Consider the following 261,389-nt stretch of genomic DNA (forward strand, 5'->3'; position numbering starts at 1 on the left):
CGCTCGGCGTGGGGATTGGTCTCTCCCTTTGCGTTTGAAGCCGCCCCTCTCTGGGAAGGGCTGTCCCCAGGAGATGCCCGGCTGGACAGCTCCCATTGACACTGGTGTGCTCCTGTGAAGCGTCGCTGCTGCTCTGCTCGCCTTTAATTGTGGTTATTTTAGGACACGAGTGCGGCTGGGGGAGGTGTCATTCCCTGCTCTGCTGGCTCCAAATGCAGCCCTTCAGCGAGGAGATGGAACACAGAGCTCACACACTCCCAAAACCAAACTGCTCCCAGCCCTTGCCCCAAACCAGCCCCTCTCTCTCTCTGCTGTGCCAGGGATGGCTGAGGAGCGTCCCTCACCCTGGGCAGTGACGCTCCTGCATCACTGGGATGGAGAGGGCCGGGATTTCTCCTCTCTCCCCTCTCCTCTCCTCCTGGCAGCGTTTTGCTCGCTCACAATGGAGAGGAGCATCATCTCCATGGCTCTGCCAATGCCCTCCAGCAGCCAGGAAGGCCCCACAGCTGCCACAGCTTCTGGGAAACCTCTGGGAGGCCAAGGCTCCTGCTCTCCTGCCCTCCTGCATCCCTGCTCTCCTGCATCCCTGCATCCCTGCTGCTCTCCTGCATCCCTGCATCCCTGCATCCCTGCTCCTGCCCTCCTGCATCCCTGCATCCCTGCATCCCTGCATCCCTGCATTCCTGCATCCCTGCTCCTGCCCTCCTGCATCCCTGCATCCCTGCATCCCTGCATCCCTGCATTCCTGCATCCCTGCTCCTGCCCTCCTGCATCCCTGCTCTCCTGCATCCCTGCATCCCTGCTGCTCTCCTGCATCCCTGCATCCCTGCTGCCCTCCTGCATCCCTGCTCCTGCCCTCCTGCATCCCTGCATCCCTGCATCCCTGCATCCCTGCATCCCTGCTCCTGCCCTCCTGCATCCCTGCATCCCTGCTGCTCTCCTGCATCCCTGCATCCCTGCTCCTGCTCTCCTGCTCCTGCTCCTGCTCTCCTGCATCCCCGCTCCTTCCCAGGGCACGGAGTTTCCAACACCTCTGAGGGCAGAGGGACAACTCCAGGTGGGAATGTCCTGCTCCACTGACTGGCTGGAGAGAACCAGGACTCTTAGTGCTAAGCTGCAGCCCGTGTAACACAGAAAATGGTATTAAAGGATTTGCTTTTCATGACCATAATTCAGAGTTAGCACACATTTGATGTTTAATGTATGAACCACAGGTGATTTCAGACTGGCATGGCCTTTTCTAAATAGTGTTTTAATCTTAGGGGGTTTTTCAGTTTTTTAAGGTTTGGCTACTCAGCCTGTCAGACAAGAGGAGAACAAAACCACAGCAAAGCTGGGTATGAGAATCCAATGTGGGCAGAGGCTTTTGTTCCGTCTTTTATTGAGGTTTTACCTCTAATCTCTGCCTTTTGATGCAATTTAAGATTAAGGAAATGAAAGGCAAGGCTGCCTGCGAACAGTTATCCAAACAGGACAGCCAAGGGGCGCTTCCAGGCACTGCTGTAAGAGGCTTTGGGCAGCTTTCCCCAAAGGGAGCAGCCAGAGACTCTGCAGCAGCTCCTGGGGCAGTGGGAACGGGGCCCCCCTGCTCTGCACAGACCTCCTGGCACCCCCATCCAGCCCAATCCAGCCCCTGGCAGGGGATTCCTGGCAGCGCAGGTGCTGGGATGCTCTGAGGGCTCCAGGGAGGCACCAGCTCAGACTGATGTGTGTGGGGATAAATCCTGTGCTGGATCCCTTCCAGGGAGGCCCCAACCCCAGGCAAACCCCATCACGCCGTGGGCAGGAGCTGTGTTTGTATTCCCAGCCGGTGCACACCTTGAACGGCTCAGACAATGGGGGAAAACCGAATTCCTGCCAGGAAAAACAACTCAAATAATCAAGGCCCTCCATGTGGCACCGGTGATAAATTCGTGCTACTTACCCTGACGAGCTGAAAGGTCACGAGCAGACCTTCCAAAATAATTATTAAATAACTTTGCCATTTGTTCAGGATCAGTTGTGACCTTATTACTGGGAGCAGGAGATGATATCTCCACATCCTGGGCACAGATCCAAGGAGGTCATTAGCAACAATGCTCCATCCCAAATTTTGCAAGGGGAGGGAGGATTTCTCTTCAACCAACACAGGGAGATTTCCAGGCTTTTGTCTCGCTGGCAAACGACCTGTGAGGACTGGGAAGATCCATCTTCCCTCCTCAGATCATATAAATGTTTCAGCAGCCTTGAAGGGGGCGAAGGGCACAGTCAGGAAGAAATGTTCTGTCACTGCAAATGTTTTAGCTCAGCCCAGAATCAAGAACCATAAATAAAATCCTCTTTAGTGCTGGGACATTTGCCTCGCTGTGTGCCCGTGCTGGCACCAGTCACACACGGGACGTGTCTTTAAACCCAAAACGATCTCAGGATCAGAGACGGGAGCCAGTGCAGCAAGGGTTGTTCCTTTCAAGTTAAACAAAGACTCCCAAGGCCCTGTGCAAGCTCATTTCCAGTCAAATGAAACACTATTTGGGCAAAAAAAGAAAAAGCAGCCATTCTGTGCAGGCCTGGCCCCGCAGCTCCTCCCTGACGGTGAGGACACAAAGGGGGGCTCAGGTCCAGGAGGTGTCAGCTCTGCAGGGATGGGCATCAGGAGCCGGGGCTGTGCCCTCTGCCCGGCTCCCAGCCCTTCCCTGCAGCTCCTCGGCCTCCTGGCTGTCCCCGTGTCCCCCTCGGGCCCTGCCAGCCCTGCCGGGTAATGGGATCAGCCGCGAGAGCCATTAGTGGAGCCGTTTGCCCTCCGCTTTTACTGCGCTGAAAATTTAATTGGCTGATGATTCAGAGGAGAAATCCTTTCTCTTTACTTTCATCTGGCAGCCGCCTTTGTCCTCCCGGCATTCCAGCCTCCGCCACCGATTCCTCGAGGACAATCAAAACGGTCGTAGAAGAATTTCCGATACTTTCCACTGGCTCACTTTCTAATAAAGTGTAATAAAGTGCGTGTCACAGCGCGGACAGCAGCACTCCCAGCCCGGGACGCAGCTCCTGGCGGGGCAGAGTGCAGCCCCATGGCTCACCCTTATCATTATGGGGGGATTGGAGCTGGCAGTGTCCCTGCGGCAGCTCCAGCCCCGGGGCAGTGCAGCTCCATCGCTCCAGCCCCGGGGCAGTGCAGCCCCATGGCTCACCCTTATCATTATCGGGGGGATTGGAGCGGGCAGTGACCCTGCGGCAGCTCCAGCCCCGGGGCAGTGCAGCTCCATCGCTCACCCTTATCATTATGGGGGGATGGATTGGAGCTGGCAGTGTCCCTGTGGCAGCTCCAGCCCCGGGGCAGAGTGCAGCCCCATGGCTCACCCTTATCATTATGGGGGGATTGGAGCTGGCAGTGTCCCTGCGGCAGCTCCAGCCCCGGGGCAGTGCGGGAGGAGCGGCCATCGGGCCCTGCTCTGGGGTCCAGGGGTCGCAGGTTGTTCAAAGCCCGGGTGATGCCCTGCGCTGGACACAGGGATGGCCCGGGTCAGCTGCTGAGCTGGAACTGTTGGCAGTTCTTGGCCATCACAGGAAAGGCAAGGCGGGCTCAGCCGTAATCCCCAACAGCCGTGGTCATCCTGGTCTTCATCATCTGAGAAGCCTTGGCATCAAAACGCGCAGTCTTACAGGCAGAACTAGCAAGCACCAACGTCGAACGAATCCACGGCTGCCCATCCCCGTTCCACACCTCCAAGAACCTGCCCTCGTTCCAGTCCAAGAAAGGAAGGGGTCAGCAGCGAGGTTTAACCCATTCCCAGCTGGTTCCTGGCTCTCCCAGCCCTGCCTGCTGCACTCGGGTGGGACCAGCCCGGGGGTCACAGAGCCCGTCCCTGGCTCCAGGGCTCCATCAGGCCAGGAGCTGCTTCTGCCAGCCCAGCCTGGCCCTGCTGGTCTCAGGTTTTGCCCCAGGACAGACAGACAGCCCAGCCTGGCCCTGCTGGTCTCAGGTTTTGCCCCAGGACAGACAGACAGACAGACAGCCCGGCTGGCAGCAGCGCTCACAGCCCCACCTCGGCATCACAGGCGCCTTTCTGATGTCGAACACGAATGCTCCTTGCTGCAGTTTATGTTTATCTTGTCATCCTCATAGCAAACATGAAAACCTGTTTATTCTCTCCCTTTTCAGAGCTTTCCTTTAAATGTTTGAAGGCTGTTTGCATGTCTCGCCTCATCTTTCTCTTCCAGGATAAGTAAGCCAAAATTCCCTCTGCTTCCATCCTGTGTCAGTGTTTTATCTCCCTGCCTGTCCTGGTTGCTCTCCCCCAAGCCCTCCCCAATAAATTCCTGTCCTCAGGAGTGGTGTTCTCCCTGTAAAGCAGAAAAGGCAGGGGCCTGGGTGGCTCTGGGGAGCTTTGGCATATTCCCCAGTGAAAAACACACATTATTCCTGCTGATTCTGCCTTTTTTTTTGCCTAATTGACAAATTGGGAGTGTCCCCTCCCTCCCGGTTGTGTCACCAGCAGATGGAAATGGTTGTTGGTGTTTCCCGTGGTGTTTCAGGGGAGCAGAGCAAAGCAGAGCTCTCAGCTTGTTGCCTGTACAGGGAGAGCTGGAGCTGGGGTTTCTGGAGCTTTTCCCCCAATATGTGGGGAAGATGCAGTGGGGAGCATGGAGGAAGAGAGGGAAGCTTGGAGAACACACTGCTGGAGCTTGCATTTAACTAAAGAGCAAAGTAACATTGTGCTCCATTGATTACACATTTTTTCTGCCTGTTGTGACATTTGCAGGAAGGCTAATTTATTCAAGCATGGAAATCTTTAAAAACTTAATTAAGTTATTTCTGCTATTTCCATGCCTTATTGTTTCGACTTCACATTTAACTTTTTATATCTGGTTAATGTCTTTGAAAAAAAAAAAAAAACCCCAACAAAAAAACACGACCAGAAGGAGAAAGGAAATGGAAAGGAGAGGGAAGATGTGGCAGGAATCCTGGCTGGTGCCTCTGTGGGAGCTGCTGTGGGGTCTGTCCTGCGGGATGTGGTCTCTGGGTGTGCCTGGCACACGGGCAGGGGCTGGGGGTGGGCACAGCACAGAGCTGGGCCCCGGGCTCTGGTTTGCTGCCAGGGGGGATGGAGAGGGTGCCAGGGTGTGTCAGGCTCCTCTTTGCTGCTCCCAGCCTGGGTGCATTCCCTGGAGAGCCCCGTGTCCCAAACAGGCTGGGGCTCCTGCGCCCCAGAAAGGGAAATAAGGGCAGGAAACCCCCCAGGCCCTGGGAGCTGGTGCTGCTCTGCACAGGAGGCTCTGAAGGGTGCAAGACGCTGCCAGCAGAGCTAAATGCTGCATTAATAAAGTTTCTGTCAGTAAATTCACTAATTAAGGCTCACAGATGGAGCTGGGAGGAATGCTTGTGGTGAAACCCAAGGAGTGTGAACGTTGCCTGCTTTGGAGGCAGGCTGCATGCCCGGGAAGAAATGGGGAAAACAGGAAAGCTGCCAGGAGCTCCAAAAAGCTTTACCTGCATCTCCAGAACGAGGTGAGCCCCAGGGCTGGGCCTGGGGGCTGTGAGCAGGTGCACGGCCCAGGTTTCACTGCGGGCTCATGGCAGAGCTGCCCAGGAGCTGGGTTTGGAGCCAGTCCAGGGTCGTCAGGCCCCGGGTCGGTGCCCTAAGCACCAATCTCGTGTCCGTGGCAGCCGAGATGGATGCAGGGAGGAACCACTCTGGCTATGAAAAGCCCCAGAGCCATCAGGAGCTCCAGCCATAAATGACAAAGTGCTGCAAACTCTCTCGGCGGCAGCACAGGGCCCGGGGGAAGAGTAATCCCCTCGCTCTCCAACATTTGCCGAGCATTAGGCTAATTTCCCTTGGGCTTCCAGCAGGCATTCCGAGTTCTTGCTGGGTTTCTGTGTATTATTCTTAAGTCGTTACCCTGCACCTCGTGTTCCTGCTGGAGCTCTTACTCCAGGATGGATTTATGGCACTCATTCCCGTGCCCGTGCTGATGGATGGGGCTCCCGATGGCTTTTCCCCCTGGTCTGAGGGTAAGGCTCGTCCTTTCTGAGAGGGCTGAGGGCCAGGGCTCCTGCCCGGGTTCCAGCCTCTTCCCAAGCACTGGGAGTGCAGGTGAGGATGGGAAGGGGAGCTCTGGGAGCTGCTCCTGGCTGGGCAGGGAGCTCAGCCCTTCCTCCTCTCTCCTCTGCTCCCCCCGTGGCCACGGCAGCATTTGTATTTGTCAGCCTATGGCAATGCTCTGCATATGGAACACATTTGCTCTGGGTGTTTGCCATTAACATTTTCATTTCTGTTTAGCGTCAGGAGTTTTCAATTACCGGCCTCGCTCGAGCTGTTGTGTTCATGCTCTCTTTGTTTTCATTTCCACATCCCAGTCAGTGAATTACAGGACGGGAGCCCTGCCCCGGGGCTGGTGGGGAGAAATCCAGTCCCTGCTCTGGCTTTGGTGCTGGCTGCTCTCTCCCAGCCTGTGGGGCTGGCAGGGCTGGCTTCACCTGGGAGCGCTGAGGTGCTGAGGTGAGCAGGGGGCTGGCACAGCCCCGTCCCCTCTGTCACCCCTCCGGGTGTGCCCTGCTCCTCTGCGGCACCTGCAGGAAGGGGCTGAGAGCTCAGAGCAGCTCGGAGCCCTTGAGAGCACAGCCTGGCAGGGCCCAAAATCTGCCTCCTCTCCCTTATCCCAGTTTTACTCTTCCTCTGCTGTGACTTTACACCTCCACTTTATAACGTAACTCCACGGGGAGGATAAAAGCGCTTTAGCCAGTAAAGAAATGAGGGACAGGTAATGCACATCCTGGCTGAAACAGCAAACGCCGCATTTCCGAAGTGCCGCCTTCCTAAACTCTAAGTGAGCCATAACGTTTAGAAGGGGCCGTTGAAAGAGCAATAAAAGGCTGGGGTCGGGCAAACAGCAGCGTTAGCAGAGCTGGACAGCCTGGGCCGCCGAGCTCCCGGTGACTGCAGCACTCCCGTGACGTCCCTGGGGACCGGGGGCGGTGGTGGCGCTCCCCAGCCAGCCCCGGGCACATGGGCGGGATCGCGAGCTGCAGACCCGCTCTGGACAGACAGACAGCGAGGTTCTCCTGGTCATCCTGCAAGCAATCAATCCCGCCGTCATCCAGGATAACTCTGTTCTCCTGGGGTCTTCGAGCAGGCAACAAAAACTGCGGCGCATTTGGCACCAGCCGGGAGCCCCCGCGATCACCTGCAGCATCCCCAGGGCCCCAAAGTGCTGCCTGTCCCTGCAGCTGCGCTCCGAGGGGGCTGACACATTCCAGGGGTGCTGACAGCATTCCAAGGGGGCTGACAGCATTCCAGGGGTGCTGCTGACAGCATTCCAGGGGTGCTGCTGACACATTCCAAGGGTGCTGACAGCATTCCAAGGGTGCTGCTGACACATTCCAAGGGGATGCTGCGAGCTGCTGAGCCTGAGGAGTTTTGCAAGTGTCCCAAGTGCTGTTAACCTCAGATTTAAAATCCGGGTTTCCTTTGATTTGAAGTGATTTTAAAGATTCCAGCACTCCCGCAGTGTAATCATCCCAAAGATTTCTGGGAGCCTTCTTTTCTGCCCCTTTGTTCCTGAGGCGGCTCCAGGAGAATGCCACGAGGTTACAGCCATTATGGAGTGTAATGCAAACAGGGCCATTTATTGCCTTTTTATGAGGGTAATGCTGCACCACCCAATAAATTCTGCAAGAAGGATTTGATGGAGAAAAGGCTGAGATTCAGCCACAGCAGGGTCAGCCAACGGGAGTTCTAATTTCACAGGGAAGCAGTTAAGGGGGCAAAAGGCGAATTTTTCATTCTCTTTGGAAGGAGTGGGGAAGGATGGGAGCTGAGGGAAAGCAGAGGAGAGAGCAGGTACAAAGGCACTAACAAAGAGGAGGAGAAGGTCCCAAGCTTAAGAGATGCTGAAAAGATTGGCTTTTCTCCATGTGTGCCTCCTCCTGAGGCAGAGAGGGCTGGCTCCTGCTCGGAATGTGCTGCCAGAGGAATGTGCTCCCACCAGTTTGGTGGGACTGGGGGCAGAAGGCCCCTGGTACTCGTGTAGGCTGTACCTGAACCTGAGGCTGTACCTGAACCTGAGACTGCACCTGAACCTGAGGCTGCACCTGAACCTGAGGCTGTACCTGAACCTGAGGCTGTACCCAAACCTGAGGCTGCACCCAAATCTGAGGCTGTAACCAAATCTGAGGCTGTACCTGAACCTGAGGCTGTACCTGAACCTGAGGTTGTACCTGAACCTGAGGCTGCACATGAACCTGAGGCTGCACCCAAATCTGAGGCTGTACCCAAATCTGAGGCTGTACCTGAACCTGAAGCTGCACCCAAACCTGAGGTTGTACCTGAACCTGAGGCTGAACCCAAATCTGAGGTTGTACCTGAACCTGAAGCTGCACCCAAACCTGAGGCTGCACCCAAACCTGAGGCTGTACCCAAACCTGAGGCTGCACCCACGCGTGGCCAGGGAGCCCCACAGTGACTCGTGCCCACCTGGGGACCCTGGCAGTGCCTGGCCAGAGGCACGGGCCGAGAGAGGCATCAGCTGTGCTTGCCTTAATCAGCTCATTCCAGCGAGCAGGGAATCAATGGCAACAGGGGATCGATCACAAATTCATAACTGAGAACTGCGCTGCTGCTCCTGGCTCATTTCTCCCGTGGCAGAGATGAATCTGTCCCTCCTCCCGCTGGAATCCCCAGCCCCAGCGCTGTGTGACCGCTCCCGGAGCTGGGATGCAGCCGTGCCTGGCCCAGGGCTGGTTCCAGCTCGGTGCCTTGGCCAGCGGCCATTGGAGCCCGTTCATCCCGCCCGGTCCGTCCCAGCTGTGCAGAGCCGTGTCCGCCCAGATGTGCGCAGCCTCTGGAAGCGCTCCCGGGTGCTGCTGCCCCTGCCGCAGCCCAGCCAGGCTGCAGCTGCCGGCTGACAGCCGAGCTGCTCTTTCATGCTTCTCTTGTTCTCCTCGCTCGCAATTGATAGATCAAAATTCCCCGCAAACGAGCGGTTTCACGGGCCGTTTCCTCTGCTGTCAATACAGGAGCTGAGAACTGTCAGTGCCGTCCCTCCCCGTCAAAGAAAAAATTCAATTATTTATCGCTGCCTCTTAGAAAACTAATTGTATTGCTAATTGTTCTTTTCCTGTGAGGAATGTTACATTTTTTTCAGGTGAATGGCTTTAGGCAGTTTAAGGGTTTGTGAAGAGTCTTTCATCAAACATGTGATTCAGAATGAACTCACTGAGATGACATTTCCCTTCCAATTTTCTGTTTATGTTTTTGAAGCGGGAGGAGTGCTGGGAGCCCAGGGCTGTAGCTGCTAACCTGATTCATTCCCTGCACGGGCACGGGACTCGGCGCAGATGAATTTTACGAAATTGGCCGTGTTTATGTGTAATGGTGACAATAATGCACTTTATCTATCTCGTGTTGAAGCACAGCAGAGTTTTCCCAGGAAGTTTGACAGAAAGAGGATCAAGTTGCTGCTTAAATTTCTCCTTGGAGGACCTCAGGGTAATTTTCTTCCAGCACTTCAGATACTGAGAAGGGTTGGGAGCAGCCACAGGATCCTCGTGCATCCCTCACCCAAAGGGAGATGCCGTGGGGAAAGGGAAGGGATGAGGGGGGCACTATTCTGATAGTCCAAGGCACAGCAGTATCAAATCCATCTTGCAGGAGCACTTCAGGTTTAAATGTCTCCTTTTTCCAGCAGGCAGGAGCTCTCCTGTCACATCTTTTGCCTTTTCAGGACCGTGATAAATCTTCTCTCTAACACACCCTGGAGAATAACAGCATCAATCATTTGTTACTGGCACAAGTTCTCAGGATTCCTGACCCCTTCCGTGCTCGGAGATGAGACAGGGAGCCTTGGCACTGCCTGTGCACGGGCTCCATCTCCAGCGCATCCATCTCCAGCACTGCCTGTGCACGGGCTCCATCTCCAGCGCATCCTGGTGCTCCCGTGGGGAGCTGGAGCTGCATGGCAGCTCTGGGAAGGGCTGAGCTCCCGGGGCCAAAGGAGCCCTTTTCCAGCCTGGAAGGAGCAGGAGGGACGTGGTTCCATTCTCGCTTTTCCAGCCTGGAAGGAGCAGGAGGGACGTGGTTCCATTCTCGCTTTCCACCGCGCCAGGACAAATCCCTTCCCTGATTGTGCAGGATGAAATGCAGCAGCGAGGGACACATAAGCCTTCAGTGCAGCAGCGATTTACAGGCTGCTCCTCCTTTAATGGGGCCCGCGCACCTGAACACGGCAGCGGGCTGTAAAAACAAACAAACACAGCTTATCCCCCAGTCCCTGCGCTCCAGGGCATCCCAGAGCCTGAGGGCAATGCCACAGGACAAGGACGAGGCCCCGTTCCCCTCCGAGGGTCAGCTCTGCCGATTCGGATGAGGCACAATCGCAGCCCCTCCATCTCGAGTCCCTTACCCCTCTCCCCCTTCAGTGCACCGGGTGCCTGCCTGGGCTCTGCCAGCCCAAGAGGAGCTTCTGTGAGTGGGAGCACAGCCAGCGATTCACTGCAGCAGCCTGATCCCACATCTTACAGTAAATCAATGAAACTTCCGTGCCTTGACAAGCCCTTGCCACTTAAATAGACAAGAAACGGGTAGGAATGGATGCTGCAGGTTCCTCCAGATCATGAGGCATAAATCTCAAGAGAACAGCAGCGGAAAGATAAAACACTGCTGGAAGCACAGAACAGGATTTAGGATTTGTTTAGAGGTTGTCATTTTGACAGTAAGGAAAATACATTTTTCCTGCCCAGGGTTAGCAATTAGTGTGGCTGCAGGGAAAGGTAACGCGGTGATGAGCACGGCAAAGCCCTCGCTACAGGTGCCTTGATGGCAGGCTGCTCTGCTAAAGATGATAATTTCTAAAATCTTTGAATCGTTTAGGTCTGAAAAGACCTTTAAGACCATTGAATCCAACCATTAGCCTAATGCTGTGGAAAAGCTGATAAGGATCTGGTGATGGTACAGCAGTGGTTAGAGGGCATCGGCTGCTGAGGTGGTGAGCTTGGTGTAATCAGCCTTGATGGACAGGGAGGGAGATAGAGAAGTGTAAATGGGAATTAATAAATTCAACAGGCAGATTAGCTCCCATTATTTCGCAGCTCCCGCTGACCCGGCTCTCCAGCTGGGAGCGATCTGTCCCGGCGAGCTCCCCACAAAGCCGCAGGGCAGAGGCAGCCGGCAGAAGAACAAACCCTGCTTGTTTGGAAGAACAAATGCTGGAGCCATCGCGTCCCTCTGCTCGCCCTTACGAGGGGAGCCGGGCTGCTGTGCTGCTGGGAGTGGAAATGCCATCTCTGAAATGTAATTTGGCTGGAGCACGCGGCAGGACAGCAGCAGCTGCGGAGGCAAATCCAAATAACGCTCGGCACTGTAATTGCATATGTAAAAATGGGGAAGAGGAGAGCGAGAGAAGCGGCTCCTCTGCTCTGCTGGGTATTACAGATGTAGCTGTCAGCCTCCCTCCCTGCCGCAGTGGTTGTAGGTGTTCAGCCCTGGTACTCCGCTGGGTGTTGTACAGAGATTGGAATATCATTTCCAAGGTACAGAGGTCAAGCCATGAGGCTGTGCAGGTGCCTCGTGCTCTGACACGAGGAGTTACCCAGCTCACAGCTTGATCCAGTCCCTCTGGGGCAGGGAGTGGGAGTGGAGCTGCTGATGGCTGGGGTGGGGTGGCCACGGGGAGCTCAGCACCCCTGGCAGAGCTCAGCAACCCCAGCTGCCCAGCAGCTGCTGCCCCAGCTCGCCCCAGTGGTGGGATCACGATCACCGTGCTCGTGGTGCTGCACTGCCTGCCCTGAGCTGCTGGGGTCAGAGCCCTGGGGACGCTGCAGCTCCTCTGTGGGATGGATGGATGGATGGATGGATGGATGGATGGATGGATGGATGGGGGATGGATGGATGGATGGATGGATGGATGGATGGATGGATGATGGATGGATGGATGGATGGATGGATGATGGATGGATGGATGATGGATGGATGGATGGATGGATGATGGATGGATGGATGGATGGATGGATGGATGGATGATGGATGATGGATGGATGGACGGATGGACGGATGGATGGATGGATGATGGATGGATGGATGGATGGATGGATGATGGATGGATGGATGGATGGATGGATGGATGATGGATGGATGGATGATGGATGGATGGATGGATGGATGATGGATGGATGGATGGATGGATGGATGATGGATGATGGATGGATGGACGGATGGACGGATGGATGGATGGATGATGGATGGATGGATGGATGGATGGATGATGGATGGATGATGGATGGATGGATGATGGATGGATGGATGGATGGATGATGGATGATGGATGGATGGACGGATGGACGGATGGATGGATGGATGATGGATGGATGGATGGATGGATGATGGATGGATGGATGGATGGATGGATGGATGATGGATGGATGGATGGATGGATGGATGATGGATGGATGGATGGACGGACGGATGGATGGATGGATGGGGGATGGACGGATGGATGATGGATGGATGGATGGATGGATGATGGATGGATGGATGGATGGGGGATGGATGGATGATGGATCCATGGATCCATGGATGGGTGCATGGATGGTGGATCAATGCATGGATGGATGCATGGATCAATGCATGGATGCATGGATTGATGGATGGATGGATGGATGGATGGATGGATGGATGGATGGATGGTGGATGGATGGTGGATAGATGGATGGGTGTGCAGATCCATCCTCATACCCACTGGCCTTCCAAAATAACCCATGTCCTCTCCCTGGTGTGCTGTCCTGACTGTGTCACCTCTGAGTCACTGGCACTTGCTCTATGCCAAAGTTCTCTGTGAAATCCCTCAAGGTGCAGAAGAAATACAATATTGTTTGTGTCCTGAATGAGATGCTCGCTTCATACACACATTGATCAGTACGTGAAGGAGACACCAGTAGGGAGGACAGAATTCTTTGCTTTCAGGTGAACTATTTGCCCTCTTACACCCCAGACTGTGAAAACTGAAATCAGTTTATCAATCTAATTTTCTGTTCACAATGTTTTTATTTTTGTTTGCTCTAATCAGGAAGAAGAGCTGAACAGAGCAGTTGCCTCTGTGAACTATCCATGTCCTCTTCCCAGTGTGCCTGGTTCCATGCCCTGCTGTTCAGGTGGGGATGAGCTCTGCCAGGTGGGACACAGAACTGCTGCTCCCTCAGGCTATGGCATTGTTAGAGATTGTGTGTTGTCCTCCTTGTGAGGCTGAGTTATCCTGCTCCCTAATTTCATCCAGCTTCCCTAAATTATTCATCTTTTCCAATAGGCCACAGGAGCCTTCTGCTCCCTCTCCTAAATTGTTTTGCAGCAAACAGAGCCGCTGCAGAGGCGGCAGTGGCTCTGCAGCGAGGGAAGATCTCCACAGATCTCCTTCACCACGGGGAGTGCTGTGGGCTCAGATAAGTCCCACATGCACCCAGAGCCTCCCAAGGACCAGGCTGTGTGGGGAAGGGTGAAGTTTTCCTCTGAGGGACCGAACGTTTCCTTCCCAAGGCGTTCGCCAGAGAATCCCCGACGGCTCCACGCGGCTCCAGGGCTGGCTTGCTTCAGGTTGTAAATGTTTTCTATTTCTTCCAAGCTGTGAGTCTGATGAAACCGTGGCAAAGGCAGGACCCAGCAGCAGAGGAGGCACACTGTGCAGCACGGCATTGTGCTCCTATAGGGCGTCTTCAAGTGTGGCGGGTAATGATGCGGCAGCTGTGAATCCATACACGGCAGCGCTGCTCCGAAGGGCTGTAATTATTAATCTGCTAACGCAGACACAATGCACTCAGCCTGCTCTCAGCCTCTCCCAGGAATGGCAAATAATGCTGCAGTGGCAATTACCTTAATGCAATTATCTCAAATGTGAGATTCCACAACCGCGCTTCGCGTCCTGGCTTGTGGAGGACAGAGGGGAAGGGAGGCCCCACTCCTGGTGCCAGCAGCCCCTTGTGCCCCTGGTCACCTGTGCTGCTTGGACCCCTGGCAGACACAGGGCCTGGGCCCTGGCACATCCTGCAGCTCGGGTCCTGAAGGGATGGGCAATGCCAGGGCCAGGGCAGAGCTCGGGTCCTGAAGGGATGGGAAATGCCAGGGATAGGAGCAGAGGAGCAGAGCGTGTCCTAGCTCAGGAACCCTGAACCAGATGGCATCACCTGGGCAGCTGAGGCAGCCCTGGCCCCAAAACCTGAGTGGAAGGAGCTTGGATCAATCTGTTGTGTTTAGACCCAGCTCTCTGGAGCCTTTCCCAAGGGCAAAGGAAATGCAGGAAGCCATGCTGATGGTGACCCCACCAGGATTAATGCAAACACTCTCCCACTCGCAGGGTCCGTGGTAACCCTGCACTCAGGACAGGCAGCAGCAAGGCCTGAGCTGCTCAGAGCTCCCTGGAACCCTCGTGCACACCCACAAACCAGGACAGAAAATGTTCCACAGTTGGTTCAGGAAGGACCTGGAGACTGTTCCAGTGTTCTCGTCTCTCAGGGAGGAATGAACTAATTGCAAAGGATTTTTAAAAGGAAGATTGTAACTGGCCCAAAGCAGTAAATGGATTTTACTTCCTCTGCTCTGATAAATATTTAATTACTGAGTGTAATGCAGGGATTGGGTCTGGTTCTTGCTTGTTTTGATGGGCTTTTGTTTGTTTTTACACATATATTTATTTATATTCTGTACTTCCATTGCAACTGCCATCCTCATGTGCCTTCTCCACAGTGGTATCTCTTAAAATTAAATTAAATTGTCTTTCCACTCCTCTAATCCACACTGCCTTTGTGTCTAGAGCCTGTCTCTGGGAGCAGCAGTCCAAAAATGAGCCAGCACTGCAGAGCCTGGTGTGTCCCTCACCTGCTGCCCTGACAGCCACTGGTTGGGGTTGGGTTTGCTTTTCCCTCTTGCTTTCTAGTGTCATCCTGCACAATCCTTGTCATTTTATCTTTTAAAAAATCTCATCCCAATAATGTAATCGCTTGAAAATGTTTATTTACTTAAGGGACTCTTTAGTGAAAACTCCAGGCTCTTGACTACTAATATCATGCATTTACGTAATTGTGTAATTACAGCTCAAATGACAAATGTTTCTTTAGGCTCCATTTCTCTCCAGGGCCCACTCCAAGGGCAGGACGAGGCTGTCCAGCCGCTCCCAGTGCCACGGCCCTGCTCCCAGCACGGCCTGGCAAGTGCCCACACTTCAGCTCTCCCTGGCCTCTACTCCAGGCTGATGAGTTATTGCTCATGCAAAAACCTCATTAGAACCATGGAGAGCGTGCCCAGATGCAGCACCCCAGGGCCTGGCAGGACAGGGCAGCTCTGCGGGGCTGGAGCTGTGTCCCCAGCCCTGTGCTGGTCCCGCTGCCCTGGCTGGCCCTGCTCTGTCCCACAGAATGCTCCTCCCTGCAGCAGGGCTGGCAGGGCCACAGCTCATAAATAATGTTCCCAATGGGATGCTGTGCTGCTGTCAGGCTATTAACGCTTGTGTATTTCTCTTCAGAACATTCAAGTGCCTTATTTATGCCAAGAGGGCCGGGCTGTCTTTGTGAGGAGCGGTCAGACGGCAGCTGCTGCTGGGTTTGCTGGGGTTTGGTAGCTCTGGGCCAGGTTTGCTGCGGTTTGGTAGCTCTGGGCCAGGTTTGGTAGCTCTGGGCCAGGTTTGGTAGCTCTGGGCCAGGTTTGCTGGGGTTTGGTAGCTCTGGGCCAGGTTTGGAGGGGTTTGGTAGCTCTGGGCCAGGTTTGGAGGGGTTTGGTATCTCTGGGCCAGGTTTGCTGGGGTTTGGTAGCTTTGGGCCAGGTTTGGTAGCTCTGGGCCAGGTTTGCTGGGGTTTGGTAGCTCTGGGCCAGGTTTGCTGGGGTTTGGTAGCTCTGGGCCAGGTTTGCTGGGGTTTCCATTGCTCTGGGTTTCCATTGCAGGGGTTGTTACCGCCAAGGGTCCCTTTGTGTTCCCAGCTGGGGACTTTTCTGCTTCGCTCTCAGCCACGTGTGAAGGTTGCTCCTGCAGAGGTGACTCTGTCCCCACGTGTCCACAGCACCCACAGCTTTCCCCCCTTGGCACTCAGAGTATTCCCAAAGCCCGGCTGCAATAAACCTCCAGCCTCAGCTCCAGCTTCTCCAGCCATAAAGGTCTCTGTATGTGGCATTTGATGGCCTTGGCTGTAAAAGGAGCCATAAAAAGGTAAGGGCAGCTCCACCTGGAGGGGATGTGCCCCCAGCCTGTCCCTGGCATGGGGGGAGCATTGCTGGGTGCCACCAGCCACCCCTGGCTGGGCAGGAACCAGGGCCAGTTGTACAGGAGGGGATTTAAAGGGCTTCTCCTCTGTGCTCTTCACTGGAAGCCTCTGTGCTGAAAAGCAGCATCCCCTGCAGCACTCGGGTGGCTGAGCTGGGGTTTCCACAGGGGAAAGGCTTTGGAGACACTGCCCAGCACTGCCCGAGCCCCATCCCACACCCAGAGCAGGAGGAGAGGCAGGTCCTGGGTTCCAAACATGCTGGGTCCCCAGGGAGCCATAGGGAGAGCCCTAAATTTGGAGGGTAGGTTTGATGTCAGCTTTCATTGCTTCACAGATCCCACTGAACCCACATCCATCAGTGAGAGACTTCAAAGTGCAGGGGAATAAAACTCCTCATGGATAACGGCCCCAAAAATGCCTTTTGGCAGCTTTATTGCCTGGCACACAGGGAAAAGAACAGATGCACTTTCAGAAGCAGAAAGAACTCGGATAATTCCCTTAATGGCCACCCCAAGGCCAGGTGGGGGGAGCTTTGCTTTCCCCATGGAAGGGAGAGCAGCCCGGGCTGCTGGGCCTCTCCAGAAGAGAGCAGGCCTGGCTCTCAGCCTGGCTGGGGCTGGTGGGAGCCCTCAGAGCTCTGCACCAGCTGGGGAATCTGTCCCCACACGTTCCACACCACAAATCTCCAGAGTGGGTGCGCAGGCTGCTGGGGGCAGACCCCACTGACCCTGGGGGCTGCCCAGGTGCCCCTGTCCAGCACTGAGGCCATCCCAGCAGATGGGCTCCAGTACCCAGATGCTGTCACTGGGAAGTCCTGTCAGGGGTTACTGGCCGGGGTCTCGTTCTCGCCTGTCAGACTTGACATCTTCAGCGTATAATTAAATGCCAGGACGCGAGCAGCAGAGCAGGTGCATGCTAATGAGGAGATCAATTTTAATTATGATTTTAATTAAACACCCAATCCGGTAGGAAATATGACAAGCAGGCTAGAAATGCAAAATTTGTACTGGGGGAAAACAACAGCAAGAGACAGAGAAGATGGAACTGAGGTGTGCGTGTGCCTTGCAGCCCAGGCTGGGTGGGAGGGAGGATGGAGGGGTGGCCGTGAGCCAGGGTGGGCATGGAGGGCATCCTCTGATTCCTCTTGAAGCCGTAATTTGATGAGGAAAGTTCAGAAAACCACATTCACCGTTCTAGTCATTTTTCCAAACTCTCATTTTTTGCTCTCTGCCAGTGCTCCAGAGCTCTTGTAGACCACGGGGTGTGCAGCCACATGGTAGAAATCAGCTCTAATAGGAATTACCACTGAACAGAGATATTTGGCAAGAGGCTTTACAGCAGCCCATGTCACAGGGGGCTCGTGGTTTTGGATCATGGATCAGAGGGAACCTTTGAGATCCCTCTGTGCACAGCCTGGTACATTTGGCTGCTCCAGATTAACTCCTGCATGAACTCCAGCAGGCTTCAAAAGAACAAATCCCTCCCCGAATTTCCAGAACAGGAAAACCTCCATCACTCCTGCCACGGATCACTCGCACCCCCTGACTCATCCAAACCTGCCTGGCTCAGCTCTGGAGCCTTGCCACAGCTGCAGGATGTCTATGACAGGGACACTGCCAAGTCACTGCCATCAGGTTCCTCTCTTCCCAGCACGGGCAGACCCAGGAGGCTCTGCCACATCTGCCCTGTCCCTGTGTGAGCCCTGGCCCCAGGGATGTGCCTGGGACAGCCTGGGCACCGCGTTCCCTGCCTGGAGGAGCTGCCTGCGGCACAGCCCCGCGGGGGAAGAGCAGCCTGGGATGCAGAGGCTGCCTCACCCGAATGGAATGCTGCCGAGCAGGGATGGGCAGGAATGGAGCGGGGATGGAGCGGGGATGGAGCGGGGATGGAGCAGGGATGGAGCAGGGATGGAGCAGGGATGGAGCAGGGATGGAGCAGGGATGGAGCAGGGATGGAGCTGGGATGGAGCAGGGATGGAGCAGGGATGGAGCAGGGATGGAGCTGGGATGGAACAGGAATGGGCAGGGATGGAGCGGGGATGGAGCAGGAATGGGCAGGGATGGAGCAGGGATGGGGCAGGGATGGAGCAGGAATGGGCAGGGATGGAGCAGGGATGGAGCAGGGATGGAGCTGGGATGGAGCAGGGATGGAGAATGTGACCCATGCTGGGAAAGGGGGTTTTAAACTCTTTGGTTACCTGAACTCACCCCTGGGTCCCCGCCAGCCTCCCCTGACCCTGCAGAATTATTGATTTTGCTGGTTTTTCACTTTTCCATATCATAAATTGACTTTGGCCACCCTTTCCCCTACCTAACGAGGCCATTAGCAGTGGGGGCGGGCGGACAGCTCACAGATCAATGGGCACGGGGATGTGTCTGTGCCCACCCCACAGACATGGGGTGCACCCCTCCATCCCCCGGGCTGGGGTCACAGAGCCCAGAGCCAAGAGGGGCAGGACCCAGGAGAGCCAAGAGAGGCAGAACCCAGCAGAGCTGAGAGGGGCTGAACCCAGCAGAACCAAGAGGAGCAGAACCCAACACAGCCAAGGGGAGCAGAACCCAGCAGAACCAAGGGAGGCAGAACCCAGCAGAACCAAGGGAGGAAGAGCCCAGCAGAGCTGTGCTGGACTGTGGGAATGCTCCGCTTGCCCTGCAGCTCTGCCACCACCAGCAGCGCTTTTTTTTCCTGTGGTTTGGCTCCCGGCCTCGGCGCTGTGAGTTTGGGGATAATTCAGGGGCTGTGGAGGAGCCGCTGGGTGACGCCAAGCCCCGCTCCCGCGTTTCCCCCAAAAAGGAGGTTCAAAGGAGAAAAGGGGTGTCCTTCCCGCAGCCCCGCTCCCTGCCAGCCTGCGCTTTGATTTTCTGGCTGGAGTTTCTCTGCGGCTTTGCCCCTCCCGTTTAATTAGCTGCTCCGAGAGCTCCGGCAGCAGCCGCAAACCCCGGGCTGGGTTTTATAGAGCGCGTTTTTACCTTTCACCCTCGGAAATGTCAGAGCAGCGGGGAAGCCGCGCCGCTTTGTTGCCTCCGCTGTTTTAATAACTCGATGGCTTGCAGCGCCCGCCTGCCTTCGGGAGGAGAGCCTGGGGGATGAGAGCCCACGGGAGCAGCGCCCAGGGCCGCGTCCTTAACCCGGGCACCGGGGTCACTGCACCCCAGCAGCGCCGCTCCCGCGCCCGAGCTGCGCCCACTAAATCATCCTGGCCAGATAAAAGTGAAGGCAGCCTTGGTTACTTATCCGGGGCTCGGTTTCAAAGCCGGGAGCTGGGGAGAGGGGAGAGGCTGGGGCAGCTCGGCTCACCTCCGGCTGTTACAGCGGAGGCACCTCGGGCTGCAGGAAGCAATTTGTCTCCCGGAGGCTGACAGGAGCTCCTTTCTTCTCCACTTACTCCTTGCTCAGAAATAAAAGGGGCATCCGCTCACATGAAAAGCGGGGAAGGCTCCAGGTTTCCCTTGTGAGGTCTCTCCCAAGCTGGCACGGACGGGCAATTTGTACAAATGACACTTCCCTGGGAGGGAAGAAAGAAGAAGAAGAAAGAGCCACCCCAGCTTCCAATTTGTGCCGCAGCAGTCTGCTCCAGCTCCTCCTCTCCCCGGCTTTCAACCTCCCGTTCACTGCTCTGGCTCTGCTCCCCAGCCCTGAGAGCGGCCATGCCCAGGTCCAGTGGCCATCCCCAATTCCAGTGGCCATCCCCAATTCCAGTGGCCATTCCGAGGCCCAGTGGTCATCCCCAATTCCTGTGGCCATCCCCAATTCCAGTGGCCATCCCCAGTTTCAGAGGCCATCCCCAGGTCCAGTGGCCATCCCCAATTCCTGTGGCCATCCCCAATTCCTGTGGCCATCCCCAGGTCCAGTGGCCATTCCAAGGTCCAGTGGCTGCAGGGCCAGACCGAGGGAGCAGCCAGGGGTCAGTGGCCATCCTGAGGTCCACAGAGCCAGGCCCAGAGGGCAGCCAGGGGTCAGTGGCCATCCTGAGGTCCAGTGGCCGCAGAGCCAGGCCCAGGGGTCAGCCAGGGGTCAGTGGCCATCCTGAGGTCCACAGAGCCAGGCCCAGAGGGCAGCCAGGGGTCAGTGGCCACTCTCCCGTGCTCTCCCTGCCCACAGCAGCCCCTTGGAGCCAGCTCCTCGCAGCCCAGCCTCGCTGAGTGCCTGCCCAATGTGTCCCAAGTCACCTCTCGAAGGGGAGCAGTTAAACTTCCACAGACTCCTCAGTGGGCGTTTTTGTTCAGTATTAGAGTGGTTCTAATTCGATTTATCTTAATTCACTTGCAATTTGCTTATAATTAAACTACAGTGAACCAAGGGAGCTGATTTACCCAGCGCACTGAAATCTGATGAGGATTGTGAATCAGCCACCTCAGTTCACTGCACAGTGTATTAATATAAATTGAAGTCAATGGTGGTTTATATTAATGCTTTCTTGAATGTCCCTATATGTGCAGGTCTGGGGGAGAGCACAGAAAACGTTTGGTTTTGGGAGAAAACACAATCTCTGTACTTTGTGTTTGTGCTGGGCACTGAGGGCCAGGACAAGAGCCAGGACTGTCCCCCTGCCCTGTCCAATAACAGCTGAACAGAATCATTTCCAATGTACTGGACAGAAGAGGTGAGGGAGAATTGATTCCCCCAAAGCCCCCCTAAGGGCCTGGCACCTGGCAAAAGGGGGTCGTTATCCCCAGATAATGGACCTTGCCAGCATTAAGCTCTCTAAGCCATCGCACAGTCAATTATCTCCTAATCAGGGCCGTTTTGTCCGAGGTTATTGCCCTAAGGACTCAATTAGGTTATATCCACGTCATTAATATTTTATGGAAAAATCATTCACATGAAGTGTTAAACACCTTCGCAAAGTTCCTTCCCCCCACCCCCGGGGAAAGAGGGATTTGAGGCTGCCCGGGCCAGGCTGGCAGTGCTGAGGGATGCAGGGGAAGCTCTGAGCTGCCTCCACACCCAGAAAGGACCTGTTGGAGCTGTTCTCCAAAGCACCCCCCTGTCAGCTCCCTCTGTGTGTGCTCTGCAGTTATTTCCAAGCTCTCAGTTATATTTAACTCGAGGTATAATAGTTGCCACTCTGAAACCTCTGTTTTATTAAGCCAGGCGTTTGGGTACTCACAAGTAGAGCTGCTTGGAAAATGGAGAAAATTGCAGAGAAAGCCATTTCTTCTGATTACCATTTATTTCCAGGAAAAAAAAGAAATGTTCCTTGTCCTTCATCCAGGACATCAGGAGTGGTGGGGCAGAGGCTGCAGCTCATGGGCATCACCTGGGGAATGGGGCTGTGGAGTGGCAAAGGCTTCAATGTGGCCCTTGGGGAGCTGATAAAATAACTGTAATGATGGTCCAGGGTGCCAAATGTCCTCGGCATCCCAGAGTCCAGCCCTCGAGAAACAGGCATTGAAGTTAATGAATGAAAGCCTTTGGAAGGCTTTTTCCAAAGGTTTCTTTGGTGGGCTCACACTGTTGCTGTTCTCTCGGGTGGATTTTCATGCTGGCAAAAACACAATGAAAAGAATAAACTCAGCAGAGCAAAAACATGTACCAGAAGCCAGTAATGGTACAAAATGTGATATTGCTGCACCTCTGAGATTTCCCAGCTAAGTACAGAATCTGGCCTGCCTCCCTCCCTCCAGCAGATTTGTTGGAAGCACTCCTGGATGAAATGGAGCCCTCCCAGAGCAGGGCTGGGGTCTGGGGGTGTCAGAGGGCCCGGGATGGCAGCAGGCAGAGCCTCTCCCGGGCTGGGAGGAGCAGAGATTCCCTGCAGTATCCGTGTCTCCGTGTCTCCGGCATGCCAGGCAAGTGTTTCCCATTAATGGGGATTGACACGGAGTAGGGCTGGTGTTTAAAAAAAAAAAAAAAGTTCTCCTCCTTCCCTAGGCAGTTTTGATGTGAATATTAATATTAACATAATTTCATGATGATTAGAGAACACAATTAGGGGCTATTAATAATGACACAAATAATGACATTTAAGGCCTCGTTTTCCTGTGAGTAACACTCTGTCTGGTGGTATTTAAACAGCTCTGTCTGGCACAATCACTGCCGTGCCAAGGTGAAGCCACGTCATTGTCACAGCGGTGTCAATCACTGAATCACTGCCCTGCCTGGCAGAGCCCGCCCCGCAGTGGGGAGAGGGAGAGGGAGGGAGAGGGAAAGGGAAAGGGAGAGGGAAAGGGAAAGGGAGAGGGAAAGGGAAAGGGAAAGGGAAAGGGAGAGGGAAAGGGAGAGGGAAAGGGAGAGGGAAAGGGAGAGGGAGACGGAAAGGGAAAGGGAGAGGGAGACGGAAAGGGAAAGGGAGAGGGAGAGGGAAAGGGAAAGGAAGAGGGAGAGGGAGAGGGAGAGGGAGAGGGAGAGGGAAAGGGAAAGGGAAAGGGAAAGGGAGAGGGAGAGGGAGAGGGAGAGGGAAAGGGAAAGGGAGAGGGAGAGGGAAAGGGAAAGGAAGAGGGAGAGGGAGAGGGAGAGGGAGAGGGAGAGGGAAAGGGAAAGGGAAAGGGAAAGGGAGAGGGAGAGGGAGAGGGAGAGGGAGAGGGAAAGGGAAAGGGAAAGGGAAAGGAAGAGGGAAAGGGAAAGGGAGAGGGAAAGGGAGAGGGAAAGGGAAAGGGAGAGGGCTGCCATGAGCAGGGATGCTGCTGAAGATGCCATGAGCACACCTGGCAAGAGGCTGAGCTCCTGTTCTCCGGGAGCTGACCCCAGTGCAGGGCACACTCCAGCCAAGACCTCTCTCCTCAGGCCTGGGCTTCCCCAGACAGGGGGACAAAGCCGTGCAGTGCCAGCAGAGCCCATCCCAGTGCCAGGCCTGCCCTCCCCAGAGGCCAGCTCAGGTGCCCCTCTGTAAAAGCAGCTTTATGGGGCTGTTGCAGCCCAGTCCCACCAAAGTCAGGCCGTGCAAAGACCCCATTTCTTTTCCAACACATTCACTGCCAAGCTCAGCCCTTGGAAGAGGCCGTGCTGTGCTAATGTCACTTAATGGAAACCTCGGAATCAATTTTTTGCTCCCTGAAGAAAATCCCCCTGGTTTATGCAGCAAAAGCTGTAATACTGGAAATGGCTTCAGATTTTTTTGTGAAAAAATAAAAGGGAGGGGAAGAGAAGAAAGGTTCACTGAAGCTGCACAGAAAGGAGGTCAAGGCTGCCAGTTTGGTGCCTGGTCCTGGGGCAGCTGTGGGGCTGTGCCAGGCTGTCCCCAGGGCTCTGGGGGCTCTGTGGTAGCACCCACGCTCCCAATTCCCAATTCCCATTTCTCTGGAACACCCCAAAACGTGATTCCCTCATGCCATGGAGAGTGGGGGGCAAGCTTGGAGGGTGGTGTTATCCCAAGCTGGGACAGGGACAGGGACAGGGACAGCCTGCAAAGGGCATCCGAGGGGTCTCGGGGTGCCCAGAGCACCCTCCCACCGCCGGGATCCAGGCACTCAGGGCAGGAGGGTGACAGCAGAGCCTGAGCCCAGCGCCACAAGAGGGACGCTCGTGGTCCCCAGGAGCAGCTCTGGCGGCCCCGAAGGAGCTCAGGCTGAGCCTCAGGAGCCCCGGGTGAGGATGCCCGAGGGAGCAGCGTTTGTTCGGCATCACCCGCACCTGCAGCTCCCAGAGCTCACGCTGCGATAAACAAAGCCTTTCATTACATTCCGGAGACAAACAGCTCCGGGCATTCCTCATTTCAATGCACACACACCTCGGCAGAGCCCCGCTCGCTCAGCTGCAGCTTCCCGGAGAGCGTTTCCATGCCCTGGAGCTGGGGCTGCGCTCCCAGCCCGGCTCCCGAGAGGCTCCGGCTCAGCACGGGCAGGGACAGGGCTTGGCTGCCGGGCTTCCAGCTCACAGAAACCGGGAATTGTCCGTGCTGGAACCGGGAATGTCCCGTGCTGGAACCGGGAATGTCCCGTGCTGGAAACCGGGAATGTCCCGTGCTGGAACCGGGAATTGTCCGTGCTGCAAACCGGGAATGTCCCGTGCTGGAACCGGGAATTGTCCGTGCTGGAAACCGGGAATTGTCCCTGCTGGAAACTGGGAATTGTCCGTGCTGGAAACCGGGAATTGTCCCTGCTGGAAACTGGGAATGTCCCGTGCTGCAAACCGGGAATTGTCCGTGCTGGAAACCGGGAATGTCCCGTGCTGGAAGGGACCCACCAGGATCATCCAGTGCATCTCCTATCCCTGCACAGACACCCCAACAATCCCACGCTGTCCATCCCTGGCAGCGCTGTCCAAGCTCTCCTGGAGCTCTGGCATCCTCAGGGCTGTGCCCATTCCCTGGGGAGCCTGGGCAGTGCCAGCACCCTCTGGGGGAAGAACTTCCCTGATTTCCACTCTGCAAACCAACCCTGCCACCTCCTACCCCACAGCCCCCCAGAGCCACCAGAGCTGCCGGTGGGATGGACAAGACTCCAGGAAAAGCCACCCAATCAGTTATTAAATTTTAATCAAACAATGCAGAGGGCTGCAAAGATCACAGTAAAATTTAATGAGCCAGCCTTGCTGCTTCCCCGAAGAAGCCCATTACAGTAAAAGTGTGGCTCCTGACTTCCAGGTATTATCCACAAACCCTCCCCACTCCCTGCTCACCAGGAGAAACCAGGCGTGAAGTGGTTCCTTATGGCGGCTTAAATGAGGGTTTGTTTTCCCCCTTCCTCCAGACACCAATTTCTTTTCTTTCACCATCTCATCTTGCCACAATTTATTTATTCTGGAATTTTGACTCCTCAGAGCACACAGGCAGAAAGGCCTCCCAGGAAAGCCGCTCTTCTTCAAATAGCAGGGATGCTGTTGGATTGAGCACCCGTCCTCAGCCTGCAGTGATCTGTGCTCTGGGGTCACTCTGCTTCCTCCTTCGGGAGCAGCAGAAAGGAAACCCCAGCCCCAGACTGGTTTTTATCTCAGAGGCTCCAGTTCCCAGCTTAGGATGCAGGCAGCATCTCATCTAGAACTGCACAGCTGCATGCAGCAATTCAAAAATTGTCTTGTTGGACTACAATGTGCCAATTTTTCACATTTACAGCCATTTTCAGTATTACAGCCTGTGGCACTGAAGCCAGGAGGCTTTTCTTCAGGGAGCAGCAGCTGCTGCAGAGGTGACCATTAGCACACGCTGCCTCTCCCCCGGCCAGGGAGGGTGGGGAAGGCTCGGGGAGGCGGCGGGGCCGGGATTCAGCAGCGCTGGCAGCCCCTGCGGGCTCCGGGAGCGCCACAGACGCGCCGGGTCCGAGCCCCGTCTAGACCAGGGGCTGGCAGCGGCTGCCGCTCGCTTTAATGTGAGCCTGGGTGAGCTCCAGCTCGGGAGAGTAAATGAGGGCTTGGGCTGGGGCCAGGGCTGCGCTGTGCCCGTGCTCCTGAAACCAGGGCTGCACTGTGCCCGTGCTTTGGGAACCCATGGTGACAGTGGGGTGGATCCCATGGTGACAGTGGGGTCAGTCCCATGGTGACAGTCGGGTGGATCCCATGGTGACAGTGGGGTCAGTCCCATGGTGACAGTCGGGTGGGTCCCATGGTGACAGTGGGGTCAGTCCCATGGTGACAGTGGGGTCAGTCCCATGGTGACAGTCGGGTGGGTCCCATGGTGACAGTGGGGTGGGTCCCATGGTGACAGTGGGGTCAGTCCCATGGTGACAGTCGGGTGGGTCCCATGGTGACAGTGGGGTGGATCCCATGGTGACAGTGGGGTGGGTCCCATGGTGACAGTGGGGTGGGTCCTGGGGTGACAGTGGGGTCAGTCCCATGGTGGCAGTGGGGTGGGTCCCATGGTGACAGTGGGGTGGGTCCCATGGTGACAGTGGGGTCAGTCCCATGGTGACAGTGGGGTGGATCCCATGGTGACAGTGGGGTGGGTCCCATGGTGACAGTGGGGTGGGTCCCATGGTGACAGTGGGGTCAGTCCCATGGTGACAGTGGGGTGGATCCCATGGTGACAGTGGGGTGGGTCCCATGGTGACAGTGGGGTGGGTCCCATGGTGACAGTGGGGTCAGTCCCATGGTGACAGTGGGGTGGATCCCAGGGCACCCAGGGGGTTTGGGAGCACCCACGCGTGCACAGCTCCCTCCCAGCCTGCTGTGGGTTTGTTTAACAGGAGGAAAATGCCATTCATTGCCAGGGCAGGCTTTCCCAACACTCCCCCGGGAGAGCCTTGCCAGGCTGTAGCCAGGCCTGCTCCAAGCTGTGCCATTCCCAGCAAAGCCCACCACAGCTCTGGGCTGTGTCTGGCAGGGAGCAGCACCGTGGCAGCTGTCACTGCTGGGCTGCAGGACCTGCAGCTCCAGTGGGGGCTCCTCCTGCTTCTCCAATCCCTTTGTCATTAATTAATTAATTACTATTTATTTTTATTTGCAAAGTTTATCGATATCCCTGAAAAAAACCCAGGTTTTACTCTCCTTTGACAGCACTTTTGGGGGATGCTGGGCCAGGTGGGGCAGACTGGACAGTTCTTTCCCTGGAGCTGAGGTCATGGATCGATGCTGAAGCCACCCTGAGTCTGGGGTGTCTGGGCTTGGAGGGGGCTTGTACTGCTAAGTGCTGACAGGACGTCGCTGTCAACACAATGTTCCGCCTTGGAGAACCTTCATCTAGGAAGATACTTAATGAATTAGTTAATTAATGAGTGGAGTTTGATTGATGGATCATAGGGAGCTCTCAGCAGGGTGAGCCTGACCCTGGGATATTGCTGCTGTTGCTTAAATGCATCCCCTCGCTGGTCCGAGGCACTCGGTGTTCTGGCAATTTGCATGCATTAAATGTAGCTCCTTAATAGGATGTAATGTTAGTGAAAAGCCAAAAGCATAGCAGCTGTAACTTAAAAGACAGCCCCATTACTGCAAGCCTTATAATTAGGGTAAGAGGGAGACTCGCGCTGCCATATGTTAAACTCTTTTGAGGTTAATAGCTCTGTAAGATTTTGCAATTTAAAAAAATTAGTCTTGAGGAACGATGACAAGGCTCGTCAATGAGGCTGCTCCAGGGGGGCCGGGATGCTGTGCCCTGAACAGCCAGGCGTGGGGACAGGGCCATCCCCTGCCCGGGTCAGCCCTGCCCTGCCTGCTCTGGGCCAGCCCTTGGTGGGACCTCCCCTTCTGCCCCTGCACCCAGGGCCGCCGGGGCTGGCAGGACACGCAGCGGGCGCTGGGCAGGAGCTGCTCCTCCTCTGCCCTGCTCTTTGGGGGCCTCTGCAAATTACACACAACAGCAGCTGCTGCCTCCAGGTCCCCAGCCCGGTGTTTGGCTGATGCAGGAACAAATAACCCTTGTGCAGCGGTTGTTTGTTAAAGCCCTTTTCCCGTGTAATCGCTGCACAGAGGCCTCTGCTCGAGTCTCAGGCTCTCAGCACGGGGGCTCCGTGAGCATCCCTGAGTGTTTGGAGTGCTCAGGAGCGCTCCGAGCTCCCGGGGCTGCACCCAAGAGGGGCTGGGTGGTCTGAGCTCAGCCCTGGCAGGGAGGCAGCTCCCGGGGCTCCTCTCGGCGGGGGTTGACAGACAGCTCCTGTGTTTTTCCTTCCAGCCTTTCTTCCTTTCCTCTGTTGTGCGGGCAAATCATTCCACTTCCCAGCCTCAATTTCCTCATCCATAAAACTGAGACTAAAAATGTACTTGTTAAGGGTGTCACAGGGCCTTCTGAGTCTGCCAGGGCTTTGATGTCCTCTTGTTAAAGTGCCGTGGCAGTGCGGGCGTTTATTGTCATCCCTACGTGAGGTGGGTGGCTATGGGCAGCAGCGCGGGCTGGCACCCTCTGCAACACCTGAGGCCTGGGCACTTGGCTTTGCTGCCCAGGCAGGGCATCCTTTGGGCACTGCTCTGCCTTTTCTCCCTGCCAAACAGTGGGCAAACAGTGCCTGGGAGCAGCCGGTGGGGAACAGCAGGGTTGGTTGGCCCGGGGAAGGCTCTGTGCTGCCCCTGAGCTCTGTGAGGGGATGGGTGATGGTGCTGGTCATCACCCAGACTCAGTAAATAGGAACTTTCTCAGCCACAATAGTGGAAGACTTTAAGATCATTCTGAGCTAGCTTTAATTGTTTCCTTCCTGCACCCCCCTCACCTTATTAAAGTGTTTAATTGCTTTCTCATTTAAGTGCAATAAGATTTCCTGATAGGCTGGTCCATTTGGCTCGCTTGTTCTCTTTAGGGAAGCTGGGGGAATGGAAAAGAGAAAATTATTTTGAATTTCCAGGTTACTGGGGAGAGATATGAGATTGTTAAACCCTCTCCATTGGTGTTTGGGTATCATGAAGCTCAGGGGCTGTTTTGATATTGAGCCAGGGTTCAGCTTTGTAAATTCAGGATTTGTCCTTCTGCTGCTTGGAGAACGAGGCCTCAGTTCCACTGCCCAGTCACTGTGGCTGCTGGGGTGGTTGTCAGGTGCCTTCCAGGAAGCCTGAGGCTGTGGCTGAGGATCAGGAGATGCCATTTCAGGGCTGCAGACCCTCAAGGGGCTCTCACATTCCAGAGCCCGGCTGTGCTGTGGGTACCCGTGAGCAGCAGCTCAGGGTGCTCAGGAGCCTCCCCCTCGGACACAAGCTGCCTTTTTCCTTTTCCCGTTGGTGCTCCAATGTCAAAGGCAAACCCCCATCTTCAGCTCGATATCAAAGCCATTAAAGCCCATCTTGAATTTCTGCGGGCGCCGCTGCCGCTCAGCGCTGCGCTGGCTTCAGAGCGAGTTCCCATCTTGGAGCAGGGGGAAATGCTCCAGCGTCCTGGCCTCTCCTGCAGGCTGGCCAGCAGTGAGGTGCTTGATCCTCTGGCAGGGAAAAGAAGATTCCAGGGCTTTGGAGCAGATTTCCCAGGTGCAGGGGCAGCTGCCAGCCCCCAGCTCGCTCGGATGCTCGGGGCAGGAGCAGTGCAGAACAGGCAGAGCTGGCTTAGGCTCCTGCAGCTCCAGGGCAGCTCAGGCATTCACAAGCACATTCTGAAGCGTGACCCTCCTGCAGGGGAGCCTGAGAATCCCTCGGGAGCCCTTCATCCCTCCCCGAGCCCCTCATGCTTACAGGGAGGGAGCTGGCGGGGCAGAGCCCCGGGCTGGGCAGCCTCTGATCCCTTTAGCTCCGCTCTGCCCCCGCTCCCCGCTCGGGGTTTGTCACTTGGTGATGCACAGCGTCTGTCAGAGGTGCTTGGGGCATTCCTGGCTTTAGTGCCGTGGTGCTGGGCAGATTTTCAGCACAGGATTGAGAGCTTGTGAGTAGCTGTAAACCCTCTCCATCTTTCTCCTCTGTGTGGAGGGGGCAGGTGAGGATTCTCTGATGCAGCACTCCCCCTTGTCTCCTCTGGCTGGGAACAAAGCTGACCCAGCAGCTCATTTGAGTTTCCATCTGCTGCTTCCACGCTGGAGGAGAATGGTGTCTTAGTTGTCTGAGGAGAGACTGCTTTTTAATCATGTCTGCACTGCCTGGGGTTTGGGCCTCGGTGCCAGCCAGTAGGAAAAATCAATGTTTAAACTGTTCGATGAAGAGCACTGGCTGCCAGCTCCTCCTGCTCTGACGGCTCCTGGGGGAGACCTGTCTGTGCCACGTGTGCCTGGGGGGCTCTGGGCAGCTCTGCCCCTTCCTGGGGCAGTTCATGGCCCAGCTTCCTTTGATAAGGAGGTTTTGAGGGGCTGGGTGTGAGCTGAGCTTCCCTTTGGACTGGTGAAAGTCACTGGAGCTGAGGTGCAGGGTACCCACGCTCTGCTGGCTCTGCCACGTGTCAGTTGTGTCCCCCTGGTGCCCTTTGGGGTCTGGGGAAATGGATCTTCCCTGACCCTGCTGTGACAGATGGGACAGCTCGCTCGGGCAGGCTGGGCTTGCTGTGATGAGTGAGGATGGGGAGCAGAACGGGAGGAAACAAAACGGAAATCCATCTTGTGGCACCGTTAAATAATGGTGCTGCTGCTCGGACAGCAGAGAAATATCCTTTGGACAGCATGACAGAAAACCTTATGGGTGCTGTCAGACACGGCCTCAGCTCCTCTGAGCACATCGTTCTGTGTGAGGGGAGACAAATCACCCCTGGTGCAGACAAATCACCCCTGGTGCAGACAAATCACCCCCGGTGCAGACAAACCACCCCTGGTGCAGACAAACCACCCCTGGTGCAGACAAATCACCCCCGGTGCAGGTGCAGGTGCAGCAGCCCCTCCCTGGCCAGGTGGGAGTTGCAGAATTCCCGCTGGGAAGGGATTGCCCCAGGCCAGGAGGGCCCTGAGCAGCTGCTGGGGGTCGTGTTCAGGGATGGGGGTGGCCGCCCCAGCTGTCCCCGTGCCCCCAGACCCAGCACAGGCTCCTCACGCCCTCCCTGCTCCCCTCTGGGGGATTTGGCCGAGCCACCCCGAGAGGCAGACAGATGTGAGAGGGATGCTGGCCCTTCCTGCCCTGGGCATGGGGGTTGTCAGGCTGTCAGGAGGGTGACAGGTGGCACGGGGCCTTCCCAGCTCCTAAGAGCCCTCACTTGCTGGTTTGCCTTCATTGCTGAATGCTGATGAGGTGCAAATCCTGGGCTGACCTCAAATTCCATCTGCATTTCCTCAGATTTGCCATTTCAAGCAGTGCTTTAGCTCTCAATCCCCGGGCAGGCTGCGAGGGGGGGCTGGATAAGGCTTTGCACTGTCTTACACCTCTGCACCTGGAGGTTTTGGAGCCCTTTGCAGAGGCTCAGGAAGGTGGCTGGTGGGATCAGGGAGCGTTTAAAGGTGGACACAAACCCACACCTATGCTGAAGTGAATCCAGGGCTGGAAGTCAGGGTGAGGGCTCTGCAGCCTGCACCTTTGCCCAGTTCCAAGCCCCTGCTCCACTGGCTCTGGGTTTTTGGGAAGCACGTTGCCCACTGGCTCCCCTGTAAGTTGTTCTCAGGAGCTGCTGCTCGAGGTCTCGGAGTCCTCCTGCCTCCAGGAGCAAAGCACCAGGACAGAGACTCCTCAACACAGAACAACCTGTCATGTTGTGTTTCCCGAGGCTTCATTTCACTTTTTAAATGATTTAATTGATGAGCCCTTTCTTTTTATACATCACATTCAGCTGGTTTCCACAGTAACAACCAAACCTGGAACCCGGAGCTTGGAGTCCTTTCTGAGTAAATAATGCCAAACCAAATCCTCGAATATTTAATTAAATTCGCTGTCATGCCCCTTTTATCTTTGTTCTGTGGATCTTCCCTAACAGATTTCATGGGAGCACGGAGCCCAGAGGAGACAGCAGAGGACAGCCTTGAGGGGAGCTGCCCTGGGCCAGGCACGGGGCCTCGGTGGCCTCGGTGCTGTCACACAGCGTGGGGACAGCTCGGCTCCTCCTGCCCTGTGCAGCGTGGCAGTGGCTGCTCCCTGCTGGGCTGCTCTTCACTCCTCGTCAGTCTGTGACCATCAGGAGCCCCAGGTTCCTCTGGGTTTTTCTGGCAGCTCCCTAAAGGTTCCTGGGCTCTCCCGGGTCACATTTCCAGTGTCGGGGTCATTGTCCATCCTGCCCTTCCCTGATGTGCTGCCACATCTGCAAATCTCGTCCTTCTGTTCCCTCCTTCTGGTCCTGAGTGCAAAGCCTGAGGAACATGGAGGTGTTGTGGGGCACAGCCACAGTCACCAAGTGGATTATTTATTATTTGTTCAGATGAATGTGGGGTGGATTCAGCTCAGGGGTGGCACTGACCAGGGGCAGGGGCTCAGGCTGTTTTGGTTTCCCCCCAAACACTGCTGCAAGAGCCCGAGCTCTGCTGGCCCTGCCACTGTCACATCAATTATCCCTGGGCCAGGGAGTGAGACACAGACACCCAGTGGTGTTGGTTTGCTTACAATGGCTCTTTGGTGCTTTTCATGGTATCACAACACATCTTCATCAGATGGTGAGTGGGCTTAATTAGCCCAAGTATAGGTTTTATTTTTGATTTCTATGACTACTTAATCTAATGGCAACACATTATCTGCTCTGAGGTCTGCAGTTTTCCATTGGTAATTATTGCTGCTCTTAATTGATGGTGCATCAGGGGTTGTGGCTGCAATATGGGAGTTGGAACGAGTCGATTTTCTTAAGCACAGATCCCAAAATGTTCCTGTGAAGGTCCCTGAGCCTTGGTGTGCTGCAGCTACCTGGCTCTAGTCAGAGAAAGGAGGAAATTCCTTGGAATGATGAAATCTTTGGTGTCTGTCACACCAGAGCTGTGTATTGTGAAGTTTGTGCCATTTCATGGTGGAGTTGAGGGAATTGAAATGCCTGGATACCGTAGCTGGAAGCTGTTCAGGTAATGGAAGCAAAACAGCTTATAAATTTCCAAAAGGAGGCCTGGCATTTATGACTAAAACCTCGCATTTCAGGACATGCAGATGGTGAGGCAGGAACAGCTTGGAGGGATGGGCTAATACAGAATTATTAATTGCAGTGGCTCTGGCATCCTTTCCCCAAGAAGGTGCCTGCCTGGTAGGTGCTGCTTTGGTGTGGGCAGTGGGAAGGGCTGGGTGGCCCAGGGAGCCCCACTCCGTGCTGGGGGCCACACTGGCTGCTCCATGGGATTGCAGGGATGGAACCTGCTGGGTTCTGTGCCTGGAGGGAGGGACCAGCCCCTGCTGTCCTGTGGGCAGCTCCCAGTGAGCTCCCAGTGTGCCACGGACAGGGATGCAAGACAGATATTTGTGTGTTTTGCAAGTCCCAACATCTTCCTGAGGCTTTGGGGTGTTGCCTTTTCCAGCTTCTGCCAGCAGAGGGAATGCACAGAGTTGTGCCAGTTTAATTTTCTCCTGCTCAGAGGTCCCTGCTGAGCTGGGAGCAGCAGACACAGGGCCCTGGTGGTGTCCCTTGTCCTGGGCCGTGCCATCCTGTGCCTGAGACCCTGGCAAGGGCCTCCCTGTGTGCATGGGGAGGCTGCTTAACACAAGATTTTCAGAGATTGCCTTGTTCCCAAGCTGCTTTGGTGACAGGGAGAAGCCCCAGCCTCTTCCCCAGCCTCTCTCTCGCAGGGTGACCGATCAGATAATGTTCTCTAAGCAAATGCACAAATAACACGAATTGGGGTTGGCACCGAGCAGTGAGGTGTAAAAAAAGCAATTTGAGGTGTTCTAAGCAAATGCCAGAGCCTCTGTGCTGTGATTGCCTGTGGGAAAGCCGTGCCCAGGGTGCAGAGCTGCAGGGACACCGGGGACAGCAGGAGGGTGGGTGAGCTGCTGGGGCAGCAGCTTGGGGACAGCATTCAGATTCCCTCTGTGATCCCCAGCCCATCCTTTAATCGGCCTTGGCTCTGGCAGATTGCTGCACGCTGGGGAATGCTGAGGGCAGGGAGAGCCCTTGGTGCAGCCCCAGTGTGATGGGAAAGCTGCCCCAGCAGGGTCCAGGCTGTGCCAGTGGCTGGGCAGGTGAGAGCTGGACTCTGCCTCAGCACAGGGTGAACACAAAGCTCAGAATCATTCTGGGTTTCAGTCCCAGGTGTGACTGGAAATGGATTTCTCTGTGCATGGCAGTGGATGTGGGCACAGCTTTGAGGCTGGCACATGTCCCTCAGCTGTGCCCACTCTGGCCAGGTCCCCCTTTGGCCTCTGCTCCCGTGGGTGCTGTGCTGTGGCTCTGTGGGAGCCTGTCGGAGGGAGGCAGACGATATCTGACATGGCAGCCTTGCATTTCTGCTCCATTTCCCTCCAGCCTCTCCTGCTGTAACATTCATTAGCTGCAGAGAGGCCAGGCTGAAGCACTGAACAGAGGCTGTGTGCAACCTCTGAGTAACCCCTGTGCTGCAGCCCCTGCTCTGCACCCGCTGGATCCCGGGGAGGAACCAGCCCTCAGCTCCCAGCCCAGAACACCAGTGAGCCCCCTTAGTGTGGCACAGCCAGCACCTGTCCCCTTCACTGTGTCTGATTACAGTGGGGAAACTTCTGAGGGGAGCTCCTTGCTGCTGGAAACGAAAGCGGGGATATGAGAGACCTGTGAATTCTGTCTCATTTGGAAACCACACATATTGCCAGTGTGATAGATCAGCTGCTCACAGCTTTTGAGGTGCCAGGGCCTCTGGGATAGCCATGGGTGGAGGTGGATGTGCTGTGTGGGAAGCACTGGGTGTTCTGGGACAGCCTGCCTCTCCTCAGCCCCCTCACAGACCCAGGAGCAGGCAGGCTGTCCCAGAACACCCAGCTCTGTGGCACAGCTCTGGGGGGGACAAGGTGGGAACCCTGCTCTTGCTGACTGGTTTGATTGGCTGGTACAGCTGCTGCCTAACCCTAACCCTATAACCCTATAACCCTATCCCTAACCCTAACCCTATCCCTAACCCTAATCCTATCCCTGACCCTAACCCTAGCCCTACCCGTAACCCCATCCCTCCTCTGCTGGGAGGCTTTGGTGTTTGGACACTGTAGGTTGTCCTGAGGGTGAAACCAGAGGCGCTGGTGGGGGTTCAGGTGAGCGGCTGCAACGCTGCTGCTCCTCCATCCCTTTCTGGACCCTCCTGGTGCTCGCCTCGCGTGTCCCCTCTGCTGTGTGAGCACCGTGCCAGGGCAGCACTGAACTACTCCTGCAGATAAGGATGCGAGGGAGTTATCTGGAAGCATGCAGACACTGTTGTGAGGAGGAAGGTCACTGGAGAGAGGGGGGTGGAGGAGATGGAGATGAGGTGATTTGGAGATGGCTTGAGGGATTTAGTGGAGAGGCAGAGCTCCCGCGGAGCATGAATGGGCAGCAGCACCTCTGATGGATTACAGGGAGCCTTGTTCAGCGGCGCTCCGTGCTGCTGCACAGACCAGCAGGGAAGAGACAGGGAAATGCTGCACGGAGAGGAGGCTGCAGAGCTCCAGAGCTCCAGCCTTGCTCTGTCCTGCCCCTCCTGCGAGCGCACTGCAGGCAGCAGCCCCAGAGCAGGCTGCCAGGGGGCGGCTCAGTGGATCCCCGGGGCACAGAAGTGGCCAGGGCAGGGAATAAAAGGCCTTTTCTGAGGCTAAGCCCTCGTGGTGGGGCTGTTCCCGTGGCAAGGTCCGAGCAGGGGAATCCCTGCCTGTCCTGCAGGGCTCCCTGCCCTGCGTCCATCTCCGGGCACCTCGTGGGAGCTCATCCCCGCTCCGTGGAGAGCAGGCGGCTCCTGACCTCCTCCTGCTTGTCTGCATTTGGGATTTGCCCCTCTCTATCCTATTTCAAACCCGGTTCTCCGAGCAAGAGCAGCGTTTACAGCCTTGTCCCTTCGGGTAATGCCTGTCTTACATCGTAGCAGGGCTTTTCCCTCGGCTGTCACAGAAAATCCGCGGCCGCTGATCCCGCAGCCGCTGTCAGGGATGTGAACCCCGGCCCGGCAGCCAGATCCTATCTCTGCAGCTGGCCCTGATCCCTCCACCGCAGCCGGGGAACTACACCAGCCTTTATCCCCTATTGTCACGGACAAAGCACTGGGATTTGTGTCCCAGGCTTAAGCTTTCGCAAATCTCCGAGTATATTCCCCAGACGATTTCCTGGCTGTTTCCTGAGAGCCTTTTTCTCCCTGTCGCCTTTGTTTCCGAAGGCTGCCGCAATTTGCAATAGGTGTTTGGTAAATATCGCCGTTATTTACTGGAAATTGGCAGCTCTGTTTCTCTGAGCGCTTCCCGGGGATGCTGAGCCTGTCCGGGCTGGCCGGGGAGCCTCGGGCTCGGCCGCTGCCGCCGTCATCCCCGAGCCCTGATGGGCAGGAGGTGCCTGCATCCTGGAGAGCGTGTTAACATTTAAATCAGCGCCATGGCCTGGGAATAGCAGCGGCTTAAAAGGACCTCTCCTGAAAAGAGCACAGCGGGGACTTGGCTGAAGAGTTCTCTCAGCCCTTCAAGCACGCACGGCTGCTCGGATTCATCAGCGCCAGCGTCACGCTGGTCCATTAGGGCTTGATTGAGCGGCTCGGGGCTGGGCAGGGAGGGAGGGAAGGGCAGGAGCTGCCCCTTCCCCGGCCTGGCGGCTGAGACCTGCTGGTCCCTTCCCCTTCCACCATCGGGGCGCATCCCGAGCGGTTCCAGCAGGGTTTGTGCTGCTCTCACGGTCGCTTCTGTCACCGAACTTGAGATCGAGTTAATAAATGTGTAATTGTCTGTCCCGTGCATGAGGCTTCATCCCGGCCTCTCTATAGTCCAAGGTGCTCTTCAGCATTAGAGTTGAGGTTTAAAATGCTCCTCAGAACCATTTCACTGTGTTTCAAGGAGCCTGGGTGCTTTGGTAGCTGTGTGATCGTGGAGCCCCTCCGGAGTCCTGCTCAGCTCCTGTCCTTATTTTCTCCAGCAATAACTTCAGCAACTTCATTACTGTGCTAGAGAAGTTTTTCCTTTTATCTGCTTGGACGTTCTTCCTGTCTGATTTTATTGAAAGGCCCAGTTCTTGTGTGTTATGAGACAGCACAGAAGTCCCACTCTACCCCTTACGGACCATCCATTGCCTTTTTATTGCCTCCTCTTAGCAGCTGCCATTCCAAAGCCAGAGTCTCATTTTTTAGGATCTGTCAGGCTCCCGGACACGTCTGAGATAAGGGCACTTCCCTCGGATCACCGTGCCTGTCTGGGCAGTGCAGAGCCCGGGGGTGATGGTGAGGCTCTGCGGGCTGTGGGGTGCAGGATCCATCCCAGCAGCAGCGCCAGCAGCTGCAGGAGCCTCCCTGCCCTTCACGGCGGAGCAGGAGCTTTCAGCGAGCTGTCTGTAATGTTGGCAGCCCCGTTAGCTGAGCTGACAGGATTAATTTAAAATCCCATATGGTGCAAGGCTTGGCTTTTCCCTCCCAGACTGCTCCCTGGGAGGATTGGGAGCTGCCTTTGGTGTCCTGCTGCCACCTCACCCCCATCCTGCTGACCCCGGGGCAGCCCTGGGCAGCTGCTGTCCTGCCCAGGTGCTGGTGCCACTCTCGCCTCTCTCAGGGCAATAAAGCTCATCAAAGCCTGTAACTGGATGCTCGGAGCCATATGGACTTTCAAGGTCCTCTCTGGAGCACTGGGAGTGATTTAGGGGGTTTGGGGGAAGGGGGAAGTGCCCACCTTTGACCCTGGATCTGACACAGCAGCTGAAAAAATAAATACTCCAGTTGCTGGGTAAAACATGCAGGGGAATGGTCCCTCCTGAGCGGGGCAGGGGTCCTGGCCGTGCCCTGTGCTCCCAGCAGGGCACTGGGAGCTGGAGGGTCTGGGGTAGGAAAACCAGAGTGCCAGCACAGGAACAGCTTTGGCAGCCACAGGGCAGCCAGAACAGAGGTTCTGCTCATGAGTTCGGTTTGGTTTAATGTAACTTCAGGCAGGTGAATTATTCTTTCTGCACTTGTTACTTCTGCAGCTCCCAGCACTGAGGTTTTGTTGGTTAATGTTTATAAAGCCTTTTGAAATGTGGCTGCTGGCATGTCGGTCCAACAAAGGGAAGCAATTGTGAACAATGAAAGAATATTTTCCAAAATACGGTGTAGTAAAAGCAGCTGAGATAAGGTCTGCTCTCATTAATTTAAAAAATGATATTTTTCCTTCTTCTTTCAATAAAAACTGTCTGCATGATAAACTGACATCTTTAACAATTGTTTAAGCTGCACAGGTTTAAATATATACTTCCTGCATAGGCTGCTGATGAGTCACTAGTCAAAATTATTTATCAGCAGCGATGGCTCTGTGCTAGACAGCGTTAGACAGAGCTCTTTGTTCTCTGGCCAGAGCTACGTGGTTACCGAGAGCTGTTACCGGGGCCCTACAGCTCTGCCCGTGATTAAATGGTTCTGAGTCAACTTTAACATCTTTGGGAAGCTGCAGCAGTTTTGGGAAGGGGCAGGTAGGGTGCTGAGGATGCAGTATTGTCCGCAGTGTGAGGACAGAGGCGGGGCTGGAGCCAGGGAATGCTGTTAGAAATGCATTTGGGCATCTCAGTGCTCTGAGCTCCACTGTCAATTTTTGAACACTTACGCTCCCATTTCTTTTGATTGCAAACACACAAACGCTCTCCAGCCAGAGTGAGAGAAAACTCACCATGCAGAGAAAAGAGCAGACAGGCTACACCGAGGGCTGAGGGTGAGAAAAGGGATTTAATGAATGTGTATGGACACACACAACAAGCTTTTAGTAGTGTGTCATGGGATGGCATGTAGCAAGTACAAGCATTTTAAGGAAGGTTTGCCAGGTACCCCCCAAAGCCAGCTCTGAGGCATTGCTGTGTTGATTTAGAGGCTGTTGGATTTGTGATTTGGCTTCCCCAGGGCTGATATTTGTAATTCCTGTGAGTCTGGAGGGTGTTGGCCTCACAGGCTCTGCACAGGGAAGGGCACCGGGGCACCAGGGCTGCCCTGGAAATGGGATGGGGACACGAAGAGGATGGAAATCACTGCTGACAGTGTTGGGCTGAGCCCAGAGAGGAGCCCTGGAGCCCTGGGGATGCCGAGGCCAGCACAGCAGGTCTGGGGGACTGGGCCTGCCCTGCTGGCCCCCGGCCAGGGCCATCCCTCTGATGCTCTGCTGCCTCTTGGCTCCGGGACCTGGTGCCACTGAGCTCCGTAACAGCCCCGTGCCCTTGGCTGCTGGAGGACGGGGGCTCTTTCTCCTGGTGTTGGCAGGGCTGGTCTCCCACACAAAACACCTTTATTTCCTTTTAATCAAATTGTCACCAGGAGACACGTCTGTTCCCGCTCGCCTTGCTGCTTTCATCAGGGTGAGGACGGGGCCGTCCTTTGGAGCGGTGGATGCGGATGCAAAACACCTCAGCCAGGCAGGGCAGGGGGTATCAAAGCACTGCCTGAAGAGGTGGGATGCTGGGATTTGCATACGCGATTGCCAGCTGAAATGCAAACAGCAGAGATGTGAAAATCAGTGGGAAGGGTGAGCATGAAAAGCAGGGGCAGGCTGGGGAGGGGGGAGCAGGGCAGGTGGGGAGAGAAGCAGCGAGATATGAAAGAGGAGGAAAACGAACACACAGAATATTTTAACTTACAGAAAAGTTTCTTGTACGGCAGACAGATGATGAAAGGGAGACAGTGAGGAATTATTAGGACAGAAGATAAGGAAACAGCAGAGATAGGAAATAATTATTTTGTATCTGTCTTTATAAATGAAAATGAAGGGCATTAACTTAAATAGGATTTAGATTTTCAGGGACAGAAGGGGATGAATTAGGAAGTGCTCAGATAGCAGCAGAAACCATTATTAAAGGTTGGGGGCTCTTGAAACAGGCGCTGTGGCTGTGCAGAGGCAGCCGGGGTGTCCCAGGCAGGGAGGGACACCCGGGGTGCCCAAATCCCATGTGTGACTGAGGGATGCCCAGTCCTGCTGGGGCCGGCCCGCCCCACACTCACCCCAGGCTGAATCGCCCCAAAAACCTGCATGGGGCTGTTTTCTCTCTCAAAACCCTCCTGGCTTGTGGCACACGGTTCTCCATTAAAGACGCTTCTGTTTAGGATAATGATAATTAGGAACACTTTCTAATATTGCTGTGGGGGGTAAAAATAGAAATCCACCCCCAGTAAGAACTTCCTTAAGGCATGTTTTTATCCCCCTTACATACAAGTAGAATGAATTCAGCAAGTCAAGCATTTTCATTACATTCTAAAGCCAAACAGCCCTCGGCCCTGTTACATTTTCATGCACTTAAAGAGCACTTGCAAAATTCTTTTCATTTGCACTTAGTTTAATTTCAGATGATGTTTTCATCACTGTGCCCCCACTTTGCACACACAGCCTCCTACCTGTGGTTATCCAGGAGAATAGAACCTCATCTACATAACCAGAAATGTTTATTTCCCTGGTTTGATGTACAAATGGGCAGGTTGGAGTGAGCTGCTGATGGCAGATGTGGAGGTTTGGAGGAGCAATTAATTTGAAATTATATGTCAAGATTTCCAAACAGACCAGTGACATCGAGTTTAATGTCAGAAATTGAGCTATTTGAGCACAGCCTGACCTTGGGGGCTGCATGTTAATGACATTCCAGAAATACTCTTGGAAGTGCTGCGGTTTGGGCTCTGAACCTCATGAGCCACTTGGGAAAATCCCTTCTTCACCTCTGGCAACCTGATAACGAACTTTGAACTTTTGCCCTGATAAACAACATCAAACAGGCTTTAAATAAACCAAATAACAGTAATTTCTCTTAACCTCAGACTCTTAATAACACTTCTCTGTTGTGTTGCTCTGATACACTGAACTTTGCTGGTAATGGGTTTGGCTTTGGTGCTGATGAGCTGACTCCTCTCAGCTCATCCCTGTGGTTTCCATAGGGTCTTGCTGGTGGATCTGCCCACCTTGTCCCCCCTAGAGGAGCTGGAGGATGGATTTGGGGGTGGCACTGGGCTGGCAGCATCACATAACCCAGTGGCACCTCACTCTGCTCCAGCTGGAGAACTGAGGGCGTGGGGATACCCCAGTGGAGCCCCCAAGCCCATTGCACCCAGCTGGGAGCAAGGGGAGATCTCCAGGTCCCCCTCCTGCTGAATCCTCATGGAGGAGCTGGAGGAGTTGTGTGTCTGCTGCCTGGGAGAGGAGCAGGATCAGCCTCGTGAGTGGGCGAGTCACTTATTTATAACTCTCCCACTGAGAGTGAGTTTGTTTAATTTCTGGAGCAGCACAGCGCCGGCGAGTGCGGCTGTATAAATTTGCTAACAATAGTGTCTGAGCCTATATATAAACCTGGAGACACTGCAGTCCGCCGTGCATTCCAATTAACAGGAAGATGCATGATCTATGGCACGCCAGAGGTGAGCTGGGGCTTTACCTTGATGCTGCTCTTATCAGTCCCAACCTCCCTGGGAGCAGCGCCTGCCTGCCTGCTTTCTAGAGCTGTGCAGAGCGTTTGGTAGTGCCTGCTCTGTCCTCTGCTCTTGGGATTTGGGGCTCCTGATGTGCTCAGACCCACACGCGTGGGCCCCTGGGGCTTTGGCCACTGGCCTTGTGCCCCATTTTCTCATCCATCTCGTGGCTGATTGCAATAACTGTGGGATGGCAGTGGCTTGGCAGACCCTGGGTGGGGCTGGTGGCTCGTGGTCCCCAGAGGAGGTGGAAGGGAGAGGAGGGACGCAGGGAGCAGCAGATGACATTGCAGTGGGAAGGGCAGCACATCAGCCAGGAAACAGCTCCGGGCTCTGGAACAGACGTCACTGGAAAGAGGGGCTCTACGAGATGTCCATGACACTGTTAATTGTTAATTGATAAAATCTGACACAGACTAAAGGCCAGAATCTGCATGAGTGAAGCTGAGCTTGTCCTGTAAATTACCCATGCACAGCTCGAGTTTCTGCCTTGGCTATTCTGTCAGCAAGAATAGGGCTATTCACCTGGCAAAGTGGAAAACCATGATTGAAATGAGATTTACAGCACAGTTGTGGGAAATAATCAAAATGAGAGGCTGCCTTTTCAAGCCACCCACTGCCAGCAGGGAGGCAGCCAAGGGGCTGCCATGGCTGGGGCGGTGGCTGCTGTGTGGGGCACCTGGGGACACCGGTGCTGCTGCCCTGGGGCTGGGAGCTCAGGGGAAGGCAGGAATTGGGGGCTGGGGGCTCCCTGGGGCAGTTCAGGGTGGATTGACATCCACCAAGCTGCATCTGTAACGTACCTGCAATTGCAACATTGCTCATTATGGCCTTATAGAAATGAACTCATCATAAGCACTTGAGCAAAGGGAGGTTCCCTCTGGGCAGGGCCATGTGTCTGCTCGCTCTTGGTGGGGAGCTGGCTCAAAAGCCAGTCTGAGCTCTGGTGAGGGTGTGTGAAGGTTCAGAGGAGCAGAGTGGCCTGCTGGGCGGTGCAAGGACGATTTATGCCCTGAGTGAGCTCAGCGGGCACAGGCTCAGCCCCTGCTCAGAGCAGCTGTTTGACATGCAGCAGCCAGAGCACATTCTGCACCGTCTTAATGGAGCCAAGTAAATCCCATCAGCTCCAGAGGCTGCAGACTGGACCTGGGGAGGGGCTGCTCCAGCCTCCTGAGAAACCCAGTTACAATATCACCACTTTATGTCATGCAAGAGAAAAGGTGCAATTTAAAATCCCATCCTTCAGGTGCAGCGAGCAGCCTTTGGTTGTCAAAACTGCATTTCTTTAAGGCAGTGGCCCAGAATAAACTGGTAATGAAGAGTCATTTGACAGCAGGCAAGCTGGAAACATGTCTATGAAAATAATACAAGAGTTTCTAGTTTATCGTGCGTTTAGGTGACTTATTTTTTCCCTGTGCAGCTCCTCACCACCACAGGCAGTTCAGCAGAGCTGTGCCCTGGGGAAGGAGGTGCCTGAGCAGCTGCAGGTGTGTGTGGAAGGAATGTGCCTCACAGACTGAGCACTGCCAGGCTCCTTCAGCTCCTCCTGGGCACAAGCAACCCCTCAGTCAGTTCTGCTTCAGGGCCAGAGCTTGGGAGGGAGGTTCTGGGTACCCAGCTGTGCTGCATTCCAGCTGCTGCTCCCTTGGCCATGGCATCTCCCGTGCCAGCCAGTGCCACAGTCAGAAATCACATCTCCTACACAGGGCAGAGGATAGGTGCCCATTCCTCGACGTTCACATCATCCCCTCGCAGTCTGGAAGCTGTGGCTGACAAGACCTATTATTTTTCCAGTTATCCAAACTGTCTGCATCGTAACAGCTTCCTACTTCAGTCGAGGCAGTCTGAAAAGTTTAATATCATTTCAAATCAGAGTGCCAATAAAACTTGACATTATTAATATGATGTCAAGGGGTTTTCCAACTGCTTAGGGAAAAACAACGTGTCCCATTAAACAAAGCTCCCTGCATTGTGAAATATTAAGTGACTTTTCAACGAGTGCCAGCTGGAGCTATTAGTTTTCCTTTGGTGCTGCTGATGTGGAGAGGAGGTCTGGCTGAGAACCTTTTATGAAGACATTAGCAGGATCCATGCAGTCGGAAAGGCTTTTGCTTTCCAAGGGGCCGCGCTCGATCTGGGCTGCGTCTGCCAGGATGAATTATTAAAGGCACTAAATTCGTTCGGGGGGATGTGCCTCCCCCCGTTGATGCACTGGTTACACTGGGGAGTCTGCAGCCTCTACTGGGACTTGGAGCCAAGATTTCCATAAATGAGCCCAGCCCTGATCTTCTCCCAGCTCTCCCCACGGGAGCTGGGGAGCGGGGAGTGCAGCTGCTGCTGTCATAGAAGGCCTTGGCTTCTATGGGCACTTTGGAGATCATTTGGTTCCACCCCCTGATATGGACAGGGACAGCTTCCCCTGTCTCAGGCTGCTCCAGGCCCTGTCCAGCCTGGCTTTGAGCATTTCCAGAGATGGGGCAGCTTCTCTGGGCACCTGTGCCAGGGCCTCAGCCCCTCAGCACAGAACATCCCTTGCTCTGCCCTGGGCTGGATGGGGTTGGTTGTGCTGGGGTCACTGCCCAGCACAGCCCTGCCTTGGCTCGGTGCTGGTTTGCAGGCAGGGTTTCCCAGGGTCTCCTGCTGCTGCTTTCCAGCCTGGCTGCTTTTCCTGGAGGGTGCTCAGGCAGCTCACAGCCGGTGGGAGGCCTGATGTTCCTGCAATCCTTCCTCTGCCTCCCAGTCCTTGTGAAAGAAAATCGCTTCATCTCTTTGTCCAGACTAAACATGTTCTGCACAAAAAAAGTTGAAACAGATTTTTTTTAGCAAGCCTTTGGTACCACGCCCGGGACTGAGCGGGGATTTGTGTGCTCCAGGCTTTGTGCAGCACATGAAAGCCTCAGCTACACACGATGTTTATACTGGGCACGTGTTGGTGCATGTTCTCAAACACACCCCTGAATGCTGGGCTTGGCTCTGCCTCCACCTCTGGTGTCCCCACTGGTACAATAAGGAGGGCTTTGATGCCTCACAGGGGAAGTGAAAGTGTTTAATTTAACTTTTATGAACTTCTTTGACAATGTAAGAGCAGTGCATATAAAGCTGGGTTTCAGGGAAGTCGAGGCAGTGATGTCCCACTTTTATCTCTGAGAGAGATCCCACATCTGAGCTCAAACCCTCCAGCCCCCAGGGCTCCCAGCCAGCCGTGCTTGTGCCTTCAGGCCATAACTATTTTTGACACTTTAAGCCAATAAAATCACAACCCCCTGTTCCCATTCTAATGCAGCAGGACCAACAGCTTTGCTGCCTGAGCCATCAATGCTGCCAGGAGCCAGGCCAGGGCTGGACAGGAGCCTGCAGCCAGCTCCCTTCCCACAGGAGCCACCATCCCAAGGGTCCCACCTGCCTGGAGCTGGAACCTGCCCCAGCAGCCCAGGCACTGCCCGGGGCTGTCCCCCTGGAGTGCCTCTGCTGCTCTGGGGCTCTGTGCCCCAGCCAGGGCAGGAGCTCTGGCTCCAGGGGTGGATGCTGCTTCAGCTCCCCAGCAAGCCCAGCTCCTGGAAGGACAGCAGGCAGTTTTTATGCAGCCTTCAAGGGGGAGGAAGATTCTTGCTGCCTTTTTCCTGCTGCACAACCTTCCTTCACCTTCCTTCTTTTAATGTCTTAATCAAGAGGCTGATAAAAGAAGTGATCCATGAAAAGGACGGGTATCTTGACAAGGCACAGAGGCTTGTGGCAGCACTTTCCCCACAGATCAGCATCCTCCACGCGACGGAGAGACAAAAAAGGCAGATTTTTGTACCCTTAAGCTTCCACCACTGCAGTTCAAAAGACCAATCTTTACAGAAAATAAATTTAAAGGAGAATTTTTGATGTATATGATGGTCTCTTGTGGTCGACAGGAGTGCTGCTGGCAGTATATGGAGTTATGCAAAGCCAGAGTTGGGATTACTTAAAAGTGTCTGTAGTTCTTTGATTAACCAGTGTGTATTTTATTTTTTATATGGCACAATCACAGCTCTACATTGATAATATCTTGCTATTATTGTTCGATACGCCAAACTCCCCCTTTTCCTTCAGCATGAGGCTGCTTTTTAGGGCTCTATTTAAAGAATTCACTCTCTGCATATTAAATGTGTGGGTTTACAGGAGGGTTTGTGCTCTCGGGTGTGTTTTGGTGGGATGCTGAGGGCTCTGGAGGCAGGGGAAGGGCCGGGCTGTGCTGTGGGAGCCTCTCTGGGGAAACGCTGCCAGGGAGGCCCTCAGCATCCTCCTCCCCCAGCTCAGGGTGGTTTTGGAGCTGCCACAGCAGGAATGGAGCTGATCTTTGGTGCTGTGCCAGCTTTGCAAGGAGGATTGGGGATGCCCTGAGGGGCTGCAGCAGCTGAGGGGCCAAGGCAGGAGGGGCCGAGCTGGCCTAATCGAAGCCTACTTAGGATCATTCACCTTATCCATCTTCATCATCCTCATACCCACATACAGAAACAACCAATAGCCCTCAATCTTTGTAAAACGCACCAAATCCTGAAAATCATCAATGATGCCCAACTGACCTCCCAGCACCATCAAATATCTCAACATGATGAAACTTCGGGTCTCTATTAGGTGTTTGCTGAATCACTCAAATCGTCACAGGTCTCCTGCTAGCCACACACTAAACAGCAGACACCAGCCTAGCCTTTTCCTCCATTGCCCACATCCAGACCGAGATGTGCAATTCAGCTGCCTCATCCGAGGGGTGAGGGCTCTGCTCTCCCGCAGGCCCCGCTCCCTTCACACCCTCTCAGATCTTTGGTGCTGTGCCAGCTTTGCAAACAGGACTGGGGATGCTCTGAGGGGCTGCAGCAGCCGAGGGGCCAAGGCAGGAGGGGCTGAGGGCTCTGCTCTCCCGCAGGCCCCGCTCCCTTCACACCCTCTCAGATCTTTGGTGCTGTGCCAGCTTTGCAAGCAGGACTGGGGACGCTCTGAGGGGCTGCAGCAGCTGAGGGGCCAAGGCAGGAGATGTGAGGGCTCTGCTCTCCCGCAGGCCCCGCTCCCTTCACACCCTCACAGCCGCTCCCAGGCCCGGCTGAGGCCATGGTGACAGCAGGGACAAGAACAGCTCCCTCGGGCAAGGCAGAAGTGAGCAGAGCCAGCCCGGGGGTGCACTCTGAGCCTGCTGCAAGGGGAAGTTCAGCAGCTGGAGCCAAACCAGAGGAAACTGAGCCTGGGGGTCCCTGCCGGGGCCTGCTGGGCAGCACAGGTGTGCACCTAAGGCTGCTCCCAGCAAAGGCTCCTAAACCCTCTACAGCTGGGAGCAAGGCTGTAAACACAGGCTGAGATGTGGGGCAGGCTGGTCTCTCCGGCTTCCATCCAGGGATTTATTTCTATATTTAATTTGGATTTTCCTGCTGGCCTCTGGGCTGCCCACAACAGCAGTTCCTGAGCTTTGCTTAGCCCTGGCCTGTTGCCATTCCTGTGTGATCCCTGTGTGATGTGGAATGGGGAGGAGCAAGCTGTGTGTGAGGTTTCTCAGTCTGTTCTAAGGGGAGAAGGGAGCACTCTGCACCACCAGAGGAAAGGGCATCCTCTGTGTCCTTGCCCTGACTTTACACAGGGACAGTGATGGTGTTAATGAAGGGTGTGACAGCCTTGGCTCTGCGCCCTTGGAGCCGTCCTGGGAAAGGTGAGAACCTGCCCATTGGTGCTCCAGGAAGGACAAGGAGGATGTGGGATAGGGGACCTGGTTGTGTGAAATTTGTTCGGTGCTGTTGGATCAGAAACGAGGGGAAAAGGGATGCTCAGCTCTTTCATTATTTGCCTCCTTTTATAATGCTTCCACTTTAAATAAAAATGAAGGTAGAGAGTAAATTTCACATCCAAAGATGGGTGTCTGCTCCTGAATAGGATCGATTTAGGGTCAGCGCTTCAGCAGCGCAGGATTTGGGTTTCAAAGGTTCCCAGCCACTCCTGCAGTCAGGTTTTTCTAAAGGGCCCAGCGTGATGACATTTACAGCCAGGATTTTCAAAAACAGCGTAGTACTTCAGATGCTGAACTCATGAAAAATCCAGTCATTTAATTTGTTAAATGAGAGCGAAGGTCTCTTCAGATAATCTCGCAGTCATTGTGAGAGTGAGGCAGTTCTGTGGGAAATGCAGCCCGTTCCCAACTGCAGCTCCTTTCGGGAGCAGGACGCGCTGGCCCGGAGTCACTTTGAAGTGTGCTGGAAAGGCAGGGAGTGACCCGAGGAGTGCCAAAGGCCACCCGATGGCAGTTAGCTGGGATTTGCACGGCTCCTCCTGGGAATTCTGAGGTGTTTGCTCTTTGAGGAGCACAGCTGCCTGGTGAAGGAGCCTTGCTGGAGCCCAGGATGGCATTTCCCAGCGCCTGGCACGGGGACGGGCACTGCAGAGGCTGCTGGAGTGAGCGATGGCTCTCCCAGGGCAGATAAAACTCTGCTGTGACAACTTGCTCCTAAGATTTCAGGCGCATCTTTTCCTGAAGAGACTCCAGCGGGCTGAGCACTGTCTGGGGATGCACAGCTTGGAATTCATGGCTCCCTGCAGCCACAAACTGCCTGCGATGAGGACAGGGCACTTCATCTGCCTGTCCTGCTCTGCGCCCTGGGGTTGGTGATGCCTGGAGCCATTTGCAGTCCTCAGGGCGCAGGAATTCCTGTCCTGACTCCTTGTTTTGGATCTGATCCCAGCTGGGGAGCAGAGTTTCATTGCTTCAGTCCGTGGGCATTGCTCCCTCTGTAGCTGTAATGACCCTGGAAAGGGGAAATAACAGCTCCCTGTTATTTGTTCCCTGGCCCCTTTGCCCACGATTGGCCCTGAAAGCCAGAGCAGCACATGCAGACACGGGCCTGGCCACAGAGAGGGGCTGTCACCTCCGTGTGTGCACGGGGGTTTGGGATGGGGCTTCCCTGGACAGCCACTGCAGGTGTGGAGTGTGTGCCAATCCAGCCGAGGAGCTGAACCTGTCACTGGCCTTTAACTGCCTGGGAGCTGATTCTCCTCTGTAATAAATGCCTCCTACAATTAACAGTCAGTTGGTGGTTAATTAATGAGGCGATAGCAGCAGAACAGAGCCCTGGCACAGGGCAGTGGGCTCCCACAGTCCTCATGCTGAGCTGTCCCCCTAAACCAGAACCAAGTGTGGTGTGAGGAGGGCAGAGCAGAGCCCTGTCCTGCTCGGGCTGAGCCAAGTTTTACAGCACAGATGGGATGGATCCTGTCTCCTCCCTTCTCTCCTTCTTCATCCAACCTTCTGCTCTGGCTGGAGAGGGCAGTGGAGTTTGGAGTGATGCCAGAGCTTTCTCAGGGTTTCCTGGGAAGGAGCATGTCAGCTGTGCTGGTGATGGAGAACGTCCCTTCCCTCGCTGCTCTTCCCTGTCTGCTCCGGGGGCTGCTGTGCTAGAGGTGACTCCAAGCATGTGAACACCAGCTTCCTTCCCTTTTTTACTTTTTTTTTTTTTAAGTCCCATTTTTCTGTCTTGTCAGGTCTATTTAAGCATTTAATGAGGTGAGATAGTACCAATAAATTTAACACAGCACAATAACTCTGATGTGGGCCGCAGCCTAATAAACTCCCATCCTTGGGCCGGGAGGGCCATCCAGATTGCATCTGGAGTGATTGCTTTGCTCAGGTGTTCCCGAGGTTGAGCAAGGACTTTGGAGGCACTGCCACAAAACTGAGGCTGTTCACTGAGAGGTTAGAGCAGGTTTGCTGAGGGGGAAGCTGGTGGTGGTTAATTGGCAGCAGGGGCATAGAGGAGAGGGGTCTTTCTCACATTTCCAGCCCCACTTTGTCCTGTACCCCTTGCACCATCCTGGGCAGAGAGCTCAGGCTCTGCCCTGCTGATGGCTCTGACGCATTGCCTCTGATGAAATACTCAGGGATTTTTGCACCATGTTGCACAGTGTAGAGAGATTTGTCCTTTGGCTGCTTTGAATGTCTCCTGAATGAGTAACTTGGCAGATTTTTATTTTTTTTATCCCCTTCACTACTTGCAAATCTGTTTGCAAGCAGCTTGCTTTCTCGGGGGAGGACTTGGAACGATCTGCTGGCTCCTGCATCTCGTTTACTGAAGCATCCCTGGCTTTGGCAGTGCCTTCTCTCGTGCTCAGAGCGGGCTTTTCTGGGTGGAGAGAACAGGGAAAGCCGGGCTTAAATTTCATGCAGGGGCATCTGCAAGTTCAAGACTTATTCTGGCACTTTGGCATGTTCATTTGTGGCTGAGGCAAAGTTATTTTGGAGTACGAACTAATTGTCTCTGGCTTTGCACATGTTTGAGGATTTTAATTGTGTCTGCAGCCTGATATTGCCCACTCATCGGGGCCAAGTGAAGCGATAGCTGAATTATCCTCCTTCATGCAGTCCTACAGCTCGCAGCAGTAGAGAGCAGGAAATTGTAGGGAGTCTGGGGGAAGTGTGTGTGATCTGGAGCCCAGGGCCCTGGCTTGGCAGAGCTGGCTCGCCTTCTGGAGCGTGGCTTCCCTAAGCTCCCTTGTGCTGAGCTGCCTTCCCCCAGCCCTGTGCTGAGGGACGCTCTCAGAGAGGTTTATTACAGTTTTCAGTTCAGCTCTGCTGCAGTACAGTGGAAATAACACAATCCTGCCTTGGATCCACCTGCTCTCAGGGGCTGAGGTGCAGAACAACCTTTAGCTCTGCTGGTGCTCTCACTGCCAGCACTGGGGGATGGATGGATGGAGGGATGGATGGATGGATGGATGGATGGATGGATGGATGGATGGATGATGGATGGAGGATGGATGGATGGATGGATGGATGGATGGATGATGGATGGATGGATGGATGGATGGACGGATGATGGATGGATGGATGGATGGATGGATGGATGATGGATGGAGGATGGATGGATGGATGGATGGATGATGGATGGATGATGGATGGATGGATGGATGGATGGATGGATGGATGGATGGATGATGGACGGACGGATGGATGGATGGATGGACGGACGGACGGAAGGATGGATGGATGGATGGATGGAGGATGGATGGATGGATGGATGGATGGAGGATGGATGGATGGATGGATGGATGATGGATGATGGATGGATGGATGGATGGATGGATGGATGGATGGACGGATGGATCCTCCCTCCCCACTCCCCTGAGGCACTGGTGGGGCTGGAGAGGAAATGCTGTGTTTGGAGACCACCCTGCTCAGCTCAGTGCTGGTGTGGGGCTGCAGGCTCTGTGCTGCAGAGAGCATCCTGCCAGAACTGGAACGTGCTCCTGCTGCACAAAATAACCCTGTGCTGCCCGGTAGCTGTAACCTCTGATACTGCTTCGACCCTGTCATCTCATCCATGGCCGGGGAAATTAGGGCTGTCCTGAGCTTTGGAGCAGAGAAAGGAGCAGTGGTCACCGGGCTGGGTGGGAGTGGAATAAGGGACAATAAGGGACAATAAGGGACAATAAGGGACAAGGGCAAGGATGCCAAAATTATCTGCAGGGTGTTGGGTGTTAGCTGTACCCAGAACATCCAGGTGTGAATCCAGCACTTAGGTTTATCATCATTATCTGCTCCAAACAAGTCCAGGGATAACTCCCTGCTCAGAGCAGGGAGCCTGTTGCAGCTCAGTAATGGATTCAGCAGTTCTTTGAACATGGGGTTGAAAGACAAGAGGCCCTTCAGGTAAGAGACAACTCAGAACACAAAAATGCCTGAACCGCTGGGTTTGGGGGCTGTAGAGGTCATGAACTCTGCTAAATTCTTTCAGCCTCGGGTGCTGGAGCTCCATGAGACAAACCTGGGGGAGAAGGAAAACATTCCTGGTGCCCTTGTGCCTCTATAGAGCGGCAGCAGCAAATGTTTCCAATTACCCTGTGGAGTTTGCATGTGCTGGGTTATTCTGCTCAGCGCTGGAGGGGCTGGATTCCCTCACTGCTCTGGAGAGCCTGTGAGCCAACAGCCACAACCGTGGAAAAACACAAAATCCAGCTTGGATTTGCATCACAAAAATAAACTCTACCATGCAGAGGGAAAGTGAGAGATGTGGAGGGCAGGGAAGGGGACATGCAGGGACTGCAGCCCCTCCTGGGTGAGAGGGAGGGTACTGAACACTGCACTGTGCAGCCAGGGATGAGTGCAGGGGGATGTTCCAGAAGCATTAAACACCTTGTGGGATTTTCTGCCTTTGAAAGTCAAACAGGATGGAATGGTTTCATAAACCCAGCTCTGTGCCACGCTGTCTTCCTTGAGAGGATGAAGCAGGGAATGGTGTGTGGTAGGTGTTTCCATCATATCACTTAAATCCTCTGCCACCGGGCCAGGGACGTGTTCGGAGAGACCTTGAGGAAAGGCATGGGGAACAGCTTGAAATACCAGGGAAGCTTTAGCACAGAGATGAAAAGCAGCAGGAAAAAGTGGCCTGTGCCCATGGAGCTGTGCAGATGGACAAGAACGATTTTGTGTGTGAAAAATGAGCTGGCTTTGCCTGGGACACAGCAGAGGTGGGAGAGTCCCTGAGTGCTGGAGCAGAACGGTCCAGCCTTCGGGATGGAGGTTGTCTCGACCCTCTGCAGCTCACAGCTACAGTCAGGCTGCACCCAGACAGCTTCAGCCCTTCCCTTTCAGGTGCCTGAGTGCAGAGGCATCAGTGGGGAGCACAGATTGCTCCTGGAGAGGCAGAGCTCACTGAAGTACCCGGTGGGTGCAGGGGGTGGGCTTGCAGGTGAGCTGGGAGCCCAAGGGGGTGTCAGATACTCCGAGAGGTGCCCCCTCAGTGCTCCTGGAGCCCCAGTGCTGAACACCCTGGCTGTGGGTGTTTCTTTAAAGCAGCCGCAGTGACCCTTGGCTGCCTGACAACCCAAGCGCGTAGGTTTGGGCTTTAACCCTCCACGGAGTGCCCCAGTTCCTCCGTTTCAATTTTAGGGTGGTTTTGCTCGATCCAGCTCCAGCAGCTCTCCCCTTGGCCGTGGTTGCTGGGGAGTGCTCTCTCCTCTCCAGCCCTTTGTTGCTGAAGCAAATCAGGAGTGTCTCAGCTCCCTCGCCTTCCCACACGCTGCCAAGTAAATCCCGCAACTTTCTCGGGTGACGACATAAATTTGCAATGGTGTTGTACAAAAGCTCCCTCCGAACCAGAGCTGCCTGGCATCCGTAACAAGCTTATCAAAGGGTTCCTTTGCAGGGAGATCTGAGCCCTCCAGGTTTTGATTCAGAGCAGGTGAAGGCAGAATGTGCTGGAGCCTGATTGAAATGTGCGAGGTCAACAAAATAGAGCCGAGAGTGCACAATAATTGGGGAAGAAGCGGCAGCCTTGCTTTCTGCATGTGTTCCTGTGATCCCTCGGCTGTAATCTCCCATTTCCAAAGGGAAGCCTGTCTTGCATACTTTATCATGGTGCTCATTTGCACAGGAGGGCTCCTTCTGCAGAAAAGGGAGAAAACCCAAGCTAAAACCATCGCTGGCTTTATTCCCTGCTGTTCTTGTGCAGGGAGACATCCCAAAGGGCTGTGGGGAGAGGAGCAGCGCGGTATCCAGCTCTCATTTTATGGCACCCTGCTTCTTTCAGAGTCTGATCTTTTTTTTGGGGATGCTGAGGAAGGGGTTTCTGCGCTCCCTTGGAAGTTGAAAATCCCTGGAAGGATGAGGCCTCAGGGCTGAAATAGCTGGGCTTTTTGGGGGCAAAACTATTTGCCAGCCCAGATTCTTGCCTGGTCTTCTTCCTGGAAGAATTTACAGCTTTGGGGATCTCTGGTCTGGGAAGAGGTAGGAATGGGTTTATTTTAAGTGTGTGCTTTCCCCAAAGGCTGTAACACTTTGTGGGAAATTCTCTGTTCCCGAACATCTGTGCAAATTAAACCCTTCCTCTGCTTTGGAGAGTGCATTTGGGGGGTTGCCTCTCTTCTGCATTCTGTCTGAGAGGGGAATGGATTAAAAATTGAAAAAAAATACAAAACCAGGGGAGGGGGAAGAAATCTGTCCCCTTCTCCCTCCTTCCCATCTGTTGTTTAATCACCAGCTGTTTGTCCTTAAGCTTGGATTACAACCTCTCCAGCAGCCTGCTCGGTGCAGGGCCCTTGCTCCTCACACACAGCATTGCACACACACTGCTCCGGGGAGGAGGAAAATCCAGGGCGTTGTTGAGCCTGTTGCTTGGTCTGCTGTGGAACATTAATTTCTTCCCTCTGTGTGCTCCTGCTGGAGATGTCCCTGCTGGAAGTGCCTGTGATGGGGCCCAAGCTGGTGCCTCTCACCCTGGGGTTGAAGGGTTTGAGGTCATTGCTCTCCCTCACACAGGACGAGGGATGAGAATCAGCCCTGACCCGTGTGTGGTGTCCCCTTGGTCCCCTTGATCCCCTGCTGCCCTCCCAGGCTGTGGGACATGAGAGGGCTCTGGCCTTGTCCAGGTGTTTGTCTCCTGCAAGGAGCTGTGGCAGGCACGGGGCTACCAGTGCCCTATCCCGGGATTGGGGAGCCAAGAGTGACACTGGGATTTCAGGATGGGTGCCAGCTCTGCCTCCATCTAGAAGAGCTGGAGAAGTCAGCAGAAAACCAAAGGATTGCTTAACAAGCTCTTTAGTGCTACCAAACTGCTGAGCTCATCCGGGGAGGCCACAGACGCCGAGTCTGCCGTGCCATGGGCTCAGTGCCGTAGGTCAGGAGCCATCAGCCATCCCTCTGCTCCCCATCCTCCTCTGGGCAAAGGCTCGCTCAGGACAAGAGGCATCAGAGGGGAATTCAGAGGGCACTGCTGCGCTCCCGTCTCCTTTCTCCTGCTCGCAGCACGTGCAGCTCCATCCTTGCAGCGCTCCCCCCTTTGCCAGGTCCGCGCTCAGACCCGGCCGGTGGCAGCGACGCAGATCCAGCTGCACCCCAGCTGCCTGGAGCCAGGGCTGCCAGAGCCTGATTACAGCGCACACACGGGATGGCTGCGGCCAGCAGGCTGATTAGCAAACATCCCCAGCAGCCCCGGCACCCGCACGGAGCCCAGCCCCGCTACAAAGAGCCCGAGGTTGAAAGCGGCGCCGGCTCCCCGGGCACACGGCGGAGCAGCAGCAGCGCCTGCCAGATCATCACTAATGATACCCCCATCAAATGTAAACTATTCTTAGACACCTGTGTCAATCGGGGAGGACAAGAAGAAAGCAGAAACCCAGAGCTGCTGAACACAGCATCCAAAATATTTTTATAGATTAGTCCAAGCTCTTTATTTCTGAGCAGGTGAGGTTCAAAGGAAAGCGGGGCATGGCGAGCAGCCCAGTGCTCAGCGCTGGGAAAGGATTGATTTAGCTCTGAGCTTGTACTCAACAAAGAAAGCAAAGAGGGAGATGGGGCTGAGGATTTTGGGGCACAGCTCGCAGCAGGGGTGTGGTGGGGTTTCTTTCTGGAAAAGCTGGAGATGGGATGGACACTGCTCCTGTGTCCTGCAGGGGAACCCCAGGAGGGTGTTGGACATGGCATTACGTATGTTTGGGTGTGGGAGGAGAGGAGGAATTGGCTGTCCTGGTTTGAATCACAGCAGAAAGGAGAGTTCAGAGCTGGGGGCCAGGGTGAGCACTGGCAAGGTTGGCGTGTGGCCTCAAAAAGGGCTGGCTCTGATCACTTCATCCAGCTCCAGTGCTGAAATCAGGCTCTGGAAGAGGGGACCTGCTGTGACCCTCGGGTCACTTGCTTTCACTCCAGGGGAAGTCTGGGAAATGGCTTTGAAATGGGGCTTTTCATCTCAAATTTCCTGGGAAACCCAAGAATGCAAGAGAGAAGAGCTGCTTGGAGTCAGGAAGGCCATACATTCACTGGTTAATGCCTCACCAGCAAAGAGAGCTTCATTACATGGGGCTAATCATTTACAAGCTGTATTTTTAGATGTGTGGCTTTAAGCTCATTACCTCATGCCCCAAGTATGTGGATCAGCTTCCTGGCTCCAGGGTGGGGTTTCTGGTTGGGTCTTTGTGCCCCTTGACAGCAGAGATTGGTCAGACAGCGAGTGCCAAAGCCAAGCTCGCTCCTTCCTGCCTGGTAACCATCAGTGCCAGACTCTGTCTGGAAAGAAAATTCATTCTGGGAGTGGGGGGATCCCACAGTGCTCTAGCTGCTAACAGCATCCCTCCTTTGGCTTCTGCAGAGGTGGAAAGGGTCTAAATAAGCAGCAACCTCAGCCTTTGCCTTGGAGCTTTTGGGGATGACCCAGGAGAAGCCTTAAAGGCTACCTAGAATAACCTAAAATGGATGGTGACTGCCAACTGTTCCTTGAAGGTGGAAAATGTGCCCCCAACCCATTAAACCCCTGGGACTGGCCCTGGGATGGGTCTGTTTGCCTTGGTGGTGCCACGTGTGCTGATGTTGTGCTGTGGTGCCACAGTCAGTGAAGGAAGGAGATGTAGGATCAGGAGAGCTCCTCCCTTACACAGCACCACTTTGGTTTTTCTTTCCTGTTACCTGCAAATGAGGAATGCTGCTCCCCCTAGCTCTGCATTATTCCAGCCATTCCAACCCCCAGCTCCCCTCTCCCTGAACTAATAAGGAATTTTGAGTAGGTTCATGGCCTTGTTTGTTTATATCTGGCCTAGAAAATGCTTTTCCTCCCCCTGCCTCTCTTGCTAAAATGTTTTCTGAGATTTATTTGTAAGCCTGTAAATACAGAGTAAATAGCTTTAATTTAATTTACCAGCCTGCTGTAAGGAACTGTATCTGTAAACAGGAATTCCACCAGCCCCTGCTGAGTGAAGAAATGTCTGGGTGCTCCAATATTTTCTGGGGTTCTTTTCCTTTTTGCTCTCCTTCCTAGGGAAGAAACTTTTTCCTCACCTTCTAGAGGCTCCAGAGTGTTTGCTTGTGGGATGCTCTGAGCACAGCTTGGACACTTTATGCCAAAGGTGACAAATTCCCTCCTGACCCCTGAGGAGGGAAGGCAGTGAGCTGATGCTGAATGGGGCCAGTGCTGGCCCAGTTTGAGGTGCCAGAGCCCCAGAGGGCATCTCCCACCTCCCACCCACCTGCACTCCAGAAGACGTCATTTCCACATTTTCTCACAACTCTTGGAGTCTTCCTGGTTTCTGGAATGTGCTTGGCAGGCAGGCTCTGGAGCCTGGCTCCTTCTATAAACAGTGTCTCTGCGGAGACGTGAGCGAGGCGCGGGGTTTTATGAATGGGGAATGCTGGTGGCATATGGAGGCAGCGCTGAGCCCAAAATGAACGTGAGAAAAGAGGGAGAGGGTGCGAGCTGCCTTTCAGCTCGGCGGCGGCTGCAGGAGCCTGGACGGGTGCCCGGGGCCCTGCGGAGCCCGGCAGGAAGGGGCGGCTCCCTGGCACCCAAGCCCTTGGGAAGGCAGGGCTGGCGATGGAACCACAGCTTCTCCCCTGCCCATCTCCAGCTCTGCCCCATCGCCTCCCCTCCCTCCCGGCCCCGTGCCCCTGGGGGAGCTGCTCATTCCCAAGGAGCTCTGGATGCTCAGAGCGTGGCCGGGAGCCCCGAGCAGGACGGGTGGGAACGCAGCAGAGCTGGCAGCCTTGGCACATGGGCCGAGATAGATCCGGGATGGAGGAGGCACTGACGCAGGCTTTGCTGTGCCCTGTGTGGCCCCTGGGGCTGGGCTGGCACCGTCCCAGCCCATCCAGCGCTGCTCGTGCTGCTGGGCCCGTGGCAGGGCTGCAGTGCTGCTCCAGGTTTGCTGCTCCCCGCGGCTGCCCGCGCCTGCTTTGAGCTCCCAGGGATGAGATTTGCCAACTGCGATCTCTTATTTTACATCGATTTGTGAGGAGGTTCCCCCACGCACCTCTCCCACCCGCCGCTGCCTCTGACAGCTTATTTAGAGGGGGCTGGTGCCCAGAGGTAGAATTTGCAAACAAATAACTCTCACCCGACATGACAGTGCGGAACAGGCTGCGACAATCCACGGCACTCGCTGACGTGACAGTGACAAGAGGAGTTTTGTGCTCATTAGTTTTCCCAACATAAAGACTCCAGCTCTGCCCGGCCCTTGCCGCATGTCACCGGCAACAGCCTCCTCCAGCTCCCTCCCAGCTGCCGTGCAGATGCTGGGGCTGCCTGGGCTCTGGGGGCCTCCTTCCCCTCCCCAGGGAGCTGTACTGGTGCTGCTGAGCACCAGCCTGGTGTCCGCAGCTGCAGGAGGGTTTTACCCCTGCGTGTGCATTTAGGACATCCATTAGGATGAATCCACCTCTGGAGGAGGAAGGGAGAAGGGAAGGGATGAGGCTGCCTTGCCTCTGGTGCTTACTGCACATCTGAGATGTTGTTCTTGTCTGTGGGCACAGCAACTTCTGCACTGACTTTCCTTTCTTTTAATCTGAAGTATTTGCAGTTGCCACGAGTTGTCTCCTGCAGCGTGATCTCCACTGCCTTGTTATGGTGGGAGTGTGGGTGGTGGCAGAGGAAGGGAAGGAGAAAATCCTCCCTCCCCTGGAACTGCACAAAGGGAGTGCAGAGACCCTCCCTGGCTCTGTGAGGGGTGAGTGGGGATGGAGGGACTCCCCAGTTTAATAATTTAGTACTTTAACTCTTGAGTCTGTCTGACAATGCATCTGCCCACTCAGGACCACTTCTCTGATAGAAAATCCATTAATTCTGCGATTTCAATCCTTGGGGGATGGAGGAACCCCTTCTCCACCCTTCCCCTCTCCCAAACTGCAGCAACCAAAAGCTTCAGGGTCAGCTGCTGAAGGTCCCCAGCCCAAACCCACCCGTCTCCCCCAGAGCAGATGCTGAGGACACCTCTCCTGCTGGGGTGCAAGCGGGCTCCCATTTTTCCTAATTAGTCATGATGTCTTGCCCATCACAGGAATAAATAGCAAGCTTTCCCTGAGGGTGTGAGATGAGAAGCACTATTTATCGTTGCTCTCAGAGGAAGCTGACAACATGACAGGTGAAATATCAGGAATAATTAAGAAAAATAAGGGCTTTATGTACTTTATTGCACCACCAGCAGGGATGTATTGCCAGAGACCCGTGCACCCTTTTGTGTGTCCCCATCCTTTTCTGGGCTGCACTGCTGGGTTTGTGCAGTGCCTTGTGTCCAGGCCTTGGTCACCACTGGCCATCCCCCCAGCTGCCCAGGGCTCCCAGGCTCCAGTTTCAGTGGTGGCTTCACCCTGCACTCAGGGTTCCAGCTCTGAGGTGTGCATGAGCTGGGTCACAAACCTGTCTTTTACAGCTCCTGTTCTCCAGTGAGCTCTTTGTCCAGGAGACAGAAAGGAAAAACCCCAGTAACCTGTGTGTGACCTGGGGATTTGAGGTTTTTTCCCAAATTGTCGGCCTCAGAAAGCGGCTGGGCCCCTGAGATGTGCTGTGCCAGGGCTGCAGCCGGGCTCATGCCCTGCCTGGGCTGCGAGCTGGTGGCTGGGCTGAGGAGAACATTCCCCACTTCCATGGGCAGCTCCATGGCAGGTGATGCACAAGGGAAGGGAGCAGCTCTGGTGACCTGGTTTTCCATCACAGCCTTGCCTTGCCCTGGGGAGGTCCTGGTCCCCTCAGGCTGGTGCTGGGCTCCGTGGGCTCCTGGGGAATTCAGTGCCACCTGGTCCCGCCCGCGCTGGGAGATGTGTTTGGTGATGAGGCCGGACAGCTGGGGAGCTCAGGAACTGTATCTCCTCAAACAATGTGAAAATCTGATTAAAGCAAGTGTCACTGGGCATCACTTAACTCTTCCTCTGCAGCCCCAGCCTTGCCTGACAGCCATAATAGATCTCTCGGATGCATCCTACACGGGAATAAAATGCCCAGTCAAAAGCGCTTAAAATCCCTCAAGTTTCGGGTTTGCTGATCACATCTCCTCCTGGCTCGGGCGCTCTCGGGGCCACCCAGCCCACACCGAGCCTCATTAGGGCTGTGCAGACACATTCCCAGGCGTGGGCAGTGAAATGTGTCTGGTTTTTGGCACTTGGGAGAAGAGCCATTATGTGCCACAGTCCTCGTCCCCTCTGGCCATGTGCTCCCAGGGCTCGCTGGCTTTCTCTGAGGCTTGTGAAAGGGACCTTTTGTCAGGGGAGTAGAAATCCAGCAGCAAACAACTCTCAAATTGGGAAACACTGCTCTTGGGGCACTTATATTTAGCTCTCTTGCAGCACTGTCCCTTCAATTTATCCTTGTGCTTTTGTCCCTTTAACCACGGGCACCGGGGTCTGAAAGAGAAAGATGCCGGTGAGGAACAGCAGCTGCTTCTTGCAGAGGTGAAGGTATTTTTAACACAATGCCCGAGAAAAACGAGCTTGTTTCCTCCACCCTTCAGTCCAAATCAGCCTGTGAAGAGGCTTTAGAGGAAAGAGAAGCCCGTGTATGTCTCTCCACAAAAGCATCGTGGAGACAAAGCCGCATACAAAGGCTGGAGAGGTGAGTGAGATACACAGGCAGGGCTTTGTCCCAGCTCGGTGGCCTGCTGTGACTCACTGAGAAGCCAAGGTGCTGCCAGGGAGGCAGGAGAGTCATGGATATTAATTTAAAACATGCAGGGTGGCCGGGATCCCAGCCCAGGCAAGGGAGAGGATGAGGCCGAGTCACTGCGAGCCAGGTCCCTGTCAAACCGAGCCTGGTTTTTGTTCTTTTAAATATTTATGGAGCCCTGTAGCACCTTGTGCTGTGGCCTGCATTCCCTGAGGCTTTGGAATCAGATGAAATGTCCAGAGCAGGGTTTGCATCTCTGTGTGATGCCACTTCAGTGCCTGCCTGTGACCATTGGTCCCCCCCTGCTTTGACTCTGACACTGAAGGTCCCCCCGGCCCCTGGGGACCTGGGCAGGGTGGGGGTGGCTGCTGGGGCCTCTGCTCCACCTGGAGGATCCTTGTTGGGGTCAGGGTCTGCGAGGATGGGACGGGCAGGGACCCAGGAACCACCTTCCCAATGGAACAGCCCCATCTCCAGGGGTGCCCGCTTTGTGCCCTGCTCCCAGAGACAGACAGACACCCTGCAGGAGCAGCCACCTCATCTCCTCTTCACTGGAGCCATGGCCAGCTCTGGGGATATGCCCACAGCTCACCAGCCCTGCCCAGGATAAGCTTTTCCCCACCCCTTCCCTATCTCTAAAACATTTGTTTTCTTTATCGGTAGCTGGCTGGGAGCAAGTCCAACAAGTCTGGAGTTCAACTGTGCGACCCCTCCGCTCGCCAAGCAAATCAGCCCAGATAAGATCTGGACCTCTGAAGCCAGTTGTAATTTAATACAGCTTAAATTGTAAACATCCAATAGTGGCGAAGGAAATATGATCAAAGCCATTGATTTTTTGTAGTGACACAGTGTCTTTTTGACTAATTCCCAATAATGAGAAAATTGAAACCTGTTTGTAGATATTAGAAGCCTAAGTGGTCAAGTAAATAGCAAGCCACTCATTTAAGCTCTGAGTATGAAAGAACATTGAGGTCCTTATTTTCAAGTAAAATGCTGAAAGATGCTGAGTATCTTCTTGAAATAAAATGGAGAAAAAAAATCACTTCAGGCAGCAGAAGATGGATTTCTGCTGGGAGAGCAGGATGCTTACTGCAGAGAACAAACAGCTTTTCCCAAACTGCATCAGTGCAGCACTGCTCATTTTCCATAGTGCTCCCTGCATTTCTGGCCCTTGGGTTAATGGTGGAGCACTAACGAGCTGGCCTGGCACGGCATTCCAGGGAAGGGCTGAGGCGATGCTGGCAGCAGTCACACGCAGGGCGTGTTTGGGGAGCCAGAGGCAGCACAAGGCTGGGTAAGCAGAGCCCTGGGATATCCCTCCCCGAGGAGAGCGTCCTGGGCATATTTGGCCGTTTCCATCCAGGAACGTCTGTGCAGTTGAATGTGTTTGATACGGGCTGTCTGTGGTGCCACAGCCGAGGGGAATTCAGAGCGCTGTTAGAGCCCAGCGCACTCCCCTTTGCATCTGGAAAGGGCAAAGTACACCTGGGAAGAGGTTCCAAGAAATGGAAGCAATTTGTTCCTGCTTCCCTGCGAGAGGAGCTGCTCCTGCCTGCGCTGAGCACCGCATGCCTCGCTCTGCTCCTTCTCTGTGCTGGAGGAAAATCTCTCACCTGGAAACGGGGGCACAGGGAATCCATGGGGCTTGTGCAGCTCACGGGGCGCTGCTCTGTGGTGCTGCAGCTGAGGCAGACGCCAGAATTTAGTGGTGTGTGTGAGAATTATGGACCGGAGGGCACGAAAGTGAGGTTTCTGGTTTCCCCGGCAGACAAAATACCTGCCTGACTGCGGGCCCTGCGAAGGCTTGGAGCCTTTCAGAGCTGCCAGGCATGTTCGGTGGGAAGCTTGCCAACCCCCCTGCGGAGACAGCATTCAGGTTTGTCTGGATTTCCACGTGCTCTCAGATGTCGGGATTTCTGCTGGATATCTCAGCTGCCGTTTGGAGCGCAGAAATAGGGTGGCCAAAAAAGGGGGATGCAGCAGATAATGGTGCCGGTGACGGCGGAGCGGCGCTGCCGAGGGCAGGAAGGCACCGATTATTGTTCGTGCCAGGCCCGGGCTCGCAGTGGATGTCCTCAAAACAGCCGCGCTCTTCCCCGGCCCTTCAGCCAGGAATGAAAAGGCTTTCATGTTCTGCGGGGGCGGAGAGCACAATTTAAGCTGACCTGGCTCCGGCTGGGATTCGAAAGGTCACTTTGAGTACGGCGCTATCTGAGCCCATTGATTTAAAAAAAAAAATAAAAAAAAAATAAAAAAGAGCCCCAGCGCCGTATGGAGGGGGCAAGCGGGGGAGAGGAAGCGAAAATAGCTCTGGCAACAGTCATTGTTTAAAACCAACAAAGAGGCACTGAAAGGCTCCCCGCTCACTGCCGTCAATAGCGACGGCCGGGGCGAGGGCTGGAGAGGCTGCCCAGGCCAGGAGCCCCTGCCAAGGATGGACAGGGGCAGGATCAGGGGTGATGGGGAGGATTGAGAGGGTAATTCTGCCTGAGGGAGCTGGAAAGGGGCTCAGCCTGGAGAAAAGGGGGATCGGGGGGCCCTTCTGGCTCTGCTCCCAGGGAACGGGGACAGGAGGAGAGGGAACGGCCTCAGGCTGGGCCAGGGCAGCTCAGGGTGAACATCAGCAGGAATTTCCCCATGGAAAGGGGCTCAGGCCTTGGCAGGGGCTGCCCTGGGAGGTTTGGAGTTCCCATCCCTGGAGGTGTCCAAGGAAGGGCTGGAGGTGGCACTCAGTGCCCTGGGCTGGGGACAAGGTGGGGATGGCACTCAGTGCTCTGGGCACAGGTTGGACTCGATGGTCTGGGGGTCTTTTCCAACCTCAGTGATTCTGGGATTCCCTGGAGAGGGCAAGGAAGGATTGGCAGCTCCCTCCTGGTGGGCAGGGCAGGTGTTCAGACCAACCCAAACGGAGTCTGAGGGACCAGCCATGGCTGAATCATTGCCTTGAAAGCATCCGAGGCTGGGAAAGGAACGATTTGCCCTAAAGAGCTCAGCCCACTGTCAGCTGCTTTGTGAGCATTAGTGAATAATAAGGAGCGAGAGCAGCATTAGCCCTGGGTCCGCGCACTCATCTGTCACGTAACAAGGGAAGTATTGGCACACTGTCATGTTTCAAACAGTGCTGATCAATGGGTTTAAAAAAACAAACGCTGCAGCCTGGCCCCCGCGTGCCCGGAAGCGGCGCTGGCTGGGTGGTGGGGCTGGCACCAAGTGCCAAGGCAGCCCCTGCCCACCCACCCACCCTCCCTCCAGCCCCTCTGCTCTGCCGGGATGCCCACGAGCAGGGAAGGGGCCGTGGTGGAGACCCAGGTGCTGTCTTAGTCTCTGTGGGGCTCAACACATCGGTCCCCAGCTCAGTGCCCTGTGAAATAGGGACAGTGACATCTCGGGGGTGCCCTGGGCTGGTGAGGGGACATCAGAGTCACGGGCTCTGCAGCTGCTCTGGCCTGGGCAGGGGTGAGAGCTGGCAGTGGGAGAAGCCATGCAAGTGCCATGCTCTGCCTGTCTCTCCATCATTAACTGCAATGTGCAGCCGTGGATGTTTCTGTGGCCAAGAGGGAAAAGGGAGCACTCAAACTTCTGACTGGATTAGACAGCAGGGAAAAAGAGGATTTTGCCCTGGCTGGTGGTGAGCAAAGGTGGAGGCAGCACCTCCTGGTCTGGGTGTCTAAAAGAAGAACAATGAAAGAGCAGAGGAGGCTCTTCCAGAGAGCTCACACTGACAGGTGTTTGGGAAAGTGATATTTTCCTATTGACTCAGAGGGGGAGAGGACAAATGGATTGAGGGATGGGAACCCCTCTGCTCCAGACACAAGCCCAGAGGATGCACCCAAGGAGGCAGAGCTTTGCACCAGCAGGAAGGCGCTCAGCAGAATCCCTTAATGGATTTATTTCTTCAATTTCCCTCAGCTCTTCCAGGCTTTGGATATAAGCAAGGAAAGCAAGTTTAGGCACAGATTATAAAAGTGATGGATCTACAGAAACAGGAGAGGTTTGAAGGGCTGAAATTTACTGCAGAGCCTGGCCCAGAAATGACCCTCTTCCTCCTCCTCGACATTTTTTGTCTCTTGTGCAGAAAAATGCAGCTGGTCAGTGTGACAAGTGGAAGCTGGAGCTTTGTCATTGCTGTGCGATGCTGAAACAATGATGTATGGCTGGCGATAGATCATGTTGGGTTTCCGGAGAGCAGCGAAGACGAAGGCATGAGACTAATTCATGATGCATGAACACATTGATCTTCCTGGCTCTGGAAATACAATGTAATGAACCCCCGCTAACAGATCATTTTTGTGCCACTGCACTTCACTAATATCTAATGATTTCACCTTGCTCTGAGATAAAATATAATTGTATGGGAGTTCCAGCTTTGTTCTTTAATACTCGCATAGAGTTAACGAATTATGTTTTCCTCTGTAGCTGTCGGCAAGTTGAGACAAGCTTACAAAAGCCCCGCAATTACCAGACTAAGATGCATGTTTAAAACCCCGTGTGCGTGTGTGTGTGTGTGTGTGTGTGTGTGTGCTGTGTTTATGTATAATGGCTCCATGCACACAGCCTGGTGGTGCTGGGGGCTGAGCAGGGCAGGGAGGACACGCAGGATGCTGAGCCAAGGGTGGCTATGCTCAGGGGCTTCTGGGCCTCATGCATCCAGCTCAGGGAATGGCAGGAGCCTTGCAAGGGCACGCTGCAAATGCTGCTGTTTGCAGCATCCTGGTGGGTGGCTGGCAAGCCCAGCAATCCACTGGAAAGCAAAGCTCTCCTTTTATCTCCCAAAGTCCATTTGGAGATCAGCCTGCCCCTGTCTGCCCCCCAGATCCCCAGTCAGGCAAAGCCTTTTGCTTAAGAAGATAAGCTTGGGGTCCTTTTGTGAGCACGCCTGTGAGATCTTTGCACTTCACCTCAGGGAAGGTGCACACTGAGGTTTCCCCTGATTGTTGCATGTCCGTGGCAGCCACTGTCTCTCTCCCAGCCTGTGCTGATGCCCACAGCCTGTCTCTGGTGATGAGCAAGAAGGATGCTCCCCAGTGAGGAGGAGGACAGGTGGAAGGGAGAGGACAGATAAGCACTGAGTCTCAACAGAGCCTCCTTGTTCTGGTTTGAGGGGTTGGTGACCCTGGTGTGTGTCCTGGAGCAGCACCAAGAACACTCCTGGGCTGTCAGCTCTGGCCAGCAGCGTCCCAGGCCCGGCCGCTTCTTCCTCTGCCCCTCCGGCAGTGTTTGCCCTGGCCCCCTGTTTAGAGTGTTTGTCTTTGCCCCCAGCTCTTCTGGGGCAGGAGGGGTAAACTCCTGTTTGCTGCCCAGCACCTGCTGCAGCTGGGTCCCAGCCCTGCTGTGCCTTTGGAGCACACGCCAGGAATGAGCCGGAGCGCAGATGGGAGCTGAAGGTGAAGATGTTTGCGAATTCTTCAAAGCGAGCCCAGCTGGTACAAAAGGAGTCAGTGAAAACCTAACTGCTCCTGACAGGGAGAGCTGCAGTAATGCTGAACCTCATTTGAAATTCCCTCTAGGCTAAGTAAGGCTCTTCCTTTCATGTATGGAGTTTGGATCCCTTCTGGGAGACCTTTCCTCTGCACCGCGCTCCGTATGCGCGGTGTTGACAGATGATTAAGATGTGAAATCTCTGAAATCAGAGGAACAGCCCCAGTTTTGCATTGTGTGCTCAGGTGTTTATTCACGTTGGTGTAATCATCTCAGCCTCACTCTCTGGCTCAGGACCTGCAGCCTCTTGCAGCAGTGAGGTAGCAGAAGGAAAGCCAGTCCCTTACTGGTAGCGGTGTGCTCACGGTGGATGGTCTTACTGGGTTTGCTGGTGTCCTTAGAGGTCACTTGATGAGGCTCACTTTGTGCAGATGAGGAGCAGAATGTTTTAGCAGACTCAAACCCTGCACTGTGATTTGGGGAACCAGTGACTGCTGCTTCTGCACCTTTTGGATGTCTCCAAACCCCAGGGTCAAACAGCACCACTGGGATGGAGCTGGGTTTTTGGGAATTTAGGCGAGGCAGACAACACCCATGAGACATCATGTGGCGGGGAAGATAAGGCCTTTGATGGGATCAAAAGGGGGGATTTTTTTTTTCTCCCAGCAGCTTATATAAAACAAACAAACAAAAAACCCCAAATGATTTGCTGTGGTGCCTGTCTGGAGCGTGGGGCTGGGCTGGCAGTGCCAGCGTGTCCCTGGCTGCTCCCAGCAGATGCTGACACTGAAACCCGAGTGCTGGGATGGGGAGTGGAGCTGGCCCCAGCTCTGCTGCCAGACACAGGCTGAGCTCACGAGTGGCCTGTGCTGAACCAGTGCTGGGGGTGCTGGAGCCCTCCTCACACAGGGCTGTGGCTTCCCTGGCACTTATTTTGATGGCTTCCTTCCTCCCCTCCCTGTGATCTCAGTGTCTTGACTTTTCCAGGCACTTTTCTCCTATAAGAATATTAAACACACTTAAAAAACACTTAAATGCTAATGTGAAACCTGAAAAGAGGATGTCAAATGTGCGAGGCACTCTGAAGACATGATGTCTCTGTAGAAGGGTTTGACCCCAGTAATCTAATTTGCTTTACATTTAAAATGATACTTCATTCTCCTATTATAAGGCTCTGTGTCATTGGCTCATAAAGATTACCATTTCTTGTCTTCCAATTGTAATAAATCCCATTCAAGCACCCTCTTGATTTGAAATTTGTCACGACAACATGCAGAGGGCACAGTTCCTGCAGTTTATGGCGCGGGTGCATTAGATCCTCATCTGCAGGAAGGATGATGCAAGAGCATAAAATGATTTGTCCCTTTCCTTTCTCAATTAGATACGTGTTTAACAAAAAAAAATTAAAAATCTGAATCATAGCTTACTCCTCATTCTCCAGCAGTAAAAATGGGCTGGCAGGGGAGCCAGGCTGGCTGGATTGGCCCTGCTTTACCCTTACACTGGGGAATAATCTGGTTTCTTTAAAACCATCTGAAAATATTTCATCCTGTTTCAGCAGACTGGGGAGCTTTAACCTTTCTGGCTGTGCTTGTTGGAGATGAGAGGAAAGTGAGTGTTTGGAGCCTACACCTTATCAGGCACTAAATACCACAGTAGCGGCAGCTCCTTGTGCCAAAACTCAAGGCTGGATCTGGGGCAAAAATGAGACTTTTGGGTAAACTCAGGTGTCCCAGGGGTGGGAACGCCCCTGCCCCGTATGGGGGAGTCAGAGCAGTGTTTCTCACCCCAGCTTGGTGTGAGCAGAGCTGGAGCCAGCCCACTCCTCTTCAGGGCTGGGACAGCAACACATCAACCATCAGTGCCATGGAAATACTCCTTTTTTTGGGAGGTCTTGAATAAATCCATGCAAGAGACTTTGCTCAGGGAGAACTTTTATACTTTTAGTATCTGTTGTTCCTTAGGGTTTGGGGTTTTTTTTATTTTTTTAACAAAGGTTTTAGTTGAGCAAAGAATCCCATCTGTATGGCTTTTTTATTAAAAGATAAAAAGCTGGAGTTCACAGGAGTTAGCATTAAGTCACAGTCCGCAGCAATCCGAGGTACTCGCTGGCTGGGGACTCTCTCTGTTTATTTCAAATACCCCTTTATCATCCTGTTGAAAGAGCCCTGTGCTCTGTAAAGCTCAGCCAATTGAAAAAAGAATCAGATAATGAAGACTGATGCTGCACTGATGACAGCCCCTCAGATCTTCAATAGGATTGCTCCAAAATCAAAAGACTTTTGCGTTTTATTGTCACACTCGTGGCTCAAAAATAATTAAATGGAATCTTTTAGCTCTAGAAACAAAAATGAAAATTTTAAAACAGCCCCCCGCACCTGCAGGAAAGGGGCTAATGGGAATATCCAGTGGGCATCGGGCTGGATTCTGTGTGAATTTGCAGATTGTGCAGATTCTGTGTGAAAATCTGGTGATTGCAGCAGGTGCCCGGCACACGTGTGGTGGAACAGAGGTGACACCACTGCTCTGGGAGACAGGAATGGCAGCCACCCCCAGAGCTCCCAGCCCGGATGGAGCTGGAGAACCCCACGTTCCCTCTGCCCTTGGCACAGCTCTGAGCCTCAGCTTCGCTTTTACCTCTGGAAACTTTGAACAAATTCATTGCTCATTGCAGTGGAAGGCAGATAAATAAAATATATTGGGAGCGATTTGTGCTGTAACTAAACCCTGAATTTATAGAGGGAGAGCGTGGCCAACGACAACTTTGTCACAGCACATGAAAGCCTGGAAATCAGGCTGTGCACTTTTACCTGATCTTTGAAGAGGCATCTCCAGAGTCCCCAGGCTGGGCACAGGGTGAGGAGCAGCTCTGTGGTCCCATTGGGGGGTCCTGCTGGAGGAGGGGACACGGCACACCCAGCCCAGATGGGTTTTAGGCAAGGCACTAAACCCGAAATGCTATAACTCGATTATTTCTTCTGCAGGCTCCTTTTGACAAAACTCCTCCATTTTCAAAGAGTTACACAGGATTTAGCCCCGCGCCGCTTTCATGTGAATTGTGTGGCTAAAGTTCCATGCAGCTCTTTGAAAATTTCAGAGTCGTCGCTTTCCCCAAGATCGACAACTGTTTTATTTCTCTTGACAGAAAATGGTGAGAGAACAAACACTGCCAGGGTGGGGGAAGCAGTTTGGTCATGGGCTCTGCAGCACCTTTAATGTGAGGCTCAAAGAGCCACGCAGGAATGGCAACTCTGCTGTACCTGCACGAGTTCTGTGGGATTGTCCTTTCCTAGGAGGGAAAACCTGGGTGGCTCTGGGTCCTTTTTCCTTTCTTACATGTAGGGATGTAGGGAACAGCACTTTGGGTCCCTTTGTCCATCCGTGGAACCAAGGAAAGGGAACGAATTGATCATTGGTTGGTAACCCCATCCGAAACCGGCTTCTACCATAAATTCTTCTGCAGTGGATGTAATTAGCGCCAGTTATTTGTAATTAGCCACTCCTTGGGTGATGCTGTGTCCCTTAAGGCCATTCCCAATGGTGGCAGTGGCAGGACCGGCACCAGCTTGCACCAGGATTGCTCCAATCCCTGGCCCAGTGTGTTGGCAGCAGCTGCTGCTCATCCATGGATCTGAGGCTTCATCCTGCCTCCAAATGCCACTCCAAGCATGTCCAAGCCACTGCCCTGTGCTGTGTCACAGGGGGACAGAGCACAAATCGCCTTGATCCTTCTCCTGCCTTTCTCTCAGTGTCTCAAACTGTGGGGCTTGGCTCTGTCTCTGGAAATATACCACAGATTGGAATTCTCATTTTTAAGTTCATTTCTGCTCTGATTTAAAGGCTGAATTAACAAACAATGGCTTATTTGGTTTAAAATGCAAAAACACCATCTGGTCTTTGAGATGTGCTAAGCCGCAGCGGGGGGAGCCAGAATGACACATGGGAAGGGTCTCCAAGTGGCACGGGTGAGGCTCCCAGGAGGAATTCCTGCCGCTCTTGACCCATGTCAAGGCAAGGAAAGCTGATCTTCGGAGTGGGCATTGCTACAGCTGCAGCTGGTGGCCTGGGGACAGCTCGATTTCAGGCCATGCTGCGCTTCAGCCTCGCCGCTGGCAGCTCGGAGCAGCGTCCTGGGAGCTCTCCTCTGCCCCTGGCTCCACTCCTCACCCTGATGCAAAGTTCTGGAGGGGCTTCCACAGGCATTGCTGGCCCTTGGGTTTTCCCTGGGCCACAGCTTTAAGCCTTGCTCCAGAGCTGGCACAGGGCTTTCCACCCTGCCATCCCTGGCACAAGTGAGTCTCAGGAGCCAGTGCCCACTCGGCCAGCAGGACTCAGGGAGTCACCTCATCCCATAGGAGCATTGATTACACCCCGTACTTGTGGCTGAGGTCAGTCTCTGCGGTCCTTCGTGCCCCAGCCCTGTGCCCACGCTCCCCGTGCCACTCCCGGCTCCGCGCTGTCCCTGGCTGCTGCTGATTTGATTTAATGCAGCTTTCAATCACTGCCAGCGGGCCCCGCGCTGCAGCAGCATCACTGCTAAACACTCTGTGACAAATAATCTGAGGCTAAGCTTCCAGGACAGAGGAAATCGCTTTCCTCTCGAAATTAGAGTTGATGCATAATGGAAGGCACTAAGACGTCTCCAGCAGGAGCATCGGCAGTTTGAGCCCGTCCCGAGTCCCCGTCCGTCTGCGGGAGGTTGGGGCAGTCATTTCCTAGAGTTCAGGATTTGCAATTTGCATTCTATAATCTCCCGGCCATTTACCAGCAGATAATTTGTCATGGTTTGCTTTAGCTGTTGTGATATTGATATTTATTATGCAAATTGTATTTCCTACTACTTATTGTCCTCACCCTCAGAATCCTTGAATTATTATAAACCTGTTTAGTTAATAGGGGTTGTCTCTCGGTTGATGTCTGAGCGCAGCGGGTCGCAGTGTGTGATCCCGTGCAGGGGGGCTGCACTGGGTATTTGGGGATGCCTGGGTATGGGATGGCACAGCGGCCAGTGGAGCTGCCCTGCTGGCTTTGGTGGGGCTGGAGTCCTCCTGGAGAGGAGGGAATTTGGGGTCCCAGTGTAAAACAAATGCTTTCTCACTAACTGGGGTGAAGCTGGCTTAGTTATGGGATTGTGATGGTTTTTGGTGGCCCAAAACTCTACTTGTTGAGCAGAAAAGAGATGTTTGGCATGGCTATGGAGCAGAAAGGCTCGTCATCATGGGAGACAGAGAGTGGCATGGGGAGGTGGGGATGCAGGGAGGGGTGATGCCTCAAACCAAGTCCCAGGCAGCAGCGTTTTGGGTTTTCTTGGTTGTGAAACCAGCTTGGTTTCACATTCCAAAGGGTGAAAGCTCTCTCCAGCCCCACAGTGTGACTCAGTGCTTGCCTTGGGCAGTTTTAACCTCAAGCTTGGCAGAATCTGGGATGATGAAGTTGAACTGACAATTCACCTGCCTCAGGTTAACTCGGAATAACCTAATTAATAAGGTTGGGAATATTCGACATCCTCTGCGTTTGCTCCATTAACCCCTGCATGGACCCATTGCCAGCGATTCTATGGTTCCATTCCTGGTGCCGTGGGTGGGGGGAAAGCTTGGACCTTCCCGGGCGGGATGAATCCCCCGGTGACCCCGGCCGCTCGTCTGCCGCGTGTTACGGTTCAGCTGAGCACTCGGGGGAACGGCAGGGCGGAGTTCCGGGGCTTTACTTGTGAGTTTGCTCCGTTTAAATCCGTTGCGTGGGTGAGAAATCCGCAGAAGAGGTGGATTGGTTGCCGGGCTGCGGTTACCGAGCCCCGACCGCCGCCGCCGGGGGGCTCGTGGGCTCCGGCCCCTCCGCTCCCCCGGAGCCGCCAAGGCTCAACACCGCCTCCAGCGGCGCGGGGCCCGCTCCGGCGGGGAGCGGCACCGGGCCGGGCCGGGGGGCACCGGGAGGGTGCAGAGAGGGGGCACGGACACTGGGGACCCGCATCTGCTGAACGCGGGGATGCTGGGGGAACGCTCCCGGGACGGAGAGCGCTGGCGGGGGTGCCCCGCGGGAAGAAGCATGCTGGGGTGGTACCCCGAGAGGAGGATGCTTTGTGGGGTGGGAGGGGGACACACGACCCTGCAAAGGGAAAGCTGGGAACGGGGTGAAAGCTGCGGGTGGGGCGCGGCGGTGCGGGGCCCGGGGGAGGTGCGGGGCCCGGGGCGTTGCGGGGCCGGTCGGGCGGCGGTGCGGGGGCACGGCCCCACCATGGCGCCCCCCGCCCGCCCGCTCGGGGGTCGGGCCGGCCGTGCTCGGTGCCGCCCGTGGCTCGTTCGGCGCTGCCCGCTCGGGGGCCGGGCCGGGCCGGCGGCGCTCGGTGCCGCCCGTGGCCCGTTCGGCGCTGCCCGCTCGGGGGTCGGGCCGGGCCGGGCCGGTGGCGCTCGGTGCTGCTCGGGGGTCGGGTCCGGCCGGCGGCGCTCGGTGCCGCCCGTGGCCCGTTCGGCACTGCCCGCTCGGGGGTCGGGCCGGCCGTGCTCGGTGCCGCCCGTGGCTCGTTCGGCGCTGCCCGCTCGGGGGCCGGGCCGGGCCGGTAGCGCTCGGTGCTGCTCGGGGGTCGGGTCCGGCCGGCGGCGCTCGGTGCCGCCCGTGGCCCGTTGGCGCGGGGCGGGGCGCGGGGCGTGCCGCCGTGTCCCCGCCCCGTGACGCGCCATCTCCCGCGGGCGGCGCGCGGCGGCGGCAGAGCGAGGCAGGTGCCGGCGATGGCGGGTCGCGCCCAGCCCAGCGGCCCCGCGGGCAGCGGCGGCGGCGCCCCGGGGCTCCTCCCGCTGCTGCTGCTGCTCCTGTCCGCCGCCGCCATCATCCCCCGAGGTAGGGAGGACGCGGCCCCCGCGCACGGGGCACCGCGCGGACGGGCGGTACCGGGGCGGGCGGCGCGCGGAGGGGGGGTTCGCGCTCGGGGACCGCGGCGGCGCTCGGGTAGCCCCGGTTGCGGCGGGTGCGGGGCGAGCCCGCCCGCCCTCCTCCGCCCCGGGCCGTGCCAGGAGCGCTCGGTGGTCCCGGGGAAGCGCCCCCGGCGGCGGGAGCGGCGGGCGGGCTCACCCGCGCGTGGCGGCGCGGGCAGCCGCTGCCGGTTTCCATGGAAGCGGCTTCTCCGCTGCCCCGGGGGGTCATCAGCGGCCCCGCAATTAAAAACTAATTGCTTTGCGCGCCCCCTCTATCTCCCCCCTCTCCGCCCCCCCCGGTGTTTGCGGCGGCGCGGGGATGCTGCACCCCTGCGGGAGCGGGGAACCTGTTGGAATCTGAGTGGAACTTGCGCGACGCTTCGCTCTCCCTCTTCCTCTCTCTCTCCGTCTTCCTCGCTTCCCACCCCTCTCTCTCTCCTTCCTCTCCTCTCTCCCCGGTGCCCCCTGCCGCAGCCGCGCCCCCCGCCCAGCTGGGCGCGCTCGGGGCGATCGCCCGGCTCGGGCGCTGCGGCTGGAACGGGCGCTGGTTAAATGTGGCTAACGAGGCCCCCCGAGCGGGGCCGGTTGGGTTCTCTCCGCGGCACCCTCGGGGCGCGGTGTCCCCCGTGCGTTGGGCGATCCCCCCACCCCGCCTGGCTTCGCTCCCCGCCGAGCCCGGAGCCGCAGCAGCGATCTGCGCTCGTGTCCGGTGGCTTCGGTTCGAGCATCCCCCGTTAACGCCGCTCACGTTTCCAGTATGTCCGTGGGGCGGCACGGTGCCACCCGGCCGTAGGAGCGGTGCTGTGTCCGGGATGTTTGGGAAGAACAAGAGGCCATTGAACGATCTGTTGAATCTCGCTCGTAGGAAAGGGGGGACGAAGGGGCCGCCAGCCCGGCGAACAAAGAGCTTTATTCACAGCCTGTGTACATGTCCATGCCTTCCCCGCTCTTCCCGGGCGGCCTTTTCGGTGGGATGGTGGTGGGGGGAGAGCGCTGGGGTCGTTTTCAGCTTGTTCTCCCCGCGAACGGGGCCGGGGCCGGTGCCGGTGCCCGCCCGCCGGCTCCGACCGGGGCTGCGCCTCCCGGCTGCGCTGGGCAGCCCCGAAGGGCGGCTCTGCCCCGATGCCGATGGTTCCTTTCCTTCGCTCCGCAGCCCCGAGCCCGTTCCGGGGAGCCGGAGCGAGGGAACGGAGCCAGCGCGGCGGCTCTTTGCGCTGCGAGCCGGGGAAACGCTCCGCGCCCGTTCCCCGCGCCCGGGCTTCCTGCGGGCGCTGTGTTGTAGATCCCAGATGTCTCGTCACAAGGTGCTGTTTGTGTGTTCGGTGCTTTTCGCTGCCTGGCGAGCCTCCCGCCGGTGTGACCTGGGATCTCTGGTACTGAGAGATGCCCAGGTTGGGAATACGAGCCCGGCTCCTGCACGGCCGCGTTCATCCTTTGTTTTGCTGTCTTGCTCACCTCAATTCTCTAAGAGCAGTTTTTAACTGGAGGCCAGAGTGATCCCCGGCAGGCTCAGCCTGTTCACTGCTGCCCAGCCAACGGGTGGAATTGTGATTTGGGGTCGCAGAGCTGCTGAAGGGAAACAAAAGCAGGGCTGGATGCTGGCTCGCAGTGGCTGTGCCTGACCCGAGCACCGGGGTGAGAAGCACCGCGCGGCGTGCGCTGAGGTTGTGGTAAGACAGATATTTTGTGGTTGCGCTGCTGTGTTGTGAATCGCAGGAAAAAATCCCAGACTGTCTGCGTTTAGGCAGAATTTCCTTACAGCTGGGGACCCTTTATCCCCCCTGTTCTCCCCCTTTTCCAAGCTCACAGTGTTAGCTCCAGTGTTTTGCGAAGAGAGAATTAGTGTGAGGCAGCAGCGTCAGCGCAGAGTGCTGTGGCTGTGTCTCCCGCACGGCTGCCACCCGAGGCACAGCGGTGCCAGCGCTGTGTCACCGCCGTGGTGGCACCCCGTGATGCGGAGCGTGGCTCAGGGCTCTGCCGCCTCCTCTCACAGCAATAGGCAGCAGCGAGGCTCGGTTTGGGATGAGCCTGTGCGATCGGGTGGATCCGTGTGTGTCCGTGGTTCCTCTCCAGCCGCTCTTGATGCTCCGCGGTTCGTGGAGCTCCCGATGCCCTGTGCAGCAGGGCGAGGGCTGAGGAGCGCTCTTGGCTCCCTCTGAGGCACTTGGGCAGCGCTGGGCTGGAGCTTGGAGTCTGTCTGCGCTGGCACTCGGCACTTCAGGGAGAACAACTTTCCAGCAGAAGCCTCAGGAGGTGTTTGGAGACGGCGTTGGCGTGGAGCCGTGACCTGGCCGTGGCACGGGGCTGGCGAGGGCTGCTTGTGGCTGCAGCCTCCGTGTCTGCCGACACCAAACCGGCCCGGGAGAAGCCCCCATGAAGGCAGAGAGCGCTCCCAGCGCGGCTGCGCTGAGCCAGGCTCCTTTGTAAACACAGAGTGAGTTTCCAAGGAGCCTTTGTATGCAAGCGAGGCGAGGCTGCTCGTCCCTGGCCTTCAGCAACACGCGCCGCGTTCTGCATGCGGCGCAAACACCGGCGGGGAAGGGGCTGGGGAATAAAGTGATCCATCTGGGTTGCAGCTTGGGCTCATTTGTCTTGCATGTAGGCAGTTGAGCCCAGGTTTATAAGCACGACAATCTGGTTTAAAACCACTGCCAAGGAGGCTCCTGAGGACGGGGAGGCGAGGAGATCGCTCCGCTCCGTGCGTGCTCGGCTCTGAGGAGGGGGCAGCTGTCAGCACCTTCTGCAGGATGGACATCCCTGGGTGGATGCTGTTGGATGGACACCACCGGGATGGGCGCTCCGGTGTCCCTTGGCACGGGTGGCCGCTGCTGGTGGCAGAGGTGGCTGCGGTGACAGGAGGCCGGAGAAGAGCCGCGATCCCCGGGGACCCCCGGCCGTACCAGCGGCCGTGCTGCTGATGCTGCGCTGCCGTCGCCTTTGTTTGCCTTGTGCTGTCTGTCCTGGTGTGTAAATGAAGAAGGCTTTGTAATCAAACAGCGCTGGCTCCGTCAGCCGGGCGCTTGGCGAGCCTTGCCCCGGCCCTGCCAGCACCGGTGGGGCCGAGCCTGTGCCATCATGGGTGAGCTCTCTGCCCTATTGCTGGCTGGAAAATGGGTCAGCTCCTTAACCCTGCGTCTGCCTGAGGCCACCCGGAGTAAAACCTGTGTTCCAGCCTGGATACACCCTCTGCTTGAATGGACCATCCGAGCACTCCGCAGAGCACATTTGCTCGTAAAAAGCAAAGCCACCCTCCTGCGTGTAGGCAGAGTTTTCTGGATGTTTCTCTTGAATGGCTGTTTTTTAGGGATTATTGTCAGACTTTGTATAGAGGTTTTGACAACCTGTTCCTCTTCTGGGTGTTGGTGGCACTCGGTGGTACTTCTGTCAGGAAAGCAGGGGCTCCCTCCTGTATCCAAACATTTCGGTTCCTGTCTGCAGCTCCAGATCTGAGCAGGCTCCAGGAGAGGAGCGTGAGGCTGCAGCCTTCCCTGGAGCTGAGCCAGGAAGTGAATACTTAACACAGTGCATTGAGAGCACAAGCAAAGCTGGACACACAGCCAGTGTCTACTGAGAAATTGGATGCTACATGTTAAAAAAAATGAGTTGTGCTTGTTCCTCCGGGGGACGTTGTGAGGTGCAAACCCACCGGCGCTAAATAAAGGGACGCTGTGGAAACCTGCCACGAAGGAGAGACCCTAGGTGGAATGTTGTAATTAGGAGTGGTATGTACTTGTTTAAGTTCCATAAATCAGTCTCTTTCCCGGGCTGTAATTGCAGGCTGCAGAGAGCAGCTGCTGCTGCGGTTCCTGGGGAGCTCCACCACAAATGCTTTGAAGGTCGCCCAGCGTGGGCTCAGGCGCTCCGGGGCGGCGTGCTGGGGAGCAGGGTGGGTTGGGATGTGTGGCAGGCGGGTTGGAAGGGAAGTGCCACGAGGCCCATTCGCTCCCAGCCCTGCTAATTGGGAACACGGGGAGCTGTCGGCCGGCGCGGTGCCTGCCCTGCCCCGCCGAGATCAGCCGGCGTTTGTGGTTCAGCCACGAGCTGCATTTAGTTATTGCAGCTTTTAATTTGCGATGCTGTGGCTGCAGGCGACTCCTCTGATGGCCCTGCCCATGTGTGACCACCACCCGCCTGCTGTCAGCCTTTTTTGCTATGGAAACTGTTTTTCTTCTTCCCGGTGTCCTCGTTACCTGTTGAACCTCTCGGTTTTCCTGCTGTGTTGCACATCAGGCTCTCGCATCTTTGCAGGGTGTTGAGCTGGGTGTTGGGGAGCCCTGCAAACCACTGTGTGCTGCTGGATGAGGCTCTGAAAACCCGAGTTTGGTGTCAGTGTTGTTCACCCATCCCAGATTCCAGCAAGGAATGCAGATCCCCAAGGAGATTTGCTTCTCGGGGTTTCTCAGAGCCGCTGCTGAGCCCTCACCACACGCTCACCCGCAGTATGTGGCTGGTGGCTGCTTGCATTTAAAACATTTGCCTGCGTTGTACCAGGGACATTTGCTGCCCTCCACTCCTGGTTATTTTAGACCAACAATGTCCCTTTGTGGGGCTGGGCTGGCTATTTTTACCCTGTGGTATGGTTTTAATTTACTGTGTTCTTCTGTGGTTTAAAAACTTGAGCATTACAAAGACTCTGCCCTTACCAAATTCTCAAGGTGAATCAGTAGAATATTTGATACCCCATTAAGTTCCAGTCTGAAGGATCAAAGAGATACTTAGGCACATCTCTTTGCTCAGAGATATAAAACTTTTGTGGGCTGTAGCTTAACTGGAAAATGTCTTTAGTTTTGCTTTTTTAGGTATTTTTTTTGTCCCTGGAAGTGCTGGAGCTCCTTGGTGTTGCTGGTTTGCTGACAGTCTCATAGACTGGTGCTGCCTGCTGGCAGGTCTGTGGTGGGTTTGCTGTGGTCCTGCCCAAATGACACAGCCCAGGTCCCCCCTCCCCTCTTAGTGGCAGTTCCAGTCAGGTGCCAGCATTGGAGTCTCTTTACAGTGAACGACTGCCAGTAGGTTTTAAAGCCCAGGTGTGCATTTGGCAGTGGGGAAAAGTTGTGTTGGAAACTCTCCTCCTCTGCCAGTCCCAGCTGTGAAGTTTGCTCTCAGCAGTTACACCCCTGGCTCCAGCCTTCCCTCCATTTTCTGGAGCCCTTGGCTGAGCAGTGGCAGCCGTGGGGGATGGAGATCCCCACCTGCAGATCCGGGAGGTGCCAATGAGCCATCAGAGACGAGGCTGCCTACAGGGTCACATTGCCTCTTAAAGCTGTGCTCAGACTGGAGGAGTTGGGTGTATAAACCCCTGGGTTCAGGTTACGTCTGGCATAAACTGCTCTGATCTCGTGGTGTCCTCTTTTAGCAGTTAGTGAGCCTGTATCTGATTTATGATCTCCAAGGTCTGCTCCCAGAGTGGAAATGTCATTGCATTCCCCATGCTGCCAGCAGGGCTCTGGCTGGACCCCTGCAGTGGGGCCTTCCCTTCACAGGGGTGCCCTTGGGTGCTTGTCTCCAGTGTGGTGACTCTTGGACCTGAGAGACCTCAGCGTTTGGTACAGGAACAGAGCAGTAATGCTTTTACAGGGATGAATTTCTCATGGAGAGCATGAGCCCACACTGGGGCAAGCTCCAGCAAGGCTGGTGCTGTGGCTGGGGGCCTGCTGGGGTCCTGTCACACTGGGCTCTGTGACCCCTCCTCTGCAAGGTGGGAGCCCCCCAGACCCCCGCTCCCATCCTGCTCCTGCGGTGTCGATCCCCTCTCCAGAGTGTGACAGGAAGAAAGAAATATGAAGCAGCAAAGTGACATTCCCTCCCTCCCCTTCTCCCCCCGTGCAGCAATAGAAATACGAGTCTGAGTCTGCAGCGTCAAAAGAGAGATCAGAGTAATCGGATCAAGCATGAGGAACTGCTTGTTGCTGCTTCCCTGTTTTTAAATGAGGCTGCCTGGCAGCTTCCCTGGCAGGGCACTTTCAACATTACTCGTGTTCAGCTTTGGAGCTGGGGTTGCAGCAAAGTCGGGCTCTGTGAGAATTGGGCTGGAAAGGGAACTTTCTGTGTAGCCTCTGGGCTAACACACAGAAATAAAGGCTCCCCGTGCCCCCACGGCCCTGGTTTTGTAGCTGAGCAGAGGCACATCTGTCCCCAGCTCTGCAGAGAGAGCGCTCTCACTTCATGCATTTATCACAGCAATGCTGCTCTGGGATGTGCTCCGTGATGCCAGTACATCCCTGACCTTGGAAAAGCACAGTGACTGTCTCCAAAGCCATTTCTGCCTCGCTGCCCTGGTGTGGCATGGGATAACTCTGGGCAGCAGCTGCCCTCTGTCTGTGGAGAGGTGTTGCAGTGGGAGAGAGCTGCTGGCTCAGCTGCAAAGGCTCCTCTTCATGCAGTGCCTCTGTGCTGGTTCGGTGCAAGTGGACATCCATCCATCCATCCATCCATCCATCCATCCATCCATCCATCCATCATCCACCCCAGCCTTCAGTGCTGGCACTGCTCCAGAGCACCTGGATGCTCACCTGCACTGCTGCAGTGCCTGTGCTCACAGAAACCCTGCGTTGCTCCTTGGACTTTGGTTGTGAGGTTGTTCTGCTAATCCTGACTGGTTTCACAGTAATGAGAACCTGAAACATCCACATGTGGAGAGCTGTTGCTGTAGCTGGGTTTGTTTTGCATTCTCATTCTGAGCTGTTTTGCTTGGAAACATGGCTGGGCCCCTTTGTCTGTGCTCCCATTGCCTGTTTGACATCTTCATTCCCGTTGGTTAATGCAGACATGGTGTTAGAAGCTTGGTGGAAGCAGGGAAGCTCCCAAGGGTTACTGCTGCTACTTTTCCCACTCTGTTTGGAATTAGGTGCTGTTTTCAGCTGTTTGAGGACGGGCCTTGCCATGCACTCCCAGGCTGTTTGAGCAGAGAGCACGGTGTGCTGGTTTGGGTGTCAGCAGCTCTTACAAAGCCCTTGTGCCAGATCTCTGCCTGCCTTGCTGGGAGGGCTGTGGCTGACGGGGCACCACGAGATGCCAGCGAGGCTGTGCCTGTCCCTGTGACAGCCTGGCTGGGCTCCCTGCGCTGGGGAAGCTGCTGACACCCAGCAAACCCTGAACGCTGTCATCGTCAGCCCTCAGCTTCGTCAGGCGGAGCTGCTGGGGGACGCTTGGTTTGTCAGGGCTCCTCGGAGCCAGCCAGCCTGCCCAGGGTGGGCTCAGCAGGAAGCAGCAAACAAAGCCAAACCCCTGCTTGCCTTGGGAAGAGCTGTCTTGGTGTTGGCTTGCCAGCAGCTCTGGTTCTGCAGGCACATTGGCTCCTTTGCCAGTCTGGAGGAGCAGCGTGTGGTTCCCCCGTTTGCAGGAGCATTCCTGTCCTGGAGGGTGAGAGGCAGAGCAGATCCCTGTCTGGAACAGAGCACTCAGGCTCTGTGACACCCCTGTGCCATGCAGCTGCTTGTGGGGACTCGTGCTGGGATGGAGCAGAACCTGTGTAACCTGCTCCTGCTTCTTGTCCATTGTCACTGTTTGGGGTGGATGCAGGGGAGGTTTCTCTTGGTGCACAAATGTGAGTGTGAGTTCTCCTTTGGCACTTTTCTGCTCTTCGTTTACTGTGATTTCACAGACTGCTGGAATGAATATGGGCATCGTTCAGAGTCAGTGTCTGCAGGGTCAGGGCACACAGTGGCTTTTCCTGCCCTGCCACAGTTACAGCCCAGTTTTCCTCAGCTCCTGCTCTGTGGGTGGCTCCGGAGGAGATTTACTCATCCCTGAGTAGGCAGAACCACCGAGAGCGAGTCCCACGCTGGGGTTGCTGAGCTCTGTCCACACAAACAGCTTTTCCTTCGATTTAAAGGTCTCACAGCCTTAATCGTTCCCTAGAATCTTTAACAGAAGGCCCAGGTTTAATCAACTCCCCGAATCCATAACTGCCAGGTATTGCTTCCTCAGCACGAGGAGCAGAGCCGTGCCTCTCCCTGGGAAGGGTGAAGATTAAAGTGGGATAGACGGGAGATTAACAGTGTTCCCTTCAGACACCACCAGGGAAAGGGGAGACGCTCCGAGAGGAGGAAGAAAGGAAATTCTTGGAGGCAAATCACTTACTGCTCTGTAGGAATCCGTGGAGCCTTGTAAACAGAGGCTTTATAGCAAACCCAGCGCTCTGGCTCTTAAATCACTCTGGGAGAATTTTGGATGCACAGTTAAAGGATGCTCCTCCAGGCTCTCATTAGCAAATTGGATCCAAAATTTTCATGTTAACACAGCATGATGTGTGTGGAATGCAGCTCAGGAAGGTCGGTCCAGCTGTTGGGTCTGGGATACTCTGTTTTGTGTTGAGGTTGGGTGGGTCTGTTGATCTCGTTCCTATTTTGGAAGGGGGAGGTTTAGCAGAAGTCCCATTAAATGGGATTTCAGTGTCTCTTTCAGAATAGCTCATTCTAAGTTCCTACAAGAGTAAATATCTTGTGGACAGCCTGTTGTACTCACAAGCCACTGCTGCTTCCTCTCCTTCCCCTCATGTACTGCATCCCTCTAAATGTGACTTCTTTGGGCAAGGCAGGATAAGGAAATGAAAATAGCTCTCCATGGGTGATGGGGCCTGGGGGGTGTAAAAATCCTATCTGAAGGTAAGGAGTGGCTGAAATGATCCTGCAGGAAACAAATGAGGATTAATAAGCTGTTTTCAGCCTGGTCATTTGCTTCTTCCCAGAGAGAGCCCAGTGGAGTGACCAATCCAGTGGGTGTCCTGAGGGAGAGGGGATTTTGTGCTGGAATAATTACTGTGGATGTTGGTGGGTGTGCATGGACGAGGAGGATATTGGAGGAAAGTGCTGGGATCCTCCTCCTTCTGGATTTCACTTCTCAAAGAGCAAATCTTGCTGAAAACTGTCCCCGAATCCTCTGGGAAACCTTTGGAAATGCAGCTCCTCGTTGCTTCATGTAAAATGTCTTTGTAGCAGTTGAGGATGCTGGCGTCCATTAAAGACACAATCCAAAGCCATGTGAGAGCTTTAATAACTTGGTATTTTTGTTGTGCCAAAAAATCCAATTACATACGGAATCACTTTTCCTTTGTAAAGGTCTGGGAAAGTGTTTGCCTGAACTGCTGTGGAAGCGGCATTTCAGTGAACCAGCTGAAAAGTCACTTTTGTCAGTTTAATGGGTGTAATAAAATGGTCCATCTTGGGGGAGTGAGGGAGGGGGACAGAAAAGCCTCTCTGAAATTGGGATCTTTTAATTTTAAATTGGTTCCTCGTATTTATAAGGATTTCAAAGGCAGATGGAGAGGGAAGAGCTCTGGGTAGCTGTGGAAGCAGCTCGTCCCTGTTTTTCTGAGAAATACACACATCCCATAGACGGAGTGTTTACGGAATGGACATGAAATACACACATATATACAGAAAATGTACAAAGCCAAACACAGGAGGATGTGGATGGCTGGGGGCTCGTGGCTGTGGCAGGCAGGGTGGCCCTGGGGGCTCTGCCATCGTGTCCTCAGTGCTGTCGGTGATCTTGGAGTGCCATCGCTGCCTGTTTCCCACCCAACGTGGTTCTGTTTGTCTGGTCTCCTCTTAGAGTGGCTTTTTTCAGCCTTCATTTGTCCAGATTATCAGCATGCAGAGGAGAGCTGCCTGGTATTTACATGATTTAGTTGTAAATATGGTTAAGTGTTGATAGATATTGTTGTCATAAGTGCTTACAGCTCCTGGACTGATTACTGAATTTCTTATGTGGAAATCTGTACAAGCTCGGCGTGCGAGCAGCTTCCCAAGGGAAGTGTGAGGAAGGAGCCTGTGGTTTCCGTGTGGAAATCAAAGCCCAGATGTGGCTGCAGTGGGTGAATTTATGGGGGAAGTACTGTCGGGTTTGGCTGGCAACAACTGGGGCTCCGAGGATGTGATGAAGGGAGAATAAAAGGCTCTTGTTGCCTGTTTTTTGGGAACAGATGCTGTTCTGTGGAACAACTATTCGGGGCTGATATGCATAGGGAACATCTGTAGGGTTATACACCAGGGCTCCGGCTGAGGGATGTTCATCCCTGCCACCGGGCTGATGGAACAAATGTGTTATTTGCTGGTAGTTTTATTTTTAATTGACTAATAGGCTGTGCTTGAACCGCCCTTGTTTAACAGTCTTATTTCCAGAATGTTTTACATCCCTACTCAGAGCCCTGAATTAGCAGACGAGTGTTTCTGGAAGTGTCTCTCTGAACGCAGAAAGCCTGGATTTGGCAGAATCCTCTCCAGGGGGGTGAGGATTGTGGAGGGCTCTGCCATCTTGATCACGGTCCTGAAAACCTGTGCATCTTTTGTGTTTGCCCACAGAAAGGGAGATTGGTGGGGGTGGTTTGGAGTTCTGAGGTCGGAGCGGTTATTAGGATAAAGCATGGGATGAGAGGCCAGCTGTGCTGTGCGTGGAGGGGATTTGTGGATGCGATGTTCAGCTCAGTGCTGAATTTAGGGCAGAGATAAAAGCCTCTCCCCACCCCGAAGCGCTTCTGTGTGTAATGCCAGCACTTAAATCCTCGCAGCGCTCGCCGGGCTCGGGCTGTGGGGAGGGAACCCGGGAGCTGCGTCCCAAATCCTGCGCGCGGTGTGCGCGCGGAGCGAGAGCAGCACGTCCTGCCCGCCCTCTTGGTGTGCTCCTTGCTTCAGAGCTGCTTTCTCAGCACAGCAAGCTGGAAGGAGCCTGTGTTCCCTCCCAGGCAAAAGCTGTCCCTTTGGAGGGAGCGGAGCGGCGTGCCTGGATCTGCCTTGGCAGTCGGTCTGCCTGCCAGCCCCTCCGCTCAGCACTGCTCTGCCTTAGGGGGGAAATGCCCCCAAACCCTTCACTTGTGGGATCAGGAGGGAAGGGAGAAGAGGAGCCCCAAGTACTTAGTATGGGCAGTGTGAGCTTTGCGGAGTCACACATCCAGATGGATTACATGAGGAACTTGACATCTTGTTTAAAAACAAATCATTCATTATGTAGCAGTGAATAATCAAGCATTACAGTTTCATCTCTGGAGGTTCCTTTTTTGGTTGGAATTTTGATAGTTCAGTAATTAAAAGCTGTAAGCTATTACACTGTCTACATGTTGATCAATTGATAATTAAAAAGTTGATGATAGATATGGTATTTCATGGGACTGGTTGGTTACGGTCAGATTTCCTTCGTGTGTTTTGAAAATTGTCGTTTAACTCAACACTTAAACGTTTTTCAATATTCATGGGCTGTTTTACTTGATTTTTATAAATGCCTTTTAATGATCACAATTTGCATATGGTAATTTAGAATCACGGAATCGTTTAGGTTAGAAAAGCCCTGTAAGATGATCGAGTCCAGCCATTAACCCTGCACTGCCGAGGCCACACTAAATCCTGTCCCCAAGTGCCACATCCACACGGCTTTTAAATCCCCCCAGGGGTGGTGACCTGTGCCAGGGCTGGACAGCCCTTTAAGGGAAGGGATTTTGCCAATATCCAACCTAAACCTCCCCTGGTGCAGGATCTGCTGAGCCTCTCTTGGCTGAGGCACTTGGAGGCGAGCTGGATAATGCAATCAGGGATAAAGCAGCCCAAAATGAAGGAAAACTGGGTTGGTAATGGCCTCCGTGATGGAAGATTCATTGCTTCAGGAGTCTAATCTGAGACCAAAATGAAGCCCAAACCTGACAGTCTTCAGAGCATAATGCAAGATTTACTGCTCTGCCACGCTCAAGAGATTAAAAATAAAAACAGCCATCCTCCAAACCACCCTTCCTGTGCCTGCAAAACTTAGGGAAAACCAAGGGCTTTTGCTTCTTTTGAGTGAAAAACCCCAAAATAACCCCAAACAGAATGGGTTTGCCCTGTGTTTGCCAAGGCATGCAGAGTCCTTTTCCTAACACGTGTGGAGCTGCAGAGGGAGGATGCTTTGGGGTGTGATGGTGAGCTGGGAGGGATCCTGGCCCTGCTGAGGCCATGTGCTGCCCTGCTGCTGGGTGATCCTGCCTGGGAGCTGCTGCCAGGGCGTTTGCTGGGCTGGGAATCCTTCTGGAGTGGCCCTGGCTGGGCTGTGCTGCCGTGGGGCTGGCACTGAGCCCTACCTGAGCCAAGCCTGGCGCTGCTCACCCAGCCTGGCGGGCACAGGAGAGCTGTTGGAGGGCCCTGCCCGCCTGATCTCGTGGAAAACACCTTCCATGGAGCCTGTCAGTCCTGAGGAAGCCTGCAATGGTGGGGAGCTCATCCCTGGCTGCACACCTGAGGAGGTGCCTGGTTCAGGTCGTGCCTCCTTCATGCTGGTGCATCCTGATGGGCACTGGAGTGGTCCAAGGAGCCAGAAAGCAAAACCCCCAAACCCTGGATCCTTCTAAAGGGTGAACGCCTTCCCAGCCCTCACCCCTGATCCCTGGGATGTCCTTCTGAATCCAAGCCAGAGTGATCTGCATCCTCCTGCTGCTATCAGTGCCTGTAGTGGCTTCACCTGCTCGTTGGGGACAGGGACAGTGTTGGAGTGACCAGTTCTGCTGGAGATGCATCACATCTGTCCTGGAAAGCCCTTGGTTTAAAAACCACTTTGTCCTGAGACACTTGTTGCTTTGTGACAGCTGGTTCCAGTAATTTGTTTTTATAGGGCAGTTTGTAGTAAATGAATGACACGTTGAATATTTTAGTGAGATTTTAGATTATCTAAAGAATGTTTTCCGGTTTACTAATTGGTAGATAATGCTGAATACATTGATGCTGACATGAGCAAATGGATGTAAAATGATTTTGAAGCGAGCCTCATTAGAAGATGCTCTAATTCAGTCAACAGGAGATGTCAGCCCGTGTGCTCGGACCCTGGCGTTCCAGGGCTGCACTAATTGCAGGAGACGTGGGGCTCCTGCAGAGGCTCCTGCAGCCCGGTGACAGCTTCTGGGAGCTGCCCTGTGAGAGGCAGCAAGTCAGCAATTAGTGATCCTGAAGAGCTCCTTTTGGCCTCTGCGCCATCCTCAGCCAGGCGAGGGTTGGCTTTTGGGATTTCTCTGGAAAGCACCAAAGAGAAGCAAACCAAGGGGGCTGGGGGTGACCGAAGGTGTGCCCAGGTGAGTTTCTGGGGCAGGCACTGGGTTCAGAGGGATTCCCAAAGGCCTGATTCTCGTGGTGATACACACAGAATACACTGCAATGTGCGTGTGTGTGGGGCTCCTTGGTGATCAGATCCTCAGAGTGCTCCTGACCAGCAGTGCCAGTCCAAAAGCACCTTGCTTTAACCCCAGAGAGAAGGTGGGTTTTGTTGTCTCCTCAGGTAATAAATCCCTGCAGTGTCTGCTGCTCCAGGTCCCATTTATTGCACAGAGCAGGAGATTTTTCACTCCCACAGATTAGGATCTGCCTTTTTTTGGGTCTTCCATCAATAAAATTAACTTTTCCCTTTCTCTGTGCATCTATGAAGGATGTTGCTTTGCTCTCTTGCAGGCGGTGTCTGAAGTTTTGAATTCGTAAAGCTGGATTTGCTCAAGTCTCTTGTTTTCATTCCCTGGAAACAAAGGAGGGGCAGTTGGTGCCTGTGCAGCTGCAGCCCAGCGTTAACCCTTTGTCCTTCAGGCTTTGTTTTGCGTGAGGAATCATGGGAAGGTTTTACCAGTTGTGGTGATTCTATGGGAAAAGTCCCTTATTTCCTGTGTTTGGGAATGCTCAGAAGTTAAGGGGTTTCTGTAAGGTGATTGAGTCTCAAAGTGCAGCCAAGTACAGTGGGCAGCAAGACTGGGGGAGTTCTGGGAATGTGTGGCAGAATACCCAAACCATCCAACCCAACCAACCAAAGCATATATTTCTTACTTTGAGGAGAAATGGAGCAGTTTGGGGTTAACTTTTCTGGGAGTGAGTCCTCAATTTCCCCAGGCTGATTTCTGCAGACACATGGAGGATAAAAGCTGCTGCAGGAGGAAAATGAGGGAGCAGAGTCCTTTACCAAAGCCGCTTTCCAGGCAGAGGATGATCAGGAAAAGCTCTTCCAAAGGGGGAGAAAACCTCAAAAAACCCCAGGCAATGAAGTTTCAGCTTTCCCCTGTCACCAGAGGCTTGCCAGGGGCATTCAGATGGTAGCTGGTGCCTTGCTGAATTTTCACTAATGTCTAAAATTAATCAAAATGAGTGTTATCCATTTAGTGCATAATCCCCTCTGTAGGCTGTGTGTAGGCATAATCAAGGGATGCCAAATGTATTACATTACCTGGGATATTTGGGGATATTTTTATTCTACTCAAAGTAATCTGCAAGATCTGATACGAAGAGACACAAAAGGTTAGTTGAAAGCAGACAAGAACTGAATCATTGACTTGAGGAGGAACTGCATTGTGCAGGCTGTAATGCTCCTTCTTATTCATTACTGCAATTATAATTATGGAACCCAAAGTATTTAATTGGCCTCCCAGACTCTTCACACTGAATAGATTGCATTGTTACCATTTAAAAAAAATATCCTCTTATGCATTGCAAATACATGTGCGTGTTGCTCTCTGGCTCTCAAGAGGTTTCTTTGTTTATGTGATGAGCGATTAACTGAATTAGGGATCTCTGCTGTGCTGTGTCAAACCAAAATCCAGCGGAAGAAGAATTCTTCCCGGATGTCAGGTGACATTAGAGGCTCTAAAAACAAAACTTTGTGCCTTAAACCCACCAAACCCCAGAGTAATCCGGGCTGTTAGGAGTTCTCAGAAATACAAAATTCTGGAGGGTGGAGTCGGCCCTTTTGGGGCTGAATCCCCCCGCTCTGGTCTCAGGGCAGTGGGACATGGGGCTGTGCCGGCCGGTCCAAGGTGATCCTGCTCTGCCTCAGCCAGGAGGAGCTGGCTCAGGCTGGCTTGGTTTATGTGACGTTGTGTGTGGAACAAACAGACACGTTTAATTACCAGGCAGTAATTCCATCCATGGGGCTCTCGTGAGCCTCCAAACGCAGGCAGAGCCTGTTTGCTCTCCATTAACAGCAGAAAGGTGAGGAAAGGTTTGTTTTCCCGCCCTCATCCCGCCGTCCCTCGAGCCTCCCAGGCAGCGTTTATTGTCCTTTCCTGCTCCTTTAATGCTCTCACAAATGGAAGGCCAGTGAGTTTGGGTACGGGCAGCCCATCCAAACAGCTCTTTAATGGAGCGTTCCGGCGGAATTGCCGCTCCTCTCCTCCTGGCTGGCTGATCCTGGCGGAGGGGACGGCGCTGGAACCGTCACACACAAAGATGCTGTGTGTAACACTTGGCAGAAGGACCTGAAATTGGATTACAAGCTCCTATTCCAGCAAGTAAACGTCCGCGGTGTTTTTTATAGCTTATCTCTATTCATCTCTGTTTGCAGGCTCTGCTTGCCAAGCGTTAATGTAAACACTCTATTTTGAGACGTCGGTCCATTTGCCTTCTGGAAATCCTTCTTTTATAAGGTGGTAGTAAAGTCTGTGCATAAAAACAAAATAGTTCTGTGGTCATAACTGCACTGATGCCGCGTGGCTGGCGGCGCTGGCCACCCTACCTGGGGTCCTGGGCCTTGCAAGTGGGAGCAGGAGCAACCAGGGCAGGGAGATTAGCTCTGTGTGTGTGCACAGATATATGTGTATATATACATATATATGATTTTCTGTCTCCACAGCGAGGCTGGAGATCTCTGGTAGTTGAATTTGAAAGAATTAAATTGACTTTCAACTTATTGGACTCGCTTCCAATACTCTCCTAGAACAAATTTCGTATAGTTGGTGCTCAGTGCAGAATGGATGATGGTCTGAACTCTTCAGGGGATTTAGGGAATGGTTTTATTGTATTGTTGGTTTGGCCGAAAAAAAACATAATGGAAACGTCACCTGAAAGAGATTAAAAAGAGAAAATGTACCAATCCTGTGTGTCCAGCCAAGCAGTTGCGTATTCTGGTGGTGTAATATGTTGCACAATATTTTGGAAGAAACTGTAAATTCTGGGAAACGTGGCCTGGAAAATGTGCGAAGAATCCCGGCATTCTGTGAATGTGCAATCTGTGCAGTTCTCCCAGGGAACTGGGTGTCAAGTACTTAGGAATATTTACTGGTTCAGAGCCTTCTCGTGTTTATTTTGGGCTGCTTTGTGATTGGAAAAAAGCGTGAGGACTGAGATACTTCCCTGCCTCCTTGGAGAGGACAGACAGAAGTGAATGAGGAGATGAAGGCGGAACTTCCCAGCGGAGAGAGCTGTTTGTATGGGAATGAAATGGAAATGTGCCTTCCTAGCGTCAGGAAACCTGTAAACAATGCCTGTTTTCTTCCTCTCTGTTTGCTCCAGTTCTCCTGAAAGCTTGTTTACATATTAAAGGGTGTTAAACTGTCTTCCTTTGTGGCAGGTCTCACTCAGAGCTGGGCTGAAGCAGTGGGGATGAAAGGCTCCCATCACTGCTCTGGATAACGGGACCAGCCCTGGGACAGACTCTGGGAATGGACTGGGCAGGAAAAATAAAAGATGCTTTTTACTTTCTGGCGTTGCCATGAGGTCAGAGAGGGAAGGAAGGTGCAGGAGAAGCTTCCTACACACGTGTGGAGTGGGGGACAGTCACTAAACAGGGCACCTGTGTGCTGCCCTCTGCTTGGCAGTGCTGTCCACGGTGAGAGCTGAGGTTGTGCCTGCTGTTGGTGTGACAGTGGGGTCTGCAGCAGCTTGTTCTGGTTTAAAATTTTGCCCCTTTGACCACAAGAAAAGAGGGCTGAGAGGAAGGACATCCCTGGAGGAGTTCCAGACCCAGACTGGACAGGGCTTGGAGCAGCCTGGTCTGGTGGGAGCGCAGGGAGTTTGGAACAGGGTGGTCTTTAGGGTCCCTTTGAACCCAAGCCATCCCTGATTCCGTGTCACAGTAAAACCATGGAATTACATTAAATTTGAGACCCAATGGTGATGATTTCTGAGAAGACTCGTGGTCAGGCAGGAACCTGTGACTGAAGGATGTTCAGGTGATGTTAGGAGGGGGAAGCAAACAGCTCAATCACTGTTCAATAAACCCGTTTTTACTGCTCTGTAACACTTTGATGTTACCTTGGGCACACAGTTGAGGCACTGGCTCTGCAGCACCCTTGGCTCTCAGCCACCAGGGACCTTGGGATCAGGTGTGCTCTGCGTGCTTCTGTGAGCCATGTGTGCCATCAGCCTCCCTGCTGACAAATGGCAACTGTTGCTTAATTTTTATCCCCAATTATGTAGCTCCAGGACCCATTTTTCAGGTGGAATGTTGGAGCCATTAAGAAGAAATAAGTAAACTCTGCTGTATTCCATCATTTTTGGCAGGTACCCAGTGGTCTGTAGCTGTAATGTATGTGCATTTCTATGCAGGTATTTTTCATAAGCCTTGTGCCTGGAGCTGTCTGAGGCTTTGTTTGCTGGCTTCACCCAGGGCAGGAATGGGTGCTGGGTGAGTCCAGCTGTAATACCAAACTGCTGAGGAGCCTGGGTGTCCTCACCCCTCTGCTCTGGGACACAATTCCTGTGTGACCAGGCAGGATTCCTGCTCTGGGACACAGTTCCTGGGTGACACAAATGCTGTGCAGGATTTCTGAGCTGTTGGCTCCATTTCCAGTGGGAAGTGGATGATCTGACATTTGCAGAGGTCGTTTGAGGGAAGCTGGGTTACCTTGGGAGAGCTGACAGAGGCTGTGCTTGGCCCTGGCTGAGCTTTGGGAGATGATGGAAGGTTTGGTTCCCGGGGGCTTTGCTGGGAATCTGTCCCTGTGCTTTAAATGTGTTTCCTCATGAGCCTCCCTAAGCAGAGGGAACAGCTTACAAAGTTTCCCTGGTTCTTTAGCACATGGACAGGTGAATGTTCACATAAAAACACCCGAACCTGAGAGGTGCTGCTGGGATGTGTGTCTTTCCTTGCTGCTTTTGATGTAACAAAGATGCACAACTTCCTCTAGAGGAAACAGGGGAGACTGGGATGTGTTTTGTTTCCAGAGGAGATTTTGTGACAAATTCGTCAAATTTGACCTCTCAAATCTGGCAGAAGAAGTTTATCCAGACCCTTGCAAGGTTAACGTCAGCTATAAACTCATTTTTAGCCCTGGGGATGCAGACAGCTTCCCTGGCTCTTGTTTGGGGAGCAGAATGCACCTCTGCATTTCAAGGAATGCATCTAAACCCACCAAATTCTGTTGCAGCACATTGCAGCTGAGTTGATCGTGTCCAGGGAGAATGCAGCTGCCGGCACCAGGCATGGGAACAAGCGAGAGGGGTCTTGGTTTCAGAAAGCTCCAGAATCCATTTATTACCTGGGGAGGAGGGGTGGGATGGAGATGAGAGACCAGGCAAAGGCAGGGTGGTGGGGTTCTGTAGGGATCACAGCTGGAGTTGGGGTTTGGGTCGAGGGAGGAGTCATTAGCAGCAGAAGGATGCTAAGATCAAATTCCTGCCTCCTAGGAACAGGGGCACTCCACAGAATTCTCCCTGCTATGAGCACCCAAGATCATGGGAGGGTGGCTGGAAGGGACTATCTTTATTTCTGAGATAGGATCAGAATTATTGGATAATTTCTAGTTTAGTTTTGAAAGTCCTCCATTTGCAGTGGCGTTCCTGGCAGCTTTTGCAGGTGCTTGTCTGTCCTGGCACTTTTGTGTGTCCGAGTTCTGCAGCCACTGTGTTTAAGCCTCCCTTGCTGGAGAGGTGTGTGCTGTGCAATTGCTCACTGGGATTTCACCCAGGTGTGTGCAGGCTGCTGAGCTTCCCAGCTCCAGCCTGAGCCCGGGGAGGAGCACAATTCAGCAAAGAACCCGTTCAAGATAATGTGATTTGCTGCAAAAGTCTGTATTTTTAGGATGTTTACTACAGTGGTCTGAAATTACGCGGGCAATTTGTTGCCCTTGACAAGAGAAAATGCATCTCCGGTGAAATTTCATCCTAAAAGCAATCTTTTAATGGACCTTTTCCTCCCGAGCCGGAGCCGGAGTGGCAGTGCCTGCTGTAAATCACCGGGGACAGCCAGGCTCGGGTGGGTGTTTCTGCTCCCGGGGAGGCTCCTGGCTCTCAGACACACCCGGGCTCTCCGTTCTCTGTGGGCTGTGGGGAGGAGCCCTCCTGGGCCAGGCTGGGCGCCTGCAGGGTCCCAACCTGCAGTGTCCCACATCCTGCTCTGGTCAGCACGGCCAGGAAGGCTGTGAGGCTGCTCTGTTCCTCAGACCAGGCCCAGGGAGGCTGTGAGGGTGCTCTGCTGCCCAAACAGGACCCAGGGAGGCTGTGAGGGTGCTCTGCTGCCCAAACAGCACCCAGGGAGGCTCTGTGGATCCTTTAGTGCCCAAACAGCACCCAGGGAGGCTCTGTGCATCCTTTAGTGCCCAAACAGCACCCAGGGAGGCTCTGTGGGTGCTCTGCTGCCCAAACAGCACCCAGGGAGGCTCTGTGGATCCTTTAGTGCCCAAACAGCACCCAGGGAGGCTCTGTGCATCCTTTAGTGCCCAAACAGCACCCAGGGAGGCTCTGTGGGTGCTCTGCTGCCCCATAAGCAGCTGTGCAGTGGCCTGGGGCTCCCTGGGGCAGGTGAGCTGTGCAGTGCAGCATCCCCTGCACACCTGGGCTGTTCTCCCCAGCCTCATCCAGCCCCGCTGGAGGCTCCCAGGGGTGCACAGCTGCTGTCATGGGCAGCTGTCAGAGCACAGAAATGTGCTTCCCCATCCCAGGGACTTGCTGGGACAGCTCAGGCACATTGGCTTGGCAATCTGAGGAATTAATGCTGGGTTTTGTTGACCCACCTGTTCGGGGGAGGTTTTTAATTACCTTTTTGGTGGCTGGCCAGCGGGATAATGCCTGTACATGTCCCTGCTCCTCTGTTTGGTTCCCCCAGCTTGAACACAAAGCGAGCATTAAATTGCCTTTTCAGGAGTGTGGCAGCCTTTGCAAGGGGCGCCTGCTCTCCCCTATCCCGGCTGTGTCTCACGCCCTGGGCTGCCAGGAAGTTCAGTTTCAAGGGGAAAAGCTCAGCAAAGGCTTCAGGAGCAGCTGGGATGCTGCAGCACTGCTCAGCCAGCTCTGCGAGGAAGGGAAGGAAAGGAAGGGAAAAAGGAAAGGAAAGGAAAAAGAGGAAGGAAGGAAGGAAGGAAGGAAGGAAGGAAGGAAGGAAGGAAGGAAGGAAGGAAGGAGCGAGCGAGCTCTGGTACCTGCTGGCATCTTTGGACACAGTCTCCTGAGTAGGAACTGGGAGCTGTGGAGTGCTGGGGTGTGTTTGTGTGGAAATTGGGAGCTGTGGGCTCCTGGGCTGTGTTTATTTGGGATCTGTGGGCTCCTGGGCTGTGTTTATTCCCGTGTTTATTCCCTGTTTATTCCCATGTGGGTCAGCAGCAGTGCCCTGTCGGGTGCCTGAGCCGTGCCTGCCCAGGTCTCTGCAGATCCCAGTGACAGCCCCATGGCTCTGTGCTCCAGCCAGGCTCCAGGAGCTGACTCTGCTGGCAGATGTTCCCGTGCCTTTACCCCAGGTGCCCTTTGTTTCCTCCTCAGTTGACTTTTTGGTGTCCACTGTGTTTTGTAACCTGTCCTTTGCCCCCAGAGTTGGCAGCTGCAGCAGTTCCAGGTGTGGCTGCCTGTGCTGGCCCCATTTAGGGACAGGGATGTGATGTCCAGGGGACTCTGGGGACATCCCAGAGTCCCACACTCTTACATTCAATAAGTTTATATAATTGCTAATAATGGGAGAATTTGGCCTCTGAGTTTCAGATGCTTATTTAAATTTTCTCTGATTAAAAGACTTGAAACAAACCCCTCTCTTCATTACTTTATGGGATTCAGCAACTTAAAGAACAAAATGCTTCCCCCTCCATTCTTCACAGATTTCCTGGGTAAATTACTGGATAAAATGATATTTAGTGTTGCTAAAGGGTTTCTAGAATGAAGAACCTGGTAGCTGCTTAAAAGTAAAACTGTGCAGGAATGAGCAGGGCTGGGCAGCTCTCAGGGGCTCTCAGCTGCTTTCCTTGCCAGCCCCTCCTGAGTGCCACCAGAGCAGACCTGTCCTGTCTGCAGACACTGAGGGTGAGCTCTGTGACAAACAAAGTGACAAACTCCACTGCACCCTCACTGCCTCCCCAGCTGCTTTCTCAGTGTGGCTGCTGTGGATGCCAGAGCGGTGCAGACCCTGCAGCAGGGATGTGCTGGGGCTGCTGCAGGACTCAAAGGGAGCCAGCAGGAGTTTGCTGGGTCCCCTCTCCCCTCCCCTGGCTCCTTCCACTGCAGCCAAGCCCCAAAAAGCCCTGGGGTGTTCTGGCAGGGATTTCAGACTTGCTGAAGGGATGGTTTTGTGGTTATGGGATGGTTTTGTGGTTATGGGATGGTTTTGTGGTTATGGGATGGTTTCCTGGTTTTGGGATGGTTTCCTGGCTATGGGGTGGTTTCCTGGCTATGGGGTGGTTTCCTGGTTATGGGATGGTTTCCTGGTTTTGGGATGGTTTCCTGGCTATGGGGTGGTTTCCTGGCTATGGGGCTGTCCCTGCCATGGGGCTCTGAGGGCAGGTGTGGCAGGTGTGGCAGGTGTGGCAGCACACCTGGGCTGGAGCAGAGCTGGGGCAGCCAGGGCTGCTGCCAGCACAGATTTCCTTGCTGCAGACAGAGGATAACTCTGACCTTCCTCTGAGGGCTGTTAAGGATTCATGTTTGCACAGGGCTTTGAGTATGTCAAGCTTTATGTAAATAGCAGTTATGGCTCTTTTATTAATTCCCTCCCCAGGTAAATAACCCGTGCTGTGCGGGGCTGGGGCCGCACCGTGCCCCTGCCAGGGCCACTCTGTGCATCCTCTACTGCCCAAGCAGGACCCAGGAGGCTGTGCTGGAGCCCAGGTGGGCAGAGGTGCTGCCCTGCAGCCCTGCCCAGCTCTGTGGCTCAGTCCTGTCCCTGGCAATGCAGCAGGGGCCATTTCCATCATCTCTTCTTTGGGGGCTTCACAGAAATGATGATGTCCCTCCAAAACAGCAGCTCCAGGTGTAGATGTCCTTCCATTTTGTGCTGCAGTGTTCTCGTGCAGGAGATCTACATTCATCCGCGTCGTTTTGGACTCCATGTTCTGTGAATTCATCACTTGGTTTGCTCTTGATGTGAGATGTTTAAAGAGGAGGATTAGTCTCTGGGGCTTAGCTCCTCTGCCCTTGTGTTTGTAATCAGGCAAAAACATCATTAGAAGAGATCTCTGTGAAGGGTTTGGGTGTGAGACTGACAGAGGTGTTTTACTGCTGAGTTCAGGAGCTCATTTCCAAAACTTAGTGTTGTGCCTAAAACCATGGAGGGTGGGAATTGGCTCTTTGCCAGTTAGTTACTTAAGTTTAAGAGATCTTTGCATTCAAATTACTTATCTGGAGTGCTGGCAGGCTAATAAATTCCAGGGAACTGTTCTAAATATTGTCAATCTCCAATGTAATCCTATTAAAATAATTGAGTATTTTCAGGGTAAAGAATTCCCTCATCTCTGTCCCCAACACACAGGAGAAAACATGAAAGGCAGCCTGGAGTGTCCTGTGCACATCATGGAGCTGACACAGCTGAGAATCCTGGCTCTGGAGCTGTGAGATTCCCAGCAGCCAGGACTTGGAGAGGCACAGCTCTTGTACCAAAGCCATCTGCCCTCCAATTCTGTGCCTTTTTTGTGGCTGTGAGTGGGTTTTGTCCTCGCTCCCCGTCAGATTTGGCCTGGTGCACACTGATATCAGTGGGAGGCTGCTGTTATCCTCTGGGGTTTGTTCTTGGAATGCAGGGAATGCCAGAGCTGCCCGGGTGTCCTGCAGCATTCCCAGGGCTGTGTCTGACCCGGGCTGGGTGCTGGCAGTGCCTGCCCTCTGTCCCCAGGGAGGGCTGGGTCAGATCTCTGGGTCCTGTTGTTCCAGCTGAGCTGGGACAATGCGCCCTCCTGGAGCAGCCCCCAGCACATCAAACGTGGCCCCTGCTGCTTTTTCAGAGGAGACAGTTTCTCCAGTTTGCCTTTTGATAATCTTCAAATGGAGGCCTGACCTGAATTTACAACACGGAGGAAGAAAACGAGAGGAAAAATATCTCCCGACAGCTTTTAAGGTGTCTTTGACAGCAGTAAACTAAAGAAAATAAGCACAAGTTCTTCCCTTCCCCTTTGCTTTTGTAGGTCACTCCAGGGGAAATCTGAGCAAATCAGAGAACTTCAAAAACAACCTCCAGCCCAATCGCTTCCCCCAGCAGCCAAACCCCCTCCCACAGCCCACAAACTCACATTCTCCTTGGCACCTCCTGTGAAAACCAGCTTGGAATAACTCGCCACAAGGAGGACATGAAGTTCCTCGGCTTTGGCAAAGTAAACAGGTCTATTTTTGTTTGCAGAAGGTTTTGCAGTGCAGCGCCCTGGCAGAGCTGCCCTGGGTCTTTGCCTTGCCTGGATTCACCCTGGGCCCAGCCGGTTTGGAGGATGAGGTGGCTGGGGAGAGAAGGTTTGGGGGCTGCACTGGTGACTCCTGTCACCCAAACCCTCATGAGCCCAAGGTGCCACTGACACGTGGTTTGTGTTCCTGCAGAGCAGCAGCAGCCCCAGCATCTGTCCCTGTGCTCTGGGACATGCTCCATGTCACCCCTGGGCATGGCTTACCTTGGGCTCTGTAGCCAGGATATTTTCTGAAAAATCCTTTCCTTGGGATTTTTCCTCCCGAGAAGCTGAGAGGCCTCAGGAACAAAATGCAAACAATGGTTATCTGCTGCTGTGGAATGCAACAGGTGCATCTGGGATTGGTCTCATGTGGTTGTTTCTGATTGATGGCCAATCACAGTCCAGCTGGCTGGACTGTCTGGGTCAGTCACAAGCCTTTGTTATCATTCTTTTTCTGTTCTTAGCTAGCCTTCTGATGAAATCCTTCCTTCTATTCTTTTAGTATTCTTTTAGTATAGTTTTAATATAATATATATAATAAAATACTAAACCAAGCCTTCTGAAACATGGAGTCAAGATTCTGGTCTCTTCCCTCATCCTGGGACCCCTGCAAACATCAGCACAGGGCTCCCCTGGTTCCTGCCCTGCTGCTCTGGGCGAGGCAGGAGCAGAAATGATGCCATGACTCACTGGGCCTGCCCTTGCAGTGCCTGATGATGGTTTGGGGGGCTGCAGAGCTGGTGGATGCTGAGCTGGGCTGGAGGTGCTGCTCACCTGAGCCCAGCCCTGCAGCAGCTCCTGGCTCTGCTCCCGCCTGTGTCAGGGCTCTGGGGAGGGATGAGCCATTATTGCTGAAATATCATCCCAGGGGCTCTCAGGGATGAGGAAAAGGCTCTTTGCTGCAGTGGAGCATTGGGGTAACACCTTGGTGCTCTCACAGAGGGATGTGGCTCCATAGATTTTCTCCTCACTGCTTTTAAAAACAACCCAGCAGATACAGCTGACAAATGGGGCTTTGAAGCTGCTTTATGTGCTTGAATCATGAGTTGAGTTCAGTGTGCTCAGGCCAGGCCAGTGACAGAGGGGCTGCCCTGTGGGCCAGGGGCTGGTCAGAGAATGGAGGAGTCTCTGTGCAGGGAATCTGGGGGGCAGGGGCTGGTCAGAGGGGGAAGGAGTCTCTGTGCAGGGAATCTGGGGGGCAGGGGCTGGTCAGAGAATGGAGGGGTCTCTGTGCAGGGAATCTGGGGGGCAGGGGCTGGTCAGAGAATGGAGGGGTCTCTGTGCAGGGAATCTGGGGGGCAGGGGCTGGTCAGAGGGGGAAGGAGTCTCTGTGCAGGGAATCTGGGGGGCAGGGGCTGGTCAGAGAATGGAGGGGTCTCTGTGCAGGGAATTTGGGGGGCAGGGGCTGGTCAGAGAATGGAGGGGTCTCTGTGCAGGGAATCTGGGGGGCAGGGGCTGGTCAGAGAATGGAGGGGTCTCTGTGCAGGGAATCTGGGGGGCAGGGGCTGGTCAGAGAATGGAGGGGTCTCTGTGCAGGGAATCTGGGGGACAGGGGCTGGTCAGAGAATGGAGGGGTCTCTGTGCAGGGAATCTGGGGGGCAGGCTTTCTTTGCCTTGCCTTTCAGGGAGCTGCAGGGTGCTGGAGGCAGCCCCAAGGGTCTGTCCCTCTGCTGTGTGTGCAGCCCCATGCGTGCGGTGCCTTCGCAGGAAGGGTTTCCCTTCTCCTCTGGAACAGCACAAATCCAAGGCTTTCTCTCAAAGCCACTCTCAATGGGGTGAGGAACCACTCAGCCCTACCCAAACCGTGGTGTGGGTGCCGGATCTCAGCCTTTTCCTCTGGTTTTCTCAGGTCCCACATCTCTCGCCCTTACAAAGCAAGATGGAGTTTATTGTCTAATCACCAAAGCTGCCGAGTCAGGACTTGTGTCCAGGGTGATCGTTGTCAGTGCCAAGAAACAGAACTGAGCAAAATTAAACCCAGACCTGATTAGTGACCTACTTACAGGATGGAGAAGGTGCTGGGATTCGGGCTGAAGCGGATTCAAATTCCCTATTTCATTGTATTTCCTTGATTAATAATAAGTGAGTGAAATATCAGTCAAGATTTTTTTAAAGCAAGGAAGCAGCTTTAAAACATTACATTTATTTTACCTTGGGAGAACTTAATTAGCTGTCAACAGCACAACACATGAGTGGTGACTTTTGAATGAAATTATGAAATCTCTGCTCCTGAGGCATTTTTCTCCCTCCTTCCAAGGCAGAGGGAAACACAACAGATATGTTTAGGTAAAAGCTAAGTAATTTTTAGGAGAATGCTTTTTCCTTCACTGTTTTCTCGTATTAATTACAGAAGTGTATAACCCTTCAGTTCTGATTTGAATGTGAGCAACCAGCACAACCAGGTTATTAAATCAGGTTGTGAATTCGAGATCAGGGTCATGTGGTTCTCTGTTTGATGGGCTAATTTCTTAAGTGATTGAACTTCTATCATTCCACTGGATACCATGGTAATTTACTTATTTCACAAATGTGATAAATAAGCCACAGCCAGCAAATCGCTCAAATGGTCCTAATTTAGAGCTCCTGGCTTTTGCTGACACGTGATGGGAGCGTGGCAGGGCTGTCAGGGAAATGGATGTGCTGGGGAGCCAAGGAGAGCAGTTAAAATACCAGGAGCCATCCCAACCCAAGCAGCTGTGCCAGCAGGGGCAGCTGCCTCTCCTGGGGAGGTTTGGTGTGCATCAGCAAAGCTCCAGGTGCAGCTTCATTTGTGGCAAGGCTTTTCTCAGGGGCTTTGAGCAGGGAAGGAGGATGGATGGATGGAGATTACAGGCAATGGAGTTTCCCAGTGGCTCTCCTCCTTAAAGCTTCAGCTTCAGAAATCCAGGAATCATTTGAATGTACCTAAAGCTGGGATTTCAGGAGGGGCTGAGAACAGGAAGAGGAGGAACCCCAATATTAGGATCCTAGGGAAAAATGTGCAAAAAGGTTTGGGGAAATCCTGAGCAGCCGGTTGTTTGTGTGAGAGTGACACTGAGAGCGGTCACCGGTGTGAATTGCCTTCTTTGCAATGATGTTGCGAAGTGAAGTATCCACGTACTTAGAAAACATAAATAAAATTGACCAGGGAGCATTCCTGGGGCGCATTTGCATTTCAAAGGGTCCGGTGGGACAAAGCTCCGCTGTTTGCTGGCAGTGGCTCCCCCGGGCTCTGGGATGCTTTCCTGTTAAATGTGGGTTAACCTGTGGATGGTAAGGACTGGTGAACCTGGGTAAGGTCCCAGCCTTCACGTGTGGCTGAAGCCCCTCTGTGCACCCATGAGCCTGCTTGGAGTCAGAGAGATAAGAAAAGGATGGTTCTGGCAAAGCATTCCATACACAACATCAGGATGTTTTTTCAGTGCAGACCTCACCTTCAGCGTCCCTGTCACAAGTCCCCATAGACCTTGTGATTGAGATTCCCTGCTCTTCCAGGAGACAGGAGAGGAAGGACGAAGAGCTGCCCACGTTTTTGTGGCAACTCGTGACAAACAATTTCAAATCTGGCAGCTGCAACAAAATTGTTGGCTGTACCCTGCCGCCACTCTGGGGCTCAGGAATGTGTTTTTGTAGCAGATGGAGCTATTAGTTAGCTGTGCTATCTTGAAGAATTGCTTTCCCAGGTAATCAGCTCTGCTCATTTAGGATGTCGTTTCCCCACCTCGATATGTCAGCGGAGGAAGCAGGAGTGATTAATCACTGCGGCTTGGACACTGCACAGCAATAACGGCGTGGAGGGAGCCGTTCTGCCGAGCACCAATGCCACAGGGAGTTTAAAGTGCTCTGATGCAAAGCAAACAAGATGGAAAAGATGACCGTGATGCTTCCTGATGGCTGCATGGCACCCTGAGAGTTTCTGTGGCAACCTGAGGATTTGCAATTCATGGGGAGCCTGGAGCCAGACAGAACTTCCCGGGCTGGGCTGGGAGCTGTGGCTGCTGCTGCTGGCAGGGCCCCCAGGCCGGAGACAGACGGACGGACGGACGGATGGACGCCTGCCACGCTCCCACCAGCTCCTGCCGAAGGTCTCTGAAAGGTTCATTAAGAGTCAGCTGTTGATCCCCGCCGCAGACTCTGCCTGAATTCAGGCTGGGTTTGCTGGACCGAGCAGCAGAAATTCTGTAAAAGCAGCACATTTTTATTCTTCCTGCTTTAAAGGCTGAAAATGAGATTTTGTTTTTTCAATTACCGATATTCTTAAATTACCAGCAAAGAAGGTTAATCCTTTTTTTTTTATTATTATTTTTTTTCTGGCAGATCTCAGGCTTAATCCTGCTGGTGGCTGCCTCTGTTTTCATTTCGCCCCTTCGAAAGCAATTTGGGATATTTTGCAAGACTTAGTGTTGCCATGTGCCGTATAAACATAAGATGCAAAATAGGGCAGGCTGGGATTTGGGATAGGAAGGGTATCAGCTTTAGCTCTGAAGTGTGACTAAGGAATTTAAACTTGTTGTTGGGTAGCCTTGTCCTGTGAGGAGCATGCAGGATTTTCAGCCTCATCCCTCCTTGTAGCAGCCTTTTACTACTCACCTTCCCTGCTGGGCTGAGCACTCCATGGCTTTGTGCTCCTTAGCTCTTTCCCCGTGGGGAGGGATTCTCCAGGGCTGGATGTCCTTGGGAGGAGAGAGCCAAAGGGACTCGTGGTGTCCCAGAGCTCAGTGCATCAGAAAATAGCTGTGGAGGGGTTTGTTGGCTGTGCTGGGCTGAGTTAGGACAAGCTCAGGTGGGAGGAAGGCAAAAAGCAAAGCTGTGCCACAGGGAATTCCTGGCAGCTCAGCTTTGCAAAGCCAGCACCTCGGAACACAGACACTGGAACCCCACCAGCCTTGTGACCATCGGCTTTAATCCCCCTGTGCAGTCAGTGGTGAACCTGGATCATAAAAATTACAGCAGCATTAAACCTTGCGCCGTGAGCTTTATGGTGCACGAGTGGTCCTGCAGGAATTCACTGTGGGAGCTGATCAGGGCCTTTTCTGTGGCCAGAGCGGCTGCTGCCAGCACTGGGAGCGTGTGGAGTGTCCATCATCCCTGCTGCCTTCGGGAGGAGCTCCCTGTGGAGCTTCCCAGCTTCACCTGGGGCTCCTTGGAGTGATCTGGGTTTTGTGCTCTGTCCTGGGGAGCCCAGCTCGGTGACGCTGCCCCGCTCCCAGCCTGTCCCTCTCTCCGCACGGATGGGGACACGGAGCTGTCCTTGGCTTTCCTGCACCTCGTCCTGGGGGCTCCCATGAGCCTCCTACAACCCATGAACCTCCTACAAGGCATCTTTGACACAGCCAGGAGTTCTGGAGGGCAGAACCAGCTGGGTGAGGCGTCCCAGGAATGCGGAGCCTCGGGCAGGCTGCTCTGGGGCTGTACCAGCCTCCTCCAGGTGCCCTGGGCTGTGCACTGAGATATTCACCTCACAGCCTGTTTGGGAGCTCATCTTCTTCCCACCTAGCTCAGTCATGGCTCTTTCTGAAAGATCTTCCTGTTTATTTTCAAAGCACCCTGTGCCTGTAGCAGAATTTTGAAGTTAATTGCCTGGATGCAGACAGCACGGAAGGCGGAGTGTTACAAGGAGATAGCTGGAGATAGAGAGGCTGAGAAAATAACCTCAGGGCATCTGCCTGTGAGCAGGCATGTAAAAATACTAATTTTTGAACTTTTGACTTCAAATGGTTTGTGTAAAAATGTTTAAGTATTTTTTTTTCCTCTCAGATTTGATCTTTTTGAGTCACAAGACCTTTTTGTGGTTGGCAGGGCTCCTGTAACATATTTCTTTTTAAATGATCTCTGAAGTTGTTGAGTACACGGGTATGAAAGTGCCTGATGGAAAGCTGTACAATTTGTTCAGGCAGGAGCATAGAATGAGTTTCTTTTCAGTGGAAACTGAGTTGGCTTTTTGAAGCTCCTCTCGCTGCTTGAGAAGAGGTTTTCTATGTGAGGGCTCAGCTTGTGCTTTGTGGCTCTTCCCAGCGAGCCTGTGAGCAGCCCTGTGTGGATGGAAGCGCCCTCGGGGGTGTGCGCTGACAGGTACAATTTGGGGCAGCCTGGTTTCTTCAAACTGCAAAGTTTCCTAGAATAAAAACAAAAAAAAAAAAGAGAGACAAGCAGGGTGTGGGGCTGGTTGGAGGTGTTTCCACGTCAGCTGCAGGGCTCTGTCTGTGCCCATCTGGTGCCGTCGTGACGGGCGAGCTCCCTGCTCCTGGTTCTGTGCCTGTTTGGGCTGAGCAGGAGCATCCCAAAGCATCCCAAAGCACAGCTCTGTCCCAGGCTGCAGCTGAGTCACAGACGCCTCTACTGCTGCCACTGGCGCTTCCCACGCTGGAAATGGGCCCCAGAATCCCAACAACGGGAGCTCAAAGCCTTTCAGCCAGGCGGGTAAATCCGTGAAAACCCAGATCCCTCACTGTGATGGCAGAGCTGCAGCTGCCCCCTGGCCCCTGCCCCTCGGGGATCCTTGCAGACCTCCTGGGGCTGCAGAGCTTGGTTTGCTGGTGCTGAAGGTGACTCCGGGGACTTTGCTCCTCTGACTCTGACTCTGGTCTTGTCTTGTGTGACCGTGCTCACAGGGGTCCCAGGATGAGGGAAGAGACAAAGATCTGACTCCGTGTTTCAGAAGGCTGATTTATTATTTTATGATATATATTACATTAAAACTATGCTAAAAGAATAGAGGAAAAGGTTTCATCAGAAGGCTGGCTAAGAATAGAAAAAGAATGATAACAAAGCATCTGTCTCAGACAGAGAGTCCGAGCCAGCTGACTGGGATTGGCCATGAATTGCAAACAAACCAACATGGGCCAATCCCAGATGCACCTGTTGCATTCCACAGCAGCAGATAACCATTGTTTGCATTTTGTTCCTGAGGCCTCTCAGCTTCTCGGGAGGAACAATCCCAAGGAAAGGATTTTTCATGAAAAGATGTCTGCGACAGTCTTGAGGCACGGAACATCAGTGTGCCTGCCTGTGTCCTTCACCAGCCACTTCAGTGCAAGGAGCTTGGAGCTGAGAAACACAACAGAGTGCTCCTGGCCTGTTGCAGAAATCCTTGAAAGTTGTGTTTCAGTCCTGGTCTCATTCTCTGGGAAGTGGTAACATGCACCAAAGGATTTTTTGCTAGTCTTGACTCTGGTATTGACCTAATACAGCAAAAGAACAAGGACAAGAGAGCAGAAAAATGAGATGGGAAATGGAAAAGAAGGTGTCTTGTTTGCACATGGTACTTGGCAGGCTCCCCTTGGTGACGGGGATCTCACCCCTGTCCCTGCAGCTCTCCCAGCTCTCCCAGTCACAGCTGAGCACATGGCAGAACATTTTGCTGAGTCTGGGACTTAATGAGGGGCCATGTTGGGAATAGAGTTGTGCTCCCAGACTGGAGTTCATGGTGGAGTGTACCTTTAATATGAAGTGACACTTGTCAAAACAAATGAGCGAGATTTTTATTGCATGTTCACTCGCTTGTAAAATTCGCTAGTCTGCAGTGGCTCTTAATCACCGCCACGAATTAGCCAGGTCCTCCTGCAGTTCAATTACTGGTGTGTCATGTTTAAATTCTCCCTTGATGAACTGATGGTGAGATTATACGCACGGTTTCATAATAGGTAACGGGCAAAATACAAACACAGGAGGGGAGCACAGATGGTGCAAAGTGCTCGATCCGCAGCGGGGCGAGGCGTGGAGGGGCACGGGGGCAGCCCTGGGTCACCACGGCCAGCTGTGCCTCGGCCGAGGGCAGGGTCTGGCCTGGAGCAGGGCGTGGGAGCTGCACCTTGAGGCGACAGCAGGGGCAGGCGCTGCTGGCCTTGCCGTGGCCACCTTTCCTGCAGGTTGCCTCTTGTCCCAGCAGCATCATCACCAGCGTTGGGCTCCTGCTGCTGCTGGCACCGTGCTGTGCCATGCTGCCAGTTTTGTATAACATCACAGGGCAGGGACTGGCCACAGATGCAGGTTTGGGAGGCTGGGCTCTCCCTCTGCCGTTGCTCGCGGCGTTGCCATCCCCGAAGGCGCTCCCGCGCCGTTCCGTGGAGCTCTGCTCGTGCTAATTGTTCCAGGCTCTGGCTGAGGCACAGTGTTTAAACAGAGTGGCAGGTGGAGCAATAGATAGCATTAAACTGCAGTTAAACTGCAGCTCGCTGGAGATGCACTCCCACGGGCTGTCTGGGACGTGGTGCTGCCTTCCCTTGGCTTGCACAGCTCGGGGAGTGCGGGCTCGCCCCTCTGCAGACAGACACCGGGCCTGCCTTGTCCTGACCTCTTGCTCAAAATGAAATTCTTAATTACCAGGGAGCCGATGACTGAGTCATGCTGCGCGTTGTCAAGGAGACAAATAAAGCCCGTTGAACTCGCAGAGGTTGTGCTGGAGACACTGGCACGATTCCTCCTCGTTCTAGAAGCACTCCGAGGCAGTGCAGGCTTCCAGATGTTACGTACAGCTGCTACCTTTACACTATAGATTTCAAAATTATGCACAAAAAAGCAAACTCATTGCCTCGTCTCTTATCTGTGCTCTGGAAATTCTCTGCTTACCTTGATAATGTGGTTTTCTAAGGAGCCACCTCGGTAATGACCAGAGGAGATTAGATGAGATGCAAGCCGTTGTAATTGGAGAGGAAATAACATTTAAGAAGTGGGAAATTGAAGATGCTTTCCCGATGCTGAGCAGGTCTAACTGATCTCCGTGAAGTTTCCATAGAAAATTGAAATTAGGGTGTTAAGTCCAGGGCTCTAAACTTCACACTGAGCTGTTAGAGCAAGGTGAAGCTGGGCGTGGAGTGAGTGTTGGCACGTGTGTGAGCAAAGGATGATCAATACCCTGCAAGCTTGGCCCCTCTGCTGCAGTTAGATTACCCAGGAGATATCCTCCTGTGCCTGTGCTCCACTCAGGGCTTGGAAGGATCCAGATGCACGCATCCGTCAGCCTGGCTGCTGAAATTAGAGGTAACAAATTACTGATAATTAGGGCTGTTTTTTGTTTTACCATTGCAAAAAGTGAATTTATAAAAGCCAATTTATTTTTATCTCTGGCCTCGGGAACTCCAAAGCAGTTGTACTTATTCTTAATTGCTTGTTTTATGGGTGAAAATGGAGCTGGGATGTAAACGACGGCACGGGGGGGCTGGGATGGAGCTGCTGCCACGCTCAAACCACAAGGAGGAAAACCGGCACTGAGGATTGCCCAATACTCCACAAATTCCGGTTTTTATTAAGTTTACAATGCAACCATTTCCAACCATCCCAGAACTAAATATAGTAATGAAATTTTATTTGAAGTCAGGAACATTATCGAGATATGACTTGATGTGTGTAAGATACTGCACATCACCGGAGTGCTACAGATTGTGTTAAATGGGCCTGAAATAATCTTCAGGAAAGAAAATCGTTTTCTATTCTCCTTGACACAAAGTGTTTGTCACAGATACGCGTTCTTATCCACGTCTTGTTAGTGAAATCATTATACTTTTCATTACAACTTTTATGCAAATATGCTGGTTTTCCTTGATTAGGTTTACATGAATAAGCCGTAATTGTAGGCTGAGGTGATATTAATGCTCAACAATTAAATATGTAATTACTGTGTGTAATTGTGGTGTGAGGGATGGGTGGCAGCCCGGGCTCCCTGCTGGCACAGGGTTTGGGGTCTGGGCTGGGGTCCTGCCCATGGCACTGCTGCAGCGTGTCCAGTACCCAAAATACATGAGAAATACATGAGAAATACATGAGAAATACATGCATGAGACCACGGGAATGCTCTTGCAGCATCCTGCTGCTGCCCAGGATAAAGGGTTGGATAGTTCTCATTGTCTCACTTGCATTCCTCCTTTTGCCCACCTAAACATGCGCAGCCTTTGAAGTGCGATATTTAAGGGAACTTTTTTCCCAGGCAGCTGCTTGTATGTGCTGTAATTCCTGTTAATCTCTGTGTGCACAGGGCTCGCTGGAGCAGCGGGTGCCTTCCCTCTCTGTGACACTCTGCCGTGTTTGCAGTTGGTGCTGCAGAGGAAATAAAAAAAAAAAAAAATCAAAAAAGGAAAATACAAAGGGAGAAATACTGACCTATGGGTACCTGCCAAAACTGTCCTTTTGGCAAGCAGTGAAATGGGCCTCTAATGGAGAGAGCCTCCCGATGCTGGGGACACCCAAGTGCCACGCTGTGAGCATCCCACAGGCTCTGTTGGTGGTTTGGAGCATCCCACAGGCTCTGTTGGTGGTTTGGGGTCCCCGTGCTGGGAGCAGGTTTCAGTGTCAGCAGCCACAGGGCTCTGCTCCTGGAGGTGACTGTGAGCACTGAAAAGATGTCTTGGCAAAGGCAGCTATTCAAATGTCTTTGCTATTTTTTTTTTCTTTTTGCAATCAAGAGTTCCCACAACTCTAATTCCTTTATTTTTGGTTTCGAGTGGATTTTTCTGTTGTTTCTTTCTGATAAGGCAGCGAGGCTCCTCTGGTGGCCCCTTTTTTGGGGGGTGCAGCCCCCCTTCCCTGGACCCAGCACACCAGAGCACAGCTCCCTATCTGCAGCCTGAAGAATGAGTTATTGTGCCGCCAAGAATTGTTTGAAGAATTAAAATTGACCCATTTCCTTCAGGCACGGGCAAGTTAATACTCCGGAGTGTTAACATCGTAGGAGTGATTTGAGAAGTATTATTCGTCAAATCCCTGTGCTCATACGTATGTAGGTATAAATAAAAAGGCCTCAAAGGTTGTTTCAGCATTTATTAACCTCTCCTCCTCTTCAGGGGCTTTACTTGGCCAAGGCTTTATTTGGTTTGTGTGTTTTTTTCTGAATTTGTGGAACTGGAGGAGCAGCTGCCAACACCTCCCCGGACTGAAACTTGTCTGTGTCCAGGGTTTTATATCCAAGTTGCTACATTTGTGCTAATTTTGTTTTCCTGGCTTTTTCTAGGTAAGTGAACGCGTACAGAGGTGGGATTTGAAGGCTGGTGTTTGGCACGGGACAGGCTCGGGCTCGGACAGCGGCTCAGGCAGGTGTCAGCCAGCAGAAGCTTCATTAGTAAGTCTAGAAATGTAAAAGAATGTAAAAAAACGCTTCAACAGCTTTTGGAGATTTTCTGGCATTCTTGTGTTCGGATGAGGAAAGGAGGACTCAGAACTCTTCCTCTCACAACACAGTAGGGAAAACCCAAACAGCCCTCCCTGCCTTGTGATTTCTGTTTCTGATTTTCTGTAGTGTATTTAGGAGTGCAACTCTTCAAGGAGTAATTTTTAAGTGCAGCTGGATTCCTGGGCTTGGGAGTGTTCTCCAGCCTCGTGTTGAAAGGGAGCGTGAGGAGGTAGGAGACAGCAGGGGTGGTTTGTTGTTTTTTTAAATAATGCTTAATCTAGAATTAAATTCAGAGGAGTGCCTGGAGAAAATGAGATCTCTCTGATCAGATGCTCAGAGTACTTTTTGTCTTCTCTAATAAGCAAGAAAAGCTAGTAGAGGGAATTACATGCTGGAAGAGGAATTTTAATAGCAACAGATATGCAAAAAGGGAGGTATCTCAGGTGAATAGGAGGTGCAGGCTGGTGAGCAGGAGATCCTTTCCCAGCTCCAAGAGCACGAGTTTTTGTGGCACAGACACAGATGTGGACCTCCCCAGCAAAGCCAGAGGAGAGGAATCGGCTCCGTTTGGTTTTCAGTCCCTGCCTGGTGCAGGGAGCCTCCCTCGAGAATGAGCAGGAGGAAGCAGCATCCCCAAGGCTCCCTGGAGCAGCCTGAGCAGGGTCTGTGGCAGCTCCAGCCTGGCACTGCAGGGTCTGTGGCACTGCAGGGTCTGTGGCACCCCCAGCCCGGCTGAGCAGGGTCTGTGGCAGCTCCAGCCTGGCTGAGCAGGGTCTGTGGCACTGCAGGGTCTGTGGCAGCTCCAGCCTGGCTGAGCAGGGTCAGTGGCAGTTCCAGCCTGGCTGAGCAGGGTCAGTGGCAGTTCCAGCCTGGCTGAGCAGGGTCTGTGGCAGGTCCAGCCTGGCTGAGCAGGGTCTGTGGCACTGCAGGGTCTGTGGCAGCTCCAGCCTGGCTGAGCAGGGTCTGTGGCAGTGCCTCTGTTTGTCCCCTTCCAGCACCCTGCTCCTTTGGCTAAGGGAAGCTGTTTGACCTTGGGCAGTGTCCTTTGGGACCCTTCCCTGGCTGTAGCTCCCTGTGTGAGTGTGCTGCATTTACCAACGTGCCACCACCCCCAGGCAGCTGAGTGCAGAGGGGAAGTTCCTCCTTTTCCTGAGCGTGGGCACGCTGCAGGAAAACAGAACCATCTCATAGTGGGCACAGATGCTCCCAGTGTCTTTTTGCCTGTGAATCTGGTTAAATGACACGGGATTTTGCTGCAGGTGCCATTCAAGGTCAGTTATTCGGCAGTGCTGTAACTAATTCCAATTAAAGCAGAAAGCTTTTCCCATTTTTTAAAAAAAGAAAGACTTAAAAGCTTTAATTTGCTGCAGTGAGCTGCAGCTCATGGTCTGGATGTGCAGGAGATGTTCCTTGCTCCAGTAGTGCCCTCCTGAGCTGGGGAGCCCCTGCTGCACCTCAGCATTCCAGAGGAGAGGGGACGGTGGCTTTGAGCAGAATCCAGACCTGTGGAAAGGTCTGTGCAGGGGGAGAAGGGGCAAACAGGAACAGGAGCAGGATAAATTGCATTCCCAGGCAGGACCCACTCAGCCCAAGAGCCCTGAGTGCTGTGGGAATCCCGTTGTGGAGCAGCAGCACCCGTGCTTGTGTTCAAACACGGAGATAAACGCATCCATCTGAATTCAGCATTTTGGGGCTTTTTCATGGAGTTGCTAATTATTGAACATAACTGCTTATTCATAATTTCTCTTCTCCTGCCTGATAGCCCTAATCCTGTATTTGTGCTGCTGTCATTCCCATGGCAACAGACTGGTGTCTGAGGCAGAAGATGATTAAATACCGAGCAGCACATTAAAATAATGGGCAGGTTCTGGCTTAGAGACTTTCACATGGGGGCAAACTTCAAAAAAGAGAACACTTTCACAAAAAGCAATTTACTTTGCCAGTAATGTTCTCTATTCCCCCAGCTCTCAGCGGAGAGAGCTGTTAGAGGAGCAGCCCATCTCCTGCTCCTCCCGCTTTGCGGAGAAATCCTCAGCTTATGTTTATGTCATCAGTCTGTTGCCATGGAAACCTTGTCACAAATGTATCGTGACCTCACAACGGGATGGCAAAGAAGGAGAATGTGGGCTGGAAGATGACATTAGGAATGATCAACAGCAGGGAAAAAACAGCCCCAGGCCTCGGGAGATGCAGCAGAATAAAACACAGAGAAGGAGCCGGGGCTGGGGTGCGTTTGCCTGATCACACTGGAGGCTCCCATCCCATCCCATCCCATCCCATCCCATCCCCTCCCATCCCACCCCATCCCCTCCCATCCCACCCCATCCCATCCCATCCCACCCCATCCCATCCCATCCCATCCCACCCCATCCCATCCCATCCCCTCCCATCCCATCCCATCCCATCCCATCCCACCCCATCCCATCCCATCCCATCCCTGGTGTGCAGAGCTCTGCTCCTGAGCCATTTAAAGCCCCAACTTTGCTGTTTCCCTGTCAGGTACCCATGGCAAAGGAGGAGCAGACCCTTCCCTCCAGCCTGTGGTTCAAACAGCAGGGCTGGGGCTGGGGGGCAGCTTGACCTCTTTGTCAGTGTCAGGTGTTTGTCTTTTTGGGATTCCAGCCCTGTGTCAGATGGGGACAGGTTTGCTGCAGCACTGCTGCTCTGTGGAAGGTGTGTTTGCGGGGGTCTGGAGTGACAGGTGTCAAGGTGATGCTTTTTGATGCCTTTCAGAAATCAGACTTTCCCTAATGAAAGCTGCAGCTAAAACGTGAAAGAGGATTAAGCAAGGATTAATAAAGGGAAGGTAGACAAGAGATTTGATTATCTGTCACAGAGATACTGGCTGGGTGGCGTGTCGTGCAGTGAGATGGAACACCTGGGGTATTGATCAGTGGGTGCAGCAATTGATGGTGCTTTTTGCTCATTTGTGCTGACCCCAGAGGATTCCCCTGGCAGGGCTGCCTGCCCCGCAGCAGGTGAGGGCTGTGTGCTGTAAGGTGGGGCTGCCCAGCACTCCTTGGTGCCAGGTCAGCAGCACTGGAGCTTGGGGCAGGTGCTGGTGAGGCACGGCTCAGAGCTCAGCCCCCTCTGAACATCAAACCCAGGTGATAAAAACAGAGAGGCCGCCACAGAGAGCTGCTGCTGCTGCTGCTGCTCCAATATTATCTCCCTGTGCAGGTGCTCCAGGCAGTGGAGCCGCATCCAGGAGTGCCACTCTCTGCATATTTCATGTATTTTTAATAAAATCCTGTAGAGCACTAATAAGATCTTTGTGCAGCCTGAGCTTCAGTGAGAGCCAGTGGCCATGGCAGTGCTGTGAGGGGCGTGTGGGGTGTGTGTGTGTCCTGCACTGCTCTGCACGTGCTGGGGACAGGCTGCCTTGGCTCATGGCCTCCCCCTCACCAGGGCTCACAGGGCAGTGGGAAATGGGGGGCAAGAGCCTGATGTGGAGCCAGCCAGCCCAGCGAGGGCAGGGTGCACCTGCCTGCCTTGGAAAAGCCTCTGCAGGGGATTTCTCGTGGTGTGCTGGGACAGAGTCAGAGGAGCAGCATCTCCTTGCTGTTTATCCCTTAGGTTTCCTGCAGGGAATAAGACGAGGGCTGGGCTGATTTGTAGAGCGTGTGCTTCAGCACTTCCTTTCTCTCTTAAGCAATTTCCCTGTCCTCTGGCTTCTTAAGAGCTTAAGGATAATTTTCCTCTTGCAGTTGGTAATAGGAGAGGAGATGAGTACAGATCTCTGCGACCCATAAACCGTCAAGTCCTGCCTGCCACTGAAACCTCGGCAGCTTTATTTGCCTTGTCGTGGCTTCTCACATGTGTTGGGGTTTAACAAACACGAGTTTTCCCTCTGGAGACAGACTTAAAAAGAGCCTGCAAGGAGCAGCATTGTTCTCAGAGCATCTTTTCTCAGCCTTGAGAAGTGTGTGACTTCAAAAAGGAGCAGCAGCAGCTCAGCTCAGGCTCTTTGCTCCTCCTGGGTTCATTCGCAGCCCGAGTTTGTTTTTGGCTGCAGCCGCAGCACCTCAGGGACAGCTTTGTGCAAGGAGAGTGCCCTGACACCTCCTGCACGCTGCTGGCAGCCTGGCCCCCGTGCTGTGAAGGTGTTTGGTGGCAGGGGCGTGCAGGCTCACAGGGCAGGGGAAGGAGCGAGCTGGCAGCGCAGCATCCTGTGGAAGGAAGTAGGGCATCCACGCCAGGCTGTTGTGTAACAGCAGCCTCCTCCCTCCCAGCCAGCCCTCTGCCTCCTGGGGAATTCATGGCCGAGTTCACTGCGGTTCTATATTTGGCTGAAATATTGAAAAATGCATTTGCTGTCAATGGGTTCCTTTAATATAAAAGGAAGAAGATTTATGGGAAGAGGAGTGCTGGCATCACAAGTGCCCTTTGTCTTTAGTTCTTTACTCAGTTCCATCTTACCCTGGACCTGTTTGAGGCAGCTGTGTTGTTGGGGAAGGTGAGGATGTGAAGCCAGAAGGTAATTTGGATTTGTACCTCCGGGAGATCCTGAGGACACGGGGCACTTACAGAAAACTCACACTCTCAGAGTGTAAAACTCACTCTCACTTACAGGAAACTTTGAGGGTTGTTCCTTTTAGTGCTCTGCCCATTTTTAACCTTGAGCTTTTCCAGTTGAGGGTGGAGGGGTAAAAGCAGGGAGGTGTGACCTGGGGAGCAGCAATTCTTAGCTTTAACTCGACTCCTTCCCTGCTTGTGCCCAAATGTGTGACGGTGCTTTAAAAAGATGCGGTAACCGCCTCTGAAGGATGGGATCCAAAGTTAGTGAAGTTAACAGCTCCCACCTGGGGACAGGAGGTGTCGGTAGCAGTCGGGGCAGCTCTGCAGGGTGTGGGTGTGTGCGAGGGGTGGTGACAAGCAGGCGCTGGAGCCGAGGCACGGAATGGTGTGGAATGAACAGGCTGGGCAGAGCCAGCAGAGCTGTGCCACAGCCACGGGCTGAACACAAACCATCCCCACATTATCCCCCTGCTTCCCCTGTGCCTGCTTGCTGATCCCCGGGCTCCAGGAACAGCCAGGGAGCTCCGGAGCTGCGGGGAAGGGCAAAATTAACTTGACTTGTAGAGCCAGTGAGTTGTAGGTGAAGATCTTTCTAGAAAAAACCATTTAGGGAAGCACTGAGGCTTGCAGCAGAGTATTCAGTGTCAGGTCACTGTAGTGGTTCCACGGAGCGTGGGGCAGGAGGCAGAGGGGACCAGGGCACGTGGGGCTCTGGCTCCGTGCTCCTGCAGAGGATCCGAGGAATCCCGTGGGAAATGGCCTCGGTTTTGTTCTTCCTGATGAATTCTCTGAACTGCGCGGCTAATTGCGCTCAATTACTCCCGCCTGCTGCAGGTGGGTTCATGGGTTTCAGGCAGGGATGTACATTGATTTCTTCTGCAGGCCTGGAGACAAAAGTCATTCATAAAGGAGGAGGAACTTTGCTCTGCTGTCAGTCTGGGGGGGTTTGCGTTTCTGCTTCTGTATTGTTGGCGGCTTTTGCATTGATTCAATTTGAAAACTGAATGAGAAATTAACGTGTTCTCGTGTGGACACATTTCAGCTAAATTAGTAAATGAAGTGGTGACTCTTCTCCCTGCATTAAACCAGGAGAAAAACTATAATTAACCATTTCATTGACTGAGGAGGAGTGGCAAAATTGATGGGAGACATTGACCTCATAGATTTTTCTTGCCTGTGCTGTGAAAGTGAGGGTGAGCTTTTAGGAACGAGAGTGGTGAGTCAGCTTTGTTCCCAGAAATACAAATGGATTCGGTTCATTATTGCACCTTTTCTGCTTTATCTCTGCTTCCCCTGGGAAGGATCTGCTTCTGCCTTACCCTGCCAGGATTTAGGAATCCCATCACTCTGGGGCTTGATGTAATCTCCTGGTGGTCCTTGTTGTCAGGGAGGAGGTACAGCACAGCCCGTGCTTGGGATGTCTGTCTCACAAAACACCTGTTCGCTTATTTGGCATAGCCAGCTTTCCAGGAAAGCTCCAGCCAGCCTGGGGCACAGCAGAGGTCACTTGGTATCGGTGCCCGGCTGCTGGCGGTGTCCTGGCTGTGCTGGCCCCATCCAGCAGCCACCTGCTGCCAGGTGTGCTCAGGGTGATGGGAGATGCTCCCTCGGCTGGAGCTGCTGCTCCTGGTGCCGTGCTGGAGCTGCCCCGTGGGGCTGACAGGAGGGGAATGGCTGGGCAGGCTCCCAGCCCTGGCTCAGGGCTGCAGAAGCTCTGCCCCGAGGGGTTTGTGGCAGGGCCAGGCCTGCACCTTCAGTGTGTTCACTTGAGCAGATGGCCGGGGCTGCAGTGACCCTGGCTGAGCCCCCTGTCCCCAGGGCTGTCCAGTGTGGATTCTGGGCACGGGGTGGGGCTGGGATTAAGCAGAGATTATGCAGGGAATCCACGGGAGGGGGAGAGCTGCCGGCTGTTTGCTGCAGGGGACCGTGCCGTGGTGGTTGGAGGAGCAGGGGGTGTTCTGTGCAGCACACAATGATGTGCTTTTCTGAAATCTGGGAACACAGGGCTCTGTAAAGCAGTGCACAATGGGAACTGCAGGACTGCATTCCCCTCTTTGTGAGTGCTGCCATAATGCAGCACTCCAGGCCCCTTGGAGACAGGAAAACACAGGCATTTCATCCAGAATACCCAAGTTAGTCCTCTAATGCAGACTTTTATTGGGTACATAGCAGCGCATTTCTCACACCACGGGGAACCAGTGATGGACTCTCTGTTCCAATGTAAATATCCCAACTGTGCATCTAAATATGTAAAACACAGAGTCCCACAATGGCTCAGGCTGTTCAGGACTTGAAAGCTCATCTCATTCCACACCCCCTGCCATGGCTGGGGACATCTTCCCCTGTCCCAGGCTGCTCCAAGCCCTGTCCAAGCTGGACACTTGAGGGATGGAGCTGCCTGTGCCAGGGCCTCACCACCCTCACAGTTATTACTGGGTATCTTCAGGAGGAGCAGAGTTATTACCTCTGCTGATTGCATGCTTGAATTTTCATTAGGAATTGCTTGGGACTTGATGGGGCAGGTGGTACTTTGGGATGAGGCGTGTGGGAGGGACATTCACGTTTGCCCCGTTGGAGGAGTGAACAAGGGGACGCTTCTTGCCCGTGGTTTATTTTCGTTCCCTTTTCAGGCAGCCCAGCACACCTGGATGCTGGGAGCTGCTGAGGGCCCCTGGCTCTAATGAGCAGCACTGGCAGCTCTGAGGGGCTCCCAGGGGAGCAGAGGGCTCAGTTCTGCAGCCTGGAGCTGCTGAAAGTCTCCTGTGGCACTGGGGGTCTGTTGAGTGTGTTCACATATCTCTGTCTTACATGTGGCAGCTCCTTGAACCTTATCAATTTTTAATGGTACTCTACAGTAATAAGAATATATGATCACTCACTGGGCAGAGGAGGCTGAAATCCCAGCAAATGCAGGTTTTCTGTGAGGTTCTGAGAGCAATACAGCAGGAGGCATTTAAGGCGTGCTGGTGGGAGAAGGTGAGCTATCCATCAACTGCACAATCTTGGATTTGAGTCTTCTATTTAGATTAAACACGTTAAGAAAGATGGATGGTAAACGTATTTCAGCAGCATTGTCCCCAAACCAGAGTGGAATATAAAGAGTCTGGGAGAAGGATTCAATTACCCTGGCAAATAGCTGGGTAGGAAGGGAGCTCGTGGGGCAGTGGGATGTGGATTTATGGAGTTCTGTGATAAAAACACCACTTCCATTAAACCCTCCCGTTCACATCACACCTGGACTGCGTGCAGACCCACCTGGAGCTGCTTCAGGGGTGCCTTTGTGCACTGTGTGTGTGTGTGATTGTTTATGTGCTTTGGGGGTGCCTTTGTGCACTCTGTGTGTGTGTGTGTGATAGTTGATGTGCTTTGGGGGTGCCTTTGTGCACTATTGGTGTGTGTGTGTGTGTGATAGTTTGTGTGTGATAGTTTATGTGTGATAGTTTATGTGCTTTGGGGGTGCCTTTGTGCACTGTTGGTGTGTGTGTGTGATAGTTTTTGTGCATCCCAGTCCTTCCAGCCCAGGAGTTTGGGCTGCCTGTGTTATTGCTGGGAAACCCTTCTGTGCCTCTGGGAGGTGATGCTGGCACTGCCTGCCTTGGGTGCACAGAGCTGGGAGAGGGAGAAGCCTGACCCAGCCCTTGGCAGTGCCAGGGCTGCTCTCAGGCTCTCAGGGTGTATTCCTGAGCTGCTTTGGGAGGGGTGACTCTGCTGATTGTGCCCACAAAGAAATGAGTCCATTCTTGCACTTGAAAAGGCCAAGGCATCAGGGTGGCTGTGTTGCAGGGCTTCCTTGCACAATTAATTGGTGCCCAAGACAAACAGGAGCAGTGAACTGTGTGTCCTGCCTCAGTGTGAGGTTCAGAGGAGCAGGAGGGGGATTGCCACTGTAAACCCCTTTTCCTGCAGCCTTCCTTGAGGTGTGCAATTACCTGGTGCTTGCAGGCAAGGTGTTTTCTTATCTTGAGCTGAAACTTTGTTCTTTTCCCCCCAGCCTGGTGCTTGGCAATTAAGGAGCTGCGTGGTGCCTGTGCTTTGATCTTTACCTGCCTCTGCAGCCCCTGGTGTTGCTGTGCTTGGTTCAGAGAAGGGAAGTGTTGGCCACTGCTGTGACCAGGGGCTCTTGTGGCATTTTGCTGGCAGTGTTTCATGGTGCTGTGTGCTCACTGTGCTCCTTCTGTGGCAAACAGGCCCCCAGAACCTGCTGGGGTGAAACAGTGCAGGGAAGAGTTACCGTGTTTGTGTTCTCCTCGTTGAAAATAGGGGATTTATTTTTCTTCCCAAATTCTTGTTGCTGCTCTTTGTTCAGCTGATTTGCCCTTGCTAGGGCTGGTGTGAGGATCCAGGCGGCTGCCCAGGATGGAATCTGGTGAGGTCAGGGCTCAGTTAAGGTGCAGGGGATGGGTGAGCAGCCAGAGTGGCTGTGATTCACCCCAGGGCTTAGCAGGACATGGTTTGTGCTCGAGCCCTCCCTGCAGTACAAACATCTCCTATCAGCTCATGGGCTGTAGGACAAGAGGCCCCAGCAGATTGCTGAAACCTGTGAGCTCATTCTGCTTGCTCTGGGGCTTTTCCACTTGGCTGTTTAACAAAAAACAGCACAGCAGCTGAAAACCCCAACCCACACACACACACACACACACGTTCGCCTGGGATTTCTCCCCTCCTGGAATTGGCCTGGATGCACTGTAGCCTCTGTAGGATGGCTTGTTCTGTGTCTTGCTCTCTTTCTGTGTTTTAGGCAGGGCCTGTGCAGGTGGTGTTTTCATGGAGGTGCTGGTTTGTGTTTAATTTCCTTATCACTCTGAGTGAGTGCCCAGCAGAGCTGCCTCTGTGTGTGTTTGTGTTCCCTGGATCCTGGGCTCACAGGGCTTGCCCAAGGTGGCAACATCAGAAAAACCTCTCCTGAGTGATTCTTTTAATTCATCTGTGTGTCCCACAGCCTGGGGCAGAGTTGGGGCCATTCAGAGAGGGTGACTTGGGTGATTCTGTAGCCACAGGAACTACCAAAATTCTTCCTGCATTTTTTGTTGTGTCTGTGGCCTGCCAACCATTCAGATTTTTTTTCCTTCTTTCAGGTTTGGTGGCCAGCCAACATTTAGGAGGTTTTTTTCACTTCATTGCTCAAGTCTTTTCATTTCACACCATTGCCCCTGCGGTTTGGGAGGGTTTGAGTGTGTGCCACACTTGTGCTGTGAGCCAGGTCCCAAACCTTCCCTCCAGCTCCTGGAGGTGGTGGAGAAAGTTGTGTAGGTCAGCTTGGAATCATCATGCTTGCAAGGAAAAAAATTAAAACTGACTTCAAAGGACAACTCTGACACGGTCAATTAATAATTAAAACAGTTTTTTAATGAGCTATGCAATTACCTGTGTGTCCCTGGAGATGATAGTTTATGGTATTATTGCTCAGTGCCCTTTCTTTAGTCATGGCAGATGACATCTGTAATTTAAAGCAGGCGAGACATTAAAGTGACAGAACTTTCATTAACCTTGTCTAAAGTTTGTTAATGACAAATGTCTCGTTAAAAAAAAAAAAAGCCATTGTCAAAACAGGAGCTTGGTGCCAGGAGGGGGGATCCTGTGGGTGAGTGGGTGCTCCAGGCTGGGGTGGCAGCAGGAATGAGGGGGTGTTTGCCTCCCTCCCACCCTGGAATCCTCCAGTGGAGGGAGCATCTCTGTGTACCTGGGCTGTAGCCACAGGTTGTGCTCCCTGGGCGTTTTCACCTGGATTTTGTACTGCAGGAGCTGTAATGAGTTCAGGTTTAACACCGGGCTTAAAGTCGCGGCTCAGAATTTGGTTTCTCAGATTTAACACCAAGCGTTCTGGAAGAGCCTCGGAAAAGCAGGGTGGCAGGAGGCCCTGGGCTGGGGGGAGTGACCACTGCTGGTCCTGACCAGGCTGTGTCACCCCTCTGTCCCAGCTGGGAGAGGCCACAGCTCCCAGCCCTCACTTCTGGGTTCATCCCTGCATCCATCAGGAGCCGGAGCAGATCCTTCTGTAAATACCTTCTCACCAAATATCAGTAAATCTGACAGCCTTAACTCCCAGGTGCAAGTTCCAATGGTCCATTGGATGCCCTGAGGAGTTAATTTGGTTTCCACTGGGGTCCCGATTAAAGAAGAAATTATCTGCTTGAATAGTGAGCAACTTTGTGGGAAGGTGCAGAGGCACAGGGAGGTGCCTTGGCAAGGAGATTGCTTTAAAAAGGGTCAGTCAGACCTGAATACCTCAGTGGTGAATACCAGGCTGCTCAGAAATAGAGGTTTTGCATCGTTGTGTCAGTGAAGACACTGCAGGGAAAAAACCATTTTGTTAGGCATTTTTGCAGTTTTTAATATGGAACAGGTAGGAAGTGCCTTGTTAAGTTATTGATTACCTTCAGATGAACTTCCAGGAGTTTATAGCAGCACACTGTGCCCTCAGACTTTGTTAAACTGGATTAATTTTTGCTTTTGATCCCGTGAGGCTTCCAAAGCTATTAATACTGAGTGCAGCATTTAGGAGCTGTCCTTGTGGCAGAGCAGCACTTCAGAGCACGAGACCCAGGCTTCATCTGCCTGGGAGAAATGTGGTTTCCTTTCCAAATTAACAATAAGGAATGTAAATGCCTGTGTGAGGGTTACACAGCATTTCATGCCTTTGTTTGTTGTGGCAAATTGGATTTAAAGCACTTGCTCCTGCGAGAGGGTTTTATGTGCCCTGAAGAAAGGATTTGCTATAGTTGCCCGGCCCTCCCTCCCATCACTGTGTGTACACACAAACACACTCACACACATATATGTTGTGTTTGGGGGTGTGCACAGAGAAGGCCAATGCAAGATCTGCTCGTTCCAGTGTCCCAGCTTTGTCTCAGTTTTGTCAGAATCTGGGATGTGGGCTGCTCAAGCAGGAGCAGTGCCTGAAATCTGTGTCTCCTGATTTCAGTGTGCAGTTCCTGTTGGTCACTCACTGGCATTAGACCCATCTCTCATCTCATTTGGGAAGGAAACAAGAGATGCTGATGTTAATGCTCATAGCCCAAGGCAGACTCTTCATTCCAGTCCCCTTCCATGTCACTGTTACTGCCCAACAGGAAAAGTTTCTGGGATGAGGGGCACTCACTGTGTGGCTTCTCAGCAGCACCAGTGTCCTGATGGATCCAGGCAATCCTTTGGTTTCCCACAGAAATTCCACCTGCTCCTGTCCAGCACCACTTCTTGATAAAGACAGGAGAAAACACAGCAGCCCCTGGGGATTACTGTCATGCAGAGAGAAAGGGCAGTGGGGATGCTCTGGGCAGCATCATTGTAAGTGGATTTTCAAGGCGACTCAGGTTATTTACAGCCCTGTCTGCTGTCTGGTGATCCCAGAAACGCTGCTGAAGCCTCTCTGTGCTTGCAGGAGGAAACAGGTCCCTCGTGGCTGCTCTGGCTCTCCTCCCTGGGCAGGGAGTGACCCTCTGTGGGTATTACTCAGTTCAGGTGGTAGCAGAGGTGCTGAAAAGAGAACAGCTATTATGTCTGTTTATCTAAGACATAATGTGTATTCCCCAGATGGGCGTATCATGTTGCCAAACTTTTGTCTACAAATTGCTAAAACCGGTTAAGCAAGCACGTTTGCAAATGCACAGGGCTCTAGGGAACACACTTTTGTGTGAAATAGCCCATTAATTTGAACAAAATGTTTTAAATAGTTTTGGATCCTTCTTTCTGAAAGCTCTGTTGCTCCAGCGTGAGCAGTGGCAGCTGACAGATGTGCCAGCACCCCTTGTTTATCCAGGATGGTGCTGTGTGAGGAGGTGCTGTGTGCCCTGGCAGGATGCTGGATGCTCACTGGGTGCTCCTTTGATTTGTGGCTGCCTCTGGCTTGACTCTGTGGCAGATGGTTCAGCTTTGCCAGCCTTGAAGGAGCTAAAATAGGAGCAGGTTTGTGTTTAAAGGCAGCAAAACGACCGGTGCATGGCAAACTTGTGATGGTTGTGGTGCTCCTTGGTGGTTTACAATGCAGAAATATCCAGTGCTGAGCGGTTCAGGACTGAGGGTGCTGGGGGGAAGCAAGGTTAAGCAGCATCTCACACCTTCCACTTCACATCTCATTATTCATTGCTAATAGAAGCCTGGACCATCTGTCTCTGCAGAGAGCGTTTGGATGTGACAGGCATGGGAGATGTTACAGAACTTTCTCAGGGAGGTGTTTGTTTCTGGGCTGCTGTGCTGGTGTTGGGCTGTGCCTGCTGCAGTGCTCGAGCAGCCCTGCTCTGGGAGGCTGAGGTGTCACCCTGAGCCCTCCAGGCCACCACAGCTCTGGGTGCTGCCTCCTTGCCTCCTAAATTCTCTTCAGCTTGCAGGCAGCCTCCCAGAAACCCTCTGGGGTTTTGCCATGTCTTAGCAGTGGTGCTGAGTGTCCATCCGAGGCCATGGGCTGGCAGCAGGGTCCTGGCAGGGCTGTGGGGTGGGAGCAGGGTCCTGGCAGGGCTGTGGGGTGGGAGCAGGGTCCTGGCAGGGTTATGGGATGGGAGCAGTGTCCTGGCAGGGTTATGGGCTGGCAGCAGGGTCCTGGCAGGGTTATGGGGTGGGAGCAGGGTCCTGGCAGGGTTATGGGGTGGGAGCAGGGTCCTGGCAGGGTTATGGGCTGAGAGCAGGGTCCTGGCAGGGTTATGGGCTGGGAGCAGGGTCCTGGCAGGGTTATGGGATGGGAGCTGTGTCCCAGCAGGGTTATGGGATGGGAGCTGTGTCCCAGCAGGGTTATGGGGTGGGAGCTGTGTCCCAGCAGGGTTATGGGGTGGAAGCAGAGTGTCTCAGCAGGGTTATGGGATGGGAGCAGTGTCCTGGCAGGGTTATGGGCTGGGAGCAGGGTCCTGGCAGGGTTATGGGATGGGAGCAGAGTCCCAGCAGGGTTATGGGGTGGAAGCAGTGTCCCAGCAGGATTGCAGGCTGGGAGCAGAGTGTCCTGGCAGGATTCCAGCAGTGGCCTTGCTGCAGGTCCTGTCCCATCCCATCCCATCCCTTATTTTCCATCAGTTCCCTGCTGTGGGGATGCCTGGATGGGCTGAACCCAGAGATGGGGCTGCAGGGTGTTTCCCTCTGCCCCACAGCACACACTGCACCCCTGAGAGCACTGCCTTCTTCTTTCCCTACAGTTCTGCTGCAGGGAGACTGAGAATATCAAATATCCATCTCCCCTGGAGGGAAGGAATTGCTGTGGGATTTTAAAATTCTTTTATGTTTTCTTTCAGCAGTGCTGAGGAAAAAGATCTGGGTTCCATCAGTTAAATTGATGCTTGTGAAAGACTTAGCAAATACCTTCTTTCCATCTGTTTATTAGGCTTGTGAATTTAAGCAGTAATCAGAAAACCAAACAGAAAGGATCGTGTTGAGTACAAGGTCCCTTCTGGGTAGGTTTCAGTCATCTTGGTGCCATGGTGCCATCCAGGGCGTGTTTCCTCTCTGGAGAAGAAGATCAGATGGAGCACAGTTGGGTTTTGGGGAGCCCCAGAGCTGCTGCCAGAGCAGGGGCACGCAGTGGGCACTGCTGGCACCTTGTCCTGCAGGCAGCTTGTGCCACTGTTAGAGAGGACAGGGATCCCCTCAAGTGCTGAATAATTGGAGGCCAGGAGTGCAGGGGCCAGGCGTTAAGGCTGGCTACTTAAGGAAGAGATGATGGATTCCTGCAGAATCCTTTTTCCTCACTTTATGAAGGCGTTTTAGGGAGAGATTCTTCCTAAGGGGATTGAGGTCATCTCTCTTCCCTGTGTAAGGCCTGGTGAATTGCCTCTTGGACACTTCATCTCGGGAATGACACGGTGTTCAGTCAGGGGGCTCTGCTGACAGCGGGAACCACGCGAGCACAGCTTGGTTTGTGAGCATCAGCAGAATCAGAGATGGAAATACCTCCGTGCCTGTTGGTGATTTAGTCATGGAATGTAAAGAATTTTCAACAGTGAATGCACCGGCTTTTGAAGTTTCTTTATCCTCTGCAGAGTTTTAACTTAGATGGCAATGGGATATCAGTATTCATTTTATAGAAATTTTTCCGGAAAATATTTTTCTTATTTGTGCCAGCCTGGCGTTGTTTGCATTCAGTTCTTCCGTTATCAATAACTGTAGAAGCAATCCGGGCAGAGTTTGCAGAAATTGCTTTGTCTGTGCTTTGCTCCTCCAGTATTTATTGGCTGACACTCTAATGTGATTATTTCTCTGTGTCCCTGCTAAAGACACAGCTTGGAAAGATGCTACCCCGAGATGCCAAATCTGCACTTTTCTTTGTATGAATTTGTGAGAGAACAACTGTTTATTACAGGCACCTGATTTGAAAATTATTCCTTTGGAAGATGAAGCAGCGTTGAATTTCTATTTGTCATAGGTAGGTCTCAGCTCTGTGACAGAACAGTGGGAGTGTTGAAATCCTGGAGTGATTTCGTGTGGTTGTGCTGACAGGAGATGGTAGGACAGGAAAGTTTTTACAGGGCAAGAAAGAAGTTGCTGAACTTGGCATCTGCAATAATCTCAATTGGCAATACATGCCTTGGAGCAGAATATTTGGCCACTGAGCTGGAAAATTGTTATCAGTTGTGGCAAGGCTATTTTTAGGCTGTAACATCTGTGGAACACCATTTCCTCAAACTTTCACTATCTTTTGACAAGTCAGCCAGATGTGACTCACTTGAGCATATTGGGTGGAGAGGAAAAAACAATGTGTTGTGTTTACCAGAAATGCAAACATGACCTTTTCAGGATGAAGGCAGTCTTTATTCTCCCATGGAAGAGGCAATAAGAAAAGATGGATTTTCATCATCAGTATTAAACCTCTTTACAGTGCAGTATTGTGGTCCAATGCTCTTACAGAAGTCATCTTGAGGAGGGTTTTGCCAAAAGCCAATTTTCTCTCCTTGTTTTGGAGCAGAAAGGGGAGGGAGCCAATGATGGTGTCCTGATTCTTGCCCTGCAAGTCCCCTTCTGTCCCAAGGCTTGGGCTTGGCAGTGCCTGGAGAAGCTTTTCTCACCTGGAGATGGGTCTGGCCTTTCCCAGAGCATCAGCTCCTCATGGGGACAGGTCGGATTCTGCCACCCTGCTTTGCCACCCGAGGTGCTGCCTGTGGCAGTGGGAGCCTGACTGAGGGCCTTCAGATCCACTGCTGACTGCTGGCACCATGAGCAGCTTGGTTTGGGCAACTCCAGGATTTGCCAGGCTGAGTTAACGCCAGCCCTGCACTCCCAGCTTGCTGCTGCCCTGGTGCCCGAAGAGGAGGGCAGCCCTGGCGCCAGGGGTGGCCTTTGGGCAGGTTTGGGCTGGTTTTTGTAGCCCAGGAATCACGTTTGTACCGCGCAAGCCGCACTGGAATGGCCATGGGAGGCTGCAGGAGCCCAGGGGTGCATTTTCCTGCTGCAGTCAGGGCCCCTCATCCTCAGCCAAAGCAGTGAGCCCCAAGGAGGTGTCACCTGCCAGGCTCCGGCTGGGGCGTTGCAACAGCAGTCAGACCTTGACATTTGATGTCTCTGAAACAGGTTTTGGCTTAAATTCAGTTGTTTACTACTGCAGTCAGGAGCAGATTTGTTAGACAGGGCTAATTACATGTGCTTGTTCCAAAATCATTTGGAAACTGTAACATTTGTTGCTTTTCAAGCGCTTTAAAATATGCAAATATTTCATGCAATGAAGAGAGCTGATTTTTGCAAGAAGCCACAAATGGTGTTCCAGCCAAATGTGATTTTAGAGGTGGCCCAAAGCAAATCCACTGGGTGCCCTGGAAGGAGTAGGGAGGAGGAGGACAGGGAGGGTTCCTTGGTTGGTGCCAGTGTCTAATCACAGGTGAGAACTGAGCAGGTGGAGAGTTTGTTTGCTCTCTTCGACTGGAATTTGTTAAACAAGTGGTGGGAAGATGACCAGGAGCCATTCCCAGTTCCAGTGAAGGGATGTGCAGGGTGTTTCTCACGGGGGTGTTTCTCATGGTGCTGCTGTGCATCGGCCAAGAGGGGCTGGCTCTGCCTTCAGCAGCACTTAGAGGCTCTGACCCCTCAGATCTGAGAATCCCTGGGATCACAGTGTTTTAAATATTGCTGGGTTTCTGACTGAGTGTTTGGCTCGTGCTGCTCAGACATTCTGCTGTGTTGGTGGGATCCAAGACTCCCTTCCCCAGAGAGTGGAAGCTCAGCCTGGCCCTCTCTGCTCTTGTCTTGAACAGTTTTACAGGAAACCAGTGGATCTGGGGCTTTTCAGTGTTCTGCTGAAGGTCCAGCCTCCCCAAAACACCTAACTAGATGAGACCCTGATTGTGTATCATGGGAACAGGCATTGGAAAGTATTTCCTTTAGGTAAGTCCAACCACGCAAAAGCTATTGGAATGTCCAGAGACACCGATTCCTCCCATATTTTAAGTCTGGATAATTTTATAAAAGCCCTCTTATTTTGTTTGTGTCTTTGCTGGAAACCATGTCTATCTGCCAACCCTTTGGAAATGTCATGATGTAATTATTTTAACAGGCAGTCTGTGCTCCTTTATTTGGGGGATATTAACCTTTCTAAACAAAAGAAATGTTAATATACATGGGAGACGCAGCTAATGGGATTTCATTTTTCTTATTAGAACAGACTGGAGTTCTCTTTTTAAATTATTGTAAAAGAATTCAGCAAGTCGAGTAATTGCCTTCAGCTAATCCACGATGGCAAATTTGAATGTGAATATCCAGATCATTCTGTATGGATGGGAAAAAGTAATGTGATTTTCTTGTTTTTTATTTGCTTTGGCTAAACAGTGCTGAAGGATGATATAAATTCATTGAATTCGAAACAAAGAACATGCTAATTATTAATGCGCCGAGTTGTGATGCGCTGCGAACGTGCTGTTTAATTTGCAAGGCCTGTGGTGGCCCGCTTATATTTCATTGAATATTGATTCAAAGTGTGTGTTTGTGTGTGGTTTGGTGGTTTTCCCTGATAGCCAGGGAATTTCAGCTGGATTTATGGGCTTTTCGCTCTCGTCAGATCGGGGCACGGCCGCACTGGCTGTGCAGGTCTGGGCACAAATGGATAATACTTTATAGGACTTGGTGCAGGTTGACTGGATTAATTCAAAGATTAATTTCTCTGTGTGCAGCCTGTCCTCAAGGCCGCCTCCTGCTCACCAAGCAGCCCCTGGGCTCACCATGGCCTTTCTGGGGCAAGCACTGTTGCTTTTACGAGCTGATGCTGCATTTAAAGCCGTTCCTTCCCCGGCGTGCCTTGCGGTCGGAACGCGTCGGGATAAATATCCCAGACTCTGCAGGATTTATCTTCCAATCTCGATTTTAAAGGGATATTTCCAAGCTCTCTAATCACTGGCTTTATCTGCAGCCAACTGGTGTGGTTTGCAGCGCTCTGGAGCTGCCTCCACGGGGCTCGCGGGGAGCCGCGCGCGGCTCGCGGGTACGGAACGGAGCGTGCTGTGACCCCCCGGTGGATAAAGGAGGATGAGTGGAAAGCCGAGCTGATTGCATGTCTGGAAGAATATTTGTGCCTGATTTATGTTCTAATTTTAGCGTTGGGCTTTCTTCACGATAGTAAAATGTCACATTAGCATGGAACTTTCCATCTAACACGCTGAGAACAAACACCGGGGCTGAGGCTGTGGTTTGGGCTTCCCTGAACGTCAGGATCCGATGGCTTTGCTACAGCAGAGTCTTGGTTAAAGCTGTGCTTCTGTGTGCAGTTTTTGTAGGAAATCCTACAAAACTCAGAAGTGCTCAGGGAGATCTGCCTGGGGTAGTTAACCCTGGTGTTACAGTGTCAGGATGCTGCTCATTAGAGGCTGGAATAAAACAGCCTCCAAAGCCTGATGACTCCCAAACCCTTGGCTGTGTTGAAGTACACAGTGGGGGAATTCCTTCTTGACGCTTCTGGTTTGCGTTGGATTTTGGCTATAAATCAGAGTGAAATTTTCATCCAGTGAAAATTGATGTCATGGACCCCTCAGTCAGACCCCAGGCTCACCAAAGTGTCAGCTGCAGTGACTGCCCCCGAGTGCTGCTGGTGGGAAGCTTCCAAGATCTCATCTTCTGCAGTGTTGGAGGCTGCTCCTCTACCAGTGATATGAAGGAATTAATAATTCATCTTGTGTCTGTAGGAGGAAAATGAGTCTTAAATTTGATTAGTAAATGACAGGTTTCAGCCTGGTAATTTGCAGCCTTTATTAACAAACTTGTAGAACTTATCAATAACACTGTAAGCCGCTTTATTTTGGGCACCTTTATTGTAGCTGGTGTCATTTTTCCCAGGAAAGAAGTGCTGGTATTCCTATCTTGAGCCAAGCTCATTAAGGCTTCAGGACTGTTCCACTTGTACATGGTGCTTCTTGCCAGTTATATGCCACAGATGAGTCACAAGCCTGTTTTGATTCCTGGTGGTTCTCCGCCTGCTTTGCCAAATCCCCCAAGATTTCTTTTTGAGATGATCCTCAGTGGTTAACCACGACTTAGAGCCTGTCCACAGATTTTATGTGGGATTTTTGGGTTTCTCTCAAGCGGCGGTATGAGACACGCTGCGAAGAAAATAGTAGCCATATGTAGTCTAGTCTTGTCAAAAGTTGGGGAAGCTGTGGAGTGACTCTTCCAAGTTCTGGTGGAGTTTCCTTGGCTCTGCAGTGCTGATGTGCTGGAAGCACTGCACTGAGTCAGTGACAGGGACTTAAAAGTCCCTTGAATTTCCTAAAAGTCCCAAGACAACTTGAGGAGCAGTTTGTTTTCTTGGTGTTTGTTTTAGTGCCTTTGCGCCATGCTGGGAGGTCACGAACCGAGCCCTGCTCGGATGGGGAATTGCTTTGGTTAAACTGCGCTGCGCTGCGGGTGTCAGGAGGATTTCAGCGAGGAGGAGGAGGGTTCTGGGGGTGTTTGGGAGGCTGTGGACATGCTGGCACAGCCTCTCTCTGAGCTGGTTTGCTATGCAAATTGGCAGCTGAGCGTTGCGTGGCGCTCGCTTGGGATGATGCTCTTAAAAGTTGTGCAGCTTTTGTAGATAAACACGAAGACATCCGCTTTCAACTTCACATTCTTTAACCTTGTTTTATTCCTTGCCTGGTGCTGACACTTTCAAGGCAGATGAAAATCAGACTAAATTTAGCAGGGAGCAGAGCCCCCATCCCTCCTTCTCCCCCACCCTACCCATTCCACGCGTAGCATCCGTATCCTTTTGATTAGTTTTGCCCTTGGTTTCTGCTTCAGATGTGAAGTTTTGCAAAGTGATGCTGAAGAGAAGCCTGGGTATTTTATGAAGTGAGCCCTTGGCGTGCCACGTCTTCAGTCCTTTGCAGGGAGACTCTTTTTCCCCTTTTTGGGCTGTGCCCTGCTCTCTTCCTCTCTTTGCACTTGTGCCTTCAGAGAGGTGGATTTTCTGTATCTCCTGGTGCAGGATGGAGCCACTGATCTGGAGAAATTTGGTAGCTGGGGCTGGTGAGCATCAGTGTTGACAGACTGTGTGCGTGCTGGTCCTCGCTGCTCCTCCGAGAGCCCTCCTCAGACATTCCTCAACTCATTTAGTCCCATAGTCTCATTTAGTCCCTGTTTGAGCAGAGATTAATTATTTTGCTGTGTTGTGATGGCTTTTCGAAGCCGAGCCCTCGGGGGAAGGAATTTTTTAAGGCAGTTGAGCCTCAAGATTTAATTTGAACTCCTGTCTCTGCATTTGGACAAGCAGATTAATTGACCCTTGATAGGTGTGGGCTCTGCTCCAAATGAACAAATCCCAGCTGCTTCCCGTGTGCCTGTGCACGGGCAGATGAACGGCTGGGATGTGTGAGGGGGGACACAGCCCCGCCTTGCCCTGCTGGGAAGGGGAGCTGGAGATGATGGGGGTGGCTCTGGTCACCTCAGCCCACAGACACACAGCCCACAGCTCCCTGGTGCTGCCCAAAGGGACCCCACTGAGCCGTTCCCCAGCAGGCTGGGGGCTCTGGCTGCAGACCCCAGCGCCTCCCTCAGCTCCTCCTGCCTCTGCTGCCTGGGTGTGTTCCTTGTTCTCCAGCCCTTCATCCCGCATCACTTGGTGTGCGCATCTAATGAGGAGAAACTGGTGACATCCCAGGATTAGCTGACCCCATCTCTTGTGAAATTAAACCCTCCTGAGTGTGGAGATGCTGCTCGGTGGCAGGTGAGCATTTGTCATTAGACTGAAACGTGCAGCTGAGGGATGGGACTGGCTGTCCCATTGCCTCCTCCTGCAGCCCTTGAGCCTGCCCCTGGTGCCTTGGACCCAAACACACCTAAATGCTTGAGTTTCACGGGGTGCAGAGCGTGGGCACGGCTGAGCTGAGCTGCCCGCAGGGGAAATGTGCCCCTTGTGCTGTGGGCTGGGATCTGCAGGTGCCAGCAGGTTTTTGGTTGAGCAAAAGCGCTCCCAGCAATTCTCTTGTTAAATAGCAGCACTTTGCATATTCCCTTCTGCTTTTTACTTACGAAAAACAACTGCCTGTGCCCTTTATTTTGAAACTGAAGGGATGTGTGTGTTGGTTCCAGATGGGAATGAAACTCGAGTTTCCCCAGCCCAAATCACATTTCCTCAGTGCTGTTTGGATGAAAATTACAAGTTCTGTATATTCTCTTACACAGTTGATGTGTTTTGTAGCTACACACTGATAAGGTTCATGAGCCAAACATAACAGTGGCTCTGCAGTATGATAAATTGGCCCTGGTTTTTAGGTCCTCTACTACCTTTGTTCTGAGTAATCAAATTAAAGTAATCTCTTATTACAGCATGGCAGAACCTGCACATGCAGCTGTTTTTTATGGTAGCTGCAGGTCTTAAGGTAAGTTAAAGTTATTTCAGTTGTTACTTATCTTTGGAATGACGATCATGACAAATGGCCAGTGTAATTTCTTTCCTTAGTAGATGGATAGAAAGGGAAGATATTGCACAGGCTGCTCACTGAATTCATAAATTTTTATACTGGAAACACTGAGTTGGATATTGAAACACTTAACGTGACAAGAAGACAGAGAATTGTTTTCTGATCTTGTTGGTGCCATAAAGTGAAATTCGGTGAACTTCGTCTGCAGCTTCTTGTTGCTGTGTAATTTAGATGGGAGGGGAAATAATCCATGAAGTAAAGATGGCTGGGGTTTGTTCTGCCTCTCCTGCCGTGGGAATGGAGCTGTGGGGTCCAGCAGCTGCAGCAGGTGTGTGCAGACCTGGCAGGGTGACCCCAAGGAGGGCGGGTGCTTGGGGCAGTGGCCAGGCTGACAGGGGTGCTCCATCAGGGATCTGCCTGTCAGCCAGGACGGGGCATCCCCTGTGTGCTGGGGCTGTAGGTGAGGCTGTTGTAGAGCTTGGGGTGGTTCTGGGGCAGGGCACACACATTGGGACACTGCCAGCCCTTGTTGTATCAAGCAAATACCAAAGTGCTATCTGAGTCTTCTCTCCAGCAAGATCTCTCTTTTAACTGCGTGTCTCTGGTTCAAAAGGATGGCAGGGTTTGGTTTAAGGAGCAGATCATGCAGAGAAAGGCTTCCTTTGCTGTCTCTTGGCTAACTGGTGTGGACAGGAGCTGCAGAGAGGACATCCAGAAGCCAGAGTGCCTTGGCACGAAGCTGCAGAGAGATGTCTTAGGGATTGCCAGCAGTGCTGATGGGAATCAGCTCCTTCCCCCAGTCCTGGGCTGGCTCCGTGCTCTCCTGCCTGGCTCCTCTCCCTCCTTGCCAAAGTGCCAGGAGATGTGGTCAGCACAGCTCCAGCTTCTCCCACAGTGTTCCTGCTTGTGCTGTGCCTTGACTGCGAGCCAGGCAGTAGTGGTGTGAGGTCCATGGCTTTGCTGATGTACTGCTTTTTCTGCATGAAAGGAGGTTTTATTTAGCATGATGTTAATTGGGTGCTGCCCTTCAAAATACGTTGTGTGATCCCTTAGGTTTGGGGCTGGATGGGAGAGGAGCAGCTCCCTGACTGCATCTGCAGCTAAGCTTACACTTGCGTTTGTAAGAGGGAAGGAAAATTTGGCTTCAGATTTTGCCAGCTATAAAGAAAATATTTTGATACAAGCTTGTGAGTCATCGGAGGTAAAAGGGAGGAAGTCTGAGCACTGGAGCTGCCTGTGGCTTCCCAGGCAGCTGAGTCTGAAATCCAGGACTGAGCTCCGAGGAGCAGCTCGGTCACTGTGCTGCCCCAGACTGGGGAGATGTGGTACCTGGGGGGTTCCCCATTGTCTTTCCAAGGACTGGGGCTGCAGCACGAGCTCTGGGCTAACCCTGAGCCCTGTGGATCAATTCTGAGCATCTCCTGGTCATACCTGGGGCAGGCTCCCTCCCTGTGCAGTAACCAGGTGCTCGCCCTGAGGATGAGTGACCACCCTGCAGTCCCCTCCAAGTCTGTACAGGCGTGGCATTCAGAAAACACGGCCTGTGGTGTTCTTCCATCATCATTTGTCACCGTGTGAACTGAAGAGGCATTGCCATGGATGGGCTGCCACCAAAGGACACAAACTGGGATAACCCTGAGGGTTCCTGCACTCTTCAGCGTCTGTGCTCCCTGGGAATGCTCCTCACTGGTGCCTGGAGCTCCTGTGAGACAGGGAAGTGTCAGGGGAAGAGCCTGGGCCACTAACAGCTTTTTTTTGGTGCTAGCTAGAGAATATTGACCTCAGAGAGAAGCTGAGCAGGGGCTCAGGCACTGGAGAGCCTGGCCAGCATGAGAAGCCTCTCCCAATTGTCCTCCTTGATGTACCAGTGTTTAAACGATGCTAATTTTCTGTTCGCCTTTCATTTGTTGGATGGCTGCTCAGAAAAGATAATTTTTTCAATTTCCCTGGGCTTCTGGACGGTTAAAAAGAAGCCGTGTGTCGTGCAAGGCGGTTGCAGAAGAAGTGGCTGCTGGAATAAATAAAGGGGAGGGCTGTAAGTGGGAGGCAGCTCAGTGGGGAAGGAGAAAAGGCGAGGCTATCGCACGGGAACCAGGTGCTGGCATCCCTGCCTGCTCCCTCGGAGGCTCCGTCTGACAGCAGAGCAAACTCACCCACGCTGCCACAGCGCGCACTCCCCTCTGCACAGCATTCTGATTATTAATTTGGAGCCGTAGCAGTGTGGAGTGATGTGGTGCCGTGCAGACAAACAGAGCACTTTGGTCTTGCAGGGGCTGGCTGCTCGGTATAATTGCGGCTTTAAACAAATTCAGTGGCCAGAAAGCTGTAAAACATTTGCAGGAGAGAGCACGCCTTGAATATTCATCTTCTCTGAGTGTCACCGAGTGACATCTAAGAGTAACTGGGCAGATATGGGTGCCAGGCAAAATAGAGAGTGGGGAGTCTTGCTCGCTGATTTGTATTCTGGATGTAAATCTTAAATTAGTTTGAGATTTTAAAGTGGGTTTTTAAATGCCAGGCACATAAGAGGCGGAATTGATATTAATATTAATAGGCTTAAAAAGATATTTAATGCAATATTTGTATAATTTAATTTCTTCATAATCAAGTCAGAAAAGTATCAACTGACCACAGGGCTCAGAGAGCTCCATTGTGCCATCCCTGTGGCGGGTGGAGCGTGACCTTGGGTACCTGGGACTGCCCTCGGGTTTGGGCTGACCCACACCCATTTCTGCCGCCCCAAATGTCACTTACTTGGCAGCGGTGGAAGGGTCCATATGGTGGCAGAGGCACCACGTTGGTCCCCTGGCCTCGGGGCTGGCATTCTCCCCGTGCCAGAACACGGAGGCAGTGCTGGGAAGGCACAGTCCCTCGGCAGGGAGCCTTGCTCCAAGCAAACAAGAACTTGGAAGAAGTGCCAGTGGTATCCTGCAGATATAAATAAAATGAGGCCAGTTGCAGGAGGAGGAGGAGATGGGAGAGACTGAAATATTAATGAAGATATAAAGCACTGCACCTACACTGAGAGCAGTGTGATGTTCTTGCTCATCTATTCATGTTGAGCTGGCTGGAGCTTTAAATTTTAAAGCCTGGGTGGAGAAGAGGGGCAAGGTTAGGCAGCTCGTTAAGGCTGTGGCGGTGCTCCCAGGCAGCTGAAGGGCTCTGAGGGGCGGGAGCCTTCCATCCCAGGGGCTGGGCAATGTCCCCGTGGCTGAGCCTGCCTGGTGGGCATCCCTGCCTTGCGCTGGGTGCTGGGGGTTGGCGCAGCTGGAGGCTGGGGCTGGTGGGTGGGACGTCTCTGCTGCTGAAAACCTGCCTGTGCCAGTGCCAGGGAGCGAGGGCACGGCCCCTCTGCACACACTGGGGCAGCCTGGAGACCTCAGTGAGGCCAAAGATGGGCGAGGTAATGGCGCTGCCGGGTGCCGTGCTGATCCTGGGCTGGCAGAACCAGCAGCAAGGCGTTCTGCAGGGAGGGCTGTGGGGCAGCCACCCCACGGGCACAGGCTGGGGCTGTTGGGCTGCACAGATCCCTGGGCTGGAGCTGGCTTGGGGTGGGTGGCCTGGCGTGGTGAGAGCTCTCCTCTGCAGGAGCCATCACACTGCAGGAGAGACCTGCAGGCTCCTCTCTGGCAGCTGCTGCAGGTGCCTCTGCCTGTTTTCCTGTCTGTCTTCTCTTCAGCAAGGAGTCTGCCTCCACCTACAGGAAGCAGAAAGCAAGAAAAGCCCCCAGAGGCACACAGTACCCTGTTAGCCCTCGTCTTTCGGGGGAGCAGCTCATCCCTCCCCGTGCAGCACAGGGCACTGCTCCTGGAGGTGCTCTGGCAGCCTGAAGGCTCCATGACTCTCAGACAGGTTTTAATTCCCCGCTCCTCGTGCCCAGGCCCCGACAAGGAAACGCTGACAAGCCAATAATTGAATTCTGGTTGCGTTAGGGAGGCTTCTGCTGGGGATGGTGCTGAAAGACAAAGCAGATCTTTCAGAGGAGAGCAGTGGTGGTGCAGGAAGGTTTGGGGAATCACAGCTTTGGGGACAGTGGAGCTCTGAGTCAATGGCACAGGAGCTCAGGAGCAGATTGATGCCCATGTTGGCACACCAGGCAGGCTGGGCGGGGGCTCAGGGGATGGAAAAGGCTGGAACTTCCCATTCCTTCCCATTCCCGTGGACCTGCAGGCAGAGGGGCACTGGCAGTGCCTGCAGTGGGGCTGAGGCACACCACACTCATTCAGTCCTGTTCTGTATTCAGTTTTGTTCACCTTCTTCCCTGCATGTGAATGCAGAAGAGAAAATAAACAGAGCTTGGGTGGCTTCTGCAGGGCCTCTTCAGAGGGAACCTTTCTGTTCCTGTTTCACTCCCAAAATGATGTGTGGCTCTGCAATTTCTCCTCTCCCACTGCTGCCTTGGAGCCATCACTCCTGTTTGGGTGCTCAGTGTTTGGTTCTCATTTGAATTTTTGGGTGGTTTCCAGTATAAGAGACTGTCTGGGACATCCTGGTATGGAGCACTTGTAGGATGGGGCACACTGGGGTGCTGGGCACTTTCAGATGTCAGTGTTCTGTTGTGGGCACTCCCATCCATGGGACAGCAAGGCAAAAGCCTTTGACAGCCTCTTGTGGGTAGGCACAGTCCCTGTGTCCCAGCTCTTTGGAGCAGTGCTCTCCAGGCGCTGGGGGCAGGAGCAGGAGGGCTCTGGATGGCAGGGAGGGGATGCTCACCCTGGTCAGGCCCAGCAGGCAGCCCCTTGGACTGAAGGAGTGAAGTGTGTCTGTCCGTCCTGGCTGTCAGTCCAGCAGCCACGCTCAGCCCATTGTCACGCTGCTGGAACCCTGTTTGTGTGTGTTGGGTGCCACATTTGAGCGGTGTCTGGGTGAGAGAAATTCCAACCTCTGCATTTTCTGTACAGGATACCTGACAGTAAAGCTGTGGGATGACCTTTATCTTTATGAGCTGGGAGAATTAAGGAGTTCTGTATTTTAGTTTAATTAAGCTATAAGGCATAACAGATGGTGCTTTTCTGGGTGATTATTGAATGTCTCTGCTTTGACTGAGAAGTGCAGTAACACCGTGCTGATAAATGCATTGTGATTTGAAATATCTGAGCTCTTGAGGAACACGTGTTGGTGGCCGTGTGTCCTCACTGCCTGCCGGGCACCTGCCCCTCAGAGTTTCACCGTGTGGGTGCTGATATTTTCCATCCTGTTTGGCCAAGGTGCTTGGCTGGCACTGGTCGAGCTGGCACCTCCTGTGCCCCGGCTGCCTGGCTGTGAGAGCAGAGTCACCTGCTCCCCCCTGCATCCGGCAGCAGTTCCCAAATGTGAGATTCTGCGGGGAAATGTTCGTGTTGTACCAACTGCCCTGAGCAGAGGCAGGTCTGTGCTGTGTTCTTCTAATAAAATTGACAAACAAATTACCCTAGAATTTCCAAAATTACCCTGGAATTTCCAAAATTGCACAGATTCAAAAAAGCCCCGAGCCCCAGCGTTCAATCTGCAGGAACGTCTCTCTGTAGGGATCACCAGCCTGGTGAGATGGCGTTGGCGGCAGCACAGCAAGGAGGGACTGAGAAACGCAATGGGCTGGAAACCAGAGCAGGAGCCAGCTCCTGTGTCTGCAGATCAGGTACACCCAGAGCACTGGAGGTGCTGCTCTTCCAATATTTGCATATACATAACCAGGTCAGGCATTAAAGATGCATTGTAGCACGGCTGGTGTGTAGGACTCAGGAAGCTGAGAGGAGCTGAGGTCATGGCAGGTTGATTTGCTGTTTGATTTCTCTTTTCCCCCCTCTGTTACATGAAAACTTTGCATGAATTTGTCTATGCTGGGTGTTCCTCTGCACGCTGGCAGCTGCCATAGTTACTTCAGATGTTAGAAAGCAGCAGAAGCAAGGAGGAGTGTGGAATTAATTGAGCAAATCTGACCAGTCCGAGGCTTTTACAGCAGGGTTCAGGCAGTGAATCACAGAATGGGTTGGGGTGGAAGGGGCTTGAGACATCATCTTGTTCCAGCCTCTGCCACGGGCAGGGGCACCTTGCACTGTCCCAGGCTGCTCCAAGCCCTGTCCAGCCTGGCCTTGGGCACTTCCAGGGATGGGGCAGCCACAGCTGCCCTGGGCACCCTGTGCCAGGGCCTCACCACCCTCTCAGGGAAGAATTTCTTCCCAATATCCCATCCAACCCTGCCCTCTGGCAGTTTCTTCCACTGGTGCATCATCATCCCCTTTTCTTTCCCCCGAGTTGCCAGGCATGGGAATTGCTCACAGCCTCACCCTGAACTTGTGCTTCCTCAGTATTTCAGATCACTGACTAATATGCCTCAATTTTTCTCATTAATGGAGTATTTGAAATGATCAAAATGAAATAGATTCACTTCCTGGCTGTAAAGTTGTTACAAGGATGATCTATGAGAAGTTTTTAACAAAGCTGTAGTCGTTTTTGGAGAAAACCTCCCATTTGTCTTGATCTTGTGCTGTTACAAGATGATCTGGGATCATTCTTTAGATGGTGAACTTTGAAAACCAGCAGTTCTGCAGGAAAGCTCCAAGTTGTGGTTTCAAAGGGCCTTGTCCCTTCTTGACCTTTCTTCCCTCCGGTGTCGTGAGCCAGTTCCTTGTTCCCCCTCGTCACAGAGTGGCTCCTGTGGTGGGACACTCTGTCCCTGACACACAGAGGGTCCCACACTGAGGCTGGACCCCGTGGGCACAGCAGTGGGCACAGCAGTGGGCACAGCAGTGGGCACAGCAGTGGGCACAGCAGTGCTCCCCCTGCCCGGAGCTGCCATCCTGGGCTGCTGCATTTCGGGGCTGCAGAGCTCAATGAGAGCCCTGGGCTGGCTCGGTGCCATTTTCGGAGACAATGCCCTGCCTAAATAGCCTGGATCGGGCCGAGAAGAATAATTGCTGCTATGAAATAATTCCGCAATTACCGCTGTAATTAAGGGCAGTTTGTTAATGAAAGTGCTGGGTGAGCGATGGCCGCAGGGCGCTGCATCCCGGGCAGGAGGGGACGCAGCTGCGGCGGGCAGGACGGCGCAAACGCGCTCCACGCCGTGATGGAGTGCCACCATTACCCCTGCCCCGCGGGAGCCGCGCAGACAAGGAAAAATAAACTGGAGAGATGATGGTGGCTGCCCGGGGCCCCTTCTCCCGGCCGTTAATGGGATATGCAGATGCCCTTACCCAGCTGATCCATCCTGCAATTCCCAGCCTCGCCAGCCGTTTGTCAGCAATAGCAACTTGGTGCTGCGGTTTTGTCGCTTTGCTTGTTTTGAGCTTGTTTTTCCACATCGTGCTTCCTCTTAGAACTTAGAAAAATCCTCACAGATTTTTCCTTTGTATAGCTTTAAAAAAATTACTGTAATGAAATGTTGCCCTGCTTGCACGTCTGAGTGCGGGGGGAATGCTGGCTGGAGACCCTGGCACAGCGTGTTTGCAGGGAAGCAATCTTGGAAATACTCTGGTGTGTTGGGCAGGAGTCAAACTAATGGAGCATTTTAAATTGCTGGAGGAGGCAGCTGGCAATGGACATGTTGTCCATGGGCTGAGGATCTGTGAGGGTTTCCTGAAGCCAGTACCTCAGAATCGTATGGAATTGTTTAGACTGGAAAAGACCTGTAGGATCATTGACTCCAACCATTTCCCTAGCACTGCCAACTCCACCAGTAACCTGTGTAGTGATGGTAGTGCTGGCATTCTCAGGGAAGTCATTTTCAGGAGCCTCCCTTGTTTTCTGTGTGACCCAAAGCCTTGGTGTTTGTGGCTCTTGCCTCTTTTTGGGGTCCTGAGCAGATTTTCCAGCATGGGGCACGGTGGGATTCAGCCTCTCATTGCCTCTAAGAGGAGGGTGGCTTTCCCAAGGTACCAGGTGACCCTGCTGATGTCTGGGTGCCAGGTTGGCACTGAGCAAGCCAAATTCCTGGTGAATTCCAGCTGCTGAAGGGCTTGTCCAGGGATGTCAGGGCCATTGACTTACACCTGGTGGGAGCAGAGGTGAGGGAACTTGTGGGAAGGTGGGAACGGGGCAGGTTTCAGGTGTGCTCAGGAGCAGGGAGGCTGCTGGTGCTACTGTGCAGCACCATCACCGCGGGCAGGGGGATGCAGCTGTGGAGGAGGAGTGGTGGCTCTTGTCCCCTTTGCTCCATAGCCATAGAGCAGGACGGGTCGGCCAGAGCAGCAGCCAGCCTTCTGCAGAGCAAGGAGAGGCTTCCATTGGTGCAGCTTGTTAGAGGTGGAAGGATGTTTTTGTGCCCAGCACATCGCTGGGTAGCAGCGCCTCTTGTTTTAATTGGATTTGCAGCCTGCTGAAGAGCCATGATTTACAACAGCTGCTCAAACATGCACAGCGAGGTCTTGGGGACTGCTGAGGTGTTCATCTGACCATCAGTGGAAAATCATTCCGGCCCCGTGCGTTCCGTTTGCTCAGGCCGAGCTCTGCGGGAAGAGGGGAAGCGCACGGGGCCGGTCCCTGCCGCCGCTGCTGGCGGAGCCGCCGCCGTGCGGGAGCGCCGGGGTGGATGCGAGGAAGCAGCCTGTCTGCCTTTACACCAGCCTTGTCAAAGGTTTTATAGATCTCCATAATGAAGATGGATCAGGTTCGTTCTCGTTGCCAGTTGCTCTATCAAAATAGCACTAATTACCGCAGCCGCACGTGCCGCGCGCTGCCATCTTCCTCCTTGGAGCCTACGGCACGTCTTGTGCCGCTCACAATAGATAAAATGAGGCAACTTTTCCCCTTCTATTTTTGGAAAAGTAGTTAGTAAAGGAGAAGGAAATTGATTTTGGTGTCAGAAAGGACATTTCTGACAGGAGCATACTTTGAAATGATTCAAGGCATCTGTTTCTGTTGCAGACACCCAAAGCTGCTGAGAGCGGTACCTAAATTAAACTGTTTAAGATGTCAGCTCTGGGTACGAAGGCAATTTACATCCCGGTAGCACGGTTGGAATTTTTATCGTGTAATGAACTTTCTCACTCAGTTTACGAACAAAGCCTCTCCCACGGTAACTATTTTTGTAGAACGTACAGATCCTCAGGTGCAGGATTGATGTTCATGTTTGGAACGAATGGGGCAGGGTGTGAAGGTGTGAGCAGGCTTGCAGGAGCTTTGGGCATGCTGTCTTTGGGCATGGTGGCTGACTTTGGGACATCAATTTGGTGGCCTTTGTCTTGATAATCTCGGTTATCTCGTGATTAAACACTGGGGAGAAGCATTCCTCCTTGCTGCCAGTGGTCTCCCCATCCTCTGTGGTCTGCGAAGGGTCTGCAGCGGGATCACCTTTCAAGGTGAGCGTTAAATTAATATGGAAGACTTCTAGAGCTCTACAATTACAAGGTCTTTTACTTTCCCCACTCCAGAACAGATCTGGCAGTTTATTGCCAGAGGCTTGGCTCCCAGCCTGGCTGACCTTGGATCTCTGCCTTTTAACTATCAGCGGGGTTTCTTGTGTGCTGTTGTGGCCTTTTATGCAAAGAACAAGCCCCTATTGTGGCCACCAGCTTTGCTGAAGCATTTGTGATGCTCGGAGGATGCCAGCAGAGGTGGGAGGCTTGATTTTCCCTTTCACGTGCCTCTCTCAGTCAGCACTTACTGTGCCCATGAGGTAGTTGGCAATGTAGGAGACCCTTTTTGGTATAGATATTTATCTTTTTAAGGTTTTCCTGATGAATTGAGGCAGATGAGGAGCTCAAGGGGAGGTGCAGGCTGTGTTTGCCTCTGACAATCTGGGACTTCAGGGTCTGGTTGCTTCAGCACCTTTCATATTCCCAGTTCTGACACCTTTGGCAAATGGTCCAGAAATGACAGCAAGGCTGATCCAATCCCCTCAGAATCAGCTTTGTGTCCCTGCTTTATGTGCTTGAGTTCCAGCCTTGACTGCTCAAGCAAAGCATCTGGTTGGCATTGAAAATCCAGTGTATGGTCTCAAAAAGGGGTGTTACATGCTGCTGTTTGGGGCATGTCAGCATCTCTGCACTCACTCAATTTAGGTATTCCTTCACCCAGAGTTAATTTTCACTCAAATTGAGTTGTCTGCTTAAGGGGAGAATCAGCACCCAGCTGCCAACATGAGCAGCGTATTGAAGGGGTCACGGGTGCCATGTCATTATCATTTGTATTAGTTTATATTGGCTGAAAGGATGAAAGGGGAAACAAGAATATTGACTTATGTTACTTCATATTGAATTAGCATCCTTTTGCAAAGGGCTTCTGGCTTAACTTGGAGCTGTGAATAGTTTCTGTTCAGCAGAGGTAGGGAAGTTTTGGAGCAGGGATGTATCTGTTCCTTCCCACTGCCTCTCCCTGCCTTGTGCAGGGTATCTTGAGCTCAGTGAGACCTTGCCGTGCTGTAACTGCGTGGAGTTTGTTTAAGCTTTGACTTCAAACAGTGGATTACCTTTTATCACATTATATAATGAATTATTGATCCACTGGTTGTGAATATTCCGGGGAAGGCAGCCGATGGAGGCTGCCACCGGCAGATGCAGCCCTGCCCTCGGCCGGGCAGAGCCTCTGCTGTCCCAGGCTCTCGCTGCCATGTCTCAGAGCAAGCACAGCTCCTTGGGCATCGTCCTTGGCACGTGGCTCCAAGGGCACAGAGCCTCAACCACCCTTCAGGCCGTCACAGCTCTCCCAGATCAGCGCCACTGCCGCTGCTGGAAGGGAGAGGTGGGGCATGGAACCCTGCAGCTGGTGAAGGTGTTGGTGGGCAGCGTTTCAGTCTGGATGGGGAGAGCTCTGCAGAATGGCCCCCTAGGCCAGCTCTGCAGCTTCCTAGCGCCTTTACTCCTCGGAAATGCAGGTTTTGTCTGTGTTTGCTGGTGGCAAAGGATCCACAGTTTGTGTTTATTGAGTTGCTGGCGTTGAGGTGATGCAGTGTGCTGACACTGTGTGCTGCTCTGGATCTCTGCCTCACCTGGCCTCTGTAGGTGAGCACATCTTGAGGGACCAGTTCTGACTTCAGGACCCGTTCCCTGCGGCACTGGGGGAGCTGGCAGAGACTGGAACACACATTTCCATTGTCCTCCCTGTGTGGAGGACAGAGATAAAGCAAAAACATGAGTCGTGCTGCTGCAGGCTGCCCGGACAAGGTGCTGAGGAGCTGTTTGCACTGAGTGAGACGTACGGCGCATGCAGGAGAGCGCTGGGCTCTGCTCACCATCTGTGAACGCAGCAGATAGCATCGCTGGGAACAGAAAGGGTTTTCAGTCTGTGAGATGAGCTCCTGATTGTTTTGCTCCATGCAGACTCCACGGGGCCGCTGCTGGTCTTTGGCATTCCAGCAGCACGGCCCTGCCTGCATCAATCGATCCCCGCCCGCCGTATTGACAGGCAGCTCCGATAGTTCTCATCTGAAGAAGTGCAGCATGGATAATTAAGCAATGCACTCTGCAAGTTGGTGATCAGCTTCTCGTGGAGGACCAGTAATGAATAAAAAGTACATTAAGTAAATTAAACTCTTGATGCCTGCAGGTCTGTAACTGCAGAGTTGCCTTTCTGAAATTCATTATAGTTTATAGGAGTTCTGTTAATCAAGAGACTCCTGCAGAAAACATTCTGGGAATTAAAGTTTATTTTATTCCTGTGTTGTTTAGGACAGAGATAAGTGATGTTGCTGCTGGTCTCTCTGAATACTGAGCTGGGCTCTGAACCTGGGCCCATTGGATGTGGAAAAATCTAATTTAAGCAGTTAAATGGTCTCGCCCCCCCCAACCCAAATATATATATATATATAACTACATATAATGGGAGTTTGTGCTCTTTGTTGGTGACATCTCGTCTTTGAACAGACAGCCAGGCGGATGGGCTCAGTGTCTGTAAGCCAGCCACCCTTGTGTTTCTTGGTGTGTGCATGGAGTATCCGGGCTCTGAGCAATGCCTGGGATCTGTCCCGTGCTGGATGGCCAGGTGTGCTTGGTATGTTTGGATTTCTTCCTCTGGAGCACTCAATCTTTGTTACATTCTGTAAACCAGAGAGAGCCCAGCCGAGCAGGTGCCCTTCTTAGTGTCCAGATGTAGAAGCGTTCTCCAGTGATATGAACATGCTGCAGAAATCATGTTTGCTCTCTAAACTTTTTTTGCAAGCGGCTGCCAACTGCACGCTTGGATGGGAGCCATTTATTTGTAGCACAGTCAATCTTCCCTTAAAGAAAACCACCAGTGAATTAGCTTTTGCATAGTGTTTCAATCAAAGCATTTGATCCTTGTTTCTGCGAGATAATCCTAAGAACTTCTTATTTGGAGAATAGAAGACCGTGATGGATTTAATTCATAAAGGGAAGCAGCCGTAAGGAATGTAAATGTAAGAGGCTGATAAGGTAGGATTTCCTAGTTGCTATGACAACCCCTGGGTCATGAGCCTGAGAAAATATAAAGTAAGTCCTGGAGCTGTGAAGATGATTATAAAATTTAACTGTCATTCTTCATTTGGAGTTGATGGCAAACATTATTTACTTAAGTTTATCTCCAGGCAGGCGAGGATCCTTTCTTCCTCCCTTAAATCGGAGCCTCGGATCACAAATGAACGTGTTGTGCGCGGCCGACATTAGAAGGCGAAGCCACTATTTATTATTCTAACCAGACAATTTGCAGGGAATATCCCTGTAGATTCGGTCACTCTCGACAGAAGCAGAGCTTTTATCCGGTGTATCCCCGATAAAAGGCTCCCTGCCGCCGCTCGGTGCAGGGGGATGTTCCCAGCTGGGGGTGCCGGGATGAGGATGCTTCCCCCACCCCAGGGATGCCCTGATCCCTGTTTTCTTACCCTGGAATCCTGTGTTTGGCTTCCTTAGGGGAGGGAAGGCTCAAACCTGGTGATTTGTGGAGCGTGTGCCCTGTCCTGCTGCCTGCTGGGCTCTTCCCTGCCTGCAGGAGAGAGCAGGGAGCCACAACAGCCTCTGCATTCCCCCGTGCATTTCTGGTGCTCCCACCTCAGCCACCGCAACTTGGCTTCATCTTCTGCTCTTTGTTGTTGCTGTCCTCCAGTTTCAGACCAGCAGATGAATCCTTTTCCAGCCCATGACCATGTTGTGCTCTGGAGGGCTGCAGGAGCAGTCCCAGCTGGGACAGAGTGAAGCACAAAATGTCTCTGTGCGAGCTGCCGGCGTGCCTGGGATGAAGGCTCCAGGAGCTGGGCACCTGGGGCTGTGGCAGTGGCAGAGCCTGCCAGTCTCCTGCTGCCCCAGATACCCAACTGCTGCAGAGAGGTGGGTTTGTTCTCCAACAGCCTCTCTTAAAGCTCTGCTCCAGATGGAAACCAGGCAGTTCCTGGCTTTCAACAGCACCTTCTGTGCCGATGGGTTCTCTGCTCATTTATAATGGTTTCAGCCGTTCCTGGTGTCATATAATTTAAAAAATACATATGTGATGAGCAGTTGTGTGTGCACTCTAAGGGATCAGCTGTGCCCTCAGCAGTGGCCTCTGGCCTTTGAGGGAAGGTGGGAGAAAAATTCATACAATAACTTAAAGGATGTTCCAGCTCCAGTATCGGAATGTGTGACTTGAGCACAAAAATCATTCAGCACCTCCCTCTGAACTTTATTTTACTGCCTTTGGAAGACTTTTCTCTGGCTGCTCAGTGTACTCGAGGGGATGAAAAGGGAAGTCACTGGATTCAAAGAATCCACGTGCAGCAAATGCCTTTTGAGGCTTTTCACTGGCTGTGGGATTTAGTGTGATGCTATTTTCGAGGCTGCTCTCACAATTTCAGTTGGGAAACTCTTTCACCTTTGCAGCTTTCATCCTGAAATGATGCTGGTGCAGGCGAGCTGGCAGATTGTGGTAAGGATCAGAGTTTGTAGCCATTACTGAAGAGAAGTTGCTCTGTGCAAATGGAACAGAGCATTTTCAATGTACTGGGAAAACCAGAATCTGTTACTTTTCCTGGGATGGGAACTTTGTGAAAGCACTTGCCTAAGGGGAAATTGCAGCAACCCCAAGTTCTATTTACAGTGCCCATGTGTTGCCCATGAGCTGCAGGACCTGTCTCCTTGTGCACATGAGGGGATGGACTTTGAAGCATCTCTTTTGTTCATGACACTGTGTTTGCTCCGTGGGATGGGGCTGTTGGTACATGCTTAAATACAAAACCAGGTTTTCCCTCTGTGTATTTTAAAGTGTTTCCCATTGCAGACAGGAGTCTGTTTCTGTCTTCAGAAGAGAATCATTCTGGAAGGATGGTGGTGAGGATATTGTGGTGCTGGACATCACCTCTGTCAAAAAGGCTGGTTCCCAAATCCTCAGTGTTTTCCCATTTCTATTTTTTGGTAGCCAGAGTAGGCTGAGCCTCAGCAGCAGCTGAGCACTGTCTGGGGAAGGCGTTCATCCTTCCCTGGGCAGGCACTGGGGTGTGGTTGTGTTTCTCCATACAGTATTTAGTCATTCAAGGCCACGTTTCAGGAAGGGACATCAAAAGATCTGCTCCAAAAGGCTTCCCCAGGACAGACCACTGTGCTGGAGCTCTGAAGCACAACAGAGGATGAAACGTTGGAGCGTAACAAGGCTGATGAACACAAAAGAGCATTTTTATTTGGTTTCTCATCAGCTCTTCGCAAGCATTGCAGTGTCTGTGCATCGATTGGAGATTTAGCCCTACTGCCCTTGTTATCCCTAGTTTAAGATGTAAAATGCTTTTTTTTGCAAGTGTGGAGGCAAAAGGCTTTTGAGTTAATTAAATCTATGAAGAAATGAGCTGTGAGCTGAGCATTGTAGTCAGCCCTTTCCAACCTGAGCCTGGACCCCATGGTGCTGGCCACTCGCTGTCAGCGTGCCAATACCTGCCAGCATTCAGGTAGCATCAGATCCCTCTATAAAATGGAGATTTCAAGCAGCTTGCAGGAGGCTGTGCATGTAAACCTAAGCCAGAAATAGCTGCTCTGACAAAGACTGACAGGTACGTGCCATTCTCTTCATCTGGCACATGCTGTCGGCGGTGCCGCTACGGGAGCTGGCAGCAGCCTTGCAGTGGTGGGTGGCAAACAAAGGCTGCTCTCAGAAATATTTTCCACACAAAGTTAGGATTAAAAGCACAGAGCCGATATGAAATACCAGCGATAACGATATGGATGAAGGGAGTTGCTGGCAACACACAACCAAACTGAAATCTGTAAAATGAGGCTTTTTCTTTTGTACTGAGTTTTCCAGCGTTGCTTTCTCACAGGGTGCATTGCCTGTGATCTCCTCTGCCTCCTGCAATTGATGGAGCGACTGGGATCAATAATTCATGGACATATGGAAGAGCATTAGCTCTGGAGACGAGGCTGCTCGATGGCTTGGGGAAGATGCTGATGTTGCTGGTCAGCGCCAGCCGAGCGCGGCCGCTCCGTGCCCGCAGCCCTTGACTCATCTTTGACTCACCCTCCGAGGACTGGGGGTGGAGACAAGCGCAGTCATCTGCCAGATCCCCCTCAAGAGCTCCCACAACTCGATGCAAATGTGGTTGTTCCCCTCCCACAGCTCCTTACGCTGCCTTGGGCTGTAAGCACGTCGCTCCTCAGCACTCCAATGGTGTTGGTCCTGATGGCTCAGCAGAACCCACTCACCAGCAGAGCCGAGGGAGGGCTGCTACTACCTCCCCATTCTTGGTTTGGATTGCAGGAATACGGGGTATTTTTACGGAATCTGCTCGTTGACACAACCTGGCTGGACCAGGATGATCTCCCCTTGGCTCTGCCTTACACATGTGCAAGGTGCACAGCTGCAGCTTCACTTCAGGTGCTCTCCTCCTGTCCAGCCTGGCGTGCACTGACTATCAGATAAAGTTTCCCAGGAGGCGGTGGTGGTTATCTCAGGCCTTGGGGCCTTGGTCACCTCCAGGCTGAAGGATGGTTTCTAGGACAGTGTGAGCCCCTTCTCAAGCTGTTCTGGCAGGCAGGAGGAGCTGCCAGGCTGGCTGGAGATGTGGGAGCTCTTCTGGCCAAAATGAAGTTGGGCAGCAATGGGTGTGGGTGGAATCCCATGCTGACATTTCAGATACCTTCAGTATCAGAATGCTGAGATAATTGAGATCAGAGATAATTGCAGAGCAGCCATGGTAAATGTCATGGGTGCTGCTCCTGTAAGAGCTGAAGCTGTGCAGGCAAGTGGGCAAAGAGTGCACAAACAATGAAGGTTCTTATGAGTAAGTGCAGGAGTTGAAGATCAACCTCTCCTCCAATTGCCAACATCTGTTACTGCCAAAATGTAACGATTGTGTTAAATATGTGGCTTTTCAGGCAAATCCTGTTAAACCTCTTTGTGGTTGTGCACTGTGTTGTAGGAGGTGATGACTCTGTTTCTTTGCTTCCTTGAGTGGGAGTCCAGGTTAGCATCCCCAGCTCTAAAGTGGCTTTTGGGGTGCTACTGGTTTGGGTTTGGCAGTCTGGAGTAGGTAGAAACAGACAAGGATTGAAAAAGGCATGCTGTGATCTCCCCTGAGGGCTCCACAAGTCCTGCAGGTTGTACTTGGCTCCACTTCCACGTCTTCCAACTTGACTCCAGTTTTGATCTGGCTTTTTTTGGTTTTTTGCAGCAGAGAGAAATGGAGAGATTTGGAGAGGACAGGTCATCTTCTTATTATCAAATTTCCTTGGTTTGTATTGTCTTCATGTATAGCAGGTAGCATTAAAAATTCCCATTGAAAAGAGCAGTATCACACTGATGGTGTTGGCAGAGTTGGGGACTGGACTGGCATCCAGCACTCCTGTGGTGACAGAACCCATTTCTCAGTGAAGTTTTGTTTCTCCCTATTTGCCCATTGAGTGGGCTCCAGACCCTCAGCAGGACCAAAACCAGAACAGCTGTGGCAGCTTTAGGGGACTGCTGGAAAAGCCTGTTAGGAGGTACAAAGGCTGTGTTTAATTTATGGAAAAGAAGGGAGGGTAACGCACGAGAGTCAGAAATTGGCTGTTCTCTTTGTAAGTGAAAGGTCGCGCTACCGAGCACGGCAGGGTGGATTTGTGAAAAACGAGCTCCTGTTTGCGAGGAATTAGAATGAGTAGCTGATTTTTTTTATTTTTTTCCCCACTTGTGACCTTTAAAGATGCTGCTCGTAGATTGATAAGCAGGCTGATGCTTTTAGCAACCCAATCCTCCATTTCCCTCTCGCAGAAGGACAATCTGTCAAACGCCATGGGTGTCACTCGCAGAAAACCTTCCTCTCTAGCTCCCCGGGGGAAGGAGGGATGTGGTGGCAGGACCCGAGCTGACAAACAAGGAAAATTCAGCGTTGTCTTCAATGAGTAAAGACCTGCATTTCCCGTGCTCTGCAGCCTCTGGCTAAGGACTTTCCCTACGTCCTTTTCCCAGTCAATTCTGCTTTCTCCTTTTCCCCTGTCCTTGGCAGGGTTGCAGTTCTCCTGCCTGGTGGGACAGTGAGGGTGGTTTGGGAAATTTGGCTTTGCCCCCCAGGCCAGGAGAGCTGCTTTCCCTGCTCTGCTGCTGAGGAGGTGCATTTTGGGGCTGGGAAGTGATGGCTTGGAGAGCCCTGTGTGCATTGCAGGTAGCACATGGTACCTGAGACACATCAGCATCTTAGTTGGGTTGTGTTTGTAATGGCTGATGGGCTGGTGAAATAGTGGAAGACGGGCTGAACTCAGAAAAATCATTTTCTTAGTGATAGACAGCAGTTCTGTGTGTCCAGGTGCGCCAGAGCCTCCTGGGGGTGCTGAGGAAGCTCCTGGTGCTGCACGGAGGTTGGGCTTTGTTGGCTTGGCAGTCTCTCTGAGAGGCTTCACTGTGTTTATTTTCTGTTCCTAGAGTGCTGCTGGCACCGAAGTGCTGCGGCTGCAGACACCCTGGGTAGTGCAGCTCCTGTGGCAGCTCTCTCCTGTGTTTGCTGGGTGGATGACACAGTTGATCCAGATCCTGACAGGAGCAGGATTCTTACCGGGTGACAATTTGCTGCAGAGAAACCCGTGCTGTTCTGGTGATGCTGGCTCCCATTGCCCTTGGTCATCCCTTCCAGTTCAGGCAGAAACTGGAACATGTCCAAACCCTGCTCTGAGTGCTCTAAGCCACGTGAGAGCTGTTAACATGGATAATTCCACCGTGTCATTTGGTCGCCCATTACTGGGGGATGTTCGTGCACAAGTAATTCTCTTGCTGCAGCTGAGGCTGTTCCTGACCTGTTTCTCTGTTCTAAAAAGATTGTTGTCACTTTCCCTCTGTGATGCTGAAGAGCTCACCCATAAGGGATTTTTCCTTGCTGCAATGTGTTGGTCTTCTGTGAGGAACAGCTGACAGGCTGCCCCATGACTCTGAGCATCCACGCTGCCCAAACTGCTCCGAGTTTGGCACACCTGGCCACTACCCTGGCAGGCAGCGGGGTGTTTCTTGACCTGCTCTCTTTTATGATGCTCTGACTGCTCATTCCCCATGAGCAGAAGGTGCCTTCATGGTTTCACTTGGGCAAAGCTTCAGTGCAGGTGCTGAACTCCTTTCTAGGCGCTGTGTAGGACACGAAAGGTAAAAGGTGCTCATTCCCTGAGAGGGGAGCGGGCCCAGGGCAGTCTCTGTCCCACAGTGTCCCTTTGTGAGTGCCACCCTTACATAAGCACGATGCTGCAGCAGCACGATGGAAATCTCGTCAGGCCGGCCAAGTTCCCTGGTTTGGAGCCAGACATCTGGGATTGGGGTTTTCATGGCATTCTTCAGTAGCATGAGGAGCCTCATAAAGCAGCTTCTCTGGGGTATTGTGCCGAGAGCCGCATTCCCAAGCAATTACAGCCAGGGCTGCAGCAGTAATGAGCCCTCGCTTTGGGAAGGGACAGGAAGACAAAAGGGAAACGTTCAATGGAAGCTGCGAAGCCTTTGAACGTGAATAGCTGTGGGCTTGTTAATTGGGATCACCATTGGGAACGTTCCCTGTTCCCTCCGGCTCTGGCACTGCGACCAGGCTCCGGCCGGGAGCGGGGTGGCAGCAAGGGAAGAGGGCTGAGAAGCTGCAGCTCTTTGGGGTTTCACCATTAATGATTTCTGGCCATGGGGACGAGGCGCAATTGAGCCTTTTTTGGACCAGGAAAGTGCTGCAAGGGGTGTTCTCAGCTGAGCGAGTCTCAGCATAGCAAAACCCTCGCCTGCTGCTCCAGAAGGTTTTGCTTCTTTGGCACCAGCACCATCCTCAGTAGCTGTGGGGTGGCAGGGGATGGAGGAGCTGCTCTGACTGAGCTCGGTGTTCCTGAGGATGCCCACCCCAGCTGGTCTCTGAGAAGCAGCAGTGGGTACTGGGTGCAGGCTGGTGCTGGTGACCCTGTCACGTAGGCAGACGGTCATCCTTGTGGCCGAGCTCCCATCTATTTACAAATCTGGGATTTGTATTGGAGTGTTTCAAAGCTTCCTTATTTTGAAGGTTTCCTCTGGAGTTTGGTGGGCTCCAAATAAGAAGTGAAGTTTGAATAAGAACCACTTTGGCTTCTGCAGGGAGTTATTGCCGAGGCTGCTCAGAGACGGGCTGTTCGTGTCTGTGTGGGTAACTATCAGAGAACATTTTGTTGGTGTTTGTTTAGAAGACAAACAAAAACCCTCTGAGCTGGAGCGAAACACTTGTCCCTGGGATTTTGAGTAAGAGAACAGGTGCAGTGTGGATTGTGACTCAGTCTGAGGCATGGCACCAGCACAGTGCCAGTAATAACGTTGTGTGTCCTCGTGTCTCCACAAGGCTCTGCCAGTTCAGGGTGGATGATTGCAAACTTGCAATTTTCCTAGGGAAAACAATTGGTGCAAGGTTCAGGGAATTGATGCTTCCCATCCTGCAGGCCAGCACTCCCAAACGTTCTGGTTGGCAGTGCAAGGACAGATTCCTGGGCTCACTGATGCCAGAGAAAACCACACGTGGTTCCACTCTGTCGTGCGGTTTGCAGTTGAGAGTGACAAGTTTAATTCCTTGTATTGCATTTCGGATGGAAAGGAAGAGTACGGCAGATGAATTTCCTTCTTTTCTGATTCCCTCCCCCCCGTTTGATTGCGCTATTGTTTCTTTGGGCACATTAAAATAGAATTTGACTGGAGTCGTTATCCGCTGTCCCCGCGCTGCCGCTTGTAATCCTCTTGCAGAGCCCTCCGCTTTGTGCAGCAGCGTTTGCTAATGAGCAGAATGTAATTCTTTTTTTTTTGAAAATTACATGAAACAGCATACCCATAAAACCTTCAGATTCAAGATGGCTTGTTTTGTTCTCATAAGCAGCCCAAACTCCACAGCCGCTCATCACCCGCGGCTGCCGCGGGGTACCCACAACGGGGATTCAGCCCCAGCTGCAGAAGAACCTGTTGTGCTCCAGCATCCATTCCCGTGCACCCTGCCTGGATCCCTGTGCTCAGGGGATGAGAGCGGGATGAGCTGCTCCCAAACTAAGTACAGGCAGTAGGAAAAGCAAATTTTGCAGGTTGAAGTCACCTGCCTCATTGTGGGTGTTGAGCATATGGTGTCTGTGTCAAAGCATTTTTCCTCAAAACTTGAGTGTTTTATCTCATCAGCTGAGCTTAATGCATTCCATTCACAGGACGGTTCTGCCAGGGTGATGACTGCAAGGGCAGCCTGAGGAGGTGAGCTGAGGGAGGAGGGTGCTTGCAGGGAGGTGCTGGGGCCAGGCCTGGGCGAGGGGCTGGCGTCGCTTTGGAGGCAGAGCCCAGTGAGTGCCTGGCTCCAGTGATTGATGGCACCCATGCTCCAGAGTAGCTGCCTGCCTGCAAACCTTTCAATAACACACAGCAAAAAAAAAATAATCCCCAACCCAAAAGCACCTTCACTACAGGATGTGCTCAAGTGGCTCCTCAGCAAAAAACCCTTTTAGCGTTCATAAACCATTTCTAAAAGCCGGCCTGAACCAGCCTGTCATTTCAGTGCCTTGCTAGAAAAATAGCCGTGAGGAATTGTCCTTCATTTGTAGCTCCAAAATGTGGTGTGTCATCCAGTTTGGTGAGAGCAGCATTTACTGGAAGGTCGCGGTTGCTGGGGCTTAAGGAGGGCTGTTCTGGACAGACTGTGCTTAGTTAGAGCAGGTTTTATAAAGTGCTTTTAAATGCAAGTGATTAAGGGGAGGATTTCTCTTGCTCTCAGGTGTAAATGCAGCTCCTGATTAAAAGTCAACTGCTGAAATCTGAAATTTTCACAACAGCACTGCTGAGTTATTTATTGTGGAGCATTTCCATTGAAAATGAGCCTTGTTTTAAATATCCTACCCTTGATATGCTGAGTGCAAGGGGGCCAGGCTTACAGTTCGTGAAAACTTGGCAAAAACAAGCAGATCTCTTCAAACTGTTGGGGTTTGAGAAGAGAACTGTGAAGAATGTGTCTAATTGAAACTGTTCTTTCAAGAAATGCTAAGCAAATGTCTGGTAGATTTTCAGCTGCTGTTGGCAACATCTGTAAAAGGTCTCATGTCTCCTGTGACATGGCAGCAGGAGGGTTGGAGCCTGCCTGGCTTTGATGGTTGGAGTGTATTTTTATTTGAAATACACTCCCTGTGTGTACAATGGAGGGAAGGGAGGTTGTTGGTGTGTGCTGGGCTGCTCCACCTGCAGCAGTGCTCAGTGCCAGCCCCGTGCTGCCCCGTGGCCAGGAGGGAGCAGGTTTGTCCAAAACTGCAGCAAAAAAGCAGCGTTCCAGATTTTCCTGGGGGCTCCCTGTACTGCCCAGGTTTGTGTGCAGGAGGACAGGGAAGAGCAGCAGTGACAGGAGGGAGAGCAGGATTGAAAGAGCTGAGTTGGGATGTGAGCAGTGACCCCCCAGCCCCACATCCCTCCCGTGGGCTCCTCAGAATGTTCCAGAGAGCTGCTGTGGGTGGCACAGAGGGGTGGTGGCAGCTTGGCACGTTGAGGAACGCTGTCCCTGGTCACTGCAGTCCATCCAATCCCGGCTGAAGGAGGTAGAGCCGCCGTGGGGCCAGGCGTGGCCAGAGCTGCAGGGCTTTGAGGTGCTTTGTAATCCTGGGCACATCAAGCAGGAGAGGCTTTATTTAATTCTAATAATGGCAGAGATAATGTTGGCTTTGTGATAGTCCCAGGCACAGCTGTTCTGCAATATCCACGGCGGTGCATGCTGTGAATGGCTAGCAAGGTATCGAGCCCCCAGGATGTTTTCCTTGCTTTTCAGTGCCTGGATGGATTGCATTGGTTTATTGGAAGAGCGCTGACTTTGTGCTTGCAGTAATTAATTCCCTTTTCCGGGCTGGGGGAAGGTTGGCTATAATTTCCTGCATTCTTTTATCATAAGGCCAAAGGAGAAGCTCAGAATAGCGAGCAGAGAGGAACACTGCATACATGCATTTTAAATTTAGTTTCAAGCAGTTAAGAAGATGGATTTTTGGTGGGGTGGCCTCTCTGTATTTGCCGTTTTCAAACAAGGTGACCTGAAGGATTGGTGCTGGCTGTAGTGTCCATATCCAAAATCCCTGGCTGCACTGCTCACTCCACCTGTAAATCCATATTCCCTTCTCCTTCAGGGCACTCAATGGGCTGGAGATCAGGAGTTTGTTTCCCTGCTGGTAGTTCTGACACTGCCTGTGGACAGGAGGAGAGTTGTTGGGGGGAGTACAAGTATGTGCTGACCAAAATTCAATTGTGTCTGAGCTTGGAAACGTGGCAGAGGAGCAGCACAAAGTGTGTCCTCCTGCTGTCCCCTCTGCGTGCCCTGATCTTAAGGACATCCCATTGCAGGCTGGGCAAGGGCTTCTCATGGGCATGAGAAAGCATAAGAGATGGAAAATATTGCTTCTGAGAACAAGAGGGGCAAAAAGGAATTGGGGAAGAATGAGTTTCTTGTGTATTTTCACTGATTTTGGGGAGGTTTTCCATAAGTGTATGTCTGGTGTGACCTTTGCTTTGTGGCCATTGCTGTTCCCAGCACCGGTCCCATTGAAATGGTTGTGTACAGACAGGCAGGGAGGGCAGTGCCAGGGCTGGGAATGGCCGGGTTCTGGCCAAGCTCTGTGGATAACCTGTGTACAGTGTGCAGCCCTGCCCTGGGGTGTGCAGCCCTGCCTGGGGTGTGCAGCCCTGCCCCGGGGATGGGTGTGCAGCCCTGCCCTGGGGATGGGTGTGCAGCCCTGCCCTGGGGATGGGTGTGCAGCCCTGCCCCGGCTCCCCAGAGCCCTCCACTCCTGTTGCCTTGCCAACACCGCGCAGGAGATGGAGCCGAGCGCGGCTGCCGCGATGCTCGGGGAGAGAAGGAGGAGGAGGAGGAGGAGGAGGAGGAGGAGGAGGAGGAGGAGGAGGAAGAGAGGGAGGAGGAGAGAACCTCACCGCCCCAAAAACAGCTCTGTGCACCCCGGCGGGGAGGGAGAATTAATAACACTGGCAGAGGCATTCAACGTTCACTCCTTGCTGCTTCTGAGATTGTACAACAGCATAATTTTTTAATGACGGGTAATGATGAACCATCAATTTCAAATCTGTTTTTCTGACTGGTGCCTGAAGCTGCAGCGTCAGGCTCGGCACAGGGAACAGGGTGCCCAGATCCCTACGGATGGAGCCGGTGCCTGCTGGTGTTTGCCATGTGGGTATCAAGGAGGAGCACTAAATTGAAAATTGCTTCTAAATGGGCTCAGTTTGACTGTTCTAATGCTTCTCGGGAGAACACAAGAAGTGCAGAGATTCTGAAATAGAAGCAGCACGGCAGTGCCTGGTGCTGTGCCTTGCTGGTGTTTGTCTTTCTTTACAGTTCCCGTCCCTTTGGTGGCGGCTCAGAGGCGCCTCACCTGAAAGCAGCGATGAAATGCCATTTATCCCAGCCTTCCAGCCTGCAGAGCACTGCTCCAGGGCTGTGGGGACAGGTGTGGCTCTGCTGGGCAGCCCAGGGCCCTGCTGGGACAGGGACACTGTCCCCAGGGAGCAGCAGTGGCTCCGTCCTGCCCCCACAGTAAATTCCCTTGGCTTTGGTGTTCCCTTGGGCTCTGTTCTACCTGGGATTGCTCATCTCACGCCTGCCTTTGGGGCTCTCCCCGACACCCCAAACACTGGTACACGATGGCTACACACCACCCCTCCTGCCACACATGGGAACGTGGCAGAAAATGAACATTTCAGCCCAAAAGATAAAAATATGTAATGGGAAGGCTTTTCTTGCTGCAGCTCTCCCTCAGAGCAGACGCTTCAAAGGCAGCAGCGAATGGAAGTCACTCTCTGGAGCTGTCTCGTTCTTTCTCGAGGCAGTGTTTTGATAAATGTTGATGAGTTTCACTGTAAAACTAAATGACATTTATAGCACGATGTATGCTTTACCCATTGCTTAATTATACCTAATGGTGTTGGATGGAAAAGGCATTTACCATTTTACTTTTGTTTAAAATGACAATCTAAACCTCAGAGCCTGTGGGGTTTTGTAGAACGATGACGATTTAATTAAGAACTAAATACAATCTAATTTTAAAAGGCAATTGCAACTTTAAGAAATAAGTGATAAAATTTACAAAGAGCTTGCTGAGAGAGGAGTGCTGGGCTCGGTGTGCCTGCTGTGGGATGGTCTGGGTGCAGGTTTGAGGAAGGTGGGACAAGGACCATATCCAGACTTGTTTTCTCTCTCATCCTTACTGTATTTCTTTGGTCATACGCTTTACAGTCCTGTTGCTGCACCTGCAGAGGCAGTGAGAGGCGTTGGGCTAATGCAGTTTATAAACCCAAGGGTTTATTTTCGTGTGCACAACACGGTTTCTCTTCCCTTCCTCCCAGCTCTGCCTTTGTCCTGGCAACCAGCAAAGAAAACAGAGCCTCTATTGAAAACAAGGCTTGAGGAATGAGCGTGGATCAGGCAAGCTGCATCTTTAAAAATAAACACTGGAGCAGAGCTTTGTGCCTTCCACTCAGCTGGCAAAGCACTGACAGCAGGCAGGAATGTGCTCAGGAGCATCTGCCCTTTCTCTTCTTTTCATGGCTTTAGTCAAAACAAATCCCATAGATGAAGGGAAAAAAATACCAAAATGCATTTTATTTCCCCAAGCCTGGATGAGCCACCGGGCGGAGGCTGAAGGGGGACGTGCAGGATCTGCAATGAGGAGATTAATGTTTAAAGATATTAGCACTGGTCCTATACTAACATTTATAAATCTGACGGGTGGCAGATTGAGGGCTGATTCCACATTTTTTCTTCCTCCTCTGTAAAATAATAAATATGGTAAAATAGCTCTCAGAGCTGCCTTTATCGTGGGGATGAATCAGGACAGTTGGTGTTGCAAGAGACTTAAAACTTACAAATATGTTGCCCTTTAGGTGAGCATTCATCATAATGTCTGATCTGGGATCTAGACTAAAGGCTTCTCTTATACCTTTTTATCCTTTCTGGGAAGTAGAAATTGGAAGGAGTCCTGGCTTTGATCGTAATGTTGCTGCTGAGATCCTTTCACCTGTTTTGTGGGGAGTGTCTGTCCCTGGTGGGGGTCTGTTGTTCTTTGAGAAAAGATCTTGTCTGCTGTCTCTGAAAAGACTGAAAGGGGGGGACACACTTGAGTAAAAAGAAAGGGAAGGGAAAGACCCCTAAGGACAGTGCCCTTCTTCATGGCATGGAGTCCCTACAGGTGCTGGGGGGCAGGGAAATGACTGTGGGCAAGCAAAATCCAGGACTGTGGCATTCCCATCTGCCCAGGGAGATGAGGAGTGGACAGGGAACCCTGTGAGCAAAGCCACTCCAAAGGCGGCAATTCCTGGAAAGCGACATCAGCTTTCCTCCCCTGATGGCAAACTGGGAATTAACTTCAAAGGGCAAAGGAAACTCAGCCTGGTCTGTGGAGGAGGGCTCATCCTCGAGATGGGCTGGTAGCAAACGGGTCACTGTGCAAGCTCTCGGTCATTCCAGCTGGTAAATGTTTCCTCTTCTGCTTCTACAGCACAGGTTTGGGGTAACAGCTGGGCAGGTGTTTGTCAAAGGCTCACAGAGTCACTGCTGTGTGTGACAGGGCAGGGACAGTGCTGGGATTTAAGGCTGTGTGCATGCTGAGCCAAAGGGTGGGAACAGGCCAGGATATCCCAAAAACCACAGTCAGTATTCCCTGATATTCTTTGTTGGTCCTTTGTTTTGAGGACATTTTCTACAGGTTTGTGCATTTGTTATTAATTTTGTCATTTATTTCTTGCTTATTTCAGTGGTGAGCTAAAGATTTCAGACTTAAATATGCAGGCATTGAAAGGAGGTCCTTTTTATAGAGAAGAGACCAGGCTGATGTTGATCAGAATTCATTGTGGGTGCTTTATGGAAATACAGATTTCTTGGGTTTAAAAGAGATTAGTAAGCCGCACGTTGTGACAGATGCTACTGACAGTAAAAAATAGAAAGGATGTAAAAAAGTCTGCAAGAAATGGGTTACAGGTATGGATATAAGACATATCTGCTCATTAGAGTAAAATGAAACCCATCATCGGAGTTGAAACAGGATTCCTTGTTCCTGGGAACCCTGTCGCTCTGACTAATGGGAATCGCTGTTCTGGGCACACCTGGGGCAGGTGCTGCCAGCTCCAGAGACTGAGCTGTGCCAGAGCAGACCTCACCAGCAATGGCATCATCCCAGAGGGCCTGGAGGGGACAGAGGGTGTCTGGGCTGAGGGGCTGCACTGCTGGGGTCCCTGGAGGGCTCCCTGTGCTGGGCAGTGCCATGGAATGGATGTTCCCCAGTGCTGGGGTCCCTGGAGGGCTCCCTGTGCTGGGCAGTGCCATGGAATGGATGTTCCCCAGTGCTGGGGTCCCTGGAGGGCTCCCTGTGCTGGGCAGTGCCATGGAATGGATGTTCCCCAGTGCTGGGGTCCCTGGAGGGCTCCCTGTGCTGGGCAGTGCCATGGAATGGATGTTCCCCCATAGGGTCCCTGGAGGGCTCCCTGTGCTGGGCAGTGCCATGGAGTGGATGTTCCCCAGTGCTGGGGTCCCTGGAGGGCTCCCTGTGCTGGGCAGTGCCATGGAATGGATGTTCCCCCATTGGGGGCCCTGGAAGGGCTCCCTGTGCTGGGCAGTGCCATGGAATGGATGTTCCCCCATTGGGTCCCTGGAGGGCTCCCTGTGCTGGGCAGTGCCATGGAATGGATGTTCCCCCATTGGGGGCCCTGGAAGGGCTCCCTGTGCTGGGCAGTGCCATGGAGTGGATGTTCCCCCAGTGCTGGGGTCCCTGGAGGGCTCCCTGTGCTGGGCAGTGCCATGGAATGGATGTTCCCCCATAGGGTCCCTGGAGGGCTCCCTGTGCTGGGCAGTGCCATGGAATGGATGTTCCCCCATAGGGTCCCTGGAGGGCTCCCTGTGCTGGGCAGTGCCATGGAATGGATGTTCCCCATAGGGTCCCTGGAGGGCTCCCTGTGCTGGGCAGTGCCATGGAATGGATGTTCCCCCATAGGGTCCCTGGAGGGCTCCCTGTGCTGGGCAGTGCCATGGAGTGGATGTTCCCCCAGTGCTGGGGGCCCTGGAAGGGCTCCCTGTGCTGGGCAGTGCCATGGAATGGATGTTCCCCCATTGGGTCCCTGGAGGGCTCCCTGTGCTGGGCAGTGCCATGGAATGGATGTTCCCCCATAGGGTCCCTGGAGGGCTCCCTGTGCTGGGCAGTGCCATGGAGTGGATGTTCCCCCAGTGCTGGGGGCCCTGGAAGGGCTCCCTGTGCTGGGCAGTGCCATGGAATGGATGTTCCCCCATTGGGTCCCTGGAGGGCTCCCTGTGCTGGGCAGTGCCATGGAATGGATGTTCCCCAGTGCTGGGGTCCCTGTCCAGCTGCAGGGGGATGGCACCCCGGACAGGGATCTGTGCTGAGGGCAGGGTGGGCACAGAGCAGATGGGAGCTCCCTCACACATCCCGGTGCCAGCTCGGGGTGTGAGCAGTGCCCTGCTCCGTGTGAGGCAGGTGGCAGCTGCTGGCCACCGCAGGGCAAAAACAGAGATGACAATGATGGTGACAGACCTGCAAACATGTAAATTCTCTCCTCCTGTGCTCAGGTTTTGGCAGGGTCTGCTGCAGCTTTACCCCTGTGGCAGAGGCAGAAAGGAGTGTGAGGCAGCAGGTGTTGTTGTGGTCAGGGAAATGCACAGAACATGCTCTTTGATTGTGCAAACTGAATATTTGATCTGTGCTTCCTCCTCTTATGCTCCTCATCAGGGTTTAGCTCCCCATGGAGCAAGTCAAGGCAGGGAAAGGAAATTCCACCTGTGTTTGAAACTCGGGTTTAATCAAGGTCTCCTTCCTTGCATCTGGGCTGTGGGTGTCCTTGGTAGCGATGTAGCTGGAAGATAAATGCAGATAAGAATTCTGTATTAGGGCTCCATTAATAATAAACGTGTGTTGATGCTAACTGAGTGTTATTTAAACACACTAAATGGAGGCAGCAGCCTGCTGGGACCGTCTCGTGTAGCCAAAGCTTCTCCCTTGCTGATGCTGCTGCCAAGCAGTGCTGGGCATGGCAGTGGTGGATTTTGGGTGATGTCCTTGGCAGGTGTTGGCTGCCTGTGATGGCTGAATGTAAGGGGAACACGAGGGAAGGGCACCTGACTCTTTCCTCTGAGGGGCCACTCACAGCTTGGCCCTTTCCTGTTCTTCTGATCTCCCTCACTTCTGTCCCTCAGTGTCCCCCAAGAGCCCCAGAGAGTCCTCAGCAGCCTCCCCTTCCCAGATCCTCCCCCAGAAGATGTTCTGTCTTGTTCTGTCTCCCTGGCACGGCCGAGGAGCCGCTCACACCGGGGTCCTTGGGGGACGCTTGGATAAACCCCTGACCTTATGGGAGAAGGACAGTCTTTAGCAAGTGACCTTTTGCTGTCTAGGCAATGGACCATCAACTGCTGGAAAAAAGGCAAGAGAGCAGCTGCTTCTGTTCCTTAGAAATGTATTAGAAATGTGGAGTACAAAGCTGAGATGTGCAGAGCAGCAGACCCGTGCTGCCATCCCGAATTCTCCCTCGCCGCACTTGTCCCTCTGGTCAGTGACAGAGCAGATGGATATTGATCCCCAGTGTCCGCCAGCAGTAACCTTTGAAGGGACAGGCGACGTATGGCCAGGGAGTTTGATCTATCAATATCTGGGTAATAGAAAGACAAGGGTGACATCTAATCCCAGCCCAGGTGACAGATCATAAATCTGCACCAACGGGGCGATTGGCGGCAGGAGGAGTGTGAGGGGAGGGCAGAGGAGCTGCTTCAGTCTGAAACATGCTCTGGCCACAGCCACTGAGGCTTTCATGGCAGGAAAAAAGAATTTTGTTCTTAAGATCCAAAGAAATACTTTAATTTGGCATAACACAGGATTTTTGTTCCTGTACCATTGTGGTTTCAGCCAGTGGAAAGAATTCCCTGGTGCCGTTGCATCACATAGACATTCACTATGTTTAAAGTCAGTGCAGCCTCCAGTGTAATTTCGGAGCTATTGTCATCTTTTATTCTTACTCTTTAAGCCAGAAAAGCCATAAAGGTGGCAATGGCATTTTTTTTCTCCACAAATTTAATATCTGTGCAGAACTCGCTTGAATTTGCCGTATATTTCTCTGAAGTGGCTGTTTCATAGCGTAAACTCGCTCCTCACAATAAGTAATTTTTAGCACCATCTTGCACACTGTCTCTGAGTGTGGAGAGCAGCTCAGGGGAAGTGTGACTGCGAGCGGGGAGCGGAGCGGGCGCCGAAAGCGCTGAGAAAATCTGTGCTGAGAAGGAGGGGAAAGAGGTCCCTGGGACTGCTGGGGCTGCCACAGCCTGTGACAGGGATGAGATCGATCCTGGTGGCTCTGTCCCTGCAGACAGTGCCAGGGAGACTCAAGGAAAGCAACGTTTTGGGAACGGTTTCTGTGAATGCTAATTCCTCCCACTCCTCCTGTTTTCCTTCCTAAATGGAAACTGGGGCTTTGAGCATCACCAGGGGATCCCAAACCTGGCACACCAAAGTTGTCTCAGTTGGTAGAGCCCTTCCTCAAAGCAATTCTCTTAAACCTGGCTGCGGCATAAAGGAAGGATAACAGGCATTAAATGTGGAAGTAAAAATCCAAATACCAGGTGAGCGTTACCGTATCAATTTGCTGTAGTCTGTGCCTCAGAGGGAGACATGGAGCTGCCATACCCCATCCCATCATCCCTGAGCAGGCCTTGCCCAGTTTGGCTCAGCTGCACCTTGCTGGAAAGTCTCTGTTCCCCTTGTGCTCAGCAAGGAATTTTCATGGGCAAGACTCCCCAGTGCTGAATTGCAGCTGACAGACCTGCACAGAACTAACTCAAAAGGGAGATCTTTCTAGAATTCTATTTGTTTGCCACCATCACTTTTTTTGAAGAGCTCTTTGCCTGGGAATTGGAGTTGCTGAGTCTGTTTCTGGCCATGGAGAAGATGCTGAAGAGGGAATAAGAGCTACTTGAATGCAGAAAAATCTCAGAGAGGCTTGACTCAGGGTCACAAAACTGGTAATTACATCTTATTAGAAGAGAAAGTTGCTGTTGCAAAAGGTTAGTTGTGAACCTTGGTGGAAAACAACATTTTCCTCTGGGGTGAGGGCACTGGCAGAACAATTGCTCAGAGGTGCCAGGTCTGGCTCCAGGCTCCGTGGCCTTGGAGGTTTTCCCCTGGGGACTGTGCAGGAGTGCAAGGGGCAGCAGCTGCCTCTTGTCCTGCCCTCCCTGCAGCCCAGCCTCCCACAGTGACCTTCTGGGAGTGGGTGAGAGCACCTGTGGTGTGCTGTGAACACCCACGGAGGATGCAGGCTGGCTTTGGTGGGGCTATGGGAGCACTGCATTCTGCCCCAGCCTGTTCCCCCCTGCTGCAGCCCTGCCCTGCTGCACTGGGGCCACACGTGTGTCCATGTGAACACCCACGGAGGATGCAGGCTGGCTTTGGTGGGAGTGCTGCATTCTGCCCCAGCCTGTTCCCCCCTGCTGCAGGACCCTCCTGCTGCACTGGGGCCACACGTGTGTCCATGTGAGCACCCACAGAGGATGCAGGCTGGCTTTGGTGGGAGTGCTGCATTCTGTTCCCTCCTGCTGCAGCCCTGCCCTGCTGCACTGGGGCCACACGTGTGTCCATGTGCTCCCTGGGCAGCCTGGTCTCCAGCTGTTGCCCATGAAAAGATGCCATGAAATTAACTCCATCGGCAGCAATTGCCTTTCCCTGCCAGCACAATCAGCGTGGATTGTCTGTTCTTTTCCAAAGTTCAAGTGTGACGACTGCAGCTTTTTAAAGCGGTCTCTCAAGACTTGGAGCCTGGATGCACAGAGCTCCAGTGGCTTCTCCCAGCTCTGCCTGGCAGTTCTCCTCTCCCTCCTAGAGGCAGATCTGCAGGCTAGTTAATGGAATTGGGTCCCCTCCTTTTTCCTGTGTCCGACCCATGACCAAGAGTCTCTGGTTCTGGTTCTCTTCCTGGAAAGCAGACTGTGATATTTGTGTTAAAGGCAAGAGATGAAGCTCTCAGTGATGGATGAGAGAGCAGAGGAGCTGAGCAGCTCAGGGAGGAGAAGGAGCACAAAGGAGACAAAGCTTCTGGGGAGGTGGATGCTCAGTGTTTATAAACCCACTTGTCTCTGCTCTAACCACCACATTTCCTTTTAGGTACTTGAAACTGATAGATGAATGTTGACATTCAAATTGTGTTAATTCTGGGAATGGAGCTTAGTGTCGCTTTTTTCCTTGAGCACGTGGGCAGTTTGTGTATCTGTGTGAGTTGTTTCTCCTGACTCAATCTATTAAGAGGAATTTTGTTTAGGTTTGCGGGCTTACACAGTTCAGGTGTAATGAAAACCCCTCTTCCTTGGAAAGCATTTGTGTCGGGATCCTGCAGACTGAGCCAGCAGGGCTGCAGCTCACGCTGGGGCACCTGTGGTTAGAAATTCCACAGAAATTGAAAAACCATGCTCCCCAGCACGTATTTTTAATCTTTCCTCTTCTCTCCCTGACGCTTCCCTCTAGCCCAGTGTCCTACAAGCGGAGAAAGAATTGATTTTAAATGTGACCGCTGAATATGAGCCAAGGTCCCTGGGCTGTGTCCAGCTGAGGGGAACTTGTTTGAAACACAATTTACTCGTCTGTGTGTGTCTGCAGCCCTAAGAGGAGAGACTGCAGTGGTCTAAGGCAGGGAGACAAGTGCAGAAATTAATTGTACAGGTTGCAGCCAAAGCATCCCTCCAGCATTGTGTCCCCCTCCTCACCCCCCTTCCAGTAAGTATAAAACAAGGTGTCATTTTTCACCTTCACAGGGAGGTTCAGTAAATGAGGCTGGAGAATTGCTTTGGGTAATGAAGGAAGCACACATTGTGTTTTCCCTCCTGGCACTGCAGACACCCATTTGGGTGATTCCCTTGCTTGTTGACACCGGTGCAGGTGTTAGACAGGAGCTCACCCCAGAGATTCCCCCCAGAAAGTGGCTTCCTTTCTGTTCCCATTCCCCTCCCTCCACTCCCTGGAGCAATCCCATGTGCTCCAAGATTTCCAAGGCTCTGAGCCCAGTCCTGGACTCTGTCTGTCCTGGTGTCTGTCCATCACACTGTGGGATGAGGATTTGTCCCTTGTGTTGGAGTCCCAGCAGGAAGCTTTGGTCTGATACATGGACACTGTGCTGTCACAGTCCCTTCACATGTGATAGATGAAAATCTGTCCCATATCATTCTCTTGGGGCTTTCCATTGGATCCGCTTGTGCTGTGCCCCTCCAAAGCATTGCCAGGATTTACTGTTGGTTCTCAACAGTAATTTTCCTTTGCTTTTCTTAGCTCCTGAGATTCCCTGTTGAGTCCATAAATTTCATCTGCCCCCCCAAGACTGTCCTTTTCTGTTCCAAAACATTGTCACGCTGCGTGTGTGTGTGTACTTTAATGCTCCTCAAAATACGTATACACTGACAGTAAATATTTACTGAGAAACTTGCCGAGGTGTTGACAATGAGGATGGGTCTGAAGAGTTCTTGCTTTTCAGTTCAATTTCCAGTTGGTAATTGCTGCTGCTCGTGGAAATAGCTTTGCTGGGAGCAGAGAGGAGCCGATGCCCCAGCACGGGGAGGGTGCGCGCCGTGGCTGGCGCAGCACGTTGGGGTCAGCAGAGCAGACAGGGCTGGGCAGGCGCCCTTTGATGGAGAACAAAGAGGCAGGGCCCGGGAGGCTGAGGCTGTTCTGAGCCATGGAGGGGCTCAGCGTGTCCTCGTGTGCTCCCTGCCCACGGTGAACCCGCATCAAAGCCTTCTCCAGAGGGATCTGCTGCCAGCCCAGGCCGAGGCGCTGGACTCTGCAGCCATCCATCGGCAGGTTCCGTGCAGCAGCAGCATCCCGGTGTGAAAAGCTTCAGTGGCTTGAACTTCAAATAATTTATTTCTAAATTACTTCTACTGTAATTCTTATTAATTCAAATAGTCTTCTAAGCTGATGTAAAATTCAGTAAACGCAAGGAACAGTTTAATGAATTGAAAATAGGATTGAGTCTTTTAAAGTAAATGTAAAAAAATATGCTGGCAATAATTGCTTAGATGGAAATCGAATCTTAATAGCTTTGTTAATGATTTGTAGGGAATATTGCGTTTATGAGAACATATCAAGCTGATCCTTGTGCAAGAACCTTGTTTTGAATGGGTTTGATAAAATTATTCCCCAGAAGCAGTTAGTAATGTTTAATATTTTTGCTTGAACCACTTTGGAGATGTTTGATTTCATTGATGCCGGGTCTTGGCTGTGGCTGTGCAGGGCTGCTCCAGCACCTCCAGGGCAGCATGTGGCACAGGCAGGGCAGGGCTCTGCTGTGATGGCCCTTGGGGTCTGCACAGTGGTTAGGGATTTGAGAACAGAATCATTTAGGCTGAAAAAGCCCTCTAAGATTGAGTCCAGCCGATAACGTGTGTCCCCAAGGTTCAAGAACACCACATTAAGGGTGCTGGTAGTGTGTTGGGGTGGCTGAATGCTCATCTTCTGATCAGAGGGCTTTGGGCAGGACCAGCTTCATCCTGATGCCCAGAGTGTGGTGCAGGAGCCAGGCAGAGGTCTGGGACAGGCCCCTCTTGAATGGGGCTGGTTGTCTGTGCTCCAATATGGGTGTTACTGTTTGATAGTAAATCTTCTTGTTGCTCCTCAAAGTTCATCAGTCTGGAGAATCTATCTAAAATTTATACTGAGAGGGCAGAAAAATGTGCCCAGACTTCAGCTTTCTGCCCATCAGGTGTGGAGAGGAGTCTGATGCTTTATCAATCTTTCTCTTTCTCTTATGCACCTTTTTGTCAAACATTTGTTTCCAAGGGATGTCAGTTGTAAAGGCAAGTTGGAAAGAAAGATAAATGAAGGACATGCAGGGTGAGAGAAAAACTGGGGTTTAAATATGATCCCCAGATTTCCTGTGTGCAGACTTTGTCCCAGTCCTGCGTTTTTGGGGTTCTGGTGGATTCTCTGAGCACCCAGCCTGTGGCATCCTGGCTTCATTTGGAGCATTGCCAATCAAAGTCTCAGTACCTCTCCCACTTTGATTCCCAGGAGTTATGGAAGAATTGAAATGCAAGGCACAGTTCCCAGTGCCGTCCCCCGTGTCCTTTGGTGTTCAGGGCAGATGTCTCAGCGTGCCTCGCCTCATTAGGAGGAGAGTTTTGGGGTGGTGACCTGTAAATGATTACAAGGCTCCCACGCCATAATTGCACAGGATCCTTTTTTTCCCCTGCCTCTGGACATTAATAGCACCTGCTGATTACACAGGGTGGGTAAGGACTGATTCCCTGAAGTCTGCCTGCTCCAAAGGATGAGTGCTTTTTACAGAGGGTTGTTCCTTCGAGTAATTTAACAAGATTTTTCTGTTGAGAGAGAAAGGGAATTTTTGGTGTTTCTGTGTGGGGCAGCAGTCCTTCTTCCTCTATTCCCATCACAGAGCTCCTTTCTCATTGCTCCTTTACCAGCTGGTTGGGGACCCAGAGTCAGTGGCTCACTGGCTGATGTTCCTCCATTGGTGGTGTGGAGCTTTTCATTCCCAAGTGAAACCCACTGGTGTCATTTCTGCCCTTGAGTCCTGCTTTGCTGTGTCCTGCAGGTCATGGTCAGAACCTGGTGACAGAGGATGTGACCGTGGTGGAGGGGGACGTGGCCACCATCAGCTGCCGCGTCAAGAACAGCGACGACTCCGTGATCCAGCTCCTGAACCCCAACAGGCAGACCATCTATTTCAGAGATTTCAGGCGTAAGTTTATGGTTCCTCCTTTGGTCATGACTCCTCCTGTGCCTCACTTGGGCTCAGGACACGGCATTTGCTGAGATCCCTCCTGTTTGTGCAGTGCTGGGCACTTACAGTTCACTGGTTCTGTGCAGGTAGGTGAGATAGACAATCATAATCTTCCCCTTAATGGAAAACTTCACAGTCCCCTCTAAAAGTCAGAGCATCTTACTTTGCAATGGGAATTGATTGTTGTAATTCAGGGTGAATTGCAATTGAATGCCAAATATTTAGCTGACACAAACAAATTGAGCAGGGCGACACCGAGACAGCGCAGCGCTCTCAGGAGTAATCTCTTCAGACCAAAGACTGGAAATTTCAGGACAATCTGTGCTGCTTTATACCCAAACAGAAATCTCTCATCACTTGCATGTCCAGTGGCTATGTCTGCCCTGTGGTGACAGTGCCACAGTGGCTGCAGTGAGACACTTTAAGTGGTCTGTGTTAGTGTCACTGTGGGGACACGCCTGTCCTCTCTGCCCAGGAAGCAACGGGACAGGAAAAAAGCTTTAAATTCTACTTCTCCCAATTCCTTCCTCGTTTAGGCTGTCCCTGAGTGCCTGCAGTTGGTGGTGGGGCTGTATAGACACCATAAGCATTTCACCTACACATCCCTAAGCCACCTGGTAATAAAACTGTGTCCAAAGATTTGATGCTGTGCCCTGTGATTGGCTCATGTTGATTATTGAGAACCAAAAGATTTTGTAGGTCCAGCTTCAAGGTAGGAAGCAGCTAATGAGGAGCCCAGGGGTGCTCACCTTGACGTGCTGCTGTCTGTGGGCATTTGGGATTGTGGTGGGAAGGGGACGTTGCCCCTCTGTGTGTAGCCACCAGTCTGTGCTTGCCCCACAGCCCTGAAGGACAGCAGGTTCCAGCTGGTGAACTTCTCCAACAGCGAGCTGCGAGTGTCCCTGACCAACGTGTCCATCTCCGACGAAGGGAGGTACTTCTGCCAGCTGTACACCGACCCGCCCCAGGAGATCTACACCACCATCACGGTGCTGGGTAAGGAGCCCTGCAGCCCCTGCACACACGGGCCACTGGGGTGGGTTCTGTGCAGCACTGGGAGGGCTCCAGCCGCCTGGAGGGGGATGGAAACAAGGACTGAACCCTGAGTGCTGGTGGCCAGGCACGTGTGGCCACGGGAGCAGTGCTGGCAGTGACAGCAGCTGCTCTGTTTGAGCAGTTCCTGCTGATTAGCAGCAGCTTTTAAGGCTCTATTAGTGGGAGAACCTGAATCAGGGAGGGTGACTTAATGTAAGATCTCACTTACTGATTAGTTTAAATCTTCCTTCTTTTGCTTAATGAGATTTGGGTCTTAGGTTTCTCTGCGTTGTTAAGTGATGTTTATAAGCAGTTTTACTCTTGCTATTACAGTTATCAACACCTTCAAAGTTTCCGTGCACTTCCAGTGCTCACAGGCACAGGAAGCTCTTCCAGCTCCTGCCTCTAATCGTGCACAGGCAAAAACAGTTTGTTGGATTTGATTTCACTGCTGGCAATGCTGAGAAGGTGTTTAAAAGGAGAATACTCATTTCATTCACCTGTAAGCCAGCGCCGTGTGTCTTTCAAGTGGGAGACATAATGCAGGTTTTTGTTGGGTTTTTTTTAAGCATGAATCATGCTTTAGAACTGAGGGAAAAGTCAGTTTTCTTGCCTTGTACTTCAGTTGTTTTTGAGAAGCCTTTGTGTAATGGCCAGAGTGTGTGCTGCCTTTCCCCCACATCCATAAAGGAGGTGGTTTCTTGTCACCTTTGTCATGTTCTCGGGTCAAACCTCAGCTCAGGAAGCAGGCAAGGATGAGGGAGGTTTATCAGCAGAAGATGAAGGAGGGGTCTTAGTACTTGCATGGAGAGATTGGGCACTGTGGCGCCAGGGATGGCTTGTCTTGCCTGTCTTTTCTATTATTGGCTCCCTAATTAGGGGAGCTAATGAGCCAGGGTGGAGGAGTGGTACTCCATGGTGGCTGCCCCTCCCAGGAGCTTGTTCCCCACCAAAAATCTCATGGCCATCACCCAGCCTTTGCCAGAGCTGAAGTTGTATCAAGGACTGATTTTCTGGCCTGCCTGTGATGCTGCCAGCTCGGGAGGGCAGAGGGAGGTGCTGAGGTGTCCCCCTTTGCAGCTGGCATTCGGGGGGAGCTGCACGTTCGCTTCAGCACTTTCATGTCTTCTGTGACACAATATGTAGATTTATTCATGCTTAATTGGAACATGTGAAAGTCTCAAATATGTAGCTCATTCTGTTCTTTTTAGAGAGAAGCCACAAGTGACTAATTAGTCCATTTGATCATCTGGATGGTATTTATACATATTTGTTCTTCATTAGCTTTAAGACCTGTGAGTCACATCTGAACTGTGCAGTTGCTTAATCACATTGATCAGAGCAAAGTTGAGTTTCCTTTGGAAGTTCTGGGATTTTCTGAAGCCGTGACTCTGCCATAAGAGCTCTCGCTGTTCACTTTTTCTTGGGTTTTGCCTTGCTGCTGGTACTTTCATGGGAAAGAGATTCCCTTGTTCCCGTGTCTTAGTTTTTAAGCTCATTTGTCCAATTTCTGGGCTGTGCTGCAGTGGTTGTTACCCCTGAAGTTACAGCCTCTTTCTCAGTATTACTGGATGATTTTTCATTGCATACAATCTTCCAGCTTTGTGTTTTGGGAGACTCCAGATCTAGGGAAGATGTGTGCTTGGGCAAAGGATGTGGCACTTCCACCCCAAAGGATGTGGCACTTGGGGCTGGGTGTAGATCCAGCTCCCTCCTCCCTTTGGGATGGTTTTGGGGTGGTTTGTGGGGGTGTGATGGGGGGCAGAGCTGTTCCCAAGGGATGCTGTTCCACTCCAGGCTTGTGCTCAGTGGCTTTTCGAGCATCTTAAATGAGGTTGATGTTTGCTGGCCTGCTTCCATGCTCACGGCTGAGCCTTGGAGCTGAACAGCAGGAGAGAAAAATTGCCGTGGAGGTTAGAGGCTTGGTAAGTAATGCAGTGCCAAGTGTCAGCTTTTGTGTTTCCTCTCCTTGTCAGAGAAGTCAGGAAATGTGCACGGAGTCAAGCTGGATTTTTAAATAGCAGCACACACCCGAGCAGCACAGGAGGCTGCGGCTCTCCCTGGAACCGTGCCTGCCTGGGAGAGGGAACAGAAAGTTACAGCCCTGATAAGTAATAATTTGGGAGACTGCGGTGATTATTAGGTGGAGAGTGAAAGTGCTCACTCCAATTACTGCAAAACCACCTATCAAAGGGTTTGATTGATTGAAAGATCAAATAAATGCTGGTTGCTTGTTTCCTGCAGTAGATTTTACAGGTTTTCCTCAAGGTTTTGTCCTGTGTTAGCGATCAAAAGATTTTTTTTTTTCATCTGGTTTGTGTTGCGTTTTCCATTCCAGTGCCACCACGCAATTTGGTAATTGATATCGAGAAAGAAACCGCCGTGGAGGGAGAGGAGATCGAGCTGAACTGCACTGCCATGGCCAGCAGACCAGCCACCACCATCAGATGGTTCAAAGGCAACAAGGAGCTAACGGGTAGATGTGTCCTCTCAGTCCCTTGCTTTGTTCAGGGAGCTGAAGTGATTTATGTAACGCTGGGTGTTTGTTCTCTGCTGCCAGTTTAAGGGGAAAAAAAAGTAAGAAAAGTAGAGCGAGCTTCTTTGAGCACCAGCTGAGGAACAAAGGGCTGTGTGGGCAGACAGATTATTCCCTAACACAGGGGGCTGAACTCCATTTGGTCCTCTGCCTACCTGCCAGCCTCGAGTGCCGGGTTCTGGAGTCCTGCTGTAACTGCAGGTGACCTTGAGGAGCCCAGGGCTGTGCACTGAATTCATTTTGCATGGCTTGTGTAGCTTTCTGCCCTGTTTCAGGTACGAGAGGGATCGTCTGCGCTTTGGGCTGGAAAAATTTGCAATTCACCTTCATGTCTAGCTCTCCCTTGTTTGTAGAGTGTTTTCCCTGTGTTCAGTTGAATATTCATCTAAGATGGGTTTCTCTGACTCCCTGAAGTCTGGTGGCTCCCAGTACTTGCACATTCAAGTCACTGACTCTGATTGCCTGTGACACGCTGTTAGTTTAAGTCTGCATGTAGATGTGAGCTTGGTTGACAACACCTTTGTGCTTTACCCAGTCTGAGACGCTGACGGACTCTCTGCAGAAGTCCAGACTCATTACTTCAAACCCACTCCCCTGCAAGGACAGGATAAAATCCTCTATTTAAGCCCAGCACTTCAGAGCATTTGAGCAGGCCACATGCTGGGAGGATGCTGGTACAGGTGGGATGCAAACCTGCTGCCTGGTGCAGTGCTGCCCTGCTGTGTCCCAGCGCCGTGGTGTGCAGGGAGTTAATGATCCCGTTCTGGTTCCCTTCACCGTACCAGTGGGCAGCAGGACAAAGTGTTTGTCCCTTTCTGCCTGAGCTGTGCAGCTTCTTGATTGAGTTTTCTTGTGTTAGCAGTCGAATCCCAGCTTTGAGTTCCCTGGGAAGAATGCTGAGCTTCATGTAATACCTCCTTACCCTGCTCAGTCTTCAGATATTTTTTTTTAACAGAGTAGAGACTGAAACATTTGGCTGTGAGTTTGTGAATCACAGGAAGTGTGGCTTTGCCCATGGAAAACTTTTCCTCCAAATATCAAGGGGTGTCTGCATGTGTCACCTGTTTCACTCTCATATATTATACAGCAATATTTGGTGTCTGGAAGGGCTCTGCTACACAAGTTACTCTTAGCAATTTTGCCTGTGAATTCTTAAATAAAGAGGCACAGATCAGAGCGGAGCTGCGCTGTCAGCGGGCGCTTGCTGAGTTCCTGGGAAAATCCTTTTTCTGCTGTCTTGTCTCGTCTCGTTTTGTCTTGTCTTCCTGCTTGTTTCCATCACGGCATCCCTCAGGCAGCCAGTCCCGAGCTGGGCTCCCCTCCCTCAAACAGAGCACTGCCGAATGCTCCCACCTATCCATGCTGCTTTTAATTAATTTAATCTGTTAAATCGCTTTTGTAGCTGATTGTTGATTCAGGAGTGGGAGGGGATTTGTAGCTCATTGATTTAAGAGTTTGGGGATCTGGGGACGGTGTTAATCGTTGCAGTAACATCGCGCGGACTTTGCTTGGCTGGAGGCTGGCAGAGAGGAGGGGATGGGTGTCCCAAGGGAGGGTGGGCAGGAGGGAGGCGGCCTGGCTGCAGGGTGCTCCCCCTGCCCTCACTCCCTGCCCCTGTGCTCCCTGCCCAGGCAAGTCGGAGGTGGAGCGATGGTCGGACATGTACACGGTGACCAGCCAGCTCCTGCTGAAGGTGGGCCGCGAGGACGACGGCGTCCCCGTCATCTGCCTGGTGGATCACCCTGCTGTCAAAGACTTGCAGACACAGCGTTACCTGGAAGTCATGTGTGAGTAGCAGAACCCTTCATTCTCTTCATATATATAAAACTGTGTGCTTGGGAGTTCAGCAACCATTTCCTACACGGTCAAATTCCAACATCGATAAGGATTCTATCCTGTTACACAGGAATCATAAACACAATGTAAGGTAAAGACTTCATGGGTGAAGCCACGACTTTCCCAGCCCTCTCTGATACCATAAATACTTTGTTCTCTGATGAAATAACTCTCTGTACATAGAATTTGCATCAAAGGTTTCTGGCTTGGCTTTTTAATTGTCAGAACAGATTAAATCTGAGTATTTTTCTTCTAGCAACCTGCTTACCTCTGAAAAGTGTTTCTCCCTCTCAAAGGAACTGGCCACCCTGGCGAGTTTACTGGAAAAAACTGGGTATTGTGCAAGAGAAACCCAGTGTTGTGCACTGTGAACATACAGCATCGGCCGGATTTGTACATCAGAGAATGGAGCTCTGTGGAATCTGTAGTAGCAGCACTGATTGAAGCCAGCCTATTTCCTGTACTGCTCCTGACATGTTCATTGTTAATAATGCATCTCACTTCCCTTAGGACCTGCTCCACTGTACATGACAGCAGCAAGCAGGTACCTGGAAATAGCTGTGGTCCCAAATGCACCTGGTGGAGATTTTGGAGTGTGTACATGCATCCCTGCATTCTGAAACATCTCCCAAAAGCAAAGTGGGGTGGTCCCTACAGCGAGGCCGTGTGCTTGGAAAGCCAGGCCCTGAGACAATTCAAAGCCCTTGTTTTTGTAGGGTCCCTTCAACTACATCACACTGAAAGGAGGAGAGGAAGTTTAGTAATTATTTATTTCATCTGCTTCATTATGTAGTTTCATTATGAACATCTTGGTTACAATTCTCGTATCTCCGAAACTAGCGGGAAGTAATGTTCCTGTAATGAGGAAAACAGGAATGATCAGATACTGCCTAAATTGACAGATACGAGATTTCTTGCGACTGTGCTAATGTGTAATTCATTTATGCAAACTTAATGTCCATTAACATTTCTTGCAGAGCTCCATTAGCTTTAATAATACATTAGCACCTTTGTGAGGCGTGATCAAATACTTAACGGGGAAGAGCAAGAAATGCCATCTACCCTGTTGTGTGAGGGGATTGGAACTCACTGGGCTGGAAGGGCATTGGACAACCTTGAGGCTTCCTCTCAGAAATCTCTCTGCAATCCTGGTGATTTGGTGGAATAGGACAGTGCCACTGTTTCGGGGGGAATAAAGCAAACATTTCATCTCTTCTTCCTCAAATCAATCCCTCCTTGGCCACTTCGGTTTGCAGCCTTAGGGGTTGCCCATGCAATGAGGGCAAAGCACCCCTAAAGCACAGTTCTTTGTTCAGCTCCTGCACTGGAGGCCCTGCTGGATCCTGTGCACAGGTTTCTGCCCTTACTGCTGATTTTTGCATCTCCTTGGGCTGTTCCAGAGCTGTTTGTGGGAATGAGGCACGGATCCTCCTCGGGAGGGAACGGGGATGAGCAGGAGAAGGGAGTTCAGACTGGTTTGGTTTTATGTTCTGATTTAAACTCTGAGCTTGTTAAAAGTAATTACGTTCCAATGTGGGGACTTGACCCCGTTAGCCCAGTCTGTTCCTTGAGTGGGCAGCAGCAGATGGCCAGAGAGGAGCCCCAGCCCAAGAACTTGTCCTGCATTGTGACCTTGTGGCTCGATGGTCTGGAGCTTGGCCAGACACCTGCATTTCATCCCTGCTGCAGGGCTTTAGCTTGAAGAAAAGGCAGTTTCAGAGCAAACTCTTACCCTGGAGCTTCTGCTGTCTGGCAGTGATGATTTGTTGGCCAGTGGGAGAGTGTGGCAGGAGGAAGAGCCTCTTGTCCTTGCACACAGGCGTCTCCATCAGTGCTCCCACAGAGCTCTGCCCTTAGGCTCCTGCACTGACACCTTCTCAGTTGATTTTGGATGTGGAATGTGCAGCAGGGGATGCTTCCCCAGCTCCTGTCCGTGCCTCCACTGTCCATGGCGTGTCCTTGCAGGCACCCGGCTCCCAGCTCTCTGCTGCAGTGACCCTGGGAATTCCTGGCTCATCCCGTGTGGATGTAGCTGCTTTCCCTGCAGCAGCTCAGTACCTGGGCTGCCTGTTCCACTCTCTGCTCTGATGTTCCTCTCCCCACAAATCCTGCCTGCTCCCCTCATGGGCACAGCGGATCCGCCCCTTCAGAACATCAGCAGGGCACAAGAAAATGTTTTTCTCAGCAGATGTCGTATTTCTCTGCACTTAATGTATCCAACTGGAGCATGAAATGTGTTGGGGAAGGACAGGAGGATGATGGATGGAGCCTGCTCAGATAATGAGGTATTTTTTGTCTGACTAAATTTCAGAGTAGGGAGATATTTTTTCTGAGATGCAACTAAAAAGTTGTGGGGTTTGTTTTCCAAGAAAAAAAAGCAGAAAACAACAATGCTGGGTGTTAACTTGTCCTATTTATGGAGTAAGCCATTTGCTGCATATCTGCCCTGGCACAGCATGGCCCGTGGTGAAGTTGGAGGTGAATGCCTTCCCGTGGCTGTAGGGTGTGTTACTGACAAGAAATCTCTGTGAACGAGCAGGGTGACATGTGTGAAACCCTGCCCTAGCCCCTCTCAAAAGCAAAGCGGGGCTGGGCTGAGAGCGTGCTGCCCTCACAGGGGCCACAGCACCCCATGCCTGAGGAGCACCCTCAGCCCTGGCAGGCACGGTGGCACTGGAGTGGGAATGTCCCGGTTCTGCTGCAGCCGCTGCGTTCCTGTGGATCCCTCAGTGAGCGATGGGAGACCAGTGCGTTGGGTGTAATTTTAGAAAGGAAATGGAGCAACAAAATGCATTAAAATGTCGTTAAGGAGCTGAATGGAACCAGATATTCTGGGAGACGTGCGAGTTGAGCCCTTCCTGCTCTCATTATGTGACACTGGAAGCGAGCGTCGGACCTGGAGTTTGGCCTTTTCTCTGGGCTGGCTTTTTGTCCTTTTCTGAAGTTATAATTACCTGTGCATTCATTTTTGTAATACCTACTTGTGTACCTCTAAAGCCTGCCCCAGTGGAGTCCTGTTGCAGCCTCTGCTGTTGCGACAGGAGAACTTTCTGTGCCCAATTGTGTTTAAAATCAGCCACATACATTTTCTGCTGCATCTCCAGTAATCCTTACATTTCCGTCCAGTACAAATATTAATTGCATAGTTTGCAGTGAAGTTATTAACATCAATGTAATTTATCATCTGGAGATCGCTAAAAGCGAATAAATGAGTTGTTTTGTTCAGCGAGGTGTTGACCCCTTCAGAAACTTTGATTTAAAGCTGTTTTTTTTCTTTTAGTGAATATGAAAAGCACCACAATCAGCCGAGTGTTCAGTTATTTGATTTTCTGGGGCATTAGCCACTCTTGTTTGTGACATTTCCCAGTTGGGTGCTCGTTTGTGAGCTCATTAATAAGGTTTTCTCGGAGGAATGTTGTTGGGAGCACGGAGCGTGTGGGGCGACCAGGGCTCTGCCATTTGCAGGCATTAAGCAGCAGAGTGTGCTTAAATATTAAAAGAGAAGTGTTTATCCCCAAAATGCCTGTCGGGCTCTGGCATTCCTTTTCCTGCAACAAGCAACATGATTAAATTGCTTTCGTTAAGGGTGAATTTTGCAGAGTCGTGTTTGGGGTTGACAGGCTCTTCCAGACAAGCTGTGATCTGCCAGTCCTGCTCATTCCTTATTTTAGACACGGGATCTATTTATTGAATAGATTTCTGTATTTTGGCTGAAAATCAGCAGTGCAGCCTCTCGTCCTTGTCAGAGGTGAGGAGCAGGCAGGGGATTGCCAGGCTGGGCTGGCTTTGACGCAGAGCGCATTCCTGATCAGCAGCCCCACTGGATATTGCAATAAAGGTAGCTGTTGTTTACACCTGAGGATCAGTGTTAACTTTGCTGACTCCTTTTAATATTGAAAAACACATTTTTCCTGCTCTTCCCTGAGTGAGATCAGAGACTCCCACAAGTCAGTTTTTTGAGCAGCTCTCTTTGGCACAGAAGAGAGCAGGGATGAGGAGCTGGATGAAGCAATGCCCACCTGAAGGGAGATGTGCTAAGCATTATCTGGGAAATGCTGAGGCTGGATTTACCTGCGGTGGGCAGGAACGTGGCTTGGCCCGCGGGTGCTGCTCCCAGGGATGCCATCTGGCGTCAGGTTTGCCAGGAGGTACGTCAGCAATTCGCGCAGGGATCAGAAAACGGATTTTAAACTTGGACCTGGCCGCTCCTCGCCTGGCAGGGGCCAGAGCCTGCTCGGCTGAAGCACTGGCAGAGCCCACCTTGGCCGCTCCTCTGCTGGCTGGGGCCTGGCACTGCCAAAAGCGCCACGCGCTGGTTTCCCAACCCTTGGGAAGAGCTTCTGGCTGTTTCCAGCCCCACGGGGAGCGTGTCCTCTGGGCAGGGTGCGCTGGGCTGTGCCCAGGGGTGCTCAGCGAGGGTCCCACGGCCGAGCCCCAGAGCATCCCTGGGAGCCGTCCCTGCCAAACCTGCCTGTGCAGGCTGGGGGCAAGGAGCTCGCCTGCCTGGGCTGGCCTGATGAAAGGAAACGGGTGGAAATAATAGGCTTAAGCTTTTGTAAGGCCCCGAACTTGGTGTAATGTTTTATCTCGGCTGATTAATGACATCTAAGCATTATCGATGAAGTGCATGTTTAAATGGATTAAGAAATCACTAACTGGCAGATCTCAAAGGATAGTCATTAGGGAGTAATCAGCAGTGCTGGTATTTTTAGAGGGAACGCAGGGGCCTGGGTGCTTGGCCTGATGCTGTTCAGTTGAAGCATTTGAAGTTCTTAAAAAGTCACTGTTAATAATCTTTGCTGATGGCACAAAAATGGGGCGAGCAGCTAAAAAAGGAAGAACTGGGACAAATGCAGAATAACTGGAGTGGTTTGGTAGGCTCCCAAGCACGGAGCTTGAGAGCTGTGAAAGTCAATGGGTACTGGCTTCGGTGGCCAGTGGCATCCTGAGGGGAGGGGAGGGTTTTGGGGTGCATGGTGCCTCTGGGGCTGCAGCCCCCAACAGACCCCGGTGCATGGGCACGCGCCATGCCTGTTGTGAGAGAAATCTCATCAAACACAGAATGGCTTTGTAATAAGTTTTTCAAATTGGCTGCTGCTACAGTGTAACCTTTAGACGACTGGTATTTAACCTTGTATATCACTCTGAGCTTTTGAATGAATTTAGCTTAATAAAGGTGCCTTATTAAATTACGAGGCTGTTTTTTTTAAACTGCTAGAAAGAGGCGTAGTAGGAAATAGCTGTGGGTTGTTGGGTCTAATTGGCTGCCATGGAGCATGCAGGGCCTCGGGTGCACAGATGCAAGTGTTTATTTCTATGTAACAATCCAGTGGTGTGATGCTGTGAAGTTCCAAGCTGAGGATTTTCGGGCGCTGGTGAAAGCTGCCACTTCTTGCCTGGTGTCCTGTGTTACTGTCCGAGGTGGTCATCACCCCACGTCACAGAGCTGCAGACAGCACTGCTGGAACATGTCCTGTGGAGCAGGGGCAGACGGCTGGAGCATCCTTGGAGCCCATCAGAGCTCTGTCCGTGTGCTGCTAAATGTCACAGGAGCCGGGCTCGGGGTCCCAGGGCGCTCGGCATTTCACAAACCTGCGCTCCGAGTCCATCATCTGCAGGAAATACACTGACTTGCTGTGAGGCAGGTGTGAGCACTGCAAGTAGAATTTAAGATTGTCTAAAAGCACGTCCTTAAACAAAGGGAGAAAGGCACCACTGCCCCTCCAGATTCTTGAGTGGAATTTTTTTTTCATGCCGTGAGCCTAATGCCAGGCAGTCCTCTGGAGTGTCCAGCTGCTGATCCCTCTGCATCCTTCAGGCTCAGGTACATTTTCCTAATGCCCTCTGTAACTCCCAGCGTGCTGACAAGTCCTTTGCTGTGGTAACTCTGTTGGGAATTCTTGGCTTCAGCAGTGTTGACACATGTGCTGATAAACCCAGATTCCTGTTGCAGGTGACACCTCCACAGTGCCTGGATCCAAATGGGCTGGGTCCACCTCACTGCCACTCTTGGTTTGATGAAGCTCCTGGGGCTGGGAAAGTGGCAGTGGAAGGGCTCACCCAGCTTGGTGGGAGCTCGTGGAGCTGGCAGTTTGTGCTCAGTACAGTGAGCCTGGGTGTATTCCTCCTCATTTCCATAAGTAATTGTCATTAGTAAACAGCTCATTAGAAACACTAAACTTACCTAATGGGAAGGGGATGCAGCAGGAGAGGCAGACAGCTAAAGGAGGTGTTTCAGTCCCCGTGTGCTGAGTAAACTGGGCTGGGATGTTTCCTGCTCCTCCCACAGCACGGATATAACACCATCCACGTTCTGGCACGGGCTGGTGGTGCTGCTGCAAGCACATCAGAAGTGGGGAGCAGATGCCGTGGGGTGGGAATTGTGGACGGGAGTGGTGAGCTCAGTGCCGAGGATGTGGCAGGTGATTTATTTGCTGCATAACACCAGGGTGAACTTGTCCTGCCCTGGGACTTGTCCCCTCCGCTGGTGACACCCCAGAGTGCTGCCAGCACCCCCAGCCCACAAGGACACCCCAGCTCCAGAGCTGCAGGAAGCATCTGTAACAGGGATTAGTTGATGAAATGTTGTGGTAGTGTCATCTCAGGAGAGGATTTACTTGTGTAGCTTATTCCATTACTGAAAATTATGAGAGTTTAAATTGGTTAAATCCTGACACGCGGGTTTTTTTTCCTAATCTCTATTATTCCATAGGAGGCATGTTAATGAGTTAAACACAGTTAATAAAATGCAGCCAGCCAATATTTTGGGTAGCAGTTACTCTCAAAGGAAATAGAAACATTTAAATGGTTTCAACCTTTATGCATACTGATTTTTTTCCTTCCTTTGTTCCTTACAGTTGAGTAAATTCCTGAAAAATATCTGTGGCTTAATGGCACTTGTAGCCTTGAATTGATTTCCTGCACTGATAATGTTTTAGCTACAGCTCAGATTGCGTTTTTAATCTCTGTTTCAGTCATGGGAGGTAATGAATTTTTTAATTGTGGACTCTAGGTTTGTGGTTTTGGCTCTTTTTTTCCTGCAGGGTCTTACTAAAGTGTTGTTGAGTTGGCTCCCTAACTATCCATGCTTTAATTCTCTGTTTATTGTAGGATTTACAGGAGCTTCATCCGGACAAAACGCAGCCTCCTGTTGTTTACCCAGAGGCAGGGGTGGCTGTGGCTCTGTTTGTGTCTCTAACCAGCATCTCTTGTCCAGCACAGTTAGCATTCGTGGACTCTGGGGCCGTGGTGCAGGAATCACTGGTACCCCACCCTTCCATCCTGGGCACCGCGAGTCTCTGCAGCTTCCCCTCAGCACAAGGACGAAGGAGTTCCTCTCAGCTGGAGCCAGCTCAGGGACGAGCTGTGCAGCAGGGCCCTTCCTGGGCAGCACGGGGCCGTGGGGACTCGCGGTGCCGCCAGCCCCAGCCGCTCCCGCTGCCGGCACCGAGCGGGCACAGGGGCACGACCCGGGGCTCACCTGGCGTGTTTTGTGTCCTGCAGATAAGCCTCAAGTGCGGGTTTCTCAGAATTACCCCTTGCAAGGCCTGACGAGAGAAGGGGAGCCGCTGGAGCTGACGTGCACGGCCTTTGGAAAGCCACAGTAAGTTGGACCCTTCCCAGGGTGGGCCGGTGGTGACGGGACGTTGTGCGGCCACTGTTCCTGTTGCCATTCTCTGCTGTGAAGACAGTGTCCCAGAGCGAAGGAGAGAGATGCTTCCTGCACCCAAACAGCTGCTGGACTTGCATTTATTCCTGTGCACCTAATGGGCCAGGGAATTTCCCCTGGAAAGCTCCTAGGAGAGCTCTTCCTGGCCACCATGCAGCAGCCTTCGGGTGCAGCAAGGCAAGGCTCCCAGCTGGACACCTCTTCCCCCAGGGAATGGCTTGGGTGGCACTAATCTGCAATTAATCATGGGTTTGGTTAATCTGCAAGAGCAAGGTTGGGAGCTGCAGCTGTGGCCCCTGGAGGTGCCGGTGTGTGGACACCCCCCAGCACCACAGCACTGGGCCCTTGGGGAAGTGGGTTGGATCCCCAGGTAAGGCAGTCCGTCCTTCTGCTCAGACTGACTGTGTGATGGTTTTGCTTCCCCTTGGTGCCTCGTGTGGTTTTTATAGAATACCAGTTTTATTCTCTCTCCTCTTCTTGCCAAGCCCTTGAGGCTTTCTTAGGCAGTTGAAGAAATTTATGCATCAGGAAAATCCTGGCAAGGGAGGGTAGATTTTCTCACACTTTCATTGCTGTTCTAATTTAAGTTTTGTCGGCTTTATTTTTTTTTTTTTTTCAAAATACTTTCTCTTCCACTTGGATCTATGGCTGTCAAGTATTTACTATCCTTCCTTATTTTCATCATGTCCATGAGATTTCTGCAAACATCCCTGAGATCTGTCAGTGCCTCCTTGGCAGTGTGCCCAGAGCTGGGGCGTGGGGAGCTGGAGCCCGTCCAGCTCGGCGTTGTGGGCAGGGCAGGCACCAGCGCCGAGGAGGCTCAGGCTGCCCTCATCCTCCCTCCCTGCCAGCCTGCATCCCCATCCACAGGATTTTCTTGGTTCCCATAGTACTCGCTTGATTCCCAGTTCCCAGTTTGTTCTGCTGGGCACGAGGGCAGTCCCTTCCCCGTGCATCAGGGGCTGGCACGTCCCTGCTGAGTTCTGCTCAGTAGCTGTTCCCTGCTCAGAGCCTGCCAAGCCCCTCTGCATTCCTGCTCCCCCGGGTACCTGCAGTGCCTCCCATTTGCTGTCACCTGGGAATCTAATGAACAGGCTTCTCTACATTTTTTCCTTGCAGGCTATGAGTAAGACATTCCCATGTTAAATAGGACAGACACATCTCCCTGGCAGCTTGCTGCTGCACGTTTCGTGGTGCTGGTGATGTGCTGGGAATTGGCTTCTCTAGGTCACTTCACCTGGGTCTCCCAAAGCTAAGAAAATACACAGTAAAATAATCAGCTGGGTTTGGCTCTATCTTTTTAAGACAAAGAGTTTTCATGAAATCTTTTACAGGGGTTTTAGATGAAGGGGGAGTTTTCTCCAGTTAAGCAAAGTAATTTCTGTGCAAAATTTGGCAACATAAATATTGGGGGAAGGAAGCTCAGAGGGCAAAAAAGACTAGAGAGGAGAAATTTCTATTTGGTATTAATACAGATATTTTGTTAGATTAGACACAACCCCCTAAAATTATGACAGAAGTGAGAAGATGCTGAAATGGTCACTTGTGAGGCATCCAGGGACACTTCTCTGAGCAGCAGCTGCTGTGTCATGTACCACCTGGGGACTCCACAGCACAAAGAGCCCTTTAGAAACGGTAGCCAGGAGCATTCAAACCCTTCCCACCCCTACCAAAGTCAAACTGCATTTGGGCTGTCTCAGGAGCTCCTGCTGCCCACACTGTGCCTCGTGTGCCGATTCCATGGCTGCGAGGGACAGAACACCAAACCTGTGTCCAAAACCAGTCAGCCAATGCCCAGCTGAGTTTGCTTGGTGCTGGATCCATGGCTGGGATGTTGAAGCATCAGGAGCTTCTGCAGCATGGCTGTCATGTACTGTTTGGACCCAGGGAAGAGCCTGAGCCGTGGGATGCCTCCAGCAACATGAAGTCCCACTTGCCAGCCTTGGAGCCAGGCAGGCTGAGCAGTGCTGTGCTGCAGGAAACTCCCCTTTAAGAGGAGCTGAGTGGCCTGAACAATGCTGGAATTTTCTTGTTGAGAAAGAGCTGATCTGTCCCCTCACTGCTCTTAAAGACGTAATAATAAGAGATGCTAAACATCCCCACAAAGTCCAAAGACTCCCCCTGCAAAGCCCTTCAGTGCTTCCAATCTTTACCAGCTCTAACAGCCCAGGCTCATTTCATTCCCTGAATGATGCAGACCCCCTGCCCACGTGGGTTCCATCAGTGTGGGATGCAGGAAGGGGCTGCCAGGCGGGCTGGGGGACAGGAGAAGGGCTGGAACTCCCTCAGTGCACAGCACAGCCCCTGCTGAGGTCACTGGGGCCCTGGCAGCTTGTGGAAGGGTTCAAACTTGACAAAACCTTGCTTGTTCTGCTGTCCAGCTCTGCCCTCAGAGCACCCCGTGGATGAACACTGAGTCTGTAGCCTCAGAGCTTTCAGGTTTGCTGAGTAAGCAAATGATTAACCACTAATGAACTTTCTTCCTGCTTGCATTAGTGTTTTCAGAAAATTTAAGCTCTGGATACAGTTTCCTGTTGGGTTTAAATAAATTTAAATTGAGGAAGCCCGACAGCATCTGGGCTTGAGTAGTGCAAAAAAGTATGTGTTGTTTCTTTACAGTTTTTCTTGGTTTGGGCTTTCTGTCTGTGGATGAACTTTTGAAGATGCCATCTTGACCATAGGAAAATAGTAATGTGACTGTTTCTTTTTCTCCCTCCTCTGTAGGCCTACGGACATGAGGTGGTTAAGAGTAGATGATGAGATGCCTCAACACGTTGTAGTGTCTGGTTCAAACCTTCTCATTAGTAACCTAAACAAAACAGATAATGGTACATACCGCTGTGAGGCTTCCAACGCGGTGGGGAAATCACATGCGGATTACATGCTGTTTGTATACGGTACGTGAGAAAAACCACCGTTCTTCTAGACTCCTTTACACCTAATTGCAACATGCCCTGCTTGGAAAGCTGTGACAGAACTTAACATTTGCTCAATGCCAGATTTGCAGGCAGCTCCTGACGCCCCGACGCTGTGCTGGGCTGGGCAGGGGCTGGGAAGGCACCGGGTGCTGCCGGGGCTCTCGGTGCGTGCATCGGGCACAGAGCCTGCCCCAGCTCTGGGAGCTCCCACCCCTGCTGCCAGGTGAAGAAGCCTAAGGAACAGCCAGAGCAGGGGCGTGGGGAGAACTGCGCAGTTCTCCTTGGACTTCTCACTGATTTCTTGTCCTTCTGGTAGCGCCTCCTCCAGTGGCCTGAGCAATGGTCCGAGGGGTTCTGAGCCTTTCACTAGCCAGTTAATCAGCCAGCATCCCCAAATAATTACAAAGCAGTAAATAAACTGGAGGAATGAGGTGCCTTCAGCCTGTCTGCGTGGCTGGGCAGACACTAAAACATGCCTCAGCATCTTTTAAAGCGCTCTTAAGTACCTGCTTCAATTCTTCCTTTCCTCTGCGTTACCTTGGCATTGCTGTGAACCTCATGCTCCTGCCGTGAGGTGTTCCATGGAATGGAGATTCAGGAGGCACTTGCAAAGCGATCCCCCAGTTTAATGAAGAGCTGCTCCTTGGGCTGCATATTTAAACTTTCTCTGTCAAGGGCGGTTGTGTGTGGCTGGGCTGAGTTCCTGGTGGGTCTTGGTCATTTCTGACCTGAACAATGCTACGGTTCCACTCAGGTGGGGCAGAAACTTGGTTTGAAGTTTGTTCCATGCAACAGCCACCTGAAGCTCTGCAGTCTGAGCTCTCTGGTAGTTGATCCAGTCAAAGAGGGGAGAACCTCCCATTCCTCTCCAAATGCCAGCTCTGCAGGAGTGGTTTTAAGCCCAGTCTTAGAAACTCGCCTAAGGACTCAAGGTAGTGACAGATTTGAGCTTATACAAAACTGATGTACCCCATCATATAGGTAATTTTTGTAGTGCCTCTCGCTCCACAAGACTCCAATTTACAAAATGAAGCTAGATAGGCATCTATGATTGGTAATTTGCATGCTCACTATATAAAAAGCCCACTTGTTTACATCAGTGTTGAAAGAAACAACCAATGTTGCAGAGAGCAGAGCAGTTGGAATAGGACACAGGCAGTTCCCCACGAGATGGAGACCATGAAAGCTGCTGCCATAAAGCAGCTGTGGGGTGGGTGTAGTTCTGTGTACCCATCCTAGGCCAAGGCAGGGCTGGGGGGACCTCCCCAGCATTACTGACCTGAGGTTTAGAGCTGGTGGGAAATCTCACATAATTACTCTGCATTTTGGATGTGAGCGATAATAGACAGCGCAAGACTTCCTTGGGGTTGCTTCCTCTTGGGATTAAATCCCCAGGAGGAGACCCAGGATAGCATTACTTGGAAGGAGATGCAGGTTCCCAGGGGATGGAGACTGTGGGTTCCAGCTCAGGCATCTGGCAGGTGTGTTGTCCGTGTAGAGGAGGGCTGCTCATGGGCACAGAAGGGTTTTACACACCCCATCACCTCCAGTCCTGCACGTTTGGGACCATCCTGTTGGGCTCTGCCACTCTGGACAGCACAAGGAATCCTTTTAACTCTTGATCTAAAAGGGAGAAGTCCAGCATGGGGAGGGAGCCCAGAGTGGCTGGGCCGTGGCCATCGCCTCCTGGTCGCAGCTGGAGCTGCTGCTGAGGGGAGTTCAGCATGGGGGTCTCACCCCGCTCAGGGGTGCAGCACCCACCCCTCTGGCCCATGGCTCCTTTCACCACCACATCTGCCAGTTCCCAGCGGCTTTCAGGCAGTCCCATTCCAAGGGACATCTCTGCAGGCCCAGGGTTTGCCGTGGCTTCGGCAGCGGAGCTGGGCCCAGCCCCTCCCCAGCTGCCCACGTGGGATGGGCTGTGTCATCACACTGACACACACTGGACACATGCTCCTTTCTAAAGTTCATTTTATGCTTTTTGTCCCCGTGGGCGTGGGCAGATACATTGCTAGAAACTTCCAGCTCCATTAGCACTCCAGATTTTTTTTTTGGTTTTTTTTTTCTTTTATGGAGGAAGAGCCCACGGCACAGCCAGTCCAGGCTGGTCAGTGTGAGTCTGGGGGCCCTGCCCAAGCACTGCTGTGCCTCAGCTGGGAGGGTCCCCACCCTCCCAGGAGATGTGTGGGTCAGGAGTGAGAGAGAAGCACAGGGGCTGAGATCCTTGGGATGCAGAGGAGAGACAGTGACTGCTCATAGCACAGCAAACTATGAGGTGATGTTCCTTAACTCTTGGGAAGTTGGATGGAATATAATAATGGTGCAGTATATAATTAAAGTTCAGATATCTTAATTAGGGGATCCAAGGGAGCTCACTCAGAGATAAAAGAGTAGCAGATGTGTTAGTGAGGAACAGCTGACGTGCTACGGAGGAAACCTAAAATCAAAAGCCCATGAAAGGTTTCATGCTCTATTATTGCCGAATGAATCCGTAGTTCAAAGTCTTTCTGACTACTAAGTGCATTCAGTTTGATCATCTGGGCATTAATACATATTTTTTCTTTTACATCTTCTCATATCTACCTTCCTCTGCCCGATAGTTTTGATAAGGATGTGTCCCTGTGTGTAACATCAATCCCGTGACGAGCAGCAGGGTTTGAATCTCAACAGGTCCAGTCCATCTGAGAAATGGTCACAGAGAGAAACATCTCATTAACGATGCCCTAGTAGCAAAAACAAGAGTGTGCAACTGAAATTGTCAGAAAAATATTGACTTTTTTTTAAATTAAAAGATCTTGGTGGAATTCCTCATACCTGGAAATTGATATTCAGCAATGGTGTTGTTCGTTTCTCTGTATCCCTTACCCTCTTTGAAGTAGTTTTTAACATCCTGCTGCCGTGTGTTGATAGAGGAAGAGCAGTGAGGTTCAGGGCCCTGGGAAGACAGTGAGATCTGTTCATGTGCTGTTAATGCTCAGGCTGTGAAGCACAGCAGGGCCTCTCACACAACCCTCCCACCTGGGTTTGCAAATGTATCCATAGACAACCACCAAAGCACCACTGTGTCTCTCCTTGTGTGTGCAAACTGGTCTTTTTGTTGTGGAAAGCGTGCAGTTTATTTTCCTTATGCCTCTCCCATTCCATTTCTCTCTCTCATTGACTAATTTATGCTGGGTTTTATTTATTTTTTTTTTAGCATTTTAGAAGGCAGAAAGGGGGGAGAGGTTGGGGCCAGGTTCTCCAGCCTGGGCAAGCATGGGCGGAGGATCTGGCCCCGCTGTCCCTGCTGGGCTCCCCCCTGGGATTTAGCCAGGGAAGGGTCCCCAGTCCCGTGCTGCTTCTTAGCATCCTTGTTTTCCTCTGATCACAATTGACCGCTGTTGTGTTCTGCTTGGTTTTTTTCTTAATTTGCTTTTTTATTATTTTCCTTTTTTATATTTTATCCAGATCCCCCCACAACTATCCCTCCTCCCACAACAACCACCACCACTACCACCACCATCCCTACCACCATCACAGGTATGGTACCTTCATAACCATTGAAAATGTCCTGAATGTTTATTGTCTTTTATGTATATAAGCAGAGCATGAAGCCTGGGGAAAAACAACAAACCAATCACTTGCAGTATTTTTTTTTCCCCTCAAATACGCCCACCCACAGCACAAGCCCTGGTCCGGCAGCTTGGCGTGTCAGAGAGTCCTTGCCGTGGGTGTGGGCGTTCCTGAAATGTGGGAATTGTCATGGCAGGAAAAGTGATTAATTCAGTTACTGGTGGCCAGCACTGGGTGCTTCACATGCAGGATGCCAAAAGCCTCAGAGCTCCCTTAGCACGGGCAGTCGTTGCAGCCTCCATCCCGTCAGTACCAATTTCTGAGCAATTTATAGAAAGTTTGGTCTGCGGCAGTTCAGTTCGCCTGATGTGCCTCAAGATGCTTTTTCTCATGCCAAGATGTTGGTATTTCTTTGTGATAAGCTTCTCCCTCACTCTCCCAGAAAAGGGAATTCCACCAGTCGTTTTTATTGTGTGAATGCCATCATAGGCCCCTTCTTGAGGAGCTGCCTTTCAGCTTGTGAGATTTTCTGTGTCTTGCAAGAAAAGATGAATAAAAACAACCAGCAAGATCATGACACCTCTGTGACACATCCTCATACCTCCTCACAGACCTGACTCATCAGGAAAACCCTTCTGATTTATTTGTAACCATTCGCATTGTCATTTCTCTGACCTTTCCAATTCCAACCGCTGCTTTTGCTTTTGCTTGCTGCTTTTTGTGGGTTTTGGTTTGGCTTTGTTTTTTTTTATTTGAGGCAGAGGTGACAAACGGCAGGTGAGGATGGACCATTGAATAGCTAATGGCACAACGTTTACTGTTGCTGTAAACCACCCCTTGTGTAAATGCCTTCACGTTTTATTTGCTTTTATGACGCTGCTCAGCTGACTCTCACCACCCTGCCCAGGGCGTTTCGTGGCTTCTTTTCCTCTCGAGGTTTTTGCCCCCAAGGCAGGCCCCGCTGGCACGGACACGCCGGTGAAGCCTCTCTGCCACCGTGCCTTAACGTGGGCACCATCACCCTGCAGCCCTCGCCGTGCTCTCCTTCCTCCCTGCAGGTGCCTGCGGTCAGCCCAGCTCCAGGCACCCAGCCCGGGCTGCTGGGGATGGCTCTCCCTCTTCCCGTGGTGATGATTTCTGGACCTAACCCGCTTTTGTTTCAGAGGAGGTTTGAAGCTTTCTCGCAGCCTCCCTGAGAGCTGTTGGCAGAGAAGCTCGGCCGTGTCCCACAGGCTGTACCTGGATGTGCTCACAGGTTTCTTTCTCTGACGGTAATTGCTCGTGCTTTCAGTGAATTTTGGAAGGCTAAATGGAACCGTGTGTTTTGATGCTTGGATAACCCCTTCAGTTAATCTTGGTGCCTGCAAACCTTAATGACTGTCCTTTTTCTGGGAGCTGGGTTGTTACCAGCCTGTTGTTTTAGGGATTGCCCCAGCACTGCCTTCCAAAGCTGGTGCTGTGTCAGGTCCCACTGCAGTGCTTGGTTCTTCCCAATAAACAGCAGCTTGGTTGTTTGCTGTCCTGCTGCAGCTTGGCTGTGGATGCTCAGTAGCCTTTGGGCTTTCCTTCACACAGCTTTCCAGTTTTTTTATGTTAAAAATAAGAAGGGGAGAGAGATGGTTCTTGCAGTTGGAAATGGCCGTGTCATCAGCCTGGCAGAGGTCCCTTGGGTAAGGAGCTCGTCACTGTCCAGCATTGCTCTCTCACCTTGGTTTGCAGTGGTGGAGGATCTCAGACTCTGGTGGCAGAACCCAGTGGGTCTCCATTGCCTTCTTGGTGCTTTTCTGTGCTGCCTTTGAGCTGCTGAGGAGGCTGGAAAAGTAATGATGTGATATTGCTCCCTGATTCCAGCAGTTCCTGCTCGCGATTTGTCGGAAGAAGATTTACTAATGCTGATAAGGGAAATTATTATTTCCTTCCCTGGCACTGAGTCTTCTTGACATGTGTCTTACCATCCTGTGCCCATGAGTTCAGTGTGCTTTTCCCACCCAGAGCAGCCGAGGCTTCTCCTGCCTCTGTCATGCAGAGATCTCTGTGTGTGTGTCCTCTCAGTCAGTGCTCAGGAGCGTGGAGCCACACCAGCGTCTGCCCTTCACTAGTTAAGAGACTTTGTGGCTGGAAAAAATTAGGTCAAATTAACATAATCTCTAGAATTACATAGCAGAGTAGTGTTGGAACACTTTTCAAAGCCTTGAGAGACACCTGATAACTTAATTCCCAACTGCTCCAGGGTTCTTCCTGTCAGACAGAGGAGAGGTGGGAGACAACAGGGTGTTCTCTGAGCTGCTGGCAATCCAGGCATCTGGAGCCAGCCCAGTGGAACCCAGTCCTTAGGATGAGGTGGGTTTGAAATGTGCTTTGTTTTGCTTTTGTCCCCCTACTTTTAGTATAACCCTGACGTAGTTCATGTCCCCTGGAACCATGGAGTAGTTCTGAAAAACAATTGTCTTGCTTTAATTGAATAAAACATGGGGAAAGAGGCTGCACTGAAGCAGTTTCTAGCAGGTGACCCTAGAAAATTCTGCCCTTGGAGTTGTCCTTTTGATTTATTGGTTCAGGGAGTTTCTGGGGGAGCTCTTGGAAAGCTGACCTGATGCTTTCTCCAGCGAAGGACAGGCTGAGCAGTGAAGTTTCCAGACACCACGACCTTTAGAGCTTTCCCTCTGTCACTTTAGTGTAGGTGCTTGAAAAGATTTCCTGCGTGACAGCTTGATCTTTTCCACGTATCCTGCAGCAGCATTGATATTCCGGCCATCCTTTGGTGTTTCAGCCCTTATCACTGCCGAGCCCTTTTTTATCAGTTAAATTGTCCTTGTGGCTTTCTTCATTAAGATGTACAATACGATACAGCAGAGCAAACAGCATCATTTGAATTACCCTGGAGTGGCTCCTGGAAATGCTGGGCTCGGGCAGCTGTTGTTTCCTGGGAAATAAAGGTCCTTAATCACAGCCCAGCCCTCACCTCAGGTTTTTCTACCTGTCCCAGCCTCCCCAGGCCACTGGCACGCCCCCTCCCAGGACCAGGGCCTCATCCATAGGTGCACATTTGCATGTCCCACTCTTTCTCCACAGGTGGACTGGCACAGGTGTCTTGGCAGCAGTTTTGGTGAAGACCTGGGGGTGACACGTGCAGGTTGCCAGTGTTGCCAGCCCTGCAGGTGATGCTGCTGGCTCTGCAAAGGCACTGCTCTCCATGCTCAGCAGCAGGCTGGGGGCTCCTGGTGTCCCCCCGGAATGCCTACTTAGGGCCTATTTTAAATCCCACTGATCCCTTGGAGTAGCAGGTCTGGGGGTGGGGGGGTGTGTTTGTTTCAGGAGGCTGTAACGTTGCAGGCAGTGGTTTTCACTTGAGAATCCCCAGAGGTGCTCCAGCCTCTTCAGTGAATGCATGTGGAAAGGACCAAGCCCATCCTGTGGAAACAGGAGCAGGAGTTCCTTCCTGAGGCTCAGGATTTGTACAAGCCAGGAGCAAGCTCTCTTTGGCTTGGAGGTGTGCAGTGAACTCCAAAGCAGGAGCTGAGAATTGATGCAGAGTTGGAGAATCAGCTCCTGAGCAGGGGCATGTGGTGGTGGAGCTCTCCTGTCACCCACAGGGGCAGGCACTGTCTCCTGAGAATCACACCTTTGTGTCATCCCAGGTGCTTTAAAAATAACAGCACACGGAAATCTGAGCTCTGTCAGCAAAAATAAGCTGCAGGTTTTCAGAGCATTTCACGTGTCGAAAAACTTCCTCAAAACAAGAAAAATCACTTTATCCTCAGTAGGAGTTTGTCCTTTCCTAATTACAGCCGGTGGTGTGAAAAGCTGCAGGTGCAGGGGGTTTATTCCAGCAGTGACCCCAGTGGCTGGTGGGCAGGAAGAATGCAGTGCCAGTGATCCTGGTCTCAGATTTCCTTGCAGTGGGTTTGTGGGAGGCAGAGAGGCAGCGTGGGGATGTCTAAAGCGCTGCATCCTGGCAGGATGGTGACATCAGCTCAGGTACGGCCACCGCTGCCTGGGACTGCTGCAGGTGCTGCCCTGGTCATGGAACTCAATGGGAAAAGCACATTTATTCCCCAGTCAGCTCCGAGTGGCCAGCTCCAGCAGGGCTGTCTGGACTCTCTCACAGTCTCTGGCTTTGCTGGGGATGTGGGGAGATCAGCAGGAGCAGGAGGGCTCCCGGTTTGCTCTGGGCATTCCCAGCCTGGTGCCGAGCTGTGACATGCTCAGGTGCTTGATGCCACTGTGCAGGGACGCAGCCCAGGGATTTGTTCCCCCAAATTATTTATTATTTAACTTCTGCTTTCTGTTGAAGGTTCTGACTGTCCCTGGTAAAATGTCAAGTTAATTTAAAGATGATTCTTCGCCTTTCTGACATTTTCATCCAGGATGTGTCTGCATTAAAGGGGCTAAAGGCAGAGCTGACAGGCCTGGGACAGGAAATAAAATGAAATAAAATTCAGTCTTTCAGTCCCATGTCCAGCCAGTAGCAGGCAGGACCTGTCATACGTGGCCTTACTTTTGGTGACACAGCATAAGCAGTGCACAAACCATCATCTTGCTGAGCAGAAGCGTGGGTTGTGTGCAAGCTTGGGCATGAAATCGAACCCAAATCCTCCCAAATCTGTATGAAGAAACGTGCAAAAGCATGGCTGGAGCCACTGTGCTAAATTCAGACTATTTTTGTTGTGGTCACAGACAACATCCATACAGATTGTGATGATTTTTGTGAAACATCTGGTCTGCTAATCAAGCAGTGCCCAGGGCTCACTGCAGCACACCTGGACTGGGGCACTCAGCGCCAGCCTGGAGCCCTGTACAGAGCAGATCAGGGGCTCAGGGACATCTCCACCCCGCCTTAGAGGAGCGTGTGGTGAGGGAGAGGATGGCTGAGCTGAGGGAGGGGACGGATGGGTCACTGCACTCTGGTGTTTGAGCCCTCTGCTCGTGCGTTGCTGTGGGATGTGACATCCGTGCTGGTGTCCCACAGCAGTTTCAGCCAGAGGAACACTGGGAAGGGTTCTGTAGGTGCTTTCATCAGCCCCAAGGAGCTGAACCAAAGCAGGGATCCGTTTGCAGTGCTGCATGCCATCCCCTCAGGCTGCTCGAAGGCAGCAGCGTGCAGGAATTCACACTCGCCCCGGTCAGTGCATGTGAAGTAGTCTGGAAAATCGGGAAGAATAAGAGCTCCACGCGTCAGGGATCAGATTGGCTTTTGGTTTCAGTTCAGAAAGCAATTTAAAAAGCAATATATTGAATGGATATCTATACTTGCTAAAGCCTCTTTAAATTTAAAAGGCAGCAGCGTGTTTTGCCGTTATTTTGTGGAGGTGCTGCTGTAATTCTGTGTGTGCTCCTCAGCCCCAGCACCAGGTACCTCTGTGAGGCTGCAGCACTGCGGCTGCAGCATTCAACCAGGGGAATTTAATTTTGCTGCTGGGGTTTTAATATTCCTCCATCGTGCTTGTTCTGTTTGAGGCTGTGGACTAATTACGGCCAAGTTTAAAGGGCCTGGTCTGTCACACTCTGCAAACAGTTTGAAGTTGGAGAGAATCCATTTGAGAAAACAAGGAGGCTCAGCAGTGGAGCTCATAACTCTGAGAAATGTTGCCCAGCTGCCTCCATGCAGTAATTTTATAAATATGTGTGTGTATATGTGTGTGTGCCCTTGCGTAGCTGCCTAATGGGGTGGTAAGTGCCTCGAGCTTGGGTGTCATCTGAGTTGTCCTAGCTGGCAGATATTTATTTCTTACAGCCAGTGCTACACAGAAATTCCAATGAAGTGAAATTTTCAGCTTTGTAGAAGCCAATGGTTACTCCTTTGGGTACCTTCTGTAACTATAAACCAGGCCTCTGAGGAGCTTTTGTACATGAAGATTTTGGAAGGCCTTGACATTGCTCTACTTTTCCTGAACAGCGTGTTTAGTTCTTTTCCTGATTGGCATTGGGAAGAGAAGCTTTGACATTAAGGTAGAAAATCCCAGGTCTGTTTGGTTATGTGATTTCCATGCTCTCTTGGCTTTGCTGCACTGGGTAAACCAGCCCCTTCTTCATCACCAGCTTTCCATTTTAAATGATAGCTATCAGCTTTGGGTGATGGTGTAGCATGTTGATGGCTTGGGACCAGAACAATGCTTTTTTCTGATGGCAGAGCCTTTCCTTGGCTTTGGTCAACATTAGTTAAATCAGGAGTGTATCGAAGACTTCTTGTTGGTCAGCATTTGAGGAGAAGAGATGGTTTTTATTGTAGGACATGGGGCAGAAGGCTGATCCCTGGGGGGCTGTGTGCCTGCCCTGACATGGAAGTGTGGCTGTTCTTGAAAGCAGAGCAGAAGCTGGTGGTACAATCCCAGGATTCAGAAAAGCACCTTTGGAGTTAGCCAGTCCAGCCTGAAGTTGGGGGCTGTGTGAGCAGCAGCACTGCAGGGCTGGGGTGCCCCTTCCCGGGTGAGGAGTGGCGGGGCCGGGACACCCGTGGGTTTACAGGAATGCACTGATTTGGTACCAAAGCACCAGTGACAGCTTTCTCTCCTCTGCCACGTGATGATGTACACACATCCCAGTGTCAGCACGTTCGTGTCCTGAGCACTGGGTCGTGCCCTGCAGAGCCCTGGTGTGTGCAGTCCTCCTTCCCAAAGAGGGCTGGGACTGGACAGGACTCCCCGAAAGCTCACTCTAAACTTTAACCGGTCTGTGTTTCCTATTGCAACCATCCAAACCATTTGCTAATCATAACTTTGTCATTCCAGCTGCAGCCAACATGTTGTTTGACGTGGATATTTGTTCGCACTTACAACCGCTTGAGAACTTTATTTTGTGTAACCTGTCGGTCTCTGTCCCCGGACGGGGAAGCGAGATGCACTGTCCAGTTTGCACTGTTTCTTGACTAATAATCTCTTCCAGCACATCAATACAAGTTTGCTTCCAGCAGATTCTCTATTTATTGTAAAAGCTGACATAACTTTTTTTATTTCAGGAAGACAGTAAATTGAGACTATTTATAGATGCCAAGATGCTATCTCAGGAATTAATACTCAGTTTTACAACCCCTTCTAAACAATGGCTTTCCCCCCACCTCCACCACCATTTCCCCTTCCACCATTTGCTTGGTTAAAACAAATGGGGATTGCTACCCAAAACCAAAGCAAAGCCCTGCTCTTGGTCTCCTCGTGGCTTTGGAAGGTTTCCCATGCAGCCCCCAGGGCTCCTGCAGGAGAACAAGGGCTGGCCTCCTTGAGGGTGCCTTAGATTTGGTTGCCAAGATGAGAACAGCCTACATTGGCAGTGGAAACAGGCTAATGATGGCTTGATAATCTGTTATGCAAATCTTGGTGCAGTTTGTTAAACTGTGCAGGGTTTATTTGTTTTGCTTCCGTAATTAAAGCATGTAGACCTTGTATCTGTAAGTATTATGTATTCCTTGTATGATTCTTGTCTTTGCTGCTGCTTCAGGAATTCAGCCCTGGGCTGTCCTCAGCTAAATTGCCAAGACACAGGTCCTGTTTTCCCACTGCTGCCTCTGCCCACGCAGGGCCCAGTCCCTGGGTTGTGTGCCAGCATGTCACAGGGGAAAGGCCGCTGTGAATTGTCTGTCGTGCTGCAAAACCCAAGCTCCAGGCTGCTGTGCAGGGCCACAGGTGCAGCGCTGCTCACCCACGGTGTTACCCACCCAAACACTGCCCGCCCCCAGCCAGGCAGGGCTTGGCCCCAGGATTTGTGTCAGTGACAGTTCTGGGTTGCCAGCCCCCTCCAGCCACTGACCCCTGCCACAGAATGCCTCCAGGTGCAAAGCAAGTGGCCTCCAACAACTAAATAAGCCAGTAAATTGGATAATGTGGTTACATTTGGTTTAGACCTGTTGATGGAAATAACTGTCAGTAAAAGCCAAAAGATTGGTCAGTCTTTTAAAACTGCCTGTTGAAAACTCCTGGAAGAGACAAAGCATCTCTCCATTGGCAAGGCAGTGCCCCCCAAGAAATTTCCAGTGAGATGTAGTCCATATGGAGTAGAGTCAGCTTCAGACTAACCCGCAAAAAAACATCCAGGATATTTTAATTACCCATAGCTGTTCAACCAGCTACCTGCTGCAGCAGAGGGACTGGTAATGTTTGTCCACTGTTGCCAGTTCTAGAACATCTTTTATGCTGATAAAAATGGTTCATCGTGCAGGTGGTGGCTGGGAAGCTGGAGGAGAGGCAGGAGCAGACTGTTCCTGGCCAGGGGTGCTCTGATGAGGCAGTGTTTGAGTGTGTAACAGCAATGTGCCGAGCCTCAGCTCTTCATCCTGCTCTGGAGCTTCTGTTTTGTCCCCACCAACCAAACCGTTGGTGTCGGTGTTCTCCCCTGTCTCCTGTTCCCCTGACTTTGCAACCACCAGTAATTGTTCTGGCAAGGACCTGGAAAAAGAGAAAAATTTACTGTTTTCCTCAGGCTCATAGCTTTTGAACTGGAGGCATGTCTTCTAAACAGTGCAACTCACTTCAAATGCTTTTTGCCTTTCATTTTATTATTGCTTGTCACGCAATGTTCTTTGAAAGCTTGCTCATATATTATCTGTTCCATTTTTTCCATTTTCCCTTTTTTTGCATGCTGTTCCTCCTGTTTCTTCCCTTCCTCCAATCCTCTGTTCCCGTGTGTAGACACAACGGCGACGACAGAACCAGCAGTTCACGGTTGGTATCACATTCCTGTTTATCTTATTTCTCAGCGCTGCTGAGTGGCAAGACAAGCCTGGGAAGGGGAGGCCAAAAAGGGAACTGGAGTCTTCAAGGGAAAACTGTGTTTCAGGTGGACTCATCTCATAAATACAACATGGGTTCTAAGGCTGGAAAGTCTGTCTGCTCTTGTCATTTCTGCTGTGAGCTCCCCAGCTGATCTTCCTGGTGCCAGGCAAGCACAAGCCCCATGGAAGTGGCATCCAGGTCCAAGCAATGCTAATTGCTTCTCCAGCCATTGACTGAGAGAATCACTTTACACATGAAAAAGAAATTAATTTTTTTTTTTTCTTTCTTTAGGGTTTTTGTTTGATGGGGATTTTTGGGGATTTTTTTTAAGATTTTTGAGCATTTTTCTTGGATTTTGAGTTAGTTTTTCAGACACAGTATCCAGCGGGTCTGCTGGCACAGGGCAGCACTGGGGATTCTGGGATGCTCCACAGAGGAGCGCTCGCCTCCAAGGTCGGCAGGGAAGTTTGCGTTATTACACTGCAGAAGGAGATTGGGAAAACAAATAGCAACACTTTCCTCTCAGCATAGCAGTCTAGCAAAGTAACCCTTCTCGTCTGCTCGAGGCAGTCTAGCTAACAGCTTGACAGCTTCCTGAGCTTCCTGCATTCCCCGGCGAGCCTACGTACGCTGCAGGCTGGAAGTTGAGCATCCCATTTTTTTGGCACAAGCTTACTTTTCAGCTGAAGAACCAAAACCTCTGACAATTTTTAATTACAGCTAATCCATGTTGGACTTTGTTGTTCCAGTTTCTTTTAACTCTGATAAAATGACTGAATTTTTACTGACAGAAATCCCTAGCACAGAGCACTCATTCTCCTGCCTGCTCCCCTTGAGGTGTTGCTTGGGTGAGGTCAGAGGCAGGACTGAGTGAAGCAATCATTCCGTAGCAATGTGCCATATCGAGTGGAGAGGCTTACACTTCTTATCCCAAATAACTTACCTACCTGGATGCATTTTCCCACTTGGCATAAAGATCAGAAATCTTCGGGCACACTTGTGTTTTGTCTGTGTGTCAATCTCCCTGTGTGTGTTAGATGTCAAGAGCCATTGTTGCTGATTTTGTAGCTACATGTTTGTGGCTAGATGTTGATCCCTAAATTTGAAAAAGATCAGGTAGCCCCAATGATGGCACAACTCCCAGCATCCTTTCTGGGTGTTGTTTCTGCATCAGGAAAGGCTCAGTGTAGGCATGTATTAGACTCTGCAAAGAGGACAAGCTGGGCAGATGCTCACTGGCAAACCCTTGCCCCATTTTCAAAGCAGTTCCTGATGTCTTTCCTTATTTTTCTTTGTTCAGAGGAAGCCATAAAAAGCCTGTTCTTAACTCGAGGGCTTCCCCCCTCCACGGAGAGGATCACTGCCAGGGAGGTGGCCAGCTGAAATGACAACCTATCCCAGTCAAACGAGCTGCCACAAACTTTCCTGCCTTAAAACCAGCCAGTTTGTTCTCAATTCCCCCGTGCTTGCCCTTGTGGGGTGCTTTTCCCGTGAAGACTCTGGATTTCTTTCCAAGCTTGTGTTGCTGGAGTGTGTATGGAGTATACCAGGTGTTTCTGTATGTTGGCCATTTGTTCTTTCTGATGTCCGATGGGAGTGAGCATGTCTGTGAATGACTAGAAATGCATGGGCATGAATACAGCCAAATGGATTTTCTCCAAAAACGATTTAAAATGAATTGGGGGAAGAAAAAAGGAAATCAACCAACCAACCAAAAAAAAAAAAACCAACAAAAAACAAAACCAAAAACCAACCCAAAAAAGAGATTGCTAGCAAAGAAAATGGAATGTAAGGCCAGTGTGGAGCCAGCACAATGCTTCAATCCGGGAAAGAGGGTTTTGAGCCATTGAAAGTTTTGGAGTGTATCCTAGAGGACTGGGGGGAAGGAGTCCTGTGTGTGTGTGCATGTCCCAGCAGTAGCCAAGGCCCTGCCATTCCTGTTTCCTCACGGAATGGAGTTGACGGCAGCGATGCATGAGTGACCTAACGCACGAACGTTGTTAACTCTTTTGTTGAAAAATGAGAGCTTAACTGTGAATTTTCTGATGCACTTTCTCCTTTCTCTGCACTGTTCATTGCCAGAGCTCCAATAACAGCATGGTCATGGCCGGCAGGAAGGCTTGTGCTTCCGCTGCACCCCACGAAGCCGGGCTTTCCCAGCTTCAGCCCTCCTCCCTCTCGGTGTGCCCCCGTGGGTCAGGGTGCCCGTGGGGCTGAAATCACAGGCCCCACTCTTTGAGCTGGATACAGGCAGAACCGGTGGAGCCGGGAGTGTAACAACCTGGAGTGTCTGCGCCACTCGGTCTGGGGAGAAAGCGCTTTTTCTGCCGTGCCCTTTCAATTTTCCTCCCTGCCACTCTCCCCACCATAACCAACGTGCCAGTTTTTATGTCCTAGCCCCTGTTGCCTCTCAGTGGCCAGAGAGCTCAGCCCTCACAAGGTGCTGGGCTTTGGGGAGCCCCTCAGGTGAGAGGCCCAGCTCACACTTGCCCCCTGTACAAGCAGGACATCTCTAAGCAGCCATGACCTTGAACACACTGACGTTGTGTCCATCTTTCAAATTCTGCCCCCACCCTGCTGTAAGCAGAGAGCTCTAAATGCTCAGAGTGATTCCCCAGGATGTGGGTGCTGCACACACAGGGCATTGTGCTTGAGGCCCTGTCCATCCATCTGTCTGCCCAGCAATGGGGGGCTCAGGGCTGCTCCCCATTCCCCTGGCAAGGCAAGAACCAGGCAATGCCGCCTCAGCACAGGCAGAATTTCTGCTCATTCCCATGGAAGAGTAGGGTTTTGAGCCATTTGGAAAAGCCTCCTCTGAAGCTGGCAAAGCAGGAAAACACCCTAGTCACAAATGAAGATTGGTAAGAAAATATTTGACCCATAATGCAGCAGGTAAATTATTTTACAGGCTGGAAATCCTTCCCTGAAGGCCTGTGTGGGTTTTTAATTGTGGCCTTAGCATGTTTGGTACAAGAATCGGTAGCACTATTGTGTTACACTCTTGTTCCTTTTTCTGATAGTCCTCAGTCCCTGAAAATGTTTGGCTGAAGCCAAAGCCTGGCTGCCCCAGACCAGAGCGCCAGCCACGTGTACATCCTGCCAGGTGCCACAGAAAAGGGCTTTCTGCACTGCCACCACCAAGCAGCTCTGCCAGTCCCACTGCCTCCTTCCCTCTTGGAAATGCCCTACTTAAAAGTGTAGCTAATAGTGAATCCTCAGTCTGTTTCACAGCTCCCATCCTTGGGGCAGTGAATAAAACATCACAGCGCTGCCTGCGCGCTGCGGGTCTGCGCGGCGCCGCATGAAACGGAATCCCTAATTGCTTATTTAGAGCCTGAGATGGGAGAGAAATTGGCTTTTCCTAAAGAACTGGATGTAGCATGGGAGCCCACAGAAACCTAAATGTACCTGGGGGTGCCTGGTCCTTGTGTGAGCACCTTGTTCAGCTGCAGGACGCACTCACCGAGCCTGCCGAGGATTTATCATTTCCAGGGAAATGGAGCAGAGTGAAAAGTTCCCTTTCATTCCTCTGGCAGGAGCAGTGGCAGACTCTGAGTTCATCCCCTCACAAGTGAAAAGAGGGGGCTTTAGTAGCCAGTATGAAAGTTTAATGAGAAAAATCAAGAAGTAATTTACCACCTATTTAAATGCCTCACAACAGGTTTTAACACCGGCTGGTGGCATTTGTGAGTGTCCCAGGTGCAGGGAGAAGCAAAATTGTGGAATTGTTGCAAATTTTATTCTGAAAAGGATATTTTTTTTTTCTTCATAAAAAATGCAACATTGCCCTTTTTCATCAGTGAGAAAATGTAGTTCCTTGAAAAGGAACTCTCTACAGAATCAATTTTGGAGAGAGAAAAGTTGAAGGGCTCCTCTGCCAAGTGCAGCTTTGCATGGTCAATGGTTCTGTGAGTCAACTGTTGTATTTATAGATCATTTATAGGAAAAAAGCTCCTGAAAATCTGAAAAGGACTCCCTGAAACCCAAGAGTGGCACACAAGCCTATTTCCTGCTATTAATCTAAATGGCTTCCCACTTCAGGAGGTAATACCAATGTAGCTTCCTGATGATTTGATGCATTTAAAAACCAGTCACTGAAAATTAGTTTAATTTTTAAAGGGCAGTGTATATATAAAAATATACATATTGCTGCTTTGCAGTGGGGCCAAGTCTGCACATTGACCACACTGCACTCACAGCTTGGCTATTTAACAGAGAGTCAGCTCTGGTAGCAGTCTGTGAGCTGATGATCCCAGGTTCCCCAGTGCCCAGGGATGTGGGATCTCTTCATGGGATTTTTTTTTCTTTGCTTATGCATTTGCTTTTAGTGACCAGCACAAGAGTGAGTCCTGGAAGTCGCAGCTCACAGGGTAACATTGCCCCATCCCACATTTCAGTAAGTCTGGGTGGCCTCCTGGCTCTGCTTTGCCCTGTCACTGGTGCTGAGCTGTTCACCCCTGGAGATGCTCTGCCTGCAGACCCCAGCACTTCCTCAGACCCCCAAACCAAGCAGCACTAATGCCCTCACAGACAGCCCTGGCTATGGTGGCCATGACCACGTGCCTCCCTGATTGCTGTATAGCTTTGAGGACAGATGCTTTTCCCATAAATCCATCACATTTGGGCAAATGAAAAAAAGCCAGTTTGTCCAATAGTTTGGCAGAGGACACAGCCCACAGCCTGCAAACAGGCCATGACATGCACTGCACAATATTCATATTCTGTCATTGGTAAATGTCCTGACTTGTCACCATGACCAAAACTAATTGGATTGGTTGCAAAATTGGAGGCAAGTTTTCCATTGCTCTCTGTGTGCAGGACTGAAATCAGCCTGGACTAAATTGGGAAATTGTCCCCGTGACGGCCGAAAGGCAGAGTCTGGGGCTCTGCATGCTGTTATGAGTGGTCTCAAACCACGTTCCAACAGTGTAGAGCGAGGAGCATTTCTGTCTGTAATGAAGGCCACGATTGCACTGGTGTCACACGATGGCTCTGCCCGCACTGGCAGACGGTGGCAAGTGACTGACGCATTCTCTTTTTCCCCCTCAAGAAATTCATCCTCAGTTCTTAAGTGTGTTGTTTTTTGTCGCTTGAGAAACGCAGAGAAAAACGAGTCTGTTTTTACTTGTAAGGCTTTACTCAGTTGCCCAATTCGGCCGAGGAGCTGGACTATGGGGATCTCTCAGGTAAGGGCTAGTCTGTAGGTAACCCGCTGCTCTCCTTCGCTAGACACTGGTTCCACTCTGATTTCTGCATCTTGGCCATATTGCATTGTGCAGTCGCTATGGTGCAGCCATTCCCCCCACGCTCTTGCAGCTTGGAAGTGCGCTCCTTTCTGTTGGGGTTCTCCTCCTTTTTTTTTTTTTTTTTAATTTTTTTATTTTGGCACCCATTTCTGTGTGGCATCCTCGGGGCAGGAGGTGCAGGGCACCAAGGCCAACAATTGTGGTTCCCTCCTGGCTGGGATTTTTTGAACATTGAATTGGAGACCGGTTGAGTTGAATCTTGGTTTGTAAAACACTTGAATCTGCCGTGTTGTGTGAAACCCCCCTTAAAACAGGTGGCCAGCACTAACCCTTGGCTGCTTGGGGATTCCTCATCATATCAGCATCAGATTGGCAGTAAAAAAGAGGTGGTTGTTTCATCAGTGAGGCCAAACCAAGTGAATGGTTCAAGCCTCTTTTTATCCACACTGGTCTGAAAGAGGCATAAATGCATCCTCATGGCTGGTCCTTGCCAATTAGTGCTGATTGAGATTAAAGCATAACAGCATCTTCAGTGGATGCAGTTGGGTGCATTCAGAGCAGAGCCTCTACCAGTGGTACAAACCTAAATCTTTGTTTTTCATGTTTTCTTATAGAAATGCAGCTATATTTTTTTTTGCCCCCCCTTGCAGAGCATCCCTGCAAACTCCTGGTACCTGCTGGGCTCTGTGGCTGCGTGCGGCCGCTCCAGCGCAGGGTGCACAGTCCTGGCCATGGGGCAGGAGCAGCCATTTGTCCCCCTGGGAAGAGCCCAGCCCAGGGGCTTGGAGCCCAGTGCTGTTCCTCTCAGGGGTTCAGCATGGAGCAAAAACATACACCAAAAAACCCTGAGTCCTCATTCCATCAAATGGTTCCCTCTCACCCAATCAAATCAGGAACGTCTCATCCCATAAGCCACTACAGGTGTGCTGTGGCCAAGAGGTCAGAAATGATGGATTCATTCTGGATGTTTTCTAACATTGAGCAATGCTAACAATTATTATTGCAGGCCTGGGACAGATCCCATAGGTAAGATGCACCAGGGCTCTGGTGAACATCCCTGAGTGGATGGGGAAAATTGTTTTGCTCTTAGTTCTTTTACTTTTTAAGTTCTATTTTTTAAGGAAAAATACACTTTTTGGTGAGTGAAGAGAAGAACCTGAAACAATTTCTCAAGGGAATTGCCCAGAATGAGTGTTTACTCCCCAGCCTGTGCTGCTCAGAGGGGCTCACACCTTTCCCAGAGCACACAGCTCAGTGTAGTCCCTTTTCTGAGTCTGGAATGGAAGCCAAAGTTTCCCCCACCTCTACAGAATGCAGCTCAGGCAGAGCCACTGCCCACAGTGAGCACCTGTTGTGTGCTGCCAAGCAGCCTTTTTGGAGCATCTGGTTTGGCTACTGATTTTTTCCCTAAGAATTTCAAAATTTTGCTTGTTGCTCTTTGGGTTACTCCTGCCTGCCCAAAGGGTGACCATTCCTGGTCAGGTGTGGTCAGGATCATGCTGGGTCAGGTATGGGGGAGGCACTAGAGAGAGCCCCAGGCCCTTCTCTGCTACAGACAGAGTGGTCTCTGCCCCATAGCTTCAGAGACTGAAACCAGGTCACGTTTTTGGCCCGGGCTCAGCACATGGGGGCTCTCAGATGGGTGCTCCAGGGGAGTGCTGGAATTGAGCTCTCCATCGGGCACGCTGCCCTCTGCTCCAGCCGGAGCGGGTGCTGGGAGCCCTGGGCACCACCCTGGGGATGCAGGGCATGGCCCACCCCCATGGGGGACCCTGGGCACCACCCTGGGGATGCAGGGCATGGCCCACCCCCATGGGGACCCTGGGCACCACCCTGGGGATGCAGGGCATGGCCCACCCCCATGGGGACCCTGGCGTGGCGGGCGTGGGGGCTGCTGCAGTGTTTGCTCAGTGTGCTGTTCCTTCCAGGTACATCTGTCCCACCCACAGCTTCAAGCGAGGCTCTGCCGACTGTGCAATTAAGTAATGCATCCCTTGCCTTCCGCCCTTCAGGTAGCCTGAGTGCAGAGCCGTCCTCGCTCTTCGGCCGAGCTCTGTGTGTCTGTGCCTCTTGCAATCCTCCTCTTGTTCCTCACATCCCTTAGGGTACGGAGAGGGCTGGCCTGGCACCTCTCAGTTCCTCATTCCAGCCTGGCACAGACTGGCAGGCAGGGTTCCTGCAGCACTGGGCACTGAGGGGGCAAACCTGAGTGTGTGTGTGTGTGTGTGTGTTGTGCACACCTGTGCATGCAGGTGCACACACACAGACACTGCCGTGGGCTCGGGGCACGGTGCTCCAGGGACCCCTCCCCACACCCCCCGAGCTCCCCTGGCTCTGCTCCGGAGCATCAGCACCTCCTGTGAACCAGGGAACGTTCCCTGACCAAAAACCATCAGCGCCTTTGCAGAGGGGATGCTGGTGGATCCATGGCATGGGCTGCACAGGGGCTCCCCTCTCCAGAGAGGAGTCTGTGGAAGCAGCCATGCAGCTCTGAGCTCTGCCACGGTGAGCACATTTATTCAAACAAAGCGCGTTATTTTTTATGAAGCGATCTTGAAATGGGTCGCTGAAGGGGAGCTTATTGATTGAAGAAGGATGAACTCCTCAAATTTCTCTGGTTTAAATTAGACCAAATTCAATTACGATACGACAGGCAGGTTAACGCTGCTCTTTAACGGCCCCTCAATAAATTCGAGGAGGGGTAGCCTGCTCCATGCCACGCTGTGGGAATGAATAACATTATTGCTCATCCTGTCATGGGCAGGCAGTGATTTCTGTCCTCCCATGTCGTGGCTAAGTGCTTTATAGTGTTCACAGAGTAACGGCAGCCTGTTCTTCCACCAGCACCCCCTGCCAAGTCCAACATCTAGTGCTGCTGCATCATTTCAAAAACTTCATTCCACAAAAGAATTGACCCCAGATTCATTTGGGAGGTGTCAGTGCAGTCCTGATGTTTCCTACCTCCAGGGAAAAGGAATAATTGGCTCACCAGGTTTTCAGGAGTGCTCAGATGACTTAAAGCCATTAAACACCCAAATCGTGACCTGTGGGTTCTTCAGGCATACTGATGGGATAATCATTTAACAAACTAAACTGTAATCAGATTTACAAGAGGTCACTTGTTTAGGAATTCTTCAAAGCTGTTGGTGTAGGTTTCCTTCCCCTGCCGCGATGCAGATGTTACCTGCACATCTGGGAAGCTCAGGAGCTTCAGTGGGGTTGGTGTGTATGAGCTTGCTTCTGCCCACAGGTTCAGCCCACACTGCCTAATGTCAGGAGCTTGACCTTAATTTTCACCCAGAAATAGAAGGTAAATTTTTGTGCAAGTGAGGCAATAAATCCTGATGTGCCAAAAATAATGTCTTAACTACATTTTCATAAAAATCTCCCTCTGTTGTCTGCTTTTACAGCAGAAATGCACATAGAGGAAGGTCAGGGCTGTCCAGAGACACCCCAAAAGGTTGCAGTTGGGCTAACGTGAAGCTGGAGGGAGGTGAGGAGGAAGGACAGGAGTCAGGAGCACCACACAGCTGTGGTTCCATAAAACCTGGGCTTTCGCACATCACAGCAGGACAGGCTGCATCTCCCAGTGCTGCCTTTGCTCCACACCTCTGTCTCTGAGCCCAGGGAGAGCCGCAGTCGGCTGGGGAGGTGCTGGACACGCAGGGAAGGAGCTGTTGGCAGCAGCAGCAGCAGTGTCAGGAGCGGTGCCAGCGGCCGTGGAGAGCTGGGGCCGGCTCCTCCCGGCTGCAGGAGGCCCCTGGAGGAAGGAGCCGCTGCCTCCAGGTGCTCGAGGACGCTGGTGTGTGCAGGGGGCTCCCGTCACCAAGGTGAGCCCAGAGCCGCCGCCTGAGCCTCGCGGGACCCGCTGCTGAGAGCGTGGGGAGCGCTGAAGGTAAACCTGCAGTGGTTTGACCCAAATAGGGCTGAGGCTGTTGGTGTGGGCAGAAAGGAGATTTAAAACACAGGCAGCCTGGTCCAACCCATTCTTACTTTTACTCTTGGGATGCTGCTGCTGACGAAAAGAGTGGAATATTCATAGATACATCTATATTTAAAGCCTCATTAAAGTGGAATTGAGTGGAACCTTTTCATTGAGAAGTTGGGAGCAGAGAAGTCTTCCCTCTGCTAAATCTCAGTGTAAGCACTGACCCAGACTGTCAGAGTGCTGCTCTTACCATCACCAACATTTTTCTTGAGAGCCCACAGAAAGCCGATTTTAGCACTTAACATTGGCAGAAATGTTAGAAACCTGGAGATCATTAGAACATTTTAAGAGTCCCCCAAAGCCCCCGTAGCTGAGAACCTGCAGGTGTGAATTGCAGATGACGATTATCAATACTTGGATGGACAGTCCCCAGCTCAGCATCTGCTCCGTACTGCTCCTAACCTCTGGAATTAGTTCCTTAGTTCTGTGATGAGTAGGAAGCAGTCCCAAACCCCTTTCTCTCCTGTCTATGTGCTGTTTGCTGAGCCGTACTTTTTGTTTAAAGGAAAACTTCAAGGTTGCCATTCCAGCAGTGTAATCACTATTTTGTTGATTACACGAGCAGTTGGTAAAAATAATCAGCAAAAATAAATTTCAAGCTACCCAAGTCTCTTCCTGGCCACCCTAGAAGAGGCTCTGGAGCTCTGCTGCTGCTGTACAGTGATCTGCACCATGGGATGGACCCAGTACTGCAATGAAACCCTGGCATCCCCTGTTGTGGGCTGCAGCCGTGCCAATCCCTTGGGGGAGCAGCACAGCACTTGGAAAGACAAATTGATTTTTTTTTCCTGCTTGAGTTCAGCTCTGGCAAGTGGATTGTACCATTACCACTGCAGTTTTCCTTTAAGGTGCTTTGGTGCCAAGCAAAGCATCGACCCAAAAACGGTTCAGCCAAGGTGCACCCATAGCTGCAGAGTAGCCCTGAGGGCGCATGTTGCTGACAACATGCTGTGATGTCTGTTCCTTCCCTGCCCTTCCCTCCTTCTTTCTGCCCCACCCACAAAAATTCACAAGCGAACCCAAAACAAAACCCTAATAGGCAAATTCCTGATGATTCGCTGGAGAGGCCAGGATTCAGCTTGCTCCAATATATATTAACATCCTAATGGGAAAGCTCTGCATGTATACATTTACTGCGCCCTGACAAGAGGGAATTAAATGTCAGAAGGATTTGTAGCATCTGTAATTGAATTGGTGCTGAGAAAAGCAAATCTTGAGGAAGAATAACATATTAGGATTAGCAAATAATGTGGCATTTTGTCAGTTCCTGCCATCTCAACTGTTCCCTCTTCAGCAATAAAGTTGTGATTTCTGGTTTAATCAGAGATAGGAGGCGGGAATAGCTTGGGTGAATTGGAGACAGCATTTAAAGCAAATTCCGGTTGTTAAGGTCAAGTCTCTCCTTGGCTTTGAGGAATTATTCCTTGTTCCATAGACCTGACACTTGGTTAATTACCAAAGAAATAGCGGGGGACAGGAGGATGTGGAGGGGCCGTTCCTGTGCTGGTGGCACACAGACAGGTGTGCTGGGATTGTGTTGGAATTGCTGGCAGTGGGTTTCGGCTTTGCTGTGCCTGCAGGCAGAGCTCTTGGTGCTGGGTCATGCCCCAGAGCATGCAGGGTTTGATGAGGGGCTGGAGGCAAGGAGAGGAGATGCTGCAGCAGGAATGTTTTAGGCCATGTGTAAGCTTGAAGATGTATTTAGCCACGTGTATAACAGTGTGAACTTGGGGCTGGCACCTCGCAGGGGTCTTCTTTAAGAAGAACAATTGAGGAAAATGGCCCTGCACGTCTCAGCAGAGGAACTGACGCTTAACCAACTCTGCTGAGCAAACCTGGCAAGGCTTTAGGCCAAAGTCCCTTCTCAGGGGAGCCCTTGCTCCCTGCTCTTGGCGTGATGTCAGGCAGAGGGAAGACAAGAGGGATGTGTCAGGCACGGGCTCTGGCACGGCCCCATCTCTGCGGCACTGGGTCTGTGGGACAGCGTGGAGGCTGCCGCCGCCAGCACGAGCACACGGCTTCGTCTTTCCAGAACCTTAATTTATGATGATGAAGAAAAAATGCCTCTTGATGCAAAATCCTGCTGGAAGCACATTACAGAGCCGTAACTCAGCATGTTTATGCCCCTCAGCTGTTCCAGATGTCAACAAGGCACTCATCGCCCAGGCTGGGATGCTGCTGGATGCTCCAAATGTAACCAAGCGGAACTGGGTGAAAGTTTCTGAAAAAATAAGAAAAAAATGGAGTGAAGCATGCCTAAAGCAGCTGCTCCAGCAGATGAGCCAGTTTATTTGCCTTGCAGAGAGCAGGTTCGTGGAGGCCAGATCAGCCAAGCTGGAGTGGCAGTGGGAAGGCTGTGTCGGAGTGGGGGCTCCCTGGATGCCCAGTGTGACTGGATTTCCCCGGCTGCCCCCCTGGGCAAGCAGCAGATCCTGTCCCTGGGCATGGGATCAGCTCCGCACCCCACGAGTGTCCATGGGCACCTTTCCCTCAGCATGCAGGGATGTTCAGCTGCTTGCCACACAGCAGATGCTGGGAAGTGATCACAGCATGATCTGCTCCCACTGGAGATGAGACAGAAGGTCCTCCTTTGCTGTGTTTTTGGTTTGCAGGGGAATAATCTTTTTTGGCTGCAGTTTTTACCTTATCAGCCAAGCTGCTGGAAGGGTCTCCACAGTATCTCTCACCACGCCCCAGCTCATCCCAGCATCTCTCTGCCCACCCTGGGGATCCTGCTCTCAGAGGTTACTCGAAAGGGGCTTTTTTTCTTAAATTGTTTTAATTAAAAGGCGCTTTATGGTGCTCTTGGTCCCCAGTTATTTACTTGGGTTCCTCAGTCCTTAATCTTGGAGCAGAATTGGAAATATCGATAGAAAGCATAAATCCCAGCTGCTGCTCGAAAGCTTTGTATCAGGTCTCAGCTCAAAAGAGCCCCATTACCTTTAGCTGTCACGGATCTGTACGCTTGATCGATAAACTTCAAATATTATTAGAGGTGGAGGCTTCAGAGATTTGCTCTGTTCTTTGGAGGGAGACGGAGATAAATCTTTCTTAAAAATTGACTTGCATTTGCTCTCTCAGTCGTCCTGGCAAAACGCATTTCTCCGAGGTGTCCAGGCAGGCGCAGGCAGGGCAGATTTATGGGCCATGTGCTTCTTGTAGTGAAAGATTTAAATGGTAAATCCTTCACATATGACTTCACAAATCATGTAAAGTTAAAAGATTTTTACCGTTTCTGTTGCTGCTGTGCTTAAATTGTAAGGTATGGCCAGTAAATCATTTTAATAGAGGTGTCGCGCTTGACTCACTAAAAAAAAGAGACAATGGTTTAGCTTCTATTCCAAAATGTTAATGTATTAATCAGCAGGAGAATAATTGTTTTTTACTGCGTTATAAATCTCAGTTGCCATTAGAATTGCAGCGAGGGTTGATGTAGCTGCGTTCTTAAATTAAAATTGTTTACACTGCTATACATTCATTTTACATGGCCATAGCTCATCCGGGGTTCATTCCGGAGCTGTTCCTCCGCCACATCAGTCATCCCTCTCCCAGGTGACGGCATCCCGAGGGAGAGGCGCTTCTGAAAGGAAACTAATTGTGTGGTGAGGAGTTAAATAAACGCAGTAAAGCAGTCGGAGGCACTGTACAGTTCCTGCTTACTGTCGGCCTCGGACTGGGTGTTAGCTTTTGGGTCAGGAGTGCTGTGTCCTTGTGGGTGCATTGGACAGGAAAGGTGGTGGTTCATGGTGGAACCCAGTTCAGTTGCGGCAGAGGATGACTGTAAACACATTTTCCATGCTGGGTGGATTGGGTTTTGGGCAAGGAGTGTTTTGGGAAGTTGAAATGTTTTCAACAGGGCACTCGTTAATGACATTTCTCAGAGCTGACAATTAATATTCCCGTATGGTACTGCTCTTCCCCATGCCCCATCGCCATGAAGGCTGAGATTTGGGGAGCACTACAGGGAAATTTCCCAAAATAGATCCCCACCAAGAACTCCACGTGCCCTTCCTCCCCTCTCCCAGCTGTCTCCCACGTGCGTAGTCATAGTGCTGCTGCTTTTAGCGGAAAACACCTCGCGAGTTGAGCCGCCAGATCAGTTCGGCTCCGGACAAAGCTCCTCTGCCCGAACTCATCTGCCTAGTTAGCTCCATGCTTCACCCCTGCTCCTCTGGAGAGCCTGAGGGCAGCTCTTCCCATCCTGAGAGCAGCTGCAGCCAGAGCCTGCCGAGAGCATCGCAGTAAGCCCCCAATTCTTATTCCTCTTCTGGTCTCAACAGATTCCCGCGCGGGTGAGGACGGGGCCATACGGAGCGTGGACCATGCCGTGGTTGGTGGCGTCGTGGCCGTCGTCGTCTTTGCCATGCTTTGCCTGCTCATCATTTTAGGGCGATATTTTGCCAGACATAAAGGTAAGGCAGAGAGCAAAGCTGGAGGATGGAAGGCCAGGCTCGTGTGTCCCCTCAGCCACGGTGTTGTCGTGTCTGATGGGACACACGCCCCACTTTCTCTCCCAGCAGCACTTTTTGTTTCCTTTGTCAGTCGCTCCCTCAGCACCACACCCAGGCCCCCAAGGAGTCACGCAGCCTCCACTTCCCTTGCAGGTACATACTTCACTCACGAAGCCAAAGGAGCAGATGATGCGGCCGACGCAGACACAGCCATCATCAACGCAGAGGGGGGACAAAACAACTCCGAGGAAAAGAAAGAGTACTTCATCTAGAGCAGCCTTGGTTCCCATGAGGTGTCCAACTGTGGACGGTTACTACTGGCCCTATTTAAACGCTACAAAGACAAAGTGATCTTGGAAGTTGCAACCAGCTTGTGTCTTTTTTTTTTTTAAGAAAAAAAAAAGCAAATGGGTGGAGAGCGGTGAGGCCGGGAAGGTCTGGGATTTGCTGTGTAAAAATATTCCTCGTAAAGTACACTCTGCTGTTCGACACCTCAGTTCGTTTGGGTTTTCTTTTTTTGGCCAAGTCCAGCTTGGATTTAGTTTAGTGAAGTCATTTGCAGAAGATTCTGTGCCTTGTTTAATTTCTGTTCGTTCGGGTCGGGGGGAGGCTGGGAAGAAGAGGGGCTTCTGTGCGTTAGTTCCCTTTGGGTTTCTGTGGCTCTTCGTTTCCCCTTTCCTGTTTCTGGAGTTGCCAGCTGGGACCCCGTGGAGTAGGTGCGTTTCTCTGAAGGTGTTTCCCCTTTTTTCTCTTCACCAGTTTCCGTTCAGAACTCGAGCTCATCGGAGGAGAACCAGCACATTTTAGATGCGTAGTTTGCAGTTCAGTGTGCCCATGTCCCGTTCCCCTGTTGCCGTCAGGGCTCGGATAACACCCCCCAAGCCCCCTTTTGTGGCTGTTTCAGGTGCTTTCGATGGTGCAGCTGGGAAATGGGCTGGAGCTCGGCAGAGGCGCTGCTCGGCCGCGGGGATGCAGGAGCAGGGTCCCTGCTGGGCAGGCAGAGCCCTCCCGGATGCGGGGGCTTCTCCTCATCCTCTCCCCGCTGGGCGGCCGCGGAGGCAGCAGGTAAAGCCCCTCTGACGTGTGAGCCCAGACCTGGAGAGCGGCTGGATGAACACACCTGCCTTTTTTTCTACCTGCTGAGTAAAATGCGGGAATTTGTGTTGAAACGAGCGTGCTAATGACCACTAAAGCCATAGGTGCACAGGAAACTCTGGCTCAATTGGAATTGTAAGCGACAGGTAGCAAACTGCAGCGGGAAGACGGTATAAAGCTATATATGCTGACTTTTTTTTGGTGAGTAATCATGGATTTCAAGCGATACTTTTTTATTGTGTTTATGTGGCAAATGTATCTGATTTATTTAAGGAAAGCATTAATCTTAGTGTCAGGTTTGGGGATTTTTTTACGGGTTTTGGGGCGGGGCGGGGGGGCCATTTTCATGTGTTTGTTTTTTAATTGCTGTTTTTTGGCAGAACCATTACAATGTGGGATTCCTTTGGGAACGGGGCGGCCTGGAGCACCAAGCAGGCCCTTTTTCCCCGGCAGTATTCCGTCTTTCCCCTCTTTCACGGGCGGAACCTCGCGAAACAAACACCCTTTTTTCCCGAGCAGCTTTTGCCGAGCGCAGCTCTTCTCTGAGCCCTCAGCACCATTGCCAAACCCCATCGCGGTGAGAAGCAGCCAGGCTGGAGCCGGGGGCTCCGCGGCACGGGACGGGCATCCTGGCCTTGAGCAGCCCATATTTGTTTGGAAGTGTACCGTAGTGCAGTGTTACCGATGTAACTTTGACTTACAATGTTGACATGTCTCAGGTTCATGTGTTTGATTGGTGTTTTCCGTCTCAGGTAGATTGCAAAATTTTGGCCCCACACATTGGAAAAATAAAAAAAAAAAAAAACCACGCGTAAAAACAGGAGAAAAAACAGGAAATTATTAATTTTAGTTGTATATCGGTTTATGTATTTTTTCTTCAGTATACAGTGCACTGTTGAAATGTATTGTTGAGTATTACTTTGTACAGCTTTAGATCATTAGGACTTTGAAGCGTGAAGAAAGAACAACCTTGTTTAAAGGAGGATCACAAATGAAGAACGCAGAACTGATGATAAACAACCTTGTTCTTTATTTACCCGGCCTTTTTATTTTTTCCCCTTAGGCCAGTTCTGTTTTAAGGTGTCCATGGAAGATGTTACAGTGTAAGAAAATACATATCCATCTGTTCCCATTCACATTTTGTATTGGTTCATGTATCCCATTTTTACAAAGGAAAAGAAGTACTATAAAATATCTGTCTTCTTAATAAAAAAAAGTTAATGTTACAAAACTAGACCTTGTTTTGCACTCTTTATCCCAGCTGTTGCAGAATCCACTATCGGAGCTCCACCAGCTACATGGGCAGGAGGAGCTGGGGCTGAGCAGGTCACACTCAGCATTAGGACAAAAGGAGTTAAACCTGATGTATTGAACCTGCATATAATATAGAGCAGATTTCATAAGTTTCTTGTTTATAATTGCTAAATTATTTTCTTTGAGGAGCAATGCCTTGGAGGAAGTTGATCTGACACTGATATTCCAACTTTCCCAAGCTGTGCTAGGTCAGTACACAAGTTCTTAATAGCAGACAAATATTTAAATCCTCCCTTGTAAGGTAAGGTAAGGTAAGGTAAGGTAATCCCCCCTTGAAATGCGTGACCTCCCTCACCCCATTCTTGTCTCCCATTCAGTCCTGGCACTGCCAGAGTCCTGGCACCTGTCTGTAGAACACCTGGCATGTCCAGGCTGTGACTCCCATGTCTGTTTGCCTCGGGACGTGTGGGTCCAGCACCGGTGCTGCCGAAGGATCCGTCCGGCTCCGCTCAGCCTCGGGCAGCAGCAGCAGCACCAACACTCCTCCCCTGCCTCCCCCCCACCACAGCCCCCGAAATCAGCCTGCGAGGCAGCTGCAGCACTGAAATTAGAATCATTAATCTTTTATGTTTTGCACAAAGGATGAGGAGGAAGACAATTGCTTTTTGAGGAGATCACACCGAGAACAAGCGTGCAGAATGAGCGCCCCGGAGGGGCTGTGTGGACCCGGGGCTGTGTGCCAGACCAAGGCCACTGTCCAGCTCCTGAGCACTCGAGGCATCTCGTGGTTATGTCACAAATAATGTTTTTCTGAGCGAAATTGTGACACAGGGAAAAACCATAGGGCAGAGCCAAAAAAGCAGCTCCCTCTTTTCTTACCTGAAATGAGCAGAGCAGCTTTGATGGTTTCCATGGCTATTGCAATTATTTCAGTGCAGAAGAGGTTTGTGGCTGATGCCAGCTCACGATGGTTTTCTCCTCAAGCCAGCACTAATTGTGTCTCACACTTGTGGTGTCTGTAATTTATCCTCTCAGGGGTCCACGTCTTCCAGAGTTTTAAGGTTATTTAGTGGTGCTTTTCTTCCCATTGAACCTAAACACTCTGCTCCTTTGCTTTTCTGGCCCTACACAGGCATTACAAATAGGTGGCAGGAAACTGTACCTGTAGCATACAGGATCAGGTACGTGGTGAAACCCTTTGCATTAACTTCTCAGACACTGAGATACAAAGAACTTGGATGGGGAAAGCTGTAGATAGTAACAATTGAGCAACAAGATTTAGTGACCCCTCTATCTTGTGTCCAACAGCAGAAACACGCTCCCCATACATGACCCCACAGCTGCTGAGCCTGGTCCATTACACAGAGCTGAGGACACTGCCAGGATTTTATGAAAATGAAGAAAATCATCATTACTTCAAATAAGAATGTAGTCTTTGCCCTGAATTTCACATTTTCACAAGTTGCAGAAGTCATTTGATCCTAATTGCAAAATTATTTTATTAGGTCTGTAATACAGTTCTTAATTTTCTTCCCTTTTTAACCAAATACAGGGAAGAATTGCTTTAACTGGGTATCTGAGTCTGACTTGTGTAATTACAGCCTGTTCTGCCAGGCTGAAGTTGCCGAAAACCTTATGCCACATAAAGTAATTAGCAATAAATGACACTTAAACTCCCATCAGGTAAGGTGTACCAGGATCCTGGGCTGGGTGATTGAAATACACGGGAGCAGGGAGGAGGCGTGAGCTGGCAGCATCGATCCGTGCTGGCCAGTCAGTTCTCATCAGAGGGTCCTGACAAGGGGCTAATAGCTTTTTCTGGAGATCCAATCCCATTTTCTAGGCAGCGGCTGGTGCTGTGCCACCTGGGATAACACCTGCTCCAGGTGGCATCGATCGGGCAGGGCCACGTGTGACACCCCAGCGCTGAGTCCCAGCAGCTTTATCTGGCTGTGTCATTCCAGTGAAGGGAAAACCTGAATTCCATCTAAACCCCAACACCTGGCTTAAAAATTTACATCTAAATTAGTGTAACCAGGAAAATAATTTCAGTCCACCGACCACTAAGGGTTTAAACTGGGCTTGTCCTGTTCCAGAGTCAGCTGTGGAGGTGATGCCTGCAGCACTTTGAGGTCTCTCCTGGAAACCTGTGCACAGGTGAGAAGGGCAGGGGCTTGGCAGGTCCTGTGGGGGAAGGCAGGGCAGGGGATTCTGCAGGGCTGGGCTGCAAACTGAGCAGCTCCTTGGTCTGCTTCAGTTAAATAAACAGGCTTTGTGTAAACAAACAAGTTTTAGGAAGAAAAATAAGCTTTAGCCAAACTAACAAACACTATGTGAATAAATAAACTTTAGTTGAATAAGCAAACTTCAGTGCAGTGAAGAGCTCGAGTTAAACAAGCAAACTCTGTTCAGGTCCAGCTGTGCGAGCAAGGAGAAGGATGAGAGCTCGGCAATCCTGCCCAGCACAGGCTCTCCTGGAGAGAGACCCCGAGAGCTGCTGTGCCTGGGGACATGGGCAGAGCCTCCCAGCGTCTCCCTGTGCCGTGTCAGCTCCGTTCCTCGCTCCCCCTCCAGGCCCATCCCGTCCCCTCCCGGTCCCGCGGGGGTGATGCACTGATGGGTGCCTGCAGAGCTCTCCATCTGTTTTCCCTGTCAGCCCGGGCTCAGCTGCACCGGTATCAGCTCTAACCCGTGTGCCTCTGCCTATCTGCCCACAGCCTGCTCTCCTGCAGCAGTTCCTTATCCTGTTCTGCAGGATAGCAGCAGCCCTGTAAGTCACAGACCTGGAGAGATGTGGGCAGCATAGGAATAATGCCTGCAGATGGAACAGGGATGCAGAATGTAGATAGGAAAGGGTAGGGAGAGATGCCACTCAGCAGTGCCTCAGCTCTGCAATCCAAGCTGAGCAGGGTTTGGGCACTGGGCAGCCTGAGTGGGGTTTGGGGGACACCCTGCAGCCCAGAAGGTGGGGAAACTGAGCCTTTGGAAGAGTGAAGGGATTCAGCAGCCCGGGGATGTCTTGTTTGTCTTAGGACACAGCTGTAAGCCAGACCCACCTCTGCCTCCAGACTTCACTCCCTGTGGTGGCTGGCAGAGTTGCTCTAAGCTGTTCTATGCCCTGTCCCCAGAGAAACCCTGGAAATCCTATTTTCCTGCTTTGTGTCCCAGCAGTTCCAGTGCTGACCCAAGTCCTCAGGTGCTGGCTCTCAGCATCCTTTGGGGTGAGTGGCATCCCCTCCTCTTCCTCACCAAGCTGCCCCAGAGTGGGAATCCCTCACTGCAGTGGCACCTGTGCAGTGGGGGTGCTGAGCCCTGCAGTGCCCCCGGTCATTCAGCACCTGCAGGAGCAGCCCCATTCCTGCAGAGCAGCCCCATTCCTGCGGAGCAGCCCCATTCCTGCGGGAGCAGCCCCATTCCTGCAGAGCAGCCCCATTCCTGCAGAGCAGCCCCATTCCTGCGGGAGCAGCCCCATTCCTGCAGGAGCAGCCCCATTCCTGCGGGAGCAGCCCCATTCCTGCGGGATTCCTGCGGGAGCAGCCCCATTCCTGCAGGAGCAGCCCCATTCCTGCAGAGCAGCCCCGTTCCTGCAGAGCAGCCCCATTCCTGCAGGAGCAGCCCCATTCCTGCAGAGCAGCCCCGTTCCTGCAGAGCAGCCCCATTCCTGCGGGATTCCTGCGGGAGCAGCCCCATTCCTGCGGGAGCAGCCCCATTCCTGCGGGATTCCTGCGGGATTCCTGCGGGGTTCCTGCAGCTCCTCCCGGCTGCAGCAGGCGGGTGAGCGGGGCTGGCAGCACCTCACCTGCCAGAGCACACCCGGAGCAGAGCAGGGAGATGTGAGGGCTGCCAGGAGTAAAGGGAATATTTGATCAGACGCCCTCGTCTGTGCTCTGTTCTGGCTCTCAGCCTCCCTCGGGGATGGCACCTCGCTGCCTCCGAGCACCACGGCTGCGACAGGTTGGCAGCAGCTCCTCAAAACGGGGCCTGCCTGGGAATCTCAATGAGATGGAGAAGGGAATCTTCAGCCTGTGACTCTCCATGTTCTTTTCTGCACCCTGCACCTTTGTTCCCTTCTCTGTTCCACCTCCTCTCACTGTTTCCATGCCCACGGTCAGATTTCTGTTCTCTGTACCTGGTGCCTGTGTCTGTCCAGGATGGGAGGTGCTGCCCCGTGCCCTGCACTGGGGCACAGCTTGCTCACACCTTGTCCTTCCTCAGACATGCCCCTTGTCCATGCTCTGCTCTGGGCATTTCTGTTTCTTCCACATAACCTGCTGCAAGCCAGGGAACACAGTGCCCAGAGCATCCTCCAGTGGTGACTGGGACCTGCAGTGGCTTCTTCCCACACCCACCAGCCTGGCAGCCCTTCCCTGCAGCCCTGAGCATTCCTTCCCCCACTGCTCCTGTCCACAATCAGCCCCATTATCCCTGGTAATTGTCCCTTCTCCGGGTGATGCTGCTGAGCAGGGACAGGGAGCGTGGCAGTGTTTTTCTGTGACTAAGAAAAGGTGTGTACGTGGCCTTGATTGCAAATGAAAAATTAAGGCCCTGTGTCTCGCATTCATTCCTACTTGATTACACACCAGTACATAAACAAATCTTCACCCAGTTGCCTGAGGGGTGTCAATGATCCACCTTTGCTTCGCTCGCCTCTCCTCCAGCAAATCTATAACACATTTAATCTTTGCCACTCACTCTCCTCAGTTTTTAAATGTCTAATTTGCTGCCAAGAGCGGCTCCAGTTCTCACTGTGCTGCTGCCTTGACCGCCTGGTGCTTGCAGGATGGCGTGGCTGGGTCCCAGTGCAGGCACAGGGGCAGCAGCCCTGCCCGAGCTGTGCCCTGATCTGTGCCAGGTTAGCAGGCTGCTTTAGAGCAAGCCCCAAATTCCTCAGGTCTGCAGGCTGAGGGAGGGGCAATAAAATCTGTGGTGGCCTGGCAAGCTCCAGGTTTGGGAGCTGGGCCACGGGAGAGTTTAGCAGATTTCTCAGTGAGGCAGAGGGAAATGGGGAGCAGGGAGCAGGGTTTGCTGAGGTTCTTGGACCCTTTGTGTGTTCAGTGGAAATGCTTGGAGCATCAGCTCCTCCTGCAGAGACTGGCAGGGTCACAAGCAGATCATACCAAATGTCCCCATCAGCTCTGGAGGAGCTGCCATCACCTGCCCCACTAATGTGCTCCCAGCCTGCCTGGTCCATGTGGACTGGTCACTGTGTCCAGCCCTGGGACTGGGGACAGAGGCTGCAGCCCATGGACAGGGTGAGGCAGTTCTGCCTCTACTCCTCTCCTCAGGGCTGTTTGTGAGCTGCACTCCTGAGGTGAGTCTGCTTGGAGCAAAACCAGTCCAGATTATCAAACTCCCCATAAATCTTGCAGCACATCTTCTTGTGTCTGGGTGTGTGTATATGTGCTGCTTTCTTTTTATTTAATGCTCTATTGAGGTCTGAGGCTTTTCCTTCCACTGGCTTTTATCTAGTCATGACTCCTACAATATTTAATCTCTATCAGAAACTGTAAGCCCTGTATTTATTTTATGGGTCAGTTGTTCATCCTTTTCCCTTGATGTTCTCACTGGCAGTGGAGAGTGTGGAAGGTGGAAAAAGAGAGAAAAGGGGAGGGGGGGAAAGAAAGCCCTGCTTGTTTCTGCCAGTCAACATTTGTCCAAATGACAGGCCGACAAATCAGAGCTCTGGAGGCTAATGGCAGCCAGGGAGCAAACGGGAGCATGAAAGGGATGCTGGAAATTTCCATCCCAGGCAGATCCCTGCCTGTCTCAGGCAGGCCCTGTGCTCCTCTCGGGCTGTCCCAGGAGGAGACCTGGCCCTCACAGGAGCTCCTGCATCCTCACTGAGGCCAGCCCAGGGTCCTGCACAGGTGGGGGCTGCAGGTGGCACCAAGGGCATCCACAGTCCCCATGTGTGACAGAAGGGTGACACTCCTGCCAGTCTCATTGTCACTTCACTATCTAGAAAGTCTGCTCATATTTGAGATGAATAAAAGATTAGAGTTACAGGGAAGAGACAACACCAAAGGTTAAGGCGATCCAGTGAATTTCCTGTATTTGCTGCAGAGATATAAATGGGAGGAGGTAAGTGCTGCCTGGGCATCCCAAATCGGCTTTAGAGATCCACCTGCAGCCCCCAGCCCTCGCCGGGGTGCAGAGGAAGGAGCAGCATCCCCCCATGGAGCCCTGGCTTCTCCAGGGGAGGCGGCGTGGGATGGTGCAGGAAGGGAGCAGGGCCCAGGTGGGGCCAGGGAAAGGATGATCTGTCCCTGGGGTAGAGAGGTGTTTCCAGCTTGTTGGCCCTGCCTGGTTGAAAGGCAATGAATATTTCACATCCCCAGTGCTATCTGCAGTGTGGGCTGGCAAAGACTCTCTTTCTTCTTCCCCTACATTCCTCTCAGGTTTTTGGACTTTTTTTCCCCAAAGTCAGAAAAATCTGTCAAAACATTTATCAGAAATCCATATGAACTGGCTGAGTGCCACAGGGAGCTAATCTGTGTGGAGCTAATCTGAGAGAACAAAGTCACCACAGGCTTGCCATGGGCACTCAGATACAGATTTATCACGGGGAATTTGAGTGGAAGATGAATTGCCTCTGGGAAATGGGGTGCAAATGTGGTGCTTTGCCAGGGCTTTACCTGGGGGAGCCATGTGGGAAGGGGGGAGCAGGGCTCCCTGCTATGACCACAGGCAGCTCCAAGTAGAGGAAAGGTGTCTCCCCTGCAACAGGTGGGATTTGGGTGCACAGAGTGCGTGTGCTACTCCTCAGGCAGAACAGACAATTCTCAGAGCACTGCTGAGGTCACGTCTCCGAAGCTGGGGACCTTGTTCATTGTCTTTGTTCCCTTTCCTTTTGCCTGGGATGGTTGAAGCTGAGCTCTCATGTCAGCTGTCACCCCTCAGTGTCTGTGTTTGACCTGTGCAGAGAAACAGGCAGGTGCCTACAGAGAGAGTCAGGCTGGCAAGCAGCATCTCCCAGCTGCTGATTTCTGGCCTGCATCAAAGGGGCTGGAGCTGGTGCTGGGAGGGGCTGCAGGGGCTTCCTTGGTGCCTCTCACTCACCATCAGCTCCAGTGCTGTGGGCACAGGGTCCTGTGCCAGCTGCTGCTTCCCCTCCCTGTGCCCCAGCGGTGGCAGCTCCCTGCTGGCATCTCCAGCTGTGGGAGCCTGCCTGAGCTCTGGGCTGCACAGGGAGGGCGAGCAGACCTTGGAGAGGCCACTGCGTCCTGAGCTCTACTCTGAACATCCTCCAAAGCAGGGAGTGGCTGGCCCTGGGCTCTTCATTTCCTTGTGAGAGATGCAGGGTGGCATAGCACGAGCTGGAAGAACACTCCAAGTGTTGTCTGGAGACAACTGGCCCAGATACGGCACAGAGACAACATTTAAAACCTCATTTAAGTGAACACAATGAGAGGGCTCTTGGGTAGAAGGAGAATTAATTAATCTCATTCCTACGTAGATACTTTTAATTAAATGGAAGTGCATGGTCTTTATTTAAAAAAAAAAAAAGACATGGAGAAGAGCTGGTGCCTTTGTGCGAGCCTGCAAGAGGAGGATGGGGAGCAAGATTATTCCTTTTTTGAGTGTTTTCAAGAGGAGTGAGCGTCAGATCAGGAGAGGTCTGTATTGTCAGAGTGTGCACTGAACATTTTCTTTCATCTGGGAGGGCGGCAGACACATTTTCCTTGTCAGCTGCTCCAGAAGGTTGTTGCAAGTTCCTGCAGCCTTGTCCCTGCTGGGTGGCTCCATACAGGGATGGGAGCCCCATGTGGGTCTCCAGATGGGCTGGCTCTGGATGTGCTCCTGTTCCCTGCACCTCACTCTGTCTCCTGTGCCCGTGGTGATCCCCACCCTGCTCAGTTCCATCCGTCCACAGGAGCTCGGTGCCATCAGGAGGCAGTGAGGGCTGTGGAGAGCTGCCAGCCCTGGGGAGGCTCAGGCTGGCTGTGCTGGCCGTGTGTTCACACTCAGGCCATGCTGTGCTGCAGCTGAGGCTGCCAGGGGAGCCAGGAGGGATCCAGGGGAGAGGAGAGAAATTCAATCAGAGGAGTGCGAGGTCTCTGGCGCTGTCCAGGTGCTGCCAACACGCGTTTGCCTCGCTCTGCCTCAGAGCACTGCCTGCTGCTCGGCTGTTAGGGGAAGGGAGGCAGTGGGATTTCTCCTGGATTCGGGAAGCTTACATGGCCAGGGACCTCCTGGCTGCCTTGTCACACCAGCATCTGCCAAACTTGCTGCTCATGAGCACCTCACTAGAAGCAGATGCTGCCATTCGAGCACAGGCACATCGTTCCACCTTCCAGAGTGTAATTTAATTTTCCTAGCTGGAATGCTGCTCTAGCCTGCAGTCATGCAGCTCCCCACTGCCCATGTTCCTGCTCCAGCAGGCTTGGGCTGCCCTGCACAGGGCCCATCACACCCCCAGCTGCAGCAGCCCCCGGAGATGCTGTCAGAGGAGGCTGAGTGGCCTCTCTCTGCTGCACACAGGGAGATGTGGCTCATTCCCCTCCATCTGCTGAGGCTGGGACCTGGCTGCCTTCTCCCAGTGTCTGCAAATGCATCCTCTGATTGGGTTTATGGCTCTGCCCCAAACCAGCCAGGCAGGTGGTTTTGGGGTGGGTACATGATATATTTTCCAAGGCGTTGTGCCAGCTGCTTGCTGGCTCACACTGTGCTGCTGTTATTCCCAATAGGATGATGAAGCCACTGTCAAGACAACAGATACCAGCAAAAACTGTGTCTCCCCAGATTTAGTATTTGCATGAGCTTCACAGCTCATCTGAATGCTTGCTGGTAACAAACGACACAGGGTCAGAGCAGAGGCATTGAGTTTGGGTGTCACAGTGATGGAAACAGCATGGAAGCCTGCCCAGAGCAGGGCAGGATGGAAACCTGCCTTATCTGTTATCACATTACCTCAGGCACCTATGAGAGTGCCCAGAGGACTGTATTTTCTAACCTAAAGCTGGTCAGAGCACGCAGCAACTTCCCTGAGGATGTGGTGTGATTTCAGTAGAGAAATGGGCTTGTTCTGTATGTGGAGCTGCTGGAATGAGTCGGCCCTACCAAAGAGGTACCCTTCACCTGATGTGATGTGGGCACAAATATTAGGGGACATGGCCAATTGTCTGGTTGGTGGAGCACAGTCTGGACCTCGGATCTGGAGATCTGAGTTTTTCCTGTTGTGCATTTTTGCTGCCTGTTCCCTTCTCCATGTCCTTGCCACCCAGTAAAGGGTTTGTGCAGGTGTGAGGGCATTGGCACCGTGGGAGCTTTCAGCAGCCAGGGTCTGTCCTGCCCTGGGACACACACACAGGTTTCCAGGCTCACTCCATGCAGCTCCCTGCTCCTTGCCGTGGGGATAGCAGCGCCCTGAACTGAGGAATGGGGCTGCTGGGCCCGCCTGTGGGTGCCCTGCCCGGGCTGCAAGGCAGGTTGCTGTTGCTCGGTTGGGTGCTGGGGTTTTGCTCCCAGTTTTAGGGACTCACCACCACAGACGCTGAGCTTAAGGAATGTTCTTGGCTTTTCCCCAGTAAAAATAGTGTTGCTTTATTATCCTGTCATGTTTTGGTGAAAGGTGGGAACACGGGTCTCTGCGGTCGCCCCTCGGAGTGACAGGATGCTAATGAATTGAGAAATGGCTGCGGACGGGCTGCCCGCATCACATCTTCATTAGCATCCTTCTCCCAGAGACTGCTGTGATTAACACTGGCACCACAGACGGGACAGGAATGAATAACCACGGCCCCTCTTGCACAGCAGCTGCGCCCTGAGCTCAGCAGTGGAGCAGGGACCCCACGGAGAACTCCCAGCCGCAGTTTGGATCCTGCCACGGTTTCTTTACCAGGGTTTGTGAAGCAGCTGCTGTTGCTCTGCCTGCAGCTGGAATCTCCTTTATGGCTTGGCTTGGAGGGTGGGGAAAGCAGTGACTGCTGCCCTGGGAAAAACTCAGGAGCTGGGAGTTGCTTTGTTCACCCCGTGAGGGGTCTCATAAAATATCTGCACTCCCCCAGATGCGAGTGGGGCCAGGAGGAGCTGCCAGGCTGCAGGAAGGTTATTGCAAAGGCCCAGATCTGTTGGAGAGTTTGTGTCTGGGGCTGGCAGGGGGGAAATGCTGCTTCCCAAGCCAGCCTCATGCCTCTGGCTTCCCAGCAGCACCAGAGCTCAGAACTGGCAGCAGCTTGTGAGAGAAGGCAACCCTGCCATCCCTCACACCTCCTGCTTGTCCCACAGCCACGACGCTCAGCAGTAACAGGCCTCTCATTTCCACAAGGAGCTTTGTACAGGCTGGCTGAGTCAAACACTCTGAGTTGCTGTTCAGACTGTGCCTGCATGGGGGGAGCTGTTCCAGAGGCCAGGGCAGTGGAGTCACTTTTCTTGTGCCACCACCTGCTCCTTTGAAGGGCCCTGGGTAGGGAAGGAGACTGAAGCTGTATAAAACTGAGAAACTCGTAGAGGTCAAACGAATAAATTATAGTAATTTTTAGGGTTTTGTGGGTTGTTTATCTCCCCTGTTTTCAAGTCAATCTAATCAAATGCGGATTTGCCACAATCACAGCTCACGCTAACCTTCACCTGGAGGGTATTAATATGCATGACGCTTGTTAAGTGTTTGCTTAATTTTTATTTATGGAAACTAGACTCTGTGAAGTGTAGCTGAGCTGGCTGGAGAGCACGTGTGCAGGGTGTGCTGGGGTGGGAAGGCAGCAGGGAGGTGGAGGCTGGGGGCGCTGGCCAGGAGGGTTGGTCCTGCAGCCCCTCGTGGGCAGCAGGTCAGGGCTGATCTCTCAGTGGACTCAGGAGCTGGCAGGGGGAGCTCACTCATCACCAGAAATGCTTGACCCCAGCCCTGGCTGCCTGTTTAATGCTCTGAACCTTGTGTGCCATTTTTCTCATCTCTTGGAGATGTGCTCACAGGTCACTTAACAGCAATAGTGTTGTGTCCTGGAAGAGAGACGGGGGAAAGGAGTCTCAGTGGTGTGGGATTTTCCTGCAAATAGCTCTTATTTTTAGCCTGGCTTTTGGGAAGTCAAAAGGGAAGGAAAGGACAGGATGTATTTTTAGCGTGTATTCTTGCCAAAGCTGCTCTGAGGTCGGCAGGCTGAAGGACGCGTTTCTCCAGGCCCAGTTCCTCAGTGCCCTCCCGTGCTGGGGTGCAGTGAGCATCACATCTGTGCTGGTGGCAAACACAGCCCCTGTGGCCATGTCTCGGGAAGAGTCTGTGGGGACAGCACAGGCTGAGCTGTTCCAGAGGCCATGGCTGTGTTTGCAGGGCAGGGAGAGGCTCCTCCAAAGGACAAAAAGGATGATCGGGGCTCAGTTCCACCACAGCGTTGCCAGCCTTGGGCTCAGGAGAGGTGTTTGGGGCTCAGGGTGGCCAGAGACCACATGGGGGATCTGGGAAGATGTTTGAATAATCAGTGAACTGAACGGGGACTAAGCCTGCAAGGAATCAGGTGATTGAAAATGGATGAAATGTTGTGCTGCCCCATCCTTTAAATCAAAGAGAGATCTTCCCAAAGCCTGCCCCGGTGCATGGCAGCCGGCCCTTGGCACGTGGAGGGATTGATCCAAGCTGTAATGGGCTCCCTCTCTGCCCTGCCTCTGCAGCGAGTCTATAAATAATCATTTACCATTGCCCTCTGATCCGCAGCCTTTATTGAAATCTGCAGCACTGGATGTTTTTACAGCGGCCTGGGTGTGTTCCCACAGTCAGTCCTAATCTCAGCATTGATTATGGCATCAATGTTTGCCGGGGCTGTTGTTGTGGTGCCTCCAGGGCCAGCGCTGGGTGGTGGCCGTGCCCCGAGCATCCCTCCCTGCCAGCCCCGGCCCTGGTCCCGCACAATAGCAGCTGATGGCAGCGCCCTGCCAGCCCCAGCTCCCAAACGGGAGCCAGCCGTCTCCTGGAAACCCTTAACGCATCCTTAATGCGGGTATTTATGTATCTGAATTAAAAAAGAAAGGGAAAAAAGCCTTAACCTTGGGGAGGGGGGAGCTCGGGGATGGCAGAAAGGTTGCAGTGATTAAAGAAAGCTCGGAGCATTCGAGCAATATTAAATCTGACGGGCATAATGACGACTGAGATCTGATAGAACAGAGAGAAGGCTGCAAAGAAAGGGCTGGTATTTTTCCCTGATGTAACATAATGGTCACATTTTTCTTTCACAATGGTTTTTCTGAGATAAAGAACAAATTATACTGATTTGATTGCTACTTAGAAATACTTAAAATTGAAAAAGACAGCAGGTGGGCATGGTTAGGAAGGAGGGTTATTTTAGCATAACAGATGCATGCATAAAGCATTGCAGAGCCAATTTTTTAATCATGAGACCCCCCCCAAAAAGGCCTTTGGAATGTTTCTGTGCGAGGTGGGGAGGTGAGGAGGAGTGTGGGGGCACTGGGGGGATGAAGGAAAATGCTCCTCTGCTGCTGCCCCACACACCCCAGCCCTTGCACCAACTGGGGCTCGTCCTGGTGCGAAATAAATCTGACAAGGGCCATTTTCTCCTGGAGAAGGGGATGATTTCCCAGGGCAGGGGGCTGCTGGTGCCTGGGATGGCTGCACCAGGAGGTGGCACAGCCCAGGGTGCCAGGCTGGAGGGACAGAGCCTCCTCAAGCACAGCTCTGGCAGGGTGTGCTCTTCAATAAACACACATGGGCATTTTTAATTATTCCCACAATTAAAAATGACTTGTTTACTCAGATTTATGCAGCACTAATAAATATGCCTTGGAAATTACTTAAGTAACTAGGGTTTGCTAATAAAAACACCATATATAAAGCAAGTACGTTGCTTGGTTAATCAATTAATTCTCATTTAATTACTGGGAATTGCCACCGGTGACTGGCCATCGCTCCAATTTTCTCACAGAACGGAATGTTTGTCTACAGCTGCAGATAAACCATGTCAGGGAGGCCAGGGCTGCACCTCTGCAGAGCTGTCCCTGCTGGCAGGGAGTGTCAGGAGGGCTCCCATTCCCAGAAACACCTGTGGTGGCTCTCAGCTGCCAGCCCAGGGCTTTGGGGTGGGCAGCCAGGGCAGGCTGGGCCTGTGGAGGCACCATGCAGCCAGGGGGAGTTTCCTTCCTTCTGTCAGAACAAATCATCTGCTCTTTTATGGCTCTTAATTTAAAATTTAAGAGAGGTTCGGGCCTGGGTGACCATTTACAGCAGTTTCCAAACCCAACTCCATCCTTCATTTTCTCGTTTCCATGAGCAGGGTGAGACAACAAGCTACGACAGAAGCAAACCTGTTCATTCCAAAATTCTGTTTCCATGACACCAAGAAAGTTGCATTTGGTGATAAAGTGTATTTTATGTTTCTTTTCTAATGCTATTTTAAAAACATCTTGGACTTTGCTGGGATTCTCCTGAGCTCCCTGCCCGTGATCATCACTGCAATGGGGAGGAGTAGCCCCCCTTGCTGTAGAGGAGAAGCTATGCATGTTCTGTACTGACCTCAGGACTAATTTTCAGACAAAAAAGACTATTTGATTATCTAACCTGACCCCTTGTTAAATATTAAACACATAATTCAATCAGACCAGCTGCTTTTGAGCTTCTGTTTGGCTAAGGGAGAAGCGGTTTATAAACCAGACCTTGTAGCCTGGAATGCCTGAGCTCTGCTGCAAGGCTCAGCAGCTCCCCAGCCCTGCTCATGGCTTTGCCTTCCAGGGTTTGCTGCACCAGCCAGAGAGGGAATAAGCTGGGAAAAGTGGGCAAAACGAGCTGATATCACCCTGGCTGGGGAGGAGAGAGGGCAGAGAGCTGCTGGCACAGGGCAGTGCTCCTGACACCAGCCAGACTCCGTGTGAGTGTCTCTCTCCTCTTTCCTTTTCCCTTTTTCCTTCCCCTAATCCTGCCTGTCCTGGAGCATCCACTGGGGCCTCCTGTGAAAGTAGGGATTTGTCTGGCTTTTGTGTTTAATCCCAAAGCTGTCAAGCCCTGCTGAATTTGATGGTGCCTGAAAGGTCTGGTGTTAAGCAAATAGGTGGTGACCAGAGTCTTTGATGGGAATCAGGTGGAAGCCTAATCCTAAAGCAATGTTTTTCCTGTAAGGCAGGGCAGTGTGGAAGGAGGAGAGCTGGGAGCAGCGCTGCCCTGCTCGGGATGGGTGTCCCCAGGTGGGGATGGAGGCATCCATCCCTCCCAGCAGCACAGCAAGGCTGCTGTGGGCTTTGCCAGCACTCTGAATATCCCAGCTCCTCAAATTGTGCCACCCCAGAGAGATCCAGGAAGCTCTGCCTGGCACAGGTGTCCCCTGCAGCTCATCCCCATCCTGGCAGTGAGGGGGCACTGGGACACAGGCAGGTGAGTGCCTGTCTCATAGGAATGATGCTTAATCCTTCCTTTTCCTCTCCTTCCTTCCTTCCCGCTGCAGCCCACCGGGCGAGGATGGTGCTTTTCATTAAGTGAATATTACTGGTCATGTAATTGAAATTCAGCTTTAAGGTTGAAACTCCAAAGCAATGAGCCTTGAAGGGAAATGCAAAGCTCACCTTCGCTCCCACCTTGCTCCTGCCTCCCCGAGCAGGAACAGCCACGTGTGCCAGGAGCAGCCCTGGCTTTGCCTCCACTGCTCCTGTGCCAGGGCTGGTTGGTGCTTTTATTTTAATCTCTTTTTGCCCTTTTTCATCACACAGTTTTCCTCTGGAAGTTCATAGGGTTAGCTTGAAATAGTGGCACTTTCTTTTCCTTTTTCTCCTCAAAATAGCAATAATTGCCAGGATCCATCTGCCCCTGTCGCCCTCAGTGTCGCTGTGGGCACAGCCAGACAGTGCCAGGGTCTGCATTTTCTGGCACAACCAGGGAATGGCAATGGCTGGAGCCTTGCCTCGCTCCCCAGCTGCTGCTGCAATTCCCAGAGACGAGCAGAAATGAAGATGTATCTGCTCCCATCCGCAGATAAACCAGGCGCTTTTGGTAAATTAAAGTAATTCATTGTGCATCTCCAGACAAATATGTGTGTGCTCCTTGTTATTAATTCAGGCTCTGTTTCTCATTGGCTTTTTTCTGCAGCTAATTACCTGTCAGAGAGGGTTCTGTGCTGGTCCGTGTGCCGAGGGGCTGCTTGGTGAGTGAGCCCTGGGGAGGGGAGGTGCAGGGTGCACCCAGGTCGTGGGGGCAGGAAGGGGCAGGCTGGGCTGGAATATTGGAAATTCCCCATCTGCGTTTCCACATGGCTTCTTCTGATGGACTTGAGGTGGAAAAGTTGAGGAAAGAGTGTCCTGACCACCCCAGTGCTTGCCAGGAAGGTGGAGAAGGCTTGGATTCGTGGCAAGAAGCTGCTGGCCAGCTGAGCTCTTTATTTTTCCTTTTTTTTCCACAAGGCTGAGGTGTTGAGGTCCAGGTTTCTGCTGGAAAACCCACCTGCTCAGCTGAATCCTGGCCACATCAGGAGGCTCTGCTGTGTTTCCTCTGCCCTGTGTGTGTTGCTTTACGTGGGGCTGACAAAGGAGTGAGTAGCTGTTGTGGGACACCAGTGGGTACGTGAGACGTTATTATAAGCACATTAGCAGAATGAATTATTTATACATTTGTAAGAAATTATCGATCCGTTGGGTCCTAATCATGCAGTTACTCATCAAATGATCTATTTCTCATGCATTAACCCTTTGCAAGCCACTACAAAAGGATCCTGTGCATAAACTCTGACAAGTGGAAGTAAATGGTTTTCCTGGGCATTGCCTTGGGCTGTTGGGATAACCACGGTGGGAATTTGTGAATCCTGCAGGCACACAGACGCTGGCAGGTGAGTAATCAGCATCCAGAGGGTGAGAAATCCTCATGAGACAGGAATTTGCCAGGCCTGAGTGCTGCAGGGCCAGCGGGATGGTTCCTTTGGTGTGGGATGGGACAGCCCCAAGAGGGCGAGTGCTCAGCCCCTCCTGCCCTGCCCTGCCCTGCCCTGCCCTCCACGGCCACCTTCATGTGGCTCCATGCCAAGCTCACTCCAGGTTTGCTGATGGAAACAGCTCTGGAGCCAGCCTCCAGAGACCCCATGAGGTTTGTGTTGCTTTCAGCAGAATAATGCAATTCCTTATATTTTATTAACCATGGTAACACCAGTCTCTAGCCATTGCTGTATCCCCATCCACATTTTTTTCCAGCTTTCCAATTATTTCAGCTCCCTGCACCTCGCTGACAGGAAATGCATTGCAGTGCCTTTTCTTTGGGGCACAGAGAGCCTGGCAGTGCCTGAAGCAGAGGCGTGGAGGGGAGTGGGTGCTCCCCACTGCCCACAGCCTCCGTGGCTCCCAGCAGCCCTCCCCGTGATCCTCTCACACTCCAGCAGTGTCTCCCAGTCCCTGCACATCCCTCACACCCACCTCAGGCCGCGTTAGAAATTGCAGAAACTGTTGGGGAGATTTATTCTCCATAAAAAATGTGTGACTGTTATGCCAAGTTGTTGCATTTTTCTGTCTTTGCTTTAATGGGTGCTAAAACTGATTGACTCTCTGGCTTTAGACAACTCCACGGCGTATTCATTGGGGCAGGATTGATTTTTTTTTTGGCCCCCACTTTTTTAACAGAGCAGCCACCTGACGACTTCAAGTTACGAACTTTGAGCTAAATTATGAACCTTTTAGTTTTGCATTACGAGGAGTATCTGAAACCTGATTTGCTACATCAAACCACATTAGTTGTGTTATGTTATTTTCTAAAAACACATTTCGGAGAAATAACTCCAATCTGTGTTGCATTTTATAGACCAAAATAATTGAATGGCGGCTGTTTGTAATTTTAGCAATCTCTTAACCTTAATCATATTTAATGGCTTTTCTCTTCAGGCTAACAGGAGGAAAAAAACATATTTCAGCTCCATCATGGAGCAGCACTACAGTAATGCACTCCCGGCTCCGGCAGGCACTGTAAATTCCTGCTTTCTGAATTGTTGGTTCAGGACAATCATTCAGCAGGGAATTACTTTCTCCTCTATGAAATAAATGAGATGTTAAACTAGTTTTCTGCTTCCTGCCGTAGGAGCAGGGCAGCTTGCAGACCCGGGGAGGGCAAAAACCAGCACCCCACCCAGCTGGTCAGGGGATGGGGCAGGAGCACCAGCAGGCAGAGGAAAGGATCAGGTGAAATCCTGGGCAGGAGCATCGCTGGGCCGGGGTGCTGGGGATGCTGGGCAGGGATGGGGATGCTGAACCAGGATGGGGATGCTGGGCTGGGATGGGGATGCTGGGCTGGGATGGGGATGCTGGGCCAGGATGCTGGGCAGGGATGGGGATGCTGGGCAGGGATGGGGATGCTGGGCCAGGATGGGGATGCTGAGCCAGGATGCTGGGCAGGGATGGGGATGCTGAGCCAGGATGGGGATGCTGAGCCAGGATGCTGGGCTGGGGTCCTGCCCGGGCACAGGGAGGGAGGGACCCACTCACCCTGCAGCGGGAAGGAGCCAGGGCTGGCCGGGGATGCAGCTGGGGGTCACAGCTCTGCAGCCCCTTCTCCCTGCACCAAGCTCTGGGCTTGGTGTCCCCCAGCTCCTCCTGCACCCACCTGCCGGCTCTGGCAGTGCTGGTGGCCCTGGGAGCAGCAATGCTGCCAGGAAATGCCCTCGTGTCCCATTCTGAATGGGGATGGCCATTCCCAATCCTCCCAAGGGTTTGATTTTGGGGTTATTTGCCTGGTTTTTACACAGGCGGCTGAGTCAGAAACACTTCTGTGACATTGCTGATTAAAACCCCAATTGCTTTGGTATTTGCAGTAGGTCTGGGGGCAGAGGGCTGGAACTCTGAGCAGGTGTGGCTGCAGAGGGATGGTCAGGCCCTGCTGGCTGCAGGCTGGATCCCTGCCCGTGCCTGCCCCGTGCCTGCTCCTGCTCCATTGGCTCTCCTGCCCAGGGTTATGGTGCCACCGGCAGGAATAAACAACGCCAGAGCCCGGCCAGGGAAGGAGGTTAATTCCTCCCCACAGGAGCTCTGGTCCTGCGGAACTCTCTCCCATTGTCCTCATGAAAAATAGGTTGGTGTAATTAGGGCTACCGGCCGGGCAGCAGAGGAGAGGCACGGTGCTGATTAACTCAGAGAGGTCACCTTCTCTCAGCCTGCCAGGAAAGAAGAAAATCCCTCTTTTTCTGGCCCCCCCACCAGACATGCTGGAACTATCTGAGTGACAGGGTATTGTCCATAACAATACTCAGAGTTTTGTATGAGATGGAAACCTTCAAAGACTGAAAGAAATTCCCCCAAATCTCTGGCTTCTATCAGGTGGAATATCGATGCTGTTTTAACAGGGTCCTTTTTATGCCATTTCTACAGATGGATTTTTTACAAAATAGTGTAAAAAGTATTTAAAAGGCAGATTCCTCCCTTGTGCCCTCCCTGGCTCTTGGTCCCACCAGAGGAAGCTTCTAAAAAGGTCCTTGATATATTTTGCAGAAATGGCTCCTGCAATCAGGAGAAGTCAGTGGACAGATCTGTCCTCCTGAGCTCTGGCAGATGCCTGCAGACCGAGGCCGAGGTCCAGCTGGGATCTGGGAGGGATGGAGAGCTCCCAAACCAGGTGCCTCAGTTGTGGGACATTCTCCTCTCCTGAAGGCTCTGAGCCCGTCATGTATGGGAGGTTCAGCCAGTGACTGACATAAGGGACAGCAAGACTGAGGGGGAAAAACCCCAAAAGTTGCGTTTTCCCCTAAAAGGCTGGCAATTCTGAAGCTGGCCCATGTGTTTGGAAATCTTCAGCGAAGTCGAGGATAAAGTTCCTCAAGCAAGGATCCTGCACCCCTTCGTGCTTGGCAGCATCTGAGGCGGGGGGAAAATGATAATTGCCTTTCCATTCTCCTCAGTGGCATCAGGAAACATCAAAACTGAGTTTGGCTGGTCCCATGGGAGCACCATCCATCAGCAGCAGTGGTGCAGGAGCGGGATGGAGAGTTTCTCCCAGCGCAGGCAAAAGGCATTATTAAAGAAACTAATCACTGAAAAAAATAGTACAAATAACCTGCTTGTCTGGCGAGCCCAATGGCTTTATTTTTGTATTCTCCAGCATCAGGAGCACAGCCTGGGCTGCCTGGATCTGCCTCTCCGAGGTGGTGATTGGTTTTACAGGTCTCTGCTAACCACTGCTCATGGAGCCCATAAATCTGGGTGTGGGTAACAGAGCCGGGCTCCCAGCTCCCCGTCAGGCGGGGGTGTTAATTAAACACACGCTTAGGAAGATGCAGAGATGCAATCCTTCAGCCCCTAACCGTGCTGCCAAGGGGCGCTGGGCTCCATCAGTCACTGCCCAGGGTGGAGCAAAGCCCTTGGTACCATTTCCCACGGGATTGTCCTGCAGAAATTGGCTGCTCCTGGCTTGGATGGGTGTTTTGTTGGCTGAGTAGAAACCTGGCTGGGTGGCTGGGCCCCAAGGGGAATGGAGCTATATCCAAAATCACCCCACTTCCCTTTAAAAACCAGAGATACAGCCCTGAATGAAACACAGCCTGTGTTTTCCCCTGTTAAATTAAATGATGTCTGAAATGTGTTGTGACCTTGACCCTTGGGCTGCATTTAACCTTAAACAGCACAAAAATTTGGGTTTTTTTTTAAATCTACATATCAGTCTTTCTTCTTCTCAGAAGACAAAATATTAACTCTGTCTGCTTTGAGCTGTTGTGATTCAATTGGCCCTCTCCCTGAACTGCAAGCTGGAGCTAATGCACAGGGATGGAAGTCAGGCACGACTTCCAAACTGTTTTCTTTTAAGCAGCCCATTACACATTAACCTGCAAAGCTGTGTTTTAAGGGAGCCTTGTTCACCACCTCAGAAAAGTCAAATTAACATAATATCTGGAAAAGAACAATGGGGATAGAAACTGTTAGTCATTGTTGATGGAACAGGTAAGTTTCATGGCATGATCTGCTGAATATTCATACCATATTGTTTTTGACATTTAAGAACTCAATTATCAGCTGACTAATCAGTCTTTTACAGGACATTATTTTTGTGATGGAAAACGCAGCGCTGGTAAGCCTCGGGGGAAACACTGCTCAGAGAGATCTTGGATCTCGTTTTATTCTGAAGGCAGGGTTTTTCTTTATTAAATGGATTAATTTAGCCCTTCCACCAGCAAGTGGCTTGGAGCCCTGTGGAGGGTGGGCAGATTTTATCAGCCCTTCCAGCTCTGTGTGACACTGGGACTGGAGCCATCCTTCCCTCCAGAGAAGCCTGGGGGCATTCAGGGAGGGGAAGGGGAGCAGCCCCTGGTCTGGTCAGGAGCTCCCGTGTGCTGGGGAACCTCAAAATGTAATGACTGTCTCTGAAATCAAGAAGCCTTAATAAAAATACCCAAATCTTGTCCTTTCTCCTTTCCCTTCCTTTCTCCTTTCTCCTTTTTTTTTGGGAAGGCATTTTGGAAATCTAGTGATAGTCTTTGTGTAATTTACCTCTTGCATTGAACAGCTCAGGGACCAGCTTTCCACTTGATAGATTATTTTGACATATTTACTCATAGCTGTGTCTGTCTCAGCAGCATCCCCATAAAAACCTCAAACTTTAAATTAATACGTGGGGACTGGGATTTTTCTTGCCTGCAGTTGAACAGTCTCTGAACACACTCTCCTCTCTCTGGCTTTTAGTTATATTTAGGTCTAAAAGCGTAACGACAAGGAAGCACTGAGTGCATGTGTTTTTTAGAGCCAAAATAGAGCTGGTTTTGCCCAGGGTCTGGTGCTGGGGAGCTGCCCCGGGCCATCCTGACCAGCACGGTGTCAGCAGCGCTGCTGCTCTGCCCAGCTCGGGCACAGAGCGGGGCAGGGGCCTCGGGCAATTCCCCACAGCTTTGGTCTAATCTATGGATGAAAGCAAGCCCATTATTTCACCTTGGTGGAACGTGGCAGTTATTAATAACCCCATTAAGAGCCGTGCCACTCGGCTCTGCTCAGGCGGGCGATGCTGGAGTGATTGCTGGGAAGCGGGAGGGCTCCCCCAGCTTCCCCAGATAACAAGATGTTGTGCTGCTGAACATTGTTTTTCTGTTTGGGTAACGAGCAGCGCTCGGGGTGCTGTGGGTCAGATCAATAGCAGCTCTGGCCCCCTCCATCACCCCTGCGGAGGGCGGGCAAGGACAGCACTGAAGGATTTCTTACCAGGTTTTGAAACAAGTGCTTTTCCTTACACTCATGTTCATCACACGCCTCAGAGGGGGTTTGGGTTTATTTTTTATTTTGCAGAGAAGCTTTGCTCCCCTGGCTGTCCTGGGGGTGACACTGCGTGCTGGGGTCCCCCTGCCATGCAGCTCTGCCCTGGGGCCCTGGGCATGGGGCTGCCGGGCTCTGCCGGACCCACATTGCCTTGGTTTGCCTGTGGCACCAGATCAGCGTGTTCTGGCTGGTTTGTGTGGGCCTGCAGAGGCTGCAGGGTGCTCAGAGCCTGTCAGCCCTGGGGTGCTCATGGAACTGCAGCTGCCCCCAGCTCATTGTTGGGTTGTGGGGGCTGCTGCTCGTGGGCTGCTCCTGGACGTGGGCAGAGGGGACATGTCAATGCAGAGCTCAGAGAAAGAGCCAGAAGCAGCTGGGAAGCCTGGGCAGCTCCTCCACAACTTCTGCAGGCCTGCACTTCTGTGCAGTGGGGCACACCAGGCACATTCAGGGGGGCAACCGGGCTGGAGCAGGGCTCGTGGCTCTTGGGCTGGGTGTGGGGCACAGCAGCCTCTCATTAGGAGCTTGGCAGGACTTGGTGTTCACTGCTTTTCTTTCAAAGGAAGAAAAAACAGAGCATTGCATCTTGGGGGTTTTGTTTGGGAGGAGAATACGAAGAATTGTAATTCTTTTTAAAGCCGGTGTTATATCTGCATCCACGTAGACGTGCACCCGCTCCTTTATCTCACATGGGGATAATGATGCCTGGTTCCACACAGCCTGAATAATTCATCAGCATTCATAAACACTCAGTGCCCGGCCTGTGACGGCCTTCTCTGTGCAGTGGAGACAGTCCCAGGGAAATATGAGGAACAATCACATATCTTGGGTCATGGGTGGGTTCAGGGTTCAGTCCAAAGGCTGAGAGCTGCTGCCATGGCAGGGTTGGCAGCAGTGGCTGGGGGCTGCAGTGCTGGCTCTGCCCCTCTGCCCCACGGGCACAATCAGCCCCTCTGTCTGGACTGAGTTTCCCACTTTCTCATCAGCAGTTAATGTTTTGGTGTTTGTGCAGCCACTGAGTGATCCCAATGTCCCCAGAAAGCAGGTACAGGACAGGGAACTGGGACAGGTGCTCCAGCCAGATGTGCTCTGCGCCACACCACGGGATTTGGGTCTCATTTCTCTTCTATCAGATAACTTTTCAAAACAAACCTCCATTTTATTTCCTGTAAACAGAGCGCTGCTCAGGTCCAGCTCTTTTCTCTTTGCAGAGAAGAAAATTGGCACATTTCCCCCTGCAAATACATTTATTGTGCAGTAAGGGATCAAAACACCATTTAATCCTGAAGATTAAAACCTTATGTTGTCGGGGGATTCCTACGTGGAGCACTTATTTCCTTTACACTTGTTTTCTTTCTTTCCTGATGGATACAGCTGTCTGTTCTCTTGTCACCAGCCAGACCCCTCATAGCTGTGCCAGGGCTATTACTCCATCACGTTGCCACTCTGCAGAAAGCAGGTATTAAGCAAAACAGCATTCTCAGAAGCAGAAACCGCTATTGTTAGCAAAACAATACCTGCAAAACAATTTCCTCCAGGCTGCAGCCTGGCTGCTCCCAGCAGCTGGATGGGAGGGTGCTGTGTGCACTGGTGTCACTGGTGCTGCTCCTGAGCCCGGCGCGGGGCCCCCTCCTGCAGGAGGGCAGAGGGAGCTGGAGCAGCTCCGTGCCCTTGCACAGGTGCAGGATGCTTTCCCCACCATGGGCACTTTGGAGGCCGCTTTGCTGCTGTCCAGAATTTATCTGAAATCAGGCACAAACCGCTGGTTGGTGTCCCCTAGTACCCCTGAATGTTTCTGTGCATCAAACCTGGGCAGGGAAAAAGGAAAGACAGTGTGTAGTACGGGGAAAGGTGGAATTTGTTGGGCAATATTTTCCTGACTGCAACAGCAGAGAATGCTGAGCCTCACAGTAAACAAGCCCAGGTTCCTGGGGTGGCAGAACGCCAGACCTGGAGATTCACTGCTCGTTTTTTCAACAACAACAATTAGCTTCTCCAGCTAATGAGGGGTTTCATAAGCAACCATGAATAATCGTGCTTAGGGACTCTTGGCAAAAATCGGTGTTTTGACTCAGCCAGCCACATCTCTCTGAAATCCAAGCAGAGGCTCCTCACACAGCAGCTTGGGGGGTTGTGAGGGGCATCTCCAAAGGGTCCCTGGAGGAAGCAATGATCCAGCTCTGCAGGGGCAGTCGGGGCTATTGGAATACGATGGCAGCACTGGGAGATGTGGAGAGACCCTTGGACTGCATCGATGGGAAGGGGAAGGACATCAATTCTACCTCTTTGAATTAATGAACTCCACTCTGAAACCTGCAGCCTGGTTAAAAGCTGTATGGATTTCACCCCCTTGCTGCTCAAAGAGGATTCCTGTGCTCCTGGGTGCTTCCCAGGGCTGAGGGGTTCCCTCTGCATCCCTCCCTGTGCCCGCAGGGCCAGGCTCCCTGCACGCTGCTGCTCTGAGGGGAGGCTCAGCAATGTTCCCCAGCTTTGCCAGGGAAGTGTCTCCCTCTGAAGGGGCTCCTTGCCCCCATGTCCTGGAGCCCCTCTGAGCCCCTGGCAGGGCGGGCTCAGAGCGCTGCCCACTGCAGGGGTGAGCACAGGGACACTGCCCCAGTCTGGGCTGGTCACACAAGCTGGACACAGAGCCCAACTCCTGCTGAAGCCTTGCTTTGCCAGCTCTGATCTTCAGCCTCTTCCTAAGCATGAGGCAGGCTCAGCTTTCCAATTTTAATTTTATTCATACAGCTGCTATTACTCCATCTGGATCACACGGGATGAATACTAATGGCCCTCTGGATTGTTTTAAGTGCAGATCTGAACCAGATACTTGCCTTCATTTTGTCAGGAGCTGTAGCATCACACTGAGATTTGTGGAGTTTCCTCCTAATGGATCCCTCCTGGTGCCAGCATCAGACGTGGTGTTTGTGTGTGGGTGAGGGCAGAGGGAACCTGCCAGAGCCAGAAAGGGAGACGTGGGCAACCTTCCCTCGGCACTGGAATGTATATTCACTTTATGTGTGTGTGTGTGTGTATATATATATATATATAAATAAATACATGTAGGCTGCCCTAGGCGGGGACTCCCCAGGGAATTCTCCCCCTGCAGTGAGGTCCTGGCTCCCCCCAGGGGCCCAGCAGCTGCCCTGGCCCATCTGTGATTCTGCTGCTTGAGAGGATGCCCCAGGTCTGCTCTGAGGGCACTCCAACCTTCCGCTGCATCCGAGGTGGGAATTATTCCATTTAGCAAAGAGGATTAATGTTTCATAACAAAGGGTAATTTATTCAATTGTATGCAAAAAAGGTAGCGGTAACGCACGTACGAGGCTCGCTTTATTTCTGGCTATTGTAGTGGAAGTTTAAATCCTGTGAAAGCATTGGTAACGCCGTGGTGCACCTCTGGGGAGAGCTTGACCAGCCCCAGCTGGCTTGGATTGGATTGCCTTCATTGACTGCACTTGACTGTGACACAGGGGGCACCTGGCAGGGTGGCAGGGTGTGCACAGGGTGTGCTCGGGAGCAGAGGGTGAAGTGCTGATGTCCCACAGAGAGCACCACAACCTCCCACCCCATCCCATCCCATCCCATCCCATCCCATCCCATCCCATCCCATCCCATCCCATCCCATCCCCATCCCATCCCATCCCACCCCACCCCATCCCACCCCATCCCATCCCATCCCATCCCATCCCATCCCCATCCCATCCCATCCCATCCCATTATCCCATCCCATCCCATTATCCCATCCCATCCCATCCCATCCCATCCCATCCCATTATCCCATCCCATCCCATCCCATCCCATCCCCATCCCATCCCATCCCATCCCATCCATCCCATTCCCTCCCATCCCATCCCATCCCATCCCATCCCATCCCATCCCATCCTATCCCATCCCCATCCCACCCCATCCCACCCCACCCCATCCCACAAGGGACCCTTGAGGTGAGCCACGGGGAGCTGCTCCTTCTGCAGCCCCATGCCCCAGCAGCTGCCGTGCACATCCCTGCTCCTGGTTTAATCTCCTCTCGCATCCCTGCAGAAGGAAGGAAGGCTGGAGAGCAAGGAGGGACCCTGACCCACAGCATGGCTGAGTCCAGACTGTCCCCATTCCTCTGGGGCAGTAGCAGCTGTGTTGCTGCAGCTATTATGGGTTTGGAAAGGAGCATGGGCAAATTAGGAACATGTAGGAAAAGCTAAAATTGTCCACTGGATGAAATTACGGGGAAAAGCAGACGGACTCTTGGGAGACAAAATCCATCTTGTACTTGAAATCTTCCCTTTGCCCCCACCATCTCAGCAGTCCTACAGGCAGGCTCTAACAGACAGTGAGGAGCAGGAGGCCCTGAATGAACACAGCTGGTTCTTATTGCTTATCCAGAGCAGAATGAAGGCAGTGAACCCCATCCCAGCCCCGTGCAGGGCTCTGTGGGGCCGAGCTCCTGCTGTAGATGGTTCTGCATGGCACTGATGGCATCGCACATCTCTGCAGCACCTCAGGAGCTATTTACAGCATCCCCAGATCTTTGTGTGGCATGAACTCTTGAAATAGGCAACCAGTGAGAGCTTTTACCTTCCAGAGAGACTATAAAGCCTCCGTATCTGCCTTGATCCAGCCCTGGGGATTTGCATTAATTACCTCTTCCCCCGGTGACTTTCAGCTCCGGGCTGAATCTGCGGCGAGGGCACCTGCAGCACACACAGCCCTGACACCGAGCCTGTCACAGGAACAGAGAGCAGCACGCTGGCACAGGGGACTCCAGACAGAGCAGCAAATCCTCCAGCGCTGCCCCATCACCACACTCACGGCAGGTCAGCAAACTGAGCCACAGCAAGAGGCTCAAGAGGTTACTCCTGACAGAAAATAAGCTTTGAACAAAATAAGTCACTGTGCCATGTTGCTGGCTGCTGTTTTGGCCAAAGATAAAAACAGAGGTGTGAAAGCACTTTTATTTCCTTCCCTTGCCCACCTGCCAATTCTGTTTTCACCAAAAGAATCTCCCTTGGGCTAACTAAATTGTCACAGTTGCGTTCACAGGGAATTTCTAAGAAAGGATTTATGAGGAAAACCTTGAAAGTCCCTTTGCTGAAGGGACAAGAGGGCTCCTTCCCCAGCAGGCTCCAGCCTGTGGCTTCCCAGGGAGTCCTGCTCCTGCTGCCCTGGCAAGCAGGGCTCCAGCTTATGTCATTTCTTGTGTTCCAAACCCTGCCTCTCTGCCAAGCTCCCCAGGAGCTGCTGCTCATCCGCCTCGCTGCAGGGCTGTGTGGCACCAGGGCTCTTCACACTGTTTCTGGAGGAAGGGCTCTGTGGGGACACAGCCCTCATCCCTGCTCCACTGGCCGTGGCATCAAAGAGAATAGCAGATAAATTGTGGCTGGAGACGATGAAGGGGAGGGAGCCTCTGGGATTTGCTCTGCTTCAGGACTGTGCCATGCAGTCATTAATGATCTAGAGAAGCAATAAGCTGTGAAGGAACAGAATTTGCAATGACACACAGCTGTGTCAAGTAGGCAAGTGTAAAGAAGCTGGAGAAATTTTAAGGACATCTACCAGTAGCTGGTGAGCGAGTGCCTGGCTCGGAGATGATGTTTGCCTTGCCCAACACAAAATGATGAACAGAGACTGCAATTACCTGAGGTGTTGTCAAGAATGTCTGTGCCCTGATTAGCCCTGTCAGTTTAGAAAGATGATACACAGAGGAAACCCTGCACCCATATCCAAAAAGCCAAGAAATCCAGTTCCCTCCAAAGTGTACAGCAGGGAAGATCCAGCCTTGGAAACAGGAGGTTCTAATGCTCACCTGAGCATCAGTGTTTAGTTCTGAGACACCTCAGAGAAGACATAGGAGAAATAAAAATTATAGCAAAGCTTTCCTGAATAAGATGAAACTCCCTGGGATTGGAATTGGGGATTTCAAAGTACTTAGCAGAGATCACACAAGAAATCTGGGGTGCTCTGGCCCCAAGCAGGCTCCTCACAAGCCGAGGGCTCAGCCCTGCTGATGGCATCCTGGGGCAGGGGATGGCAAGGAGGGGTAATTCTCCAAGCCCAGCACTGCTCCACTTTTCCCCCTTAAGAGCAGAAGTGATTAGAGTGAAACTTTGACTTGATGAGCGATCGTAGTCGCGGTGGCAGCTGAGTGTAGCCCCTTCATTTTCTTGGTTTGTCTTTAAAAGAACATTGGCAGCATTTCATCCCAATTTAATGCTCAAGCTCTCTGTTCCATATTCATTCCTCTCTCCCTTCTTCCCCTCCCTCATGCTTAAAAGAATCAAGCTATTGTTTTATTTTTGTTCACGTGTACAAAGCAGGGACTGGTGAGGTGGCTGTTCCTCTCGGTACATGTCACCCGGGGGACACCGGCTGTGCTCCGCCACAGAGGGAGCAGGGACAAAGCTGCAGCAAGCCCTAATTACAGGATAATGTGCAAAAGCAGCACCGTATTTCTTTCCCCGAGGTTCCAGCTCAGTGGAGTCCTTTACTCCTCGGGCTCTGATGCGTTGGAAGCTTATTCAGCATTATTTCTGTTAATTAGTGGCATTAGAGCAGTTTCAGGAAACCCTGGATGAGCTCAGAGCTGTTGCTGCTGAACAATTTATTGCCACCTTTCTTCCTCCCAGGGCTCCAGGCCAGGGCCCGTGCTCTGTAGGCAGAAAACACAAGAGAGCCCCAAGGCACAACGTTCCAGGCTGGAGAGGGCAGGAGGGAGCACTGAGGGGAGGGCAGCCCAAAGCAGGGGCACTGACGTGCAGGTCATCTGTGCCACCCATGTCACCAACGTGCAAATCATCTGTGCCACCCGTGTCACCAGTGTGCAAATCAACTGTGCCACCTGTGTCACCAGTGTGCAAATCATCTGTGCCACCCGTGTCACCAGTGTGCAAATCAACTGTGCCACCCGTGTCACCAACGTGCAAGACATCTGTGCCACCCGTGTCACCAGTGTGCAAATCAACTGTGCCACCTGTGTCACCAGTGTGCAAATCATCTGTGCCACCTGTGTCACCAGTGTGCAAATCAACTGTGCCACCCGTGTCACCAGTGTGCAAGTCATCTGTGCCACCCGTGTCACCAACCTGCAGGTCATCTGTGCCACCCGTGTCACCTCTGGTGCAAGCCACCTGTGCCACCCGTGTCACCTCTGGTGCAAGCCACCTGTGCCACCCGTGTCCCTGCTCATCCCCGGACAGGGGGCGAGGCCCCTGCCATCCCCTCTGTGCCTCCCACTCACCTGAGCCCCTCGGGGAGCTGAGCTCTGCTGGTGCCCACCCTGCAGCTCCTTTTCCTCTGCTCACTGAGCCCTGGCGGTATCGACCCTGGCACTAAATCACCTCCCACCTTCCCTCTGCCTTGCAAACACCGGGCAAAATATTTATAGCAGGGATCTGCAAGCTCCCAGCTCCTGCTGGGGATGCAGCTCACGTGCCACGTATTCCAACAACAAGGACTTATTAAATAATAACTGACATTTACCTAGCTGCCTCTTGTCCTCAGGGCCCCCAGGACTTGGCAAACTTTAATTAATAGTTGTTTTAATAGTTAAATAACCTTTATAACTGCATTTCATTTATTCCAGGCCCATCAGAAATAAAGTCATAATGATCTGAGTCAAGCGATAAAACACAACATCTGGTTTAATGTTTGTAGGTTATTTAATGAACTGAGGAACCTGGCAGAAGAGCTAGATATTTATTTCTTCTTCTTCTTCTTGAAAGAAATGGGGGTTGTAGTGAGATTGAAGCTGGCCCAGTGTTTTTTCCAGCAGCAGGTTCAGCTGCAGGACCCCATGTGCCCATCTCGTGGGAACAGGGTGCCAGGGCATGACCACAGACAGAACACCACTGATTTATCTGGGGGTGCACTCTCTCCATCTGTTTTCACATGGCCCTGGGCACAGGATAAGCAGTTCCAACACAGCACACGCTTCACTGGCCATGGAGTTCCTGTGTCTGCAGAATTCAGGGCAAGGCTGGCATTTGTCCCAGAGCATCCTTCCCCAGAGCGGGTTCCAGGACAGGCAGTGCCACCTCCAGAGGCTTCTGCAGCCTGCTCCAGAGGGCTGACCAGCCCCTCACACCTGAGCCCCTGATGTGGCTCCCACCTCCTGCCCTCTGAGGTGCAGCAGGCCCTGTCCCCTGTCCCAGCTCTGCCTCCTCCCTGCAGCTCGGTGTTACCTGCTCTCCCTCAACTTGTGACACGTTTCCTCTTCTTTCTCCGCAGCCTGTTACGAGTATCCTGACTAATGTTGCTTAACGCAGCTCACTCTGTGGATCCCAGAGCACCGTCTGCACAATAAAATGAGATTCCTCGGGCATATTTTGGGTACTCGTGCTCCCCCCGCAATGTTACCTATTAATTGCACAGAGAAAATATTCCAGAAACTTACTTGTGCCCTTGAGCTACATTCATGTTTATTTCCATAACTCTTTGATACAATATTTGTCTTTGCCTGACTTAGTTTGCCAAAAGGAAAGGGAGAAGGAGGAGAAGCATATGAGGGATTTGGATTGCCTCACATCTGCCTTTCTTTAAGCAGCCCATATGGGAAAACATATTCTTCTGCACAGAATTTGTTAAAGGTTTCATAAAACGCATTGCGTACACATTTAGCACAGAACCCAGCAATATTTATATTTAAAATGGGTCCAAACAGATCCATTTGGAGAGCGTTTGGAAGATGTAGGGTGGCAGTGCACATTGCGAATGTAATAGTCTCGTTAGCTGGCTCAGCTTATGGGATCTGCTCTGGGAGCTGGTGGGAGAAGCAGCTCCCACTGTGGTAAGTGTAAAAATCATAATGTATGCAATGCTGCGAGCACATTTCATCTGTGACGCTCCGAAGAGGCGACTTTATCCATGCTCCCCTTTCAGACAGAGCAGCTGAGTAAACGGGAGCTGACCCGAGTGGACGCTCCATCCATTTCCCTGGTGTCGGTGTAAATCACAAGAGGCAGCCTGCAGCCCCTCGCTCCTGCTGGTGCACAGCCACTCACTGATCATCCCACCCAGCTCCCCGCAGTAATTCATGGAATTGAGGTTTCACAGGCTGTCCAGAACCGATCAGCCCCGTGGGCAGAGGGACGAGAGGCAGACCCAGCCCCCTGGACCAAGGGTGCACCCAGTGCAGCTCCTGCAGGGCCAGAGCGTGTGGGGAGCGCTGGGAGGGAGCACGGGCTGATCCCAAAGAGCAGATCGTGGGTGTCTGTGCCGTGATTCCAGCTGGGATTGGCCCAGTTATGGTTTATTTTATAGGGATGAGATTTAAAACCACGTTGGTCTCTCCACACGCCCTGCGCAGGATGTTCCCTGCTCCCAAGCAAGGCTGGGGTGTGAGGTCCTGCCCGTAGCAGCAGCAGCAGAGGCTGACAAGCACTAATCACGTCCCATTAGCTCTTTCAGCCTTGGCTGGGTTTGGTTTGTCTGAATCTTTATTAGCCGAGCTTGAATTGGCAGCAGGGCCATGTGTGATGCAGCAGCCCTGCGAGGCGGTGCCGTTCAGGCCATCCCGCGCACGGCCCTGCCTGCCTGCAGCTGATTTCATTTCGCCTTGGCAATCTTCTGCTATGCACTTAAGTAAACAAAGATCAAGCTACTCACAGCCTTAATTAGGCTGCACATAAATAAGAGATTACTGGATTAGCCAGGAGGATACGTGGGAGAGTAACAATCACAGCAGGCAAACCGCGCTTGCAGCGTTTCCCTTGCCGCGCTTCCCTGCGGATCTCCCCTGGCCCTCCCCACCCCGAGCTGCTTTTCTGCTCTCTGGCTGCTGTGAGCACTGCAGGGATGCAGGCTGTGGGTGGGGAGGCAGAGGAGGGAGGCTGGATCGCTCACCCAGGACCTGCAGCACCCAGCACCTCGTGTTCTGCTCCACCAGGGCCTGGTGGCCAAAGCTGAGCTTGACCGGCTCATGGCAAGTCTTGGGGAAGGGGAAATCTCTGCTGCGTGCACCCAAAGGGTCTCATTCTGAGTCTGGTTCCCTGGGCATGGTGCAGCATGGAGGGATGAGGCAGGGAACATCCCAGCTCTCCCCCAGAGCTGCTGCTCTGGGCTGCCTCGTTTCCCTCTCGCTCCAGCAGAGGGTCGTGGGGAGACGTTCCCAAAAGGCATAAAATATTACCAGAAGATGCTTTTTCAGCCAAGGTGCTGACACAGCACCATCCATGTTTCTTAACCAGGAGCGATGTCTGAGTTATCTCAACCTAGAGCCTGAAATATACATTATAAGCTGTGTCTTTCTGTGCTTTATTTGGGCTGTAAAGTGATATCTTATTATTTCTCCCTCCTGGGCATCCTTTAATGAATCTAGATTTGAAAGTGAAATATTTATTGTATTTCGGGAGTTTAAGCATGGAAGGAGAGGAGGAGGAATATGCAAATTTGCCAGAAAGCATTAAAAAAGGTCTTTACTAAGAAAAGAAGGTGCAAGCATGAATCTATTGAGCCTCAGAATAGATCTCTCAAAAAGTACTGTAATGGGGATGTGGGGAGCAGGACTCCCCCAGGAGCTACCCCATTCTAGCTCCTCTCAAACACTTTGGGAACAGGAAGTTAGACCTGGAGTTAGAAATATGTCTCATTGTTCTTAGTCCTCAACCTGGCCACTGCAGTCCTTTGGAAAGACACAGAAGAAAATATTTTTCTGCAAATAAACCAGAAACAAAGCAATAAAGCCAAGTGTATTGGCACAGGTAAATGCAGATTTCATGCAAAAGTTGCCAGAGCCTCAGCTTCATTGGAATCCACACATTTGTTTTAAAAAAGAATTATTCTGCCATCTTCCACAGCCAAAATGAAGAAAGCTGTTAATGGGTTATGGTTCTGTAACTTCAGACCATTGTGGTGTTAGTATTTCATGGAGCAGAGACAGAGTACCTCGTATGGGAACAGCACCGTTGGCTTCAGCTGTTGCAAACAATATGGGGCAGAAATAATTGAACTAAAAAGAAATTACAGCTATTTGTGGCAACTCTGCTTCATGGAGAGGAGGCTGCAGGTGCCGAGTCAGGCATGTGCTTTAAAAAATCAGGATAAATATCACTGAGTTTGATGCTGGAGAGATTTTTGGTGGAGAGGGAGCTGCTCTGTCAGCATTATATACAGGCAGGGAGGATGGAGGAGGAGGCCTCGCCTGTATGGGGAATTGTGCTGGGTTCAGGCGGGCTGGTATGAATCTCTGTTTGTGCTTTTAAGTCTCAGATGTATCATGCAGCCACCGCAGCTTAACAAGTTGCTGTTTGTCAGCTGTGCTGTAAGTCACCGTGGGCGTGCTCGGCACCCAGCTCGGGGATGCCATAAAACTCGGCAGATTGTGCCTTTCATCTGTTCTTATTCCAGTTCTTTTAGCTTAAACTAGTTCCTAATCATTACAAAAACCCCAAACGAGGCTTGTTTCCAACAAAACAGCCATCTGGGCAGTTTTCTTGCATCTTCACGGAGTTGTGCTGGGAGTTGCATTGCCCTGGCACTCGCCCGTGCCCCAGCCCTTCCTCTCTCACTCTCCCCTTCTCTCTCTGCAGCTCTGGGGACACCCCAGCCTCGGGGACAGCATGGTGGCTTTGGGTCAGAGCCAGGCTGGCACCACCTGCACCCCTCCATGGCCTTGGTCATCTCATCTTTGGGCAGGAGATGGAGAGCAGGAAGGGATGCAGCAGCAGGATGGAAATGTTTCAGCCCTGCTGGGCTGCAGCGTGGCAATATTTCATTCTGAAACAGATTTTTCACTGGAAATTTGTTAAATGGTGGATGTCAGCTGGGAAACTCAATGTTTTGATGGCTGGAATTGCCTGTTGGAAGTGGAACTTCTTTCACAGTGATTGTGAAGCACCTGACTCCCAGCTCAGAGCACACCCATATATGTTCTACCATGTATAATACCATATGTAATATACAGTGCATCTGCTCCTGTACATGTGAAATATTTGCTCTGTGAACGTGGCTGATTTACAATGGAAAGGGTTACCCACAGCCTGGGTTTGGAGGGAGCAGTCTGTCACCCAGGGAAATGGAGCTCTGGGGTGAAATGCTGAGCCCTCCTTCCCAGGGAGCAACAATACCCTGGTGTGCCACCTGCAGAGCAGGTCACCTGCAGCTGTCACAGGTGTCTGCATCATGGTGGCACCTGAGGCTCCTGGCCCGAGTACACAACCCTGGAGCACCTGTGCCAGCACTCACACGAGTAACTCCACGCTCCTTCACTTCTCCAAAGTGAGGTAAACTGATAAAATAGAAATTTTCTGGTTTTCCAAAAAATTTTCAGCTGTATCTGGCTAATTTCCTCCTCCCAGAGTGACACAGTTTCACAGTAAATTCATCCCTGCAGCAGCTCTTGGCACCATCTCTGTTCCAGCTCCTGGCAGCCCCTGTCCCTCCCTCTGCCTCCACCAATGCCACCTGTGGCACTGGTGCTCCTCTCTCAGCACATTCCTTCCCATTGCAGGGAGACTGTCTTCCTGCAGAAGGTGAAACAAACCCTTCCACCTGTTCCATGGTTTTACTGTCCCAGCCCCACTGTCCTGCCACTCCCTGCGGGCACCAGGAAGGGATGCCAGGGCTGTGGGCACAAGGGACCCCACACAGGAGATGTGCCCCTGTCCCAGAGCACACCCAGCTTGCTGATGTGCAGTTCCTGAGCAGATGGACATGAGAAGAAGGACAGCAGAGGGACATGTTCAAGGCAGGCTGGTTTTTGGGCAGGTGAGATTAAAAAAAATATTAATTGGGGTGGGACCTGCACCCTGGAATGCAAACAGGGAAGGTGATCTGGTCTCTGCCAGTTCCCTGAGTGGTGTCTGGAGTGGAGAGGCCTCTGTGCCCCTGCACAGGAGGGGTGCCCCCAGCCCTGGCACTGCTCCCAGGGAAGGAGCTGTTTGCTGCTGTCAAGTGAAGAAACTCTGTCTGTGGCTTTGTTACTTGACATGATGGAAGCTCCTGGGAGACAGGGGAATTGAAGACAATGCTTTTTTTTCCTTTATTTGCTGGGCAGAGATACAGAGGAAGCGTGTGAGGGCTCCCAGCAGTGTAAGTCTGGATGTTCGTGTGGTCAATCGCAGTTCTTAACCTTTCCCATTCCTGCTGCGAGTCCCCTTGGGGCTGATTGCATTTCAAGGCCGGCTCTGTGAGGCAGCCAGGAGGGGGAGGCTGTCACACAGACAGGGCAGCCCTGTGTCCCCTCTGTGTCCCCCCTGCCCTGGCATGAGGCCACCAAAGGCAGCCTGGAGCCTGGAGCCGTCCTGGCTCTGGTGCCAGCAAAGCTTTTGTTGTACAAAGCTCCCCTCTCCACGGAAGGGATAAGTGATGTTGTTTTGGTTCCAGCAGATGACAATCCGGTACAAAATACACTCGAGAGCTTGCTCAGGTGTGTGTTATCTTCTAGACATCTGGATGGTGTTTTGGCTTTTCCCCCCAAAGAATCCAAACTTCCCCTGGCGCAGTGAATCCGCTGGAGCTGGAGGTGGATGGGGCTCTCTCCACCTCACCCCTCACCTGTGGGCTCCTCAGCACAGCCCTGCTGCTAAGGCAGGCCCTGGGGAGCCCCCTGAGTGCCCTGGGGAGCCCCCCGAGTGCCCTGGCCCTGCAGCTCCCCTCTCCTCCCCTGCTCTGCTCCGGAGCCACTCGCGGTGCCGTATTCATCTCAATGTCATTTTCTTTGAGATGTGAGCTGGAACAAATCCGGAGCAGCTGCTCCATCTCTAAGTGTCCTTCAGGGATCCCTTCAGCAGACACTTTGCAGGATATAATGATGACATTCTAACGAGCGCTAATGCACACGTTGTCATCTTTCTGTATTTACACTTCCCACAGGAGGCATCGTTCCAAGAAGGAAAAGTGAGAGACAGAAACTTTGCCGCAGAAACTTCAGCGGGGCTGGGCTGGGGAATCTGCCTGAGTGAGAGGAGCTGTGGGCTGGGAGCTGTGAGCTGTGCCAGCAGCTCCTGGCCACAGGGAGAGGCACAACCTTCACAGGCCCTGTCCTGGGGCAGGCTATGAGAGATCAGAGAAAAGAATGAGAAGCAATTCTGATCTTCACTTGCTGCACCTGCTGCTGTGAACAAGTGGAATGTGTTAGGGAGATTTGTTTACCAAGGGGTGGTTTCTTAATTGGACACTGGTAATGGTGTTTGGATTCAAGGACCAACTGGGTCCATCTGTATCGTGACTGTCTGTAAGGGCAATGGGTTTATTAATAAGTATAGTATAATAAAGTGATTAATCAGCCTTCTGGAATCATGGAGTCAATGCTAATTATTACCCCTTGAGGGACACCATGCTATGACAGTGAGGGGCAGTGGCTGCCAGGGCACAGGGGGGTGGCCAGGAGAGAGCAGACACCAAGCAGGAACCCCCTGATCCCTTCAGGTAGATCACACCAGGCTGTAAGGAAAACGAGGGGAACAAGGATTATTTGGGGTACACAGTGACAGCAGAGCCTACATCACCAGCTCCAGTCTAATGATTTCACTGGGAACCAGGGCATTCCATATTCCCACTGGAATGAGTGGGCCTTCCCTGTGCTTTGCCCCTGAAGATGCCACACAGAACAAATTCACGGCCCTTCATTAGCCACATCATCAAACCAAACCATAATGGCTTCAGGGAGCAGCACTGTCCCGTGGCTGCCAGTGGCAAAAGGACGCTCAAGTCACTAATGCACTGAAACTCTCCTTGTCCAGGAGGAAACCAGAGGAATCAGCTCTTTCCCCCCAGGAATGTTAAATACAAATGTATGGACATGTGTGCCTATAGATAAATAAACAGAGAACCCACCAAAGGGAGTGGAATGAGCCTCTGTGTCTGTGTGGCCTTTCAGCAGCAGCAGCTGGAATGGATAAGGTCATCACTCTGTCCTCTGCTCGCTGATCTTACTGGGAGGAAGATTATATCAAATAAATAATATATCAAAAGATTTCTGTTCCCATCTCTCCACAGGCCCCTCTGTCCCCACGGCCTTACCTGGGCTGGAGTGAGGATCTGGCCAGTATGATAAACAGGAATAAATGGCTCTGCTTGTCGGGGGGAATTCTGCTGGCAAATTTCCGAGCCAGATTAAAAAGTAAATGAGATTTCTTCTGGAGAGTTATTTTCAAGGGTTTTGTCTGCTGATGTTCTCATGCAAGATTGCAGCTTTGCCAAGGGGAGAAGAGAACAAAAGGGGAGGATAAAGAACCGAGGTTGCAATTATCCAACAGAATGAGGTTCTCCAGTGAAAGCACCTAACCAGGAAAGTCTCAAATTTGCTTAAAATACAAAGTGTGGTACAACATTTATTTATAATCTGCCTCACCTGCTCAGATAAAACTGTTTCTAAAGCCAGGCAATTGCAGGAGACAAGCTGTAAAATGGAACAAATGGAATCAAATCGGATATTAATAACAGTGGAATGAAATAATAACAGAAGTGGGTCTTTGAGCAGAGCACAATTGCTGTGTTCCAGCAAGCACAGGTGGAGCTGTTGGGAATGCCCACAGGTGTGGGCATTCCCAGCCAGGAGGCACAGCAGGACAGGGGGGAGGCAGAAGCTGTGTGAGCCCCAGCCTGGCCAAGGAGAGGCTGGGCCCAGGTGTGGGCAGGTGGTTAACGAGGACAGTGCTGAGCCTGCCCTCCTGGGGCAGGTGAACTCATTTGTGTCCTGGAGAGGCTCTCCAGAGCTGCATGCAGTGTGATGCTCCTCCAAAGCCTTCGGCTGGGACCCTGGTGAGTCTCTGGGTGTTTATTTCTCTATTATTTCAGCAGAAATGTCGTTGGTTTGGTTGTTTGGTCAGTGGTTTGGTTGTTTGGTCAATGGTTTGGTTGTTTGGTCAGTGGTTTGGTTGTTTGGTCAATGGTTTGGTTGTTTGGTCAGTGGTTTGGTTGTTTGGTCAATGGTTTGGTTATCTGGTGCAGGACTTCAGTCCATGAGCACACTTCATGTGCCCTAGAAGTGCTTGGAAGCTCAGGGAGTGACTGTAGCAAAAACAAGGCAGGTCAGCTGCAGAGTGAGGTGGTTTTGCCAATGTCAAGGAGCTCTTACTCCAGCCAGACATGTGGGTAGGTGCTCTGGTATTGAGAAAGTTGGTTGCATTGGTGTTATTCCAGGATTTGTGTCTCTGTGCTCTATAACAAGTTCTTTGCCTCTCTGCAAGGTCATTGAAACACAAGCTGGGGAAATGTATCTTCACTTGAACATTTATAAACCCTTTGTTACTGTCCTTTGCTGCTGGGGAGAGCAGACCAGGTGATCCTGGTTACTCAACAGGTGATCCTCGTTACTCAACAGGTGATCCTCGTTACTCACAATCACTGCCCAGGCAGGGCCTGCTGGAGAGGGTGGTCTGGGGGGCTTGAAACGTCTTGCACATGAACAATGAGTCTAATCACAAACACCTGTGTGTGAGCTGTTGTCCAGGGAGCAGCTTGCTGATCTCCTGCAGCCTGTGCTCCCAAACGCTCCAGAGAAAACTTGGAATGAATAAGGAAGCACTTTGTCCTCCTGCTCCTTGGCCCAGGTGAGGAGCAGGGGGTGTGCCCGGGCTGTGCCCTGTGCTGGGGCTGGCAGCACCCTCTGCCCTGGGTGCTGCTGGCAGGGGTCAGACCAAGGGAAGCAGGGCCAGGCCCCCCCAGTGCCGTGGCCGTTCCCAGGACCCCTCCCCATGCTCAGAGCACAGCAGGGCAGGTGGGCACCAGAGCTGGACCCGTGCTGGGGCGTGGGATCTGCAGTGCTCCTCAAGACTCCTGTGCTGGTTTTCTGCTCCGTGGTGTTGCTGTGCCAGTAATAAATCTGCATGGGAGGGCTGGAGAAGCTGTAAACCAGCTGTGGGCAGCTCCTGGCTACTGTGAGTGGGCAGGGCAGAGCTGGGGGTGCCCGGGGTCCCCGGAGGTGACGTGGGGTGCACACAGGTCTCTGTATGTGCCAGGCTGGCCCAGGGATGCTGCGCCAGTGTCAGCATCCCCCTCCATGCCCAGTGCCCTTAACCCAGCTCTGCCCTTCACTCCGTGGGTTTGGCAGGCGCCGAGCAGCGGCTGGGCTGACAGCGGTGACACACTCGGGCTGGCTCCTGTAATTGGGGTCAATCACAGAAAAAACCCTGTCACAGCAGAAAGTGCTGCTCAGCTGCTGGGCTGGCACAGACAGCGGGGCCTGGGGACAGGGACGCAGCCACGCTGCCCTCCCACCCTGTCCCTGCTGCCCCTCGCCCGCTTTCTGTGCACGCAGCTCCGCTCTGCCCCAGAGCAGGGCAGGGTCTGCCCTGTGCCAGATGTGCTTGTCCCACCCCACCTCTGCCTGGGCTCCTGGAGCAGCCCTCCCTCCCCTCTGCGTGTTGGGGAGCAGGGTTTGGGTGCTCGTGGGCCCCCGTCAGTGCTGGTGGCACTGAAATAAATAAACAAACAAACAGATAGATCATTGCTGCTCCTCCCTGCTCCCCCTGCCAGTCAGCGCTGAAGGAGCCAGGGACCTTTCATGGAGATAAATGCAGTGCAAGGGGTAATTAAAGTGACTGATTTCTGCACAGCAGGAGCTTCCCAAGGCTTCAGTGCTGTGGTGCCCTTGGGTTGGAGCAGGGAGGGGAGCCAGAGGTGTTCCATTCTGGAAGTGGCACGAGCTGGGGACAGCCACCCCCGTCACTGGGGCTCAGACAGCCCTGGGAGCAGCATCTCAGCCCACAGATAATCACAATCTCATTTCCCTGCTAGCCTGCACCAGCAGGACCTTTCCCATCTCCTTCCTCCCCTTCTCTGTCATGGAAGGGACATGGAGGGAAAGGTTCACAGCTCGGAGCAGGAGGCAAGAGATGAAATTGCACAACATTTTATTGACAAGGGGGTCTTGCAAATCTGCCAGGAGTAAGAAGACCCTGGTAAAGGCAGAAGGAGCAGGATGGCCCTTCAGGATCTGGGGCACACATTGAGCCTTTGCATTTGTAAACAGCAGCTTGTCCAAACAGCTGGATCATGGAAATGGGGGGACCCAGTGCAGAGCCACCACAGCCGTGTGTGCTCCCAAATGCATTCTGCCTCTGCTCTGCCCAGCTTCCTTGCAGCCCTTGCATCACCTACCATGAGGGACAGCGTGTCTGGCCTTGTTTGTGAAGCATAAATGTTTTGTGCCACTGTTAATCACTGCCCTGCACCTTTAGTCTAAAGCCTCATCCAAAGCTGCAGCCAGGGGCTCATTTAGGTTTCTGGTTTGTAGCAATAATACCCTTTTAATATGCTGAATGAGAACACAAATGAACCTTCCTTAGGCTTATGAGTTGTTGCAAACATCCCTGCATGACTGAAGGTCACTGCATTGGCAGATTGATGCTGCCCTGCCAGGCCCCATTCATCACTCAGGGCTGGCACCCCAGGTGGCACTGGGGACACCCAAGCTGGCAGGCAGAGACAGCTCAGTCTGATGTGGGGATCGTGGGTGTCTGAGTGCCAGTTCCTTCCAGGGCTCCCCCGACCTGCAGGCACTGCCAATCCTGTCCAGATCCTGGGCTTTGGTTGGGGCTTTTTCCATTCCTCAGCAGCAGACACGTCTCCTCTGATGCTATCGTGCATTCCTCTCTCTTTTCCTTTCTGCTCTTCCTAGGAGCTGGTGTCCTGGTGATCTATGAGTTGTTTGGAGAAGCAGCAAACACTACTTATGCATTATATACATGTCTTGTCTGTTCCACTTGATAATGCCATTCTTTAATATGCTCAGCAGTGGCTTTTGGGCTGCCTCTCTCCCCTTGCCCTAAAAGCTGCCTGGCACACACTCAGGCCTTTTTCTTCATCAAATAATTTAGGGGATTTTATGTCTAACTTTGTTTCCTAACATCCTTGTGCGTGGAGAGGAAGAAACCAAACAAAGCATCTGCCTCAGGACCCTGCAGCATTTCCGTTCTCTGCAGAGACAGAGCGGCTCCGAGGTGTGGTCAGAGATGAAAGCAGAGGAGACAATGACAGATTAGAGCTGGTGTCTCAGTGTGGGTGGAGGGGGACCTGCCGCCCCTCTGCTTGGTGTAGGAGCTGCCTGTCATGTTCCGTGTGTATATTTATATATTATATATGTGTGTGTGTGTGTGAATAATGATGCCCCATCACATCCAGACCCCAGCACCACAGAGGCAGCCGGAGAAGAGGGGAGCACTGCAGTCCCATCAGGGTGTGGTGTGAGTGCTGAAGGTCCAGGAATGATGTGGGCCCCCCTGGAGATGGAGAGCCATTTAAAAAGAGGGATAGAGCTTTTTCAGTCCTCTTTTTCCAGCTGAGAGGAGAGCATCTGTCACCACTAGTCTGATTCATGAAAATCACTCTGACCTCTCATATGGAGAGTCTCAGCTCTTCGAAGCCAGGGGAATGGTGGCCTCATCCCTGAACTCAGTTATTTTACCTGTTCTCTCTCCAGATACTCTAAATAAAGCACTCTATGTGCTGCTCTCACGGCGGCCCTGACTTCGCTCACAGTCAATGACAGCTTGTTCTTTTTGATTCCCATGCAAAAATTCCCACTGCCCCTTGCTTTCTGTTTGCTCATCTCCTGCATTCTGTAGAGAGGGGTGTGGGGACCTTGGTCCCACTGCTGCCTGCACAGGGAAGGGCAGGGGGAGTCCTGGGTGCCAGCTCCATCCTCAGGATGCTGCAGAATAAATCCTGCATCCCTCCACACACACCATCTTCCTCTCAGCATGATGCTGAGAGGGAGAGGAGAAAGTACATGATAGATAAGCTTTAAAAAGGAGTCCAGGGTCACAGCTTTGTCTATAAAAAGTAAATAATGTGAAGAGCAGAGACCCATCTCCCAGCTGGCACATGCAAGGAGCTGAGAACGTGCTTTGCCTTGTGATGGGGAGCTCCCTTGGGACCTTGGACCTGCCAGTAAATGAGAGACCCGTGGGGCGAGTGTCTGATGCACAGCCTGGGGCAGCCAAACAGCCTCAGAGCGAGAACCACTAACACACAGAGGCTTGAAGGCTGCTCAGACGTTTGCCTCTTGCATAGAATTTCCTCTTCTCGTGTTTCCATTTGGCACACAGCGCTCTGATGGCTTGTTCCAAAGGATGGAAAGCTCCCCCAGTTCCAAGCAGAGGCAGCTGGGTGACCAAATACCAGCTTGGGAAGCATGGAATGGTGTGGAGGAGAGGGTGCTGGTGGGAGCAGGAGTGCATGGAGCACGGCATGCCCTGTGCCCACCTGGCGGGATGGGCTGGGCTGCTGTGGCACAGCTGGAAGTGGCACAGAGGGACAGTCTTTGGTGTCTTTGGTGGCTGGGCATGCCGAGGCAGCAGCCCAGCCCCGCAGGAGCTCCGCAGCATCCCCCGTGCCTGAGTCAGCAGCAGAGCACAACCTGACCTTGCGTGGAAGCGATGTCAAACAAATCTTTGTGCTCGTCACACTTGGCTTGAGACACGCGAGCACGGCTCCCCTCCAATCAATCTCCCACCTCGGCCTGGCTGTGTGAGCCTTGTGGGGAGCAGTGTGAGGCTCCTGGTGCTACACCCACCCCCCCGGTCCCCAGAGCCCCGGGGTGTAATGGGGTTACCGAGAAGCTTCACTGAGCAGTGCCCCCCGCACGATCCGCTGGTCATACGAGCCTGGGCAATCACATTCAGCATCATAATTACAGCCTGGAATGTCCTTGGAGAGTCTGCGGGGGCTGCAAGGAAAGGAGAAGAACAGAGAAAATGTCTTCTTGCTGGGGTAACACCTTGCATCCCCACAAATGGCTTTGGCAGTGTGAGGGAGGGACAGAGATGGAAGGAAATCCCACATTGGGGTTTCCCAGTGTGAAAATGAAGCATTTCTGGGAAATGAGGGAAACTGCTCTCAAACCTAGGGAGTGGAACAAAGGTGTGAGCCCCTGCATGTCAGTGTTCCTATGCTGGGGGACTGTCCTTCAGCCTCATTGCAGTTTGGCAGCACCGCCTGCCTCCTTCCCCTGCTGTTTGGGGCAGGGAGGGGGCTTAACAGGGATTTTTGTGCAAAGGCATAATTATACTTCCCTGATTAATCTTCAGGCTGAATCGAGTGCTTGCCATCAATCTTTGAAACAAACATGTCTATTTATATTTTAATTATCTTTCTTCTTTCCTAAAGTTCAGGTTGATTTGAGCTTCTCCTACATATTTATCATCAGAGCAATTCTCTCCTGCCTTTCCTGGTGCTTGGCACGTGAGAGCACGGTGCTCGCTGGCAAGGGGTGCCACACAGTCACCCCGCTGTGCCAAACCTCTGTCTGGGCTTGGAACCAGCTCACATGTGTGAGTGCTTGGTCAGGGCATGCCCCAAGCCTGGCACAGGGAGCCCATCTCCAGTGGCACCATGGGCTGGGAGAGAGGCTCCGTCTCCAAGGGAGATGAATTTCGGAGCGCTCGCCTTCCCTGGGCAACCGCTCCAGCCATTCTTTCATTTGCAGCAAGGCGCTGTAATTTGTAAACATTAATAACCATTATTACTATTAAAAGGAAAGAAAGCGAGTAGCCCTGTAACTAATTACTTTAAGTGTTTTCAACGAGCCGCAGTTCGGCTCCTTTATAAAACCTCCTGCTGCGCAGACCAGATTGTCATTATGATCGGATCTATCCTTGGACCTATTAATTTTGCCCAGAATAACAGCTGAACAGATGGGGGGAGAAGGCTACTCTGATTACCATAATTCCTTCCAAAGCCCGTGTGCTCCCCGAAGGCCGGCGCCGGCTCCTGCAGCTGCTCCCAGGTCTCGGTAGGGCCGGAGGAGGCCGGCACTGATCGGCCACTGCTTCTCTGGGATGAGCCCCCTCCAGGGTGTGGAGCCCCGTCCAAAAACCAATGGGAATTGCTAACCCCGGTGCCACGTTCCCTTTCTGCTGCAGCAGATGAACGTGGGAGCTGCCTGGAAATGTCCGGGGTTTGGTCAGGGAGGCTAAACTTTAATAATTTCCCTGAACCAGAGCTGTTCCTGAATTGTTAGGTTGTTTGAGTGGTTTTTTTTCCTTCTGAGTCTCTCCAGCTTGTTCTCCTTTTTCCTTTCCCTGATCTTTTCATGGGGGAAGACTCATCCATCACCAAGTGCCAGTGCAGGAGGGACAAAGCCTTTTCCAAAGGACCATTAGGTGATGAAATACGCTTCCCTGCCCTGGTGGGTGCCCACGTGCTGCTTAAATGAAGCTTTTTAACTGAATGTGGCGGTGGCTTTTCACATGGGGGAAATTGTTCTAGTATTTACTGCTATTAAATTAATTTCTCAGTAGAGGATTTTAGACTCTTGTAATTCATGAGGATATTTTCAGTCCTGTTTACTGTCTGGTGCTTAAAAAAAATTGTCTCAAGCGTTTGTTTGCCGAATATAACGCTGTTATTACATTAGCTTTCCCTCGCAAGAGAGACAGGGGTTCATTAATGTTGATGTGAATCTTATTGTATCTCGGAGCTCTCTGAGCAGCGGGTAATTTTTCATAACATATGTGTGGCAATATTCAGGCACAGAATGATGAGTGGAAAATGGTTGTAGCCTGGCGCCGGTACACACCCCGAGCGGCTGCGGCTCTGCACAGCACCGCTGGGAGATGCTCCGAGTCCTCTGCTCTCCCTCTCTCTCTGCACATATATTACAGTGTACAAAGTACAGTGAATAGTCAAGCAGTAGCCCATGGGAACCTCATGAGGTTTAACAAGGCTGATGCTGCACCGGGACCAGGGCAACCTGCTGGTGTCCATACAGCCTGGCAATGAGGGCATGGGGAGCAGTCCTGCCACAAAAAACCTGGGAGAGCTGCGGGATGAGAGGCTGGGCAGGAGCTGGGCATGTGCACAGCCCAAAACCCCCATGTCCTGGGCCCTGGGGAGTCCCAGGCCAGGCTGGACAGGGCTTGGAGCAACCCGGGATAGTGGGAGGTGTCCCTGCTATGGCAGGGGGTGGAATGAGATGAGCTTTAAGGTCCCTCTCATCCAAACCACCCTAGGATTATATATTTATATATTTTACATATATTTCTATATATGTGTATATTTGTATCTAAAATTCTATAAATATTTTATGTTTATATGGCGCCCAGCTGCAAATGGGACTCATGCTCCCAAGCAGAAGTGCCCTCATGTCCGGGCAGGGACTGCATAGGAGAGGGCTCAAGCGGAGAAATATTTCTTGTTCTTAAAGAATGAATACCCAAACGGTGAAAGAGACACAGCCCGAGGTGGGATGGGGGGGAAAAAAAAGGAAAAAACGGCTTCATTTGAAATGTTATGAGTATCTCTTAGTCCTAATGCCTTCCCTCCGAATGGCTGCATTCAGCAGCGGAAATTGGCAGCAATCAGGCTCACAAGTGTTCGAAAGAGATTTACTTGGACAGATGAAAGAAAACCATTTTCTTCTAAATGCCGGTGCCCTGAGCAAGGTTCTCTGCCCGCGCACGGGGCCGGGGAAATGCGCGGCTCCTCGGCCGCTGAAACATCGCTGCAATATCCCTTAAATATCCCTTAAATATCGCTGGAACATCCCTGGAACATCGCTGGAACATCGCTGGAACGTCCTGTCCGGGATGGAGCGGCTGCGGCCGAGCCCGGCCGAGGTGTCGTTTTCATGTGCCGCTAATGAAAAGCTCCACTCTGGTTTCTCCATCGGAGCCGGTGTTTAGTGCCGCGTTTTGATCAACAAAATGATGCTATTCGGGGCTTCTTCCCTTCTGCTTTGAAGTGGAAACGCGAGGAGGCGGGGAGGGGAGCACTGAGAGCCTGTGAAGATCCAACCCACCGGACTCGTCAAAGCCAAACCCGTAATTATTATCCCCTGGGAACAGAGCTCTTCTCCAGCCCCATCAAAGCCGCACCGCAGCCTGCAGATGAAAGCCCAGCTTTGAGCTCCCTGCTTTTAACACCTCGTTTGTTTTCAAGCTCTGTTGTTCCCAAATGAACAAACGGTTTGTCTTTGGTGCCCAAAATAACCAAATCGCTAAAAAAGCAGCAGCCGGGCTGCCGTAGCCTTGGAGCGGTCCTGGCCGTGCCTCTGGTCACACTTGCTCCGCTGCTGCTGTTGAGCAGTAGCTCTTTTTCAAGGCGGTTCTGTGGCTCCAGACAACAAAAAATCAGAGCGTTCCAATGTATAAAGTAGAAATAATAAAACAAATAGCCGCAAGCAGCAGATGTTGCAAAGTGTAATTAACAGCCAGTGGGTTTCTGGCCAGTTTGGGGGTTTCTCCCAGCCTCCATCCCACGGGAAAGAAGAGCTGAACAGCAGGGCTTCCAGGGAGCTGGAGCGGGCAGAGAGAGACCTGCAGGCCCAGCTTTGCCAAACGTGCTGGGCTCTGCCTCCTCTCCTTCCCCTCCCTCTTCCCAAACTCCCCAGGCAGGCAGCAGGCAGATGAGGCCCTGCTGCCCAGCTGATACTTACACTGAGATTGAAAGATGATTTTCCTCTCTCTCCCGTCCCTCTCTGGAGAAGGAACATGTCATACCTCTGCCAGCGACAGGCAGCTCAAAATGATATTTTCAGAAAAAAACAGCGCTTTGGCTTTCCTTCCTTTCCTGAATGCTTTGGCATTCAGGCCGACTGCCTGGGTTTATCTTCCCTCCTTGCGCTCAGGAGGCTTTCAAGTAGCATTTCAATTAAGATTTTAAACTGGCAAGATGCAAGTTAGATCAGAGCAGAGCTTGATCTTAGCAGCTCCCCTCCGCTCCCCGTTTGATATTGGGAAATGTCGCTGTTTGCACTCCTGTGTCGGGGATGCTGCGAGCGAGCAACTGCGCCGTGGGAGCGCTCCCCGGGGAGATCTGAGGGGGAGCAACACATTTTCCTCCAAAACCTCCCCCGGAAAATGAGCTCCAGTGAGCAGGAGGGTGGCTTCAGAATAGAAACTGGGCTGTGAAATTTGTCAGTTCATCATTTGGGTCCGGAATTAAATCACTGTAGAGTTATAGATAACTGTTTAGGGTGAGCCCTCATCCACTGATAATGTATCTGTAATCTCTATTTTTTTTTTTCCACTTTTATGTTTTTGGGAGAAATCTGCTTTCTCTTGTGTGCGCTCCCCCTTGCACAAGGACTGTTCAGTGCCCAGAGCCTTTCAGGAAAAGACAGAGGATAAATAGTGGTAAACATGCAGAGCTCCACCCAAGGCCTTCCCGGCCCTCCTGCACCTGTCAGTGCAGCAGCTGGATGGAAAAGCTTCCCCAGCAGAACCTCCCGTGTGCTCAGGGACTGCCAGGCGCACACCTGGAGGCAGAAGTTGCCCTTTTTTCATCGGAGTCTCTTCTTTCCAGCTCCTCAGGCCGAGCGGGGCCTGGCAGCTGCTTCTATCTACTGTTTGCTTAGAGGGAATAGCGATTTAAAATAGCAGCCAGAAAGCTCCAGGGGCCTGGCGTCTAATTAGTCGTGCAGTGGCAAATGATGGCCACCCCTCAATGCAATAGAATCACCCACAAATGATGAGTTAATGGGGGCAAGTCACTGTCACCCCACCGCGGGGCTGCTCAGACAGTGCTCCCTGGCACAGGGTCACACTGGCTCTCCTTCAGCATCGAGAAGCCTGTTTTTCCAGCTATCAACGTCTTGAATTTAAAGTGCCTGAGACAGGGCAGCTTGAAGCCTCTTCTAAGGACTCCCAAAAGCTGGAGCAGTTTGACCTCATGGTCATGCAGACATCTCTGCCTTCGCTGTCTCTTTTCTACCATCTCTGCAGGAACACATAGTCATATTCATTTCCAGAGCAGGAAAAATGAGGAGCATTGCAACAATCAATGTTCAGCGAAGGACAGTGACTGGAGGGCTGAGGGGGAGGAGGATGCTGCTCCTGCTTTCTGAAAGGTTATTTTAGCTAAAGACAATGAAAAAGTGCTCCAGGAGAAGAGCAGCTCCTGCAAAGTCCACCTGATCCTCGTGGTGTTTCATAACTCAATTGCAGCAGCGCGTGAACCTCTGCAAGGAACATTATTCTTGTTAGGATAGTGAGTTCCCATTTCACAGGCTGTGCTGGCACAGCCTGAAGCCTTGGTGTGGCTGCTCTAACCCAGGAAGAATCCCAGCAGGGCTGTGCTTGCTCTGTGCTGTGGGTGTCTTGGAGAGAGCAGGTGCCAGGCTCAGAGGGATCGCTCTTCCTTGAGGATGTCCCAAAGGATTGCCCCCTTGGGCATAAGGGGAATGGGAAGTAAATCATGGACTTAGAACCGTTTGGGTTGTAAATGACCTTTAAGATCGAGTCTAACCCTTAACCCAGCACTGCAGTGTCCCCTCTAACCATGTTCCCAGCTCCACTGCCCTTCTCTGGACACACTCCAGCACCACAGTGTCTTTCTTGTTGTGAGAGGTCCAAAACTGACCCCAGCATTCGAGGCATGGCCTCACCAGGGCTGAGCACACGGTTTCAGTCACTGTCCTGGTCCTGATGGCCACAATATTGCTGGTACAAGCCAGGATGCCAAGGGCTTCTTGCCCCCCGGGGCACATGCTGGCTCATTTTCAGCTATCAACCAACAATGGTCTCAATTTGAACTTTACCTACACAATATAAATTTAATAGTTTCACTGGAATGTGCTGTTCATCTTGTCATAACATGGGGGTGTTTGGGAAGGCTTCAGAGCTGGTTTAATTAGCAAAGTTACTTGGGAGGGCATTTTGCATTATCTTCCTCCTTTTCTCTCTCCTCGTGCTCTGTAATTTATGTCAGTGGCAAAGGCGTGAGCTGTGCTGCACACAATAAACAGAGCGGGCTCAAAGCAGCGCTTCAAAGGACACGGGGAGGGAGGGCGCTGGCAGGCAGTTTATGAGCTGTCATCTTCTGTACCACCCCGGAAAAACAAATAAATAACGGAGAGCAGATCTGTCCTGGCAGTGCTGTGGGGTTGTGCCTTGTCCTGTCCTGCAGGGCTGAGCTGGGTGACACCTCTGGACAGATGGGATGTGGCTCAGGGGCACAGTGCCAGGGATGCTGAACTTGGTGTGCTGAGCAATGCCAGGATCCTGAGGGAAAGTTTTCCAGTGCTCCCCGCTGGGCAGTGGCAGTCCTGTTAAGGGCTTCATGTCCTCTTGCAGCAAAAGCTACTTGGGCATTCACACAGGAGCCACACAGCAGCTCTGCTGGGGCTTTCCGTCTGTCTTTCTGTCTCGTGTCCCAGGAACTCCATACGCCACTGCCCGTCTGGCTGAAAGCCCAGGGCAGCAACGGGAAGATTTCCACTGACTTCAGTCTGTCTTGGATCAGATCCAGGGTGGGAGCAGGATTAAGATATCCACTCACTCCCTGATGGCCTGGACAATGGCCAATGCCAGTGGCCCACTTAGCATGGCCCCTCCTGCTCAGAGCCTTCCTCACTGCTCAGCTCCTCCAAGCCCCACGTCCCTCAGAGAGAGCCAAAAGTTGTGCCACAGCTATGCCACAGATGGCCTGCGTGTCTGCTTGGCTGAGGACAGACCTTCTTTGGGGCAGGGATCATCCATGTGTGTTTCCAACACAGCAGTCTGCTCTCAACATAAACAATAACAAGGGGCGAGGTTTTTCTGCTGCAATGGTGTGAAAAAAAAACAAACCCAGATTAACTTTCCCACTTCTTTTCTTTCTGTCTCTGCATCTGAGAGCAAGAAACGCAATTTATTCCAGTCCTATCAAATTAGAGCTGTAGCTCAGGCTTTCAGTGGTCAATTATGCTCCGCAGAGGAACGCTGGAGCCGCGTGTGCTGGCGGCGCTTTGTTCCACCAACGCCTCCCGGCAGGGCTGGCGCTGAGCTGCGTGGGCAGGGGCACCGAGAGCCTGAGCAGCTGCCAGCAGCCCCGTCCCCACCATGCCGAGGGTCCCTGGCCATCCCTCAGGTGTGCCTGGCATCCAAAGGGAAACACGTCAGGAAAATGAGGGGATATGAGGCTGGGCTTGAGTTTGGGCAGCTGCGTTTTGAGGGCAATTATATTTTGAGCTGAACCTGTGCCAGATTCAGTGGGTTCCAGTAGATTTGTTTCTACCGGGGAATGAAACACACTGGATTGAAAGGGAGAAAAAATGTTCCCACCAAACAATTGAGGCCTTTGCCCCCTGCAGCTCTCCTTTCATGCCCATCAGGGCCTCTGCTCCACTCGCCCCTCGCCTATTGAAGGCTCTTCCAGAAGAGAGCAGAGCTCAACCCGCTGCTTTTCCAGAGCAAGCCGGCTCCTGTTAGCAAAAGCAGGTTTGGGAAAGGTTATGTTCTTAAGGAAAATGGTTCTGTTTTTGCGCTAACAACAGCGAGTTGTGTTTGACGGAGGATGTGCCTCGGCGAGTCCTCGCTGTCAGTCAGACCCGAGGCACACAACACGCAGCGAGCACGCGACCTGCCACCCTGCACCAGTGCCACCCCGTGTTTATGAGGAGCTGTCACTGCGCTGCTTCAATCCCTCACAAAAAAAGGAATTAAAAAAAAAAAGAAGAAATCCAGGTTCTGAAGGGCATATCTTAAAGATTGCAGAGAGTCATCTAGTTATGTAAAAATAAAGTATGAATTTTAATGTGAGGCATTAACATGAGCTCTTTTAGGAATAACTACAGGACTTCATGATGAACGTATTAGAGCCCTGCTCCAGCACAGGTGCCTGCCAGTCTTCATAAATCAGCTTCAACAAGTTAATTCTTCATAAAGGAAGAGGAATGTGAATTTCAGGGATGGATGAATGGGCACATAATAAAAGAAGGTGCATGACTTAGAGCACAGGTCGTGGCAGGTGGGAAGAGGAGGGCAGTGTCAGGCAACACAGGAGATGATAAGAGTTTTGGGGAAAGGTCTTTTATATCCCAACAAAGGGCAGTAGGTTGCAAAAGGGGCTCTTACCTATCGCTTCTATCTTGATGGTTCCTGCAGACACCTGGGATGGCTGGGTGCTGTTAGAGGGGCCAGGGATGCTCAGTGTCACGCAGAAGGCAGGGCACTGCTGGCCATCTGAAGGCTGCTGTGGTGCAGAGAGCAGGCCCGGGGCGATGGCCCCTGTCCTTGGACAGTTTTTGTCACAGAGCTGCTCTCAGGGAGGAGAGCGCCCGTCCTCCCCGCACATGGGGATGCTTCTCACACTAAGCCTGTTCAAAAGGTCGCTGAGATGTTCCCTGTGAATAGAGCTTGCTGCTGAGCCAGGCTGCTTTTATTTGTTGTTGATTTTATTGATGTTATTGACTTTTCCACGGGGCACTTTGGGGACGTTTGCACGATCGCGTGTGCAGGCGCTGCAAATTGCTTGATGGCACAACGCTTAACTGGTGCTCTGCACGGGCGCCAGAGACACATTTTTATTAAGAATCGGTGGCAGTTGTTGCTTTTGTGTTTATGATAAAACGTACAACGCAGTCCTCAGTGCTGCCGTCCCGCTGTGGCCACAGGCTAGGGCAGAGTGATGAGGTGTCATGCCAGCGCTTCCCAGACAGCAGCAGCCAGACCCAGCGCCCGCGCTGGCTGCAGGAGCTGCCTGCTCTCCGTCAGCATCCAGCAGGATGGCAGCATGGCCAGCCCAGACACCAGAGCACGGCTGCTGCTGCTGCTCCCATGCTCAGCTCCTGCAGGCGAGGCTTGAACCTTGCAGGGATTTGTGTAATTGCTGGATTGCAGCTACCAGGGGTGAAGGAGGTCAGGTAAAATGGTTTACACCTGAAAATTTCAGAGTTTCTAACCCAAGGTCACAGTCTCCTCAAAAGGCTGGGCATCTGCTGGTGCAGGACAAGCTGCTCCAGAGCGGTGACATGTGGCCACCAGGAAGGTGATGGAGTCAGAGGTTTCACTGGGAAGAGAGAGGGATTAAGATACAGACCCTCCTGACTGCAGCTCTCCCTGAGGCATTTCTTCATGTCCTTGCTGCCCCTGCCCTCTGCATCCCTGCTGCCCACTTCTCCCGGGGCAGCCAGCATCATGGCATTAAGTGTTTTAACCAGAGCTTTTATAGCTTGAGCTCTGGAAATGTGATGTTAACACAGCTACGCAGACAAACACCATTAATATTTCAATATGTGGGTGAGGACAGGGAGAACATCCTTTCCTCCGTAAATAAAACAGGATCGCTTGTTTTCTGCTCCAAGACTTGTCGCCTGCCTGAGACAGTAATATTTTAAAGTTGATTGGATCTTAAAATTGTAAGAGGTCCCCAGTGGCCCGACTTTAGCTGGCATTATCAGCTCAGCCATTGTCTTATGAAGCAATCTCCTCTTGAACCATCCCGTGCTCCCTCATCCTTTAAACACGTGCAGCCGGAAGCAGCTCGATTCTCTCCGGCTGGGGCTGGACGGAGATGGTGAGGAATGAAGATGAATATCCTCCTGCCTGTGACCTTGGCAGCAGCCAGCCTTGTCCTTGGCACTCGGAGCACCTCCGAAGGCTCCTGTTTGCTTTTCTTCATTCTCCAGGGACAGGTTGACAGTGCTGTCCTTCAGGCTGAAAAGCACGTCAGAGGGAAAGGCTGGGGGAGCAGGAGGGAGCCAGGGACATCCTGCAGTGCACGGGGGCCAGGCTGGACCATGCACTGGGCAGGGAGGGCATGGGGGCAGCTCACTGCCATGGGCTCTGCTCCTGGGGGCAAGCACCAGCAGCAAGGAGCCCCCAGTCCTGCAGCACACAGCAGCAGCTTCGTGGTGAACAGCAGCCTCCACAGCAGGGCAGTGTGATGGCGTGATTCTTGCTGTCCTGATGGATTAAAACCTGGTCCTGCTGTGGGGGAGGCAAAGCAGGGAGTCCTGGGGGAAGGTGAGATGGGAGCCAGGAGCTGCTGTGGTGCCTCTGGCAAGAAAGATTATTTTAGTTTTAGAAGAAAGACTAGGGCATGTCCCCACAGCAATTAAGTGGGGGTTTACACACTGGAGTTGTAAGGATGAATTCTAGAAAATGGGGATACACAGCTCTGGAAATCAAGAAGAAGAGAAGCGAAGGCATGAGGTGTGCTGACAGGATTGGCTGAGGGAGTGCTGACAGTGCCATGCCTGCCCAGGAAGAGGGAAATCCTGATGGTGTGTGGCTGGGCAGAGGGACAGGGAAAGGCAAAATGATCCTTAGTGGTTAGGAATGAAAGAAAGACAAATTCAGGCAAGAAATACGGGACAAATTCTTAGCAGCATGGTCATAAAACATGGGAACAGTTTACCTAGGGATGGCAGTGCAGCTTCCCAGAGTCTTTAAATCAACACCAGATACCACACGATCTCCAGGCAGAGAGCATCTGCAATCTTCTGAAGGCTTCCTTTGGGCTACACACCCTCTGCTCTTAATTAGGGTGGGTTAAAAAAATTAAAAATCCTACTCGTTGATTTGCCTTTGCAGTGAATTTCCCCATTGGTTTTCATCTGAGTCCCATGAAACCAGGACTGTGTGTCTGCTACACACAGTCTTATTTCCAGCTTCAGATAATTCCTCCAAAATGCCCTCTTGTACAAATTGAGCCCAATATGTGTGTGCTGTGGTAGCTAGGAGACTGGCAGGAACAGTGCTCGCCGTGATTATCCAAAGCAGTTGTCATGTTATTCTCATTGCTAATGGTATATAATTATGTATTAAGGCTCTCTCCAGGTAGAGCATCTTGGGGCAATTAGAGCACAGAGCAGAGGACACGGAAAAGACCTCGAGACCAGTCACTTTGTCCCTCTGGAAAGGGGAATAATTGTCCCAGAACATATTGTTCGCATTTTTGCTGCCTGACATGAAAGCAGATCCATTGCAGTGAGCTGGGACATGGCGTGGTGAGAACAGGAGAGCAGGATCCTTTCTCCATGGTGCCTGCAGTGCATGCAGCACTGCAGCTGGGAGCCATGCAGCCGTTCATCCAGGAGTGCATTCCCCTCCTGTCCTTTCCTTATCACCTTTGCTCTGGCTGGGGGAGTCACCTGTCCCTGCTCTGCCCACTCTGATGGTCCAGGCTGCCCCTGCCCAGGCTGCCCTGGGTGAGCCCGGGCTGGGAACAGGATTCCCTGTGCAGTGCTGTTCTCCAGGGGCTGTGGGGCTGAGGGTTTGCTCCTCAGCTGGCACCTGCCACTGGGCCCAGCCCGCCCATCCTCTGCAGGGGCTCACAGACCAAAAACATCATCCCAAAAACTGCACTGCTGCCCTGGACACGGGCCCGAGGCGGGGGGAAGGCCAGAGTGACAGCACCAAGCGTGTGACACCAGTCGTGGGGGAATCAGAGAGGTGGGACTGTGCTGACACATGCCACGAGTCCTGGGCTTGCTCAGGTTACTGCAGGGGGATTCAGCCAGGGCTTCTTGTCCCCCCGGGAACAAACAAACAATCGAATTCCTGCGGGAAACTCTTCTTCCCCGTGGAAACAAGGGATTATGAGAGAGGTAGCTTGAACCCTTCAGCCCTCCCTCTGACCGCTCGAGCAGTGAGAACACAGCCGCCCGAGGGAGACCCGGGCTCTGCGCATCATCCCCGCCCTGGCCCCGGCTCCGTCTCCGCGCTCCCTTCTGGAGCCGCTCCTGCTCCCGCTCCTCTGCTCGCAGCTCCCGGTGTTCGGGAGACACCACAAGACCAACTGCAGCAACAGCAGCGCTGCCCCCGCGGAATGGCAGCCAGAAGAGCGGCTGGGGTGGGTTCGGGCTGTTAGCGAGCAGCCGGCTGAGTGTCCAGACTTGCCCAGGGAAAGGCAAGGGCACTGCAGGTACACCTGGCAAGGAACATCCCACCGCCCCGGGGCTCCCTGCTGCAAAAGGCAGCTCCTGTCGGGGGTGTTGGTGAGCAGAGCACAGAAAATGGAAGCATGCAACAGGTTGGAGGACTCGTGGGGGCATTGAGGGATGCAGACATCCAGAGTCAACAGTGAGGACAGCGGGGGAGCCTTCCACAATGCTGCCCAGCCCTCGGGACACGGCTGAGGGCTCACTGCAGACACCACTCAGGCATCTCCCCTCCTGGACAGGGCTGGGCTGTGCCTGTGTGATGGCACTGGGGATCCAGAGCCACCCTCTCTGTCGTTGTGAGGAGTTTTATCATGGCTGGCAGGAACAATGAGAACAAACACCACAGAGCGCTGGCTGGCGATGAAAGTTTCTCTGAACCGACAGAGATTTGCTTCAAAGGGGCCTATGAAGAGGTTCCATTTAATTATGAGGCAGAAAGTACCACATAACTAATATATATGCACACAAATATATACCCATGCATGCAGCCATCCCCCAAAGACTGGGCCCTGCAGAGAGCCAGGCTGATCCTTTGGTGCTGCAGCCCTGGCAGCTCATGGACCAGACTCTGCACTGGAGTCACGTTGCAGCCAAAGGGACATGAAACTCAGTTTTATTTTTAACTTGGCTGGAGGGAAAGTGGAAGGAATATCTTACAGTGGAAGAAGTAGATGAGGACCCTGGAGATCTCAGCTCAGTTCTTGGCTCTGCTACAAATTCCCCATGCGACCTTAAGGAGGTCACTTCATCTCTCTGTGCTTCATTTCCCTTCTGCAAAGTTTGGAGAGCGTGATCCTCCCTCCGGTCTTGTCTGTTGGGTCGGGAGCAGACACCAATTTGATTCCCTTGCGAGTGCAGGGCAGGAGAGCACTCTGTCTGGGGAAGGTGCTGGGCAGTTTCCCCAGCTGTGCCCTCACACAGGCTGTGTGGTTTTTCAGAACAGCATTCCCCCCAGATTTCCCAGGAAAGGGGGTTTTGAGCCTGGTCTTGGGAAAGCAGAAGGATTTGCACTCTGTAGCCTGCCCTGAGTGGCCAGAGCTGAGGGGTCAGCAGGTGCCACTTGACTCACCAGATGATTGTTTTCTTTCCCAAAACACGGTGTCTGCTAGGCCCTATCACACCATTATCCACCCATTTATGCTCCTCTGGCTGCAGTTAGTGCAGGGGAATGGCTCTCCCTGCCTGTCCCCTCTCCCTCCTTGGCAGCTGACTGGCAGCCCGTGCCCCGCACGCGGCTCCAGC

At 52.3% G+C, this 261,389-nt stretch overlaps 1 protein-coding gene across 8 annotated transcripts; it reads left to right on the forward strand.

The window, feature by feature from the left end:
- Window positions 1-71,272: 71,272 nt before the first annotated feature.
- CADM1 (cell adhesion molecule 1) lies at window positions 71,273-206,480 on the forward strand. Of its 8 annotated transcripts, XM_071449548.1 has the most exons (13): window positions 71,273-71,429; window positions 162,030-162,176; window positions 163,062-163,214; window positions 165,592-165,729; window positions 167,421-167,576; window positions 175,129-175,228; window positions 178,019-178,191; window positions 181,660-181,731; window positions 190,383-190,415; window positions 195,599-195,652; window positions 197,641-197,724; window positions 203,981-204,112; window positions 204,305-206,480. In XM_071449548.1, the coding sequence occupies exons 1-13, from the start codon at window positions 71,321-71,323 to the stop codon at window positions 204,421-204,423; spliced, it is 1,470 nt and encodes a 489-aa protein (XP_071305649.1). In that variant the 5' UTR covers window positions 71,273-71,320; the 3' UTR covers window positions 204,424-206,480. The 8 variants fall into 8 exon arrangements, with proteins under 8 accessions (XP_071305649.1, XP_071305651.1, XP_071305650.1 ...); XM_071449550.1 differs by lacking the exon at window positions 197,641-197,724; XM_071449549.1 differs by lacking the exon at window positions 181,660-181,731.
- Window positions 206,481-261,389: the final 54,909 nt, after the last annotated feature.

The sequence above is a fragment of the Agelaius tricolor genome, unplaced genomic scaffold (assembly GCF_023055355.1).
Source record: "Agelaius tricolor isolate 1412-34295 unplaced genomic scaffold, bAgeTri1.0.p SCAF_29, whole genome shotgun sequence".
NCBI lineage: Eukaryota > Metazoa > Chordata > Aves > Passeriformes > Icteridae > Agelaius > Agelaius tricolor.

Coding starts and splice junctions, on each gene's coding strand:
- CADM1 (XM_071449548.1), top strand. CDS start 71,321: ATGGCGGGTCGCGCCCAGCCCAGCGGCCCCGCGGGCAGCGGCGGCGGC. Junction 167,577..175,128: donor GCGTTACCTGGAAGTCATGT/GTGAGTAGCAGA, acceptor TGTGTCCTGCAG/ATAAGCCTCAAGTGCGGGTT. Junction 204,113..204,304: donor ATATTTTGCCAGACATAAAG/GTAAGGCAGAGA, acceptor CTTCCCTTGCAG/GTACATACTTCACTCACGAA.